Raw genomic sequence first — 279,188 nt, forward strand, 5'->3', positions numbered from 1 at the left:
CAGAACCATGGAGCGATTTGCAAACGAGAGTGAGGTATTTGAATACACAGTTTGAAATGGCATGAGCAAGCAATTACAGAACTTTACCACCTCCTGACTGGATATCCAATTTCACGTTACGCTGTAAAAATGCTGCTCTTCCTCCATACGCGATCGTAATTGGCGACAAACTCCACCATTCTCATCACCGCCCGAATTGCCGCCCCCCCTTCCCCACAGCAGCGACTATGTTGGGCGTGCGCACTCGCTCCAGCGCGCTAGCGGTTGTGTCGCTGCGTGAGATCACCAATGCCAACATCCAGAAGCAGCAGCAGCAGCGCACCAAGCCAGTGCTGCACAAACCGGGCAGGCAGTCCCAGAACGGCAGTGGAGAAGACGATCATGATGATGATGATGATGACACGTCTTCCAACTCGTCCAACACCCGGTGAGTGCTCCACGTGATTGCGACAGTTGTGGCCTTTCGAAGGTTCTCGGAGTGAACCTTCACGATGGCTTGCCGAGATGTGAAAATAGACGTGGATTAGTCGGATGATAGAGATAAATAAGTGGGATGAGAGAGCTGTAGACGAGAGAACAGATTGGTGAGGTGCGGGAGGAATGAGATGGAGAGGAGAGAGCTGTATTATCTTACGAGTGACGCAATAGAAGAACGAACAGGTGGCGTAGGGCAGAGATGCTGAACCGCAAGCACTGACATCCTGTGTTAGAATCTGGGTTTCAGCTATCCATTGTGGCAAATTGGACTAAATTTCAGCTGTGAGCGTTTACAATATTAATTTCAATGTTCGGCAACAAATGTTACTTTTTTGTGGCAGAGTGGACGGGAAAATGCTTGCTCCTACTTTGAGGGCCAGTGGCCATTAGAATGGTTTTCAGAAGTAGCTCTCTGATAAATGTTTCTGTGGGTTGTTTTCTAACATGGGAGGGGGGGGCGGTCGCACTGCTCTGCCATGGATTTGTCATCTTTTATCATGGGGCCAAGCCCGATAGCACAACCAGGATCGAAGAATTGGAGGGAAAAAACACTTTAAAGATAACTGTTGATCGCTGGTGTGTGTGTGCGCTTACGCGTGTGTGTCTTTACTTGCAGGGAGAATGACGGCTTGTCGGACGAGGAGTTTGTCGTGCGCGACTGGAAGAAACGGACGAAACGTCCTGCGCGAGGGGGGGGACCCCTACCAGTGAGAGAGCGCCGACATCTTTGTGAAACGCCACCTTCATTGTTATCGTCATCGTATTATGTCATCATCATTTGATTGTCTGCATTCATGCCTGTCAGTTAGACTTTACGCGAAACAATAATGAGGCAGGGGAAGTCCGTTTCCCCGTGTAAAATAAGTGGGATCCTGTGGTGGCGAGATGTTCACTACCTCGCCTGGTATACAGGAGGTCGTGGGTTCGGTCCCAACCCTGACACCTGTTGTATATTCGGAGTCTGCATGTTCTCCCCGTGGTCGTGTGGATTTTTCTCCGGGTCCTGTTTTCCCTCCACATTTATAAACATGCGTTTAGATTCTTTGGCTGCTATAAATGTCCACATGATGAGCCACTTTGTTGATCTAGGTCCCCCTCGTAAAATAAGTTTTTAACCTCAAGGGTTTTTTTACCTGGTTAATTTTAGGGCGAAATATAAAATAAAAACAATTGTTGCCGGGTCACTTATGAAAAAGAGCTTTATAGTTCAGTGGGCCTTATCTGGTAAAATAAATAAGGTCAATCTCGTCACTGTTCTTTTCTGTGGCTCAGGCGGCCAAAAAGCCTCGTGCAACCCTGCCCAAGCAGGCGAAGCGTCCCCGTGCCCCCAAGAAGCCAGCACAGCCGGCTGCTGCCGCGAAGCCTGGGGGAGCAGCGGCAGTGGTGACATCAACTCCACCGGATCCCGATTCTCTGTACGATGCTGTCCGCATTGGCAAAGCCGTCATGCTGGTGAGAGGGACTGGGCTGTGTGTGTGTGTGAAATTTTCTGTTAATGTCTTGAACTCGCTCTCCTCCATTCATCCGTGCTGTCTACTCCCTGCCCCTGTTCAAGTCCAGGCTTCTAAGACCTTCCTCTGCCTATGACTGACTGCCTCTCCCTAAAATATGCTTGCTGTTTCTCTACGTTATCTTGCGATGCAATCACATCTAGACGCTATATAAACCCACATTGTATTTGTGTTATCACCCACCTTACAATACTGCAGTAAATCCGTGTGTTTTTTTTAGTACCCTTCAAGTCAGGTTGAAAGTGTTTCTCTATTTCATATGGATATCCATACGTGACTGGGTTAAACTACCCATCCAAAGAAGATTCAATATTAGCCAAACTTGATTTTGCTATTAAGGACTTATCCCATTGAAAAGCAGCCAAATTAAAGCGTTGCCCAAAACATGGAAACAAACCATCTGTATAAGGACTGGCCTTGGGGTCCTATTTGAGTTTTGATGGCAGCCTACGGACCATAACTCTTGTAAATAAGATCCAATTCAAACAAAACACTAGTATCTTGTGTGACACATCTCTGAAAGTATCACATGCTATGCGTTTATATTTTCCTTGTTTAAAGGAGCTTTGGGTGTGCGATGTGTGTGACTTGTGCCACACATCACAGAATCTAACAGCGTTGCCTCGTAACAATGCCTGCAGACCGTTGTGGACACATGGGTCGACAGCTACAAGGAAGACCAGGACGAAGCCACACTGAGTCTAATCAACTTCTTCATCCAGAGCTCTGGCTGCAAAGGTGTGTTTTTTAACAAAGTGCTTGCCACAAATGAACCACAATACCTTGCTGATCTCGTCAGGGAGCATACATCATTGTCCAAACTCCGGTCATCCTCGCAGCAGCTTTTGGATAATCATTGAACAAAGACGGTCACTGCATCGCACGCTTTCAGATGTGTTTCTGCAGCCGTCTGGCACGCTCTTCTAATATTAGGAAGCCACTGGAGCTGTGCACTTTTAGATCTTTGTTGAAAGCTAATTTCTTGAACTGCTTTTTGTTGTTCTCTCCCTGCACCTCCGATTAGCACGGTTGGCTATGTATGGCGCGAAAGAAGTTCAACATAAATGTGTAATATGCACAGCCCTTTTTGTCAATCCACTGCTGGGTGAGGGTCTCCGTACGCAGTGGGGGTTGTTTGACTATTCGTCACACTGATTAGTACGGGTTGACGCAGATGTATTAAACAACCGCTGCAGGGATTTGCTCATGTCAGCTGCAAGTTTTTTTCTTTGCTTTGCGTCTCTCTCGTCCCGCTCTGCACGTCATTGCTCCCTGCGATGTTGCTGTGAACTAGGCCGCGTCACGATGGGCATGTATCGCACAATGGAGTATGCGGACATCATCCGCAAGATGACGGAGGGATTCGACGAGGTAGGGTTGGTCTGTTCGTGCAAATGAATTTTGGTTCATGGAATAATTATTATGTATACATTTACTCAGGATAATTGTTTCCCCGGATTATTTTTTTCCCCATTTCTTCCTCCCTGCTTATTTGTACCACTGGCTTAAAGATTAGGAGTTAGATCCAGTGGTTAGGGTAGGGGCTAAGGTTTTGGGTTATGGTTTATTGGTTAGGGTAATTTTAGGGATAAAGGCTAAGATTTAGGGTTAGAGGTAGGGTTACAATGAGGGAACAGGGATAAGGTTTAAAGGGGTAGGGATAGGCGCTTTCACTGATTATAGTAAAAATATATCCGCATGGACGGTACGAAAAAGTTAATCTCAGCTTGAAAGCAAACCGAAAAATGATTCTACAGATGAGTTTGGCAAGCAGTCTTTAATCCACTGCACCACTGCTCCGACCCATCAACTCGTACTCGGTGTTGTGTGGGTGTCGTTGGACACGATTGGTGACCCGTCTGCGACAATGTTTTCCCCACGCCCGCAGGAGAGTGCGGAGTACCCACTCTCACAAACCGGGCTGCAGGCGAAGCGTTTCCGCGCAGTGCTGGCCGACTTTGTGCTCATGCTGGTGCGGCAGAGCCGCAATGGCCCACTGTATGACCTCAAGGAGATGCTGCTTGGGTTGCTCACCGGGCTCACCGACTCCCAGGTCCGCGCCTTCCGGCACACCGCCACCTTCTCCGGTACGGAGTGCTCTAGGGCAGAGGGGAGCCTTGAGACATGGACGGAAATAAACTATTTATAATTTTTACTAGGTAAGGACCACTGAGCTATATAGCTCTTTTTCAGAAGTGACCTGGTCACAAATGATTGCTCAACAAAGTGGATATTCATGTGGAAATGTATAGCAGCCAAATACTCTGGACGAATGTTTCTGAATGTGGAGAATAAAACCGGAGCACCTGGAGAAAAATCCACGCTACCAGGAGAACATGCAAACTCCAAATATATAGGCGTCACGGTCAGGATCGAACCCACAACCTTTATACCAGGTGAGGTAGTTAACATCTCGCCACTGTGGCACCCTGCATAGAGAGAGAGACAGAGATGCACAGAAACAGACAGCGACACAGACATTGACAGATAAATTCGCATCGATATACACACAGACAAATAGAGATGCAGGAAAGCACGGAGACAGCCATTCGGACACACGGCACAGAAACGCAGGAAGACAGAGGCAAACAAAACTAACGTACATATATATTGAGTCTTTAATCAAATTGCAGCACTGAACCGTTGCCAGGGGAAGGGGGGGGAAGATCAGTACACTCCTGCCATTCATGAACCCTTGTGTTTGTGATCCCTCGTGGTTGGGTTCTTCTGATCCCTCGTGCGAATCCCCGCCACGTGTTTGCGATCTCCCGCGTGTGTGCTCAGCCCTGAAGCTGCAGACGGGGCTTGTGGAGGTGTCCTTGTCTCTAGCTGAGAGCTTGGAGAACGCCTCGCGACAGCTGCAGGCTGAGCGCAGCAAGGAGCCCAGGCTCAGGGCCGTGGACAAGATCGAGGGGCTGCTCAACACCATCAAGCAGGTGGGGATGACACCCATGTGCCTTGATCTGTCTGCTGCTTGCTGAAGGGCCCCCAAGCCGTCGCCATCCCTCGCGGTCACGCAATGCAGCAATATCTTGTCATTGCTTCGTCTAAGCCAGGGGTCGGCAACCTCTGGCTCCGGAGCCGCATGCGGCTCTTTAACGACTGCTTCATGAGGCTTTTCACATGCGTTGCGGCTCTTGAACTTTATAAAAAAAAATACGCAGTTCTAAAAAATGGCACTTCTTGGTATACAGTAAATTTAGCTGTGATAGTCCAACCTGATGACGGAGACTTGTGTTGCCTTCGAAACGTTGCGATTTCTGATTGTATAAATATTATTTTATTATTTACTTATATTTTGCCTACGCGACTTTACCGAAAAAACCTAAGAGTATTTTGCTTGGCGACCCCTGGTCTAAGCAGTGGAGTGCTTCCATTGGCTGCAACTTCCGATGTTGCAGCCAATGTCGTCTTCTTCGAGCGATGTGCCCTGCCCAAGCCTGCTATTCTTAACAGTCAATACGATGTGTACATTCTCTCATCCTGTGTGTTCATCTTTCTGTCTCTTGCAACAATTTCAAGCGTGCACCTCATACCATGCTGCTTTGATGCTCTTATTTAGCTTTTGTTCCACTTTCTTACGGTTCCATGTTTCTGATCCATATATCAACATGTAACATGCAGTGGTTGAAAACTTTCTTCTTTAATGAAGCTATATTACATTATCGTCATAGTGATGATACATTGATGATGAATCGATGGTAATTTTATTGAGTATACCACATTTGTATCCTGATTGACATACATCAGGAGCTCTGATAGCACTTTTGGTGTTCACGAGGATGAAAATATAATTGTAATGTTAGTGATGAATGTAAGGTTATAATATTTATTATGTTGATGCTGAATTGCTGTGAATGATGATAATGATTTTGATGGTGATAAACTCCACTTTTTATGTCACTCACGTTTGCAGTTGAATGAACATCAGGAGGATGTGGAGAATATGATGCGTTCTATTTTCAAGTCTGTCTTTGTACATCGCTACCGGTGAGTGTTTTTTTACCTAACGCTGTGCTCCTATGCTATGGGTAGCGGTGAGGTGACGATGTATTGGTGCAAGAGCGTGCATGCGTGCATGGCAGGTAGTTGGCACACTGCTGCAAACATGACGACCTGGGTTCGATTCCAGGCCAAGGCTAACATCTTTGGTGAGTGATATTGGAACCAGTCCTGGGCCTTCCCCTAGGTTTATTGGTGCTTAAGTAGCTTGGTGTGTAAACATCAGCACTGGTGAGACAAAGGCGACCTGGTGTGGTGCTGGCCACAACACCACCACTCTCTTCTGTTGTGTTGTCCCTTAATAGGTGCTCGCTCGCAGCACTTACCCCAACAGTGCAAGGGCTGGAGGGGTGATGTGTGTGTGTGTGTGTGCAGGGATTCGTTCCCAGAGATCCGAGCCCTGTGCATGGAGGAGATTGGAGTGTGGATGAAGGCCTACAGTGACGTTTTCCTCGATGATGGTTACCTCAAGTACATTGGCTGGACTCTCAACGACAAGGTAAGCGGCGGAGGCGTCGCGATTCAATGATTGAAATTTATTTCCACGCTCGTGGTACGTGCGTTGAATAATGCGTGTGAGAATGTATCCGTTTTAAAAATGCATGTTAATATTTATTCGATGATAATAAAAAAAGTACTTTGGTTTCCTCCTACATTAATTACCACTGCTTAGTGGAGTTGGTCAAACAGAGAACTTGGGACATTGTTAGTGCCGGTTCTGGCTGCCTTCCCACTTGTTTGGTTTCCCGTGGCACTGAATAACGAAAACTGCACGTCACAAAAGTGTGCTGTACTCGTGAAGCATTGGTTCGGTCGTTTGTACCCTGCGCTATGACCACAGCTGACATCATTGGCGATTCCGAATCACGGCAAAATGCAGTGAAGATTTTTGACCATGGCTAACATCAGTTTGCGCACTGCGATATGAACACCGTTATCTGGGTTCGATTCCTAACGACGGCTAATGTCACTGAAGGGTTGGCTGGGAACGTCTCAGACCTTTACATGATCACTCCTGTAGCCCTCAAATGGCTCAACAACCTCGGCATCAACATAGAAGGTTGACAATCACCCTGCCATACAAAAAAACAATACGTGAAGAGTTGAATAGAATCGTGAATTAGTCCTGGACAATTCCTATTGTAGTTGAATTCGAAAGTCATTTCCCACGTGAAAGCCTTCATCGGTTTGAATGGGTGTTCAGTCGGCATTGGCGCGCCCTCTCGTGGCGTTTATTGGAATGGACAATGATCACATTCGGTCCAATCAAGGTTTCTACATGTACCTGTACAGCCTTTTTTTGTCAATCCACTTTTGGATTACCATGCGGGTCATATAGGTTATTTTACCATGCTTTACCTTGCTGGTCAATGCAGATTGGTGAAGGTGGGGATCGGACATCGGAGCATAAAAATACAGTTCAATGATAGGTTTTTCCACTAGCATCTGCTGCCGCGCTGCCGATAACACCTTTTATGGCCAATGGTTGTGCGTCATTGCCCTATCCAAGCTCAGACCTGCTTAGCTTTTGACATCTGGCACGATTGGGTGCATTCCAGGTTATTTGGTCATTATTTTCATTGGCGCTAAATCCTGTTCATATGAATGAAGGATTCTGTCTCCATGAAAATAAGTTGGATTCTTTGACAGCTTGGGAAATCGTCCACGTAATCCCCATTCTTGCTTTGGCAATAGATACAATTATGGAGCAGCAGTTGGTGGTGGTGGTGGCATCATTGGCATTGGCTTTTAACATCGTGCTGATGTTGTTGACGGTGGTGTTGGGCGGCACGGTGGTGGCGCAGTGGTTACACTTGTGCCTGACAGCAAGAAGGGCCTGGATTCCATTCCCGACTTGGCTGCTTTTCTGTGTGGAGTTTGTATGTTCTCCCCCTGTTCTGCATGAGTTTCCTCTGCGTCCTCCAGATTCCTCCAAAAGCTAAAGAAATATACAGTGTTACTGGTATTGGCCAAACATCCCAATGCTGAAACATTACCTGGAAATTACTCCATTGGGATGACACGTTAATATTGCTTCCTACTGCAAAAAACTTGAGACTTTCCTATGCAAACAAGTGTAACAATCGGATAATTGGTTTTTTACCCTTCTATCTGGCAACAAAACTGACACCTTTTTTACAAGGAGTCATGTTTGCATAGACCACAATACCTGCAGTCATAATGCAAACAAAAGACATAACTCTGATAATGTGCACTGTCCTTGAAGTTGATTGGTCCACACCCGAGACAGCTTTCCTTAGAGCCTAGTCTCACATGGGTTGGACCAGATGACGGCTCTAAGGAAAGCTGTCTCGGGTGTGGACCAATCAACTTCAAGGACAGTGCATACATTATCAGAGTTATGTTTTTTGTTTGCATTATGACTGCAGGTATTGTGGTCTATGCAAACATGACTCCTTGTAAAAAAAAAAGGTGTCAGTTTTGTTGCCAGATAGAAGGGTAAAAAATCAATTATCATATTTTTTACTGGCAAATGAGGTTCCAATGGTGTAAGTGTAACAATCATAATGTTGTGTGTGGTCCTTTTGTGCTGCTGCTGTTGTAAATTATCGTCACTGTCCACAGCAAGGGGAGGTGCGGTTGCGATGCCTCTCCGCTCTCCAGGGCCTCTACGCGGAGAAGGAATTTTTCCTGAAGCTGGAACTCTTCACAAAACGCTTCAAGGTGTGCGGTTGCACTTCGTCTCGTGAATCGCGATCCATAAATGTTGCCTGCAAAATTCTACGTGTTGCGCGTGGGCTAAGTTGATGCTCCAATCTTGGGTTCGAATTTCCAACTTCTCCAGTTGTGAGTTTTTTGCAACAGTGCCACCTGGTGGTTGCATGTTATTATTTCATAATCACCAGCGATGATCTATCCTCAAGCTATTGCCGTTCGTCACAGTCTCGCCAAGCAATGATCTGTCTAGCTCTTCCGCACGAGCGGATTTCGTCGCTCCTCCGCGGTGGGTGCACTCTTGGACGTGTTACTTTTGCTGCCGCTCCATGGCTCAATCGACAATCTGCCAATATTCCTCCTAGCAATGTGGTTCTGCCCATGGCCACCTGTTTTTCTGCAGTCAGTATGACAGTAGTGACGATTATTGGTGATGTTGATGATGTAGGTAATGCAAATCGCTAATGATAATGGTAGGGGTGATGTTTTTTTTAAAACTGCCATGATAATTTTGGTGTTGATGATAATGCCGGTAGTGCTGATGTTGTTTATAACAGGAGTAGTGTTGGTGTTGACGATATTGGTGGTGAAAGTGAAGATTATTGTTGATAAGTTTGTCATGGTAAAGATGATTTTGAGCATGTGACTAATCTTAATCCTTGTAATGGTTTAATGATAATTGTTGTGTTAATGTTGATGATATTGGTGATGATGATGATGACGATGTTCATGACAATTACAATGAAAACAGTGGTGATGATGCTGACAATGGTGGTGATGCTGCTATCGTTCCAGGAGCGGATTGTTTCAATGGTGAATGACAAGGAGTTGGATGTGGCTGTCAAGGCCACACAAGTCCTTGTCAGCATTCTCGAGTGAGTGGACGAGCACCCAACGCACGTTGTCCTCTGCTCCACCGATCCCTCATCCGCCCGCCTGCCGCACCACGTGAACTCAAGTGGCCTGATAACAACAGCAGTTGCTCTTGGTTACAGTGGAGTGTGTGCTGGCGTTTGCAGGAACAATGAAGAATCGCTGTCAGTGGAGGACTGTAAGAATGTCTACAGCATGGTGTTCTCCTTGCACCGGCAACTGGCGACAGCTGCCGGCGAATTCCTCTACAAGAAGTGAGTCGGCGAGTGAGTTGGTGGACAAACAGACTGAGATTGAGTTAGTGAGTGGGCGAACGAGTGAGAGGTCCAGTGTGGAAGCGGGTGAGCGAGTAAGGAGGTGAGTGAATGGGCAAGTGGGGCACTACAGTGGCGAAATGTTATCTACCTCGCCTGGTATACAGGAGGTCGTGGGTTCGATCTCGACCCTGACGCCTGTATATTTGGAGTTTGCATGTTCTCCTGGTAGTGTGGATTTTTCTCCAGGTGCTCCGGTTTTATTCTCCACATTCAGAAACATTCGTTTTAGAGTATTTGGCTGCTATACATTTCCACATGAATATCCACTTTGTTGAGCAATCATTTGTGACCAGGTCACGTGGATTCTTCTCTGGGTCTTCCGGTTTTTCCCTCCACATCTAGAAACATGCGTTTAGAGTATTTGGCCGCTATAAATTTCCACATGATGTAATCCACTTCGTTAGGGTATCATTTGCGATAACCGGGGTTGCTTCTAAAAAAGAGATAAGCTCAGTTTGCCTTACCTGGTTAAATAAATGTAGTTTCGCGGTTATTTGTGTTCATGGCACTTGTTTGCATTGCAGGTTGCAGTCTCACATCAGCAACAGCTATGACGATGAGGAGGACATGGGTTCCCACAGCCGGAGGAAGACAGAGAAGAACACGGCTCTTCTGCGCTTGCTCGTTACCTTCTTGCTTGAGAGTGAAGTGAGTTGGCTTAGAGGATGACACGGCGCAGCTGGGTTCTCTGATGGTTCGAGCAATGAATTTGTCATTTGTGCCAAAATATTTTAAATTGTTTTGCTTGTTTACCCAGGAAAACGTCGTTGTTTCTTAAGACTTTTATGGGGAGGTCCTGCCAAGTTTTTTGTGTATTTGGTAGCAACAATTGCAATGTTGCCATGTGTTTATCCCAATGGAGTAATTTGCAGGTAATATTGTAGCATTGGGATGTTTGGACCAGTTACATTGTGTGTTTAGCCATGCAAGGAAACTGGAGAACCTGTTGGAAACCCATTAAAAAAGGAGAACTTACAAAACCCCACACAGAAAGGGGGGGCCTGAGTCAGGAATCGAACCCAGGTCCTGCTTGCAGTGGGGCATAAGTGTTACCACTGTGCCACCCCTGTCATTCATAATATGCAAATTAATATAATAACGAAAGTTGCATAAGAAGTTACATTAGTCTGCAAGAATTTGGAATGGATTCCACTCCTTGGTCAACTCAGCTTTAAATAAGTGACATTAGCACTTGGGAGACAAATGCGGCCTGTTGGGTGCCGTGCCGGCCTGTATCGTTGCTCGCTAACAACACCTCGCCCCAGCGGTTTGTTCAAGGCTACGCGGGGGACCTTTGTGTTGCTTCCAGATGCACCAACACGCGGCGTACGTGGTGGACAGCCTGTGGGAGCACGCACGGGAGGAGCTGCATGACTGGGAGGCCATGACGAGCCTCCTGCTGCCCACACACAAAGCCAACAGCCCCAACGAGGGTTAGTGGCCCCGGGAGTGGGGGGAATCGTTGCCCGCCCCCCCCCGCCCCCCCCCCCCGGGGAGTGCTGTAATGATGCCCAGCGACGCAGAGTACACAAAGGTGCACGCTTGAGGTTTACACCGAGAGGGGACAGAGGAACGCATGGATTGGAGGATGTGTGGGAGACTTAAGATGAAGTTGGTGGGTTTGGGTGGAATACATATTCTTAGGTTTTTTTCGGTAAAGTCACGTAGGTAACAAAATTAAAATTAATAAAAGTTAAATTAAACTAAAATAAAAATCACGACGTTTCGGAGGCAACACAAGCTTCCGTCTTCAGGTGGAACCGTCACAGCACGATAGCTGTATCAAGTAGCTTCAAATCTAGAATTGGGTGGGATACGTCGCTAGAAGGGAAAGGCACACACATAAGATGGTAAGATGAACAACAATACAAACGAGACAAATAAAATTAATTCTTAAATAGGAATTGCCCAAGATGGTGATCAGGGCTGAATTTGAATTGAATGTAAGTATACCTATACGTTTTCGTTATTGATTTTATGTTTTTACCGCTTGGCGTACCATTTTATCGACGCGGCAGTTTCTTGTACATAGTCGTCGGCATCCACTGGACGTCTTTAATATTCAGCAATTTATCTTGGGTCACGGAAGAAAAGAGCAGTTGGGGGATCTTCGTCTGTTTGCATCGTTTCTCATTTACCCCCCCCCCCAACAAACAGGCCTCTCGGACAAAGAGGAGGCGGGCCTCATCGACATCATGGTTTGCTGCGTGAAGCAGGCTGCTGAGGGCGTCCCGCCCATTGGCCGCCTCTCCAGTCGCAAGGTACGCGCCTCCTCCGCCATTCATGCTGCCGTGTACTCGCGCCATCCAGCAGTAGATTGACATGGTTTGAACATATGACCTGATAATGATTTTGTTGCATTTTCTCGATTTGAGGATACGACAACAACAGACAGAGTGAGTTAAATAAAAGTGTGTAAAAAAATCGATTCTTCCTGACAAATCATCATCCTGCGGTCTTTGCGTGCACCACCATCACCTGTGCCTGAAGAGCATCCTCTGTGGTCTCTTCCTCCCCAGACTCAGTCGGCCAAAGAGAAAAAGAACAAACAAGACGAACAGATGCGGCTCACGCAGCATTTCATCATCGCCATACCACAGCTTCTTGCCAAGGTGGGCCCCGGGAGCAGACGCCACCACCTGCACACCGTCACTAGGATTACACGAGGTCATTTTCCATTCCATGGCTATCGGGCATTGGCATAGCGGCGCGTTTGCCGCCGGTTGCAGAGGCTCACGGTTTTGAATCCGGCGACCGCTCCGGTTGGTATTGCGGGGAGTGTTTTTACAAAAAGAAGATAAACGCGGTCTGCTTCAGAGTAGATGTCAAAGATCCCTTGGCGCCATTCGCAAGAGTAGACCATTGCGCGTCGGCGTCATGGATATTTCCGTAGCCACCGTAGCCCTCTACTGAAACAATATTGCAAGACCCTCCTGAAACAGAGACATGGAGGCTTTCCTGCGTAAACCATAATAACCACGATATCACGTTCCCATAACTAATTATAGTTCGCATTTATATTGTGTTGTGCTTTGCTGTACTTCTCTTTTGTTGTATAAAGGTTACTTTCACATTCAACTCTATGTGCACATGTACCCGTGTTTGTGCGCGTGCACATGCGTATGTATGCTCGTGCATACGTGCATTAGTGTATATGCGTGCGCGTGATTGTTCATGTGTGTGTGTCTGTTCTCTCTGTAAGTATTCGGTGGATGAAGAAAATGTGGTGAATTTGCTCCAAGTGCCGATGTACTTCGACCTTGAGGTGTACACCAATGGGAGACTGGAAAAGGTACCTGTGAGGCTGTTTGTCTTTTACCCCCATATTCTCTCCCTGTGCAGGATGCTCCTGCTGTCAATGGGCTACTACATATGTAGCAGACGTTGTCTTGGGAGCAACACTATTTATCCAGTAACTCAACATAACACAACCTACACTTGGGTGTTGAATGCTCATCTATCCACGCTACGGCAGAACTAGACACGGTTCGCTATCCCGGACTACAAGCTGGGTCCCAGACCGCGTGGCTAGAGGCTTCTGTAACCAGACGTGGATCTTCATCACCAGCAACACAAAGAACCCCGAGCCCCTCACGGGCCCCCGTTATATCGGCATGGGCTGGGGCTGGCTCCGCCCCTCGCCCCGCCCACCTTCTAGATCTCTCGAGCTCTTTCCCAAAGGCTCCCGAGAGCTCCTTCATACCACGTGACCGCCCAGCGGCCCCCGTCCACCGGTGGCCCCCCTCCAATATCATCCGGTCACGTGTCGGCAGGTCTACCAGCGTATCATGCCCCAGCGTAACCCTGGCTGGTTGACACTCCCTCTCGCTCCCTCACCGGGAGCCCGCACCGCACACCGTACGTGGTGCCTCCGTGCTGACCAGCGCTCGCACAAGCCCCGCGAGGGCTGGTACTACGCCCAGTAAGCCCGCTACACATAATGCCAACACATTATCCGCCGTGGCTTCGTAAGCCCGGCACCACACAGTGACAATCAGTCACTACATCTATATAAAAGTCATCTGCAAAGTAAGAGCTTCTTGCTCTTTGGCTCGTGTCTCTTTTAAAAGACCATGCACAGTTTATCTCTGTCTATAACCATGTGTTTGTTTTGTGTGTGTGTACACCTGTGTGCGTGGGGAGTGGTGGCACAGCGGTTAGAGCGCTGCGCTACGAACCTGGCAACCTGAGTTTGATTCCCGCTTATGGCCAACACCAGTGACAAATATCTGAACTGGACCTCGGCCTCCTCTAGGTCGACTCGGCCTCAAATGAGTACCTGTTGTGCAGTGGGTACACATCACCACTGGGGAGACAAAGGCAGTCAGGCATGGTGCTGGCAACCCACCCCCTCGTACCGTGCGGGCCTTCATAGGTGCTCGCAAACAGCACTTGCCCCAACAGTCTTCTGATAAGGCTATATAGGGGGGATCTTTTTCTTTGTGTGTGTGTTGGGGAGCGGTAGTGTAGCAGTTCGCACACTGCCATTTTGAACCCAGAAACCCAAGGTTAGTTCCTGCTCATGGCCAACACTAGTGAAGATTATTTGAAGCAATCTCTCCAAGGTCGATTCAGCCTAAAATGAGCATCTGGTGCAACGTGTAAACATCGCCACTCGGTAGACAGGCTGCCAGGCCAGGCATGATGCTGGCCACCCACCCTCTCGTGTGCCCTGCCGGCATTGATCGGTGTTCGCTAATAGCACTTGCTCCAGCACCTGTTAAAGGCTATACATGGGGGGGGATCTGTGTTTGTGCACAGCACCTGGACACGCTGGTGCGCCAGGTGGGCGAGGTGGTGCAGAAGCACGTCTTGCCGGACGTGCTGGATGGGTGCTCGCGCGCACTGGTCGCACTGGCCGTCCCCGACTCCTCCGTGCACTCGCGAGCCCTCGTGTCCGTGTCGAGCCTCATGGACCTCCTCGTTGATCGCTTTGCTCACGCCCTGCCCGCATTCATGGAGCAGGTGGGGTTGCATGCACGTGTGTGTGTTTAGTAGTGGATATTTGTGCACGTCTCCGATAGCGCAGTGGTTCGTGTACAAACCCTGCGTCCCGCTAATTACCAGGATTACTTACGAATATCTCAAAGTTCAAAGTTCATTTATTAGGTATAGCCCTGTGAGCCATTCGGCTCTTGAATCGGGTGCAACCGCAACAAACAAAAAACATGAACAAGAAAACATCTTAAAGTGACTATGTGCAAACAGAAAATCCAAGAAAAGACAGCAAAATATTGCAGAAAAAATCACCGTACACCAACACTGTCACCGTACACCAACCCTGTGTATCTGAACCGGTCCTGGGCCAATCCCCTAGATCGACCGAGCCTCATGAGTAGCTGGTGCCGTGCGTAAACATTGGCACTGGTGAGACATAGGAGGCCAGGGATGTGGTGCTGGACGCACCACCCCCTCAAGTGCTGTCGGTCTAAATAGGTGCTCGCTTAACAGAACAGTCGCACTTCTACGATTGGCATAGTTGGCTACATACGGTGCGAAAGAAGATCAACATACATACGTACATTACTTGCCCTAACTGCCTGAAAAGGCTATACAGAGGATCTTTGTTGTGTTCCCATTAGCAGGTGTGCGTTTACCACCATTAGTGAGCAAAACAATGAAAATCTCCATGGGCCCTTGCTTGGTTCAGTTTTTACTTAAGCAGGCAAGGGTTAACGAGCCTAGACAAACATCTCAATAAATTAATAATTGACTCTAAATTACCCAATTGGGATTACACATGGACACATTACTGCAATAACCTAGCAGGGCCGTCCTAGAATCAGTCTTGAGACTCGGTGAGGATTTGCTGGGTATACAAGTGAATTTTGTTTTCATTTGCTGTCGTGCATTTTCCAGGATTATGACGCGGATGGCAGCGTCTCCTACGACTTGCTGTCTGTGCTGAAGAGACTGACCTCATTCTACAAGTGAGCACTTAATTTGACTTTCCGACCACCAGCCGTGTATTGAATAATTAATAACAAAAACGACCTTTCCCCAATGTTTTCTCCCGGTTGTGCTGTTTGCGTCATGTAATGAGACGAGAAATCAATTTGACGTTCTCAGATAGAGCTGTGCTGGTCGTTGTGCACACTGCGCTACGAACCCAACCACCCGAGTTGAATTCTTGGCCGTGGCTAACCGCAATGGCAAGTGAAAACTGAACCAGGCCTGGGCCTCCCCTCCGGTCTAATCACCGTTCAAAACAATTGTAGCCGGCATAGTGTATGAACGTCGGCACTGGGAGACGAACCATCCAGGCGTAGTCCTGGACACACTAACCCTTCATATGCCGTGCCAGTCTTCGTAGGTGTTTGCAATAGCACTTGCCCCAACAATCTGTAAAAATGCTACACAGAGGATATTCTGTCTTCTGGGGGTGTGTGTGTGTAACAATGGGGGGATCTTTGTCTTATACTTGTGTGTGCATGCCTTCTGCTCAGCGGTCACGACCTGACCAGGCTGGACGTACACGAGGGCTGTCTGACTCTCATCAAGCATGCGGACAAGGGAGGGGATGTCCCTGATCAGGTGACGTCTTCCCTCTCCCACAATCTAAACTCAACTAAACTTTTTTTAAATTTTACCAGGCAAGACCCACTGACAGCCCAACGAGAAGTGGCTTATCGTGTGGAAATGTATAGCAGCCAAATACTCTAAATGCATTTTGTTTCCAAATGTGGAGGGAAAAACTGGGGGACCCGGATAATAAATATCCATGCAATCATGGAGAGAACATGCAAACTCCAAATATACAGGCGTCAGGGTTGGGATTGAACCCACAACCTTCTTGCATACCAGGCGAGGTAGTTAACATCTCGTCACCACAGCGCCAATGCACCGTGTGTTGCGGTGACTTAGCTGATGCGCGAGCTCCCACAATGTACCGCGTGTGGTGACATAGATAGCTGTCGTGCTGTGATGAAGCAGTTTCTATGTTGGAACTCCCTCAAGCTAACCAGATCCTCATATCACCGCATCACCCACCCACTGGCTCTCCAGACCCAAGCTACCTGGAATCCGCACTTAGCCCAAACTGGGTCTGCCAATAAAATATATGAAGTAAATTATATGAAGAACACGAAGTATAAACATTATTTACATACTCTATCCTTGATAATACGGTATGTGATGTCCAGTAAAATCCTTGCTGGCCAGATGTCGGACTTAAATGGACCAGGTCGGTAAAATAATAATTGAAAAACCTTATGAAATGCCATCATTTATATATGTTATGTGATATATAATGCATAATAAAAAATGCTTTATTACACGTTAAAGTGTGGTGGGGGAGGTGTGGTGGGCGATGGAGGAGAGGGGTCATTGGACAGGGCTAATGAAAGATCTGGGGGGAATGGTGGGGGATGGGAGTGACCGATGTACCCTTGGACTGACGGACTTAACTTCCAACTACCGGGTTATGCATGCACATTATTTATGTTGATTAACTATGAAACAACCGGAAATGGACATCAATTGCAATTTATATTAAATACATTAACCCCCCCCCCCCTCTGGTCTTTGCATCCGATTGGCCGAAAAGTTGTACTCAAATTGTAAATGTTGTGGGTTTAGTCTCCAACACACCGCTGTGCTGAATTGGCATGTTTTGTTTACATGACTAACCTTACTAATTGGCCGTGTCGGGTGGCGGCGGGTTTAACGACAAATTTATATTTACGCGATCGAACCAACAACATCTCTTATGAATTACCATTAAATACTGCATGGAACATAGCATGGAATTCATGCAGTATTTGAGTTTTTTTTTTACGGTAGAGTAAGTTGCGTACACTCTGCGGATGCTGATATACACTGATATATTTACTACGCGAATACACCCCAGGGTTGTCTTGTTCTTTGACATAGGTTTCATTGTATTGCCAGCTAGTCAGCCTTTTCAGCTATTCAGAACGGCCCTCCCATCCTGTTGAAAAAGAGCTTGCTGAGTCAATGGGTCTTCCTCCCGTATACCAACAAAAACATACAGTAGGCTCTTGGTTGTCCGCTTGCGGGTTATCCGATTTACGAATTAACCGTACATCTGAGATTTTTACGTACATTTTAACTCAAGAGTTTCCCCTCAGGCCCGAATTAATCTAAAAACAGTTATACATTATTATTCTTGCCAATGTTTATTTCAAGTCACGTGCTTCAACCGAACAAATATGTGCTCTGGTGAATCCGAAATCCACGCGATTGCCTCTACAGTACAGTCGTTACATATCGTTACAACAGTGGTTGGAGTTTGATTATTTTTGGATTATATCCGCGAATTTTAATTACCTGCAGCGGTTCTCCCCGTCATTAGCGTGGATAATTGAGAGTCTACTGTATTTGAATGAGTCCGGCTAGCCAAGATTTTTCCGTCGTAATAAAAGTTAGCAGACACACCTTTGTTAACACAATACTTTGCACGTTCGTCATAGCATAACATATGAACAAATATATATTCTGTTTTTGAATGTTTGTCCACAGATTTTAATGTACGCCACTAAGTGCGTGCATTACAGCCTGTTCTGGAGGCTGTCCGCTCTTTCAGAAGACCAACCAGATAAGGTACTTGAAACACTTTTTGTTTTGTCCATGCCACCCCTCCCCCATAACCAAATTATTCGTATATTTGGTATTTGCGCCATTCTTAAATCGCAAGGCTGTCAACGTAGGCTCTACGTTACACAGACCCATAAATACGTGCATTGTTAACCAGGGTGGTCACTGGGCTTAAACCATGAGCCTTTGCAACGAGCGGATAATCGTACTTCCGCTCAAGCCGTCATCACCTAATGATCGTCCCACCCCCACTTGGCTTTCACTTCTCAATTCCAGAAGGAGGTTGTCTCCCTGCGCAGGAGCCTGAGGTCGTTTTTGCAGTTGTGCAACAAGTTGCTCATCGGAGTCGGTCTGGCTTTGAAAGAGCAGGTGACTTGCACCCACGTTTACTTGCCGACTTGCTCCCTCGCTCACTCAGTTACTCGCTTGCCTGCTCACTCACTCACCCGCTCACTTACTCACTTGGTTCATTGCTCGCTTGTCAACTCGCTGAACTGTCTATTTCCCGACTCACTCTCTCACTGCTCATTCGCTCACTCAATCACTCGCTGACTCAGGAAGTTGGGAGGGAGATGAATAGAGTGAGGGAAGGGTATTCAATCTGCTGTGCTTGTGTGTGACACATTTTCGTGACTTTCTCGTGTCCCTCGTGTGTCCAGGTGTTCCTGCTGCTGCTGTGCGGCACACTGCTCGTGTGTCACAAATGTTCGTGTCTTTCTCGTGTCCCTCGTGTGTTCAGGTGTTCCTGCTGTTGTGCGACACACTGCTCGTGTTTGGCCACTCGGTGGCGGAGCAGGGCCGCCACGCTCTGCTCCCCCTCGTCGTCCAGGCCGAGCCTGAGCTGCAGGCCGAGATGGGCAGCTTCATCATCGAGCACATCTTCTCCACCGACGAGAGTGCGGATTAACTCCTCGTGCTCACATTTGTCTCTCTTTAACGCTTTTCAACTCGCGTTTAAAAGTGTTAACGCATTAGCTCTGTCCATCGGTCTCTGATGGGCAGACAATAGAGTTGCCACCTCTGAGGTACTAAAACTGGAACACATTGTAAGAAGAATATTTCACAATATCGAAAGAGGGGAGAACTGCTTTAAATGCATTTTCTTGAGCGGTGTATTTTTACGTAAATAACAAAAACCACGACTTATATTTCCCAGGACGGCGTACCTTAAAAAGAAGGGTGATCCTCGGAAAACCAGGACGGGAGGCAACTTTAGAGCAGTACTTGTTTTCACTACTTCTGACATCTTCAGCAATTATACTCCTGGAGATGCCCGCAGTAGTATGTGGTGAAAGCTAGAGAGAAGAACTGTCCAACAATACGGCCTGACCAAAGTCGACGCTTGAAAATCAACGCTTGGCCGTTACTGTTGTCGCCGCCACTGCCGGTTCGTGTCTGTACGTTCTCGCTCGTGTGTGACTACGTGAACCTTGTGTCCTCTCAGACATTTTTGATCAGCAAGAGGACATGCAGAATATCGAGGTGCTTCACAAGCGGAGGTGCCTGCTCGCCGCTTACTGCAAGCTGCTGGTGTATGGAGCCATAGACATGCGCGCCGGCGTTGACATCTTCCGCCGATACGTGGAGGTGAGCAGAGGACCGCAGCTCAACGAGGCTCATCGAGTCTCACAGCTCACTACATCTCATACCTCACCCACGCCTCAGGTCACCACTGCTCAGCACAACTTACCTCACGCATGTCTCAGGTCTCGACTGCTCACCACAGCTCACCATGTCTCACACCTCACCCACATCTCACACCTCACCACTGCTCACTACGTCTGAGCTTACCATGGCTCACTACAACTCGGCTCGCCACATTTTGGTCATAGGGTATAAGATAACATCATACTGCCGTAGAACCCCTGTTAATGACTCATCGCGTCACGAGGGGCCTCCATAGAGCCCAATGTGTTCACTTACTGACCATTTCCCTGTTAACGAAGGGCTTATGACGAGTACGCAACCGCCAATTTCGGCCAATCGGCGAGCTCCAAAGTGGTCTGAGCAGGCTTCGGCCAATTAGCGATGTCCATTCATGAGCGTTGTGGCATTGTTTACATTCAGTGTTTGCCAGTCATCTTTTTAGCTACAGTAATATTATTTAAAGCATTTATTATCCATTGTTTAAATATTATAAAGTAAGTTTTTATTTTATTATTTATTATCCATTGTTTAAATATTATAAAGTAAGTTTTTTTGTGAAAAAGGGTAACTTTCGATGCTATCGGAACGAAACACATTCCTGCGGAGGGAGCTGGTAGGAACGTTGGGTTGCTCGGTCAATGGCCAGGGTCAACGGCTGCGTGGTGTATTCCGCAAATATGCCCAACTGTGAGGGCGGGCACAAGCCGGCGTGAGTAGGTTAAACGTTGAGTTTTATAAGGGCACCACGGGGTGACCAGCCCCTCCCCACCCAGCCCCACCCAGCCCCTCCCCACCCAGCCCCTCCCTGCATGACGGACACACTAATCCCCTGTGAGCTGGTGTAACCAGGAGGTTCCTACCAGTATTAAGCCTTTAACATGTATTTTCTACTCGCTTCATAACCAAATCACTTAACGACTGCTTTCATGGAACCAGTTCGAGTCATTAAGAGGGGTACTACGGTATAAGAATTATATGAAGGAGCTAAGTTTTGTTGGCAGACTGGCTGGCGGGTGCACTTGTCGGCAAGTGCATGGTGGTGACGTCACGACGCACATCTGCGGCGTGATACCATCACCTGCATCCCACAGCATTGAGCCGGTTTCGTGCGTTGTGCTGACGTCACGCCTCCCTCTACCCCAGCCGTGTTTTCTGCACCAATGCCAGTGCAGGAATTTAAAACACTCATTTGTGTTTTGCCTCCTTGCATTCGTTGCATCAAACATTATTCGATGGTCTCCTTATACCCTAATGCTCCTTGTCCTGCTCTCAGTTCTACATCAACTATGGGGACATCATCAAGGAGACGCTGAGTCGCTTGAGGCAGATCGACCTGATGGAGTATGCCCACACGCTCGCCCTCACGCTCAAGCAGGTGATGCCTCCACCCCCGCACTCATGGGTGTCACCTCGTCCATGTTGGAGACAGTACTGACACTGGATGACCCCATGAGCCAACCCGTGACCTCGTGTGACTGTGGGCAGATGTTCACGGTGACGCTGGAGGAGACGTCAAACCTGGTTCCCGTCAAGGAGCTGGCGCGTCGCTTCTCGCTGACGTTTGGGATGGACGCTGTTCGCTCGCGGCACGCCATAGCTGCCCTGCACAAGTACGTGCATGTGTGTGTATGTTTGGGGAGTGACTGGTGGGGAGTGGTAGTGTAGCGGATAGCGCGCTGCGCTATGAACCCGGCGACCCCGGGTTCGATTCCTGCTCACGGTCAATACCAGTGACGATTATCTTTACCGGTCCCGGGCCTCCCCTAGGTCGACTCAGCCTCAAATGAGTACCCGGTGTGGTGGGTAAACAGATAAAGGCGGTCGGGTGTGGTGCTTGCCACCTACCCCCCTTGTGTGCTGTGCCAGTCTTCATAGGTGCTCGCGAACAGCACTTGCCCCAACAGTCTATTAAGGCAATATGGCGAATCTTTGTAGTGACTAGTGGCTAGCGCACTGAGTTATGAACCCGGCGAGCTGATGCCAATTCCCGCTCGTGACCAATAACTGACGAATATTTGACTGGTCCTGGGCATCCTCTTCGTCTTGACTCGACCACAAATTAGTAAAAAGTGTGGTGTGTTAATATCACTACTAGGGAGATGAAGGCAGCCAAACATGGCTTTGGCTTCTCGCTCTACTCAATTCGTGTGCCGTGCCGACCTTTATAGGTGCTTGCTAACAGCTCTTGCCCCTACAAGTCTGTGAAGGCTATACGGAGTATCTTTGTGCAAGCAAGTGCCCGTGTGTGTGTGTAAGTGTGAATACTTGTGTATGTGTGCCTATCAGTGTTGTGCATTTGTATGTGTGTGTGTGAATGTGGTGTCTTTGTCATTAGGAACGGCATCGACTTTGCATTCGAAGCGCGGAAGCTGGGCATTGCCCCACCGAACATCCTCTTCCTGGAGGTGCTGTGCGAATTCTCCCCGAAGCTCCTCTCTCAGGATAAGAAAACACTGTACGTAGCCTCTCAACCACCGCCGTCTCTACCCTTTCATCATCGCCATCGTCACTCTACCATCTTCACCGTTCATTGCCATCATCGCTTCAACATCTTGACTTGTTTATTAGCATCATCACCATCTCCGGCATCTTTCCGTTCATTCTTATCGCCAACAAACTTGCATTTCGGGTGTAGGGGGTATTGTTTGGGTGTATCAATAATAATTGAAATTCATAATTCTGGTTTTCGAGTACTACATTAAATGGCAATAATAAATAAATGATGATGCCATCATGTAAACGGTGTCGCTAATGCGCTAACCACTGCGACACTGCTGCAGCAGACCAACGGTATCCAGCAGCGTTTTTAAACTCATTTGGACTACACTATGAGACCTCCGTTACCAGTAGCAAAATATAGTAATAGGTTTTTACCCTTTCATCTGGTACAAAAACTGACACCTTTATACAAGGGATCATGTTTGCAATAACCACAACACAAGCAGTCAAAATGCAAACAAAAAGATGTTATTGCAAACATGATCCCTTGTATAAAGGTGTCAGTTTTTTGTACCAGATGAAAGGGTAAAAACCTATTACTATATTTTGCTACTGGTAAAGGAGGTCTCATAGTGTAAATGCTTACCCAGAGCTCTCAATACTCTGATAGTGCGCTGTTTTTGAGTTGTACGCCTTTTGGCGTCATCTGGTCCAACACCAATGGGGACTAGGCTCTAAGAAAAGCTGTCTCGGGTGTGGACCAATCAACTTCAAGGACAGTGCATATCATTATCAGAGTTGTTTCTTTTTGTTTGCATTTTGACTGCTTGTGTTGTGGTTATTGCAAACATGATCCCTTGTATAAAGGTGTCAGTTTTTGTAGCAGATGAAAGGGTAAACCCCTATTACTTAATTTGTACTAATTTCTGCCTCCTGGGTCGCTTCACCTGTGTCACGCCTGGTGACGATTGTTTCTGCGTGTCTCTTTTGCCTTGTGTCTCCCTTGAGTCATGGTTTTCTTCTAGCCAGAGGGGGGAGTTGGGGCCCGGGTGACAGCGGCACAGTGATTAGTGCACTATGCTGTTAACCCAGTGTCCTGAATTAGATTCCTGGAACCATTTCAGGGACTCTCCACACGTCACTGACCTGCTCTGACCAGTGTGGTGAAGTATGGGCAAAAAACCCCCATGACTGACATGGTGTGGGGTATATATTAATCCAGCAGTGAATTTACAAAGAACCGTAAGTCATATTCTTAGGTTTTTTCGGTAAAGTCACGTAGGTAAAAATTTAAAATTAATTAAAGTAAAATAAAATAAACTTGATGCAGCAGTCGTGCTGTGACGGTTCCACCTGAAGACGGAAGCTTGTGTTGCCTCCGAAACGTCGTGATTTTTATTTAATTTTATTTTACTTTTATTAATTTTAATTTTTTACCTACGTGACTTTACCGAAAAAACCTAAGAATATGAATCCTTGCAGTCACGAAAGCTTCAAATCTAGAAACCGTAAGTCAGTTTAACACGTAGTCTTTGTGCTCGAGTGCCTCGGACTAATACGCTACGAACTCAGCTGCCCAAGTTCAGTTTCCAGCCACAGCGAACATCTGTGGCGATTGATATCCGAGCCGATCCTGAGCTTCCCCTCGATCGCCATGGCCTTAAACGAGTAGCTGGTGCGGTGTGTAAACATCAGCATTTGGGAGACAAAGACTGTTGGTCAGGACATGGTGCTAATTGCACCACCTCCTTGTGCGGCGTTCCGGTCTTCATATGCGCTCGCTTAACAGCACTTGCAGTCTTGTGTAGGCTACATTCATGGTCCTCCTCTGTCTTTGTCTCAGCTGCGGGTACATGGAGAGCTACAAGCCGCCCACGCGTAGGAGCGTGTTGGACTCGGAGTGGCAGCCTGTGTTCACCTACCGCAACTCTCTGACCGCCTCCGCTCAGCCAGATGGTCCCGTTGGCACCCCGGCGACTGATGCCAGCGCCGGACGCAGGATCCGCACAAGACACGGCAGTGCCAACAGTGAGACTCGCGCGGTTACTGCTCACCGAGACACGCACCAACATGAATACGAACATTACACGCATGCAACACGTATACACACGCAACACGTATACACACAGCACAGAGACTGTTATCACCATTTACACAGGAGACATGCACCGCACACATAGATAGATGTTGATTTGAAGCTTTCGTGACTGCAGGAATCCATACTCTTTGGTTATAAAATAAATCACGCCGTGATTTATTTTATTTTATACCTACGTGACTTACCGAAATAACCAAAGAACAGAGATAGATGTACAGACACCACAGAGACTGACAACACACACGCGCAAGATGCATATGTACCTGGACAACACACACACATCATGGAGATGTACACAACAACAACAACTGCCGTTCACTAAGTGACAGTAATGTCACCACGGCCCAGACGGTACTGGTCCAGCTTCTGGCACAGGAGTGGCAGCCTCTCCGCAGGTGATCATTCTGTCTCGGACACATACACAGACAGACACAGACGTGCACATTGTCTCAAAGCACTGATTGTTACTCACCTGCCCATCTGTCTTCCTCCTTTCTCCCCACCACCTCCCCCCCCCCCACCGACTCAGTCTCCGTGTCTACGGAGGCCTCAGGCCTCGAGTGGGGTGCCCGCACCCCCATCGCGACCCCGGCGACACCGCAGCTCACCTCCACGGTGCTGAGGGGGGGAGAGGGGGTCGCCATGGCGACCGCGCGGCGTGGCAATGTGAGCAGCAGAGGCTCCATGTCGGCCGGGTCCATGGGAAATGTCTACACTCGCTCGAGGTGAGCGGAGGAGGGGGGTGGTAGGAGACGTAATCCTGGTGTGTGAGGTGTATCTGTTTGTGTATGTGCTGTGCCTGCCTTTTTATACGTATGTATTTTGAACTTCTTTCGCATCGGAGATGCAGGAAGACAACAAATTAAATACAATAAGCAGTTATATAGAAATTAGTTTTCAATCTAGATTTAAAATTGTATAGCTCCAGTGGATTCCTAATATCGGAAAGAAGAGCATTCCAGACGGTGGCAGAAGGGCACCCGAAAGTACGAGATCTAGTGACTCTTTGTTCAATTTCTTTCTTCCTAGCGTTGTTCCCGCTGTGGCGCAGGGTCCACTTTTCGGCATTGTCTTCTCCATTTGGCTCGGTCCAGGGCATCTTCAGGGGATGCGTTGACCGTCTTTTTATGTCTTCCTTTATTCGATCCATCCATCGCTTCTTCGGACGTCCGCGTGGACGGCGGCCCTCTGGCTCAATACGCATGGCAGTCTTGGCCACTGATGACTCTTCACTTCGCATCACATGGCCGTACCACCGAAGCCTTGACTATTTGTTCAGTAGCTCGCCAAAAGCTGCTGCGAGGATGACCAGAGTTCGCGTGATGGTTTATGCGCTTTGACGAGATCCGCAAGGTATTCTTAGGTGCTCGCGAACAGCACTTGTCCCGTATTAAGGCTATACGGTAAGGTGGGTCTTTGTCTTTGGTCTATGTGAGGTGTCTGGTAATTTGTGCGTGGTGTTGTCTGTGTCTGCGTGCGTTGTTTTTGTGTCTACATTTATGTATTTTGTGTGTGCGTATTGTTGTTCAGTATATTTGCGTGTGTGGTTTTGTATGTTGTGTGTGGTGTGTTTGCCATGTATACGATCTATGTGCTCGTGTGTGGGTGTGTGTCATGGAGCAATGGTGGAGTGGTTAGCATGCTGCGCTCCGAACACGGCGACCCGAGTTCGATTCTTGCTCATGGCCAATACCAGTGATGGTTATCTGAACCAGTCCTAGGCCTCCCTGGGGTCAACTCAGACTCAAATGAGTACCTGGTGCGATGTGAAAGCATTGTAACTGAGGAGGCAAAGGCAGCCGGCCATGGTGCTGGCCACCTCCATCCCCATGTGTGCTGTGCCGACTTTCATAGGTGCTCGCTTAACAGCACTATCCCCAACAGTTTCTTAAAGTATAAACGGTGGATGTTTGTAATTTGTGTGCATACGCAGGGGCCACAGTTTGATATCTGAGGTAACGAAGGAGGCTTCCGATGAGGATGACGATGACGAGGACAACACGAAAGCGGATAAACCCATCAGCGGGTTTACATCACGCGGAAGTCAACTTCTGAGCAACCCAGAGGAAGCTATGGACACAGACGTGGTACGAACAGTTTATTGACGGTGATACTGACCCCTTCTCCACTGGCACATCCAAGCCAACCCAGCTAAACTAAACTAAACCTTTTTAATTTACCAGGTAAGGCCCACTGGCTATATAGCTCGTTTTCAGAAGCCTCCTGGCCACTAATAATAGCTCGACGATGTGGCTTATGGGAACATTTATAGCAGCCAAATACTGTAAAATATATATTAATAAATGTCGAGGTGAAAAACTGGAGGACTCGGATAAAAATCAACGTGATCACGAGAACAAACTCCAAATATACAAGTGTCAGGGTTGGGATCAAACCCCCCACGACCTCCTTTGGACCAGGCAAGGTAGTTAACATCTTGCCACCTCACAGTAAGAGTGATTTTCCATTGGCTATTTTTCATGCTGAGCCAGAACCAAATCGTGATATGCCGACCTCACGTAACCTTAAGCTGGCTATGGGCGAAGTGAGGGCTCGGTGTGGGTCTGATTAGGCATTAATTGTATGATGTGTAAAGTCAGTCGGTACGCTCTGATGACACAGCGTTTCTATGTTGTGTACACGCATCTCAACTCGTACAATTGCGAGTGATGTGCACGTCTCGGCCTCGACCTCTGCAATCTAAAATCAGCCTACTGAGCAGCGCTGGACTGGCTTTGTTTTACAATGGGGGAAAAAAATAATTGAAACAAATGGTTTAAATTTCGATTTAAAGCTTTCGTGACTGCAGGGAATCATCTTCTTGGTTCTTTCGGTAAAGTCACGTAGAAGGGAAGTAATAAAATAATACAAACAAAACATAATAAAATAATTCTCACGACGTTTGGGCCACAACGCAAGCTGTCTCCCCGACAGACGTGGTCTTCACCTGAGGACGGCTGCTTGCGTTGTGGCCGAAACGTCGTGAGAATTATTTTATTATGTTTTATTTTTATTATTTTATTACTTCTCTTCTACGTCACTTGACCGAAAGAACCAAGAAAACAAATGGTTTGTTTCCATGGGACAGCCGGAGTTGACCTCCAGTTGAAAGACGACTAAAGTTTGGATAAAAATGTGGCGTTCCCGTGATTTGCTGAGTCACTTGAGTTGCAATGCGAGTTGGGTCCCAATTTCCCATAAATACTTCCGAGTAAACGCCTTCCCAGAAATAAATATGATTCGTAGGTCACTTTTCTGACGAGATTAAATGTTACATTTAAAGCATCTTAAATGTGGTTTGTAGACGATGGTCGACTGACAGACCTGTCTCTGACTGGATTTGTAGATGACAAATTCACAGTTTTCTTAATATACATTTTCAATAACTTAACGGTGAGAAAGCATAAACTTAACAGCCCTCCTTATGCACATGCCCCTCTATCCTTGTCGGATCTCCCCATTTACCTGCTTGTTCATCTCTGTTGTCCACCTCTCCCCCATCAGGATTTCAGCACCCCCTTCTTCTGATCTGTCACTGGGTCCTGCCATGAAGGCCTGTGAAGACCGTACTGTGAAGACCTACGCGCTCTCGTCCACATGGAGCAACTGATCATTTAGAATATTGGTTCGGCACTTCGTTTCATTCTACCTCTCAACACCGTGTTCACATGAGCACTCGGGGGGGGGGGGGGGGGGAGGCTAAGAATATGACATCTCACTGTGGCACCCCAGCCCTTTTGTTTAACAAGCGACACTCATAATGGCCACCATGGACACACTCTAGTCAACAGCAGTCTGCCTGCGACCGTGCAGGAATTTCATACACATTTATAATGGCCGTGTTGGTGACACTGAATCAACACCGCTGAAATTCTGGGTTCAAGCCCTAGGTCTGGACGTTTCTTTCCTTGGGGGTTTGCTTCAGAAACTTTTCAGTCCTAAGCAGCCTGCACCTGCTAAGTGTGTAACTCGTCACTGCCGTAGCTATTCCATTCAAGAATAGATTGTTTTTTTTTATCTTATTTTGACCATCTCGTTTGTATATTTAATATTTTTGTTTTGAGTCTAACTTGTACAGTTTTGTTTGCCCTCCATTTGCCTTAATGTAGCGTCGTCGTATTGGTCGCTTATAATTGCTAGAGTAAATTGTAAACAATCGCGTTCTGTGGTATGACGTTAGCATGTCATGTACTCACAAATCGGACCTCTCATTACTGTTCATTATGCAGTGAAAAATGTAAAAGAATAACAATATCAGTTTACACCACAATGCTTTGTTGCAGTAGTCTTTAGAGTTGACTCGCATTACACATCCTCAAACGAGTGTTTTTGTTCCTGAAATATCGGAAGTGGTGGTATAGAACTTAGGTGTGGCATGCTACAGATTCGAGCCAGCCGAGTTCAATTCCTGGCCACAGCTGTTATCAGTAGCGAGTGATATTTAAATCGTTCCTGGGCCAACCCAACTTCACCAAGCTGCACTACCGGGTGTGGTGAAGTATGGTTGAATGCCTCTTCGACCGACGCAGTGGGAAGACCTTCAGCTTCAAATTTACAAAGGGCTGTAAATAATTATTAGAGTTATAAGATTTAGAAACAATTGTTATGGTTCTAATGCTCCTGACGTATTCAGGCTGCAGTGAGACAGGGCCATGGTTATACCCGTTGTTTACATGTCTTTCAAATACTTTTGTTGTAATATAAATAACTGTCCACTTAATATTTTTTTACAATTTGTAGATAACAATAATTTACATTTATATAGCATCACTCAAGACTAGTATATTTCAAGAGCTATATATTATTACATTTATATGACCTTCTACTGACATCATCGATGCTAGTTATTGGACTGATTATCCCTCAGCTGAGATTTTCAATGACGTTTCTTAGGCAACTGAAATTTTGAACTATAATTGCTTTGGGAAGCCTAGGAGCTTTATTATTATTTTGCCAGGAGAGCCTCAGTTGAAAACTTTTTTAGGACTGTCATGCTATTTCGGAATAGTTGATGATCTTGCAGAAGTTTTGCAGTCTCAGGATCTTTTTCATGACCACTTAAGGAGCGGGCGCGTATTTCATGTTCATACTCCCTCGGTATTAACCGGGGAGGGCCGTGAGACTCGAACCGCAACCCACTGGGCCATCTCACCGCCGTAAAATGGCTTTGTCATACAAATGTTAATGTTGGTTGATCCCTCATCCAAGACCGTTTGGTTCAATAATTATTTAACGCTCACCCTGCCGGGGATACCTTTGCAAGCTGGTGTTTTAGATACGGAGAAGGCTGCTTGTAATGTTATTTACCTAAAACGTATTTGTCGTGTAAGGAAGCCAAGAATGAGGCGCTTATATATATGCTGAAGGTTCACGCAAATAGCTGAAAGAGGACGGGTAGCTGAGAGTGGTGTCTTTATTTCATTGTTCGGCAATGTTACTCAACAGCAGCGTTCATTGCTGGTCGTAGCTAACAGGGAATCCATAGGACCAGGCAACCCAGGAAGTGTTGTTTTAATTGGCTGGATTCTACTGATGAGTATCATAAAAGTCAAAACCGGTCCAGGTTTTGTCTTAAACAATGCAGGTAAATATTGGATCGTGATTGCCTGTTGAGAGTTGTGTGTTTAAGTTGTAATTTTTGTTGATTGCAAAGCGTTTTTGTTGGTTGTTAAACAGACCCATGCTCAGGGCTTAATTTTATCTGGGTCCAGGCCAGCAACTCCGAAAGAAGTTCTGTACCCAGCACACCACGTCTAGTAGACCTCTCGCTGTGGCTACTACTCAAGTGATGCCTAATCCAGTCAATGAGGGACCTGTAAAATAGTGGAAAATGTAGACCTACCTATGCACATTTGTATATATGCAATGGCCTGGACTGCAAAACCCATGTTACATGGTTGTTAGGAATCCAATAGCAATGTATTCCAAGGTTAAACATTTCCGGTATAATCCAACAATTCATTGTGTGCCCCCAACTTTCACAGCAGCCTGGTTTGTGTTTGCCCCCATTTTGAGCACACCACCCTTTTCGATTTTCCGTGTGGAATTTATAAATCTGCAGGCTAAGATGCGTTGTCCGGTTGTGTCGGGAGCTTCAGGAACTGAATTGAGAAATTGCAGCTTCCAGCGTGTGGATCAAAATGTCGGACATGGCAAGCAACACGCTGAAAAAAAACCTGAAAACATATAAGAGACCCGTGCAGCACCATTGACAACCTACGAGTAATTTACAGGCTGGTACCAAAGAATGTGGCTGTTTATTAACAGAGGGTTTATGGAGATGTTTGTTTGGGAGTTTGTGCTTCATGCATGTGTAGCTTTAAAAAAGTGCATGCAATCCCTTCCCCCAATGTTATCCTGATTGTGCCTTTGCATCGTCAGAGACGAACGATCCATTGGGAACTGTCCCAGCTCACTGCAGTCCTTCATGTTTGAGAACGGCCCATGGAAGCAGATATCACAGCTACCACTGAGATCCCTTCAAGCGACCTCTGGTCAACACTGTAGAGGGCACTACATTCACATGCATCTGGCTACACGAATAATGTTCGTTGCATGACGGACCAATGTTTAAAGTTCTCGAACTTGGAGTTCCAAATTAAGTGCAGAACCAAATTTTCATGTTTTTTTCGTGTGCAGTAATTACTGACCAAGCTTGCGAGCACCATCAACTCGCTACACTTGAGAACTAAATCATATCACAGGCAGCTGTCGGGATTGAATCCAGGATCTCTCAACGGTGCCAGCTCAGCGCTCTGGCATCTGGACCACCTGGTCAGCTCAGCTGATCTTAATTGTGCAACAAATTTTTTTTTAAAATAAGGAACTGTATTTTTAGATTCTGCACTGTATTAATTTAAATTCCACCCTTTTGACATTGGAATCTGTCTTGTTAGCCTTTGTCCCAACGAGAAGGGCTGCATCGGTCTAAGAATTCGCAATTGATAATTATTCGTCCTCATTACATGACTGATAGCAGAATCAGGATAAATCGAGGAAAACGCAAAAACAGTTGCCAGCTTTGGCCCATCATTGACAGGGACTGGAAGAGATGGCATCAAGTATAGAATGACAACAATAGGTGGTGGAGTGGCAGCTCAACTAATGGGCTGAAGAGACCAAGTGGATCTGTTGGAATATATGTCAAGTTTGGCAACAGCCTTTGTTGCATTAGGTGGTTGCGTACATTGCATACAATTGTTGGAGTTTTCCCAGTGTGTATGCTCTGGAGGGTTGGTTTTGCTGCAGTGTGTTGGCTTCTTGAAAGTTGCATCGCGTTTGTTGAATGTTCGAGCGAATACTTTTCAATAATAAAAACATTTTCAAGTGTTTGGTTTGTTTTGGAACATTTTATTTTGTCAAAGCATGGAAAATGTTGGGAAGCCATCAAACGACTGAGGTGACGCATTTCTTTGTTGTTGGCCCTCATCCAATGGTCGAAATTCCACATTTTCATGATGGGGGGGGGGGCAGTCCTCACATAGCACGCCGATGTTGACAACTCACAGTGGTACTCGTCTTGTTCCGGAGGAATGATGGGCGAGGCCAGTGTTCTTCAATGATTTTCAGAGGGGGTGGGGGGGCACTTTTTGCCGATAAGACATCATTGTGAGGGCCGTCACACCGCCTGCAAGGGGTGTTTATTTGTGTATCGTCGGGGTTACACTAAAGGCCACCAGTGACCCACGGGCCTTGTAATTAAGACCGTTTCTGGAGGTTTTAATTTGCTAATTTCCGATTGAAAATCAAGTGCTCCAAGTGTAAATAAAACATACAGCCATTTGTCAATCCACTGTTGGATGAAGGCCTCGCCATGCTTTGTTCGTCGTGGAGGTTGTACCATACTCCATGCTGATCAGTGCGGGTAGAAAGGGAAGCTCAGGACTTGTTCAGATATCACTTGCCACTGCTGTGAGCCGTGGCTTGAAGTTGAACTCGGGTGTTCTGGGTCCAAATGCAGTATTCTCACGGCTGTGCCACCGCTCCGCTCCACACATTTAAATGCGTTAAAAGCGGACACACGCCCTCTTGAATATGTTCAGGCACGGACTTAATTTCAGCTGGTAAGGCCCATTGAGCTAAACAGTGCTTCCAAATGGACGACCGCAGCCCAAGAACGTCGGCAATGCAAAACTATCAAGTTTCTCAAGAAGTGTGTAACGTGTTCATCTTGTCGTAGATCACCATCAAATGTGACTGACAGCAGCAGCGAGATACACGTCAGCGGGCTGCAATGCACTTGTTCAGGAACATCTGATTAATTTTTGCATACGGTTCAGAGGCTGAGTGCATTCTCCGCGTGTGTGGCTGTTTTGAAACTTAGGGGTTTCCAGCCGGCACTATGATGGGGCTTCTTTTAACTTACAGATTTGATTTATGATAATGCAGTCTCAAGACTCATTTGCTACGGAATCTTGCCTGCCATGTTTGCCAAATTATTTAATACTTCACGCTATATTTTAGGGCCTCAGCCATTGATTAAAATAACCACAAGTGACACGAATAAGTAGTTTACGACCACTCTAATCATTTCATAGTCCGTGTTGCTTCTCTCCACTCCACGTTCCTTTGACGCGGACGTTGTCGTGGACAGCCAATGTAAGAATCAGAATATGTATTTATCCTGGAGGAATCCGATGAGCTATGAAGCATTTTTTTCCCCGCAGACGTCTATTAAGGCCAAGATCAGAACGTAACAAAGTATAGGAAAGGTAAACAAACCACTGTGACATCTCACCAAGTTGTTTACTATTTCGATTTAAAGCTTTCGTGACTGCAGGGATTCATCTTGGTTCTTTCGGTAAAGTCACGTAGAAGGGAAATAATAAAATAATGAAAATAAAACAATAAAATAATTCTCACGACGTTTCGGCCACAACGCAAGCAGCCGTCCTCAGGTGAAGACCAGGTCTGTCGAGGACGGCTGCTTGCGTTGTGGCCGAAACGTCGTGAGAATTATTTTTTTAATTTTATTACTTCCATTCTACGTGACTACCGAAAGAACCAAGAAGTTGTTTACTAGTTTTATCGACCATTAAATAGATAAATGTGAAACCAATACCATTCTTAAAAGGTTTTTTTTTGGGAAAAAAAATCTAATTGACCAATCACCCCAATGATAAACACGCGATATCTTTATGCAAATTCTACGCTGATTGTTTAATTGGAGGCCGGCAGCCACGGCTGCTGCTGCTCTGACAGTCCTGACCACCACGCCCCCCCCCCCCCCGTGTTTCGCTTCCGGGGTCACGACCCTCCCTCGCGCGGAGGGATACACCCCTCGCGCTGTTTGGCTATTGTGTCCCACACCAAGCAACTAAATAAATTAATAAAACAACCACCACCCCCCTCACCACCACCCGTCGGCGAGGTCTCGCGAACCACATCGCAACGTATGCGGCACCGACGCAGACTCGAACGGGCCCGCCTTGAACGCCTCAGCGTCGTCGTCGTCGTCCTCCGCCGCCTTTTTGCCGTGCGAGTTCGAGCCCCCCCCCCCCCCCTTCTGAGAGCTTTTAGACGAGCAAGCCGAGCGCGCCGCCCTATTTGTCTGCAGCGGAGGGACACCGGCGGAGTCGTGAGCGCGACGCGGCCCAGCTGAGGCGCAGTGAAGCCGTGACGTAGGGCGCCCACCATTGAGTTCAACGCGTCCCTAGCGCTGCCGCTCGTCACCTCTTCCCTCCCTCTCCTTCTCTTCCTCCGTGTCTCTGCGGGCCGCGACACGACTCTAGGTAAACGCCACGAGCTAAGAGGGCCGCCGTGCGGTGGAAGTCGACGTCGCCCGAGGCGGCCCCGGGGAGTGGGGGGGAGGGTTGGTGGGGGGAGGAGGCTAGGCGAGCCGAGGGCTGTGGGGCAGCGAGCAGGCCGCCGTGGATACCCGCCTGAGAATTTTGTGAAGATTTTCCGTAATCGTACAAATCCGCGGTGGATGTTCGTGTTAAGTGGTCTACGGGGGGGTGTTTGTGAGTCGGGAGTGCGAGAAGGGGGGAGACGCCGCGGTTCGGCTTCGTTTTCGGCGATGCGCCGCTGAGGGATTGTCCACGTCGTGCGGTATCGGCCGCTTTAACGACGGCAGATCGTCGTGTTCGGCACTCGCACAACGCCTCGTCACGGGCGATTCGTGGTGATTTCGGATATGTGCGCCTTCCTGTCGCCACGCAGAATCCAGCAGCCGTAGGGCAGGTGGAATGAGACGAGTCTGATTAAGGGGCATCGCCTGAAACGGCAGTTTTATCGGTTTTGTGTGTGTACACACACAAGTGTAGGGTACGTATGTACGTGTGTGTATACACAAGTGTACACACGCCTACATATGCGTACGTACATACAAATACGGACCTGAGTCTACATGCGCTTTATAACAAGGTAAGAGGCGAATGAGACAAAGGTTTTTGGCAATAACCAATGTTTACAATCAGTGGTATACAGTACATACTATGTGCGTGTACTTGTCCATGTGTGTACATATGTACATGCACACGTAATACACAAACGTCAGTACATGTGTGTACTAACAACACGAGACCCAGTGAGCTGAAGGTTTTTCGTAAATGTCACATTTGCATATGGGAATATGCAGTGGACGTGTACATTATACTGGTATAAACAAACTTGAGCGTTTACGCGTGATCTTTTACAACCACGTAAAAGGCCAAATGGGAGACGAAGCTATTTCGTAAAAGGGTAGCCTACAGTATATGACACATAGATGTACATACTAGCATACTTGAATGTATGGCCAGGCATTCATTCTCTAACAAAGGGTTGAATCTGGAAAGCGTACAGATGTCTACATTAGCACGCACACTGTATACATACATCCGCATCATCATTGCCATGGGCCATGGTTAATCCACTGCTGGATGAAGGCCTCCCCCAAGCCGTGCCCCCCCCCTCCTGCCTCACGATCCAACAATCCACGCCGAACCTGATTCATCGCTCCATCTCCTCTGTGGGCATCTATCGAAGTACACGCACACACACCTGGGTTTACATGCATCATCTTACACTGGGACTAATGTAATTAATAATAAAATATACATAATTTAAAATCGGCCCATATATATATCCACACGTTTATGTACGTATAATTTAAAGGTATAACAGATGTGTGTTAGATACAATACAAAAGTTCCCCGGCCAGACGTTTTAGACTGTTCAGTGCTGTTAGCAAGCGTCATGGTGTTGGGTGGCATTCGCCCAGTACTGCCGTTTCGTTTACACAACGAACTTTACTTCAGGCTAAGTCGACCTAGGGGAGGGGACACGGCAGAATGAGTACTGTAGTACAATATGTGCATACAGCGCTCGCAATAATTGCGCTCAGCAGCAGATGCACGTTGTACGCGTATGTTTATTCACACCTGCGTATACAAATGATCGTGTGTGTGTGTACCTCGTACATGAACTTTTATAACCCATATTGAGAGCTCACAAAGATAAAAAAAAAATCTCATCGGTGAGTACATGTCTTCATGTACAGTTTACACATGTACACGTGCATGAAGTGAAGCCGATACTTGAACTCTATTGATTAACAATATCTACGTATGCGGGACATGTGGACATACGTAGATATGTATACACTTGATGTTGTGTGTTCACACGCGAGTTATTTAACCAGGTAAAGAGCTTCGCTGATACGAAGGTGCCTCGAATAACGCACGCGTATGTGTTGAGTGTACGTACCCCTATGTATGTTGAACTTCTTTCGCACCGTACGTAGCCAACCTTACTCATCGGAGGGGCGTATACGTATAACTGTACAAATGCTCTTGTAGGTGTACGCACACAAACTCTGTCAATTGACACATTCATTGCAACGTGTCCTGCCTGAATGTGTATTTCTATATCCTGTGCCTACTTTGTAATTTCTACGGGAGCAGTCCACGGCTGAGCTCCGGAAAATATCCCCGCCTCGCTGTTTGGAAACGGCGGGGGAGGGGGGGGCTGACAATTCTTACAAAGGAGAACTCGTGTATGGTAGTAAGTACCGTGTGTCTATTCGTGAGTACATCGTATGCCCAGCTGAGAGCACGTTGCTACGAAGTTAGGTGTTTATTACGCTGTACGGCGTTGTACACTCGTGTGTACGTGTGTGTTGTACACGCGTGTGTACGTGTGTGTTGGACACGCGTTGTGTACGTGTGTGTTGGACACGCGTTGTGTACGTGTGTATTGGACACGCGTTGTGTACGTGTGTGTTGGACACGCGTTGTGTACGTGTGTATTGGACACGCGTTGTGTACGTGTGTGTTGGACACGCGTGTGTGTTGGACACGCGTTGTGTACGTGTGTGTTGGACACGCGTTGTGTACGTGTGTATTGGACACGCGTTGTGTACGTGTGTATTGGACACGCGTTGTGTACGTGTGTATTGGACACGCGTTGTGTACGTGTGTGTTGGACACGCGTGTGTGTTGGACACGCGTTGTGTACGTGTGTGTTGGACACGCGTTGTGTACGTGTGTATTGGACACGCGTTGTGTACGTGTGTATTGGACACGCGTTGTGTACGTGTGTATTGGACACGCGTTGTGTACGTGTGTATTGTACACGCGTGTGTACGTGTGTATTGGACACGCGGTGTGTACGTGTGTGTTGTACACTCGTGTGTACGTGTGTGTTGTACACGCGTTGTGTACGTGTGTATTGGACACGCGTTGTGTACGTGTGTATTGGACACGCGTTGTGTACGTGTGTATTGGACACGCGTTGTGTACGTGTGTGTTGGACACGCGTTGTGTACGTGTGTGTTGGACACGCGTTGTGTACGTGTGTGTTGGACACGCGTTGTGTACGTGTGTGTTGGACACGCGTTGTGTACGTGTGTGTTGGACACGCGTTGTGTACGTGTGTATTGGACACGCGTTGTGTACGTGTGTGTTGGACACGCGTTGTGTACGTGTGTATTGGACACGCGTTGTGTACGTGTGTATTGGACACGCGTTGTGTACGTGTGTATTGGACACGCGTTGTGTACGTGTGTATTGGACACGCGTTGTGTACGTGTGTATTGGACACGCGTTGTGTACGTGTGTATTGGACACGCGTTGTGTACGTGTGCGTTGTACGTGCGCTGCCATCTCAGTCCGCTGCTGGATGAAGGCATCTCGCCCGTCCTGTACAAATCGTGGCGACGAGGGTGTAATGTAGCCATACTTCCCCACGCCGGTCGGCAGCGCACGTGTGTGTACGTAGGAGTAGAGCACAACACACCAACAATGTCAACCCCACGGCGACCCGAGTTCGATCCGGGCCACACCATTGAGCCGGCCTCATCACCAGTACAGCACTGGGGAGACACAGGCGAATGGACGGTGCCATCCTCTCGTGCTCAGTTCTGACCTTAATAGGCGCTCGCAAACAGCGCTCGCCTCAACAGCCTGGAAGGCCACACGCGGGGCGTCTTTTCCTATATAAAGGTCAAATACTAAATGCCGTCTTTGTGCGCATGTGTGTCGGCGCATGTGTGCGCGTGTGTGCGTGTGTATATGGGTGGACAGTATTGCCGTGTACCTGTTTGTGTTGTGGGGAACCGGTCACGGTCCTCGTCCGAGTAGCGATGTAAACATCAGCGCTGGGAAGACAAAGGCGGCCAGGCGTGGTCCTTGTGCCGGCTTCACAGGTGCTCGCTAACAGCACTCGCCCCAACAGTCGGGGGGGGGGGGGGTCTTTGTATTCCTATGTGCACAAGTACGGCTTTTTATATTATCGCTTCGTGTGTACAATATTTGTGGATCTATTATGGATCCGGACAGGTGGCTCGGTAGTTAAGTGCGAGTTCAAATCCTCTAATTGGGGCGGGTTGACTCTGCCCATCATCCTTGCCGGGTCGATAAAATCGGTACCACTTTATTGGAAAGTCAACTGTGGCCCGTCCAATGGAAGATAATCTTTTCCCCCTCCGTATGGAATGTGGAATTTCCACAACCGCCTCCGGGCTGTGAACAGTCAATTGGCACCAGTGGGCCAATGCTAATTTGACGTCCCATTTATCAAGTTTTTGTAGGTCAATACCACACTGACCGGCGTGGTGAAGTATGGTCAAATATCCTCCACGACCTCGCACGGCACGGGGAGGCTCTCATCCAGCAGTGGATTGACACGTGCTGGTCCTTGTACGCGTGTGGCCCAGTTGGGTATGCGTGTCTTCTTACACGTCTGCTGCCGGGTTTGTACTGTATTGCCAGCTTGTGTTCACGTGTGTGTCCATGGGTGGTGATGTATGCATCTCTCGATGTGGCGTTGTATGTTCTTGAAAGGACATTTATGTGTGTATGGATATATAGGTACGTCATATTTGTAAGTATAATCACAGTATTTATATATATAGGACAGTATAATATGTATGTTTTTTAAATATCCATGTTCTGTATATGTGTGTGTGTGTAACCATGCATATGCTATCATGTACAGCATGCGTGTGTATTTGTATCCATGTATATGTGTATGTACTAGACGTGGATGTCTGTATATTAATGTACGGTGTGTATTTAAATTACATTATATGGTACAAAGGCCTTCATCCAGCAATGCATTGATACATGTCTGTGCATTCAATTGACATGCGCGTGTCGTATGTCGGTGTATTTGTCTATGTATGTATTTATAAGTAAGTGTATGTCTCGTGTAGTAGGTGTATTGTATAGTCAGTGTATTTATTTATGTGTTTGTATAATTATTTACGTGTATGTGTACTATGTTAGTAACTTTGTACTGCAATGCACGTACGTACATTGGCAATAATTGTATGTGCATAAGCAGTTATGCGTATTGTATACGCTTATTCACATGCTATATATTAAAACATGATGCGTGTATCGATGTGTGTGTGCTGTATATCGTTGTATACACCTCACCGGTGTAGTGTCGTGGTGGGTTGGCGTGCGCGCTGTGAACCCTGCGACCCGAGTTAAATGCCGAATGTCTGCACCGGTCCAGGGCCTGCCCACCCTTGGTGCGCTGTCTGCCCAAGCATTGGGGAGACAAAGGCGGCCGGGCATGCTTGCCGGCCACCAACCCCCTTCGTGTGTGGCCTTAATAGGTGCTCGCTAACAAGCGCCTGCCTCAACACTCTGTAACAAGGGGGCGCGGGGGGTTATTCGTCTTTGTGCGTTATCAAAAGACAAAGACACGCACGCATCCTAGGCCCTGTCAACATGTCGCGAATTTCTGCTCAACGCAATCCTCCCACTTGTCACACAGCTCGTGTCGGCCCCCCCCCCCCATCATCTGGAAGGGCTGATGGGTTCGACACCCGGCCGCGGCTGCAAGTGCTAGCGACAAACCCCGAGGTGGGACAGCGTTCGGGAAGGACGTCCCTAGCGGCCATGAGAAACCCTCAAATGGCGGCGGTGGCTGAGACAGGATTGTGACCAGGGGTTGAACCGGGTTGAGGAGCCTTCGCGGTTGTGAGTGTGTGTGGTTGTGTGTGGTGTTGATTGTGCTGGGTGGGTGGGTGTGTGGTTGGAGAGAGCGAGGGGAGAGGTGGTGCTGAGTGAGTCTGGGTGCGGGGCTTCGTGCCACTGGGTGGGGTGACGGCGCCGCGGGGTTTTAGATGTGTGTGTGAGTGAGTGTGTGATATGTATGTGTGTGGTGTGTGTGATATGTAAGTGTGTGTGGTGTGTGAGTAGTGTGTGTATGTGTGAGTGTTTGATAGGTGTGTGGTGTGTGATATGTGATATGTGCGAGTGTGTGTGAGTGTTTGATTGGTGTGTGGGAGTGTGTGTGTGAGTGTTTGATTGGTGTGTGGGAGTGTGTGTGTGAGTGTTTGATTGGTGTGTGGGAGTGTGTGTGTGAGTGTTTGATTGGTGTGTGGGAGTGTGTGTGTGAGTGTTTGATTGGTGTGTGGGAGTGTGTGTGTGAGTGTTTGATTGGTGTGTGTGAGTGCACGTGGTCACAGTGTGAGATATGTTTGTGTGTGATCAGTGTGTGGGATCAGTGCGAGTCTGCGTGTGTTTATGTGATATGTTCGTATGAAGGGTGTGTACGTGATGAGCGTGTGATCGGTGTGTGATGAGTGCCTGTGGGTCGTGTTATGTGATTGGTGTGTGTGTGCTGTGTAGGTATTAGACGTGAATGCGACGTATGCAATATGTAGGTGTTGTGTGTATGTGATGGTTGTCACGAGATAGTGACGTGTAATACTGTATGTACAGTACTGTTGTGTGTGTGTGTGTATATCTATGATGTGTGATGCAGTGTTTTGTGCAGACCGTGTGTATTGTGTGATGTACGAATGCGTACGTGGTCTGAGTGTATGACGAGCGTGTATATACGAGTGAGGATCTGCGTGATTGTGTAAGTGTGTGTGAATGTTTCTCCAAGTGTCTTTGCGATTGTGTAAGAGTGTGTATGTCTGTGTGTTTATCTGAATGACTGTGTCTTTCAGTGTGATTGTCTCCTGTATGTGTGTGTGAATGTCTTTGTTTTTGTATGTGTCTATTTATGTATACGAGTGTTTGTATTGGTCCCATGTATATCTGTGTGCCCATTAGTTCGTCTGTGTGTCACTGCGTATACTCTTGTTTTGTGGGGAGCGGCAGTGTAGCGGGTCATCCCGCTGCGCTACCAACCCCGCGAACCCAAGTTCGAATCCCGCTCACGGCCACCAACACCAGTGACGATGATCTGAACCGGCCCTGGGCCTCCTCCCCTAGGTCGACTCAGCCTCACAAACGAGCAACTGGTGCGGTGTGTAAACATCGCCACTGGGGAGACAAAGGCGGCCGGGCGTCGGTACTGGCCACCCCCTTGGTGTGTCGTGTCAGCCTTCGTAGGTGGCCGCACAAGTGGTATGGCCAAAAACCCGGCGACCAGAGTTCTATTCCCGTTCACAACCAACAACAGTGGCAGATATATTTAAACCAGTCCTGCCCCCCCCCCCGTCCCCATAGGTCGACTCGGCCCTCAGTGAATGCGTTGGAAGACAAAGGCTGTGGTGCAGGCCGTCCACCCCTTTCGCGTGCCATGCTTGTTGGCCTTAATAGGTGCTCGCAAATAGCACTTGCCCCCGGCAGTCTATGATAGGTAATATGGGATGTGGGGTGGGGGGGGGTCTTTGTGTGTGTGTGTGTGTGCATTGTGAGTTGTATAGGTCTTCACACGAGCTGTCTGGGTCTCCTGACCCTGCGACTCACTGTCATCCAAACCAAACATCACAATTACACGAAGTTCCATAAACACAGCCGCAACCACCACGGTGTTGTGTGGATCTGCTGCGGTTATTGTGCGAATGTTGGCGTGGTTATTGCGCGGCTGCTGCCGCCGTTAGTGCGTGTGATTGCCTCGTGGTTTTATGGCGGTATTGTGGTTGTGTTATGCCTGTGTTGTGGTTTTGGCTGCACTCTGATTGTTGTGTGAATCTGTTTTGGTTGTGCAGTTGCGTTGTGGTTGTTGTGTGGTTGTGGAGTGTTTGTGTGGTTGTGGAGTGTTTGTGTGGTTGTTGCTGCGGTTGTGTGGTTTTGTTGTGGCTGCGTGCTTTTTGTTGTGTGGCTTTGTTGTGGTTGTCATGTGGCAGTGTTTTGGCTTTGGGTGAGCTGTGGTTGTTGGGTAGTTGTGTTGTGGCTATGCGCGTGTGTTGGGTTTTGTGTGCTTGTGTTTTGTCTGGCTCTGTTGTGGTTGTGTTGTGGCTATGTTGTGGCTGTTGTTTGGATGTGTTGTGTGGCTGTATGGTTGTGTTGCAACGTTGTGGTTGTTTTGTGGTTGATGGGTGGTCGTTTTTTGGCTGGTATTGTAGTTTTGTGGTTGTTGTGGTTAACATGTTGTGGTGGTATTGTAGTTGTGTGCTTGTGTTGTGGGTGTGTATCTGTTGTAATTGTATTGTGGTTGTTTGGATGTGTTGTGTGGGTGTATTGTGGGTGTGTGGGTGTATTGTGGGTGTGTGGGTGTATTGTGGTTGTTGCAATGTTGTTGTTGTATTGTGGTTGATGGGTGGCTGTGTTTTGGCTCATATTGTGTTTGAATGGCTGTTTTGGTTAACATGTGGTTGTGTGGTTGTGGTTGTGTTGTAGTTGTATTGTGGTTGTGTCTGTTGTAGGTGTGTCTGTGTAGTTGTGACTTGTTGTGTTTTGGTTATTGTGTTAACGTGTGTTCTGCTTGTTTTGTGGCCGTGTGGCTGCTTTGTAGTTGTTGTTTGGCTATGTTGTGGCTTAATTATGCTTGTGTTGCTGTGTTGTGGTTGTTGTGGCAGTGTTCTGGTTGTGTGGTGTTTGTGGTTGTGTTTTATTCGTGTGGTTGTTGTAGTAATTTGACCGGTGTGGCTGTTGTTTGTTTGTGTTAAAGTTATACATCCGTGCGGTTGAGTTGCAGCTCTCGGTAGAGGCTGGGCCCCGTGTGTGTGTGCGTGTGCGTAACGCGCAACCCCGAGTGGTGAATTCCTGCAGTTTACGCCGATTTGGAGTGGATAAATACCCTTAACTTCCCTTGAACGTAGTTACGTCCCCTTAAATTCCCCAAGCAAGGGAAATCCATTGAAGTTGTTTGTTGGTAAGCAACTCCAGGCCTGTGTGATTTTTCTCCACACTTTGTCGCGCTCGGCTTTTGGCCGCGTTCTGCTCTGGTTGTGGTGCCCCCTTTTGTGCGGTTGCGGTGGTTTGTGTTGTTACGGCTTTCGTGGTGTTCTGTTGTGCCCCGTTGTCGTCGGTGAGTGGTGGCTGTTGCGTGGTTGACTCGCCAAGCGCGTTGGCTGGCCCTTGTCTGCAACACACGGGGATCTGTAATGGAGGCCAGCCCTGCCTGTTTCTCCACGCGGAGACTCCGTGAGCAACCTCTCCCCTCCTCCTCCTTATCCTCTCCCATCCACCCCCACCACCACTAGCTCCCTTCTGTCCCGACTGACCCTATCATCACCATCATTGTTATCATCACAATCCTCATCGTTGCCATCATTGTCATAAGCCATTGTTATCATCATAACAATCCTCATCACTATCATGGTCATCATTTTCATAACCCATTGTCATTGTCACGATCCTCATGATCACCATCGTGGTCATCGTTATTGTCATCACCATTGTTATTGTCATGATCCTCAACATCACTATCATGGTCAGCACCATCGTCACGATCATCATCATTGTCACAATCCTCATCGCCGCCATGTTCATTACCACCATCGTCATTCTCATCATCATTATCTTTGTTGCAATTACGCTACCTTGCAGGACCGGGCTCCCCACCTCTTAATAGGTCAGCTAGGGTGACCCAGGATTGATAGAGGGGGCTACGTAATGTCAGTGACTACGGTCTTTGACGAGTGCGCATTGTGTGCTTGTGTGTGAGCCAGTGTGTATGTTGGCACGTGTATTTGTTGGCTGGCCTTTGTTAGAGGGAGCTTATGTATTGGTGGCATCTGTATTTGCCTGTGTGTGTTTTATCTCCCACGTATTCTGTCAGTGTATAATGATAAACTAAATTAATTTGCAGCTCTCTATTAATCCACTGCTGGATGAAGGCCTCCGCATGCCTTGACGGTCATTAGGGTTGTTTGACTATACTTCTCCTTGCTGGTCACTCCCAGGTTGGAAAAGCAGTGGGTGACAAAACCGTTTGGACTGTCAATCGCCACTGATGTTAAGCCGTGGCCGGCAATGGACCTCTTGGTCACGGGTTCATCATAATATGCGCATCTTTACGCCTGCACGAAGACCTTGTGTGTGTGTGTGTATGTGTGTGCTCGTACGCCTATATTAAAACGCACCTTGTGCACGTGTGCGCGCTCGTGTTAACTAATCCGAGTGTTGTGTGTCTCTCCCTTCCCTTGAATCTGCTGACTGCGTTTTGTCCTCCCCGCAGTGAATGGTAGTGTCTAGAGAGGGTATGTCCCTTCAGCTGAAAGGTGCCAATGTCCGACCAGCCTAACCACCATCCAGGGGGGTCCACGCTACGCCGCACAACACGCAGCAACGCCGGGGTGCGGGCTTCCCACACGGACGCAAGTACCCACTGGTGAGTGCGCACACACGCACGTACAGCACGGATAGTCGTGCCTAAGGCCACGGTATCTCGAATGCTAGGACTAACACTTCCTACATATGTGAGCGTGTTTGTATGTGTGCGTGTGTTGAAATAAGTGCTCGCTAACAGCACTTGCCCCAACATTCTGTTAAGGCTATATGCGGGGGGGGGATCTTTGTCTTCTGTGTGTTTGCATGTGTGGAGAGCGGTGATGTAGCGGTTATCGCCATATGAAATGCATTCACGGCCAAAACTGGTGACGATTATCTGAACTGGTCCTTGGTCTCCCTTAAGTGTGTTGTAAACAATCGCCGCTATGGAGACGAAGGCTGGTGGAAATGATGCTGGCCACCCACCCCCTCGTGTGCCGTGCTGACCCTTCATAGGGGACTGCTGGTTAACAGCACTTGCCCCAACAGTCTGCTAAGGCTATGCGGTGGGGACCTTTGTCTTTGTGTTTGCATGTCTAGGTCGAGGGGGGAGGCTCCTAAGCGCAGAGCTTCGCGGTCGCCCGTCGCGCGACACACCAAGCCACGGACGTGAGAGAGCGAGCGCACACACGCGTGTAAACATACAAACAGTTGTATCGAACGGTCACACATGGATGCAGTGACTCGCACATGTGGTCAGTTGCTGCTCACCTGCACGCAATCGCTCGCTCACACGAACACAACCACTCGCATTTGCACAGTTACGCACATGCACGCACACGCATGCACACTCACGCACACACACGCACACGATCACCTGACGCACAATTTCTCGTGGACGTTTGCATCCAGATGCTTGCACGTGTATTCGCCGATTCACACGCCCACACGCGCACATACAGGACGAGTGGTAATTTTGTAAAATAATATTCAAGCTGCCCACTCAGTGACGCGGCGCGACAGTGTTGCGAGTTCATAATTCAACTACTGGATGCCGACGTCGGCACAATTCCAACGCCATTCAAGCAACGGTGCTTGAAATTCCACATCCTTGTATGGTGTGTACCAGCTGATCCACAAGACAACCACTGCTGACTTCCTAAACATTTCTTCTCATTTTATATGACCCCGGAGATTTGGTGATAATGACGATGACCCTGCTGATGATTACGATCGCAATCATGATAATGACGACTATGAAAACGGAGTGGTGACAAAGCAGAGTCAACCCTCGATCGGAGTTGAATTGTTGTCTCCCTTGCGGCTCGTAGGTCCGCCAAGGGTGGGACGAGCGCGGCTTGGAACGCCCCCGGAGCGTCAGCAACCTCGTCCTCCTCCTCTGCGTCGTCGTCGTCATCGTCATCATTGGCGGCAGCGCCTGGCGAAGGAGAAAGAGGAGGAAGAGAGGCGTCAGCGGCTGACGGAGTCGCCAGCCAGGCCGGCGATTCGAAGGCGGCGGCGGCGCCGGTGGCGGCGGCGGCGACCAGGCAAGCGCCAAGGATCCACGTTTGTTTTTGGGTTTGGCCACGTGGGAGGAAGATTTTTTATTTAAACTGAATGCTAAACTACGATAGGCAATTTTTTTTCTTTTACCAGGCAAGCCCCCCGCTGAGCTATAATATAGCTCTTTTTCAGAAGCGACCTTTCCACAAATGATTGCTCAACGAAGTGGCTTCCATCATGTGGAAATTTATAGCAGCAGCCAAATACTTTTAAACGCACGTCGATTTTAAATGTGGAGGAAAAAACCGGAGGACCCAGAGAAACATCCACACCACCACGGGCGAGAGAGACTTGCAAACTCCAAATATACACGAGTCGTCATGGTCGGGATCGAACCCACAACCTTTATACCAGGCGAGGTAGTAAATATCTTGCCACTGCAGCACCCCCATATTATTATTTCAATCTGGATATTATTATTATTTACACGCGGCTAATATATCGATCAAATTCTGAAAGAGAAATTTCCTCCTCACCGGTGGCTTAAGACTTCCTGTCTGAGTTTATTGTCGACGCACAGGTGAGCATTGCTCACGTAGTCGCCGTTGTTTATTTAAATCGTGGACTTCTATTCGACGCCGACCCGTGGAGTTTGTCAAGTCCTCGTCTGTGGATCACGTTGACTCTATTTAATGTGATGATTGCCATTGCATCGATAACCCTGTTATTATTATTATCGCCGCGTCAATGCACCTGTGACCTTGTTTGTCGCCCTCAGGAAGGGCAACCAGGACAGGGGAGGGGGCAGCCGGGGAGGGCAGCGGGGGCAGGGAGGGGCGGGGCGGGGGAGAGGGCGGGGAGCCAATCAAGGGCAGTCGCAAAGCAAGGGCCCTAAGAGGTGAGTGTGCACCACCCACTCACCTACCCACCTACCCACCGCCAGCCGTCATTAAGTGCCATGTGGTACCGCCTGTTTGTCCTGCCTCTCTGTGTGCGCCGTTTGTCTCGTGGGTACCGCCATACCTGGTGGTTCTGCTCGTTGAGAGGAGGAGGGGGACATCGCCTGACAGAGCCTCTGCCCCTCTGCCCCCCTTTGATCTGCATAGGCCCGGAGTTGAGGAGCCGACGGTCAGGACAAGTCGTCCGAAGAAGAGGAAGGAAGAGGAGCGAGTGGAGGGGAGCAAAACCGTTAGCCGGTGCGGGCGCGTGTCTGCGTGTCCTCGTGTCCGCGTGTCCTCGTGTCTGCGTGTCCTCGTGTCCGCGTGTCTGCGTGTCCGCGTGTCCTCGTGTCCGCGTGTCTGCGTGTCCGCGTGTCTGCGTGTCCGCGTGTCTGCGTGTCTGCGTGTCCGCGTGTCTGCGTGTCCGCGTGTCCGCGTGTCTGCGTGTCCGCGTGTCTGCGTGTCCGCGTGTCTGCGTGTCCTCGTGTCCGTGTGTCTGCGTGTCCGCGTGTCTGCGTGTCCGCGTGTCCGCGTGTCCGCGTGTCCTCGTGTCCGCGTGTCTGCGTGTCTGCGTGTCCGCGTGTCCGCGTGTCCGTGTGTCTGCGTGTCCGCGTGTCTGCGTGTCCTCGTGTCCGCGTGTCCGCGTGTCCGCGTGTCCTCGTGTCCGCGTGTCCTCGTGTCCGCGTGTCCTCGTGTCCGCGTGTCCTCGTGTCCTCGTGTCCGCGTGTCCTCGTGTCCGCGTGTCCTCGTGTCCTCGTGTCCGCGTGTCCGCGTGTCCGCGTGTCCGCGTGTCCGCGTGTCCGCGTGTCCGCGTGTCCGCGTGTCGACCATATAAATAAACGATCAATAGTGCGGTCGAGCCGATAAATGAAGGAGCAGTCGAACGAGCGAGCCGAGTGTCTGCGTCTGTCCCTCATTTAGAGTGGGAAGCTCCAAGCTGGCGTCGCGGCCCAGGCCAGCTCAGCAGCAGGAGGCAGCAGCAGCAGCAGCAGTGACAAAACCCGTGACGGAGTCTGCGTCCAGCGCGCCCTCCTCCTCCACGCCCGGGGCAGCCCAGGGAGCCGCACTCAAGCAGGTGCGATACCAGCGCAGTCATCACAATGACCAATGCATTCATTGCAATACAGTCACAATTACTTGCACTACAGTTATAGCAGTGTGGATTTATGTAGCGTCTCGCTGTGACTGCACCTCAAGACAACCGCGTCTTGAGATGCCGATCCCTTATTTTATAGCGAGAGGCCGGCAGGCGTAGGGAGCAGGAGGAGGAGATGAGGAAGGCCGTAAGCCTGGACCTGAGCAAGGGGCACGGAGTGAACGAACAGCATGGATGGATAGGTGGAAAGGGAGTTTCACACTGAGGATATCTTGCATGTATGTAGAACTTACTTCGCACTGTACGTAGCCAACTGCGTGCGAAGGACGACAAACTAAACACAAAAGCCGTTCGAAAGATATGTTTTCAATTGAGATTGAAAAGTTCACATCTCCAGTGGCTTCCTCATAAATTCTACACACGAATGATTTGCCACAATGGAACAAACGGGTGCTGTTGGGCGACGTGACGTATGATTTATTGACGTGTCGACGTCTGTGCATCGTCATCGGCTGCTGCTGCTGCTGGAGGATGAGAAGGCCTCCTCAAGCCCATCACCGTCCCTCACGGTCACGAGGCGCAACGATCCGTCGGGCTCCTGCGCGACAGGCTGAACGCATCGCTGCGCCAAACGTGTGCGCGCTCGCCCACTCCTGCGCGACAGGCTGAACGCATCGCTGCGCCACGTGTGTGCGCTCGCCGCCCACTTGCGCCGTGGCAAGGAGCGTCGCGAGATGACGCCGCGTGGCGTCACCGCGATTGCGCGCACGCGTGACGTGTGACATCATTGCCTTGGGCGAGGCAGCTCGCCCAATTGACGCCATGTTTTGGCCGTTATTTTTTATATCTTTCCACGGTCGTCTTTCTGGGTAAAGACAACAACACTTTATTTCATTTTGAATAGTCTCTTTTATGAGAGCCTTCGTTAGACTAAACTGTTGTTATTTTAGCTGGTCAGACCCACTGAGCTATGTAGCTCTTTTTCAGAAGCGACCTGGCCACAAATGATGGCTCCGTAACGTTGCTTATCATGTGGACATTTATAGCAGCCAAATACTCTAAAAGGCATGTTTATAAATGTGGAGGGAAAAACTGGAGGACCCGGAGAAAAATCCACACAAACACGGGAAGAATGAACACACAAACTCCAAATATACAGTAGGCATCAGGGTCTGGATCGAACGCACGACCTCCCACCGTGACCCTATGGACAGAGCTAAGGCATATATGCTTTCGATGTTTCAATTAATGCGATGAAGCGTCACATCCTTTCCACGGGTCAGGGGTTGAGAATATCTCGTGGCACCACTCACTCGGCGGTCCAACAACCCCAACACCAATCACTATTTGTGCATCCCAACTTCCGGCACGGTCGAGCATGGCGTCAACAGCCGGCAACTTCTGCCTCGCTTGTTCTTCTCCTCGACCTCCCTCAGACCAAGGAGCACCAGGCCAAAGGTCGTGGGTCCTCCCGCACGACCTCCAGCCACCGTCGGGCCAAGCCCGGCGCTGCCCCCCATCTCGTCGCAGCCTCCTCGTCCTCGGCACCGACACCGCCGCCGCTGTCGTCACTGCTAACATCGTCCGCAGCGGCAGCGGCAGCAGCAGCGACCGCTCCAATCGCCACGGAGCCGTTGACTCACGGCAACGCCAAGGCGACGGACGTGACGGCCTCGGCCACCTCGTCGTCATCGTCGTCGTCGTCCTCCTCCTCGTCATCCTCGTCGTCGTCGTCGTCTTCGTCGTCGTCTTCGTCGTCGTCATCGTCAGCCGTGTCCCCCAGGGTCAGCCCCAGCGCCAACTTGCTGAAGCTGCGGCTGAGCTCGGCTCAGGGACCTCCGCCGCCTCCTGGGCAGCCTCCCTCCTCATCGTCGTCGTCGACAGCGGTAGCCACCGCCACCACTGCCGCCGCCACCTCCTCACCCACCGCGACTGTCGCAGCAGCAGCAGCGTCGTCGTCTTCAGCGGCGGCATCGTCGTCGTCGTCATCGCTGGGCTCCGCCCCACAGGTGCGTGACATCTGAGCTTTATCCTCAAGCTGACCTCGGTCCGAACCCCCCGAGGTCGCCTGCGGAGTCGTAGGAACTGAGAATGGCCGGTGGTAGCGTGGGCAGGTGAGCTGGTGTGGGGGTGTGTGTGTGCACGCGTGTGTCTGCAGGAAGGTTCGTAATGGCTGTGTTGGAGATAGTCGTCGTGCGCTGCCAAGATCTCCCGGGCGATGGGTCTGGGTGAAGATGAGATGATGATGGTTACAAAGATGCTGATGATGCAGACGTATCATTCTGGTTATACTGATGATGAAGTCATGTTGAGGTAGTTTTAGGTGAGCATCAGAATCGGAGGCAGTTTGCCAGAGGCCGGTGGGAACATCTGAGCAGAACGTGTTTGTTGCTTTCCTCATCTCCCCTCCCCCTCATCTCCCCCTCCCCTCCCCCTCCTCTCCCCCTCCTCTCCCCCTCCCCTCCCCCTCCCCTCCTCCTCCCCCTCCCCTCCCCCTCCCCCTCTTCTCCCCCTCTTCTCCCCCTCCTCTCCCCCTCCTCTCCCCCTCCTCTCCCCCTCCTCCTCCCCCTCCCCTCCTCCTCCCCTCCTCTCCCCCTCCTCTCCCCCTCCTCTCCCCCTCCTCTCCCCCTCCTCTCCCCCTCCTCTATCCCACAGGGGCTGGCTGTTGCGTCGTCATCGACGTCGGCAGCCGCTGCTGCCGCGGCGTTTGCACTCTCGCTGTCGGCGCCACCCGGCGTTTCCGTGGCGACGGGCGCCAGGGAGACGAGGGCCGGACCCTCCGGGCTGCAGGCGAAGCTCGCCAGTGAGCCCCACCCCTAGCCGCTCCTCCAGGCTTGCCCCCAGCACGACCACCGCCACATGCCCACAGCCACATGCCCCCAGCACGACCACCGCCACATGCCCACAGCCACATGCCCCCAGCACGACCACCGCCACATGCCCACAGCCACATGCCCCCAGCACGACCACAGCCACATGCCCACCGCCACATGCCCACCGCCACATGCCCACCGCCACATGCCCACAGCCACATGCCCACAGCCACATGCCCACCGCCACATGCCCACAGTCACATGCCCACAGCCACATGCCCCCAGCACGACCACAGCCACATGCCCACCGCCACATGCCCACCGCCACATGCCCACCGCCACATGCCCACCGCCACATGCCCACCGCCACATGCCCACCGCCACATGCCCACCGCCACATGCCCACCGCCACATGCCCCCAGCACGACCACCGCCACATGCCCACAGCCACATGCCCACAGCCACATGCCCACCGCCACATGCCCACCGCCACATGCCCACAGCCACATGCCCCCAGCACGACCACCGCCACATGCCCACAGCCACATGCCCACAGCCACATGCCCACAGCCACATGCCCACCGCCACATGCCCACCGCCACATGCCCACAGCCACATGCCCACAGCCACATGCCCACAGCCACATGCCCACCGCCACATGCCCACAGCCACATGCCCACAGCCACATGCCCACAGCCACATGCCCACCGCCACATGCCCACAGCCACATGCCCACAGCCACATGCCCACAGCCACATGCCCACCGCCACATGCCCACCGCCACGTGCCCACAGCCACGTGCCCACCGCCACGTGCCCACCGCCACGTGCCCACAGCCACATGCCCACCGCCACATGCCCACCGCCACATGCCCACCGCCACATGCCCACCGCCACATGCCCACCGCCACATGCCCACAGCCACATGCCCCCAGCACGACCACCGCCACATGCCCACAGCCACATGCCCCCAGCACGACCACAGCCACATGCCCACCGCCACATGCCCACAGCCACATGCCCACAGCCACATGCCCACCGCCACATGCCCACAGCCACATGCCCACCGCCACATGCCCACCGCCACATGCCCACAGCCACATGCCCACAGCCACATGCCCACAGCCACATGCCCACCGCCACATGCCCACCGCCACATGCCCACCGCCACATGCCCACAGCCACATGCCCACCGCCACATGCCCACAGCCACATGCCCACAGCCACATGCCCACCGCCACATGCCCACCGCCACATGCCCACCGCCACATGCCCACCGCCACATGCCCACCGCCACATGCCCACCGCCACATGCCCACAGCCACATGCCCACCGCCACATGCCCACAGCCACATGCCCACAGCCACATGCCCACAGCCACATGCCCACAGCCACATGCCCACAGCCACATGCCCACAGCCACATGCCCACAGCCACATGCCCACAGCCACATGCCCACCGCCACATGCCCACAGCCACATGCCCACCGCCACATGCCCACCGCCACATGCCCACAGCCACATGCCCACAGCCACATGCCCACCGCCACATGCCCACCGCCACATGCCCACCGCCACATGCCCACAGCCACATGCCCACAGCCACATGCCCACAGCCACATGCCCACAGCCACATGCCCACAGCCACATGCCCACCGCCACATGCCCACAGCCACATGCCCACAGCCACATGCCCACAGCCACATGCCCACAGCCACATGCCCACAGCCACATGCCCACAGCCACATGCCCACAGCCCAGCTCACAGCCAAGCTCACAGCCCTGCCCCCAGCCCAGCTCACCGCCCTGCCCACAGCCAACAGACCAGCCGACAGCCCAGGCCACCACCCTGCCCACAGGCCAGCTGACAGCCCTGCCCATTGCACTGCCCACAGCCCTCCTCAGCCCTGCCCCCAGCCCTGTCCACATCCTTCTCACTGCCCTGCCCACCCCCCGCTCGCAGCCCAGGGTCGGAATTGCACCCATGACCTCCTCTTTACCAGGCGAGGTATTTAACATCTCGCCACTGTGGTGCCCCAGACCCACGTCTCAAACCCAGGAACTTGGTGTCTGTGATGTGGCCATTACGAACGCCTGCTCGTGTGTGCATGTGTAGGTCTGCGTAAGGGCAGCAGTAAGAAGAGGAGCGAGTCCCCTCCATTGGAGCTCCCCGGGCTACGGAGGAGCACTCGCCTCAAAACCACGGGCTCGTGTGCTAGCACTAGGTACCACTCGCACGGTGACTCGCACGCTGACTCGCACAAGTCCCACTCGCTACTAACAATGGTGACGAATATCTCAACTGGTCCTGGGCCTCGCCTAGGTCGATTCGGCCTTAAATGAGTACCCGGTGCGTTGTGCAAATGTAAGCACTGGGGAGATGATTGCGGCTGAGCGTGGCGCTGGCCACCCACCCCCTCGTGTGCCATGCCGGCCGTAATAGGCAACTCGCTACACTAACAGCACTTGCCCCAAACAGCCTGGTAAAAGCTATGTGGGGGAAGCTTTGTGTGTGGTTGCGTGCACTGACATCCCACCCACCACTTCCCCACCCCCCCCCCCCCGTAGCCGCCGCGGCTCTGGACTGGGCAAGCGCGGGGGTGGGGTGGCAGAATCGCGCAGACAGGACAAGATGGCCGACAGCGATGGGAACCAGGAAGGAGGAGGTGGAGGTGGCGGAGGCGGCGGCGGCGGAGGAGGAGGAGGCGGTGGAGGCAGCGCAGGGCCCGGAGGGGCTCGGCCCCTGGACGACGCCCCCCAGGGAGCCGCCGGTGGGTGCTCCCCCCCCCTCCACCCCAGAGTGCGTGTAAGCGTCAGCACGGGGGAGACTAAGGTGGCCGGCCGTGGTGCTGGTTCACACCCCTTCCCCTCTCGTGCGCTGCCGCGGAGTCCCTCCGTAGGTGCTTTGGCACAGCAGTCTCGGTGTGCAGCGCGTGTGTGTGTGCGTGGCATCGCGTGTGGGTGCGTGGCATCGCGTGTGGGTGCATGGCATCGTGTGTGTGCGTGGCATCGTGTGTTTCATCTTGCTCGACTACCCACCACACACACTCTGCTCCAGCAACCAAAGCTTTCTATCGAAGCCCCTAGTCCACTTGTGCTCGGTGGTAGGTCACTCAATTCTCTGCTGACCCTGCAGTCTGGAACTCATCTCAAGAGCTTCCCTTTCTCCTCCGACTGCCTCGGTGTGAAACAAATATGCCCGCTGAGTCTGTCGTCTTTTGAGATGGCGGCCCGGTGGTGTAGCGGTTAAACGCACTGCCCCCTGCACCCGACCGACTATCAGCCACGGCTGACGTCCTTGGCAAATTAAATAAAAAGCACACTCTTTGGTTTTTTCGGTAAAGTCACGTAGGTAAAAAATAATTGTAATTGCGACGTTTCGGAGGCAACACAAGCTTCCGTCTTGTGTTGCCTCCGAAATGTCGTGATTTTTATTTTTTTTATTTTTAACCAACGTGACTTTACTGAAAAAACCAAAGAGTATGGACCCTTGCAGTCATGAAAACTTCAAATCTAGAATAAATGAGAAGCACTCTGGCTACTGCTCTCAACACCACCCCCACCACCTTCCCAGCGTTCACCAACCACTACTAACCAGCATAGTGAAGTCTGGTGGAACAACCCAGATAACCGACGCCGCTTGGAGAGGCAACTCTGGCAGTGGACAAGACCAAGGGGCCGGTCGTGATAATAAAAATGGGATGGAAAACCGTGCACGTGCAAGACTTGGGCGATGCTTCCCGACGCGCGTTTGTCGTTGCTGAAAAGCAGCAGCAGCAACAATAATAATAATTGTGCTCCACCTCAAGCCACACAACAAAACCACGACGCACCACTCCGCGCTAGGCCACGCCGCACGTCGTGATGTCATCGGAGAGCGAAGGAGCACATACTTCCACTTAGCATGAGTTTGTTTCTCCCAACCCTTGAGCAATGGAACTGGGTATTTGTAATACATTTTTAGTCGTGCCCTATTTTTTTCTTTTTATCAAATTTGGCTGAGGTAGTAGCAGGGGGTGACGATGGTGCCATTACCAACCCTGGTAACGCCGTGTTTTCCGTGCTTTCCCTGTGCCCCTGTGCCCCTGTGTGCGCGTGTCCAGCCTCCGGATCCAGTCTGGGCGCTGTGGGCGTGGCAACGTCCGGGGAGAGCGAATCGGAGGACTCGGACATGGGACGACTACAAGGTGCATCCCTGCTCACCTCCCAGTGTCCCTCCTCATCTGCTTATTGTAGTCTTGGCTTTGCCTAAACACGTGATGTGCTTTCATCGAAATTACAAATGTTTAAAAACTGCAACTTGTAAACGATACGACTGGGGCAGAGGCATGGTTATCATTCCTTTCGCTGTGTAACACTGTGTGGAAGCTGCCTGGTTTGTTGTTCCACGTAAAGTTCTGAGCTTTCTTGGCAATAATCAAGCCCTCTCTTTGTTTGCTTGTGAAACGTGAACCCCTTTAAACATGCACAGGATTGCCTGTGCATGTTTAACACATTCAGGCTGGCCTGCCAATGATCCATCCTGGGTTTTAACCAAACTGGCTTGTGTGAGGATCTCACAGATTCTCTGGAGTGAACTCCTCTGGCAGGCGAGGATGCGTTAGCTGCAGCCACCGCATGCCCAAGCAATTTCTGTTTGGCCGAATAGAGAGTGCTAGAGAAGAGAAGGTTTGATGGGGAATGGGAGGACTTTGTGGCGGGTGGAATTGCAGACAACCGTTACCAAAAAGTTGCTCGTAGGCAACCGCCCCCCTAGCAACAACCAAAGGTGGAGGAGCGCTGGGCAGTTAAAACACAGCAAGGGGTGGCACATTGTGGGAGGACAGGTGGTGAATATGCCAGTCATGTCAGACAGTTAATCTATAACACCTGGGTCTGTCCCACACGATCTATCAGCCTCAAAGTGCACCGAACATGGAGCTAGTGCTGTGGTGGCGTGACTGCCACTGAGTAGCGAATGTAGTTGTATTTATATAGTGTGTGTGTGTGTAATATATATATGTGTGTGTGTGTGTTGCACTCAGCTCTGCTGGAGGCCCGGGGGCTGCCCCCTCACCTTTTTGGCTCCCTGGGTCCGAGGATGCAGCAGCTGTTCCACCGAACCATCGGCACGGGCACCAGTGAGCAATGCGCGCACGTGCGCACACCCACACGCGTACACGCACACACACACGCGTACACGCACACACACACGCGTACACGCACACACACATACACAACGTGTGCAAGTTATCACGCACACACACGCACGTACGTATATCTGTCTGTTTTTGCGTATGTGTAAGTACGTGTGTATGTGCAAGTACGTGTGTATGTGCACGTGCGCGCACGCGCACGTGCGCGCGGTTGTGTAGCGGGTTAGTGTACTGCTCTACAAACCCGGTGACCCGAGTTCGATTCTCACTCAACACCGGTGACGAAAATCTGAACCGGTCTTGGACCTCTTCTAGGTCGACTCAGCCGCGAATGAGTACCTCATGCGGTGTGTTACAAGCAATCGCCACTAGGGAGACAAAGGCAGCCGTGCGTGGTGCTGGCCACACACCACCTCGTGTACCAAGCCGGCCTTCGTAGGCGCTACTCGCTTAACAGCGCTCGCCCCAACAGTCTGTTAAGACTCTGCGGGGGGGGGGGGTACCTTTGTCTTTTTTTTTATCTTGCTCAGGCTCCAAGGCGCAGCAGCTACTGCAGGGGCTGCAGTCGACGGGTGACGAGTCCCAGCAGCTGCAGGCCGTCATCGAGATGTGCCAGCTCCTCGTCATGGGCAACGAGGAGACGCTGGGTGGCTTCCCCGTCAAGAGCGTCGTTCCCGCGCTGGTACACAAAATGCGGGCGGCGGCATGGCGCGGGCAACTTCGTGGCACGGGCAGCGCCACGGTGGCTAGGAGATGTTAACTACCTCGCCTGGTATACAGGAGGTCATGGGTTCAATCGCGACCCGGACGCCTGCGGTATATTTGGAGTTTGCGTGTCTCTCATCATCATCATCACGATGGCTAGATGTTAACTACTTCGCCTGGTATACAGGAGGTCGTGGGGTCGATCCCGACCCTGACGCCTGCTGCTGTATATTTGGAGTTTGTGTGTCTCTCTCATCGTCATCATCATCATCATCAAGGTGGCTAGGAGATGTTAACTACCTCGCCTGGTGTACAGGAGGTCGTGGGGTCGATCCCGACCCTGACGCCTGCTGCTGTGTATTTTGAGTTTGCGTGTCTCTCTCTCTCTCCCCGTGGTCGCGTGGATTTTTCTCCGGGTACTGCGGTTTTTCCCTCCACATTTAGAATCAACATCACATGTTTAGAGTATTTGGCTACTGCTATGCGTTTCCACGCGATAAGCCACTTCGTTGAGCTATCATTTGTGATAGGCAGTGGCCCTTGCCTGGTAAAATAAAAACGTTACAGTGTGGGCAGCTATGATCATGCAGGTGTAACACTACACCTGAAACTCTAACTGGTACCGTTATCGTGACCCTTAACCCCTGAAGTCCACCCATGACCCTAATGCTTCTCCCCCCCCCTCTCTTCGGCTCCACAGATCAGCCTGCTGCAGATGGAGCACAACTTTGACATGGTGAGTGACGCTGGAAGCCGAGGGGAGTCGTGGTTTAGTGGCCGCGCGTGCATATAGGGGCCTGTGTGTCATGGGTGTTTGAACACGCATGTGCATCGTGACGGTGATTGTGTGTTGCTCGAGGAATGTACTTGTCCCTTGGACAGCGCGTTTGTATTTTATTAGTGTGTGTGTGCGTGCGCGCATTTGTGCGAAGACCGGTAGCGTAGTGGTCATCTTCTTGGTTCTTTCGGTAAAGTCACGTAGAAGGGAAATAATAAAATAAAAAAAATGTAACATGATAAAATACAATTCTCACGACGTTTCGACCACAACGCAAGCAGCCGTCCTCAGGTGAAGAAACAGGTCTGTCGGAAAGACAGCGTTCATTCATGCTTGCGTTGTGGCCGAAACGTCGTGATAATTGTATTTTATTATGTTTTATTTTTTTTATTTTATTATTTCCCTTCTACGTGACTTTACCGATAGAACCAAGAAGATGAATTCCTGCAGTCACGAAAGCTTTAAATCGAAATTTAGAGTAGTGGCCATCGCACTGCGCGACAAGCCCAACGACCCGAGTTCGATTCCTGCTCGCGGCCAACGGCGCTGACATATCTGAACCAGTCCTGGGCTTCCCCTAGGTCGACTCGGACTTAATTATTTCAGAATCTGGGGTGGTGTGTAAATAATCATCATTGGGGAGACGAAGGGGGCCAAGTGTGGTTCTCGCCGCCCCCTCGTGTGCTGCTGGACTTAAGAGGCCCTCGGCCAAAGTACTTTCATGTTTCGTTTGTTGTCCTTCCTGCCGCACCTCCAATTAGCACGGTTGGCTACGTACGGTGCAAAAGGAGTTCATCATGCATACACCACTTGCCTCTTCAGTCTGTTAAAGACAAGGGGGGCTGATGTCTGTGTTCGTTATTCATGTAGTTGTTTAACACGTAGGCTTTCGCGACCAATATCCATAATATAGGTTTGTATTCTCGTGTACGCGTGCATTCGTATAAAATGCCTTTATACGTGTACATATGTGTGTGCGCGCGTGTGCCTTTGTACGCGCGTTGTATTTTCTTAGTGTTTGTGTGTGCGCACATGTACGTGGGGAGCACCAGTGGAACAGTTCGCGCGTTGAGCTACGAACCCGCTGACCCGGGTTTGATTCCCACTCGTGGTCAACACGAGTGGCGATTTCTGCTCATTATCCACACGTGGCCAGGCAGCCGGGCGTGGTGCTAGCCATCCACCCCCTCGGGTGCCGTGCCGGCCTTAAGTGCTCGCTAACAGCACTTGCCCCAACAGTCCGTTAAGTCTACACGGGGGATTTTTGTGTTTGTGCGCGTGCGAGCAGATGAACCACGCGTGCCGTGCCCTCACGTACATGATGGAGGCTCTGCCGCGCTCGTCGGCGGTGGTGGTGGAGGCCGTGCCCGCACTGGTGGAGAAGGTAGGTGGCGGGCGGCAGAGGTGGCGGTGGGTGGGCACAGTTATTTGCGGTGATGGTGAAGTTGCACGCTCTTCCTTTTGCGGCTGCAGGTGTCAGTGGTGGTGGTAGTTTGTGCGGAGCGGTAGTGCAACGGTTAATGTGCCACGCTAGAAACCCAGGAACCCGAGTTCGATTCCCGTTTACAACCAACACCAGTGACGATTGTCTGAACCGGTTCTGGGCTTCCCCTAGATCGACTCAGCCCCAAATGAGTACCTGGTGGTGGGGTGTGTTAACGTTGCCACTCCGGCGACAGGTGGCCACCCACCCCCTCGTGTGCCGTGTCGGCCTTCATAGGTTCTCACAAGCAGCACTTGCCCCAACAATCTGTTAAGGCTATACAGAGGATCTTTGTCTTTGGCAGTTTTCCCACAGCACCTGGGTCTGTCCTGTGACCACCTGCCAGCGAGTCTTCGACACTTCACGTGACGGCCTCAAAGTGCACCTAGCCTGGCACAAGCACTGTGGTGACGTCACTGCCACTTGGTGGCGAATGGCAGCTGTGTTATCGCTGCGCTCCCCTGCCGCCTATATCAAGACCCTGTGCCATCAAGATCTTGACATCGTCGTCCACTAGAGGAGATCCGTTCATCGCGGTGTTAAACAAGGTGGCCGTGTGATACGGCTTGGATTATTTGTCTCGCCACTCAGGATCTTGTTGTTTGTTGGCAGTGAAGGTCGTGGTTGTTGTTACTCGTGGTAGTTATACGGTTGTGGTCGCTGTGGCTGTTACAGCTGCAGGTGATCCAGTGCATGGACGTGGCTGAACAGGCGCTCACCGCCCTCGAGATGCTGTCACGGAGACACAGCAAGGCCGTGCTGCAGGCTGTGAGGCCCTCACCCTCTCCTCACCACCACCTCCTCACCACCACCTGAAACCTATACACATCTCCGCACGCGTCCCCACCCACTTCGCACATCCTCGGCAACCAGAACACCTCCTCACCAACTCCTCACCAACTCCTCACCACCTCGGCACGCCTTCCCCTTGCACCTCCACAACACCTCACCAACTTACCTCCTCCCCACGTCACACCTCATATTCAAGGCATGCACGCCTGTGTGTGTGTATATGTGCCCACATTTGCATAGCAATACCTGCACATGTATGTTCACGTACCCGGCTGCCCATGTGTGTGTGTGTGTACCGTCACCTGTCTGACCTGCCCTGTGTGTATGCCCGTACGCGTGTGCTCACCTGCACGTCCGTGTGTGCATTTGTGCTCTCCCACCTGCCCGCGTGTGATCAGGGCGGCCTGGCAGCGAGCCTCCTCTACCTGGAGTTCTTCAGCATCAGCGCTCACCGCAACGCCCTCGCCATCGCCGCCAACTGCTGCCAGAGCGTCACCACGGACGACTTCCACCTCGTCTCCGACTCCCTGCCCCTTCTCTCCGCTCGCCTCTCCCACCAGGCATGTGGCGGCCTTTAGATTGAACTGCTCAGCCTGAGCTCTGAATACTTTGATGCGTGTATTGCCTCCGTGCTGTTGGCCTTTTGCCGTTTTCTGGTCTAACACTGGTGGTGAGACAAGCCCATTAAGAAGAAGGCTGTCTTTGGTGTAGGCCAGTCAAGTTTCAAAGACGGTGCATATATTATCTATCGGAGCACATTTGTTTGCATGTCCACCACAAATACGTGTGGTTAATGCAGACTTGACGCCTTGAGAAAGGTTTCTATTTGGTGTTTGAACATCTTAACTGTTTTATTGCCAGAAAGCGGAACACCTATTATTATTTCATCATGCAAACTGCACACTGAAATCGCTCCATTCTGGAGTCTAGCCCAGAAGTTTCTCGCTGTGAGCCAAGAGCGTTACCGCTGCGTCACCCTGCCGCCCATATCAAGACGCTATTACATCAAGATCCCGATGTAATATTTGCTCAATTGCTGCCGTATTTGCGTCGAGTATTTACGCTGAATCATTAAGAATCCTAAACGTGGTCTGGTGCCACTTGTAAACCACACCGGGAGATTCCGACCACAGGAAGCATCAAATAATCCGTAAACAACCATTCCGGTGCGGTGGAAGCAAATGGAAAGGTCGAAATGAAGGAGTTATTGGTGTGTTAATACCCAGAAGGCCATGGTGGGTGTTGTTTGTTGTTATGTGTTGATAGGGATAGGTGGTGGTGGTGGAGATGGTTGTTGAGTGTTGTTGTTGTTGTTGTGTGTTTGTTTCAGGATAAGAAGTCTGTGGAAAGCGCTTGCCTCTGCTTCACCCGCCTCGTCGACAACTTCCAGCACGACGAGGTGCGGGCGTTCCCCACCCCCCAAATTTACACCCACATGCTTCCTGCCCTCCTCACTCACCCAGTCATCCACCCACCCTCCTACTCACTCGCCCACTTGTCAGCTCCCTGATCCATTCACCCGATCGCCCGCTGCGCTGCTAACCTGCTCACTCGCTCGTCCGCTTATCCACCCACCCACTCAACCCACGCTAAACCATACCTACCTTCCTTCTCTCCGCTCGTGCACACAATCACCGCGTGTGCGTGCAGGCCCTGTTGCAGCAGGTGGCCGCGCACGAGCTGCTGACGAACGTGCAGCAGCTGCTGGTGATGTCGCCGCCGGTGCTGAGCTCGGGGATGTTCATCATGGTGGTGCGCATGCTCGCCGTCGTGTGCGGCCACTGCCCACAGCTCGCAGCGCGGCTCATGCGCCAGAGTGAGTGCGCGGCACGCACGCACGCACTTACACATACGTCAAACCGCACACACGTCAATGAGCGTTCACACAGCTCACAGCACGGCGTGTTGCACCAGAGTGAGTCCGAGGCACGCGCACACACGCACGTACTCTCACACACGTACTCGGGCGTACACGCAGCTCGCAGTGCTGCTTGTGCGCCAAAGTGGACCACTCGCATCCACACGCCTGTACACGCGCTGCGGCACGAACCCGGTGACCCGAGTTCCATTTCCGCTCACAGCCAACACCAGTGACTGGTGATCTGAAGCAGTCCGTGGCCTCCCCTAGGTCGTGTAAGAACAGCGCTGGGGAGACGAAGGCTGTGATGGTGTTGGCCACCCCCCCACCCCCTTGTGTGCCGTACCGGCCTTCATTTGTACAAGTGCATGCGTGTGCGCTATTTCATCTCGGTCAAACAACCAAATGGCATTTGGATCTGTCCTGTGACCTCCTTCCAGCAAACCTTCGACACTTTACGTGGCCTCAAATTGCACTTAGCCTAGCACGAGTGCCGTAGCGACAGCGCTGCCACTTAATGGCGAATGGTGGTTGTTGTCTTTGCCTGTGTGAGTCCGTATAGTAGCGTGTGCGTCTGCTAATGCGTGTGTGTGTGCCTATATTTAGACATCGCTGAGACTCTGAGCTTCCTGCTGTGTGGGACGTCGGACAGCAGCAACCAGGAGACGATCGAGCTGGTGGCTCGCAGCCCCCAGGAGCTCTACGAGCTCACCTCGCTCATCTGGTGAGTGGCCCTGCCGTGGACACGCTGGCCCCTGCCATGGGAATGTGGAAGTGTGTGTGTGTGTGTGCCGTAGCGAGCTGATGCCGTGTGTACCTGTCTGCGGGTACCATGTGTGTGTGCCATAGCAAGCTGATGCCGTGTGTGCACTGTCGCGAGCTGATGCCACGTGTGAATTGGTGCTGTGTGTGTACCGTCTGTTTGCCGTGCGAGCTGATGCTGTGTGTGTTTACTGTTTGAGTGCCCTAGTGAGCTGATGCCCTGTATGTATGTCGAAGTTCTTTCGCACCGTACGTAGCCAACAGTGCTAATCAGAGGTGTGTGCGTGTACCGTGTGTGTGTGTGCTGTAGCGAGCTCATGCCATGTGTTTGTGTGTGTACTGTGTGTATGTGCCGTAGCAAGCCGATTCTGTGTGTACCCGCGTTTGTGTGCTTTAGCAAGCTGATGCAATGTGTTTGTGTGTGTGAAATTGCAATTAGCTGATGCCATGTGTGTGTGTGCACGCCGTAGCAAGCTGATGCCACGTATGTGTGTGTGTGTCTCGTAGCGAGCTGATGCCATGCTTGCCGCGGGACGGTATCTTCGGCGTGGACGCGATGCTGAAGAAGGGCGGGGCGCACACGCCGGACGCGTCCTCCTGGCAGTGGAGGGACGACCGCGGCGCGTGGCACGCCTACTCGCACATCGACTGCCGCATCATCGAGGTGACGGCGCTGTTAATACAACCCCCAACGAAACCACCGGTCAAAGATCTGTCCACACAGGAGGCGTGGTGTTGCCCAAAGGGGGTGTGTCTTTTAATTTCATTGCCAGTCGATCCATGGATCGAGTAATCCCATTGGTTAGTATATCGTCATGTGACACGCCCCCTTCTTTTTGATTGGCTAATATCTGCATGATCGGTGATTCTGATTGTATCAAAGCGGCGTCTCGGCGCACGAGCAAGAAGAGAGAGAGAGGAGGGCTTAAGTGCTCCGAGGAGTTAAGCGCGACATCCATTAAAACTCTTTCCCGGGTGATAGAACGTGGGGTTTAAATGGTTTAAGCTTGAAACCTAAGCAAGGGATTCAACTCGCTTGGGGTGTAAGTGTGAGCCGGGCGTCCCCTGTATCACGTGATCGTTTGCGTGTGTTTACTGTGCATTCGTTTGTGCATTTCCTTGCTAATTGACATCATCTGGCCACGTTGGCGAGGTGTTAACTACCTCGCGTGTTATGTAGGAGGTTGGAGGTTTGATCCCAAATCTGACGCCTGCTGTATATTTGGAGTTTGCATGTCTCTGTCGATCCTGTTGTCGCGTGGATTTTTGTCCGGGTCCTCCGTTTGTTCCCTCCACATTTGTTCCCTGCACATCAACATGCATTTAGAGTATTTGGCTGCTATACATTTCTACGTGATAAGCCACTTCGTTGAGCTATCATTTGCGGCCATGTCACTGCTGAAAAAGAGCAATATATCTCGGTAGCCCTGAACCGGTAAATGAAATGGTTCAGTTCGTTAATGAATTGCTGTGTCCACCCTCTCCCGTCCCCCCCCCCCGGTCACGGGCGGCCAGGCTGCCCACGTGTCGGGCGAGGACGAGATCAGCCTGTCCACGCTAGGCCGCGTCTACACCATCGACTTCAACTCCATGCAACAAATCAACGAGGACACCGGCACCGCACGTCCCATTCAGCGCAAGCCCAACCCCCTCGCGCCCGGTGAGCACCAGAGGTCGCAAACAGGTTTTGATTCCTTACCCGTACCCGGCCGCACTAGGGTCGCAAATGGGTACCCGTACCTGTACCCGGCCGGGTACGGGTACCCGTTCCCTACCCGTACCCTACCCGAAATGAGTGACAAACGGTTACTCACCAGTGACTCACGGCCTACCCGTATCCAGCCACACCAGGGTCGCACACGGCTACCCGTACTCGGCCGGGTAGCCGGGTATCGGGTAGGGTACGGGTATCGGGTACCCTGTTGCGACCTCTGGTGAACACCCACCCCCCTGCCGCCACCCCGCCACCCCCCCCCCCGTGTGCTCTATCCACTGCTGGCTAAAGGCCTTCCCGGGCCGCAACCATCTCTCTCGCCATCTCGCGATGCAACATTCCATCGAGCCTCGTGCACTCAAGCTGATTTCATTGCTCCGTCTCTGCCTACGTTAGTGTGACTGTGTGTATGTTGAACTTCTTTCGCACTGCACATAACCAATTGTGCTAAACGGAGGTGTGGGGGAAGAGAACAATAACCTACACACAAAAAGGAGTTCTAAAGAAATTAGTTTTCAATCTAGTTGATTTCCTAATATCGGAAAGAAGAGTGTTCCAGACGGCCGCAGAAGCGCATCTGAAAGCGCCGTGTGACGCGGTGGCCGTCTTTGTTCGATGGCCAGGCAAAAGCCGCTGCTGCTGCTGCGAAGATGAGCGGAGTTCACGTGGTGATGGTTTGTGCTCGTTGATGAGATCAGCAAAGGTTTTTGTGTGCTTCGTTTGTGGCAAGCACTTTGTGTGTCATGTGGCCAAGCCGCTTCTGAAAAGAGCTATGGAGCTCAGTGAGCCTTTAAAAAAAAATGTATATTACACCAAACACACTTGCACATACTCTCACACACATACACCCTCGCTCACAAACACACATACAGACACAAACACAGTCAACGCTGCTGTCCTATGTATATAGAGACATTGAGCAATGGGCACTTCCAATTTATATCCTGTTTAGCTACACTGAATATTTACATACCATATACTCGACAAAGCTCACTGGAATATATATTGTTGTACATGTCATTCGTAGTATATTTGTGAGTTCATTCATCCCATGCATATACGCACAGATTGTTATTTGGATTATTGTTAGTGTTATTTGGTTGTAATTTGGATTCGTTCGGATATTTAATGATTTTTTTTTTCTTTCAAATGTTTGTTTATTTGTTGGTAATTCGATTGCAATGTTCTGGAGCTGAGAACTTCAGCATTTCGCTGCACCCGCTATAACATCATCTTCACTGTGCATGCGATCAATGAACTACGATTGATTGATACATCTCCCCGTCTAGGCGCGACGCGGCTGAGTGCGGCGGGCGGCTTGGAGCCGCGTCCCGCGGACGATGCGCGCACGGCGCTCATGCGCACGGAGCCGGCGCTCGCCAAGAACTTTGTGCGCACGCTGTTCGGGGTCCTCTACGAGGCCTACAGCTCGTCGGCCGGCCCCGCCGTGCGCCACAAGTGCCTGCGCGCCATCCTCCGCATCGTCTACTTCGCGGAGGCGGAGCTCCTCGTTGACGTGCTCAAGAACCAGGCCGTGTCCAGGTGCGCGGGCGCCAGGGGCAGAGGCGGCGGGGGCGGGGGGAGACTGGTGGGAGATGATTGTGGTGGTGGTGGTGGTGTCGGGAGCGAAGGCTGAGGTGGTGGATCGAGAGTGGGTGGTGGTGGTGGTGGTGATAATGTGTGGTGCTGGCCACCCATCCTCTCGTGTGCCATGCCAGCCTTCATCGGTGCGGCTACTTGCTCACAGCACTTGCCCCAACAGCCTGTGTGAGCTACACGGGGGGACCTTTGTCTTTTGACCTTTGGTAATGTTAGCAGTGGAAGCTAAACTATTTAAACTAAAACTATTTTTATTTTAGCAGGTAAAGCTGACTAAGTTCTATCGCACTTTTTCAGAAGTGACCTGGCCACAAATGATGGCTCATTGAAGTGGCTTATGTGGAAATTCATAGCAGCCAAATACTCTAAACGCATGTTGATTCTAAATGTGGATCGGGGTCGAACCCACGACCTCCTGTATACCAGGCGAGGTAGTTAACATCTCCTAGCCACCGAGGTGTGGTCGTGTCGCACCTCCCCATGTCTGATCGTGCGTCGCGTCTCGACCCCGCAGCCACATCGCGTCGATGCTGTCGAGCCAGGACCTGAAGGTGGTGGTGGGCGCGCTGCAGATGGCCGAGATCCTCATGCAGAAGCTGCCGGACATATTCCACATTTACTTCAGGAGGGAAGGTGAGGGAGGCCCTATAACCCCACCCCCTCCCAACCACCTCGCCACTGCCCAACGCCAGCGGTCACCAGAGAGAGTTGACAGTCGACCTCTTTGGCGTTCTATTTCCCGCGGTTAGTTTCGTCCGCCAAATCCTGTAACGGTTGAGCTAACGGTGTCGTGATGCTGAACGTTACGAGGTGATGAGCGCTGCATTTCCTAGTGTTCGGAGAACAGTCCGTGGAAGTAGACGTCGCAGAACTTTCATTTGAAATTTGCTTCTTGTTACCGATCGTGCACAGTGGGGTCAGCGGAACGTTCCGCCCGTCCATGTCACGTAGAGCGCCGTGCGTCGCGTTATGGTCAAAATCGGTCATTGTAATTCTCTCGGCTGGAAATTACAAAAATTAAGTGCAGAACCAATAAACAAGGTTGTATTTAATCACCGGCATCTTCCTGGATTCAAACCTAGGTTCTCAGTGGTGCCAGATCTCTGATCCACCTGGCCACCCACAAAGATATATTTAACTTCTTCTTGGTTCTTTCGGTAAAGTCACGTAGAATGGAAATAAGTAGACAGAGTCTGAATGTCTACTCGACAGACCTGCTCTCCACCTGAGGACGGCTGCTTGCGTTGTGGCCGAAACGTCGTGAGAATTATTTTATTATGTTTTATTTTTATTATTTCCATTCTACGTGACTTTACCGAAAGAACCAAGAAGATGAATCTCTGCAGCTTTAAATCGAGATCTATTTAAATCAATCGGCTTAAGCATAGTTACACTACCAATCTCATCGTGACCATCCTGCCGCCCCCGCCGTGTCTCCGTGCCCAGGTGTGATGCACCAGGTGAAGACGCTGTCAGAGTCGGACTCTGCGCTGGCCAGCCCGCAGAAGGACGCGGGGAACCTGGCGATCGGCGTGGGGCTGGGGCTGGGGGCCCCCCACGCCTCGGCGGTTGGTGGGGGGCACACCCCCTCCCCCATTTCGGCGTGCGCCTCGGCCGGCACGCCGAGCCCGTCGTCCGACACGCACACGCCCAGCTTCCACACGACCAGCACCGACGACTCGCTCGACTACGCCACGCAGGGGTGCGCGCTTGCTCGCCCGGACCCTCGCTCTTCTTGCACGCTCGCTTGCTCGCTCGACCGTTTACTTGCTCGCCCGTTTAATCCCTCGCTCACTCCTATAGCGGCTCGCCCGCTTGCCAAATCGCTCGCTCGGCTACACATCCGGCGAATCGCTGGCTCCATCCCTCGCCGACTTGCGTTGTCATGTGCGTGCGGTGCAGACGGCTGAGTGACGTGCTGAAGCGCAAGCGTCTGCCCAAGAGAACGACGCGGAGAACCAAGTACTCGCCCACGCGGGAGGAGGGACAGAGGGATGCCTCTGGTAACCGCTGCGCTCCCGCTCGCCCGCCCACTTGGTTTACCCACCCGCTTACTCGCTCTTGCTCACCCGCTCCCCCATTCGACCCTCACTTGACCCCCCCCGATAACCTCTCCGATGACCCCCACAGCCAAGAGCCCGACGGCTTCGACCTCTCCCAAGTCGTTCTTCGGGAGCCTCAACCCGAGCCGCTGGGGTCGATCGGCGGGGCACGCCGCCCAGTCCTCGGCCTCCTCCTCGTCCTCCTCGTCGCACACTCACCCCGTGCCCTCGTCCTCCTCCACCTCGTCCTCCTCCTCGCACCTCCTCCACGGGGTGGCTGCCCCCACCCCTGCGGGGCTGGGGGTCGCCAACCAGGGGGGCGGGGCCGGGGGAGTGGGCGCGGAGGGGCTGAGGCTGCAGGGGATCGTGCGGGGAGGGGCGCACCGGGAGGCGGCGCACACGAATCGGTGTGTGCCACGCCCACACCGTGCACGCACCGAATCCACACACGCACGTCACGCACACGACACACACGACACACACCAAACGGTGTGTCCCACGCCACTGTGTGGTTACCGTGTGCATGTGCCCTCGTGTGTTCCCAGGGATAAGATCCGCGCGTGGATAAAGGAGCAGGCCGGCCGCTTCCTGCAGCGCTACTTCAGCTCCGACCCGCCCAGCGACAGCGCCACTCCGGCCCTCGGGGTGCTGCAGCGCCTGTGCCACGCGGCACACAACCTCAACTCGCAGGTGCGGCCGCAACACCGTCACTACCACCGCCACTACCGCCACAACCACCACCAACAATCAACGCCACTACCACTGCCACAACCACCGCCACGATTACCGCCACTACCACCACCAACAATCAACGCCACAACCACTGCCACAACCACCGCCACGATTATCGCCACTACCACGATGACCACCGCCACTACCACCACAACCACCGCCACTACCATGGCGACAAACACCGCCACTACCACCAGAATCACTGCCACTACCACCGCCAACAAACACCGCCACGATCAACGGCATTACCTCCGCCACTACTAACACCACTAGAAACGCCACAACTAGCACCTCCAACATCAATGCTACCACCATCAACAACATTCCATTCCACCACCACTCCCACAACAATCACTCCTAAAATTACTTGCCACCATTACCATCGCCATCAAACGATTATTGATCTATAAAGCTCTTTTTCACAGATGTCCAGTCGATGCACGCGCACACTTAAATACACGCGCACGCCCTAACCGCCACGCCTGCCTGTGTGTCTGTCCGTCCACGTGTGCAGCCGGACGGGGGCCTGCACTGCCTGCAAGAGATGCGCTGCATCGTGCTCGACTCGGACGTGTCGTCGTTTGAGATCCAGCACAGCGGCACCGTCTCCAAGCTGCTGCACTACCTGAGTGGGCCCGGCGAATGCCGCCACGCCCGCAGCCGCCGCTTTCTGCACGTCTTCATGGGCTGCCCGGTAAAACGAACCTGCCTCCCGGCGCTCCCCCACCCTCCCCGCGGCTGATCTCGGCAAGGAGCGCAAACCATCGCCACGCGAACTCCGGTCTTCCTCGCAAGTGGGGGGATGTTTGGCTAGCCATCGAACAAAGACGGTCACCGCATTGCGCGGCGCTTTCGAATGCGTTTTTGCGTCCGTCTGGAACGCGCTCTTCCTTCGGATATTAGGAAACCACTGGAGCTATGCACTTTTAAATCATCTAAATTGAAAAGTAATTTCTTTAAAACTGTGTTTTGTGTTTAGTTGTCCTTGCCCTCGCATCTCTGATAGCACTGTTGGCGACGTACAGTGCGAAAGAAGTTCCACATACATACAATGAATATCCATTTTCGATGCGGGGTTACACAATAGAAACCTGGTTACAGCAAGGAACGTGACCAGAAACCCCTAACGCATTGGTGTGTAAACATAAGAATCGAGCCTGGTGCTGGCCACACCACCCCCCCGTGTGCCGTGCCAGCCTTCATCGGTGCTCGCTAACAGCAGTTTCCCCAACAGTCTGTTAAGGCTATACGGAGGGGGGGGGGGCATCTTAGTCTTTGGTAGCTGTCCCTTGGCACCGGAGTCTGTTCTGTGACGACTTGCCAGCAGAGGGCAGAAGAAGAGCGACACTCACAATGAAGCGGAGTGCCGGGCGGCTAAGATATGCAGCAAGTTGGCACCTCGGTCTGTCCCGTGACCGCCTGCCAGTGAGCCTACGACACTTCCACGTGATGGCCTCAGTGCACCTCGCCTGGCCCACAAGTGCTATGGTGACGTCGCTGCCCACTGTCTTGTTGCGTGAATGCGAATTCCTCTCCTTGTCAACAACCCCCACCCCCTCCACCCAACTTGCAGCCCCCCGAGGAGGGGCCAGGCCGGGGCGTGGATCCTCCCGACACGGCCCCGCTGCTCGCACTCGTGCAGAAGATGAACCTGTGCCTCTCGCAGCTGGAGCAGTTCCCGGTCAAGGTTCACGACCTCCCCAGCGGCAACGGCACAGGCAGCAGGTGCAGTCCGCGGAGAGGAAGGAAGCCCGCTCGCGTAACGCGCCGCCACCCCCCCCCCCCGCGTCTTACAAAGTGTTTAATTAGCGAGTGCACAAAAGCAGCAACGAGGTGTTGACGTGATTTGCAAATGGGTTTTTTTTTTGCCCTGGATTTATCTTCCGAGTCTTGCGCAACGCTGTTGATTATTAATGTGGCCGATGTGCTGCCATAGGAGATACGACCCTCATAGCAACTCACCACAGTCGGGTCATCTTAACGATAATTACCCTCATCATCATGGGACCTCCTTTGCCAGTACCAAAATATACTAATAGGGTTTTCCCCTTTTTTTCTGGCAACAAAAACTGACACCTTTTGCAAGGAATCATGTTTACATTAACCACAATACTTGCAGTCAAATGCAAACAAAAAACAATACTCTGATAATTTATGCATTGTCTTTGAAACTGATTGGTCCACACCATAGACAGCTTTCTTTAGAGCCTAGTCTCATATGGTGTTCGACCAGATGACGCCAAAAGGCGTCATCTGTCCCCCCTCCCACGTCACAGACTGAGCTAATGCAATGGTTAATAATACAAATGATGAAAACATGAGACCTTTCTTGTCAGTATCCAAGTATAAGAATAGTTCTTACCCTTTCTGGCAATAAAGTAGTTGTGTTAAGATGTTCAAACGCCAAACAGAAACCTTTTGCAAGGCATCATGTCTGCATAAACCACACGTACTTGTGGTGAACATGCAAACAAAAACGATAGTCTGGTAATATATGCGGTGATGCCACTGTGCACGTGCGCTGGCTGCGTCTCCACGGTGGAAGTTCTCTCGGGGCTCGTTCCCGTCCTTGGGCTGCCATTCCGTCACCAGGCTCATCCATTGCCCACCGTTGACGTGTCCCTTGTCTTGTTCCATCTCGATTGAAACTTCCTTCAAGAATTTGCTTTTTTGTGTTTAGTTTGTTGTCCTTCCCACCCCCACCCAGCACCTCCGATTAGTGCAGTTTCACATACATACATACATCCTGCCCAGGGCCGCCCTGTGTCTGTAGCTTTACAGCATAAGAGCTGTGTGCGGTCGCAGCTCCTTTTTTACTGTGGCGTTGCACAGTTGTGTGTGTGCTCACAACAACGAGCAGAGCGCCGGGTGGCTAACACACAGCAAGTTGGCACAGTAGGGGTCACTGATGGTGCATTGGCCAGTCATCTCAGTCATTCAACCCATGGCACCTGGATCTGCCCCGTGACCACCTGCCAGCAGGCGTTTGACACTTCACGTGGTCTTGAAGTCCACATATCCTGGCACAAGCAGTTGTTGTTATTTGTGTTTGTGCATGCATGCGTATTGCAACATCTTCTCGTCTGTTGGGCGTCCCCCCTGTGATTCTGTCTCGATCCCATTCACTTTACAGCTCTCATATCCTCCAGTAGCCGGTCTCCTTAGTCTCGTGCGTCCACATGTGTGTTCACACGTGTGTGCGTGTGTGCGTGTGGCGTGTGTGCAGGGGGTCACAAGCGCTCAAGTTTTTTAACACGCACCAGCTCAAGTGTCAGCTGATCCGACACCCGGACTGCTCCACTGTGAAGCAGTGGAAGGGGGGGGCCGTGAAGATCGACCCCCTCGCGTTGGTTCAGGCCATCGAGAGATACCTCGTGGTCAGAGGTGTGTACGCCCGTGTGTCGTGTGTCTTGTGCGCGTGTGTGCTGCTGACCACCCACCCGCTCCTCGTGCGCAGTTCCGGCCTTCGTAGGTACTACTCGCTAACACCACGTGCCCCAACAGTCTGCTTAGGCTGTACGAGGAATCTTTGTTTTGTGTGCGTGCGCGCGTGTGCGACTGTACACACGAGGTTGGCGTGATGAGAATAGTGAGTGAGCGCACGTGAGTGAGTGTGCATACAACGTGGGGAGCGGTAGTGTAGCGGTTATCGCTGTGCGATACGAACCCAGCAGCCCAAATTAAGTTCCCACTCACGGCCAAAAATAGGGACAGTGAATATTTGTACTTGTCCTGGGCCTCCCCTAGGTTAACTCAGCCTCAGCTTAGTACCTGGTCTTGTGTTCACATCACCACTGGGGAGGCAAAAGCGGCCGGACGTGGTGTTGGCCACCCACCCCCCCCACTCGTGTGTTGTGGCCGGCCTTCATAGGTGCTCGCTAACAGCACTTTCCCTAACAGTCTGTTCAGGCTACACTGGGGATCTTTGTCTTTGTACACGCTCCCATGATCCCTTCGCCCGTGCTCGCAGGGTACGGGCGCATTCGCGACGAGGACGACGACAGCGACGAGGACGCGTCGGACGACGAGGTGGACGAGTCTCTGGTAAGGCCGCCGCCCCTCGTTGGGAGCGTGCTCACGAGCGCCGTGCAGCGCCAACTTTACCCCGGCGGCGCTGCATCGTGGCGCAGAGCGTCGGCCCCCTGTTGCACGACAGAATATGGAAGAGGATGTCGCACAACTATGTCCCCCGAGATCTCTGCAGGTGGCCTTGGCCTCCTCGTGCTTCTGTATTACTCCTGTTCCGCGCGTCGCTCCAGAAGTCCCTGTATTGCTCTGCGCCTCCCCGTGTCTCCCCTGGTGGTGTCATTTTGTCATGTTCTGTTTGTTGGGTCATTCTTGTAAAACAGCTTGAGGCTGACTGTTTCTTGCCCAAGTAATAACATACATTTTATCTTTCCGTTTCATCTTGCTTCCCTGTCTCCCCGCGTCTCCCCAAGTGACCCCGCGTGACTCCGCGTTGTGTGACCCCGCGTGACCCCGCGTGACCCCGCGTGACCCCGCGTGACCCCGTGCCTCCCCGTGCCTCCCCCGTGTTGGTATCTAACTCTGCCTCCCCCCTCACCCTCTGCCCAGGCGGCCCAGTTCCTGAGCGCTGGCAGCGTGCGGCACCGGCTGGTGTTCTACATGGGCGAGCACCCGTTGCCGTACAACATGACCGTGTACCAGGCGATCCGCCAGTTCGGGCTGCCCAGCGAAGAGGAGCGCGAGAGCACTGATGAGGAGAGCAACCCCCTGGGACGCGCCGGCATCTGGATCAAGACTCACACCATCTGGTGACGACCACGTGCACACACGATGCACACACGATGCACACACGATGCACACACGATGCACACACGATGCTCACACGATGCACACACGATGCACACACGATGCACACACGATGCACACACGATGCACACACGATGCAACACAAGCTCAGGGGAGAGGGGAGGAGACAAGGTGGGGGGAAGAGATGTGGAGACACGGTAGGAGAGCAAAGCCATGGGCGGGAGAGGAGAGAGGAAGGGGAGGCAAGGTGATGAGAGGGGAGAGTAAGAGGAGACACGGTGAGGAAAGGGGAGAGCAAGGGGAGAGGAAGGGGAGGCACAGTGGGGCATCATCTGCATGGACAAGCTGCTTGATTGGAGAGTGACGGTGTCCGTGAATAGTGATGCCGATGACAAATAGTGATGATGTTAAACACAAGGACGACGCTGGCTTTGCTATTGCTGATACTGATGACATTGGTGATGACTGATTTTGACAGACGGTGACGTTAAAATACCAATACCGGCCGTGCAGACCGTGTGACGATGACGACGATGCTGGTGATGATGGGGGGAGAGCACACTGTGCGACGACGACGATGATGGTGACAAAATAAAACGGTTTGATGCTGGGCATGGGGGAAGAGGGGTTGGGGGGGGGGAGAAGAAGAGGAGTGAACGACGACGATGACAACGCCGTGACGACGGTGGTTGGCGTTGTCCGCAGGTACAAGCCGGTGTGCGACGACGACGAGGTGAGGGTGGAGGTGTGCGGCAGTGGCGGGAAGAGGGGACGGGCGCAGACGGCGCCTGCCAAGCCCTCGCCCAAGGCCAGCAAGAAGCACGACTCCCTGTGGCACGGTACAACACGGCTCTTTTACTCATCCCAACGTTGTAGCGCGACCCCTGTTCTCTCTGCTGCTACTGAATGAGACGCTCACTACGGTTTACAGAAACCTTTCCTAGGTCAAGATTCCGAGCATTAAGCTTCGAGGCTTGGGGGGGGGGAAGAGAGCCTGCCTGTCCTTGGCATGGTTCACCGACTCCATTGTACGTTTTGAAATCGTGAAACTCCCTTCGCCTCCCTCTGGTTAAAGATTCCCCAGAGTTCGATTCCCGGCCAAGATTAAATTCGGTGCGTGTGTACCCGTGTGTGCGTACCCGTGCGTGCGTGTGTACCTCTGCGTGCGTGTGTACCCGTGCGTGCAGATGGCGTCTGCCCCCCAGCGAGCAGCCCCCTGGATGCGTACCTGTGCGCCCGCCCCCCACACGCGCTCACCCTCGACGACCCCTCCCTTGAGGTCATCCTGCTCATCCGCCTCCTGCACGCGCTCAACCGATACTGGTTCCACCTTTACGAGGTGAGCGCGTCGGCTCGCGCCCGGAAAGGTGCGAGCCGGGGGGGGGGGGGGCAGCAGAGCCGACGGTGGTACACTCGCCCCCACGCCCGCTGCGCTAACGATATGCATGGGCGCCACGGTGGCGAGATGTTAACTACCTCGCCTGGAATGCAGGAGGTCGTGGATTTGATCGTGAGCCATGACGCCTGCTGTATATTTGGAGTCTGCGTGTTCCCTCTCCCTGTGGTTGCGTCGATTTTTCTCTGGGTCCTCGGTCCCCTCTACATTTAGAATCGACGTCATGCGTTTAGAATATTTTGGCCACTATAAATCTCCACGTGAAGATGATGATGAGCCCCATTTCGTTGAGCTATCATTTGTGTATAGCCAGGTGGCTTCTACAAAAGAGCAATATAGCTCAGTGGGCCTTGCCTTTTAAAATAAAGAGTTGAGTTCTTTTGGTCAGTTTAGTTTGTTCGTGATAACATTATAGTCCCGGCTGTAATTCCGACGCAAGTCCTCGGTCAGGGGTCGAACCCGGTTATGCGTGCATGCATTGCAGGATGCAGCATGCACAGAAGCCATCCCCAGCAGCGAGTTCATTAACAGCAAGCTGACGGCCAAGGCGAACCGGCAGCTGCAGGACCCGCTCGTCATCATGACCGGCAACATCCCTGCCTGGCTCACGGAGCTCGGAAAGACCTGGTACGGCACGGGGTGGGATGGGGGGGCGCGTGGGTGAGAGTGGGGCGCGTGTAATCCGGTGTTGTACCTGGGTGGGGGTTTCAAGTTTTATTTCGCTAATCGGTGAGAACTCAAGAGGTCAAAGATTTAATTTAATTTTCAAGAGAGATCTGGGGGGGTGTGTGGCGGGGTGGCGGGGTGTGTGGTGTGATATTTGTTGTGTTTGGGGTGGGAGATGTGGCCATGAGTTTGCGTGTGTCAGGGAGGGGGTGTGTGTCAGGGAGGGCGTGTGTCAGGGAGGGTGTGTGTGTGTGTGTGGTGAACCTTGTCTGGCACAAGCGCTGTCACTTGGTGGTAAATGGAGGATGTCATCGTAGAGTTTAATAGTAATGTCTCGTCCCGTGTGTCTGCACGCACACACATACACACACACGCACGCTCACCATTGCACGCATACACACCCACGCATGCGCATCCGTGCACACACTCGTCCACACACCCACTCACGCGGTTACACGAACGCACACACGCGCGCGCACGCAGCCCGTTCCTGTTCCCGTTTGATACGCGCCAGCTGCTGCTCTACGTGACGGCGTTTGACCGCGACCGCGCCATGCAGCGCCTACTCGACACCAACCCCGACATCAGCCAGGCCGACGCGCAAGACAGCCGCGTGGCACCACGCCTCGACCGCAAGAAGGTGCCGCCACCCTCCATCCCCCACCCTCCACCACCCACCCTCCATCCCCCACCCTCCATCCCCCACCCTCCATCCCCCACCCACCACCCACCCACCACCCTCCGCCCGCCATCTCCCACCCTCCACCCTCCACCCGCCATCCCCCACCCTCCATCCCCCACCCTCCACCACCCACCCACCACCCTCCACCCTCCACCCTCCACCGTCCACCCTCCATCCCCCACCCTCCACCACCCACCACCCTCCACCGTCCACCCTCCATCCCCCACCCTCCACCACCCACCCACCACCCTCCGCCCGCCATCTCCCACCCTCCACCCTGATGATAACAATGGATGTCTCTCCCTCTCGATCTCCGTCTCAGGGTATAGTGGGTGGGGGGGGATCATGGATGAGGCCACCGTTAGGGAGTTCAGGATTCAATGTCCCCATGATCTGAGACTCTCTCTCGCTCTCTTGGGTGGTTCATGATGGCCTTGTCAGTGACACGGAGATCCTGGGTTGAAGCCCTGGGGCTCATGATGTCTCCCTGTGGGTTCGTAATGGCCGGGTCGAAGACATTGAGCCAGCGGTCCCGAGGCCTCATGTTTTGGTCCTTGATCTGTGCGTGTACTGTGCACGTTTGTGTTCCTCTGTGTTTGTGTGTGCCCTTCTGTATATGTATGTTTAGGTGTGTGTGTGCACTTCTGTATATGTATGTTTAGGTGTGTGTGTGCACTTCTGTATATGTATGTTTAGGTGTGTGTGTGCACATCTGTATATGTATGTTTAGGTGTGTGTGTGCACTTCTGTATATGTATGTTTAGGTGTGTGTGTGCACATCTGTATATGTATGTTTAGGTGTGTGTGTGCACTTCTGTATATGTATGTTTAGGTGTGTGTGTGCACTTCTGTATATGTATGTTTAGGTGTGTGTATGTGCACTTCTGTATATGTATGTTTAGGTGTGTGTGTGTGCACTTCTGTATATGTATGTTTAGGTGTGTGTGTGTGCACTTCTGTATATGTATGTTTAGGTGTGTGTGTGTGCACTTCTGTATATGTGTGTTTAGGTGTGTGTGTGTGCACTTCTGTATATGTATGTTTAGGTGTGTGTATGTGCACTTCTGTATATGTGTGTTTAGGTGTGTGTGTGTGTGCACTTCTGTATATGTATGTTTAGGTGTGTGTATGTGTGTATGTGCACTTCTGTATATGTATGTTTAGGTGTGTGTATGTGCACTTCTGTATATGTATGTTTAGGTGTGTGTATGTGCACTTCTGTATATGTGTGTTTAGGTGTGTGTATGTGCACTTCTGTATATGTGTGTTTAGGTGTGTGTATGTGCACTTCTGTATATGTATGTTTAGGTGTGTGTATGTGCACTTCTGTATATGTATGTTTAGGTGTGTGTATGTGCACTTCTGTATATGTGTGTTTAGGTGTGTGTATGTGTGTGTGTGTGCACTTCTGTATATGTATGTTTGGGTGTGTGTGTACAATTCTCTTTGCGTGTGTTTATGTTCTCTGTGTTTCGGTGTTTGTGTGGGGAGCGGTAGTGTGGTAGTTGGCGCACTGCGCTATGAACCTGGCAACTCGGGTTCGATTTCAGCTCATGGCCAACACGGATGAACCGCTCCTGGGCCTTCCCTAGGTCGACTCGGCCTCAAATGAGTACCTTGTGCGGTGTGTGAACATCGCCACTGAGGAGACAAAGGCGGTCGGGCGTGGTGCTGGCCACCCACCCCCTCGTGTACCGTGCCAGCCTTCATAGGTGCTCGCTAACAGCATTTGCCCCAACAGTCTGTTCAGGCTATACGGGGGATCTTTGTGTGTGTGTGTGTGCGCACAATTCTATTTGCATGTGTTCATGTTCTCCGTGTTTATGTTCTCTGTGTTCATGTTCTCTGTGTTCATGTTCTCTGTGTTCATGTTCTCTGTGTTCATGTTCTCCGTGTTCATGTTCTCTGTGTTCATGTTCTCTGTGTTCATGTTCTCCGTGTTCATGTTCTCTGTGTGTGTGTGTGCAGCGCACGGTGAACAGGGAGGACCTCCTGAAGCAGGCGGAGAGCGTCATGTCGGAGCTGGGCAGCTCACGAGCCATGCTCGAGATTCAGTACGACAACGAGGTGAGGGACACGACGACCCGGGTTGGGGTCCAGCTGGGATCAGAATCGGAATCGGAGTTTTCATGCTGGAGGAATCTGATGAGCGATAATCAAGCTCTATTTCACAAATGTCCAGTAGGGGCGCGTAAGAATGTTACAACAACAAACAATACAAAAACACGATAGGAATGCAAAGTATAGCAAGGGTAAACAATTCAATAAAAAAAAACTGCATAGATTTTTTTTCTTACCAGGTAAAGCCCACTGAGGTATTCTTTGGGTCTTTCGGTAAAGTCACGTAGAAACAAAAAACAACTTTTTCTTACAAAAAACTACGATGTTTAAATCGCAACACAAGCAATCGTCACCACTGAGGTATTAACTTGTTTTTCAGAAGCGATTTGGCCACAAATGATAGCTCAGCAAAGTGGCTTATCACGTGGACATTTATTGCAGCAAAATCGAAATAATCTCAATGCATGTTTATTTTAAATGTGGAGGGAAATACCGGAGGACCAGGAGAAAAAATCCACGTTACCACGGTGGGAAACACAGGTTCACGGATGCCGGGTCAGGTTATGGTTAGGATCGGGGTTATGCTCTGACATGGATCATAAACGTGGAATTTAACAGAGGCAATGGCGCAAAAGCGGAATAATGTTAAATCATCCAGATAGGAAGTGATGTCACACGTGGCAACAGGAGGCTGTCCCACGAGGCAACAGGAAGTGATGTCACACGTGGCGACAGGAGGCTGTCCCACGAGGCAACAGGAAGTGATGTCACACGTGCCAACAGGAGGCTGTCCCACGAGGCAACAGGAAGTGATGTCACACGTGGCAACAGGAGGCTGTCCCACGAGGCGACGGGAAGTGATGTCGCAGGAGGGGATGTGACGGTTGTGGGGTCGCCCCTGTGGGTGTGCATGGCGCTGCGTGCAGGTGGGCACGGGGCTGGGCCCGACGCTGGAGTTCTACGCACTCGTGTCGCAGGAGCTGCAGCGCGCCGACCTGGGCATGTGGCGTGGAGACGAGCTCACCATCACCAGCCCCAAGGGTGAGTGGGGGGGGCAGCAGAGAGGGGAGTCACGGTGAAGCCCAGTGCAGATTTCGCTCACCACTGAACCGTTAGGGCACCATAGCCCTAATACTAACCCGCAATGCACATTATCCCTAACTATAACGAACACTGCAACCCTAACACGAGCCCTAATACTAACTCAAGGTCAGTATTAGCACTGAACCCGAACACAAACTCTAACCTAAAAATAGCCCCATTCCTGACCAGCGTGCCCACATCTGTGTGTGCTGCGTGTGCCCGTGTGTGTGCGTGCTGCGTGTGTTTTGTGCGTGCCTTGCCCGTGTGCGCGCGCCTGCTCGTGTAGGCGCGTCGGAGGGCGTGCGCTACGTGCACAGCGCCCAGGGCTTCTTCCCGGCGCCACTGGGGAGAAACACGAAGGCGACGGTGCTGACGCGACTCAAGATCAAGTTCCGCTTCCTCGGCCGCTTCATGGCCAAGGCCCTGATGGACTCGCGCATGGTGAGGGGCGAGCCGCGCGCGACCGCCGCTCGGTGGGAGGGCGCCGTTCCTCCCGTGCCGCCCTCGCAGACTCCCTTCCCCCAACCGTCCGTGCTGTTGACTCGCTGCCCCCCATCCCAAGTCCAAACTCAAGTTGTGACCGACTGCCTCTTTCGCTTTCTCCGCACACCTGTGTGTGTGGCGTGTGGTGTGTGCGTGGTGTGCATGTCTGGTCTCTGTGGCATGCGCGTCGTGTGTGCGTGCGTGCGTGTGGTGCGTGTGGTGCGTGCGTGCGTGTGGTGCGTGTGGTGTGTGCGTGCGTGCGTGGTGCGTGGTGTGTGTGTGTGTGCTTGGTTGGCGTGCAGCTGGACCTGCCGCTGAGCCTGCCCTTCTGCAAGTGGATGCTGGGCGGCGAGGGCTCGCTCACCGAGGGCGACCTGGTGCACATCGACCCCGTGGTGCACCGCTCCGTGCTGCAGCTGCGCTCCGTGCTCTGGGAGAAGCAGAAGCTGGAGCAGGATCGCACGCAGGTGCGATCCCTCTCCCTCCCTGCACCCCCCCCCCACCACTGGAATCAACTTCACCTCGACATTAAGCAGTTCCCCTCCTTAACCTCCTTCCGTTCCTCTCTTAATGCGCACCTCTTCTCCATTGCCCATTCGCTCCCCTCGCCCCCTCCACTCCGTGCCGTTCCTCCCCCGTAGCCCTGTCGTACCTCCGCTTAGCACAGTTGGCTGCATAAGCTTTGAAGGAAGTTCAACATACCTACTGCATACGTGTGACCCCCATCATGCGCCCTCTGTTACGGCCACTCATTCCTCGGCTCTTACACTCCCATCTAAATAATTATATTTGTTACCATGTATAGAGCGCCTTGATTGAAGGTGCTCTTTCAATATAGATGAGATCTGCATAACAGCTGGCACTCGCCGCAAAGTGGCGGTGACGTCACCACACGCTTGTACCAGGCATAGTTGCACTTTTGACGCCTCTCGAAGTGTGGAAGGCTCTCTGCTGGCAGGAGATCACGGCACAGACCCCCCAGGTGCCATTGGTTGACTGACTGAGATGACTGCCAGATGCACCACCTGAGCTCTCTACTGTGGCAACATGTACACAAAGACAAGGATCCCCCGTATAGCCTTAACAGACTGCTGGGGCAAGTGCTGTTAGCGAGCAGCACCTCCGAACGTGTACACACACACACACAGACACCGGCACTCCAGTCCCCACGACAGCCACGTTAAACGTGCGTGACCTGCGACGGTCGTTGTCGGTGAATGCTTCGGACCGTTGTTGACGTCCGGTGGTTGCTTGCGGTGTGGGCAGACGCGCGAGTCGCTGCAGTCGGCGCTGGAGGCGCTCACCATGAGCGGCTGCTCCATCGAGGACCTGAGTCTGGACTTCACGCTGCCCGGGTTCCCGCATATTGAGCTGCGGCGCGGGGGCAAGGACGTCCCCGTCACCATCCACAACTTGCAGCAGTACCTACAGGTAATGGCAACCGCGGCCACGGCAACCGCGGCCATGGCAACGACAGTCACGGCAACCGAAGCTATGGCATTGCAGCAGTGTTTCCCGCACCTCCAATTCGCACGGTTGGCTACTTCCGGCGTGAAAGAAGTTCAACATATACACATACGTGTTCATGGCAACTATGTATGTATGTATGTTGAACTTCTTTCGCGCACCGCACGTGGCCAACTGTGTTGACTACAGAGCAACTGCAGCAGCAGTCGCAACTGCAGTCTGGCGCACGGCCACCACTTGGTTGCACAATCATCGACAGCACCACATTTATTTCCATCGCTTTTGCAATCGCCACCACAACCACCGCTAAAGTCGCAACCATTGCTCGAATCGCGAACACCGTCTCAACCAACCTCACACTCCCGGTATTCCTAACCCCCTATCCCCTATTACTCCTAACCTTGTTATTGAATCGGTCACTATGTTTACCTTGCCATAATATTGACCCTATCTGTACACTATTCCTCTACCCCTGTCAATGCCCCCCCCCGCCCTGTCCCTACCCCCCCCCTGCAGTTGGTGGTGCACTGGACGCTGGTGGAGGGCGTGAGCCGGCAGTTTGAGGCCTTCAGGGAAGGCTTTGAGTCCGTGTTTCCCCTGCACCACCTCCACTACTTCTACCCGGAGGAGGTGGTGCACACACCCACACACACCACGTCTTTACACATGTGCATGTGTATACATACGAACATACACTAATACATGCGCGCATGTGTATACATCATTGTGCGGTTGCTGTCGTTCTCCGTGTGAGCTCCTTTTGCGGTTACCCTGGTGACCATGTGTGTGGTCTCCGTGGCGACCGTGTGTGTGTGGTCTCCGTGGCGACCGTGTGCGTGTGTGTGTGTGACCTCCGGTCTCTGGTAAACCTGTCCGTGTGTTTTTCGTGGCGACCGTGTGTCTGTGTTTGCATCTCTGGCGACCGTGTGAACGCAGCTGGACCAGCTGTTCTGCGGTAGCAAGGCGGAGATCTGGGATGTGAAGTCATTGATGGAATGCTGCCGGCCAGACCACGGATACACCCACGACAGGTGACGGCCCGCACCGTATTACCGTCGCATTAAAGCTCGCTCGGTTCCACCGTGATCTCTTGCGTAACGACTGGTTACTGCGCGTGTGAGCACCGTGCATTCTTTTGTTTAATCACCTCGTTGTGTTTTTTTTCCCCAAACCCTCCCCTTGCGCACACACACACACTCACGTGCAGCCGAGCGGTTAAGTTTTTGTTTGAGATTTTAAGTTCCTTCGACTCGGAGCAACAGAGGCTGTTCCTGCAGTTTGTGACGGGGTCTCCCCGCCTGCCCGTCGGAGGTACGCACGCACACGTACTGCCATGGACTAACACCTATATTTATTTACACACTGCACCAGGTACTTGTTTGAGGTTGAGCCGAGCTAGGGGAGATCCATGACGAGTTCAGATAATTATCACTGGTGTCGGCCGTTGAGCAGGAATCGAACTCGGGTCGCCGGGTTCGTAGCGCAGCACGCTAACAGCTGCACTACCGCTGCACATATACAAGTACACACACTTGTGCACACGAACAAAGACACAAACCCACACTCGGTGCATACCGTGCCCACCATCGTTTATACGCACAAATACGTACGCGTGCATACACCCACGTGTGCACGCACACACACACACACTCGACGCATTATACAGTGGTACACACTCGCACAACGTACCGACACTAACACACTGCCAACCCCCGCAGGCTTCCGGAGCCTGAACCCGCCGCTGACGATCGTGCGCAAGACGCTGGAGGCGGCGGAGGACCCGGACGGCTTCCTGCCGTCCGTCATGACGTGCGTCAACTACCTGAAGCTCCCCGACTACTCCACGTGCTCGCTCATGCGGGAGAGGCTGCTGACTGCGGCGCGCGAGGGCCAGCGCTCCTTCCACCTCTCCTAGGCACCGTCGCCGCCGCTGCTGCTGCCGCCCCCCCCCCCTTTCCCCCTGACGACGACAACGCTGCTGCTGCTTGCCCCCATTTTCTCTCGCAACGACACCGCCACCATCAACAACAACGCCACCATCAACAACAACCACCAACCGATCCCAACCACGCTCGCGCATTACTCCGCACGCAGACCCGCGCACGAACCGATGCGTACGCACGCACGGTGACTAGCACCGCTGTCTCTCCCACCACCCACGTCCCCCGCACCCGCCAGCGGAAACCCGCGCTCCGCTCGGATAGGGCGGAGGCAGCGTGCTCGCCCCCATCCCTCCTCCTCCTCCACCCGCCCACCTACCTACCCCCGCCTGTCACCGCACGCCCGAAGCCTCCCTCTGCTTGACGGGGCCACGACGCGGCAGGAGGCAGGTGGAGGCCGCGCGCCGTCTCTCTCTCATGGCTGTTGCCGTCGAAGTTCGTTTCTCTGTTTTATTTCTCGGTTTCTCCCAGCAGCTGCCGACGCCGATGAGAGGCGCGGCTCGGCGATTATTGCGGCCTCCAGTTGGTGGCCTCCCCCCCCACCCCCCCTTTCTCAAACCCGCTTTACCCACACCGCTTTTTCCTCACTTTTCATTTGGCGCTGCCGGGTGGTGAAAACTCCCCCCCCCCCCCATCTCCCCTTTCTCCTCCCTCCTCCTCCACAAGCCTGGGTCAGTGCCCAGCCAATATCGCCTCTGCAGTTTTTGCACAGCAGGCAGGCACGCACCACGCCTACACACACCCTGACACACGCTCGCGCACACACACACGATCACGCGCACACACACTGGCACACGCTCGCATACACGCGCTTGCACGCACGCACTGACACGCTCTCGCACGCTCTTGACACGCGCTCTTTCACAGCAACGCGCGCACCCCGTCGTCGGCTGTTTTGCCGCGCAGGTGCGGTGTGGCCGCCGACCCGAGGCTGGGGTTGAAGCTAATGGGATCCCAGATGTTTCGTTTTGTTGTGTAACTGTTTCCACGTTTTTTCGCTTACATTTTGATTGGTTATTAAGTATTTTTGTCCCAGATTTATCCCTTCCCCGACCCTCCCTCCAACCCCCCCTTCCCCCTCCCTCTCACCCCCCCCGCCCCAACTTCTGCGAGCCATCATCTCCCTCCTCTCCCACTGCCATCGATTTTCCCCTGAACGCGCCAACCACCTCTGACCCCCCCCCCTTCCTCTACCCACGACCCCCACCCAGTCCGCCTGTTTACCTGGAGTCTAACTCCGACCCCCCCGACTCGCTGGCTCTTGCCCTCCCGTCCCACTCTTCCCGTGTATATTTACCCGACCCCTAACCCCTGACCCACCCCCCCCCTAACCCCTGTGTGCGTGTCGCACTTGTCTCGCAATAATGACCTTTGGCCCCCCGTGGAGAGGGGTAGGTTTGAAACGGGACACAATAAATAAATAAATAAAACCCACGCACTGCTTTCGGCCTCGTCACCACCCCCGTGTGCGTGTGTTGTGTGCTACGGGCAGCGTGTGTGTGTGTGACACGTGACTGGTAGTATACAGCACAGCAAGTAGGTCGGGGTCGCGTGCGTGTGAATTGGGATCGCCTCGTGTGCCGCGTGGCTTTCCCCAGGTGCTTCGGGAGCTTGCCGTGCGAAGGAAAAGCCCCCAGTTTGGATTAACAATGTGGTCACTGCAACTGTGACTGCACCTGGAGATGCTGGGGCAGGGACGTGCGTGTCGGAGTAAGAGGCGGTGTTGGATGGGTCACGGGAACAAATCAATTGGGAGGTTTTGAGTCTGGACGTCAACAGTGGCAGGGGGAGTCCGATGGCACGGACGGCTCGGGAACGGGACGGGAGGTTGAATCGCCAAACCACTTGGGGTCGACCTTTATCCAGCAGCGGAGAGAGCACGGGTGACGAGTTGATGCGTCCTTTCTCTCGCGTACCGTCCTCCTTGCCGCCGTCTTGTCTCGCGCGACCGGTCTCCGTTCTGTGTCTGCCGTTCTGTTTGCCTCCAGCTTCACATCAATTACAATTTTAACTCAACGTAGCCTGCAGAAGAAGGGTGGGCGGGCCAAACCATCCATCGAGGCGAACCTCACTTGCAACTTTTCAATGAAACTTTATTTAAAACGGCGGAGGGGGCGGGAGGGGAAATAAAATCTGCGGAAGCGGTTCGTGGCCCCAGGACATTCGCGGAGCCAGGCGAGGGGAATTCCCGCGGTGCTCCTGCGGATTTCTAAATTCGCGTCACCCCCCCCCCCCCACATTGACCCCCTCGGCGTCTTGCGGCTCTCGGTCGGCCGACGTCTGGTGACCCGCGGCTTGGCGCCTCGCTGCGACCGGATCTCAAGACGCTTCTTCACAACCTGAGCAGACTGCACATTGGGGTCGAGGTGGGGGGGGGGCTCTGGTGAAGGGAATGCGGAGGCAGCGCGACACCGCGCTAGAGGAGCACCGACGATGACCACAAGCCGCTAAGAGCATCGTCGTTGGCATTTGCTTGCACTGCGTCGATATTCCGTTCGAAGTGATTTCTACGTTCAACTCATTTGTGTGTTTAGCGCGAGCAGCAGCAGCAGGAGCAGCAACAGCAGCTCGGAATAGGACACTGAGCAGGGCGGTCTGAGTGCAATGTCAACTTGCGGCGGCGGTGGTGGTGGCCGAGCTTGAGGTTGGTGCCTCCCGCTTCTCACAGAGAGGCCGCTGGCGGTCGTGACGAGGGCGAGTCTGCCGAGAGCCCCACGTGCTCTAAGACGCCGTCAAAAGCCGCTCCCGATCCGACTCCGATCCCTCGGGCCCCGCGGACCTTCGCTCGGCCTCCCGGGGCCCCTGCCTCTTCTTCACCAGGGCGGCCCCCGCCGCGCTCAGGGCCACGCACGCCGCGCCCACGACGCTCAGGGGCCCCGGGAGCCCCTCGTCCAACATTGCCGCCTGGGCCGCCGTGGCCAGGAGGACGTCGCAGGTGCGGATCGCCGCCACCAGTCCGGCGCCCTCCAGCTGCAGGGCCCGCGCCAGCGACAGCTGCCCCAGGGCGGCCACGGGCCCCGTGAGGACGAGGGCGGCGCGGGCCCACGGAGGGTCGCAGGGCAGCGGGCACGGCAGGGAGGGCCGCGCCGGCGGCGGCAGCAGCAGCAGCAGCAGCAGGGACTGCGCCGTGCCCGCGAGGGCGATGGCCCAGGTGGAGGCGAGGAGGCTCGCCGAGTCGCCCAGGAGACGCAGGCACACGAAGGCTCCCGCCGAGCAGAGCGCGCTGAAGAGGGCGGCCAGGGAGCCGAGCAGGCGCACGGTCGCCGCGGGGCCGTCTGCGGGGTGACGCGGGGTGGGGGGGGGGCAGAGGAGGGGATGGGAAGACGGTGGTCAGGACGTGGGAATGAATGAAAAAAGACGAAAGGAATGCGCGAATTTACGAAGAATTGCAATCATAGCCGCCACAATCACCAACAATGCCATCATCATACTCTCTGGTTCTTTCGGTAACAAAATAATAGAACGCGACGTTTCGATTGCAACACAAGCAATCGTCATCAGGTGGGACAACCACAGCAAGAAAACAACTGCTGAAATAGGCCATCATCCTCTACCAAACTCAACTGTAGCCTCTGTCACCACCACCATTCCAATCGTCACGGCGGTGCGAATCTGCTGCCTTGGTTGCTACTGTTGGGCGTGTTATTTGGACTTTGCTGGAGTCGCGGACAAAATGTTTTCTTAATCGGAAACTGCATGGGCCTTGGTAAAGACATGGTGATCATTAAAATAGCCTTTCTCATTCTCAGCATCATCAACATCATCAGCAGCAGTAGCAACATCATGGTCAGGGGTCTGCAACCAAAATATCAAGAAGAGACATTTGGGTTTTTTTCGAGATCCGTAAGAGACTCGATATTTCAAGAGCCACCGGTTTGCCGAGCCCCTTGATCCGTGACCATCACAATTATAACAGCTACAGGACTAACACCACCATCTGCTTCACCCATGGGTGAAGTTTGGGGGGGGAGTGCACAGACAACGCCCTCCCAAACTGGGCACCTTTATGACTTTGTTTTCAGTAGTTTACAATTAAGATCACAAATTAATGACACGCACCCTCGATTCCTAAAGCGAAGTCAAACTCCGCCTTGGCCACCGCTCTCATTCTAGATTTGAAGCTTTCGTGACTGCAAGGATTCATACTCTTAGGTTTTTTCGGTAAAGTCACGTGGGTACAAAAATAAAATTAATAAAAGTAAAATAAAAATCACGACGTTTCGGAGGCAACACAAGCTTCCGTCTTCAGGTGGAACCGTCACAGCACGCTTGCTGAAGACGGAGGCTTGTGTTGCCTCCGAAACGTCGTGATTTTTATTTTATTTTACTTTTATTAATTTTAATGTTTTACCTACGTGACTTTACCGAAAAAACCTAAGAACACGCTAGCTGTATCAAGTGAGAAGGACCACTCTCATCATCACCGCCCCTGCAATCATCACCGCCATCGTCGTCGCTGCCGAAGATCACGGCTGGCCTCGCCGCCAGCGTGACCCCGGCGAAGGCGAGCGCGCCGAGCGGAGCATCCCAGGCGCTGCACGGCTCCCCCAGCACCCCTCTGGCGATCCCGCCGGTGAGCGCGGCCCTGCTGAAGGTGATGACCGTGGCGTCGCTCAGCGGGAGGGCGCGCACGGCGACCACCACGCAGATGTTCCCCGCCGCGCCCAGCAGTCCACGCAGCAGCAGCAGCAGCCACGTGGACAGCCGCTTGCCGCTGGGAGGTGGCAGCAGCAGCAGCGGCTCTCTGTGGGGTGGGAGGGAGGGGGGGGGTTACTGATGAGGTTTGGGATGGGGGCCCGCATTCTATGGGGAAACATTTTTTTACACTTTTTTTACTGGCAAAAACACATTCCTGCGGAGGGAGCTGGTGGGAACGTTGGGTTGCTCGGTCAATGGCCAGGGTCAACGGCGGCGTGGTGTGTTCCGCAAATATGCCCGACTGTGAGGGCGGGCACAAGCCGGCGTGAGTAGGTTAAACGTTGAGTTTTATAAGGGCACCACGGGGTGACCAGCCCCTCCCCACCCAGCCCCTCCCCACCCAGCCCCACCCCTCCCACTCCCCACCCAGCCCCTCCCTCCCCTCCCCACCCAGCCCCTCCCTGCACGACGGACACAATAACCCCCTGTGGGCTGGTGTAACCAGGAGGAGGTTCCTACCAGTAAAAATCCCGAGATGTGTTTTTGTTTATGTCACCAGGTAAGGCCTCCTTGAGCGATCTCAAATGATCGCTCTCAACGAAGTGGCTTCTCGTCACGTCGACAGTTGTAGCAGCCAAAAGTCGAAATCCACGCGACCACGTGGAGAGAAACATGCACACTCCAAATGTTCAATATATAAACCAAATCGATTTCGCGGAATCGATCTGGCTCGTGCCCCCCTCGCCCCCCTCGCCTGTAGTGGATGAGCAGGGGCAGGATAAAAGCGGCCTGGAAGAAGAATCTGATGAAGGCGATTTCCAACGGAGCCACGGAATCGATTTTCTTCACCAACAGCGAGTTGACGGTGACGGCGAGAGAGGAGACCAGCGCCAGGATGATCCCCGCTCCGGGAAACGTTGTCCCGTGTCCTGCACCAGGGGTCACAGTCACTGCACCAGGGGTCACCGTCACTGCACCAGGGGTCACCGTCACTGCACCAGGGGTCACCGTCACTGCACCAGGCGTCACCGTCACTGCACCAGGCGTCACAGTCACTGCACCAGGGGTCACCGTCACTGCACCAGGGGTCACCGTCACTGCACCAGGGGTCACCGTCACTGCACCAGGGGGTTCCACTGTCTTGAATTAGGGGGTGAACTCTCCTGCATTCGGAGGTATGGGTAATAGTGAGGCTCTCGAAGGGTGCCGAGTTGGAGGTGATGGTGAAGTAATGATGATGGTGGTATTGACGGTGGTGTTGATGATGGTGGTAGTGGTGATGATGGTGGTGTTGATGGTGGTGATGTTGATGGTGGTGATGTTGATGGTGGTGTTGATGGTGGAGGTGGTAGTGATGATGATGGTGGTGGTAGTGTGATGGTGCTGGTAGTGGTGATGATGGTGGTGATGATGGTGGTAGTGGTAATGATGATGGTGGTAGTGGTGACGATGGTGGTAGTAGTAGTCGTGATGATGGTGATGATGGTAGTGGTGATAGTGATGATGGTGTTGATGGTGATGGTGATGATGGTGGTGGCCCTTACCGCCTCGTATCGACTCCTCTCGACCTCCCGTCCCTCGTCTCCGTGTCCCCGCGTCTTTGCGGCCGCAGCAGCTTCCACAACCACGGCCCGGACCTCCCCTCCCCCCCACCGCTTGCTCCTCAACCTCCTCCCAACCCTCGTCCACCTCCTCGTCCACATCCTCGTCCACCTCCTCCTCCTCCTGCTCCACCAGCAGTGGCTTCGTCTCGCGGAGCTCCACAAATTTCAACGATCGCGATTTCAACCTCGCGGCCATGGTAATTGCACATACAACACAGGACCGTGTATCCCACAGTGTGTGTGTGTACTGTGTATCCCACAGTGTGTGTGTGTACTGTGTGTATATGTATCTAGGCTTTATCGTGCGAACCAAACTCTTTCATTCAAAGGCTTCGGCGAATCGTAACTTCGTTCTCAGTAGATGATGGACACTCGCAGGGATGTGATGATGATGGTCATCATCGTCAGCAGCAACGCGTCTACCAAAGCGCGCAAACTGCCACAGCAATTGTGACTAAACCACACGGCGGCACTGCAGTGAACCGCCGAGTTTAGGAACAAACCCGCGGGGCAGACGCCTCGGCCGGCGTCTCTGCGGGACCCGGCAGAGGCGCCGAGCCGCGCAGTCTCCCGCGGTGGAGTTCAACACGGGCACCCGGGACGTCTGGGCACGAAATCCCACTCCTGCGGCCACCACCCGAACACAAACACCACCATGGTAATTATCATTGTTAATAATGATGCCATGGTAATTATTATTATTAATGCAATGGTAATTATTATTATTGTGAATGTGATGGTAATTATTTTTATTAATAATGCCATGGTAATTCATATTATTAATACCATGGTAATTATTATTAATACCATGGTAATTATTATTAATAATGCCGTGGTAATTCATATTATTAATGCCATGGTAATTATTAATACTGCCATGGTAATTAATAATAATGCCATGGTAATTCATATTATTAATAATGCCATGGTAATTATGATTAATAATGCCATGGTAATCATTATTATTAATAATAGTGCCATGGTAATTCTTATTATTGATAATGCCATGGTAATCATTATTATTGATAATGCGATAGTAATCATTATTATTGTTAATGTGATGGTAATTATTATTGTTAATGCGGACGCGGCGGTGGTGGTGATGGAGCGGTGGTGCCGCGATGCCACCAAAACCGGAGTAAATGAGCGGCAGCTGAACCGGTCCTGGGCCTCCCCTAGGTCGACTCCGCCCTCATGAGTACCTGGTGCGGTGTGCAGTAAACATCGCCACCGGGGAGACAAAGGCGGCCGGGCGTGGTGCTGGCCACCCACCCCCTCATCGTGTGCCGTTGCCGGCCTTCATAGGTGCTGCTCGCTAACAGCACTTGCCCCAATAGTCTGTGAAGGCTACACGGGGGATCTTTGTCTTTGTTGGGTGGGGGGGAGGGAGGAGGGGGGAGGGAGGGGGCGTTGTGCCCCCGGCGCGGTGACTCGGAGAAGCGTCGCGGGGCGCAGCTGCGGAGGGGGGAGATGCGTCTTAATAGAGAGACGGTGACGTCATGGTGGTGGTGATGGTGGTGGTGCAGTGATGTTGATGGTGATGATGGTGGTGGTGGTGATGATGATGTTGGTGGTGATGGTGATGATGGTGGTGGTGATGTTGGTGGTGATGATGATGATGGTGGTGGTGGTGATGGTGATGATGATGGTGGTGCAGTGATGGTGGTGATGATGGTGCAATGATGATGGTGGTGATGATGGTGCAGTGATGATGTTGATGGTGGTGATGATGGTGCAGTGGTTTGCTCACTGGGCTAAGCACACGGAGACGTCAGCGCCACGTGGTGTCAGCACGTGGCCCTGGGGTCTCCGTGAGGTCGACGCGGCCTCACCACCAAAGCCGTTTGGCGTTTGAGCATCGGAACGCCAGAAAGCGTAAATAAAGCCCTTTCTCGTTTCATCGTCTTGCCAGCGCTGGCCATGAAGGGTCCCAGAGATATTTCCACGCGTGTGCCACTGCTGGTGATGATGATGCACCGCAGGCGTGGGGGCGGACCAGCCGATTGCCACGCCGGGCTGAATCGTCACGCCAATCGTCGCAGCGCTCGAGGGCGCACGCGGGGAGCTGAGAGGCAACGCATCGGAGCGCGGCGGAGGAGAGACGCACTGCCAGGAATTACGATGCCGAGGGCAGCAAAGAGGAACGCGCGGGTGGGACAGCGTGCACATTGGAAACGTCACGTATGTACCTTGAACTTCTTTCGCACCGTACGTAGCCAACCGTGCTATAATTGGAGGTGCGCGGGGAAGGATACACTAAATGCAACAAGAAGTTTTAAAGAAACGAGTCGATCTAGAGGGCTTAAAAGTGCATCGCTCCAGTGGCTTCCTAATATCAGAAGAGCGGCGTTCCAGACGGCCGCAGAAGCGCATCTGAAAGCACCGCGCGGCACGGTGACCACTCTCCTCTTCATGTGATGGCGAGCCAAAAGCCTTCGGCTGCTGCTGCAGCTACTGAGAGGATGACCAGATTGTGACGACTGTTAAGAATTTCGATTTAAAGCTTTCGTGACTGCAGGGATTCATCTTCTTGGTTCTTTCGGTAAAGTCACGTAGAAGGGAAATAATAAAACATATTATAAGTCATAAAATAATAAAAATAAAACATATTATGTTTTATTTTTATTATTTTATTACTTCCCTTCTACGTGACTTTACTGAAAGAACCAAGAAGACTTAAGAAGTGGCCTTGCCCCGGGACACGTCACGGGCTGCGATGAACGGTGGCGTGGGGTGAAGATTCACGGAGGCGGCCAGCAGCGGTCAAAGGGCGCGAACACGTCCGATGAATGTCCGATTAATTTTGTCCGTTCCAACCGTGGAGATGGAGTGGCGAAATCCGCTCGTGGGTGGCTTTGGTGCATCGTGAGGCCCTGATGATGCAGCAGTGGAAAGCTCATGGTGGCTTGCAATGAAAGGTCACACAGGCACAAGCGTCGAGTATGTTTGTTTTATTGAAATTAAGTGAATTCAGACTTTTTTTTTTAATACGGATCAATACAATTGATATTCGACGAGTGTACTGTACTACAACAGAGTGTAGAAATGTCACGCACACACGTGCGCGTGACCCGCTCCCCCCCTCCCACTGCCTCCCGCTTGTGGGAGACAACACAAGAAGTAGGTTACTGCTAAGGCTGCGCGGAGACACCTGAGAATTCCCTCGCCCCTCTCCTGCACCAAGTGGGTTTTCTCTGGGCACTTTGGTTTATGCCCCACACAGACACACAACAACAACCGCCATTCGTCACTAAGTGGCGGTGACATCACCACGACGCTTGTGCCAGGCCATGTGCACCTTGAGGCCACGTGAAGTGTCGAACGCCCGCTGGCAGGAGAACTTGGCGGTGGTTCTCGTGGCATTCGTGGTGCCTATCGTAACCGGTTAGATGTGAATTATTGCCAGAGAGGGCCTTGCGGTCAAGCGAGCGTGGCCTACGTGGAGCGAGCGTGCTCTAAACTAGACGGCCGTGGCCTACCGGCTACGATTCGACCACAGGCTGGCGGTGGACATACGGCCTACGAAATGGTGGGCGCCGTTAATACCCAGCGGGGCATTTAGAGTCTCGCGTGGGCTATCTACAAATGTCAGAAATGCATAGTGGAGCGAGAGAGAGAGAGAGAGACGCGGGCGCTGGCCGGGTGGGCGACGTTGCCACGGGGAGTGCGGCACGAGTCCCGGACCTAGAAGCCGAGCGGGTTGGGGGCGAGCACGCCATCGTTGTCCACCGTGGCCGCCGAGATGGCGCGCATGTTCTTGAACGTCTGGAGAACCGTCGAGTTGGTGAGCGAGCGCAGGTTCAGGGAAACTCGCTCCGACGCCTAAGGGGGGGAGGGAGCGGAGGGGCGGAGACGGGAGGAGGGGGGGGGAGTTGGGTGAACAACGAACCCCACACACGCATGGCCGGGTCGTCCATAGCCCAATTGCGGTGTCGTTAGTTGCTGGGTGAGAGGGCGATTGCGAGCAGCCCCCGACAGCAGTGAGCGAGCGAGCGATGGAGGGTGGCGGTGGCGGTCGTCACCTCGAGGCACCACGTCTCGCAGATGAGCCGCTCGTGCTCCGCCGTGGGGGTGCCTTGGCTCAGCGACCGTGACGCCCTACGCACACGCAGACAAAGATCCCCCATGTAGCCTCTCACGACTGTTGGGGGCAAGCGCTGTTACCGATCCTGTAGGACCCTGTGTGTATCCTCGTGTGTCCCCAGATACATCCCGATGTGTACTGGCATCTCCACAGGTGCATCCTTGCGTGTCCATGTGAATCCCCCTTGTGTCTGTTTAACACGTCGGCTTTCGCGACCAAACTTATTCATGGTAACGTTTTTTGGGTTAGATCACGTAAGTGTAAATGTGTCGTTAACCCACTGCCACCCGACACAACCAATTAGTAAAGTTTGTCATGTAAATTAGTTTACTAATTCAGCACACCGGTCGTGTGTTGGAAAGTAAACATTTACAACTTACAACATTGACAATGTTAGTACCGGTGACGTTTGACTGGCGATGACAACCAGCTTCATCAGGTGATTTGTCAGAATTGTGAAGAGGTCTTCCTGTTTCCGGTCTTAAATAGAAGGTAATGTCATCACAGTCAGCCTGTCAAGTGTGAAGATCAGAGGGGGGGGGGGGTTAATGTCGTCATTAACCCCCCCAACCTCTGATCTCCGTATCCCAGTGCGTGTCCCCGTCTGTCCCTGCGTGTCCCTGCGTGTCCCTGCGTGTCCCTGCGTGCGTCCCGCGCCGTGACCCCACGCACCGCGACACCACGGCCACCATGGCGTACAGGTCAATGGCAGCCTCCGCCACTCTGTTCAGCAGGAACTGCTCATCTGTGCACGCACACAACAACAACAACAACAATATAGACAAAGATCCCCCGCGTAGCCTGTTGGGGAAAGTGCTGTTAAGCGAGCACCTGTGAAAGCCGGCATGGCCAACTCTACCCCCGGCTGGCTGCCTTTAGTCTCCCCAGTGCTGATGTTTACACGTGGCACCAGGTACTCATTAGAGGCTGAGTCAACCGAGGGGAGGCCAAATACACACACAAAGACAAAGATCCCCCGGATAGCCTCAACAGACTGCTGGGGCAAGCACTGTTCGCAAGCAGCACCGATGCAGGCCGGCACGGCACACAAGGGAGTGGCTGGCCAACACCACGCCCGGCCGCCTTTGTCTCCCCAGCGGCGATGTTTACACACCGCAACACCAGGTACTCATTTGGGGCCGAGTCGACCTAGGGGAGGCCCAGGACCGGTTCAGATAATCATCACTGGTGTTGACCATGAACGGGAATCAAACCCGGGTCGCCGGGTTCTTAGCACAGCGTACCATCCCCGCTACACTACCGCTCCCCACAATACACACACACACGCACATGCACACACACGCATGACCAGCAGCCGTCATGTGCAACGCACGCACACCCGCGGCCACACGAAGACCCTCACGTAGCCCCCCGTATAGCCAACGTCCATGGCGACCCACGACTCAGACAGTACCAAGTCGGGCCGCATTGGTCTCCCCAGTGCCGATGTTTACAAACACGCAACAGGGTGAGTGGACCTAGGGGAGGTCCAGGACTGGTTCATATATTTGTCACCGATGTTGCCCGTGAATCGGGGATCAAACTCAGGTTTCTGGGTTCGTAGCGCAGTGCGCCAACTACGACGCTACTACTACCCATGACGAAGGCAAGCTGAGCGCAGTGCTATCCACAGCAGCCCCGTTGTACGTCATGTGGCCGCCTTCATAGATGCTTCGCTTGCAGCACATGCCCCCGACAATCTGTCAAAAGGCTACGTGGGATCTCTGATAGCCACTTCTTTGAGGTATCGTTTGTGATAGCCAGGTCGCGTCTGAAAAATAAGCTAATAGCTCAGTGGGCTTTAACTGGTAAGGCAACAATGTATTCGTTTTATTTGTAGATTTTCTTCAAGCGATTTATTTACCTTTCCTCTACTTTGCACTCCTATCATGTTTTTGTTGTAGCGTTCTGACCCGCCCCTACTGGCATCTGTGAAAAAGATCTTTACAGCTCATTGGATTCCTCCTCCAGTAAAAATAAACATTCAGATTCTGGCAAGCATGGATGGATACTCCCCCTCCGCCCTCCCCGTCGACTCCACTCCACTCACCGACGATCTTCTTGCCATGCTTGAGCAGCAGCCCCTCCACGGACGCCCCGAACTGATCCACGCCCTTGGCGATCTGAGCGCGGACGAGAGAGCGGTGTCACCGCGTGGCACCCGCGTCACTTCGCTGTCTACGGCGGCTCAAGCCAAGTCCGAATCGTTGTTGTAGAATCACGGCCGCGTGTAATGTCGTGACGGGTACCGCAAGATCCGACCGTGTCCCTGCAGTGCCCGCCGAGCTGAAATGGCTCCCGGTTGCCGAACGAACACGTTAGAAGGTCGCGCTCATCACACACAAAGTGCTCGCCACGAGTGAACCTCAATACCTCGTCAAGGAGCAGAAACCATCATCACACGAACTCCGCTCATCCTCACAAGACGGTGGTCACCGGATAACGCACTTTCAGGTGCGCTTCTGTGGCTGTCCTTCCGATACTAGGAAGCCACTGGAGCTATGCACATTGAAATCTAGATTGAATACATTTATTTAGAACTGCTGTTTGTGTTTAGTTTGTTGTCCTTCCCCCGCACCTCCGAATAGCACGGTTGGTGACGTGTGGCGCGAAAGAAGTTCAACATATACACGTACACACTCATTGGTTCTTTCGGTAAAGTCACGTATGTAGAAATAAAATAAAAATACAATTAAAATAGATCGACGTTTTGAACGCAACACAAGCGCTCGTCCTCAGGTGAACATGGTGTAAACCACACAGCGAGGGAACACACAGAGCACACACACACACACACAGACTTTACCGAAAGAACCAATGAGTATAGTAATTCCTGCAGTCACGAAAACTTCAATCCTAGATTATATACACGCACAATCAGAATCTTTACTTAGACTGGTGGAATTCCGATGAGCTACGAATACTTTTTTCCCCACAGATGTCCAGCAATTAAGCAAACACAGCCAGAACAAATGCGCTGGTACAAACTAAACTCGATAATGAAAGCGAAAACGAGACGGGCGGTGCAAAGAAGAGGGTACGACCGAGCGGAACAAACACGATGCAAACGAGACAATGACACAAAAATTATTATTTCGCACACGTAGCAAGCAACTGGCTTAGAGTCCGTGGAAATTCAAAGTGAGCGCGAATTAAAAATGTGGGTCAAAATATAACGCATCACACAGAGACGATGAGGAACATTACTGGTGGCTCGGAGAGCAGGCGCAGATGAAAGGCATCGCCTTGAAAATTGAGTGGGCTTGAGCAGGCCACGTCACGGCTAGCGGTGGTGGCGATGGAAGAGATTGGTTACAGAGTGGCAGCCAAAGGAGTGAACGTGTTCAAACGGACTCCCCCTCCCTCCCTCCCTCCGTCCGTCCCCCTCACCAGCTCTCCGCTGCTCTCCAGTTTGGGATGCACGGAGCCCTTGAGGGTGAGTCCACTGCCAAGTCCAACAGACCTGCACACATCCCAGCATGCAGTTCAGCATCTCCCAGCATGCAGTTCAGCAGGAACTAAAGTAACTTACTTTCTCTGCGACTACAGGTGTGCACGTGGGGTGAGAAGCGTCCTTGTTGGTCTACGTGTGTGCGCATGGACATGGTACGCGTTTTCAAGTGTGTGTTCATATGCAGACAATGTTGGGGCAAGTGTATATGTCTGTATGTCTGTGTATGGGGAGCGGTAGTGTAGCGGTTAACGCGCTGTACTACGAACCCAGCAAACACCAGTGACGATTATATAAACCGGTCCTGGGCTTCCCCTTGGTCGACTCGGCCTTAAAATGAGTACATGGCGTGATGTGTAAATATCGCCCCCTCGTGTGTCCTGCCAGCCTTCACAGGTGCTCGCTAACAGCACTTGCCCCACAAGTCTGTCATAGCTATGCAGGGGATCTTCGTGTGTCGGCGTATACGTAAATGTTTGTGCATGCGAGTTCACCTCCGTGCCCTCTTGCCGACTTCTCCCATGATCGTTCCGAAATTACCGATTGGGTTCTTCAGCGCTTTCTGCAGCACCTGCAGATGCTTGCCCGCACCCTACACGCAGGCACACGCGCACAGAGATACACACACAGCACACGCATACAGACACATACATTGTTATCTTATATACATACACAAACACATGGAGCCAAGGCATACACAGACACACTTGCACAAACACATATACATGCACACACCGCCACACACGTGCACCAAGAAACCCGGACACACTCACGTGCACAGACACACTCGTGACGACATACAGAAACACATACAACAACAACAACCGCCATTCGCCACTAAGTGGCGGTGACGTCACCACGACGCTTGTGCCAGGCTATGTGCACCGAGGCCACGTGAAGTGTCGAACACCCGCTGGCAGGAGGTACACACACACACACCAACATACACCCACACAGGAGCACAAACGCAAATTCCTCGCAAAAAAACTAGCCACCCGAGAGCCATTTCACATGCATTACCTCGTATGCCGAGTGGAAGAGTCAGCGGCTGAGTGGGCGAGTGGGTGAGTGGAAGAGTAAGCGGCCGAGTGGGCGAGTGAGCGAACAAGTGAATGGACAAGAGGTTGGGTGAGGAGGCGAGGAGTTATTGGGCGAGCGATCAAACAAACGAATGGGCAGCTGATCGAGCGAGCGAGGGGGTTGAGCGAACGGGCGGGCGAGTGAGTGAGTGAATGAGCGAGTGAGTGAGTGAGTGAGCGAGTGAGTGAGCGAGTGAGTGAGCGAGTGAGTGAGCGAGTGAGTGAGTGAGCGAGTGAGCGAGTGGGCGAGTGAGTGAGCGAGCGAGTGAGTGAGCGAGTGAGTGAGCGAGTGAGCAAGTGAGTGAGCGAGCGAGCGAGCGAGTGAGCGAGTGAGCGAGTGGGCGAGTGAGCGAGTGAGCGAGTGAGCGAGTGAGTGAGTGAGCGAGTGAGTGAGTGAGTGAGAGAGTGAGTGAGCGAGCGAGTGAGCGAGTGAGTGAGTGAGCGAGTGAGTGAGTGAGCGAGTGAGCGAGTGGGCGAGTGAGTGAGAGAGTGAGCGAGTGAGCGAGTGAGCGAGTGAGCGAGTGAGCGAGTGAGCGAGCGAGCGAGTGAGTGAGCGAGCGAGCGAGTGAGCGAGTGAGCGAGCGATCGCTGCTCACCTGGATACCCGTGAGCGCGACAAACAGGCGCAGGATGTCGTTGGTGCCCTCGAAGATGCGGAAGATGCGGAGGTCGCGCATCACGCGCTCCACCCCGCAGTCCTGCGCGTGGGGGGGGGAGCGCGTGGCGAGGAAACAGGAATGAGACGGGACGATCCACGCACGATCCACGCTCGTGCACTGACTGCGCGAAGCTCTGCAATGCTCTGCAACGCGCCCGTCCTCGGGAGCCGTGACTCAGCAGTGAGTGCGGCTCCTCCAGGCAAAATGCATTTGAATTTTTGCAAACAATCCCCTTTTTGCTCCGATTGTGGCTCCAGGATTTGGCCAACACTTCGATGAATGCGATCGGTTCGCAATCGGGCGAGTCCCGAAGTAACAACACAACTTTACACTAAGGGTGCACTCCCATTTGCAAGCGTACTCGTCGCCCCCACGCTGCCGACAGGGGGCGTGTGGACAGGGCCTTACGAACGCACAAACGTGCGTGCACGAGGGGAGCAGGGATTTGATTCTGATGGACGATTATTTTCGAGATTTAGTTTGTTCTCCTTGCCCGCATCCTTCGATTAGCAGGGCTGGCTACGCAAGAAGATCAACACACACACACACACAGAGACGAGTCGCTGCAACGCAGCTCGCCGGCCACCAGTGAAGAGCGCCACAAAGACACATCCGCCAGCCTCGCGAGAAGTGGTCACGGAGCCACGGCCGGTTACCCAATCGATCTCGACGACGTTAACGGGATTGACGATAACGATGGGAATGGCGACGATCAAGTCGGGTTTAGTTTTGTTTAACCGGGCGAGAACTCGGGAGACCAGGACATATGGAGTCTCATCTTGCCAAGAGTGGCGGCTTTGGTTGATCGAAATGACGAACGGCTAATCCAGGCGAGAGAAAAGAACAGCAAAGGAAACAAACGGAAACGGGAGCAAGAACAGCGGCGTAACGACCGTAACGACGGCCTGACCTTCATGAAGCCCATGCCGCCCAGGATCTGGATACACTCGTCCGTGACTTTCCACGCCGCTTCCTGTGACGCGCATCGCACACGCAGCGCGGGAACGTGGTCACAGCGAGGCAACAACAACAAACGGGCAACCTGGCACTCTGCAACACTTGATCAGCGCGCGTCACGTGTCCAAGTTGCCCCAAATTTGAAAACATTACTCGCAAATTTCGTTAAATTGGGAATCGCACAGCAATCGTCGCCCCCTACAGCATACAATTTTTGCGCGTTTTCAGACGCACTTCTGCGGCCGTCTGGAAAACTCTTCCTTCTGATATTAGGAAGCCACTGGAGCGATGCACTTTAAAATCACCTAGATTGAAAACGAATTTCTCGAGAACTGATTTTTACGTTGAATTTGTTGTCCTTCCCTCGCACCTCCGATTAGCACGCTTGGCTGCTACATACTGTGCGAAAGAAGTTCAACACACATGCATGCAACCTTGGCAGGAGCCTCCATCCAAAGGGAGGAGACTCGGTGAGGCTTTCCTGGATAAACGAATGACATCGCCTCTTACTCTGTACGCCTCTTACTCTGTACGTTTCGCCGCGAGAGAGACGCTTATTTATCTCCAATCAGATTCACCGCTGCTTTTGCCAGGTAATCTAGAGTGTGGCCATGTTCGCGATGGATAAATGATACAAATCGGCCTGCAATCCCCGCTCTCTCCTTCGTTGCCACTTCCAAATCAACGCAACTGTCGCGCCGCTCTCTCGGCTCTACGACTCGTTGTGCTGTTGGCCCCCCCCCCCACACCACGCGTTAAAACGTCGTCGTTGTTGTCGTTGTTGTTGTTGTCATTGTTGTTGTCGTTGTTGTTGTTGTCGTCGCTCGCTCTCCAGGTCGGGCCACGCCATCTCAAAACATCCTCGCGTGCGTTTTGGGAAGGGGAATTTCTTTCGCTGAAAGTTGCTGCGGACTTGCTCACCCTCGCTGGTTCTCGTCGTACAGATAAACGTGCAGGATTGTTGTCGATAAATCGATAGCAGCACCACAACGACGAAGACGACTTTTAATTCTTACCGACGCAAAAACTTTGCTGATGGCGGCTTCTATCTGGAACTCGGTCGCCCCCGAGTCCATGTTGGCGCTGATCATGTACGCCATGGCCTGCGCAACACATGCAGCACGGCGCTTAGCACACGGCGAGATACGCACAGTGCGTAACACGAAACATGCGGCATTACACACGAGACCGAAACGGTACCAACACACACACACACACACCCCCAAAACAAGACAAAGATCCCCCGTATAGGCTGTAACAGACTGTTGGGGCAAGTGCTGTTAGCGAGCACCTACGAAGGCTGGCACGACACGAGGGCGTGGGTGGGCCAGCACTACGCCCGGCCGCCTTTGTCTCCCTCGTAGCGATGTTTACACATTGTACCAGGTACTAATTTTGAGTCAACCTAGGGGAGGCCCAGGACCGGTTCAGATAATCCCCGGGTCGCCAGGTTTGTAGTGCAGCGCGCTAACCGCCACACAACCACTCCCCACACACAGCCCATCACACACACACACACACCTTGTCTCACACAGATACATCCCATCGCACGAACAAGACACCCACCCACCCCCCCCCCGTCTCTCACACACCCTGTTGCAGCACACAGACACACATCATAGACAGACACACATCATAGACAAACGCACGCACGCTCCCCATCGCACGCTCCCCATGGCACGCTCCCCATGGCACGCTCCCCATGGCACGCTCCCCATGGCACGCTCCCCATCGCACGCTCGCGCTGTGGCCCCACCTCGGTGGTGTACTGCAGCATGATCATGCGCGCTATCTTCTCCTGGATCGTGCCGTACGTGTGGATCTTGCTCCCGAACTGGGTCCGGTTTGCGGCGTGCTCGACCTGAGGGCAGGGATGACAACGGGAGGGCGAGCGTGGGCGAGCTGGGTCAACCTGGCAGCAGAGAGCGGGGCGAGTCGGGGTGAGGAGAGTTGAAGCGGACGGTACGTGCGGATGCGTAAGACCGAGCGATAGAGGCGAGCTGGCATCGGCGAGGAGAAGCGATACGACATCGGCAGATTAAAATCTGTTACCATCGTGACCTTCCAATCCCTCGCGCCCTTCATCGTCACCACCACCATCGTCGTCGTCATCATCGTCACCGTCACCACCACCACCACCGTCGTTGTTACCATCGTCACCATCCCCACTGTCACCACCGTCACCACCACCATCGTCGTCATCATCGTCACCATCCCCACTGTCACCACCGTCACCACCACCATCGTCGTCATCATCGTCACCGTCACCACTGTCACCACCGTCACCACCACCATCGTCGTCATCATCGTCACTGTCACCACCACCACCATCACCACCGTCGTTGTCATTACCATCACGTGAGCGAGCGCGACTCACCGCCTTGCTAATCGATGCTTTCATGGTGCCGTTGAGCGCGGCCGCCATTCCGAAGCGGCCGTTGTTCAGGATGTTCATGGCAACTGCAATAATAACAAAACACGCACACACGGCATTCCATGTCAACACTCCCACCGCGTGCCATGTATGTTGACATTCTTCCGCACCGTACGTAGCCAACCGTGCTATAATTGGAGGTGTAGGGGGAAGGACAAACTAAATGCAAACGGCAGTTTTAAAGAAATGAGAGTCAATCGAGATGACTTAAAAGTGCATAGCTCCAGTGGTTTTCGAATATCAGCAGAGCGGAGTTCCAATTCGGCCGCAGAAGCGCATCTAAAAGTGCCGCGAGGGGGAAGGACAACAAACTAAACATGAAAAGAAGTTGGAAAGAAATTCGTTTTTAATCGAGAGCAGCTTCCTCTCGCAGCTTTAAACGAAATTCAGCCCTCGATACAAATCTCCGTCGCATTGCGAGTACATAAGCTGACGGAGGTGGTAGCTGCCGGAGAAAAACGCGCTCGCATATTTGCGAATCTTTTTTTTTTGCTACGATTTGTGTCTCCCAAAGTTTTGTACGACACTTTGATGAACGTGGCCGGTTTTTTCCAGGGCGATGTCTCTAATGGCAACTTTACATGAGAGTTCCATTCAAAGTGGATCCTCTTTACGGGGGTTACTGCGAAACAAGACGGACGGGTAGAGGTACACTTCATAAATAAACGGCGTACACTTTGTTTTAAGTCCCCATTCGTTCAACCAAATGAGAACTCAAAGAGACCAGGATCGCTGTAATTTGCAAGAGTGAGCTGGGACTTTAAAGTCTGCCGGCGGGGGGGGGGGCGATGGTTGCCATGTATAGTCCCAATTGAGTATTCTGCGGTGCAATTTTTGGAAAAGAGTTGAGAAATCATTCCAAAGCAATTGGCGAGGGGGGCGGGGTGGTCCCGGGGCATAGACAGGAGGAGTCATGTATGCATGTACGTATGTTGAACTTCTTTCGCACCGTACGTAGCCAACCGTGATAATCTACGGTGCAGAGTTTATGTTGCTCGGCCACAATCGCAGCGCTGTGGCTGCACTTTCCCCAATTCATGAAGGAGGCGATGTGGTGCGTCGTCGCCACGCCGACGTGCAGGTGCCAACGGTGCTAACCGGAGGTGCGGGGCGGGGGGACACCAAACTAAACACACAAAGAAGCAGTTCTAGAGAAATGAAGCAGTGGGTGGTGGTCACAAGTCGATGACGAGAGGGACAAACGAGAAGCAATGTGGGGGGGGGGGTAGGGGGGGTGTGCACGTGTGCTGTGCGCTCGCGAGCGGTTCGTTGACCACGTGCGTAGGGCAAGTTGAACTTCTTTCGCACCGTACGTAGACAAACGCGCGAATCGGACGTGGTGCGGCGGGGCGGGGCGGGGGGGGAAGGACAACAAACGAAACTAAAGACGCGAGGCAGCTGTAAAGAAACGCACGAGGCAGCTGTAAAGAAACGAGTGTTTCACTCGAGGAGATTGCCGACCTTTGAAGCCGCCGCCCAGCTCTCCCAGGAGGTTCTCGGCCGGCACGCGCACGTCCTCAAAGTAAACCTCGGCCGTGTTCGACGCCTTGATGCCCATCTTCTTCTCAGGGGCGCCGCTGACGAGTGGTGGGGGAGGGGGCACAGGGAGGTTAGACGAGTTTGGAACCAACGCCACCACCTCCCCCAGCCGCCCCTCTCCTACCGCGGTCAAGACAATTGGCGAGGCCTCGGTGCGGTCACAGCAACAGCAGCAACACGAGGGTGACAGCTGTCGTCACGGAGCGCTTCCCGTCACAGCCTCACCTCGTCCGTCTCTCATCCTCATCAGCCCCTCGCCTCTCACCTCGCGGTCGGTCTCACCTCGTTACCAACCCGCCCCCCCCCCCACCCCGCCCCGTCACCATCTCCACCCCTCACTTCGTCGCCACTTTCCCTCCCATACTCACTTGGTCACGCCGCCAAAGCTCCGCTCGACGATGAAGGCCGTGATCTTGTCCTTGGTCTCCCCCGTCGCATCGTTCCGCACCGGCGTCTTCGCGAACACCGTGAAGATCTCCGCGATTCCACCATTGCTGCGGCCAATCACAAGACAGCATCGACGTCACGTGACCCCCTACCCAGAGCGATCCCGCCGTTGCTTCGACCAATCACACGGTAACGTCATCGTCGGCATGTGCCCCGCATCTGTCTCTGCCCAGGGGCACTGGGGTGGCTAGGAGATGTTGACTCATCGCCTGGTGCGCAGGAGGTCGTGGGTTCGATCCAGACCCTGACACCTCTGTGCTTGGAATTTGCGTGTTTTCCCCATTTTTGCGTGGATTTTTTTTTTCTCCGGGTCCTCCGGTTTTTTTCTCCACATTTAGAATCAACACGCGTTTATAGTATTTAGCTGCTATAAATTTCCACATGATGAGCCACTTTGTCAAGCTATAATTTGTGTCCAGGTCGCTTCTGAAAAATAACTATATACTGTATGTATAATGGTCCCTCAGTTTACGATGCCATCGATTAACGATATTTTGATGAACCATCCACCTCCCATAGGGTCCCATTGTTTCTATTGACGATACATTTCGATTAACGATGTGTTTACGATATCAAGTGGCTGCCAATTTCGGTAAATCGGAGCGCTCGGAAGTGGACTCAGCAAACCTCAGCCAATCAGCGACGCCCTTTCGTGAGCATTGAGAGCAATAGGAATAGAACTGGATAGCCTAAGGTAACATTTTTTTTATTTTATACTCTATTTATGCACCTTTTTATGCTATATTTCTATTTTTTTATCCATGTTTCTATTAATGTTTTCATATGTTCTTCGAACGTTTATTTATCAACATATTATAAACTGTTGTTAGGGTGAATAAGGTCGACTTCTGATCGTCTCGGAACAAATTAAGCACTTTATAAAACACGTATTTCCCATATAAAATTTACGATTATTTCAATTAATGATGGTTTACAATGAACATCATTAACCGAGGGACCACTGTACAGCCCAGTGGCCAGTGGGGCCTTACCTGGTAGAGTAAAATAAAAATAGTTTAGTTTTAGTTCAGTGTGACTGGGGGGGGGGGGGGGGGTGAGGGCTGTGGCCTCACCTGATCCAGATCTTGCTGCCGTTGAGCGTGTAGTACTTCCCGCACGCACTGCGCACGGCGCGCGTCTTGATGGAGGCGGCGTCCGAGCCGCTGGCCGGCTCCGTGAGGCAGTACGCGGCGATGAGCTCTCCTGCTCACCGCCACCACCATAAATATTCACCATTAACATCACCAGCAACATCACCTTCAACATCACCACATCGTCGTCATCATCAATAGCGCCACCATTAACCACCGCTTGCCGCAAATGAACCACAATACCTTGCCCATCTCGTCAAGGACCATAAAACGTGACACGTCATCCTCTCAGCAGCGGATTTTGGCCGAGCCATCGAACGAAAATGGGTCACTGCGTCGCACGCTTTCAGATGCGCTTCTGCAGCCGTATGGACCGCTCTTCCTTGCGATATTAGGAAGCTATAGACTTTTAAATAATCCAGATTGCAAGCTCATTTCTTTCTAATTGCTTTTTGCGTTTAGTTTGTTGTCCTTCCCCCGCACATCCGAATAGCACGGTTGGCTACGTACGGTGCGAAAGAAGTTCAACAAAACACACATACAACATCCCGATCATCAACATCGCTGCCGACACCTCCACCACCACGAGTGGGCAGTCGGGAGATGGGACAGCGGTGGTGCCGCCGTGAGCACGCCGTGCTACGAACCTGGCGAGCCGAGTTCCATTCCCGTTCACGACCAATAAACAGTGGCGATTATCTGAACAGGCCCCGAGCCTCCCCTAGGTCGACTAAGCCTAAAATGAGTACCTGCTACGATTTATAAACATCGCCAAGATGGAGACAAAGGCTGCCGGCGTGGTGCTGAACACCCACCTCCTCGTGTGCCGTGCGGGTCTTCATAGGTGCTCAATAACAGCACTTGCTCCAAATGTCTATTGAGGCTACATGGGGACCTTTGTCTTTGGTATGTGTATATGTGTTGAACTTCTTTCGCACAATATGTAGCCAACCGTGATAATCAGGTGCAATTAGCACGGTTTTACTAAAACTCGTTTTTTATTTTCCCAGGTAAGGCCCATTGAGCTACATATACATTTGGAGGGAAAAACCGGAGGACCCAGAGAAAAAAATCCACAAAACTACGGGAACAGAGAGCGACACGCATACTCCAAGTACAGTAAAACCTTGGATTGCGAGCAGAATTCGTTCCAGAAACGTGCTTGTAATCCAAAGCACTCGTATATCAAAGCACTCTTATATCAGTTGTGATCACGTGACGCTCGGCAGACAAAGTGTATACACGTGCTGCTCGTATTGCAAGACCTCGCTCGTTTATCAAATTAATATTTATTAAAATTTTTGCTCGTCTTGCAAAACACTCGCAGACCAAGCTACTCGCAATCCAAGGTTTTACTGTACACAGCCGGCGCCAGGGTCTGGACCGAACCTCCTCCTGTATGCGAGGCGAGGTAGTTAACATCTCCTCGCCACCGTGGGAAGAGCCCACGGCTTACCCGAGGCGAGCTTGGGGAGGTATTTCTTCTTCTGCTCGGGGTTGCCGAAGAGCAGGATGCCCTTGAAGCCGATGGACTGGTGGGCGCCGAGCGTGATGCCCACGCCCAGGTCGTGGCGACCCACGATGTCCACCAGCCGCGCGTACTGCACGAGAGACAAAGAGGTCGCCCCGTGCAGCCTTCAGCAGACCGTAGGGAGAGGGGCAAGTGCTGCTGCTTTTACGGGGCACCGACGCAGGCCGGGAGAACACGGCGCACGAGTCGGGCTTGTGTGTATCTCCACACACAGGTAGGTGCATGTAAACGTAACAAAGATAAAAGGCAAAGATATCCCCATATAGCCCGTGCAGACTTGTGGGGCAAGTTCTGTTGGCGAGCGGCACTTATGAAGGCCGGCACGGCACACGAGGGCCGCCTTTGTCTCCCCAGTGGAGATGTTTACACACCGCACCAGGTACTCATTTGAGGCCGAGTCGACCTAGGGGAGACCCATGACCAGTTCAGATAATCGTCACCGGTGTTGGCCGTGAGTGGTAATCGAGCTCGGGTCGCCAGTTTCATAGCGCAGCGCGCTAACCGCGACACTACTGCTCCCCACAACGTAACATACATGGATAGACACACTCACGGACACGCACTCACAAATGCACAGGCAAACGTACAAGGGTGCACGCGCACTTGTGTTGTTTTGGTGTCGTGTGTCTACATCTGTGTTACGACGTAAATGTTTGCGTGTGCGCACACGCGCGAGTGTTTGTGTCCGAGCTTGTAGTCCTCACCTGCGTGTTCGTCAGGCCCAGGCCTCCGAGCTCTGTGGGCACCTGAAGCCCGAAGGCCCCCATCTCCTTGAGCCCCTGCATCGTCGCGTCCTCCACCTTCTCCAGGGTGTCATTAGCGGCTGGGTTGTTAACCTCCTGCGCCCGTTCACACGCGGTCATCAGTTGGCAGTGCAGTCTGTAATCGGCTGTGCTCATTGCCACGAGGTCGTTGACCTGCTGCTCTTGTTACAAGGGGCCGCTGCTGGAGTTAGCAGTGGCGGGTGGCTCCGCTGCTGCGCTCATGAATGTCACCACGGCGGCTAGGAGATGTTAACTCCCTCGCCTGGTGTACAGGAGGTCGTGGGTTCGATCCCGACCCTGACGCCTACTGTAGATTTGGAGTTTGTGTGTGTCTCTCATCATCATCACAGTGGCTAGGAGATGTTAACTCCCTCGCCTGGTGTACAGGAGGTCGTGGGTTCGATCCCGACCCTGACGCCTACTGTAGATTTGGAGTTTGTGTGTGTCTCTCATCATCATCACAGTGGCTAGGAGATGTTAACTACCTCGCCTGGTGTACAGGAGGTCGTGGGTTCGATCCCGACCTGACGCCTGCTACTGCTGTAGATTTGGAGTTTGCGTGTCTCTCTCTCTCTCATCATCATCAAGGTGGCTAGGAGATGTTAACTACCTCGCCTGGTGTACAGGAGGTCGTGAGTTTGATCCCGACCCCGATGCCTGCTACTGCTGTAGATTTGGAGTTTGCGTGTCTCTCTCTCCCTCTCATCGTCATCAAGGTGGCTAGGAGATGTTAACTACCTCGTCTGGTGTACAGGAGGTCGTGGGTTCGATCCCGACCCTGACGCATGCTGCTGTAGATTTGGAGTTCAAGTGTTATCCCCGTAGTCGCGTGGATTTTACTCCGGGTCTTCCAGTTTTTCCCTCCACGTTTAGAATCAACATGCGTTTGGAGTATTTGACTGCTATAAATCTCCACATAAGCCACTTCGTTGAGCTAACAATCATGGCCAGGTCACTTCTTACCTAGTAAAATAAAAATAGTTTATAGTTTAATTTTGATTTAAAGCTTTCGTGACTGCAGATATTCATATTCTTGGTTCTTTCGGAAAAAGTCACGTAGAAGGGAAATAATAAAAATGTTATTGTTTTATATTTTTATTATTTTATTATTTCCCTTCTACGTGACTTTACCGAAAGAACATAGTTTATAGTTTAGACTCCTCCTCAGAGAGTCGTTTCTCTGGTCGGAGTTGGTGCATCTCTCTTCCAGGGCCGACTCCACTCACCTCAAAAAACTTTGAGACTGGATCGACCAGCTCCTGCAGGAACTGGCTCTGCTCCTCGTTCAGAGCTGCCAAATGAACATGGACACGCGCCGTTAACGTCGTCACCGTCCATCATCGTCGCGCACGCTGCCTTGACCAGACGGATGACGGCAGCGATCAGGCTCAGGATGATTACGGTAGACTAAGGACAGTGATTTAGTAACATTTGGTGTCTGCGCCATTCTTAACAGCTCAAGGATATCGTGCGTGAAGGTGCTGCTCTGTTTCATAGACAGTCTGCAGCAGTTTCACAGTACGGGGGGGGGGGGGGGGCGTTGCTCCTCAAGAGTGATCTGAATGGAGTCGTTTGCAGGGCAATTTTTTAATTTGCCAAATGTGGACCGCGACAGCCGGCACACAATGGCCTACTCGCTTTGAATGACGTCACGGGATCTTTAACATCAACTGCGAAGGAAATGTCGCCTATTTTACGGTGAGTAAACCCACACTAATAGCCGCAACTATACGCACGCGAATAAACACAACTGTGGCTTAGAAACTAAGTAGTATATAATAGGCGACGTTCCGTACAATGGCCCGTTTGCACGGCCCACGGAGGGAGTCGGAGTGGATGAGAGTTGGGGACAGCACTTTCTACACCATTGGGGCCTGATAATAATTACATTCTATCTTGATTTGCATTCTTTCAAAAAATTCTGATGAACAGGTTTTAGATAATCTCCTTAAGTGATGCATTCTTGGGTTAAATTCTCATTTCAAATCGGATTAGTATGAGCAAAACGCACTTTGTGTTGCATTCCTGGGTGCTCGGTGCTCTAGGGGCATATGAACTCGTACACATTGTTGGCCCTCTGTTATCTCTCTGTTGTGTTTTTTGCCCGTTTTTATTTTGTTGACCAGTCTGCAATTGCATCGTATCGTGTGTTCGGATCGTTGAAACAGGAATTGTGAATTGTGATGTTGCGCCAAGGGGTTTCAATGTACTCAATGCACTCTATCGTCTGGCCTCACTGAAAGACCGGCACGGAGATTTCTTAGCGGCTGATCACAGCAAACCGGGAACGGCATCAGCAGCAACTACAGCAGCAACTAGAGCAACAACTACAGCAACCACAACTACAGCAACCACAACTACAGCAACACTTCCATTACTACAGCAGCAGCTACGATAGACACGAGAGGGGGACATCTAAAAGGGGATAGGTCACAGAGGGGGCCCATCGAGAAGCCTCGGCAACCCGTCAGTAGGTTCCAGAAAGGGGGCGTGGCCAGGGCGGAGCGAGGCCACGCCCCCCTAAGAGGGGCCCCCTGTGGGGGACCACGTGGCTGTTGCTGGAAGTGGGATCCCCGTCGTGCTGCTCAAGTCCCTCGTCGTCACCATCTCCTCGTCGTCACCATCTCCTCGTCGTCACCATCTCCTCGTCGTCACCATCTCCTCGTCGTCACCATCTCCTCGTCGTCACCATCTCCTCGTCGTCACCATCTCCTCGTCGTCACCATCTCCTCGTCGTCACCATCTCCTCGTCGTCACCATCTCCTCGTCGTCACCATCTCCTCGTCGTCACCATCTCCTCGTCGTCACCGTCCTTCTCGTCGTCACCGTCCTTCTCGTCGTCGTCACCGTCTCCACCACCCCGGGGCGCCGCTAGTCAGACGGCCTGCCAACTGTTCTAACCAATTCTAGATTTGAAGCTTTCGTGACTGCAAGGATTCACTCTTAGTTCTTTCGGTAAAGTCACGTAGGAAAAAAATTAAATTAAAATTCATAAAAAATAAAAACAATAAAATCACGACGTTTTGGAGGCAACACGGAAGCTCGTGTTGCCTCCCAAACGTCGTGATTTTATTGTTTTTATTTTTTATTAATTTTAATTTCATTTTTTTACCTACGTGACTTTACCGAAAGAACTAAGAGTATGTTCTAACCAAGTGGTGCCGCCGACAATAGACGGTCCTAATAAATAGCGCGATTATCCCGATGGTGCTTGCTAAAGAAACAAGTGCCTCCAAGTGTTGCCGTCTCCGAGTTAGTCAGTACACGTGTGAGACACGGAGCAAACGAAATGGTAAAAACGAGGCGAGGCTTACCGTTCGGGTAGGGCAAGACCTGATGCATCGACAGCTCCCCCTTGAAAATGGACGCAGCAAACGACTTGGAACTCTGGGTGGGGATGGGAGGGGGTTAGAGGTTAATGGAGGTCAAGTGCTACTTAGAGAACTACCCAGGTAAGGCGCACTGAGCTACGTAGCTACTTTTCAGAAAGGACCTGGCCACAAATGATAGCTCAACGAAGTGGCTTATCACGCGGAAATTTATAACGGCCAAATACTCGAAACGCACGTTTTTAAATGTTAAGGGAAAAACTGTAGGGAACCAGAAAAAAATAAGCGCGACCGCGGGGAGAGAGAGACACGCAAACTGCAAATATGCAGCAGCAGGCGTGAGGGTTGGGAACGAACCCACGACCTCCTGTACACCAGGCGAGGTAGTTAACATGTCGTTGGCATGACAACCACCACCAGCATCTGAGTAACCAGGGTGCCCGCATCAGGCTAAGTGCACTTTGAGGCCGCCCAGAGTGATAAAGAATCACTGATGATCGATAAGTGTCATTAGTGAGCACGGCACGCGAGTGGTGTGACTAGCACCACGCCTGGCCGGCTTTGTCTCATCATCAGCACTATATTGAACTCTGGCACAATTTGTTTTAAACTGTATTAATGTGCTGGCACAACAATTTTTTTTATTATATATGAACTAAACTTTTTATATTACCAAGTAAGGCCCACTGAGCTATATAGATTTTTCAGAAGCAACCAGGCCACAAATGATAGGTCAACGAAGCGGCTTATCATGTGGAAATCTATAGCAGCCAAACACTCTAAACGTCTGTTTTTAGACAAACCTTATGCTACCAGCAAAACTGCATCAGGTACTTTTTTAAGGCTGTGTCGATCTAGGGGAAGACGAGGGCAGGTTTGCGTAAAAGTTCCCACCGATTCTGTGCATAGTTGGGAACTGAACCCAGGTATACAGGCTGATAGTGGAGCTTGCACTCCACAGTTCCACCACGATCCACACAATCACATCATTACACACACCAGTGACAAAGCTCCCCCGTAAAGCGGTAACAGACTGTTGGGGAAAGTCCTGTTAGCGAGCACCTATGAAGGCCAACACAGCCCTCGTTGCGATGTGTACAAATCACACAAGGTACTCATTTGAGGCCGAGTCGACCTAAGGGAGGCCCTAGATTGGTTCAGGTAATCCTCACTGGTGTTGGTCGTGAGCAGGAATCGAACTCGTGTGGCCGAGTTCCTAGTGCAGTATGCTAACCACTACACTACCGCACAAGAATGATCTTTGTTTACATAAACTACACACAACCACACACCCCACCAATACACAATACTACCACACACAGCACCATTAATACACACACCTCACAACCACAGACACCACATAACCACACACCCCACCATTACATGCACCACACACAAACCCCGACTTACAGTAACTGCACTCGTTTCGGCAGTGGCTGCGTGAGTCGCGGTTTTGCTGGTGGCATGAGGTTTTTCCAAGACTGCCTGTGGCCCGCACACAACAATAACAAATAACAACAAACAACAACAAAACAGCAGCAGCTTTAACAAAGTCACAACCTGCTTCTCGGGAACACGAGTAATGACTTACGACCTAAACACACGCACGGCGATCCCCGTGCATCCATAGCAACAGTCGGGGCACGTACTATTAGTGATCTCCTATGAAGGCCATTACTACTATCATGAGCCAAGAATGTCTGTGTGTAACGCGCGTGACGTCACTCCACATGCCGCACCCCCCCGTCATGAATATTCATGAGCGGGTGAATTTTGACACTCGCGCAGAAGGTCGAGCGGAAATATTTTTTCGCAAATTCGCTTTAAGTTTGACGTTTCTTTATAGAAAGTGAATCTAATAAATAATTCTACGCAGCAACAAAGTGGATTTGGTGTCTTTATCTATTTCTTCAGCACTTGAGACAAAAGGTAAGTCAAATTTATGCTTATACATTATGGTAAAATAGACATTTCTCGGTGATTTTCCAGATATTCCATCGAATTCCAAATTATTTCAACCCCAGCGACCGAAAGCAGAAGAGAATAAAGTATCAGAGCAGTGAATCTGAACAAATTAAAGGTCAGTTATATACAGTGCAACAGTGACATGAAGCGAGGTGTTTTATGACTTCGTTTTGTGCCAGATTCACTGCCATTAATAGTGCTACAGCGAGCTGCAGTGAAGTGTTTGATGACGAACTTTCGTGCAAGATTCACTGCCATGAAATTGACACAACATACAATTGTACTCTGCTCAATCTTTTCGTAAATATTACAGCTTCCGTCCTAGGATGGGCAAACAAGCTAGCGTTCAAAGGTTTCTCTCAACAGCTCGTTTCCATTCAAATTCTATGGGTGGGTACACACAAAGATGCCATGTAGAGATATACAGACGGCTGCTGCAAGTTCTGTGCCACCTATAATAATATCACCGCGAAAGCCTGCCCGCCTTTGTCTCCCCACTTCTGACATTTGCACACACACTGCCAGCTATTTATGGCAGGATGAGTCGCCCTAGAGGAGAGGACCAGGACAGATTCGGGTATTATTCACCACCGATGTTAGCTGTGCGGTCAGGAATCGAACTTTAGTTGGGTTCGATCCCTACAAATGAGTGGGTGTGTGTGTGTATGCAGAAGCCGGCACGGCACACGAGGGGTGGATGGCCAGCACCAGTCCCAGCTACACATCTCCTTATCGGCGATGTTTATACATTGTACTCGGTACTCGTTTGAGTACCTAGGCTCATTTGAGTACTCATTTGAGGACCTAGGCCCATGGCTGGTTCAGATAATCTATCGCAAGTGTTGGAAGCCGCGAGCAGGAATCAAACTCGGGTCGCCGGGTTCGTAGCACAGCGCGCGAACCATTACATCACCGCTCCTTACGTGTGTCTGTGTGTGTGCGTAGGTGGCACACACACAGACACACACCCACACACACGTGTCTGTGTGTGTGCGTAGGTCGCACACACACGTGTCTGTGTGTGTGCGTAGGTCGCACACACACGTGTCTGTGTGTGTGCGTAGGTCGCACACACACGTGTCTGTGTGTGTGCGTAGGTCGCACACACGCGTGTCTGTGGGTGTGCGTAGGTCGCACACACACCCACACACACACCCACACACGTGTCTGTGTGTGCGTAGGTCGCACACACACGTGTCTGTGTGTGTGCGTAGGTCGCACACACACGTGTCTGTGTGTGTGCGTAGGTCGCACACACACCCACACACACACCCACACACGTGTCTGTGTGTGCGTAGGTCGCACACACGCACACACAACACACGGGTCTGTGTGTGTGCGTAGGTTGCACGCACACACACAGACACACACCCACGTGTCTGTGTGTGTAGGTCGCACACACACACACGTGTCTGTGTGTGTGCGTAGGTTGCACACACCCACACACACGTGTCTGTGTGTGTGCGTAGGTTGCACACACCCACACACACGTGTCTGTGTGTAGGTTGCACACACCCACACACACGTGTGTGTAGGTCGCACACACACACACCCACACACGTGTCTGTGTGTGTGTAGGTCGCACACCCACACACACACACACCCCGTGTCTGTGTGTGTGCGTAAGTCGCACACACACCCACCGGCGCGTGTGTTCCGTCTCCCTGTGTATTTATAATTCGCACTCGCAAGGTCGCCACGTGACCCACAGGCACAGGCTGTGGAATCTGGGACAAATGTCAAGGCGTGGAGCCAAAGGACCCCGGGTTACAGCGCCTTGGGGCGTCCACGCCAATGCCCGTTCGCATTTAAATACTTCCTAAAAATGTAAAAAAAAAATCACGACGTATTGGTGAAAATATGTTGGTGAAGCAAATACAATATTTGCACCGCAATGGGGATTTTTTTTTAAATCACAAGTTAAAAAAATAATTGATTAAAGTTGTTGTTCAAGTTGTTGCTACATGTAGTTCCGTTGTTTGAAAAGAGGACTTTGTAAAAAAAAAACACGTAAACCGGGATGGTGGCCTTTGCGAGTTAAAAAAAAACCCCGCAGAACCAGCAACAACTGTTTGTGACCTCTGACCTCACACAGTGATGGGGATGTTGCAGAGAATCGTGGTACTGGTGGCGAAGATTCAGATTGCAATTGTGAATATGGTGTTGATGGGTGAGGCCGTGTTTTTAAATGGTTGATGGTAAGTGATGGTGTTGGCCATGTTGATGATGATGCTGATGGTAATAATTAGAATGAAAGACGACGGAGTGATGATGGTGATGTTTACGAAGACGGTGGTGATGATGGTGATGGAGGAGAGGCTCGTGAAGGACGCTCCTGGGCAGTTGGAGGCAGTCGCCCTCCAACGACAACGGAGGGCGGAGGAGCGGCGCTCACAACAACGAGCGGAGTGCCCGGCAGATAAAGTAGAGCAGGTTGGCACAGTAGGGGGTATAGCTGGTGCATCTGCCAATCATCTCAGCCAACCCACGGTACCTTGGTCTGTCCCCTGACCTCCTGTTCAGCGAGTTTACAACACTCCATGTGGCCTCGAAAGTGCACCTGGCCTGGCACGAGTGCCGTGATGATGTCACCACCACTTTATAGCCTGTTGTTTGATGGTTGATGGTGATGTTGTTTGATGGCCTTGGTGATGTTGTCTATCCGAGTGATGTTAATGATGCTGCTGCTGTTGTCGGTGATGATGTTGTCGATGATGATGATGAGATCCGTGTTGACGACGTCTCACCTCCGTGACACCGCTCGCTGCTCTGCTCACCCCATACTTGACCCTGGCCAGCGGCACCCTGCGCACACACAACCGCCCGCGAGTCACTCACCACCCTACTTGCTGTACTACCTGCCACCGTGCAGCAGCAGGATAAACAACCGAGGCGACACAACGAACAAACACCGTGACGACACACACCCGCTACAACGGGAACAGCATCGACAGTTGCAACAATAACACGGCAGCAGAGTTGACAGCACAAGCCACGGCAACAATTGTTGAAGGTGGCTGCAACAATAGCAACAACCGAACAAGACGCCTGGACTCAGCATCCACAAGCTATGCCCATTCCACTGTCGGATGAAGAACTCCCAGAATTCGTCACCATCTCCCGCGCTCTCGCGATGGATGCGACACAGTCCATCTCGCTCCCGCACAGAGAGCCGATTTCGTCGCTCCATCTCAGCGGGCGCGTGGTTTTTTTCTCTCTCCCTACTTTGGCTGCCACTCCGTCGATAGCCTCGACCACGTTTCTCCCATCGCTCCTCAACCCGTCCTAGCCATGGCGTGTCCCTGCCCAAACCCCACTTCCGTGCTCTCAATCAAAACGACGGTGGTGTCCAGGAGACTTGCATAGCTACTCGAAGCCGCGTCTTCCCCTTTCGGGTCTCTCAGCGTCCACTTCCCATCTCGCCACGGTGGTGCCACGGTGGCTAGGAGATGTTAACTACCTCGCCTGGTATGCAGGAGGTCGTGGGTTCAATTCCGACCCTGACGCCTGCTGCTGTATATTTGGAGTTGGCGCGTCTCTTTCTCTCCCCGTGGTCGCGTGGATTTTTCTCCGGGTCCTCCCGGTTTTTTCCTTGCACATTTAAAATCAACATCACGCGTTTAGAGTATCTGGCTGCTCTAAACGTCCAAATAAGCCACTTCGTTGAGCTATCATTTGTGGCCAGGACTTGTCTGAAAAAAAAAGCTAAAGAGTGGGCCCTACCTGATAAAAAGAAAAAATTGTTTATAGTTTAGTTGAGTAATTCCAGGCACGAACGAACCTCCTCTTGGCCCACTTATTTAAACATTTTGCTCCATTCACTTGTCAGTTTCCGGTGTTTCAGGTGGACGACCTCCTTACATCAGTCACCAATTTAATCACTACATGATGATGATTAACCCGAACACAGTCAGACTGTCTATTCGGTTGTCCTACGAATACAGATCCCTTCACAATCAGACAAACACAATGTTAAGTCGAGCCCTGGTCTGGCTCTATGAGCCTCTGACATGGACACAATCTTAGTGGCTCTATGAGCCTCTGACATGAACACAATCTTAGTGGCTCTATGAGCCTCTGACATGGACACAATCTTAGTGGCTCTATGAGTCTCTGCCATGAACACAATCTTAGTGGCTCTATGAGACTCTGCTATAGACACAATCTTAGTGGGGCTCTATGAGCCTCTGCCATGAACACAATCTTAGTGGCTCTATGAGCCTCTGACATGAACACAATCTTAGTGGCTCTATGAGCCTCTGACATGAACACAATCTTAGTGGCTCTATGAGCCTCTGACATGAACACAATCTTAGTGGGGCTCTATGAGCCTCTGACATGAACACAATCTTAGTGGCTCTATGAGCCTCTGCCATGAACACAATCTTAGTGGCTCTATGAGTCTCTGACATGGACACAATCTTAGTGGCTCTATGAGCCTCTGACATGAACACAATCTTAGTGGCTCTATGAGTCTCTGACATGAACACAATCTTAGTGGGGCTCTGTGAGCCTCTGACATGAACACAATCTTAGTGGCTCTATGAGCCTCTGCCATGAACACAATCTTAGTGGCTCTATGAGTCTGACATTAACACAATCTTAGTGGCTCTATGAGTCTCTGACATGGACACAATCTTAGTGGGGCTCTATGAGCCTCTAACATGGACACAATCTTAGTGGGGCTCTATGAGCCTCTAACATGGACACAATCTTAAGACGAGCCCTGGTCTGGCTCTATGAGCCTCACACACTCATCAACCACTTACCCGTTCCGGACCAGAATAGAACCACCACGCGCGACCACCAGCATGGACATGACTCTCGAAATGGATATTAGAGACAAGGAGAGAGAGAGAGGGGAGAAAAAATGTAAATGAAGAGACAAAAACTCCCGCACTCCCTGTGGGCCGCAGTCACCGATCGATCTCAGACTGCCGTGTGATTGAATCAGGCACCGCGGCGAGATTAATAGACACCCCACGCGTTATGTCACCGCGGGGGAGGGGCTGGACAGGAGGAAGTGACGTCACCACGGGGGTCTTGGCAGGAGGGGCAGTGACGTCACCGCGGGGGCTTGCAGAAGGAAGTGACGTCACCACGGGGGGCTTGGCAGGAGGGGGGCAGTGACGTCACCGCGGGGGGCTTGCAGAAGGAAGTGACGTCACCACGGGGGGCTTGGCAGGAGGGGGGGGTCTGATGGAATCGAATCGGTTCGTGTGCGCGAATCGATTTACCCGATTCGTGGATTCGATTCTCAGGTGACCTTGTACAGAGTGGTCGTGGTGCAAGTGCGACTCGGCCACCTGTGGTGATCATCTTTATCGCCCCTACCGAGATGATGATGATGGGCCGGGTTGACCCCCTGGTTGAATGTGCTCGTTGTCTGCGGTGGTTTTGTGAATGAACGTGAATGTCCCTGGTGAGACAAAGGCGGCCTGGGAGTGCACGTGGGTGACAAGCTGGCCTAAATAGGTGCTCGCAGACAGCACTGGGGTCGCACACAGTCGTGTGCTGACATTTAGAGGCATCAGCGGCCGTGATTGATCCACTGCTGGGTAAAGGAATCGCCAATAAGAGGCACACGCGGCTCAGAGAAGAAACACGTGGCATAGAGAACACGTGGCATGAGAACAAACACGTGGCATTGAGAACTAACATTGAGAGGCATCAGCTGCCGTGATGTATCCACTGCTGGGTGAAGGAATCGCCCAGGCTGTCAGGGGGGCTAGTGCCAGGGCGAGTACGGTGGGGAGGTGAGGAGTACCTCACCTTGAGTATCGGGGACGAAGCAGGCCTCTCCTCACCCTGCCACATCGCATCGGTGAGACGTCACCCACCCATTCAAGAAGCCTCGAACACTGCAGGCCCGAGCCGTGCGGGCGATCTCCAGCTCGTGGACTTGGTGGATGTGAACATAAATCAACTCTCGATTTAAAGCTTTCGTGACTGCAGAGATTCATCTTCTTGGTTCTTTCGGTAAAGTCACGTAGAATGGTAATAATAAAATAATAAAAATAAAACAAAATAATTCTCACGACGTTTCGGCCACAACGCAAGTAGCCGGCTGTCTCCTCGACAGACCTGGTCTTCACCTGAGGACGGCTACTTGCGTTGTGGCCGAAACGTCGTGAGAATTATTTTATTATGTTTTATTTTTATTATTTTATTATTTCCATTCTACGTGACTTTACCGAAAGAACCAAGAAGATAAATCAACTCTTTTATGTCCTCGTGGGCCACGTGCTGAGGACCCATACGGATCACGCTAGGACGGAAACCCTGCCTTGCGCAGACCAGAAGCCTCTGTGATGGCAATTCTACACCAAGGCGACCTATAAGAGGACACGTTGACATCAGCCACCCCACGTGTCGAGCTCCTGTGGGACACGATGCTAAAATTGAGCCTCAATTTCCGCCCAACGACCCCCAACATCTCTGGGCACTACACGAGCGAAGCTGACCACTTACAGGTCGAGGAAGGCGGCCGAGGCATCGGCATCTCCAATGCCAGGAGTGTGGCTAAGGGGAGACATGTCGGTCCATCAGGAGCCGTGGGTGATAGAGAGGGTGGGGTGGGAGGCCCTGGGCTCCAGGGCTGTGGATGGGGCTTTGATAATGAAGCTTCTCATCGACCCTGACCCAACTCCAAGCCAAACCCTAATTTTATTCTTTAGACCAAAACAAACACCCCCGCCAGCAGTAAATATCGTATGAAGTTTCATTCTTGTTGCGACAAATAACCAAAGCAATGATATTCCCTGGTGTAGTATTAAAAAGAAACTCCCTCTGATCACGAATCATCACGAATCAAATGTCCAAAACAAAACCGAAGTTTTGTCCGATCGGCGAGAAAATATCGTGAGCAGTGACAACCAGGCTTCACTGAACTACACAAGATATGAAACCAGCGGTCAGTGGCATAGAAGTCAAGTGTGCAGGCGGTGCCACTGGGGTACGAACGGTGGGGGGTGATGGACAGCACCACCACCACCACCCCCACCGTCTCCCAAACCATTTAATTCTCTGCACCAAGGGCCCATGCCAAACCCGCGGCGATGCTGCCAGTGATGCAGATACTACGACAAGAATAGAGGGCACAGAATGAGACCGGTATCAATGGGTGTACACAGAGTGCAGACGAAGAGCCTGACAAAAGCAGCGGAGGCACACAGACGTAGGCACACCAGAGGGAGAACACGGAACACGAGGACACACGCAACCTGGAGTCTGAGCCGGTGACCCGGGGAATGTGAATGCAGCCGGCACACTTTATTCAGTGCACCTCTCGTTATGGATGTTGCTGCTATTCACGTGCCACCCACTTTAGTCAACCAGCGACTTGGATAAATATATCTTTTAAATATAAATAGACTTTGAATTATTTTAAACAAAAATATTCTGTGAAAGATGAAGCCCTGCATGCTAAAGTTAACGCAGATCGAGCAAGGGCAATGCATGCCACTGATATTAACGCAGACAAATACAAAGACATTCGGGAGTAAATGGAACCGACGATGGAAACGGGCAGATCAAACCCCTCACTGCGACAACGACAAAAACAAATGAGAACGGATGTGGTGCAAACGAGATGGCCAGAACACACAGGTCCATACGGCGTACAGCCGTTTCAATACGGGCAAAAAATGTGTCTGTGTTTCTCCCTTGTGATGAAACTGTAGGCTGAACGTTGAGATTTATAACGGCACGGGGTGACCAATAAGGTCTGAATTTGTATGTAATAAGGTAGGGCACTGATAAGGGTTTGACAGGTATGAGAACTCAAAGGGTAGTACAGAGTACACAGAAGCCTTCAGGCTGCTGCAAGTGGTTAGGTGTGTATGTAGAACTTATTTCGCACTAATCGGAGGTGCGGGGAAGAACAAACTAAACACATTCAATTCGAACGTCTTTTTTAAAAGTGCCTTTAATTATAGGTGCTTTAAAAGCACAACCACACACACACATAGTTTACCTCTGACCCCTTTAACTTTGGTGGTCTTAAAATTGGGCCGTGGCCGAGGATGGAAAGTCGAGCTTGCCATTGGCTGTCCCCGCAGGGAGCCTCGTCTCAGGCGAGGTCACTGGGGAACGGGTACACGTGGTGGTACACGTGGTGGTACACGTGGTGGTACACGTGGTGGTACACGTGGTGGTACACGTGGTGGTACACGTGGTGGTACACGTGGTGGTACACGTGGTGGTACACGTGGTGGTACACGTGGTGACGTCGCTTTATGGAGGGTTGGATGGACTGGACTGGCCGCGGTAATGTGGATTTTTGAGAGTTGGTTAATGAAGAGTCACTTGAAGATGCACTTTTAAGGAGGTGGGGGGGGGGGATTAAAATACAGCAGCAGTCGTGATGTGGTTACGGATTTTGTGCCAGGCTAGGTGCACTTAGAGGCCAGCATCAAAGGTCTCCCATATAGGCTTTAATAGACTTGGAGCAAGTGCTGTTAGCGAGCACCTATGAAGGCCGACACGGCACACGAGCAGATGGGTGTCCAGCACCACGCCCGGCCGCCTTTGTCTCCCTAGTGGCTATGTTTACACATCGGACCAGGTACTCATTTGAAGCTGAGTCGACCTAGGGGACGCTCAGAACCGATTTTAGAGATAAACGTCCCCGGTGTTGGTGGCCGTGAGCGGGCATCGAACTCGGGTCGCCGGGTTCATCATGCAGCGCGCTAAGGGGCCGTCCATAAATGACGTCACGCAATTTTGGACGATTTTTGACCCCCCGCCCCTCTCGCCACATGGCGTCACAAAAAGTCAGACCCCCCCCTCAAATATGACGTCACAAAGCTCTGCCCCCCCCTCCCCCCCCCCCAAAAAACATGCTTCAAATCGCTTAAAACTATTGTCATTGTAGTGCGTATTTAAAGCATTTAGTTAAAATGTCTATTTAATTAAGTAGAACGTGTTGTCTATATTTATTTAAAGTTGCGCATTTTGATGTGACGTCACATTTCTCACCCCCCCCCCCCCTCGTCACACATCGTCACAAATTTCTGCCCCCCCCCCCAGGTGCGTGACGTCATTTATGGACGGCCCCTAAGCACAGCTAACCGCTACAGCGTCACACTCATCCACATATAGGACCGGATCAAAACTATAAATTATTTTATGAAAAATATTTTTAGTTTACCAGGTAAGGCCCACTGAGCTGTATGGCTGTTTCAGAAGCGACCTTGGCGACAAATGATAGCTCAACGAAGTGGCTTATGATCGTGTCGAAATTTATAGCAGCCAGATAATCTAAACAACGCGTGTTGTTGATTCTGAACGTGGAGGGAAAACCCAGAGGACCCAGAGAGACAAATCCACACGACCATGGGGAGAAAGACACGCAAACTCCAAAGAGAAAGACACGCAAACTCCAAATATACAGCAAGCGTCAAGGTCTGGATCGATCCCACAACCTCCTGCATACCAGGCGAGGTAGTTAACATCGCCTGGCCACCGTGGCGATCTCGGCGGAAGAGGCCAACGAAATACATCATTAAAAGTCTGACTTGTTTATTCACAAAGTAACGGTAACAGGGATCAATCAATACAAAACTACACTACACGGTGCCTTCTAATACGCCTGCCGATGCAATGCTTCCTTGTATTTACGCTGCCAATAAGAGGCACACGCGGCCCAGAGAACAAACACGTGGCATTGAGAACACCTGGCATTGAGAACAAACACGTGGTATAGAGAACAAACACGTGGCATAGGTCACGCGCGCACGTGGGGTTTAGAGACATCACTGAAGCTGCTCTTAGCAAAGCAAATGGGGGGCTTGGGCGATGGTCCAATGCGGTGTTTTTCGCTCATTTTTAAGAGGTGTTGTGGGGGGCCACTTTCGCCGACATCATCAGCTGTGAGGTCCGCTACACCATTGTTGGGTTTGTGGCACAGCACAACGATTATGGCGTTTGGGGGGGGGGTCACGTTAGTGGGGCCGCACTAAAGGCCACCAGGGCCCCCCCCCCCCGATGGCTCGCGGGCCTTGCGATGTGAGAAGGACACTGGGTCCGGGGCGAATGGCCGGAGTGGCAGCCGAGGAAGAAGCGGGTTGGGGGCGGGGAGACGCGGCCGAGAGGGCGTCCAAGGGAGCCGTCCATAAATGACGTCACGCGATCTTGAACGATTAAAAAATAGTTTTAGAGAAATAAATGTGTGTGGGGGGGGGGGGTCACAAGACAACTGGACCACCTTGTACACGAAACCACCAGGCACCCACCCAGTGAATGACAGCGAGTCGCGGTCTGTACAAAGGTGAATTGGCACGACGCTGCGTGTCACCCTAACTCAGACGCGTTAGAGGTCGTGCCCACACAACCACCACTCACAGCAGCAACAGCAGCAGCAGCAGACACCGATATCAATCCACTTTTAGATGGGAGAGGGGGTGCGGAGGGGGGGTTCCGCTGGTCAGCGTAGGCAGTGGCGAAGGGGTGGCGGATTAAGCCCGGTTCAGATGTAAATGTAGCCGTGTCGGGAATCGAACTCGGATGACCGCTGTTCATGAGGTTGTAGGTCAACAGCGATGGGAGGGGGTCTTTGACTTTAAACATCAGGCAGTTGAACGGTATTGGTTGAAGAAAGCCCGATTGCTGACGAGACCCTGAATCTCGAAACCGGTCCAGTGTTTTAGGGGCCGAACATAAATGACGTCACGCGATTTTGGACGATTTTTGACCGCCCCCCCCCTAGTCACACGGCGCCACAAAGTCAGACCCCCCCCCTCAAATGACGTCACAAAGCTCTGCCCCCCCCCCCCAATATATATAAAACATGCTTCAAATCGCTTTAAATACTGTCATTGTGCGTATTTAATGTGGCGCTGCACTCTGATGTTGTAGGAGAAAACATTTATTTTAAAAAAAGTCTATTTAATTAAGTAGAACGTGTTGTCTATATTTATTTAAAGTTGCGAATTTTGATGTGACGTCACATTTCTCAAACCTCCCCCCTCGTCACACATAGTCACAAATGTCTGACCCCCCCCCCCCCCAGGTGCGTGACGTCATTTATGGACGTTCCCTTAGTTGCATCGAAACCAATGCTGCCCAATCATGCACTCGCAGGAGGCTGATGGGATTCGTAAAATATATATAGACAGTTCTTCAAATGTTGAATTAGAGGGGCAGATATAGGCAGGCGTTTTTTCTGGTACAGTACGGTAACTACTGCAATGTATATTACAATGTTAGTGGTAATTCCCCCTCAAGAGGGCAGCCTTGTACCTGTACATGGTGGCCCAAACGTTAGGGAACATAGGGTTATTGCATTGAAAATAACACTGGCATTACAACATTCTCATTTGTTTATTATTTAAGTTAGTATTCTATCTATTATCATGATACATATTGATTTTTATTCTTCTTCCCGTGGGGTCACCTCAAAACCGTTGTCCTCAAACCCCGACGAAGATCCCTTTGTGATAAGGGGCCGTCCATAAATGACGTCACGCGATTTGACGATTTTTGACCACCCCCCCCCCCCTTGTCACACGGCGTCACAAAAAGTCAGACCACCCCTCAAATATGACGTCACAAAGCTCTGCCCTCCCCAAAAAAAATAAAACATACTTCAAATCGCTTTAAATTATTGTCATTGTAGTGCATATACTGGTAGGAACCCACTGGTTCCACCAGCCCACAGGGGATTATTGTGTCCATCCGTCGTGCAGGGAGGGGCTGGGTGGGGAGGGTGGGGCTGGGTGGGGAGGGTGGGGCTGGGTGGGGAGGGGCTGGTCACCCCGTGGTGCCCTTATAAAACTCAACGTTTAACCTACTCACGCCGGCTTGTGCCCGCCCTCACAGTCGGGCATATTTGCGGAATACACCACGCCCTGGCCGTTGACCCTGGCCATTGACCGAGCAACCCAACGTTCCTACCAGCTCCCTCCACAGGAATGTGTTTAAAAAGTCTTATTTAATCAAGTAGAACGTGTTGTCCATATTTATTTAAAATTGCGCATTTTGATGTGACGTTACATTTCTCAAACCCCCCCCCCCCTTGTCACACATCGTCACAAATGTCTGACGCCCCCCCCTCCTCTAGGTGCGTGACGTCATTTATGGACGGCCCCTAAGCCGCTTCGTTGAGCTGTCATTTGCGATGTCCAGGTCGCTCCTGGAATCAAGCGAAATAAGAGCTCAGTGGGCCTTAGCTGGTCAAATAAAACGTCTATTTTAGGGGCAAAACAATTATTGATGAATGTTTACAGATTACACCCGTCATCTATACAAAAAAAACTACCTAAATTACTTAGAAAAGATAATTCATGCGTGGATTAACGTTAATTCGAAGTCAGCTTGAAGATTTGTTAAAATGAATTCAATAACTCGATGTGACTTATTAAAATAAATACAACCCCGTGTCACCCTGTACACCTGAGTTTGATTCCCAGCAACGGCTAACACAACTAGCTGAAAGTGATAATCTTAACCGGTCTTGGGCCTCCCCTTTCCCCAGCCCGCACGGCGTGCGGAGGCCCTTGTACAGCAGTGGTTTGACAGAGGAGCCGTACATTATAAGGGCCACAGATTCATCGACTAAATGTAATGCAGTCGCTCTCCGATATGTGAGCGACAAAATCGATTGACGATTTTTATGCAAATAATACGCAAATGATATGATACTGTAAGAATTATGCAGAACTAGCAGAACAAAATGTACAAACACGACATAAAACGATAAGAATTGATTCCCAAATCGAATTGCAACCAGTACGGGACATCATATTGCCGAGGGTTAAATCATTCTAAGTCTAGTGGCGACCAGGCTGAGATCATTAACTCCCTACCCTTGATAACTCAATTTAATGACAACGCAGAATATGTAACTTTATGGGTCTCTAGGTGAGTCTACAGGTCTCTGTGTGAGTCTATCAGTATATGTAAGTCTCTGGGTGCCTGTGATTCTATGGGTCCCTATGTGAAACCCATGGGTCTCAATGTGAGTATTGTGGGTCTCTATGCAAATCTATAGGTCTCTGTAATCTGTGGGTCTCTGTGCGAGTCAATGTGATTATGTCAGGTCTCCGAGTCAATGCATCTTCATGCGAGTCAATGGGTTTACACATCAATCTATGCCAGGGGTGGCCAACCTACAACAGACCAATAGCTAAAAAGTACTCATGAGTTCTGCAAAGAGCCAAGTGTACATATTAATGTGTGTATATTGACAGTTTTCGGCACAGTACGATTGACATTCATTATTCGTTGCTACTGTGATAGTATGTTCTACGTTATGCCCCTTTCATAGAGCCGTGTGTGGTGGATTAAAGAGCCGCATGCGGCTCGGGAAACGCCAGTTGGCCACTGCTGGTCTATGCGTTTCTATTTGAGTTTATTGGTCTCTCTGTGATGGATATGTCATGGCTGGTGACGATGATGTTCACACTACAATGGGTAGGGCTATGTATGTAAAATGGCCTCCCCTCTTCTACGAGTTTCTGTGCTGCCTCCTCTCCACGTGGTGGCCCATCGCTGAACGGCCATCTTTGCGGTGGGCGTGGCCTGCGTGGTCACATCACAACAAGACAGGAAGTGACATCATCAGGAGAGGAAGTGACATCGCGGCAGCAAGTAGTGGAAAAAACGATGGCAGAGTGAAGTTGATGGCGATGAAGGCAGACGATGATGCAAAGCCTGGGAATATTTTAGCCATCGTCCTCCCTATAGATTGTCTGTTTGTAGATTATCTGAGTTTTCAATTAATCGTGCTTGCAAAAAAACTAACAAAAAATATTTACACGCCATGTGCTGGTTTAATTATGCATGTATGTTTAACTTCTTCCGCACCATACGTAGCCAAACGCGCTAATCGGAGGTGCGGATCTCCACGTAATTATCAGCTGCTCCTCACTCATTGGGGGTCAGTGACTTTGCCTACGTGACCGCAAACACGTCGACAGGTAATTCCACCAAGAAGCTATAGAGACGACACATTCTATGTTTTTTCATCCCCATTACCCCGGACAATCGACAGTTGTGTAAACATGATGGCGATCGCACAATCGGGAGAGCACTGGAGGCAAAAAAGACTGTGTGAGAGAGAAATAGCTTGATAATAACGATCCCTCACTCTTGTCGTGTCCGTGTGGCGCGATGTGGGACTCCGAGAGGGAATTCTCAACACCCCCCTCTTCCTGCTTCTCAGACTCCTCCACAGTTCCTCCCGGCGGCCAATCAGATCCTCTCGTCCAGTTACCGTTGGCAACGGAAAAGGAACTACTTTCTGAAGTAGAGGGATTTTTCCCATCTTTGTGGAGTAATTTGGTCGCGAATGCTGAAATGGGGGTGCAGGGGGTGGAAATGCAATCAGAAGCGAACAAAAATCATCCATATGCATGGATTCTATAATCACTTTCCCACAAGCACTTATATTCAAAAGTCATCAATTAGCGTTCATAACGTTAGCTGTGACATGCAAGACGACGTCACAAGTCACGGGGGAAGGCGAGGAGTTCGCACGTCGTGTGATGTTATCGCGAACGGCTGGACGAACGGCTGGACAGAGCTAATGTATGTTGAACTTCTTTCTCACTGTACGTAGCTAACCGTGCTAATCTGAGGTGTGGGGGAAGGATAACAAAACACAAAAAGCAGTTCTAAAGAAATTAGTTTTCAACTTAGATTTAAAAGTGCATAGCTCCAATGGCTTCCTAATATCGTAATGAAGAGCATTCCAGACGGCCGCAGAAGCATAATGCACAAGCATTTTAAACCTTTCTTGGAAAGTTATAAAAGTATTTGCGTGACTCCCAGTGTCGGTACATCTTGAGTTCAAATCCTGGGTCAATGGTTCATTCAGCCCATCATCATTGCTCACCGGTCGATAAAACGAGGATCGGCACAAACACTTTGTTGCGAGAAGTCGACAAGTGTCTCTGTTACAGACACATGCTGATCTCGTTGCCATGGGAATGTGGAATTTCCAACCCAGACTCACCGGAGGAGTCGAGGGGCGGGGTGCGGAAGGTGAGCACGACCTTCGAACTCTTGAGCGACCTCTGACCCCACTCGCTCAGGGCCTGCATTTGCACCACGTAGTCCGAGTCCGGCTTCAGAGGCTGCAGCGTCACGTGCCGTGCCGACTAGGTAGCAGCAGCAGCAGCAGGGGCAGCAGTAGTATTAATACAAGCAGTAACAGTAGCGAACAACACCAGCAGTCACAATGCAATTGTCTTGCAGATGCTTGATGCAGTTTCAAGAGAAATGTATCCAATTGCTAAATTGGTTCTGATAATTGTTCTACAACAAACTATTCTACAGCTCACCACGTGCTCCGGTTGGGTGTCCCAGAAATGCGATAACCCTGACATGTCCCCCCTAAGAGGACGTCAAGGATCTCACCCCGTTGATGGCGAGTCGTTGATGCCTCCCGCCCGTTGCCGTGGTGCGGGGCCGCCCGTAGAACAACTTGTAGCGCGCGATTGGTAGATCCGTGTCAGCTGCCGGGTTCCAGGCCAGGTGGGCGGCCAATGAGAGGCCTCCATCGGCAGAACGTCCGAACCACTCCACGTAGGGGGAAGGTGGAGGGGGAGGCGAGGGAGCTGTGGCGATGGAAACACACAAACACACAAGTGGATTTAAGGACATATTTAACACTTTAGCGCAGTGTTCTTCACTCATTTGCAGAGGGAGGGCCACTTTTGCCGATAAAACATCAGTGTGAGGGCCGCCACACATTTGAAACCATTGGGGTTTGGACAGCACGATGATGATGGGGTGGTGTTTTCACTATTTGTCTATTGTCGGGTGCCACGCTAAAGGCCACCAATGAAGAACACTGCTCTAGTACGTGGCTGACAATGTTCAATGCATTTGCTCTGTGCTCCTGTGTGTCTGAAAGATGGGGTCATGCAAACTCCCAAAGTGGTGATCCGATATTGAACAAAAACTTTAGTGTAAAAAAGTTGAGTTGCTGTTGTTGTGAGGGACTTACCCGAGAGAAAACCAGCCACACCTACATCCAAGGTTTGCCGAAAACGTGGAGGTGAAAGAGTGAAAGAGACCAGCGCTAAATGGAGAAGACTTATCGGCCAAAGCGATGAAGCCACCAGCCATTGCGGGTGCCTCACCTCCCCGTGGTTTCATTACACATGACGTGGAGCTATAACGCTACTATCCGCTAATTAAATATGGACTTCCGAACCCATGCATACTCATGATATTTCTATATTTGTTTACATTAGTGATGCTGCCATATGTTACATAAAACTGCAAAGGGGATTTAAAAAAAAATAATTGTGTGTGTGTTGTTATGTGACGAGGTCAGGCTGTGCGTGTATGCGTGTCTGTATGCGTGTCTGTATGCGTGTCTGTGTGGCTGCATGAGCACGCGTGGGAGTGGTAATCCAGTGGTAAGCGGACTGCGCAAAGAATCCGGCGACCGGAGTTCGATTCCTGCTCGTGACCATTATCATTGGCAAATATTTAAACCGCTCGAGACCGACTCAGTCTTAAATGAGCACCTGGGGGCGGCGTGTAAACAACGTGAGCATTGGCGAGGCGGCCAGGCAAGCTGTTGTCCACTCACCCTCTCGTGTACCGTGCCGGCCTTCATAGGTGCTCGCTAACAGCAATTGCCCCAACAGTCTGTTTCGGCTATACGGGGGATCTTTTGATTTGTTTGTTTATCTAAGACGCAAAAATAATGCCCTTTTGACCTCTAACCCTTTAGATCCTCAAGAGGTCAAACGCTCAACCTTGACCAATTGCGCTTTTTGTGGCTTCAGTGGAGGGTGAAGGGGGTTGTGGAAAATATGCGCACACACGCACACGCGCGTGCACACGCACACACACACGCACACACGCGCGTGCACATGCAGATATGATATACACGAGTACATAGACACACACACACACGAGTAGATATTCATGTACACATATAGAGACAGCCACAAAGACAAAGATCCCCCCCCCCCCATAGCCTGAACAGACTGTTGGGGCAAGTGCTGTTAGCGAGCACTTATGAACGCCGGAAAAAGCAGACGAGGGGATCGGTGGCCAGCACCACGCCAGGCCGCCTTTGTCTCCCCAGTAGCGATGTTGACACACACCACCAACTTTTCATTTAAGCCTGAGTCGACCTAGGGGAGGCCCGGAACGAGTTCAAATATTCGTCACTGGTGTCGGCCGTGAGCAGGAATCTAACTCGGGTCGCTGGATTCGTAGCGCAGCTCGCTGACCACTACGCTATTGCTCCCCACACAAAGACAGATAGACACACACAAATACAGACACAACCATACACGAGCACATAGACACAGTCCTGCACACACACGCGTACACGCACAACGAAGATGATGACATTGGCGGTGGTGATCCCAGTGATGACGACGACGACGATGACGGTGATATTGATGACGACGACGACACTCTTGACGACGATTAGAAGGAGGTTACGGCGAACAAACAAACGCAGGGACCCCCCCCCCCTCCCTCAGGTCCGCTCGGGCGCCGAATAAATAGAGGGCACTTGTGCGGCATACAGCGGGAGATTAATCCCTAATGAATGCGGGTTTCCTGGAACGTGAATGCGGCTCTCGGTGCCTCTGGGATGCCGCCGTCACGCTTGGGCAGGCAAAGAAAAGGACATTTGCTCACGTATAGAACTCTGGGCGTGAAACCAGCGGTGGGGGGAAAGGAGCCTCGGCAAATCTCCCTCTCTCTCAAGCGCCTTTGAAATTCTCCGCGTGTGCAGAGGGAGAGAGAGAGACAGCGAGAGAGGAGAGAGAGAGGAAGGGAGGAGACGGAGGGAATTTTCTTCTATCCGCTTGCCCCCTCTTTTCTTCCTCCGCCACTCTTCATAAGAAGCCTCAATTCACTGGGGAGGGCCGATTTCAATGGGAGATGTGGACAGGGGAAGAGGTATGGGCGGAGAGCTGCTGAAACTCATTAACTCACTCTATATATCACTGGCATTCTCTCTCTCTATATGTGTAATGCTAAGTCTATCAGACCTCTCACTCACTCACACTCTCTTGTGGCAGGCTCCAGATTCTCGAGTGGAGACTCCTAAACTCCTTGTCACATTGAGCAGCAATTAATTAACTAAACAATCTTGATTTGAAGCTTTCGTGACTGCAGGAATCCATACTCTTTGGTTCTTTCGGTAAAGTCACGTAGGTAGAAAATAAAATAGATCACGACGTTTCGGGCGCAACACAAGCGTCCGTTTCAGGTGATGCAGACTGCTTTAACTGTTTTAACTAAACTAAACTACATTTATTTTATTTTACCAGCCAAGGCCCACTGAGCTGTTTATAGCTCTTTTTCAGAAGAGACCTGGCCACCAATGATAGCTCAACAAAAGTGTCTTATCATTTGGAAATGTATAGCAGCCAAATACATTTAACGCACGTTGATTCTAAATGCAGAGGAAAAATTGGAGGACCTGGAGAGACGCACAAACTCCAAATATACAGCAGGCGTCCGCGTCGGGATAAAATCCGCAACCTCCTGCGTACCAGGCAAGGAAGTTAACATCTCGCCACCGCAGCACCAATTAGCTGATTAATTAGCAAATGGTCAGCGTTTTGTAACATGGGAGGAAGCCATCCCCCTAGGCACAGCGTAACGCAGTCGCTGAAAATAAACGGTTGCTCAACCGTATGTGTGTTGAACTTCTTTCGCACCGTACGTAGCCAACCGTGCTCATCGGAGGTGGTGAAAAGTCCGCTGCCGAATTGGAACTGGCCATAAGCACCCGGCACCAGCCGCAGTCACTCCTCCTCCACTCTCTCCACAACCACCACATTGCTCGCAGAGATTTCACTTCGACGGCACAAAGTATCCAGGGCAAGCTCAACCGTATGTATGCTTTGTTTTAGTGTGGCCAATGGTAAAGCCTGACCCTCTCAGTGGCACGCTCCAGGTTAAGCAGCTGTCACAGACAAACAACAACAACAACCGCCATTCGCCACTAAGTGACGGTGACGTCACCACGACGCTTGTGCCAGGCCATGTGCACACACATGCACACCGGTCAAGAAGGACGGACAGACACAGGGATGGACACATTAAACATATGGACACATGTACGGACAGACACACGAACACACACTGGAAGCGACGCACGGACACGCTAGCGAGCAGCACGTGTGCAAGCCGGCACTGTGGCACACGAGGGGGCGAGTGGCCAGCATCACGCATGGCCGCCTTTGTCTCCCCAGTGGCGACGTTTACGCACCGCACCAGGTACTTATTTGAGGCCGAGTCGACCTAGGGGAGGCCCAGGACCGTTTCAGATAATCGTCACTGGTGTCGGCCGTGAGCTTACCCGCTGCACCACCGCTCCCCAAACACAGACAGACGCGCACACACACACATACACACACGCACACACACGCATACACACACGCACGCACACACACACGCACACACACACACACGCACACACGCACACGCACAAACACACGCGCACACACACACACGCACACACACACGCACACACGCACACACACGCACGCACACACACGCACACACACACACACGCACACACACGCACGCACACACACGCGCACACACACACGCACACACGTACCAAGCGAGGACCTGTAGGCGGCGCTGGGCGGAGTGAATCCGCGGGTGCCGTGCGCGTTCACAGCCGCCACGCGGAATCGGAACCAGCGAGCGGGACGCAGGCCCGGCACAAGCACACTCTCCCCCGGGGTCTACGCGCACACACAATGTACACACACACACACACAATGTACACACACAGATACACACACACAATGTACACACACAGATACACACACACAATGTACACACACAGGTACCCACACAAATACACATACATACACACACAATGTACACACACAGATACACACACACAAAGTACATAGATAAAGATACACACACACACAATGTACACACACAGGTACCCACACGCACACACGTAAACAATGTACACACACAGATACACACACACACACAATGTACACACACAGATACACACACATTCACACAATGCACACATACAGATACCCACACATTCACACAATGCACACACACAGACACACACACAATGTGCACACATAGATACCCACACACATTAAATGGTGGTGGCGATGTCACCACGGCGCTAGTGCTAGGTGTGCTTTGAGGCCGCGTGAAGTGTTGAAGGTTCGCTGGAAGGAGGTCATGGGGCAGACCCAGGTGCCATGGTTTAACACACACACATTGGTAAACACACACACACGGGAACACACAGCTACTCACACATACAAAGACAAAGATCACCCGTATATCCTAAACATATTTTGGGGCAAGTGCTGTTTGCGAGCACCTCTGAATGCCGGCACGGCAAACGAGAGGGTGGATTTATATCGCACCGCGCCAACCGCTACACTACCGCTTCCCACACACAGGCACACACACGCACGGATAACACTCATATGGGTACACACGCACACTCACCAGTCATCATAATCATCATAATAGTCATCATCATCATCATGCCCTGCCCCCCCCAACTGTCACCATGGCAACGGTCCTCCACGGCGATAGGGGACCTGCCCCGTGGCCCTGCTGCTGTGCCTGCAGCACGTGCAGCGCTGTCGCCACGGAGACGCGAGCGGGTGAGGACCACGAGACGAGAAGAGAGACGCCCTTGGCGGCGTCTCCGTCCGGGGACTCCCGCAGAGACAGCGAGGGGCGGGGACGCAGGGGGACGCCTGGGGGGGGGGGGGGGGGGGACACGGCGGAGGGGACACTCGGAGAGTTATATGGGAAGATACACGGGGGGGAGTTAAAGGGGAGACACGGGAGTGACGCGCGGAGCGTCACGCACTGGCTTTTCGGTTGTGAGGGTGGAACATCAGTGGCCGACTGCTGCGACTCAAAAGGGGGACCCCCCCACACTCCGATTAGCACGGTTGGCGACGTACGCTGCGAAAAAAGTTCAACAGACATCACGTGGCAAGTGATGGCAGATAATTACTCTTAAACTCACGTTTCCAAATGTGGAGGGAAAAACTGGAGGACCTGGAGGAAATTCCACGTGGCTACGGGGACAGAGTGAACATGCAAACTCCAAATAACACAGCAGGCATCAGGGTTGGGAGTGAACTCCTGCACACGAGGCGAGGGAGTTAACATCTCGCTACCGTGGCACCACTGCTGCTGCGTTGGCAGCGGCACACGGAGCCCAACTGACACCAAACAAACACAGACCGTGGGCTTCAAAATGAAAAATATATAACGGGTGACGTCTCGGGCGACGGCCCCTTCTTCATTCCACATGCACGAGCAGGCACACTGCTGTTTTCTTTTATTATTTTATTATTTCCATTCTACGTGACTTTACCGAAAGAACCAAGAAGACAGGCACACTGCCGCCGCACTGCTCAACGCGCTCACGGAGCAGCGTCACACGTATGAATATGCACGCATGTTGAACTTCTTGCACACCGCGCGTAGCGCCAACCGTGCTAATCGGGAGGTGCGGTGCTAACAGGAGGTGACAGGGGAAACGAGGAAACGGAGAGAGATTCAAGATAGCAATGGGGAGACACGGAGAGTTGCACACAGGGGTGCACGGAGAGACACGGGGGTGCACGGAGAGATTCGGGGGTGTACGGGGAGACATTTTGGTGCACGGGGACACACGGGTGCACAGGGAGACACGGGGAGACACGGTACGAGGAAGACACAGAGGTACATGGGGAGAAAAGGGTGCGCAGGAAGATGCGGGGGTGCATATGGAGACACGGGTTTGCACGGGGAGACACGGGGGTGTTGCGGCGAGGGAGCAAGCAGGCCCCCCGTCACACCTGCGTAGAGGCCCCTGGGCGCCTGGCAGGTCCGGCCACAACCATTGGGGCAGCACTTCCTCGGAGCCGGGCAGTCGGCATCGCTTCGGCAGCCGGCGACGCAGGCGGCGGCGAAACCGCGAGCGCGAGCGGGAGGGGCACACGAGCCGGGCCGCGTCGAGGAGGAGAGGAGCGAGTGAGCGAACTCACAGCTCGCAGAGCACTCGTAGCGGCCCTGGGAGACACACAGACAAAGATACCCCATATATCCTGAACAGACTGTTGGGGAAAGTGCTGTTAGCGAGCACCTATGAAGGCCGGCACGGCACACGTGGGGATAGGTGGCCACCACCACGCTCGACCACTTTTGTCTCCCTCATTTGAGACTGAGTCGACCTAGGAGAAGCCCGGACACACACTCGTAGCGAGCCTGGGAGACACGGACACACACGGACAATTCTAGATTTGAAGCTTTCGTGACTGCAAGGATTCATACTCTTAGGTTTTTTCGGTAAAGTCACGTAGGTATAAAATAAAATTAATAAAAGTAAAATAAAAATCACGACGTTTCGGAGGCAACACAAGCTTCCGTCTTCAGGTGGAACAGTCACAGCACGATTGCTGTACTTGATACAGCAATCGTGTATCAAGTACAGCTGTACTTGATACAGCAATCGTGCTGTGACGGTTCCACCTGAAGACGGAAGCTTGTCTTGCCTCCGAAACGTCGTGATTAAAATTTTACTTTTATTAATTTAATTATTTTTTTAACCTACGTGACTTTACCGAAAAAACCTAAGAGTACACACGGACAATGCTCCTAGCCAGCCTGCGAGACACGGACACACACAGACACACACTCGTAGCGAGCCTGGGAGACACGGACACACACGGACAAGCACATGGCTCTCCTAGCGGCACTCAGACACGCAACAAATACCCAGGCATGTGCTTGTTTAGGTGGGGCTTGTGGTAAGGCACCACGCCTTATTGGCACGCTCCAGGTGCAGCAGCAGCAGTCTCCAACTCAATTACCAGATCATCAGCAAAACAATGTTGATCATCCCATTACCTTACCCAGGGCATCGAACGGCCTCCCATTTCATCTGTACCAGATAGAAATTCCTCTGGTACAGTCATGGAAAGCCTCTAAAACTACGTGGTCATAAAATGGCAGCTTTACACAGACCTGCCCACCATCACGATGGTCCTTAATGATTGTGAACAGGTCAGGGATGCTGAAAGTACGAAAAATAATCCAAGCTCTGGCCTATTGATGGTATTATAGGCCTTGACCAGGTCACAAAAGCAGAGATGTAGTAGGTCCTGTTGAAATTCCCTACACCTCTGCTGTAAAACTAAACTATTTTTCGATTTAAAGCTTTCGTGACTGCAGGGATTCATCTTCTTGGTTCTTTCGGTAACGTGACTTTACCGAAAGAACCAAGAAGATAAACTATTTTTATTTTACCAGGTAAGGCCCACTAAGTAGCCAAATACTTTAAACGCACGTCGATTCTAAATGTGGATGGAAAAACCGGAGGACCCGGGGAAAAATCAACGCGACCATGGGGAGAGAGACACCAAATATACAGCCGGTCGGGATCGAACCCAAGACCTCCTGTGTACACCAGACAAGGCAGTTAACATCTCGCCACCATAAGACTGTCCGAGTCTGAAACCGCATTGGCACTCTGCAAGTTTCTCCTCGGCGTGCCTGGCAAGGAGATGCCGAGTAATCCTTGCCAGGGACCTCTCCCGGCACACACAAGAGATGCCCCCAGCAGTTGTTACACAATCAGTGCGATCCCCCTTCTTATGAACCACAATACCTTGACGAAGTCGTCAAGGAGCATAAACCATCTCACGACAACTCCGGTCATCCTTGCCAGCACCGCTTTTGGCTGGCCATCCAACAAAGACGGTCACTGCATCTCTCAGATGTGCTTCTGCGGCCATCTGGAACGCTCTTCCTTCTGCTATTAGGAAGCCACTGGAGCTATGCACTTTTAAATCATCATCTAGAATGAAAACACATTTCTTAGGACTTGCTTTTTTATGTTTAGTATGTTGTCCTTCCCCCACACCTCCGATTGGCATGGTAGGCTATGTACGGAGCGAAAGAAGTTCAACATACATACGAAGGGGGACCCAGCAGGTGCCATCCTTCCAATCCTGTGAGCTGGATGGATGCTGACATCTCATGGCCATGAGGGGCGGCAACGGTGTGTGGAGGCCTTCGTCAGCAGTGGATAGATCATGGCCGATGATGACGACGATGATGATGATTACCTCGCATATCTTGTGACAGGAGGTGGAGTTTGTGGCCCATGATGGCTGGCAGGGTTGCATGCACTGCCAAGACACACAGGCAACGCTGCTGTTAAAACACACACACACATGCATTTTCCACATATTACACCGCAAATTACTCAATTAAAATATACAGAGCCGTCATCGCTCCCCCTGCCGCCCCTACCCACCCCCCCCTACCCACCCCCCTACCGTGAGAAACTTGGTAGGACCCTCCTGAAAAGGAGTCATGGGACTTAGCTTTTCTGCCGGGAAAGCAACTGGAATAAAATAATAGACTGTACATATGTCCATGTAACCTACACAGGCTGTGGGGGCAAGCGCTGCGAGGGGTGGGTGGTCAGCACGAAGCCCGGCCGCCTTTGTCTCCCCACAGTGCTAATGTTTACACACCACACTAGGTACTCATTTGAGGCTGAGTCGACCTAGGGGAGGCCGAGAATCGTTAAAAATATCCGGAGCAAACCAGACGACCTCCACACAGTCAGGCATATTAAGATATGCGGACACAGCATATTAAGATATGCGGACACAAAGTTAAAGATCTCCCATAGAATCTTAACAGACTGTTGGGGCAAGTGCTGTTAGTGAGGAGCACCGATTAAGGCGGGCAGGGCACACGAGGGGGTGGGTGGCCAACACCACGCTCGACCGTGGTGTGGTAAACACCACACCAGGCACTCATTTGAGGCCGAGTCGACCTCGGGGAAGCCCAGGACGGGCTTCGGATAATCGTCACCGGTGTTGGCCATAAGCACGAATCGAACGCGGGTCGCCGGGTTCGTAGCGCAGCGCGTTAACCGCTGTGCCACCGCTCCCACACACACACACATGCACAGACTCTCTCACACACGCCTCCCCCACACCACCCACCTCACAAACACTGCGGGCTTCAGAGCCCCGTGACTTAATGCAGCCCGTGACCAATGGGGCCGTGACTAATTGGGGCCGTGACTAATGACGCGAGACCGCCCCAGCGCGAGTGTGAGATCGTGAGGGTTGTTGGGAGCGGTGGTGCAGCGGTTAGCGCGCTGCGGCGCTACGAACCCGGCGACCCGAGTTCGATTCCCGCTCACGGCCAACAATAAGTGACGATTATATGAACCGGTCCTGGACCTCCCCTAGGTCTACTCTGCCTCAAATGAGTACCTGGTGTGGTGTTTAAACACCGGCACTGTGGGAGACAAAGGTGGGGCAGGACGTGGTGCTGGTCCCACAACCTCCTCATGCGTCGTTTGGGTCAACATTTATAGTTCTTGCCCCAATAGTCTACGTATGTGATGGTGATGGTGATGGGATGCGGGTTGTGGTGATGGGATGATATTGTGGTGATGATGGGATTATGTTGTGATGATGATGAGGTTATGATGAGGTTGTGGTGATAGTGATGATGTGATGATGATGAGGTTGTGATGATGATGAGGTTATGATGAGGTTATGATGAGGTTGTGGTGATGATGATGTTGTGGTGATGATGGGATGATGTTGTGATGATGAGGTTATGATGAGGTTGTGGTGATAGTGATGATGTTGATGTGGTGGTGATGTTGTGATGATGAGGTTATGATGATGTTGTGGTGATGATGATGTGGTGGTGATGATGGGATGATGTTGAGGTTATGATGAGGTTGTCGTGATGATGGGATGATGTTGTGGTGAGGTTGTGGCGACGGTGATGCTGTGACAATATTGTGGCGATGGCGATGTTACCTGCTGACATCGTCTGTTTGCTTGACACCAAGACATGACCCCTGGGTCCTACACACACAGACCAGGAAAGACCATCAACATCCACACTCAACATCACCATCAGGATCATCAACATCACCATCAGGATCAGCAACATCCACACTCAACATCACCATCAACATCCACACTCAACATCACCATCAACATCCACACTCAACATCACCATCAACATCCACACTCAACATCACCATCAGGATCATCAACATCCACACTCAACATCACCATCAACATCCACACTCAACATCACCATCAGGATCATCAACATCCACACTCAACATCACCATCAACATCCACACTCAACATCCACACTCAACATCACCATCAGGATCACCAATACCATCATCATCATCAACATCCACACTCAACATCACCATGAGGATCACCAATATCATCATCACCATCAACATCCACACTCAACATCACCATCAGGATCACCAATATCATCATCAACATCCACACTCAACATCACCATGAGGCTCACTAATAGCATTATCACCATCAGGATCACCAATATCATCATCAACATCCACACTCAACATCACCATCAGGATCACCAATATCATCATCATCAACATCCACACTCAACATCACCATCAGGATCACCAATATCATTATAATCAACATCATCATCATCCATATTAGCAATATCATCGATCATCATTGACCACAAGTGTCATCATCATCATGATCCACCATCGCTGATCATCTTCAACAAGAGTAACAGCAGCAGCAGCAGCAGAATAATCATCAGCAGCAGCAGGAATAGCAATCGTCAACATCATGATGAGCGTCAGCAGTGCAAGCATCACCCCCATCATCCATCATTGCCACATTCATCTCGTCCCAGACGACGGGGCTGAAGGCAAGCTCTAACCCTTGACCTCTAACCCCTGACCATCGTGTCTGTGGTCCAACCCCCTGAGACGACTAAACCACTTCCATCAGCATCATCAGCAGCAGCAGCATTCACATTCTCTCCATCGCCAGGACCCCTGATTCGCACGGTTGGCTACGTATTGATGCGAAATAAGTTCAACATGTTATACATACGCCAAGCCCAGCATCAGTATTAACAGGAGGAGAATTATATTCAGAAGCAGTAGCATCAGCGTCACCAGGATCATCATTAACAGCAGCAAAATCGAATGATCACTATCACAAGCATCATCATTTAAATTTCGATTTAAAACTTTGGTGACTGCAGGGATTCATCTTCTTGGTTCTTTCGGTAAAGTCACGTAGAAGGGAAATAATAAAATAATACAAATAAAACAATAAAATACAATTCTCACGACGTTTCGGCCACAACGCAAGCAGCCGTCCTCAGGTGAAGCGTATTTTTAAGCTGGGCATTATCATCAGAATCAGCAGGTTCACCAGCATCGTCGTCATCATCAGTACATCAACATCATCAGCCCCAATAGCAACACCTCTATCATCATCATCAACGCGGTTGGCTATGTACGGTGCGAAAGAAGTTCAGCACGCATACAACATCAAGATAAAAAACGAACACGAGTATCATCACCATCAGCGGCAGTAGGAACGTATCATAGTCATCAGCATATCATGATCATTTTGACCACCACCATGATCATCGTCACCAAGGCGACAATGCCCTTGGATAAAGGCCCAATTAGGTGCCGCTCTCTTGCCCAGTGACGGAAATTCAACATTACTGTGACGGGGGCCAGTCCATCCAAAGCGATACCACTGGTAACTTCCCTCACAATGGTACTTATAATTATTTGGAGAATGGAGAAGGGGGGAGTGACAGTAATAGCTACACGAGTGTTTATCACATTCACGCTCATCATCTCACCCTCACCACCTCTCCCCCCACCACCTTCCTACCCCCTCACTCCACGTTCTTATCACAACAAAGATCCCCCCCCCCCGTATCACCTTAACAAACTGTTGGGGCAAGTGCTGTGAGCGAGGGGGTGGGTGGCCAGCACCACGCCCGGCCGCCTTTGTCTCCCGAGTGGCGATGTTTACACACCGCACCGGGTGACTCATTTATGGCTGAGTCGACCTAGAGGAGTACCAGGGCCGATTCAGATAATCGTCACTGGTGTTGGTGGCCGTGCGCGGGAATCGAACTCAGGTGGCCGGGTTCGTGGCGCAGCGTGCTAACCGCTGCGCCACCGCTCCCCGCCCTCAACTCCCTCACCCACCACCACCCCCTCACCCAACCACTTCTCACCCTCACCACTTCACTCTTAACCTCTCTCCACCTCTTCCCTCGCCACCGTTGCGTGGCTAGGAGATGTTAACTACCTCGCCTGGTGTACAGGAGGTCGTGGGTTCGATCCCGACCCTGACGCCTGCTGCTGTAGATTTGGAGTTTGCGTGTCTCTCTCTCATCATCATCATCACGGTGGCTAGGAGATGTTAACTACCTCGCCTGGTGTACAGGAGGTCGTGGGTTTATGTTAGGGAATATTTACGCAAGCACAACAACAACTATTGGTCGTCAAACAGCCCGCCGCACCTGCTACCTCGGGCAATGGCCCTGAATCGAATCTGCTTTTCCGCAATTACGTGACATTTTGAAAACCTTGTTAAAATTAAATACGTCCCAAAATCGCCTCACCAACCACCCACCTCAGAAAAAAGTTGAAACCCTCCTCCGCCTCGGCCCTACTACTCACTCGCCCTCTAACCCCCTCGCTTCCATTCACTCATTCTCACATCTACCCCCTCTCACCCCCATCACCTCCTCACCCTCAACTTCCTCACCCCATGCACCTCCCCAGTCTCACCTCCTCCCTTTCACCTCACCCCTTCGTCCTTACCTCCCCATTCTCCAAGCCACCACCTCCTCGTCACATCTCCACATCCTCACCCGCTCTATACCCCCCCCCACACACTCACGGCGCAAACTCTCCCCCTCACCCAACCACCCCCCCTCACCCCCCCCTCACCCAACCACCCCCCCCTCACCCAACCACCCCCCCCTCACCCAACCACCCCCCCCCTCACCCCCCCCCTCACCCAACCACCCCCCCCTCACCCAACCACCCCCCCCCCTCACCCCCCCCTCACCCAACCACCCCCCCCTCACCCAACCACCCCCCCCCTCACCCAACCACCCCCCCCCTCACTCAACCACCCCCCCCTCACCCAACCACCCCCCCCTCACCCCCCCCCTCACCCAACCACCCCCCCCTCACCCAACCACCCCCCCCCCTCACCCCCCCCTCACCCAACCACCCCCCCCTCACCCAACCACCCCCCCCTCACCCAACCACCCCCCCCCTCACTCAACCACCCCCCCCTCACCCAACCACCCCCCCTCACCCCCCCCCTCACCCAACCACCCACCCCTCCTCACCCAACCAACCCCCCCTCACCAAACCACCCCCCCCATCACCCAACCACCCCCCTGCCACCCCCCCTCACCCCATGCCTCACCTCACCCGCGAACCCCTTGACCCCCCTCCCCCTCACCTGCAGGTCTCCTGCGAAGGCCGCCACGAGTGGCGCCGTGTGGAGCGAGAGGCACCGCGCCGAGCAGCGCGCCTCGCGGACCCCGGGGTCCCCCACGCCCTCGGGGTCCGCGGGGTCCCCCACGCCCTCGGGGTCCGCGGGGTCCCCCATCAGCTGCCCGCGACCCCTCGGGGGTCCCTGTGCTGCCCACGCCAGTGTCGCCAGCACTGCAAGCAGCGCTGCCCGCATGCTTGGCGGATTGATGGGGCTGCTGCTGCTGATGTTGCCGATCGTGGTGGTTGATGATGGTGATGTTGCAGAGGATGCTGACGATGATGTTGCTGCTGCTGGTGATATTGCTGATTTATGTTGCTGGTGATGATGATGCCGTTCCTGTTGTTGCTAATGACGCAGATGCAGCCGCCGCCGAAGCTGCTGTCGATGACAACGCTCGCGATGCTGCTGCTGCTACTGCAGCTGTTGATGCTGCAGAATCTCGACTCCACGTGCGCGCTTCCAATCTCAGAGAGATTGAGGGGAGGGGAAGGGAGGCTGGGCCGAGACGACGCGTTCCGATTGGCCAAAAGTAAGCTCCGCGCGGAGTATCCCCGTGCTGATTGGCCACAGCGAGGGGTGGGGGGCGTGGTGTCGTGTGTGTGAGGGGGGGGGTGAGACCTCGCTGTTGTGATTGGTCGAGATTACAATAAGGGGGCGTGGCTCCAGTCCACACACGCTGTGGGAGGAGCCAGTGTCAGGGGCGGGGCTGTGCTTGCTTCAACCCCGGAAGCCACGAGGTTTGCCGGTGGATCTCTCTCCTCTCTCTCAATGGGGGCAGTCAGCAGAGGGCAGTGCTGCAAACTGCATTGCTATTCCATTGGAACCTCATTTGCCAGTAAAAATATGATAATTGTTTTTTTACCCTTCTATCTGGCAACAAAACTTACACCTTTTTTACAAGGAGTCATGTTTACATAGACCAACAATACCTGCAGTCATAATGCAAACAAAAAACATAACTCTGATAATGTATGCACTGTCCTTGAATTTGATTGGTCCACACCCGAGACAGCTTTCCTTAGAGCCGTCATCTGGTCCAACCCATGTGAGACTAGGCTCTAAGGAAAGCTGTCTCGGGTGTGGATCAATCAACTTCAAGGACAGTGCATACATTATCAGAGTTATGTTTTTTGTTTGCATTATGACTGCAGGTATTGTGGTCTATGTAAACATGACTCCTTGTAAAAAAGGTGTCAGTTTTGTTGCCAGATAGAAGGGTAAAAAACCAATTATCATGCATTGTTATTCACGACTGCGCTCTGCTACCCAACGCCGACGCTGCAACGCCCTTTGACCCAAGTGAAGAATGGTCAAAATAATTCACGACGATCCACACGGCGTAGGGAGGGGACCCTCACCCGGCAATGCATCGACATCCAGGGCTGTCCTGCAGATGTCCGTGGAAGTAAATGGCAGTCGCTTAAGCAGATATTTATTGTGAGAGTTTTTAAATGTCCCATTTGTGCGGAGACCCGATGCACAATTAGAAAATTTAAAACCTCTCCAGTGCGCGACTGTGGTCATCCAGAACAGACCGTCGTTCAATGACGACGCAAATTCCCCGATCCACAAATACGAAAACGACTTCACTGCGACCCACTCCGTGACCACCTGAATGTGCAATTGTAGTTGTTGCTCTGCATCGACATCGGTCACAGGAAAGACGACGATTGTGAATTGAGGCCACTTGAATGAACAGATCTCCAGGAAAGCCGTTCTCATCAACGGATCTCAATAAAGCGAATGTATATCACTTTCAATCTCTTTAAAAATAAATCGATCTCGATTAACGTGAAATTAAATTCGCTCCACTTGAAGAAGACCGCTTGTGTTGCGATCGAAACGTCGTGGGTTTTTTGCTTTTAATTTTAGTTTTCTATCTACGTGACTTTACCGAAAGAACCAATACTATGAATTCCTGCAGTCACGAAAGTTTTAAGTTTAAATCTATGAACATAACTTTTTATGGCAGGATGGGTGGAGGAGTTCTGCTCACGGTGTAGATACGTGACAACTTAAAGGGATTTCAGAAGTAACTCTACGGTGTCCACTTCCGTGGTTGGGCCATTGCTATTCACGTAGGGGCATGCAGCAGCACCGCTCTGCAGAGGTCGCAAACGGGTTTTGATTCCTTACCCGTACCCGGCCGCACCAGGTTCGCAAACGGGTACCCGTACCCGGCCGTTCCCGTACCCGACCGGGTACGGGTATCGGGTACCTGATTGCGACCTCTGGGATGAAGCCATGTTGCAGGCGCGGGTGGGTTGATTCTAGGAACTTGAATTGTGAGAAGAGACAAGACGTTGGGAAATGAGTGACAAAAGGTTACTCACCAGTGACTCACGGTCTACCCGTACCCGGCCGCTCCAGGGTCGCAAACGGGTACCCGCACCCGCACCCGGCCGGGCACGGGTATCGGGTAGGGTACGGGTATCGGGTACCCGGTTGCGACCTCTGCCGCTCTGCCAGTCCCGCATGGGTAACGACGACGAGCTTCTGACGATGCAATTCCCGACGAGCACAATCGAGATATAACATTGGCAAAACGTGTATTTTGAAGACACATTAACAAACAAAAATGTCGTACGTTTTACTTTTCCAAGCCTCTCTTTATTCGTTAAAATTGTACACAATCACGGCTCGTCCACCAGGCGAAAGACGACTGGATGAGACGCCAACCCCCACCACCCCCACACACAATGCACTGCGTGCTTCGGTACACGTGACAGCACCGCGCGACCCACACACATTCTCTTTGCTCCATCCAACACAACCTTACAAAATACAAAACCAACGACGAGACTTGTAACGAACCTTCGGCTATAATCGTTTAAAAAATATAATGTATGTGATTTCATAATATACGCTACATCTAAACTACCGCGTTAAAAAAAATATTACGATAAGGGGAAAAAAAGAACGACGTTGTGAACACTGATTTTTACTGGTTGGGTTTCCTTAAAAATCGATTACGTTAATTTCCCATTTGCTCTAAGTGGCGTTAGCGGTCAAATGTTTAAAAAGCGGCTACCCCCCCCCGCTCCCCCCAAACTATAACGAGCGTTGGGCAACACCTATGTGCGTGTCGACAGCCTATGGTGGAAATTCCACATTCGCATGGCAAGGGAGCACGCCAAAATGTATGGCGACCCTCCCCAACCCAACCCCCACCCCTCCGTAGACTTGCCCACACGTGGCAACACTAATTTTATCTTCACCCTGGATGGACGATAACGGGCCGACTTGTCATCGCCAAGTTGGGATTTTACATACCTCGTGACATTTTACCATCGCCCCTGCCGACTCGCTATTGCGAGGAATGGAATGTGAAATTGCTAAGATTTTTGGGAATAAATTGGCAAACGCGCGGAATATTGAGAATATTTCTACAGCAAACTCTATGGCACCGGAGGTGAAAATTAGCAAAATCGGATACAATGTTTACGTGCCGTGAATACGTTTGTCACGGTTCATAGAGATCCGTTTGTTAAAGCGACCACGATTCTTTACAGGGGATAATCAAGATGTCTGCTCTGGTTAGTTTTCATAATTCTTTGTAAAGTCTTCTCTCCTCTAAAGTGTGGGTTTTCTCCCTCGCACAAACACTTGACAAGCGACTAAGCGTCCCAAACGCAAAGCCCTTTCCTGAAAAAAAATTAAGCCCGAGACTCAGGCTTTGCTGGATAAGTAAAATGATTGCAATTGATTCTGAGCAGAAGTCACTTGAATTACCAGATTGCTATAGAGTGAATGGACTTAAATATCTCAATGGCAGTGAATGGGCCCTTGAATTAAGAGATCTCTATGCGAGTTAAGGCTATAAGGAGATCAATCACACAGTCGGCAAAGGACCGGTGCGCCAAACGTAACAACTGGCGACAGCATTTGAAAAAACTGATTTTTACTGCCATGTACAATTTCGTTCGCACCCTAAGTAGCCAACCGTGCTGATCAACGTATTTGTTTGATCCACGTTATCACGGGAGCAACGCCAACCTTCGAATGTCAACCGCCGACTCAAGTGAGCGCAATTCACTGGAGTTTGCACATCAAGACGCGGCAACGTGTCCAGCGGGTGACAGTCGTCTCCTCCGAACTAAGCTCTCAAAACAGAGTAGACCCCCGGCCGTAGATGCGACGGTGACATTTCTAACAAAGTCGAACCATCGAATGCCAAGAAAGCCATCTTTGGCATTGCACGTGGAAGGACTGCGGCCGATGCAAATCCAGCAGAAGCTCTGTTGTGGTTTTATTAAAAATTCACCGCATCAAACCAGTTCCCATCCATTGAAAGGCTGTAAACACAGCTCATAATAATAACGGTTATGTTGGAAATTGGCACAACAAAGTTCCCTGCAATCGACATCATATAAAGGTTGCAGAGGATTTAGTGTTTCAATATTCACGTAACATCGGTCAGCTAAGAATGTAGTGTTTTTATGTTCGTAATGTAATGAATATAGTGTTATTAAGGGACCCCAATATTTTAGCGTAACGTAGGGTCATCAAAGGCACCACCCCCACTGCAGAAACTTGATTTTCGAGCTTCTTAAAAATTCCGAGGAGCGTTTCAGTAATAATACGTTTACGAGCAACACCGTGACAAACAAAAAGGAATAAAATTCGAAGAAAGTTAAAAACGACAACGGTGTATAAAGGTACGGCGACGTCTCGGGAATTAAAAACCTTTTCTTGTTCTTCCGACGACAGCAAAAACAACAAAAAAATTAAAACGCGAGCGATTAATAACGATACCTCCCCCATTAAAAGTCGCACCGTCCGGACCGCTCGCTATCTACGGGAGGCGTTGGCTGCGGAAAGGATTAAAACAAAATACGAAAACAACGTCGAGTGGAGCCGTGTGTGTGCGCGAGCACAAGTCAGACGTTTCGGCCAAGCCACAGAAAAGATCCCCCCCCCTCCCCCCCGAGAAACGTATTTTGTCAGGGTAAACTAAAACCGTCATTTCCCCCAATGGAAAATATTGCATTCGTATTTGTTGCAAAATTCAGTTTTACTTAAAGTGTTATATTATTTAAAATTTGCGTTCCATTTAAAATCGATGCGGTTTAAAACGTGATTATGACTATGATAAAAAAATAAAGTAGAAGTACGTCGTAAAAAAAAACGGAAGTTGGCGATGTGGCTACAAGGCAATGGAGCCCATCGCTCTCCTCCACAGCCACAGCATCTCCTCCGATCTTAATGAGTGCTCAATGACGCTCATCTCCGTTAGTCAGCTACAAGGCAGAGGAGGAAATTCCACATTCCCATAGCAGGGGGAAACAAGGGCCATCCCCATAGGTATTCTCAGAGCTTCATTTCAGCCAGGCCTGTACGGGTGAATGGCCCAGAAAACATTTCTACAGCTGGCAAACCACATCCAGTAGACCTCTTGCGAGGGCTGTGGCTTATAGGCAAATGCCATACGAGACAAAACGAAGCGTGTGTGCGAACCTCAAATAGTTATCTACGCGTCCAGGTGTTCTGACATTGCGCCAGTCACCACATTTTTTCTTGACTTCCAAATTTAAGCCAGGTGCTCCCCACCCCCACCCTTATCTCTAGGCCTACTTCAGTAAAGCAGTGACCCCGCACATATTCAGCGAGAAACCAAGCACAGGATGGTCTCACTGTTGATTTCATTCAAAGGGGTCTACTTATATCATTGACCTAAGGAGGGATATAATAATGACGGAGACTCGGATTTGAACTTATTGGCCTGGCTAGTAATCGATAAACCTGGCGATGCAACGCAAAGAACTCGCCTCCGAATCCACCACGGAAGCATCAGCTGACCTGTCTCGGCAACATCCGTCATCACAATGAGAGAAAACGAAAAGTACAAAAGTGTTGAGGAAGCGAGGCACGGTTGGCTTGAGGTGACGGCGAGTAGCATGTGGTAGCAGTGTAAAAAGGTCTACTTTTTTGTTAAAAACTTCGATTTAAAAAACAGAACTTTGAAGTTGATCATTGCTTGGCAGATACGTGCACGTAAAAAAATGGTATAAAACGGAGAGCGCATTGAAACACCAAACGTGAAAAGCGAACGAAAAATGATCGGGATGAGAGGTGAAACGGCAGTTGGAGCTTGGGTAAAGGGGTCAGGGGTCAGGGCCCATGCTCGGGTTTAATTGGCTAGTTGTGGTCAGAGGTCGGCGAGGGTTTAATTGGCTTGTGGTTAGGGTTAGTGTCAAGGTATGATTGGTTAGCAAGGTTAGGGTAGGGATAGAACCATAGTATGATTGGCGAGTGTGGTTCAGACAGGGGAAGTGCTTGAGTAATTGATTAGGGTTAGGAGGGTAATGTATGATTGGCCAGCATGGTTAAACTTAAGGATGGAGTTAATGCTGGAAGACGGCTTGGTGATGCATTATCGTAAGGCTTAGAGCTTGTTTCCAATGAGCCAGTCCCAACTTTTTGTCCCCTACTCTCCAATATCAAGCCATGTCCCTTCCAATTTTCATCGCTTTTCAGTTCTGGCGTTATCCAGGCCATGCGCGAACACCGTTGGGAGATGCGGTTGCGAAAGCAGCCATGGCCAACAACGCAGCCATTTGTTCTGCTGCGATGACTATTAAAAAGTTAACATTTGTTCTAAGCAGAGGGTTAACGAATTCCTCGGTTTCGGCAGAGTGCTCATTTTTCACGTGGCTCCATTTGTTCTCGCTAAAACCTACAAACGCAATCGACACTTGAGGTTCTGTTTGTCGTGTATTGCTTGTTCTAATTTATCTGAAATGCTTTGCAGTTTAGCGTTTTTTTTCTTCCTTCTTTGCTATTTACATTTTTTCCGAGACGGGCGAGGCAGACTGGCGTTTAACGCGACTGTGATCATGACGATGACGACGGTGGTGATGGCAATGACGGTGGTGACGACAACAGTGGTGGCGGTGAAGATGATAATGGTTGTGACTGTGACGGTAGTGGTCACATGATGCACAGACACTCATCACAGTGCACGTTTAAAAAAAGAGGAATGCACACATGACAAACCTCCATCATTCAACACAACCGTTGCTACGTATTTTGAATACACACACACAAAAGGCACAAGGATCGCCTGTTTCAGACCTGGAAGCTTCAGAGGCAAGTGCTCTTAGCGAGCACCTATTAAGCCCGGGGAAGGCACAAGCATGGGTGGCATCGTAAGCATCACTCATGCCCAGCCATCTTAAGGCTGAGCAGACCTAGGAGAAACCCCAAAACGGGATCAGAAACTTGGTGATGGCGATACCGCTGGTGTTCTTGTGTAATAAGGCCAGAATTTGAAGGCACACACTCACATCCTACAGCCACTAAAGATCCCCTGCATACCTCACAAACTGCTGGGGCAAGTGCTGTTTGCGAGCACCCATAAAGGCCGACACAGTGCACTTAAGGGTGATTGCGGTCAGTACCACATTCGGCCACCGTTGCTTCTCCAGTGCCGAATTTCACGCACTGCACAACAGATATTCAATCAAATCTGACCAGACCGAAGTGAGGACTACAGACTGGTTCAGATATTATTTGTAACTGATAATAGCCATGGCAGGGAATTTATCCCAAGTTTACCGGGTTCTGAGCGGAGTGTGATAACCACCGTCACCACTCACTCCTGTTACATGCCCTAACTTGCATCTTATCACCATCGTTTCACACACTCATCCAATCACCACCACAAACACTCGCTCACATCCTATGACAACAACCGCCGTTCGCCATTAAGTAGCGGTGACGTCACCACGGCGCTTGTGCCAGGCTATGTGCACCTTAAGACCACGTGAAGTGTCAAACGCCTTCTGGCAGGTCACGGGACCCAAGTGCCATGGGTGACGACCACTGTCAAACACACACACACTCACTCACGTCTAATAACCACCACAAACACTCACTCACATCCTATGACCACCGTCAAACACAAACTCAAGACCCTATTACCATCATGCAGTCTGTCTCTAAGGATGATGGACCTATCTTACATCTGGATTCGGAATCCTTCAGCATCTTATACGGTTATGTATATGTCTGGCAGATGCACCAGCAGTACCCCCTACTATGCCAACTTGCTGCATTTTATCTTCCCGGCGCGCCGCTCAATGTTGTGAGCATCACACCTCTGCCCTCAGTTGTTGTTGGAGGGCGACTGCCTCCAACTGCCCAGTAGCGTCCTTCACAATCCTCCTCCATGGAGGCCGATCTTGACACCGCTGGTACCAGTCTTCGGCAAGTCCACTCAGCTCCACATCCTCCCGTACCACATCACTCCATCTCTTCTCCAGCACGTCATGCTCGTTTAGCCCCGTCTATCCAGCCAAACAGAAGCTGCTTGGGCATTCGGTAGCTGGGCTTGCGGGCTACATGACCCAGCCAACACAGTCTCGCCTGCCGGAGCTCAAACACACACATCCTATCACCACCACTCCCACCACCATGCTTCACTCACATCCTACCATCACCATCACATGGATACACACAACCGTGCTCACACTCGTGCCTTCACACCTTCACACACATTCCTCTCCTCTCTTTCTCCTCTCTCTCGCTCTCTCTGCCATCCTCCTTCGGTCTCACAGCCATGTGAGAAAGTTCTCCTTGTCCAGCCTGGCTGGGCCCAGCACAGACTCGACGTCGCTGAGGAGGTCGGCAGAGATGGGCTCCTGTAGGCTGGGGACCAGGTCATCCGTGTCCATGCTGACGTCGCCACCATCCTCCTCGCCCCCGGAGAATCCGGCACCGACGCCGGACCCAGCCGTCACCGGTGCCACTCCTGCTCCTGCTCCGAGCGTGTCCATCATGCCGTAATCGACGTGGGTGGCCGGCAGCGTATCCAGAAACTCAAAGAACGGCTGCTGTTGCTGCTGCTGTTGGGGCTGGTGCGGCTGCTGGTGTTGGTGAGCGCGCAACGGAGACTGTGGAAATGGAGATGGTTTCTGCGCCGCTGCCTTCATGCCGGTGCTGCTGCCGCCGCTGTGACCGGCGGCGAAGGGGACAGCACCGTGTGCTGCGTGGGGCAAGCTGTCGCAAGCTGCCGGCACACGAGAGGAGACGGGCGTTAGGGTCGCGGTTGTGTGTGGGTGCGAGATCTTTCTTTGGTTCTAGATTTGAAGCTTTCGTGACTGCAAGGATTCTTTACCGAAAAAACCTAAGAATATATTTCTTTGGTGCCGTGTAAACGAGATGATGACTACTACGCCTGGTATGCACGAGGTCGTGGGTTCGATTCTGACCCTGACACCTGTATATTTGAAGTTTGGATGTTCTCCCCGTGGTCGTGTGTATTTTTCTCCGGGTCCTCCAATTTTTCTCCCCCTCACATTTCGAAACAGGCCCCGAGAGTATTTGGCTGGTATCAATTTGCACAGGATAAGCCACTTTGTTGAGCTATCATTTGTGGCCAGGTCACTTCCTAAAAAGAGCCGCATATTTCGATTTAAAGCTTTCGTGACTGCAGGGATTCATCTTCTTGGTTCTTTCAGTAAAGTCACGTAGAATGGAAATAATAAAAATAAAACATAATTAAATAATTCTCACGACGTTTCGGCCACAACGCAAGCAGCCGTCCTCAGGTGAAGAATAGGTCTGTCTCTGTCTTCTCGACAGACCTAGTCTTCACCTGAGGACGGCTGCTTGCGTTGTGGCCGAAACGTCGTGAGAATTATTTAATTATGTTTTCTTTTTATTATTTTATTATTCCCATTCTACGTGACTTTACTGAAAGAACCAAGAAGAAGAGCCGTATAGCTCAATGGGCCTTACCTGGTCAAATAAAAAATAGTTTAGTTTTTAGTTTGGAAACGGGGCAAACATTGATCATCTCCGAGCTCTACACGGGCTGACAGGGTTGCGTGTAAACCCGGCGAATGGGGCATCACTTTCACCAGATTTCTCAAAATGTTCTCTGATGTAATCCAGATTCTCCGCTGTTGGGGTCCAAATTTGTCATGTTTTTGGTCTTCCTATTTTCAAGTTAAGTTGACAAGTAATGTTATTTAAAACAAGATGATCTGTGAAAACAACATAATCAGTCTTCTCTATGACATGCTTAAGAGATGCTTGAAGTTGAACTCAACAATTACCAAATATTTGTAGCACCATATCTCTCCCAAGTCATGGACTTTTTTTCAATAACCCGCGCGCAGCCACGAGTTAGTAACATGGTTACTAAGTGGTTAACAATGGCCATGTTGGAACAGTGGCTAGTGACATCCTAACACATACACAAAACGCTGTACACACATCCACACACGTGCCCATATACTATATAAACACACACAAACACACGCTCCTTCCAAACGCTGTGTACACACAAAAGAACCATGCCCCCCCCCCCACACAAACCGTACAAGCACACACCCCCACATACTGCAAATAAACATTCACACAAAAACATTTAAAAACACACACTCGCATACAACACAACACCCACCAATCGCCACTAAGTGGCGGTGACGTCACCACAGTGCCTGTGCCAGGCCAGGTGCACAAAAACACGTTAAAAATACACACACTCGCACACCCACACATTCGCACGCACGCAGCCCCGTAAATTAGCATAACTACACAAGCAGACACGCACAAGCGCTCACACACTTACACGTGCACTTCATATTCACACACACATGCATACTCACCCTCCCACAGATGCTCACACACTCACACAAATGCACCCACAACAAAGATAAAGATCCCCTGTATAGCCATAACAGGCTGTTGGGGCAAGTGCTGTTAGGGAGCACCAATGAAGGCCATCATGGCACACAAGGGGGTGGGGGTGGGTGGCTAGCAACACGCCAGACTGCCTTTGCCTCCCCAGTGTGGATGTTTACACGAGGTACTCATTTGAGACCAAGTCGACCTAAAGGAGGCCTTGGACCGGTTCAGATAATCGCCATTAGTGTTGGCCGTGAGCGGGAATCGAACTGAGTTCGTAGCGTAGCACGCTAACCACTGTGCCACCGTACACACATGCAGAGACAAAGATCCCCCATGTAGCCTTAACAGAATGTTGGGGCAAGTGCTGTTAGCGAGCACTTAGAAAAGCCAGCATGACACATCATGAGGTGGGTGGGCGGGCAACACCACACCAGACCACCTTTGCCTCCCCAGTGGCGATGTTTACACACCGCACCAGGTACTCATTTGAAGCCAAGTTGACCTCGGGGATGCCCAGGACCATTTCAGATAATCGTTACTGGTGTTGGCTGTGAGTCGGAATCGAACTTGGGTGGCCGGGGTTCGTAGCGCAGCGTACTAACCACTCCACTACCGCTCCCCACTCATACACACAAAGATAAAAGATCCCCCGTATAGCCTTAACAGACTGTAGGGGCAAGTGCTGTTAGCGAGCACCTATGAAGGCCGGAACGGTACACGAGGGGGTGGGTGGCCAGCACTACGCCCGACCGCCTTTGTCTCCCTAGTGGCGATGTTTACACACCGCACCAGGTACTTATTTGAGGCTGAGTCTACCTAGGGGAGGTCCGGGACCGGTTCAGATAATCGTCACTGGTGTTTGCCGTGAGCGGGAAACGAACCCGGGTCGCCAGGTCCGTAGTACAGCGCGCTAACCACTACACTACCGCTCCCCACACTCATACACCCACACACACACTCATACACACACAACAACAACAACCGCCATTCGCCACTAAGTGGCGGTGACGTCACCACGACGCTTGTGCCAGGCCATGTGCACCCTGAGGCCACGTGAAGTGTCGAACGCCCGCTGGCAGGAGGTCACGGGGCAGACCCAGGTGCCACGGGTCGACTGACCGAGATGACCGAGATGACTGGCTGATGCACCACCTGTGCCCCCTACTGTGCCAACTTGCTGTGCTTTAGCCACCCGGCGCTCCGCTCGTTGTTGTGAGCGTCGCTCCTCCGCCCTCCGTTGTTGTTGGAGGGCGACTGCCTCCAACTGCCCAGTAGCGTCCTTCACGAGCCTCCTCCACTGAGGCCGATCTTGACACCGCTGGTACCAGTCATCGGCAAGTCCACTCAGCTCCACGTCCTCCTGTACCACATCACTCCATCTCTTCTCTAGCCCGTGCCGCGCCCGTTTAGCCCCCTCGATCCGGCCGAACAAAAGCTGTTTAGGCATGCGGTGGCTGGGCATGCGGGCTACATGACCCAGCCAACGCAGCCTTGCCTGCCGGAGGAGCTCACTGATGGGACTTTGCCCAGATCTTTCAAGGACTTGTGAGCTCCTCACACAATCCAGCCTGGTTAAACCCAGGATGGATCGTAGGCAGGCCAGCCTAAATGTTTCCAACCGGCGAAGATGCTCCACTAGGGGGGTCCACGTTTCGCAAGCGTAGAGAAGGGAGGGAATGACCGTGGCCGAGAAGACCTGAAGCTTCGTGCAGAGCGACAGACCAGGTCGCTTCCACACAGCGTTACGCAACCGATGAAAAGATATTGCCGCTCGACTGATTCGGAGTGAGACCTCTGCTGATAAACTGGAGCCGGTCATGAGCACACTGCCCAGGTATGGGAAACTCTCTACTCTCTCCACAACTGCCCCATCACCGATTGGGAGTTGTGGGGGCGGAGTGCCCGATGGTACAAAATACCCAGGCAGGTGCTTAGTTTTGGTGGGGCTGATGGTAAGGCCCCACCTCTTATACACACACTCATACACACACACACACACACTCATACACACACACACACACTCATACACCCACACACACACTCATACACACACACACACGCACACACACACTCATACACACACGCACACACACACTCATACACCCACACACACACTCATACACCCACACACACACTCAAACACCCACACACACACTCATACACACACACATACACACACGCATGCGTGCGCATTCTCACTACCATCGATGTCGTCGGTGGCGCCATTGCCGTGCATCTCCTCCGGCGTGCGCGAGAGGCTGTAGTTGCCCACGCTGAGGCCGCTGTCCGTGCTCGCCTCCCTGGAGTGGAACGCCCCGCTGTAACGTATGCGCTCATTAGACAATGCGGAAGGAACATCACACGAATGTTGCACTTCTCTGCGAAGGGCATTTGCCCTCGGAAGGACGTGTTTAGCGAGAATTCCGTGACCTCCCGAGAGGAATTACCTGGTAAGGCCCAACTGAGTACTATAGGTCTTTTTCAGAAGCAACCTTGTCACCAATGAAAGCTCAACAAAGTGACTTATCATGTGGAAATTTATAGCAGCCAATTATTCATAACACATGTTTCTAAATGTTGAGGGACAAACCAGAGGACCTGGAAAAAAATCCACGCAAGGATCCCAGCAGAACATGCAAACTTTAAATATACAAGCGTCAGGGTCGGGATCGAACCCACGACCTCCTGTATACCAGGCAGACGTCGAAAACGGGTTTTGATTCCTTACCCGTACCCGGCCGCACCAGGGTCGCAAACGGGTACCCGTACCCGGCCGGGTACGGGTAGCCGGGTATCGGGTAGGGTACAGGTATCGGGTACCCAGTTGCGACCTCTGATACCAGGTGAGGTAGTTAACATCTCCTAGCCACCGTGGCGCCCAGACTGCCAAGTGAATGGCTCGGGCTGACAAGCGGCTCACAAACCTGTTTAGGAATGGGTCTGAGCCAGACGTGTTGATGGCCCTCATGTCCTGGACTGCGCCGTTCCCCGGCGAAGGGGTGTGCACTCCGTTGAGCATCTCCACATCCATGGGCATCTGCCCCCGCATGGCGAGCTCCTGCAGAAACAAACACAAGAGGCACGGGGATCAATCCATCTGTTGTTGTAACGTTCTTACCCGCCTCTAATGGATATCTGTGAACAAGAACTTTATAGCTCATCGGATTTCCTTCAGTCTAAATAAATATTCTGATTCTGAAAATAAACATTGCGAGTCCGATTCTGAATTGGTAGTTTATTAATCGCCAATGTTTTATCACAGCGGCGGAGGACATCTGATTAGTCGCCCACAGCAGAGCACACGATGATCCGTCAGTGAAACGTGTTTAATTTGAGAATTAAGAGTTTAATAATAGTGAGAAATTCTGCATCTCGCGACATGCAAACGATAACACAAATCGGGATAAAAGGTATTTACAGAAGCATATGAGAGCCTATTTACTTACACCGAGTCTCTTTTTCAATGGCATTCTGGGTCACCACACGTGCAACCGAAACCCAGATTCGAACCCAGGCACTCAAAGGTGCCGGGGTTCAATGCTCTGTCCTCGTAAGCCACCCGCTGGCGACCACCATGACTCTCAACTGCTTTTACATGAAGTATTAATGAAGGTAATGAAAAGGGGCCTCATCAATTGCACCTTCGATGAGCACGGTTGGCTACACACAGTGCGAAAGAAGTTCAATATTTATACAATCAATGTTTTCCAGCAGCATTTACTACAGCAGCAAACTCTTTATGAGTTTCAACTTCTCTGGTTCTCATCAGGTGTGGCTTGTTAAACAAATACTGCCGAGATTTCTGATGATAAAGGAAGACTGCTCCATGAATACTGTCCCATTGATATATGTGGACAATAACATAATAAATACATATTCTTGGTTCTTTCGGTAAAGTCACGTAGAAGGGAAATAATAAAGTAAAAAAAATAAAACAATAAAAATTCTCACGACGTTTCGATTTCTATTATTTTATTATTTCCCTTCTACGTGACTTTACCGAAAGAACCAAGACTATGAATCCCTGCAGTCACGAAAGCTTTAAATCGAAAAATAATAAATACATGTTTGTGCCTGGCCACCTTTGTCTCCCCAAGGAAGTGCCTGATCCGGTTCAGATATTCGCCACTGATGCTGGCGGTGAGTGGAAATCGAACTCTGGCATCTGGTTTTGTAGTAACCACTGCGCCACTGTTCCCCACACTCGAGCACTCCCGCACACGCAATCACTCACGCACCCCCCCCCCCCCATACACACATGCGTGTGCACGCACACCCACAGAGACATACTTGCCGATATACACACACACACAAACGCTACGATACACATGTGCATGCACTGCCGTGCACCCCCACACTGGTATAGCTCGTAAATCAGGGCAGGGGGAATAACAGGTTTGTGTGGTTTTCCTCCCCTGTTTCTGGGACTCCCATTTCACCTTCGGGATAAAACTGGCAACGTCAGAGCAGGCACACCCACGCTTTACCAGCTCCGGAAAAACGGAGGTATCTGCAGACAAGTCCTAACAGCTCCATGTTTACACACACCCACACATACACGGAAATACATGCACACACATGCACAGGGACGCACCCATGCACACGCAATAGGACAAATAAGAGACGGGCACATACAGACAAACGCATGCACTTGCACAGGGACCCGTATCGACTGGCATACAAAGACAAACATCCCTCAGTATAGCCTCAACAGACTGCTGGGGCAAGTGCTGTGAGTGAGCACTTATCAAGGCTGTAACAGTACACGAGGGGGTGGGTCGCCAGCACCACGCCACCTTTGTCTCCCTAATGGCATTATTTTTACACATCGCACCAGGTACTCATTTTAGGCTGAGTCGACCTAGGGGAGGCTCGGGGCCTGTTTAGATAATCGCCACGGTTTATTGGTCGTGAGCGGGAATTGAACTCAGGTGGCCAGGTTCGTAGCACAGCGCGCTCACCGCTCCCCCATGCACCTGCACAGGGACTCACACGGATTGGCATACACCAACACCGAGCCACACCCAAACACAGATACCCCCCCCCCCATGCCTCATACATATGCATACACAAGACAAAGATCTCCGTATAGCCTTCACAAACTTGTGTGGCAAGTACTGTTCGCAAGCACATGTGAATTCCTGCACGGCACACGAGGGGGGAGGGTGGTCAGAACCACGCCCTGCCACCTTTGTCTCCTTGCACCAGGCACTCATTTAAGGTTGAGTCGACCGAGGGTAGACCCAGGACCGGTTCATATAATCGTCACTGGTGTTTGCTGTGAGCCGGTATTGAACTCGGGTCACCGGGTTCGGAGCCCGGCGCGTTAACCACTGCAATACCACTCCACACATCTACAAAGACAAACATCCCCCGGATAGCCTTAACAGATTGTTGGGGCGAATGCTGTTACCGAGCACCTATGAAGGCATACACACACTCACACACATGAAGACATAGACATATCCCTCGAAGTCTTATAGACCATTGAAGTAAATTCTGTTTGAGAGCTTTGATGGAGGTGGCGTGTGGTCAGCACAACACCCAATGACCTCCATCTCTCCCGAGCACTGATGTTAACACACGGCCCAAGGTACTACTTTAAAGTGAGTTTGTCGAACTAGGGAAATTCAGATACGTGTCATTGATGTTAACCATGGCCGGGAATCGAACTCATACCGCTGGGTTCCCCGAGCAATGTGTGATCCACTGCTCCCCAGGCGCATGCCCACACACACAATTACACATGCAGGTGCTCACACACAAATGCATATGCATAAACATACACCCACAAACACAATAATAGACCCACACAAAATAAAGCTCCCCCGTGTAGCCTTACAGCCTGGGCAAGTGCAGCCACAGGGCAGTGCCGATGCTTACACACTGCAGCAGTTACTCATTTTAAGCCCAAGTTGACTTTAGGCAGCCCAGAACCAACTCTATCACTCATCACCGCTTTTAACTGTGCAGGGAAATTACACTTCCTATGATCAGAGTGCAGTGCACTATCCACAGCGTCACCCCATCCCACAAACACACATCCACACATGAATGTCCTTCCAGCGAAAACGGGTATCAGCCACTGGCAAATTTAACTTGGTTTTCAGGTACAGAGTTAACTTTGATACAGTCCAGTAACCAATGACTGCATGCATATCCCACAAAAATTTTATTTTGGTTGTTCACTTAATTTGGTCCCATTTCAGCTCTGAGAATTAACAATTATGTTTTGACTTATAAGCAAACATGCTTGGCAGGACATGAAAAGGTGTGTTTCTATTGTGGATAAAGTGACGTCAGAAGCAGCTTTGTGGTGTCACCTGCATTGTTGTCTTAGATGATGATGGCAATGTGATCTATAACCCTAGGTCGTGTTGGGTGAGAGTAGCAATTTAAAGTCTACTGCCTCAACTACACAACTCCCCCACACATTTAACTTCTCCTCTCTACTCTTACAAAGTGGTTGATTATTTCGCATTTTCTTGGGACAACCAGCTGGATTTGAGCTGCCCTGAGCCAACTAATTTCTCCCCAAATGAGAGTTCAACGGGAACGTGTTGGGGAAAAAAAAAATGCCATGTCCACAATTTTCCCGAGTTCTTTTGAAAATCATGGAAGTTGGGCAAAGACTTCCCAGAAATACTTGCAAGTTGCAACTATTGTGTTACATCAAACTGCCTATGCTTACCCAACAGGAAAAGGAGTACAAGCATTAGGCTGTGTAGTGCGGTAACGTGTGTGGGGGTACTCCGACCATTTGTAAGATGTCAAATACCCCGTAGGGGCAATGGTTCTCAACCTTTTTTGGCTACTGTACCCCTGGTTGAATTTTGTTTCAACCGATTACCCCCTTGCCTGGCCCAACATGGTTCTGAGAAATAAATGTATGATTAATGAACATCAACATTTTCATCACTTCTCCATTTTGTCAGGTATCCTAACTAGCTAATAACTGCAAGTGACTAAAAACATTTCAATGCACGCTCTGCATGCATGACGTAATTTGTTCACGCTCTCTGTTACTCTTCAAAACCACATTGTTTAGAATCAATGAGTCTAGAAAGGTCTATTATATCAATCTAGGTTACCATATGGATTTATATTTTATTGTAGTTATTTTATATTATTAGCCTTTTGCCCGTCCAAGGTCGGGTGTATTTCATTAAATCTGAAACTTGCAAGCGAAAGGCAGACCGTGACGTGATACTCATTGCATCAATTCATGTGCAATGTGTAAGGCCGCGGTGACACAGACTTATTTCATTTAAAGGTTATAATCCCTTGTTCATCACGACGTCCTTTTTACTTCGATGTCTCAACAGCGCTACGGAGATCACGTGACGTGAGGGTTCTGCCTTTGTAGTGAGGGTTGTAAGTTGACGCTGAGGAGGGGGGAGGAGGTGCCTCGCCCCCCCCCATGTGGAGTGACGCCAGCCACTAATCAATATTAATGGAGAGTGGCCATTTGGAAGACGTCACCCGCTCATGATTATTAATGAGGGGGGGGGGTCATGTGGAGGACGTCACCTGTTCATGAGTATTAATGAGGGGGGCTGGCCAACGTGGAGTGACGTCACACGCAGGACACACAGACATTTTTGGCTCATTAAATACAGTAATTGTCAGATTCAGACATGATTATTCAATTACTCATGTATGATATAATTTCACGAATAAATCACCTCAGGTACCCCCCTGGGACATTGCCACATACCCTAAGGGGCCCTTGTACCCCCGATTGAGAACCACTGCTCTCAAGGGGCTCTGGCACCCCCCCCCCCTCTAATGAAGGCCCTTCCATTAGCAGTGACTCGAACAAGCAATTGCAGGGCTGCAAATTAGCCTTTTTAATCGGTTACTTTAGTGGGATATCCCAGCTCTCCTCGAGCAAACGTGACGCACCTGTCTCATGTCGTGTCTCACCCTCATCTTCTCCTTAGGCAGGCGCAGCTTCTGTGCCGCACCCAGCCCTCCCGTCGCCTGATAGGTCGGAAGCCCGCGGCCAGAAGCCGCCTGATTGGCCGCCGGGGACATCGGGGCGTGGCCGTGTGTGGGGAAAGCTGGGGTGGGCGTCAGCCGCTGCTGAGGAGATTCTGTTTGGTGGGGAGGGGGAATACAGGAACATTAGTTCTGAAGACTCAGCAAGAAAATTATTTAACTCTCTATGTGCGTTTGTCCTGAGAAGTTTTAATGAGCGATATCCCGTTCTGAGCTGTAGCAGTGAGACGTCACACATTACGTGACGCCACGAGATAACCTTGAGCGCTGATTACATGGGGAGGTGAGGCACGTGCGTGACGGGGTTGACGCGGATGGTCCCCCATTCAACCCTGGCTTTTAGTGCCACGTTTTGGACGACACTTTCAACCTTAGTTGGAAAGCATTGAAAATGCCGTAGGCCTAGTCCGGGGTTGGATGGCAATGGCGGTGATGGTGGCAAAGGTGGTGGCATTTATAGTAATGATGGTGGTGATGGTGGCGGCGGTGATGGTGATGGTGGTGATGATGGCGGGCGGCCGCCATCACCGCTTACTGTAGGCTGGCTCCAAGCGAGGGTCGAGCCAGGAGGTTGTCTTGTTCTTGTGGTCGATGAAGTAAACCTCTCCATCCGGAGTCACAGCCTGCTCCCAGCCATCGGGCAGGGGTCCTGCCACACACACCAGCCACCACATCATCGCCATCAGCATAGCATTGCATAGGCAGCAAGCCCCACCTCATCACACGCATTGTCACACAGCCCATAGATGATCTTCTTGGTTCTTTCGGTAAAGTCACGTAGAATGGAAATAATAAAACAATAAAAATAAAACGTAATAAAATAATTATCACGACGTTTCGGCCACAACGCAAGCAGCCGTCCTCAGGTGAAGAACAGGTCTGTCAGAAAAACAGCGTCATTCAGATGCTGTCTTTCTGATTTTTATTGTTTTATTATTTCCATTCTACGTGACTTTACCGAAAGAACCAGGAAGATGAATCCCTGCAGTCACGAAAGCTTTAAATCGAAAGCCCATAGATGAGTTTACGCCTTTATCATCGAGCTGTTGACGTTTAGGATTAGCGGCGTGCACCACGACGCGACAACGTTGAGGCGACGGACTCGGAAATGGTTGCTCGATCTTAATCTCTGTCTTATTTCTCCTCAGCTCTCTCCCCATATCCCTCTTCTATCACTCCATCCACCCTCTTTCCACTTCTCTCTCTCCTCTCCATCTCTCTCTTAATTACTCTCTCTCCCCTTGTCTCTCTCCCCACGCATCTCCTCACCCCCGACCTCATGCTTCTCCCCCCTCCCCGCACTTCTCCCCCTCGCGTCTCTCTCCCTCCCCCGCGTCTCCCCCCCCCCGCGTCTCTGTCTACCCCTCCCCGTCTCTCTTCCACCGTCACGTGTCTCCCCGCCCCCTCGCCTCTATCTCCACCCTCCACGCTTTTCTCCCTGCCTCCGCCCCCCCGCGCCTCTTTAACCCCCCCAGCTCTCTTTCCCCCCCACCGCGTCTCTCCCCCCCCATCCCCCCCCCAGCGTCTTTCTCCCCCCCCCCCCCCGCGCCTCTCACCAAGTTGCTGTGGCCCCTGTGCGCTGGTGCGGCTCGCTGTGACGAGGCTCACTCCAGGGTTGGCGGTGCCGCTCTCCGCCGCCAGTATCCCGCGCGGGTCGTGCCACGTTGTCGTCTGATTGTTGTGGCTGAAACATTCACACATCGGCACCAAAGTCGTCACCATCTCCATCAACATTGTCATCATCATTGTCGTCATCAACATTGTCGTCATCAACATTGTCATCATTGTCGTCATCAACATTATCATCATCATTGTCGTCATCAACATTGTCATCATTATCGTCATCAACATTGTCAATGTCGTCAATATCGTCGTCACCACCATCATCAATATCAATCTCTCCTGATCTCTCTCACTTTCCCTCCCAATCTGTCCTGCATCCCCCTCTCTTCTCACCCCCCCCCCCATCCCTTTTCTTTTCATCTTTCCATATATCCCGCTCTACCTTACTCCATTCCCCGATCGCCCACTGCTCTTTCTCACCATTGCACACTTCTGCGGTTCTCTACATCCTTTCTCCCTGCCACTCTCCCAATCGCCATCCACCCACCTCTCACGACGCACTCTCTCCCATCTCTCTTCTGCTCCTACGCCCCCCCCACCCCTCTTTCCCCTTGACGAATAAATGCCGTCTTGATTGCTATGTACGCTACCTCCCAGCCTGTAGCCCGTTCTCCGACTACCTCTCTCCCTGTCCATCTCCCTCTCTCTCTCTCCCTGCACAATTCGCCCAACCCTCTCTTACTTGATGAAGTAGCGCTGCCCAGCGGCCGTGAACGCCACCTCCCAGCCGGGTGGGAAGGGGGCATCGCTCTGGTCCAACAGCTCGTATGATCCCTGCCGGCTGTGCTGCACCATCGCCGCCTGCGCGGCCACCACCACCTGCTGCTGCTGCTGCTGCGGGGACAGGGGGTGTGGGAAACCCGTCGCCTGCGCCTGCTGCTGCTGCTGGGCTTGCTGTTGCTGCTGGGCCTGCTGCTGCTGGGCCTGTTGCTGCTGCTGCTGCGCCTGCTGCTGTTGCTGGGTCGACATTGGCTCGAGGAGTGCCGGCGAGGAGTGCGAGCGCGAATGCTGCGCATGGACGGCACCTGTGGAGCAGGGGGGGGGGTTACATGCATTAAGGGGATGACCTCACAGCGCGAGTTTCACGCCGGCCCTAATACTGTGGATATATGATATATGCACACCTCATATAGGCACAGGGATGCTGCATAAGTAGCGTGCGATGGTTAGCACAATTGGACAGGTTTCCCGTTCGATCACCCAGAACAGTAGAAACAATAGGCAAGTGTCGTAAATTCCTCCGCCCAGCAGTATAAATGTGTATGCCACAGTGGATCGGCAGCTCATGTGGTCACCCCAACCTCTTCCAAGACGTCTGGCCAGCATAGAAAAGTAGGCCAAATATGTCGATAGGGGCTTTTTGTGGAGGCTCTTCTGCTAACAGTTGCGTGAACAATTAGTTGCAGGGCTGCACCTTCAACTTCATCCTTTAGGTATACAAAGCCCAGTTCGATTATAAGGAATACATGGAAATATTTGTGGGACACACCGGTGCAGTATAATATACCGATCCTCATATAACAGTCTAAAATCAAAAATTTTATCACAAAATCTGTTTATCAAGTCTTTAAATTGACCCAGTCGCCAGGTTTGACGAGATTCAAAGGTTTATTCAGTCTACTGAGACTTTCTAAAAACAGGTCAATATTGACCGTTGATTTGTGTCGTTGAATCGAGCAAGTCTCGGGCATGAGTCAAATCTGCCTTTGGAACACGGAACCAATCGTCATCAGGCTGGGTGCTATACGGCAACAGACTGAAGCTTTGCATTCAGCTGCTCATAACAATCATCTTCCGACTGCTTCAACATCACGAGAACCAATGTTGACGCACCCCGTGAGATTTTCTGACCAGGGTTGCGAATCTCGGGCAAAAGAAATACATTTTTTGCGATTTTTATTTTAATTTATACTGCGCACCGGTGTACCGCCAATACGTTCACATGCTTACATTACACTGGTATGGGGGGGAAGCCAAAGGGCCACTTCTGATACAAGGATATAAGCACATCTGGCCGAATATTAATTCACAGACCTTTGTCAATCCACGGGCAGGTGAAGGCCCTCCCCATGCAGTTTTGGTTGGAAGGGTTGTTTGGTCATACTTCATCACACTGGTCAGTGCATGTCAGTGAAGAGCAGAGGTGGCCCAGGATGGTTCAGCTATCACTCGCCACGGATGATAGCCATGACCGGTTGATTAGCATGGTTGGCTACGTACAGTGCAAAAGAAGTTCAGCATATATACATACATACATGGCCGGGAATCAAAATCAGGTCAACTGGTTCATGGCGCAGTGAGCCACGGACCGTGCCACCCCTCTACCAATAGCTCTATAGTGGAAGTCCTCTAGGATGCCCGGTGTCACATCATTAGTTTCTTCAACCGTCCATCACCCTTCTAGCCATGATGTGTCTTGCCCAAGCGCACTTACCTTTGTCAACAGACAATCTGATGTCTTAAATTTGCATGTTTTCTGATTACATGGTTCCTGTTTCTATCAATTACAAGCAATCCAACAAAGAAAGCCTTGGGATGATATGTTTGATAAGAAACAAAATTCAATCATTTTAGATTTTAAGTTTTCGTGACTGCAAGGATCCGTACTCTTTGGTTTTTTCGGTAAAGTCACGTAGGTGAAAATAAAATGAAAACAACTAAATTAAATCACAACGTTTCGGGCGCAACACAAGCGTCCGTCATCAGGTGGGGGCAACCAACAGCGCCCAAAACGTCGTGATTTAATTTAGTTGTTTTCATTTTTATTTTATTTTCACCTACGTGACTTTACCGAAAAAACCAAAGAGTAAAATTCAATCATGCCTATGGTCTGTATGTTCTGGGAAAAATGTTTCTAAAGGAGTGGCTGTATGTAGGAAGAGAGAGAGCAACTTGAAGATAAGGAATTCCACCATGAGATAAATATTTTTTTAAAAATCTGCGATTTTGTTTCTCAAGTGAGCATCGAAGCGGTGTGCATCTCCTTTCTACGGCCTTGAGCCCGTGGTAAACATTCCACATTCCTATGGCAGGGATAAGTCTGGGAGAGGACAAATACTGTTGCCTTCCTTACATGGCAGTACTCAATTTATCCACCCTGGACAAATGATGGGCTGAATCAACTCCCAACCAGGATTGGATTCGCAACATTTTAATTGTGCTTCGCTCACTCTACCGTGGAACCAATTAATACAATAAGCATAATATTGAACGTCACATATCGATCGCATATCCACCCTGACCAATTAACGACCCACTACCACTGCAGAATGCAGTGCACGGTGTAACTGTCATTTGCGATAAATGTCCACATATCTGACCTATTTACATATCCGCCTATACGTCAGTTCTCAGCGAGTCGGATATGCGAGTAGGTACTGTGATAACTAGCACGGAGAAATGCACGTTCGAAATGACACCGAGAGACAATAGATTAACGCATGCATTGGAGAACATGCGCAAGTTAGAAACATCATTTCACCTTTAAGAAAAGTAAACTGTGGGCAGGGCATGTGGCGAAGTGATGATGGGACAACAGTCGATGCTACCAGAATCTCAGCCAAAGGAACACGTCTGAATGCATGCTCAATGTGGAGATGCAGCGATGAGTGCAGCTCGTCTGTTGGGAGCTAGGTAGATGATTGCATGGCGAAACCATTAGAGATGGCTGCGGCTTGGGGAAGCTCTCATCCAGCAGTAGATAAATCAGGGCTGCTGCTGCTGTTTATTGAGTAGAAGAACTGTAAAGATGCTGCCATAAAAGTGCCTGACAGGTGACCCTCCATAAATCATTAACGAACGGCTGCAGAGGTTCTCAATTGACACGATCAGGAAATGAAAATACTGTATGCGGTTTCAGAAGCGGCTGCAAGTTGACAACTCGGAGGTTGTAAAAAGGAGTTACGAAAAAAACCCACCCAGCTACTACAGAACGAGTTGTGCAGAACCCCCCCCCCTTCATTTCCGGCCTCCGTCACTGCTTGGGGTTAACATCAAGGACAGATTTCTGGCTCTTAAGACTCCAAGGACAAGTTGGTAGGTTTAGAAGCTGGGAGGAGACCATTTACGTCTATCCTAGTTGCTGTACTTTCCTCTACCACCCCACCACGTGCCCCGAAGTCTGATATGGCTTGCAAATCCCTCCTTTGGCTGGAATTGTTGTTAAGACTCGATAATCGGCCATGTCCGAGGCATGCCCAAGCCCACTAACTTTTATTTACGGTTAATGGTTGTATTTTGTTACTTCACACACTCCCAGTGTTAGTTGTTCTATCCTTGTAAATGTGTTTTTTTAAATGTCTATTGGGTTTTCTTGAAGGTCTTTGTTTCTGAGAGCTGGGATCACTCTGCATTAGTTTCCAGTGAATCGAATGCCTTTACATAGCCTGCACAATCCAAGCAAAACGGTCAATGTAGATGCTAGTCAACCACGAGAGAAAGCTGGTTTCAGAAGAGGTTTTCTACGATTGACCACATAATACTACCAATACGATTACAGAAGACAAATTGAGTATCCGATACCACAAGGACTGGCTTTTGCAGACTGAAAAGGAATCCGTAATACTGCAGTACGCTTCACAGTGCAATGTCTTTACGAATGTTAAGTTTAAAATTCGATGTATTGTTACGTTTACTCTTGCAAAAAGTAGAGGTAATGCATTGCAACAATAACATTTATAAATCATTGTAATAAATCAACCGCTTGCACCTCTTCCAAAACTACATTTTAATTATGTAGTTAAATATTTAATCGCAGACCTTTTTTAGAGTGTAACAATACACCAATAAATATTGATTATCTAACCCTCATGATAATTATGTGAACACAGATTAATCCATGCAGGATGTAATTGGTTCACGTGACTGCCGCAGCCACCAGTGGCCGCTACACTCACAACGTTGAACGAAGTTTCTTGAATAAAATTGTCGAATCAAACCATGTGCCTGAAAAGCAACACACAATCAAATCGCTTGCCAGAGGTTAATCATTACATGCCAACCTTGCTCTAGATCTGCTTGCTATTCTGCATGTGTACATATATATTTATTGTAAGTTCTCTCTCGTGCGTGTTGTATTCCAGTGTGAGCCCTACAGTCTTCCTCATAACCGTGTCCCCTTTGGCCACAATAGCCTCTCAACCTGCCTTAAAGGGCATGCATTAAGACAGCATTTCTATACCCAAGGGAGCCCCAAAAACAAACACACTTGTGCAATGTTCTAGTTTCATGTCCTCTTCTTAGGTGCCTTTCTGAAACGCACGTAAAACTCACGAAATCCCTTAGCTTCCCCCAGGGTTTCCTCTCAAAGTGTTTCTGCATTTGCGCACATCATCAGCAGCCCCATTGTTTATCCACTGCTGGATGAATGCCTCCTCACGCCATCGTCATCCCTCACTGCCCAGTGCTGTTACTACCATCCATCTCACTCCTGCATGTCAGCTAATCTCACTACTCCTGCTCCACAGCGGTTGTGTCCTCTTGAACGCGTTCCCTCCTTCCAAAGGCCATTCCGTCACCAGTCTCGGCCATTGGCCCGCAACATTCTTATAGCGCAAGGCTATGACGAAGATGCCATGTTTTGCATAGTTCTGCAGTAAACTAAAACTAATCTATCCGTTCTCCAAATTTTTTTTTGCAGAGTGGAGTCCATCCTGGAAGAGAGACGCACCAACTCCGATCAAAGACATGACTCTCAGAGGAGTCTAAATGAAACGATAAAGTATTTTTTTTATTTTACCAGGTAAGGTCCACTTGCGCTCTATGGCTCGTTTTCAGAAGCGGCCTGGCCACAAACGATAGCTCAACAAAGTGGCTTATCACGTGTAAATGTATAGCAGCCGAATACTCTAAAAACACGTGTTGACTCTAAATGTGGATGGAAAAAACGAAGGACCTGGAGAAAAATCCATATGACCACGGGGGAAGAGAGAGAGAGACACAAACTCCAAATATACAGCAGGTGCCAGGGTGGAGATCGAACCGACAACCTGTATACCAGGTGACCGAGTTAACATCTCGCCACCGTGGCACCCCAGCTGTAGTTTTAGTGGGGGACAAAGTTTGTGTAAACCTAGTAATGCCATAATTCGCAGGTAATTTTCTAAGTTGGTCAATTTGTACCTCGAGACGCGGCACACAATGTCCTATACTTGAGTGACATCACAGGATCTTTAACATCCACTGTGAAGCAGATGGTTCGTATTGTATAGCTGATACACTTTGCACCATCACACATCCTCGTGCTGTGCATGAATTCTAGGGGTGGGTTCCCACCTTTTAAGAGGCCATGATGTTTGAGTAGCTGCTATTTCTCTATGTGCCCAAGTATAACTTGAACAAAAATTGTCAACTTTATTTTCGGCGATTAAAAAAATCCTTTTTAGTTGATGAATCGACTCGTCGATTAAGCATCCCAGCTCTGGAAACGATCAAAATTCCTCCTGCTATAAGTAAAGTTACATAACAACAAAGTTTGTTTAATACAAAAAACACATTGAAGCCATTTTCACCTAGCAATGTTGGGAATGTTGGAATTTAGTAAAAAAAAAACGCTAATGTATAATACGTTTTACCTCACAAAAGGTTAAAACAAATAAAATATTTATCGTATTCTGCGAGAACCCGGGGTTATGAAACTATTTGGACAAAATAACAAACTTCCAATTTACGTCACAAAAATCTAACAAATACCATAAGCCAAAGTAGGCTTAATTACGAAAATAAACATTTAAGAAACGTTCAATGTAGAAAAAACGAACTGTACAATAATATACTTCTCAATTTGTGACTGAACAATGCAAGTGATTGTCAAAAATCACAGATTTAAAGCAATACCCCATCCAGACGACCCACCTCAAAATACGCAAAAATCACATTTCATTCCACAAAAACCAACAGGGACATTTAAACAACAAAAAGCCATTTCACGTGACATTGTGAGCACCTAATCCTAAGAGAGCGTATATTGACTCGAAAACAACAAGCTGACAACATTTGCCTTACCCATGACTCAATTACGTGCGACTCCCAATTAACCGTGGTAGACGTTTAGGGGCCACAAAAACTCCGATTATCCGTCGCTGTATTCCTCCCATTCACTCGATTGTCCGTTTTGATTCCCGTTAAGCGGATAACATCACGCGCATAATAGAATCTGCGATCTTCGTGCCCTCCCACATAATAGCAGATGCTATAGACATCTGTGAAAAAGAGCGTTTATAAGCTCATCTTATTCCTCCAGTATACATAAATATTCGGATTATGATCTGATGATTTCTGCTGTGTCCGAATATTTTGCTAAACACTTAATCTCCCGTTTCTAGGTACTGTGGATAATGTTAGTGACTTACATTTTTTGGTTTAAATAACTAATGGGAAATGTTATCTCACGAAACTTTGAGTTGGGTTTTTTTTTGTACCCTGACTGCCACTCACTTAAGTGTGAGTTTGCAGTCACCACCTTGGAAAGGAAGTGTTCACAGGGAAAGTTAAATTATTTCGTTTAATATTTACTGAAAGTATATCGTGTCTTAAAACTTGACTGTTAAGGGTGTTTCAGAAACCTCCTTAAAGATTAAAGCTCAAGTGAAGATTGAGACATTTGCCTTCGTTATACTTAGTGTGTTGAGTGTAAACTATTAGCGATTAAGATGACTAATGGTGTTGCGGAATGCAACTGGAGAAAGCCCTCAAATGAAAGTTAAAGAATTTGTCTTACTTAGTTTGTCCCTTAACTCTTGATTAAGTGTAAGAGTTCCAGAAAACAATTTAAGCGGAAAGTTTAAGGGATTTCACGGAATGTTTTCTGCAAGTTGTGATTTAGTATTGGCTCTTAAACGTTTACTTAAGTACAATAGTATTGCAAAAAGGCAGTGTATTTTGAAGAAACGCCATGGGCTAAAGTTACCTCAACTCTTGAATGCGTCTTAGAATTTAATAAACCAGCTTGAATAAATGTGAAGGGAAATTTAAGGGAATTCGCGTTTGAGATATTAAACTGTAATGCTCCAAAAAAGCGCAAACGTTTAAGAAACCAGCTTAACAGAAACCCTGAAAGTATTTTACCTTAAACTCTCTAAACCTTGGACGAGTTTCTCAAACTCAAAACTGAAAACGAGATGAGTGAAAGTCAAACGATTTTCCTGAATCTGCCCATGCGTTGTTGAAGTTACAAAACCAATACCGCACAACATTTTGTTGAAGTTACAAAACCAATACACACAACATTCATCCAAAAAACCAAAGACCACGCTCACAATCCCAACAACTTTTCGATATCCTCATCATCAATCACCCACGAGCCTATCCACACTGCTGGATGAATTCATCTCTCCCGATCCCACCAAAAATCCACCGCCATCTCTCACGATCTCGAGGAGACACAACAATCACACAGAGCACCTGCACACAAAAAACTTATTTCATTATCGTTCCATCTCCTCGGGGTTTCTGTGCGTGTCGCGTCCGCGCTTATCAAACAAAAGGCTTGTGGAAGTGTAAGGCATTACGAGACGATATGGAAAAGTAAGACGCAACTCCCAAGTTGTACGCGATGCCAATAGTAACAATATCCATCACACAACGCTCACAATGTTATACGACGAACGTACAATGTTTTTTTACTATAAAACACAAGCCGGGAGAAAAGTTGAGTCTTATAACCTGTAGCGAAAGGGAATAGTTTGTATTATAAAGTTAAAACAAAACTTTTTTTGTTTTACCTCTCGCGAGCCAATAGTTATATCCATCACACAACGCTCACAAGGTTATACAACGAACATACAATATTATTTTCTATAAAACACAAACCGGGAGAAAAGTCGCGTCTTATAACCTGCATCGAAAGCAAATCGTTTCCATTATAAAATAAAAACAAATAAATACATTTTTACCTCTCGCGGGCCTCAGCAGCGGGCTCGCCTGACGCGCCTGCGGGAAGCCTGCGCCGCAGGCCTCGGCCGCGCTGAGCCCGGCGTAGGCGGCGCCGCCCGATAGGACCGCGTCCGAGCTCGCCTGGCGCGCGTGCGGGCAGCCTGCGGCGCGGGCCTCGGGCGGCCTGAAGAACGACTCGGGCAGCTTTCGCTTGCGCATGGGCACCGACTGCGGCATGTTGGCGGCGCCAGGGTTCATCACGGCGTTAAAGAGGGCCTCCAGGTCCGTGGCTGAGTCGGCACGGGAGGTCACCACATGCTGCTGTTGTTGTTGGTGATCATGTTGAAGTTGATGTTGTTGTTGTTGGTGATGTTGTTGTTGCTGATGGCGTTGGAGGTGGTGGTCGGGGTGGTGGTGATGGTTGTTGTTGTCTTCGTCCATTGTGCTTGCTGGTTTTGGTAGTCTTCGATTATTGGCGATGTTATGATTGAGTCCGTGTCTGCTGTGATGGTTCGTTAAGGTTTGATGATATTGGTTGGATTTTGCACTAATGGCACTTGTTTAAGTTTTGACACAGGTGTTATGATTTAGATGGTTGATATCACTTGGGTTTGACAAATTGGAACTAATTCGATGGCACTGTTAGGAGCTAGAATGTAGATCACTTGTATTTGAAACTAAAGTACCGATATCTTTAATTACTATAGATTTTTTAAAACTTTTATAAGTCTGATAACACATATATTTGGCACTATTAGAGATTTGGCACTCGTGATTTTATTATTATGAAAGGTCTGTCACTGTTAGTGGTAATTATAATCGGTGTGATCGTGGTGAAGCGTTAGTGATATAAACATTAGTCGGGAGTTAATTGTAGTGTCCTATCGTAATTATCACTGGTAATCTTTGCGTTATTAGTAGTAATTATAGTGTAATAACTCGTTCTGCTGTGTTAGAAGCAGTGTTATTGGTAGTGGTGATAGTGGTAGGTGGTGATTTGTGTTTTTAGCGTTAATAATATCGGTAAATTGTGTTAATTACCACTACTGTCGAGTCTTAATGCAGTTATTGTAGCAAAAAAATTGTCGATGTGTGCGAGCTGTATACACTTAGTTACTATTATTGACACTTTAACAGCGGACGGGTGACATAGGTACTGTGACTAAAAATCAAAGCTAATGACGAAAATATAAAAATAAGCGCGTAATTAACCGAACTAACAAAAATAAAGCACCGATAAACCACCCAACGCAAATACAAAAACAAGTAGAAAGAAAAAAAAACTTTAGCGATTGTTCGAACTGCTCCCAACCACCGTTGCAGCAACTCTACATCTATCAACAACAACAACAAACTACGAGTGTGAACTTACAACAATGGGAAAAGAAACTTCTCATGAGAAAGGAAACATGTTGAGGAGGTGAGAAGTCTCGCGAAGTTGAGCTTCTCTTCTTCTTCTTCGAGGGCCTTCAAACCCCTCCACCCCGTCGTCGTCGTTGAGTCACTCGCGACTTTAAAGTCTCTCCCACCCCCCACCACCTCAACTCTCTCCACTCGCCTCTCTCTCTCTCCTCACCCCCGGGGGTGATGGTGGTGGTGACGAAGTTGTTGGCGACTTTGTGTGCTCGACTTAGAACAGCGACGGCGACGACGCGGCGAGGATTATCGAAGCGAGGCACCGTCGCCTTCGCATCCTCAAACTTTCCCCCAACACACACACAAAAAATCTCTTCAACGCAGCCCTCGGCTCATTATTCTTGCTTTAATTATGCGTGACGTCACGATTAATTATTCATGAACCCTCCCTCTCGCTCGCTTCGTGACGTAGTGGCAATGCATTATTCATGAGCACCGCCCCCTTTACCCGCTCTGATACGTGACGTCTAACCTAATTAATTATTCATGAGCACCGCCCCCTTCACACGCTCTGATACGTGACGTCTAACCTAATTAATTATTCATGAGCACCGCCCCTTCACCCGCTCTGATACGTGACGTCTAACCTAATTAATTATTCATGAGCACCGCCCCCTTCACACGCTCTGATACGTGACGTCTAATTCTAGATTTGAAGCTTTCGTGACTGCAAGGATTCATAGTCTTAGGTTTTTTCGTTAAAGTCACGTAGGTACATATTTTTAAAAAATTTACTTTCATTAATTTTTTTACCTACGTGACTTTACCGAAAAAAACCTAAGAATACGCGACGTCTAACCTAATTAATTATTCATGCCCACCCCCTTTCGTCCACGTGACGTCTAACAAAATTAATTATTCATGAGCACCGCCCCCTTCACCCGCTCTGATACGTGACGTCTAACCTAATTAATTATTCATGAACACCCCTTTCGTCCACGTGACGTCTAACAAAATTAATTATTCATGAGCCTTTCTAGATTTGAAGCTTTCGTGACTGCAAGGATTCATATTCTTAGGTTTTTTCGGTAAAGTCACGTAGGTAAAACATTAAAATTAATAAAAGTGAAACGTCGTGATTTTTATTTTATTTTTATTTTATTTTTATTAATTTAATTTTTTTACCTACGTGACTTTACCGAAAAAAACCTAATAATATGAATATTCATGAGCCTCTCCCCCCTCTTATAGGTGACGTCTTCACATGATTAATTATTCATGAGCTCCCGGGAATATGCCGTACTATTCCTGATTATAAGACGCACCTTTCCACCCCCAATCACCAAGGGGTAAAGCTGCGGGGGTGGGTTTTATAAACCTATAAATATCTTTACACAGATGTGTGGAACTTCTTATGACACCGGGCACAAGGTTTAAGGGTGCATCTTGTTTTCCAAAGCGTCCTGTAATGTGGATCATACGGTATACATGTAATTCATGATTTGCGTGTCTGATTTTTGATTATCAACACACGGGTGGCTGATTAATTATTCATTAGGAACTTCCGCTCATAAATATTCATGCCCTGATGACTCATCCGACACTTTCCAATGAAAACGAAACTTGGTGAAATGGCATTGTATACACGCTGTTAGTCGAAGTTCGCTTTCACAAAAATGACCGTGCGTGCGACTTTAACCTTTACGCGCGCTCAGTTTACAGTTCCACAGTCAGATCTGAACAAAGTTCTTAAACACACACAGCGGACTATGTTTCGTTCCCACTTTTTTTTGTTCTCGTATCGCTCCGCGCATGCTCGAAGTAAAATGTAAAAAGTAGTCCGCCGCTCGACAACACGTCACTGCTCGCTATGACGTCATCGTGAACATGACGCAATGTATCTTCGATCCAAAACGAGGGCACACATTGGCGTTGGCATTCCTCGAGCACACTGGGGGTAATCAAGGCGTAGCCATGGAGTCAACATTGGGGGGGGCCAAATCTTCCAGGGGGAGTGGGGGACCCCCCCACCAGAAAAAAAAATCTAAATTTAAAAACGAATTTCCTGCCTAAAATATTAAAAAAATGCACTAACACATAGGATGGACTTTGTATTTATGTTTTACAATAATGTCTAATAGTGTATTGTATTACATTGCTCTGTTTTTTTCTTTTTGACCTTTTCTTATTTCATTGTATGTAATGGCAGAGATTAGGGATTAATAAAGTACAACCATAACCACAATCATATAAACAGAAATCTATTTCATAGCAATATATTGGGGGGGGGGGGACATTTTGATATGTCCCCCCCCCAATATATATAATTACGGCCTTGGGGGTAACCATACACCGCAGCAATCAGAACATCATCTTCATACGTGGACAATTAAAGATAAGTCACAACAGTGCGACTGCGGCAATGCAACCCAAACTATGGGCCATAAACCACTGTTGTTAGTGTGCCCTCCTTCAATGAACTCTCACCTGAAGCCCTCTCCTGGCTAGCAGACATTGGCAATTGCCATTTAGCCCCTAAACGTATTGCCACCCACAAGAGTCGAAGATAATGTTCAAATTCGCTGCTTGCTGTGTCACTTGTCTCTCTATCCGTTCTCACATCTCCACGTCCACCACCAGGTCCACTGATCCTCAAATTGAGCAACATTGCTGCGCCTGGGGTGGTGCCAACAATCAAGGTGTTCACGAACAACACCTGTACAGGACTTGCCCCGACGGTCCGCTAAAAGGCTACGGCGGGGCATCTTTGTCTTTTGTCCACCAGATGGAGATGGTGGTGGTGGGGGGGTGGTGGTGTGGTGGGGGTGGTGGGGGGGTGGTGGTGTGGTGGGGGTGGTGGGGGGGTGGTGGTGTGGTGGGGGTGGTGTAGGTGGGGGTGGAGTAGGTAGGGATGGTGTAGGGGTGGTGGTGTTGGGGTGGTGGTGTGGTAGGGGTGGTGTGGGTTGGGGTGATGTAGGTGGGGGTGGTGTAGATGGGGGAGTGGTGGTGGGGGGGTGGTGTAGGTGGGGGGTGGAGTAGGTAGGGATGGTGTAGGGGTGGTGGTGTTGGGGTGGTGGTGTGGTGGGGGTGGTGTGGGTACTGGTGGTGTAGGTGGGGGGGTGGTGGTGTAGGTGGGGAGGTGAAGTGAACGTCCCAACTCCAGCCCCCCCCAACTCCAGCCCCCCCCAACTCCAGCCCCCCCCAACTCCAGCCCCCCCCAACTCCAGCCCCCCCCAACTCCAGCCCCCCTCCCCAACTCCAGCCCCTCCTCCCCTCCCCCTTCTCGACCTCTTATAGGTCAGTCCTTTGTCACGTGCCGACAAATTTGAGCCAATCGCGTGGCTCGTTGCTGTTGTAGTGGGAGGAGCTGTGTGTGTGGGGGGGTCCATGGCATCGCGGGACGCAGATCGGACGAAGTCGCCGCCTCCACTGCCCCCTCAGGTGCCGCTGTTGTTATCGTCGCGGCTTTTGTCGCTGCCGCGGTCGTTACCGCTGTGGTCGCCGTCGCCGGTGGTTGTCGTCGTCGTCGTCGCCGCTGCGAGCGACGCGGAGATATTGAGGCGCGGGGACCTGCGAGCGGCAAGGCCGGCTCCCAAGGCGCGCTCGGCGAGTAAGGGCCCAAAGGCCTCCATCGCAGCGGCTCACGTGGTGGTGTGTGGTGGTGTGTGGCGTGGTGGTGTGTGTGGCGTGGTGGTGTGTGTGGCGTGGTGGTGTGTGTGGCGTGGTGATGTGTGTGTGTGTGTGGTGATGTGTGTGTGTGTGTGGTGATGTGTGGTGGTGTGTGGTGTGGTGATGTGTGTGGGGTGGTGATGTGTGGTGGTGTGTGGGGTGGTGATGTGTGTGGTGATGTGTGTGGTGGTGATGTGTGTGGTGATGTGTTGTGTGGTGATGTGTGTGGTGTGTGGCGTGTGTGGTGATGTGGTGATGTGTGGTGTGTATGTGTGGTGTATGTGTGTGTGGTGATGTGTGGCGTGGTGGTGTGGTGTGTGGCGTGTGTGTGTGTGTGGCGTGGTGGTGTGTGGTGTGTGGTGGTGTGTGGCGTGTGTGATGTGTGGCGTGGTGGTGTGTGGCGTGGTGATGTGTGGCGTGGTGGTGTGTGTGGTTGTGTGTGTGTCTGTCACAAGGTCTGCGTGGCATCGTCCCCTTCTCCAGACGCCGAGGGAAAATGGGCGAGTTTTAAGATAGCGATTCGTGCAGCTGCTGTGGCTGATATGATACCATCAATAAGCGAAAAGCTCTGCTTTTTTCCCAGACCACCTGCTTACAATCATTCAGGACCTCATGATGGCAGCTAAAACGCAGATAATTGGCACAGTGAGGAACACCGTTTGTGCATCTACCAGCCATCTCAGTCAACCAATAGCACCTGGGTCTGTTCCGTGACCTTCCAGCGGGCTTTCGACACTTCACGTGGCCTCAAAGTGCACCTAGCATGGCACAAGCCAAATGGTGGCGTCACCACCCGCCACTTAGTGGTGAACGGCGGTTGTTGTGTGGGAAGGGTGATTCCAGGGGTGTGTGTGTGGGGTGAACGCATGGTGTGCAGGGTTTGTGCAGCATGCGTACAGTCTGATGTGTAGTATGTGAATGATGGGGATAGGTGCACCTAGCCTGGCACAAGCAACGTGGTGATGTCACTACCACTCGGTGGCGAATCGCGATTGTTTTTGTTGTTAGTGCGTGGCGTGTGCTCATTGGTGCAATGGGTGCATGGTGTGTTAGTGTGTGTACTTGGTGAGTAGGGCATGTGTACATGGCATGATGTGTGTATGTCTGGTTTGTCCACTTTGTGTGTGGAGTTTGTACGTGGAGTGTGCACATACCTGTCAACCCCTTATCAGTGCCTACTTTATTACAGACCAATTCAGACCTTATTCATCACCCTGTGCCCTTATACATCTCAACGTTCATCCTACAAAGTCCCATCACAAGGGAGAAACACAAACAAAGGCAACACATGTTTTGCCCGTATTGAAACAGCCGTACGCCATATGTGTGTGGTGTCGACGTGGTGTAAATGTGACGTGTGTGTGTATACATGTGCCGTTAGGTTTACACGTGTGCAATGCGTGTACACGTGTGTCCACATGCATGTATGTATATTGTGTATGGTTGGTGTATGTGTGGAGAGTAGTTGAGCTGGCCACCCACCCCCTTGTGTGCCGTGCCGGCCATTATAGGTGTTCGCTAACAGCACGTGCCCAAACAGTCTGTTAAGGTTGTATGTGGTATCTTTTCTGTGTGTATATGCGGTGTGTCGTGTGAGAACGTATTGTTGGGTGCGTGTGTGTGTGTGTGTGTGTTGCATCCGATGCATGCACATGGTGTGTCGTGTGTATGTGTGTACACGTTAACCCTGCCATAGATATGTGGAATTTCCACCACTGGTTTAGCAGATAAGTACTTGGATACGTTTGACTTTGCTTGTTTGTGATTGTCATTACAGTGGGCAAGAGCCAGTTCCTTGAGCAGCAGAAGAAATGTTCCAGGATGAACGGGAGAGGAGATAACAGCGTTCTTCATCTACCCTCTCTGAGTCTCAAGACTCGTTCTCACGAGGGTCCTGCATGTGGGAATTCAACCTGGGTGCCAGGAGAGAACCCACACCTGCAGGTGGCCAAGGGGACGATGCTCAATGCCCCGCTGTGCAGATAGATAGTCAGCACCAAACCTACTTCCTGTACTGCAGCTTCAACACTGAAACAACCCGAAATCATGTGGACGATGGATGTGACACGGCTGGGAAACCGCCGCCCGTAATTACCTCGCCGAAAATGTTGACTGCATTGTCAACCTCTCCTTGTCTTCCGACATCACCGTCATCGTCACTTTCGTCATCGTCGTCGCTGTTGAGCGATCCCAATTCCGGCCGTGTCTTGCAGCAGCTGGCGGTGCCACCGTGTGCGTCGGCTGCCGGAAATTCGCCACCACCACCGTTGCAGGCAGAGGAGGCCGCGTCCCAGGTTGCGGAGAAGTATGGTAGCCCGGATCTGGGGCAGAGGCGTCCGTGCCTGAAGCGAAGGCCAGGGGCAGCAAGGCGGTTGAATCGATTCCAGCGGCTGCGGTTGGTTTGGGCGCCGGAAATCTTGCGGTTGTTCCACCCCTTGTTGTTTGGCGGTTGTTGGGTGGGGAGGTGTGGTGCGAAGCCACGGTGTGGGGGTGGAATGAGATCAGGCGATGGGAAGAGGAAGAATGAACGGGGAGGGAGGAAGATGAAGGAGGAAGGGAAGGGAAGGTGCAAGCGTAGTCGGGGGAAAGGTAGTGGGAGGGATGAGACAGGAGGGGTAGGGGGGAGCAGAGGAGGGGAAAGTGGAGGGGAGAGGTGGAGGGAGAGAGGAAATGGAGGGAGAAAAGGAAGAGAGAGTTGTAGGCGGACAGATCAAGGGACAGAAAATAGAGCTAGAGATCGGTGTAGAGATGGAGATAGGGGAGGAGGGTGGTGGAGAGATGCAGAGGGAGATGAACGGAGGGATTCGGGTAGAGACAGGGAGAGATGGGGAGAGAGTCGTAAAGAGAGGGACAGAAAGAGATGGGACGAGAGAGACAGAACGAAGGACAGAAGGGAAGACAGGGGGAGACACGACGAGAGACACAGGAAGAGGGACCGAGACTGGGACCGAGACAAGGACAGGAGAGGCGACCGAGAGAGACACAGGGACAGAGAGAGGTACAGGGAAGGGAGACACGGGGAGCGAGATAAAGACAGATGGAGGGACAGAGACAAGGGGAGAGACAAGAACAGGGGGAGAGACGGAGACAGGGGGAGAGATGGAGACAGGGATAAGGAGGAGAAGGGTGGTTGGCCAAGCAAGAGGCGGCGAGATGAGCTGGAAGTTGGCGCTGGGAAGACACGAGGTCAAGAGACTGCTTCAGCAGACACGAACACTGTCGACGCAGAGATGAAGAAAGTCACAAACACCAGAGACACAAAGACGGACAGCAGCAAGGGAACAAAGGAGGACAATGAGGGAAAGGGAGATGCGGGTATCTCAGAGGAGCGCGCCAGAGGAGAGGAGGAGAGGCACACAGGGAGGGCCTCGCTTCAGCCAAAGACAGGAATGATGGGGAGCGGCGGCGATGAAAAATCTGATGGAGTTTGTGAATCTGAAACAATTAGTAAGAACCGTACAGAGGAATTGAGAGCGTTAAAAAATTCTGGAGGAAATACAATTAGTATGATTTGTAGTGACAATGGAGGAAAGTCGATAGCGAGCATTGATGAAGGTGGTAGACTGTTGGGAGCGATTGGAAACGATGTTGAGAGTGGATCGGGAACCGTCGTGAATAATGGAAATCAGGGTTTGGGAATCTTTTGCAAATCTGATGAACAGGAATCTGGGATAGTTGGGAATGATGGTACGGGGAACTTGGTGATAATGCAAAGCTTTGGACACCTGGAATTGAAACCAATCAGGAATGACGATGGTATATCAAAATCGATCAGGACCGTTGACAAGGGTGAATGTGGAACAACCGGGACCAATCAAATAAAACCAGGAAGGATCGGGAAGAGCGACTCGGGTAAAATCGTAAGACTCGGGAACGCCCGAGTTTGGAAAATCGGACTGACTGTCGGTCGGGAAGTGGATGTTGATGCTGCCACTAATTCCGCTGGACAAGGCCCAATGAGGAACGGCGGTGGCAACAAAATCTACGTGGACAGCGAGGATGATGATGACGGAGTTGGCGACAGGCAGCGTGACGTCGTTGTCACGTACAAGAAGAACATGCTGACCAGAGAGGATCTGCTGTGTCTGCAGGGGAGTGCGTGGCTCAATGATCAGGTGCCTGCTGCCGGGATGTGTGCCGTCGTGTGTGTGTGTGTGTGCGCGCACCGAATGCATCTGCCAGCCATCTCGGTCAGTCAACCCATGGCACCTGGGTCTGTTCCGTGACCTACCAGCAGCGGGCCTTCGACATTTCACGTGGCCTCAAAGTGCACCCAGCATGGCACAAGCGCCATGGTGATGTCACCACCACTTAGTGGTGAACGTGGGTTGCTGTTGTTGCATCATAGCTCTCCAAAAGCATTTTCCCCAATGGGTTATGAGACTAAGGGATACGTGTATGTGTCCACATGGGTGTGTGTGTGTGTGCGCGTTCATGGGGAGCGGTGGCAAGTGATGTTAGTGCACTGCGCTACAAACCCGGAGACCCGAATTCGATTCACGTTCTTTGCTAATATCGGTGATGACTATCTGAATCGGTTCTGGGCCTCGCCTGGGTCTACACAGCCTAAGAAACGAGTACTTTGTGCAATGTATAAAACATCACCACTTGGGAGACAAAGGGTGGCTGGGTCTGGGGCAAACCACACCACCCCCTTGTGTGTTGTGATGGCCTTCATAGGTGCTCGCTATAACAGCACTTGCACAGTCTGTTAAGTCTACAGTGGGGGGGGGGTGGTCTTCATCTTCGTGTGGGTCTCTGTGTGTGCCTGTGCGTGTAAACTGCCCCGGCAGCTCACGATCACAAATCGCCTTTTTTTAATACTGTCAGGAAATCGCATACAGCACAACCCGGATAGGTGATGGGAGGGACTTGATGACATCATCAGCGCGTCACACTGGGCGTGGCTTGTAGGGGGTTTCCTGCCTTCGGGAGGTAGGATGTGGGGATGGCTGTCATTTTTAAAGGGGTCCAAGTAGTTGACCATACACAAGGAATCGGTTATAAAACATTTTATTAATCGACTTTGTAATCGAATCGTTCCAGCTTTAGTGCATGCGCATATAATACATACCACAACATAATCATTACTACCATTGCGTTGGTTTCAGCATTTATTGTCTCAAACCGACGCTGTTGAACTGCCAGATATTTGCAGGCACGGATGCTCTCTGTTATTTATGGGTCCTCGTTCTATGCAAAACTATGGAATACTTCACAAAAACGAATTGTTAGCTTTGCAGAGCTGAAAACCATTCTGACGTTTGAACCAATGCTGCTGAAACAACAATCACACCCAGAAGACCGTGTGCAGTCTGTGAGATGTGTAAAACAAATATATTTGTTTTTGTTAAGCGGAGAGAGAGGGGTGAAGGAGGCTTGTATCGTCTCGTCATCTATTCCCATATATAATGTTTATTTCCCGGCGCGCAGGTGATCAATGTATACGGGGAGATGCTGGCAGACCTGAAACCAGATGAGGTAAGGATCCATTTTTAATGTATGTACGTTGAACTTCTTTCACACCATACGTAGCCATCCATCCTAAATCGGCAGTGCGCAGGGAAGGACAACTAAATACAAAAAGCAGTTCTAAAGAAATGCGCTTTCAATCTAGATTATTTAAAAGTGCATAGCTCCAGTCACTTCCTAATATCGGAAGGAACAGCGTTCCAGATGGTCGCAGAAGCGCATCAGAAAGCGCGCGACACGGTGACCGTCTTTGTTTGATGGCGAGCCAAAAGCCGCTACTGCAAGGATGACCGGAGTTCACGTGATGGTTTATGCTCCTTAACGAGGTCAGCAAGGTATTGTGGTTCATTTGCGCCAATCATTTTGTGTGTAATGTGACCTTATAATGCATTCGTTCGGCAACCAGAAGCCAATGCAGCTCGGTGAGCACCGAACGGACGTGGTCGGATCTTGCTGTACCCGTCACAGTAACTCCTGGCGTCTCTCAAACCTCCCGCCCCTCGTCTCTCTGCGTCTCCCCCAGGTCTACTTTTTCACCAGCTTCTTCTACAGCCACCTCAAACGTCGCGGCTACGACGGCGTGAAGCGATGGACCAAGAAGGTACGGAGCTCGGGAATTAAACACCATCATCACCGCTGCCATCGCCGCTCGTATAAAAATGGCCATCGCCATCACTGCTTGCATCACTGGCATTGGCACCATCATCATCAGAAGTATCAACATCATTAGTCTTCATCAAAGTATCAACATCATCACAGTCTTCATCACTGGTATCATCAGAAGTATCAACGTCATCATCTTCATCACTGGTATCATCAGAAGTATCAACATCATCACAGTCTTCATCACTGGTATCATCATCAGAAGTATCAACATCATCACAGTCTTCATCACTGGTATCATCATCAGAAGTATCAACATCATCACAGTCTTCATCACTGGTATCATCAGAAGTATCAACATCATCACAGTCTTCATCACTGGTATCATCATCAGAAGAATCAACATCATCACAGTCTCTGTGTGTGAGTAACTCTTGGCTCTGTCTCTGCGTGTGTGTGTAGGTGTCTCTGTGTGTGAGTAGCTCTGGACGGTGTCTCTGTGTGTGTGTAGCTCTGGGCGGTGTCTCTGTGTGTGAGTAACTCTGGGCTCTGTCTCTGCGTGTGTGTGTAGGTGTCTCTGTGTGTGAGTAACTCTGGGCTCTGTCTCTGCGTGTGTGTGTAGGTGTCTCTGTGTGTGAGTAACTCTGGGCTCTGTCTCTGCGTGTGTGTGTAGGTGTCTCTGTGTGTGAGTAACTCTGGGCTCTGTCTCTGCGTGTGTGTGTAGGTGTCTCTGTGTGTGAGTAACTCTGGGCTCTGTCTCTGCGTGTGTGTGTAGGTGTCTCTGTGTGTGAGTAACTCTGGGCTCTGTCTCTGCGTGTGTGTGTAGGTGTCTCTGTGTGTGAGTAACTCTGGGCTCTGTCTCTGCGTGTGTGTGTAGGTGTCTCTGTGTGTGAGTAACTCTGGGCTCTGTCTCTGCGTGTGTGTGTAGGTGTCTCTGTGTGTGAGTAACTCTGGGCTCTGTCTCTGCGTGTGTGTGTAGGTGTCTCTGTGTGTGAGTAACTCTGGGCTCTGTCTCTGCGTGTGTGTAGGTGTCTGTGTTCTCGCGCCGTCTGCTCCTCCTGCCCCTGCACCTGGGCCTGCACTGGGCGCTTGGCGTCGTGCGGCTCCAAACGCACGAAATCTCACTCTGCGACTCGGCCCCAAGCCCGGCAACCACCGCCTGCCTCACGGTAACCACGGCAACCACCTAGCATAACCATGGCAACAACTGCTCGCCTCACGGTAACCACAGCAACTACCGCATATCGTGACCATGGCAACATTCGCCTGCTCACAGTAACCACGGCAACCATTGCCTCGCATAACCTCTGCCTAGTGTAACCGCGGCATCCATAGCCTGCCTCAGTAACCACGGCAACCACAGCCTGCCTCACCGTATCCACAGCAACCACTGCCCAGCTTGACCACGGTAACTAGCTGAGGTAACCACACTTACGAGTCATCAATATAGGTGCAGGAATCCATACTCTTTGGTTCTTTCGGTAAAGTCACGTAGGTAGAAAATACATCACAACGTTTCTGGCTGTATTGTTTCACCTGAAGACTTGTGTTGTGTTGCTATCGAAACGTCGTGATTTATTAGTTATTTTTTCTATCTACGTGACTTTACCAAAAGAACCAAAAAGCATTAATATCGGCTTCTTCAAAAGGCTCCCCCCGCTCGCTGCCCTGTGCTCATTGCTGACAACATCCGATGAGTCCAAAAATCAATCTGCCTCGAGCATTGTGCAAAACCAATCAACAGTTTCTCAAGAAATAGATCGTGGTGGCCGCCACCTCTTGCCTCGGTCACCAAACAAACGTTAGCAGATGCAACGAGATCGACGAATCGTGGGCCGGCTTCGTCCTTATTAGGACTCATCGATACAGCGTTGTCCCCAACTGTTAGTGACCCGCGCTCGTCGTGTGTCACCTTCGCAGATCATGTCCCGGTATCTCACCGAGGAGGCCAAGGCGCGAGATCGCCCCGACCTCAAGGTGCCCTGGAGCATCCACCTCCCCAAGGTGAGAGCTTCCTGCTGCTACCACCCGGGGCTTCTCTCTGCTCCTCCTTGCTGCTACGTTCATCCCTATGCTTCTATCTGCTTCTGTGTTTCTCCGCTTCTCCCCATGCTTTCCTCTGCTTTCTGAGGTGAGTGGATCTCGGTGAGTCTGTGGGTCTCTGTGTGCACGTGCAGTCAATGACGACTTGGCCGAGACCCTCATCTTCCCCGCCCCCCCCTGCGCCAACGCCGAGAACCTGGCAGACTTGAGACCCGGATTTGAAGCCAGGGCCTCCATGGTGTCGGCTTGGCCCTCTGACCTCTGAGCCACCCGGTCACCTCCCATCATCATTCATAGTTTCAACAGAATGAATCGGACCAATTCTGTTTCGACTGCTGCGGGTCTGCTTGTTGCCTTGTGTCGTGCTCGTTTTGCAGCACAGACTTAAATAACAGGCGGTGATGGTGATGGTTAAAGAGTAATACTAATCGTTGTTTTATATTTGCAGAATTTACCGCGGCAAATGAATGGAAACGACTGCGGTGTCTTCGTGCTGGAGGTGAGCGGAGTCATTCGCCCCCCGTGTAAAGGCGCGAGCTCGCTCATCCACACATCGATTAATTTGCTTAATCACTTGGTCACCTTCTTAAGTGAGAACTCGCCCACTTACTCGCTCGCTCGGTTAACTCTGAATAATCACTCCCTCACTCACATTGGTCAGAGGTGTGACCACTCACCCATGCATTTGGTCACTCACCCACCCGTACAATTGCTAATTCACTCACCTACCCACTCATTCGCGAATTCGCTCGCTCACTCATCCATTCACTTGATCGCTCGCTAGCCAACTCATGTGCACACTCGCCCATGAACTCGCCTACCTACCAATTCCGTTGCCCACACTCTCACGCAGTGACTCGTCCACTCATCAATTCACTTGATTGCACGCTAGCCAACTCATTTGCACACTCGCCCATGAACTCACCTACCTACCAATAGTCGCCCACATTCTCACGCAGTGACTCGCTCACTCATCCACCCTCTCGCCAAGGTGCCTTTTGAGTATTTGGCTGCGATAAAATGTCCAAATGATAAGTCACTATTTCATTGGGCTATCATTCTGCCCAGGTCGCTTCTAAAAAAAGAGCTATATATTGCTCGGTTGGCCTTACCTGGAAAATAAATAAAAATTAGTTTTGCATTCCTTTGCTCACGCATTAACCACACTGCCCAGCACTCAAACACCCACCCACTCGGTTAATTACGTCCCTCACTCACGCGTTTACCACACCACCTGACACTCAAAACACCCGCCCACTCAATCACAATGTCGCTCACTCGCGCGTTCCCCACACTACACGGCATTGTGGATACCTTGCACGGTTTTTTGCGGCTCTGTTAGCAACACTTTAGTTGCAACACACTACGGCGGGTTAACGTGCAGGGCATTGATGGCGCGTGTCTGTGTGTGCGTGTGTGTGTGTGTGTCCGTGCGTGTGTGTGTGTCCGTGCGTGCAGTACTGTCGCTGTCTGGTGTTAGATCGCCCATTCTCCTTCTCCCAGGCTGACATTCCCCGCATCCGGAGGAGAATTCTCAATGAAATTCAAGAGGGAGTTATCGCTGTGGACAAGTGAAGACTTTGCCCTCATTCCTGCACGTCATGCCCATCCGCTCACCTCATTCTCCCTTGACCTACCACCGCCTTCAACATCGTCACAAACTAGTTAATGTTCCACCTTGTTCAGTCATCCCCATCAACTCCTCTTCCCACTCATCCCCATCAACTCCTCTTCCCGCTCATCCCCCTCCCATAATTCTGCATCAACAACGAAGCTTTCATCTCATCTCTCACCATCCCCCTCATCTCCTTTGTCATCCTCTCATCTTCACGTAACTCTCTCTAACATCCACGTTTATAATCGGTCGCTGGACTGAGGCTGCCCAGCGGGGAGTTGCAGACGGGCGGTCGAAACGATGAAAGGAATAACTTATTTTTGTCTTAACGCGAAAATGATCGTTTCTCTTTAATGTATTTTTTCAAAAGGAGTGTCAAGATTGCAGAAATTATTCTGCCGCTGAGAGTGTAAAATTACACTGGAAATACTTCTTTGTGAAGCGCAGGGGTGGGTGGGACAGTGTGGTGGCCTCCAATGGGTGGGCCAGATTCACTTGAATGGATCTCAGATGTAGCTCTGCGTTATCCTCTTCGGTGGGCCGTTCTCCTCACAGGAAGGAAAAAATTAACCCGTAAAAACAAAGTTTTTCACTCTAAATCCTTTATATGCGTGGCGGCTAGAGTCCTCTCGTCCTCTGGCTTGAGATGGCTGCCACCTATGGGTCAGATGATTGTCTGGCAGCATTAAGCAATTGGTAATTAAATATTTACATTTTTTCCCCTACACCGTGTAAAATTTAGGAAATTTTTTTCACGAAAATTAATTGTCACGCACAACGAGTCTGTGTGCAAAATGTCAGCTCGATTGGATCACGGGAAGTGGGTTAAAAAACGAGCGAAAGATTTGCACGGTCGTAAGCAAGCAAGCAAGCAAGCGAACTTAATATAAAGGATTTTTAAAAAACCCTATTATGCGACATTTCCCAATGATTTCTTCATCGTGACACCACACCAGTCGCGGTAAAATGTGTTTAAAAAAAATGCCACGATCAATCTGCACATAAACCAAATTGGTGTAAATGTGCATTTAGAGATGGTGTTTTTAAATCGCAGCCCACTACACCTTGATTTGTTGATTAATCCACGTAATGCTTCTGACAAAATAATGGCTGACTAGACAAAAGTGAAAATATTGAGACTCGGCGAGGCTCTGTTGGACAAATAAAGGTCGTTTTATTTATTATTGTGGATGGTTTTTAATCGTAAGGCAGTTTGTGTCGTGCGCGGCAAGTGTAACAGTTCCAACTTAACTTGGTCACACATCACCTTTGCTGATCCAGTGTTGGGTGAAAGCCCTCTCCCAAACAAGTGTCTGTCAAGGGTGGTTTTTGACCATACTTTACCACACTGGTCATTGCGGGTTTGGTCATAGAGGGCTCAGGGCCCGCTTGTGATGTCACTTGCTACTGATTTTGGCCGCGTGGGGGTATAAATACAGTGGTCGCTGAGTTCATATGGCAGTGCAATAAACTCCAATGCCACCATTCTCCCCTCCCCCTTGAAACATATTTTCTGGAAAACCAGATTGTGGGTTATGAAGTGGTTTTTCAGGACACCGCTCAATTTTACCTCCCCGGGGTATTCGCACAAGTGTTTATAACACGACCAATAAAAATGCAGACACTTAAAAAGCAATGGCTGATGGCGAAAAAGTGCATTAATCCCTGCAAAGTTGGCATTCAGTGGCGGATGGTGGATTGTGTATGACAATCGTGATGACCGCCAGAATCAAAACAAGTTAATGCCACCTCCGTCGGCGCCTGGATTAAAGTCATGATTCGGATTTGCGAGTGGATGGAAAAATCCATTCCTGCCTGCTACAGCAGCTGTGTTCGCCCCTCATTAGCCTCAACGCAACGTGATCATCTCGTCTGCATTTACAGTCATGTCACGATTATCCGAGGCAATCGCTTGAAGGGGTGGGGTGGATAACAAAAACACGGATAGTGCAAAACGTGGAGATGCGGCTATAAAAACGGATTGATAGTTTAGCCCCGTAGAATGCGCGGGTGGAGATGAAGAAAACATCGTATGGTTTTACTGCTGCGTAAAGTAATCGTTTTACTTGCCAACGAGTTCGTAGTCCCGATGACGCTCCCTCGACGAGTAAGGAGCAGCGAACAGAACCGACACGCGCAACGATTTACTTTGCACGGCCAATCTGTAACCCGCGCATCGGTTAACCGTGCAATTTGCCGTGTCGTCAACGCGAGTCATTTTAAGCCGTGAATTCGACGCATCGCTGCGCCATGTAACAATTCCATCTCGCTCCCGGACTGCCTGTGCACGCACGCTGGGAATCTCCACGAAAACCAAGGCCCCGTAAGGAATTCAAACAAGGACTTAAAATCCGGGAGATATGATAAAGGAAATGTAACCTGTGCCAGAGGTCGCAACCCGTACCCTACTCGATACCCGGCTACCCGTACCCAGCCGGGTACGGGTACCCGTTTGCGACCCTTGTGCGGCCGGGTAAGGAATCAAAACCCGTTTGCGACCTCTGACCTGTTCCCCCTGCTGCACACAGCAATTGCTGCCACCAAACATTTTCACAGGCACCAATAATGCCACCCACACCCCCTCCGCGTGAACACCGGCTTTTCAAGCTGTGCGTTGTTCCCATTGGGGCGTGGGGAGGACGAGGAGGAACCAGGCACAGGGGAATCGCGAGTGGGGGATGTCCGTCAGGTCGCTGGGCAAGTTCCTGAAACAAAAAAACGCACGCAACAAATCTGTAAGAAAAACCCCATTGCCAATGATCATGGCAATAACTGTTGGGTCCTGATTAGGATGGAAACTGGTCCACAGTTCATGATCGCTGCATCAGTCACATTTGGTTATCAAATTTATTTTGATGGCTGATCAAAGATAGGACCACAATGCATTTCAGTAAATGCTGATGGGTTTTTTTGTATATGCACAGTGGCTGTGTGCGTTTTCCCCATTTTGTATTGTCTCAAAGACAAAGATCCCCCGTATAGCCTTTAACAGACTTGGGGCAAGTGCTGTTAGCAAGCACTTATGAAACGACACGTGAGGGGGTGGGTGGCCAACACCATGCCCGGTTGCCTTTGTCTCGCTCATGATGATGTTTACGCAATGCACCTGGTATTAATTTGAGGCCGAGTCGACCTGGGGGAGGCCAGGACAGGTTCAGATAATCGCCGTGAACACGAATCGAACCCGGGTCGCCGGGTTTCTAGCATAGCGCGCTAACCGCTACACTCCCGCACCAATACCCGCCATTCCCCAATAAGTGACGGTGACATCACCACAGAGCCTGTGCCAGGCCAGGTGCACTTTGAGGCCACTACCGCTCCACCCAGATACGCACAATTTTAATGATGAACTCTGCAAGTCAACTATGGTGAGATTGTCCCTGTCATGATAACGTGGAATTCCCACCGCTGGTTCAGTGGCATGAGTGAAGGGGGTTTTGGGGGGTTGCTTTATACCGGTCACTGTGGGCCACTCCTGGGGTTCTGTTCATCTCCTTGTGGCGACTTGCCTGGCCTCTGCTGCACAAACACAGATACGTATGATTACACACACACATTAGTACCCTATACAGGCAGCCCCCGACTTACGAACCATCGTACTTATGAACCAGATTGCAAATTGAACCACGTAACAATTTTTGTTCAGCTGAGATATCCTCCGCGAGATATCAAGAATCAGCCTCGTGCTGGGTGTGTGGGCATTTAAACAGAGCGCATTATTGTTTCTAGATTTGAAGCTTTCGTGACTGCAAGGATTCATACTCTTAGGCTTTTTCGGTAAAGTCACGTAGGTAAAAAATAAAATTAATAAAAGTAATAATAGAAATAAAATAATAAATCACGACGTTTCGGAGGCAACACAAGCTTCCGTCTTCAGGTGGAACCGTCACAGCACGATTGCTGTATCAAGTAAAGAGAAGTCCCAAAAGACCTGACCTTGTATATATACTGGTTAAGGGGGGGGGGGTGGAGGAGCCAGGGTGGGCCGCGGGAGAGGAGTTGTTGTGAGATGGTTAGTACGGCTGCAGCTTGTTGGTACTGAGCCTTTGTCATGTAGATGGCAGAAGCAGACAAGCAAGTCAGGACCAAGCAGCCCCTTGCTATGCTGCATTATTGTTGTGTCCCGACTTACGGCCACCGTTCGACTTACGAACGGATCTCTGGAACGAATTACGCTCGTCAGTCGACGACTGCCCGTACTGTGTACAGGGTGTGGAAATGTCGACACCATGTCGGCACGAAGTGATTGTGATGTCACATCGGCGGTTGTGCCAGACTAGGTGCCTTCCGACTCAAGAGAGCAGTGTCGGAAGGTTCGCTCGCAGGTCACGGGACGAGACGCCGTGGTGTTCAGAGTAACTTATTGTACCTTGAAATAAGTAATATTTTTTAAAAAACTTATTTTTTTTTAAACACGCTTTAATGAAATGTGCCCTAATAGTAATGGAAGAACTGCACGACTCCAGGAAGTGGCCCCGAAGCTTGCCACGACGACAGGGACCGTGGCCAATTACAGCCAACGTCAGTTGAGCGTGGACAACAAAAGGGCTGGAAATTATACTGGTAGGAACCTCCAGGTTACACCAGCCCACATGGGATTATTGTGTCCGTCCGTCGTGCAGGGAGGGACTGGGTGGGAAGGGGAGGGTGGGGAGGGGCTGGGTGGGAAGGGTGGGGAGGGTGGGGCTGGGTAGGGGGTGGGGAGGGTGGGGCTGGGTAGGGGGTGGGAGGGGAGGGGCTGGGTGGGGGGTGGGAGGGGTGGGGCTGGGAGGGGAGGGGCTGGGTGGGGGGTGGGAGGGGTGGGGCTGGGTGGAGAGGGGCTGGTCACCCCGTGGTGCCCTTATAAAACTCAACGTTAAACCTACTCACGCCGGCTTGTGCCCGCCCTCACAGTCGGCCATATTTGCGGAATACACCACGCCGCCGTTGACCCTGGCCATTGACCGAGCAACCCAACGTTCCTACCAGCTCCCTCCGCAGGAGGAATGTGTTTCAGGTCGGCACGAGAGGGTGGGTCAACAAGACCACGCGCCCGGCCGCCTTTGTGACATTTACACACCGCACCAGGAACTAAATCAAGGTTGGGGAGGCCCAGCTCAGCCTCAGATATTCGTCGCCGGTGATCGTAGCGCAAGTGCGCTCACCACGACACTACGGCTCCCACCACATGCGTGCAGACACACACACACATCACAGTTTTACGAAACTATATTGTTTTACTTTACCAGAAGCAACCAGGCCACGCATGATAGGTCAACGAAGTGGCTTATCACGTGGACATTTCGAGCAGCCAAATACTTTAAAACGCGTGTTGATGTTGATTCTAAACGTGGAGGGGAAACCCCGGAGGACCCGGTGAGAAAAATCCACGCGACCACGGGGAGAGAGAGAGACACGCAAACTCCAAATCAGCAGCAGCAGGCGTCAGGGTCGAGACCGAACCCAGGACCTCCTTGTACACCAGGCGAGGTAGTTAACATCTCCTAGCCACCTTGATGATGATGAGAGAGAGAGACACACAAACTCCAAATACACAGCAGGCGTCGTCAGGGTCGGGACCGAACCCACGACCTCCTGCACACCAGGCGAGGTAGTTAACATCTCCTAGCCACCGTGATGATGATGAGACACGCAAACTCCAAATATACAGCAGCAGGCGTCAGGGTCGGGATCTAACCCACGATCTCCTGCACACCAGGCGAGGTAGTTAACATCTCCTAGCCACCGTGGCGCCCCTGTACAATAACAACAACACATTACCACACACACGTCAACAGGTACCTGCTGCTGCTCCTGCTGCTGTTGCTGTTGCCCACCGCCCAAGGCTGCTGCTCTGACCGCGTCCCGGATCGCGTCCTGGGCTCGCGTGATGGAGGCCACGGTGAGCTGCGCGGCGCGCCTCATTAGCCGCGTCTCCGAGAGGCTCTCGATGAGCTGCTGCGAGTTGAGAAGCCTCGCCAACAAGGAGCGCAGCACCATGGCCTCCTCCTTACACCAACACCCCCACCACACACACACTAACCCTCACGCGTGACAACCACTGCCGCTGACAACACCGCTCGCTCGCAACTCTCCACCGCTGCTGATGTGGCGGAGGTTGTGTGGTTGTTGGAGGAAGTGAGCTTGCGACTGTGGCTAACAGGCGGTCGTGCGTGCCGTTGTTGTTGTTTTGTGTTGATGTTGGCGGTCTTGTTGGCGTTTGTGGTGTTGTGGATTGTGGTGTTGTTGTGTTGTTGATTGTGGTGTTGTTGATTGTGGTGCTGAGTGTTGTTGCGACCGTGGCGTGCTCGGCTGTTGCCGGGCAGCTGTGGCGGCGGTCTTTGCCAGCGTCGTTCCTGTGGTTGTTGATTGGCGGTGGTGGTGGTGTTTCTGTTGTTGTGGTTGCTGTTTGTATCGCTGGGTGGTGGTGGTGGTTGGTGGTGGTGGTGGTGGTTGTTGTTGTTCGGCAAGTTGCTCTTGGGTGACCCTCAGTTGCAGCACGTGGTCTAAAGAAGCATCGAATCGCCCGACAAATCGCGCGGATCGATTCCGGAATAGATCAATGCAACTTTACGGTACCGGACTTCGCTGCGCCTCGTTGAGTCTAAAATCGGTGCCCGGGTCTTGTGGGCATGTTGGGATCTATGAGGATCGTAAAGATTCTAGACACGCAACGATCAGATTAATAGACAACGTAGGACAGGTAGGAATCGATTTGGTGAGATTGTCGACGCGTGCGATTCTTGAATCGATTCACTTCTCCGCCCCCACCACGTGCGCGCGCCACCGGGGGGTGGGGGGGGTGAATGCGTCACGACCGGAAGTTGGTGCCGCTCGCTTTCGCCATCCGGGGGCGGAAACGGCGCGCTCGAGGGCGGAACCGAAAGTGGGCGAGTGTTGTGTCTCTCTGAAGGGTCCGGGTGGGAAAAAACGGTGTTGCGGCTGTCCGCTAATAAACATTCCGACTTGTTGACTTGAAGCTTTCGTGACTTTACCGAAAGAGCCAGAGAATATTCCGACTTCCATTACAGGACCTCATCACTCGGCATTACTAATTCGAGTGATTTTAGTGGTAGCATTGTCAAGTTAATACGTTTGCAAATGATGATGATAAGCATCGGTTCACTGGTGCCGTCCATAAATGACGTCACGGGGGGGGGGGGTCAGACATTTTTTGTGACGGGGGGGGGGGGGAGAAATGTGACGTCACATCAAAATGCGCAACTTTAAATAAATATAGACAACACGTTCTACTTAATTAAATATACTTTTAATAAATGTTCTCTCCTACAACATCAGAGTGCAGCGCCACATTAAATACGCACTACAATGACAATTGTTTAAAGCGATTTGAAGCATGTTTTATTTGGGGGGGGGGGGTGGTAGAGCTTTGTGACGTCATATTTGAGGGGGGGTCTGACTTTTTTGTGACGCCGTGTGACGAGGAGGGGGGGGGGATCAAAAATCGTCCAAAATCGCGTGACGTCATTTATGGACGGCCCCACTAATACACTCAGTTGTACACTCACCACTACATACCTGTCAACCCCTTATCAGTGCCTACCATATTACAGACCAATTCAGACTTTACTGGTCACCCGTGCCCTTATAAATCTCAACGTTTATCCTACAAAGTCCCATCGCAAGCGAGAAACACATACAAATAGACAAAAACATTTATTTTGCCCATATTGAAACGGCTGTACGTTGTATGGACCTGAAAACTACATTTCTCTGCACAAGAATACGGGGTTATAATCCGTTTATCCTCAGTTTACCACGTAGGTTTTCGCGACCAATATCATCCATAATAGAGGTTACACGATGTTTATCAGATTTCCATGTCACAGCGCTAAGTTTGAATGCCACGTGCCCGCCGGCTTTTAATTTTCCCGCCATTTCCTCCCCCCGGCGCCCACATGCCCCCAACGCCTCCCCCCCGGCCCCCGCGGTGACGTCACGACACGAGGGGAGGTTCGTCTTGGTCGGAGGAGCGCGATTGTGAAGGTTTTTAAACAGAGACAAACATCATTATTGTTGTTAAATACAAAGGTATCGCACGTACAAGACGAATTACGACACGCGACACATTTTTTTAAAACTTTCTGTCAAAAGTTTGATGAGATTCGTGTAAAAACGCGGTGCTTTTTGCGTTAAGGGTTCAATCGGCGTTTCATGAATTAATCATAAACACGAATAAACTTAAATATATTACATAATTTTAGTTTAGATTGATCGATTAATGCGTTCAGTGTTTGTTTATAACGCGTGGTTGTGCCGGGCAGTCAATAGCATTACAATTTTAGTGTTTTTTTTTAAATATGTCTGAGGTAATTTTGAACAAATTCGTCAATAAAATGACATTGTTCACGGGATAATTTTGTATGTCATGATGGGAAAGTTTGTCTTGGAAAATATATTGCAGCAGTGTTTTTGTTTGTGAAGGGCAAAGGAAATGCTGGATTGCATTACACTATTCATTCTTATGCATCACGATTATGAGAACATATTTGTTTACAATCTACGTGTTTTTATTTATTTATGTACACTTTACAACGTACGTTTAAATCTAGACGCTATTTTACACCACAGTTGGACTTGAGGGCGCTGTGAGAAATACTTTGAAGTTAAATTTTTTTGTTAAATTAAAACCCTTTGGGAATATTTCATAAATACTGACTTTTGTTTTGTTAATACAGCGTCAACATTTTTAAATAACTAGTCCAATGGATGCAACTCCGATTCACGTCCACTGGGCTATCCATGGGAACGTGGAATTTCCACCACGTACCCTTAGAACTTGAGGGCCTCGGTGAGAAATACTTTGAAGTAGATTTTTTTTGTTAAATTAAAACCCTTTGGGAATATTTCATAAACACTGTGTTTTGTTTTGTTAATGGCGCACAATTAAAAATGAGAGCACCAAAAAACGACCAAATGTATCAAGAATTTTAAATTTAGATTTAAGGCTTTCTGCTGCTGCAGCTCCTTACTATTAAAATTTCCCTCCCCTTTATTACTGCTAATCCTACTTCCTCCCTTTATTACTGCTAATCCTACATAATACACGAGCATAATATGACTTTGAGACCCCACCACCTACACATTCCACAAGTAGTGACTAATCCCATATCTGCATTTTCCATAAATATGCTAAATTCCTCTGTTGATATGTAAATTCCTTTGTAAAGGCGCTCTCCTCCTCTAATCCAGCTTGAATATACGCTGCCAAGCTTGGTGGTGTTCATTCGGACGCTGTCTATCCGACAGCCCTGTTCTTCACCTGAGGATGGCTGCTTGCGTTGTGGCCGAAACGTCGTGAGAATTGTATTTTCTTATGTTGTATTTTTATTATTTTATTATTTCCCTTCTACGTGACTTTACCGAAAGAACCAAGAAGAGTATTTTAAATGTTAGTCCTAAGACGATGCTGTACGTTAATGGACATTTTCTTCCACAGGAGACATGGATTCAAGGGTAGCTGATATAAAAGGTAAACCAACGTTGTGCACGTTCACAATGACCTTCGTATGTGCTGGGTTGTTCAAAGATTTAAGAGGCCACAAAAAGGAATGTGTGGGAAATACTTAATGAAATTGACTCGTACAAGATGTATGGTGTCAGTAGGGTAGTTCGTAGGGTAAGGTAAACTACAAAAGTCATTGTGTGACCTATGATTTTGACCTATAATTTTTTTCATGAAAATTAAAACAGTTTTCTGATACATTTATGCTCATGAACGCACTCCGATTTGCATTGAGGGTTGAACATCAAAGTTCCCATAATGTGGTAAAGTCTCATAGTCTCAATCAGTGGTGAAGGGTGGCTGGCATGAGCCCTGGTGCAAGGAATTAAATGAGGCCCTCTGTCCACATTCCCCCTCCCTCTCTTTGTAACCCAGTGGCCTTGGCCACTCCAGCCCTTGGGTCCCCGGGTGCAGTTGCACGGCCTGCACACTTGCTTGTCAAACGTTTATTTACCCAGATGAACACTTGTAATGGATACGCATTTTTGCAATGTTTAACACGTCGGCTTTCGCGACCAATATCATCCACAATAGAGGTCATGTGAACAAAACTTGCCAATTCGTTTCTAGTTCAGTACACCGGTGTGTTGGAGGGTAAACCCACAACATTTACAATGGTAAATGTTTATGGGTTTATAATGGTAAATGTTGTGGGTTTACTTTCCAACAAACCGGTGTGCTGAACTTGTAACGAATTGGCACTTTTTGTTTATGTGACAACTCTTATTAATTGGCTGTGTCGGATGGTGGTGGGTTTAATGACACATTTACATTTACGCGATCGAACCCAAACACCTCATTGATAATATTGATCGTGAAAGCCGACGTGTTAAACATTGCATCTCTAATTAACTGACTGGATTTGTACGTATGGGTGGTTACAGACCTGATTTCCAGATTGACTGGTACTGAGAGCGCAGACAAAGATATGATCACATGCAGACTCCTCAGCATGGTAGAGACTCTCTCCAGGGCCGAGACCAAGCTGGACAATGCCGACGAGGTAGTGGCTTGGCTCATTTCATCCTTTCACCTCGTTTGTAATCGTGTCTGGCCTCAGTACAGTACCATTTTGTAGAGAGTCAAACGGCAGTTCTGTTGAATTAACTTTACCCTGCCTTAGATACATGGACATTTCATAATTGACTCAAGGCTGTAAATAAGAATGTAATGCTTCCCCTTGCTAATCTAGAGATGAGCTGTCGATGAGGATAGTAATGGTATAGTTGGAGGTATAGATAGAGATGATGTAGTTGGAGGCATATATTAATGGTGGTTGAGATGATACTTTGTTTAAGACGGTAATATTCTTTCGTATGGCTGATGTAGATGTAGAGCAACGACTACAATGTCACATTCAGGTGATTAAGCCCAAATAACCACGTGAGGAGTAGCTGAATATCGCTGTGAGGTCTCCTTCGTATTTGTAGATCGGGAATTGGGTCGTTTATGTTGTGCGGTCTGTTTTAAATGACCACAGTCGCACACTGGATAGTTTTAAATTTTACATTTGTGCATCAAGTACCCGCATCTGCCATGGTTTGTGCAGTAGATGCGGTTTAGGATGGACCATGAGCTTCGTAGAAGATCACACTCGGAGATCTTCTTCGTTGGATTTTTCACAAGGTGTTTGTTTGTGAGTTCTGTAATGATGTAGGTGGAGTCAAGTGCAGTGCAGCTGTGGAACTGGGTGGTGGCCAAGAAGATGGGAAATCAGATCTCGGAGGAATGCAATGCAAAACGTGAACCCCCTGCACATTCCATTGTTTTAATAAAACATGTCTAATCGGCCATATTTCTGAGGTTAAAGAGAGACAAACCAATAGAGATGATGAGAGATCTGGAGATAAGAGCAATTTAGCTGTCACATGTACATACGGTATAACATCACAATGCCAAATTATGTTATAGCGTCTACATGTTATGTGCCTTGCCGGCATACACCAGTAGTATGTGGTCTGCTGGAATATACAGTTGAAGGCCTTACAGTAACACGTCCTTCATACATTACACCGCACTCAACTGCCACACATTCAAATCCACCTGTGAAGGGAATGGCTGTGTTTGTGAATTCTTGTCGTGTCTCTAACATCAGCCTCTTCCCTCCCATTGTCTCTGTCCTGTGAGTTCGACACTCGGCCTGCAAGCTCCTTTGCCTCATTGAGACGTCCAACCTAAGCCCCACCACCATCCAGCGTCAAATTCTGGTGAGAGGAAGAGGGGTGGTGGTGGTTGTAGCGAGGTTCCTGTGCATTTGCTTAGTCCTGTACAGTATGGAAGAACCTGCTATGCATGGTGGATACCCTTCCAAGCACTATGAGATCAGAGTATTTTCTGGATGTGAAACAGATGGCTATGAAGACCGCTCACAGTTGGATGGACTGCAAGAAATTCAACCTTTGTGAGGAGTTTCTGGACGGCGCCGAGAACGTAGGTTTGCACCCCTAAAGAAAAAGTGGAGAGGTCCATATGCCAACGACATTGTCAGTATATGTGGGTGAAGCCAATGCTTAATCAGTGGTGTCAGTCTCCCTACTAGCAACAGCTTTTATCCTAGGGTCGTATGTACATGCGTGCATAGTGTGGAGCGGTGGTACAGTGGTTAGCGCACTGCGCTAAGAACCCGGAAACCCGAGTTTTATTCCTGTTCACAGACAACACCAGTGATGATTATCTGAACCGGTCCTGGACTTCTCCTAGCTTGGCTCAGCCTCAAATGAGTACTTGGTGTGATGTGTAAACATCGCCACTGGGGAGACAACGGCGCCTGTGTGTGGTGCTGACTACACCACCACTTCGTGATCCATGCCAACCTTAATAGATATGCGTTAAGCGCCTGCAGCAAAAGTATCTGTAGGATATATTGGGGATCTTGGTCTTAATGTACGTAGCGTGTGTGCTTGTGCCTGTGTAGTGTCATAGGTCTCTTCTTCCTTCTACTCGAGGCTTGTGTGTGTGTGTGTGCGAGTGGCGAGAGTCGCGCGCACACTCAGTCGGAGACGAGGTAGTCGCAGGCGGCACCGTCCTTCCCTTTTATTGTGTTCACGCCAACAACTCTGGCCCCCTCTCTCACGATCACGCTGCCGTACGACCCGGCCCAGACACGACCCTGTCCGTGTTGCACCGACGGCGTCGACCAAGACAGCCGACTACTGTCCGGATGCGCAATGATCGGCGAAGGTGGCAGCGACGAAAGCGGCGACGGCGATGAGTTCGCTCCCAGAACCGGCAGCTCGGAGCTCTTGCTCTCCGCTGCTTATATTCCCCTCGGCCTCTCTTCTCGAACCCAACAGAGGCTTCCAGGGGCTTCCCCACGAGGTCTACCGTGACCCTTGCCCCAGTTCCTCTGCCCTTCTGGCATACCCTTGTATATTATGAACGGCATGTGCGCTAAGTGTCCACCTGCAGTTGCAGCTGCTGTAAAACAGTCAGCGCTGTGTCACTACACATGCGTGCATTTATATGTGTGTGTGAACCCACAGAACGTTGGTCACCTGATGAAAGCAAATGGCGGGCTGCCGACAGACAGCCCTGAGCGGGTGGATGTGCAGATACACCTGTTCAAGGTCCACTGCCTGCAGGCCGAGCTAGTCAGTTGTGTTCAACCACGACACCGTTACTCAAGCCTGCCACACTCACGCTCACTCTGACAGGGGAGCAAACATTTGGAATGCAATGATTCACCACTTTAAATCATTACACGATTTCATAAAATTATACGACTTGCAATTGTGGTTCGATTAAATAATCTATTATTTTTCTGTCTCGTTTGTATTACCTCATTTGAGTTATCAACATCGCATGTTCTACCTCATCCGTTCTCGGTTGTTTATTGTGTTTGGCAGAAGTAGTGTAACAGCAATTAATTATCAATATTACGCATATGTTTTTGTTAATTGACGATTGATACATGTTTTTTTTCTTTACTGTTACCCTCTGCGCATAGGCAGTGAACCGGGGCCGGCACGAGAAAGGCAGTGCTCTCTTCTTCAGGTGTAGGGACATGCTCCTGAGCCTTCCCCAAGAGGTACCATGTCTGCAATGGAGCTTATCCTGGGAATGCCAATTGGTTTGCTGATCAAGCTGTGCAGCAGAGATTGAGTGTTTTTTATTCACATGATATGTATCCTTCATTTCTTTCTCACACATATATGTACATAAACACACCTGCACTCATACACACACACACACACCTACACACATGTACACACAAATAACCACACGTACATCTACGCACACATACACCTACACAAATGAATACACATGGACACACACAGACGGTGTATCTGTCCATGTTGTGCTACAACTTTGGGATTGAGACATACGAGCAGAAACATTTTGAAGAATGCATCTTCTGGCTCAGGTAAGCTTTCTGCAAAATGTGGTGATGATGATGATGATGTTTGAAGAGGTGGCCAAGTGCCTCAGGGAACTAAGACTACGTCACTAGACTTGACAATGTCTTGGTTTGAATTTTAGGTTTCAGTCGAACATGATTAAACCGAGTTCTCACGTGTAGCGAGTAGTAGGTCTTAGACTGGTCACCAATGAGCCCATCATTAAAAATTTGGTATTTCACTCAATGCATCTTCTCCCAGCTTTAAATAATAAAAATGTGATTCATCTTCTTGCAGGGCGTATGAAAGGTGTACCCCTTTTATTCTCAGTGACATAACATGTTTTTATTTGTTATATTCACTAAAGCAGAAACTTTATCGCAAAAAATAGCAATTGAATGCGGTTGCTCTGCTATATTGTGCAGGAGGTGATGGTTATTATTTTTATAATTTTGCAGACAAAGTTATGACATTGGCAAGATGAACAGCAAGTACAGTGCCAGCTCTACTCACCAGGTGATGTGTGCTCACACACACCCCTGAGTTTATTTAAAATCTCAGTTTGTCTCCCTGCTCAAATGAGCATGTACATGTAGTCCTTTTGTCAATCCACTGCTGGATGAGGGCCACCCAACACCGTGCCGGTTTTGGGGGGTGGTTGACCATACTTCACCACACTAGTCAGTGTGGGTTGGCATGGGAGCACACAATTATAGTAGAATTATTAATATTGCAACTGGCTTTTGCTACCAACAACATAGCTCCATAGCCTATAAAAAACGTGTTTTGGCCATGATTATCACCTGTCCAAGCAATATCCAAGCTGTAAACTGATTAGCTTAACAAATCAGACAAGTTCTGGCGCATTCTGGTTATTTGCTCATAGGGCACTGGACTATTGCTTGTTTTTAATCAAATGTCATTTATTGATTTGCCAACTGACTGAACATGGATATCTGTGCTCAGGCCAAGTCACTGCGGTTGCTGGCCAAGGTTTATATGGACTGGGATGTGATAAAGTACTCAGAGAAGGCCCTACATGCCCTGGAGATAGCCACCACTGTGAGTGCATGCTAACATGGTTGGGAAGGCAAGAGTAACACGCTACATTTTTTAAAGCCTTTATATTAAGTTCACTTGCTTGCTTGCTTGCGCGCTTACGACCGTGCAAATCTTTCGGTCGTTTTTTAACCCACTTCCCGTGATACAATCGAGCTGACATCTTGCACACAGACTCGTTGTGCGTGACAATTTATTTTCGTGAAAAATTTTTTCCTAAATTTTCAACATTTTAGGGAATTTTTTTTTATATTTAATTACCAATTGCTTAATGGTGGCAGGCAATCATCTGACCCATATGTGGCAGCCATCTCAAGCCAGAGGACGAGAGGACTCTAGCCGCCACGCATATAAAGAATTTATAGTGAAAAACTTTGTTTTTACGGGTTAATTTTTTATTGGTGATGGATCATGGATGCAGATATTACAGAGCTACCACTGAGATCCCTTGAAGGAACCCCTGGTCCACACAGTCCGACGGGGCAGCACCTTACCACCCACTTACTACCGAGAGTAAAGTTTATCGCATGACAACCAAACTGATATTTAACGTTTTGAGAACTGGAATTTTAAGTGAAAAACTAAATATGTGATGCATGTTTTACGCAGTCATTTGTAACCTTCTCAAATCGTGGGCGATGATGTTTTATGTGGGCAGGAAGAACCACACTCGGAGGGTCAGCTCTTAAAAGTGAAGATTCTGACTCAATGCAAAGCATCAGAGACCGCCATTCTCGAAGGTGATTGTATCTGCATTCATTATGTGCATCTTATTTATAATACATATCTGGTCATTGGTAGAAAAAAATATTCTAAATCCAGCATGCTCTAAATGCTCGAAATTGTCCAAGATTATTTTCATGAACAATTTATAGTCATTGGAAAAGAGGCTAAATTGTCTGTGTTTTAATATAAATGTTGCCAGCATTTTGTTATGGAATAATAATTGAGCCATAATTCCATGATAGAGTTATTTCAATTTCGCCTAAATTCTTAGGAAATAGGTTCGCTAATTTTGATCCAACAGCTGGTCCTACTAAATTGACTATGTTGACAGTCATTCCCTCTGGTCCGAGAGCCTTCACATTTTACATTCTGCAAAGTGCAGTGCTTCTTCAAGCTTGACATCTGGAACCTTCTTATCTTCCTTCATCTGCAAAAAAAAGTACAGTAAATTTGGCTGTGGCGGTCCCACCTGAAGGCGGAGACTTGTGTTGCCTCCGAAACGTCGTAATTTAATTTAGTTATTTTCATTTATTATTATTTTATTTTATATTTTATACCTACGTGACTTTACCAAAAAAACCTAAGAGTATGAATCCTTGCAGTCACGAAAGCTTCAAATCTAGAATTACATATTGTTTGTCGTAGAAATCAGCATATAATTCCTCCATAAGTATCATGGTAATGTTTTTATTGTGTGTTTATGGATTCCATCTTGTACCCTAAGAGCTACTATTCCTGATTTATCCATCGTAAACCGCATTTTTTCTGCTTCATGTCCACATTGCTTTTTTATGACATCTTCCATCATTTTTGTGTTGTGCTCTCAAAATGTTTCGTCGCGTTTTTTTCGTAGTTCATTATATATTATCTCGTTAGAAAATTTCATCAATTTTTAGACCTTCATTTTTCTTCAAGACACTTTTATGCTTTCAGATAGTTTAATCTCTGTTTTCTTTTTAACTATGCTCCCACTTAAGGTGCACCTGCCATTGCAGTGGTAGTTTGCTTGTTATTGAAAACATTAATTTAGGTACGGTATTGCATTAACTGAATGTCAGCTGCTTGAATAAAGCACATTGGAACAGCTGGTCATTGTGCTGTTGGTTGTGCTGGTGATGTTTTAACAGCTGTGGAAGACCTGTTTAAGCAGGATAAACCGGTAACGCATGCACTGACTGCCTTGAGAAGTCTCCTGCACGACAACAGGTACTTGCAGGCATCATTAATATATCATGAGAATCATCATTAGGGATGCAACGATTCATCAGTTCTTACACCCCTCGTGTTCATCAATGCTTTGAATGATATTGAGTGACAGGAAGAGGAATGCTTTGATCAAAGAATAAACACAACGTAAAGATATGATTTTGAATTATGAATGTAAATGGGCTTAGACAGGGCATGTTGCTAGAAGGGATTATGGCTAGTGGTCAACACTGACGATGGGCCTGGACAGGTTTATTTAAATGTAAACCTCTCGCGTGCAGGGAGTCACTGTGCTCTAGCTGCCTGGAGAGGCTGACCAAACATATGCAGCACAGCCTGGAGTTCGGGCAAATCCTTCTCTTCAAGCTCGAGTTCCTGTTACATTTTGGGCACGAGTCACTGGCAAGGCAGCACGTGGAGGAGTGCATTACAGGTGACCCATAGAATCACAGTTGCCCTTAGATGGCTGGGTAACTCATAATGACTGTGTCAGAGGTGCTGAGCTGGTACCATTGAGGTGCTGGGTTTAAATCTGGGTTTCAACCACCCCTGATTAAAGTGGGTACTCAATTTTTATAATAAATAATTTTAATAATTCAAACCCAGGCCGCTGCCTGGATTTCAACCCAGGATCTCAGCGGTTCATTTTAAAGTTGAAAATGTGGTGGTGGTGTCAATTTATAGGTCACTACACGGGCAGGCCTCTCTCTGACAGCGTGAAGAAACTCTTCCAAGCCATGATTTGGGAGCAGGCGGCAAAGTTCTATGAGGTGTGACCATTGTCGTCTTCGTCGTCGTCATCATCATTGTTCATATGATTATTGGCATCATTATTGTAATCACCATTGTCATCACCTTAATTGTCACCATCGTTATCACATCATGATCGAGGAACAGGCAGACAACTGTTTTGAAGTAATACCATCATCATCTTTGCCATCATTGTCATATTTCTTAGCATTATCATCATCAACTATGGCAGGAACAATATTCCATCAGCTACCCCCTCATCATTATTGTCATCTGCAGAATTTGTCACACAATTTTAACATGTAATGTTCATTTTTATTACCATCATTAGAAACCTCAACTTTAATTATATGTTTCATTAGTTTTTCTATGGAAAATTATCAGATAAAATCAGGGGATAGAACACACGATACTTTGGAGACCAGTGACTTTTTTTCTCTATGTCTTCATGTGACCCGCTCTACTTTTCTATTGTCCCCTTTGTCTCTCATTGCATCCGTCTATCTCTGTGCCCTCCTTTTCCTTCCCCGTGTTGTCTTGTGCCTTCTTTTGTTTCCCTTTACCTTCTCGATTCTTCCTCTGCCTTTCTCTGTCTCCTTGTGTCTCTCTGTGCCATGTGACGTCTCGTGGTTCCAGGTCTTTCTCTCTCTCTCTGCCTCCTTGTAGTGCCTTGTTGTCTCCTCCATGCCTCCCTGTGTCTCCCTGAGTCTCTGTAAAAATATAATGCCGAATCTTTGCCGTGTGCGTTCAGGCCACCGACTATGCCACCGCGCTAAAGTGGTACAACTGCTCAGCCAGCCTATATTCACCGGGCTCGAAGGACGAGAACTTGGGACGTCTGCATCGTAACCGAAGCACCTGCTACCAGCACATGCTGCAGTATGAGCAGGTGTGTGGACGACACGTGCCAGCGTGTACCATTATTCACCGACACATGCCTGTGTGTACCAACATACTTAATAAAAAAACATACCAATGCTGGCAACATGTGCCAACCTGGGCCAATGCATAGTTGTGTGTAGAAGCTCATGCCAGTGTGTACCAACAGTATGTGCAAACATGTGCCAGTGTGTGCCACTATGCAAAAATGTCTCAATGCATAATTTTACATCTTTACATGCTAGCATGTGCAATTTTATACCAACACATACTTGCATGGGACAGTGTGTCATGTGTACGTAAACATGTGCCAACACATATTAAGAGGGTGTCAACGTGTGTTGGCATACGCGAACTTGTGTAAATCACACCACCGTGTCAGTGTGCCAGAACATGCCAATTCATGTGCCAATACATCTAACCTTTTTAATCAGTGCAGTTTGTTCCACCCCAGCCCAAGCACATAAGCTTAGATATTTCCTCTTTATATTTGGTCATGTGCAAACATATTTTAACCTCAGCTCTTGGGTGTGATTTTGGATTGGCAAGCTACAATAATGATTATGCTGCACATTCGAAAACAGTTTGATCAGATGTCCCGTTCGCCAATAAAATGTTGACTCGGCTTACTTGGAAACTATTTTTCCCACAATGTGTCTCTCTGTGCCATGTGTCTACGTGACTTTACCAAAAAAACCAAAGAATATGAATATGAATTCCTGCAGTCACGAAAGTTTTAAGTCAGAGATATCAGATGCAACTTTGTGATATCTGCAGGCCATTCTCAAATACAAGGGTTTGCACTGCGCTGCGAGAGATACGTGGATACTTTGGCTCATGACGTAACACCGATATAACTATTTGGAGAAAATTGCAAAAATGACAATGTATTTTTTCATGCGTTCTGTTATTTTGCAGGCCATGGAGGCAGCCAAGGAGGCCCAACACTGTGATCCAGACTCCATCAACACTAATTTTGTAATCTTCCAACTCACTTTGTCCACAGGGAACATTCAGGGTGGTCAGTGAAGTCCGTTATTGTTTTAAAATAGCTTGCTCGTGTCGTTACACAGCTTAGTTTCACCATTCACCTTACAGCACTCGACTGATGCCACTCACCACTTACCAGACACTCACCTGACACGACTCTATTCACCAGGCACCACTCACCAGACAACACTCACCATGCACCACACACTTAGTCATAATGGGTTGACACAGGAGAGTGTCAAATCAGCCACTTTGTTTTTATTTCACACTGGACGTAATCATCACTCAAATCAATTCTATATATTTCACAAGTCAGCTTAGAATGGTGACACTGCCAAGTCGACAGGAGCCACAATATGACACACAAAGTGCCATTTTTTTGCAATTTACAGAAGTTGATTTAAACTGCTCCATTGTCTTGGATATTGTTAGAATTAATCAAATATCTTATAATTGAATGTAAGGTTCTGTCTGGAAACAGGAGATGGCGCTCTGAATTTGTGGAGTGTTTATGATTTCCATTTCTCGGAAACAAATTTAGCATAATTTAATGACAACTTTTTTCAAGAGGCACCTATTTTCAATGGTTAGCCAAATGCTTATGAATTCATGTTTGCGTGTGGGAGAGAACTGGAGTACAGTGATCTTGGTGATAATAACGGTGGGTCCTGCTACATTGGGATGTTTGTCCAAACCATTAATAAACACTGCCTAGGTTTTCTCGGTTGTGCTGGATGGCTCTCATATGTGTTTTCAGGTTGTACTGCGTGTTATTCAGCATGATGCCCGAAGTTTCACCTCACCCGCTTGGAGCTTCTTCAGGAACGGAATTGAAAAATGTGAAATGCTCACTTCCTGTAGAAGCTCCCGGTACGTGGAGTGAAACGTCGAACGTGTCACACAATACGTGGTACATCCCAAAAACAAATTGGAGAGCCATCCGTTAATGTATTCAGCTTCATTTGAAAGGAAATCAAAGAAGCTGGAGCAACCCACCATTTATAATACTTTAAGCTTACAACCCAAAGCTACAGTAACGTAATGTGATTTCCTAAACAGCCTGCTCCACCTGATGATCATGATGTTAATGATGGCGTAGTTTGACCATATTGATAACAGTCACAATGCTGATGATCATGATGATGATGACAGCAATGATGTCCTACAGCCACAGAGGCCCTCAGCAAAATGGAGATGCTGAGCAAGTCAGCTGAGAATAAGGACTCGAGCCTGGAGCCAAACTCCCTCTCGGAGCTGCTGGAGCTTGCAGCGCAGCTCGGCCTAGAGGTAGGTGCTATGTGTAAGGCATGGGGCCGCACCGATGTCAGGCACTGGGTTATACAATCTGGGGGAGCCCTGGGTTTGACTCCCGGCCATGGCAAACATTGATATATGAATCGGTCATGGGTATCTGGTGCAATGTGTAAACATCACTAGGGATGATGGTTGCACACTGCACCAACCGCATCTGAACGTCATTGGGTCGATGCGTACATTTCCTTAAAAAAAATTACATTAATGTGATTGTGGACATGCAACCCAAACTATGAATCAAAGTGAAACATAAGTCTGCGCTCTTTCAACGGACGAATAGAAAAACTACAAGAACTCTTCTGAAGCCCTCTTGTGGAAGCAGACCTCAACATTGGCATTCAAATTCTAATCATATTGCCATACACAAGAACAGCTCACTAGGTAGACAAAGGTGGCTAGGCATGGTGCTGCCCTTACCACCTTGTAGTCCACTGTTCCGGCCTTAATAGGTGCTCACTAATAGCACTTGTCCCCAATAGTTTGTTGAAGGCTGAACCGAGGATCTCTGCCTGTGTTTGTCTCTATGATAAGTGTTTGTGTCTATATATGTGTAATAATTCTCCGGAGACGGATTCGGAATCGGTCTTCTTTATTTTCACTTCACGGTACACTTGTTCCCACACGCTCCGTTGCTGGCAGACAACGGAGAGCGGCAGACTCCCACAACTCCCACCGCGCACGTGGCACCCGGAGCCCCGTTCGCGCGTGGCTCTCACCCCGTTCAGTTCCCCGTCTCCCCCCGATCATCCCTCTCTCCTCCCTCTTAATCCCTTCGTCACGTGGTCCCCCCAGCCAATCCTCCATGGGCAATCTCGACCGTTCTCGATGGTTCCCTGTCACTCCCGGGACCACGCCTCTTATCCGGATCCCCATTAGCTGGGGCCCCAATGGCTGGGCCAATCACCCCTGATGACATGCCGTGATCATGCCGGCCCCACGCTCCCTATCTCGACCCTTATTGGCTACAAGCAGGACCGGCAAGCCAATCCCCCACGTGAACCCACTATAGCTGTTATTACATATGTATGCGTTTGTGTGGGAGCAGTAGGGGAGCGGTAGTGTATCCCACATGCCCAAGCAGTTTGTGTTTGGCAGCATAGAGGGGGGCTAAACGGGAACGACATGCGCTGGAGAAAAGATGGACTGAGGCTCGTGAAAGACGCTACTGGGCAGTTGGAGGCAGTCGCCCTCCAACAACAACTGAGGGCGGAGGAGCGACGCTCACAACAACGAGCGGAGCACCGGGTGGCTAAAATACAGCAAACTGCCACAGTAGGGGATACAGCTGGTACATCTGCCAGTCATGTCAGTCGGCCAACCCATGGCACCTTTGTCTGTCCCGTGACCTGTCAGCGAGCCTTCCATGCTTCACGTGGCCTCAAAGTGCACCTGGCCTGGCACAGGCGCCGTGGTGACGTCACAGTCACTTAGTGGCGAATGGTGGGTATTGGTTGCGGTCAGCACACCGCAATACACCCGGTGAGCCGAGGTTGATTTCCGCTCCCGGGCAACACCAGTAACGAATATCTGAACAAGTCCTGATCCTCCCCTAGGTCGACTCAGCCGCAAATGAGTACCTGATGCAGTGTGTAAACATCGCTATACGGGAGACAAGTGGCTGGCCATTGTATTGGCCACCCACCCCCTCGTGTACCTTTCCAGCCTTCGTAGGTGCTCGCTAACAGCACTTGCCCCAACAGTCTGTTAAAGGCTATTAAGGGTATCTTTGTTTTGTGTGTGTATCCACAGTACAAACAGAATAAGTTGGCAGCAAAGGCCCTGGAAATCTTCTCTTCAACTTCTAGTGATATAAAAAAAACTCTGCACGCTCTGAAGTAACCATTTGTGTCTCATCATATGCACTTGCACAATTGTTACATTACGTAGTATGTTTTTTTCGATTAATATTTTGTATTGTAATCTGGTCATGTGAATCCTTCAGCCATTAGTGGCCGCTACATTCATTACAACGGTGAAAAAAAATATTGAATCGTATCATGATCCTGAATGTTTACAAGTCATCAAATCGCTGATGTGGGAGGGGGTGAATTGTTGCACCTCGATGTTATTCTCTCGTATACAGTATATGGTGGTGGATCGGTGGTGCAGTGGCTAGCACACTGCACTATCAACCCAGCAACCAATTCTTGGCCATGGTTAACATCGTCGATGAGTGATATCTGAAACAATCCTGGGCCACACAGTCCGCATAGACAAGCATGGGTTTTACTGGTAGGAACCTCCTGGTTACACCAGCCCACAGGGGAATATTGTGTCCGTCCGTCGTGCAGGGAGGGGCTGGGTGGGGAGGGGAGGGTGGGGAGGGGCTGGGTGGGGAGGGTCTGGGTGGGGAGGGTGGGGAGGGGCTGGGTGGGGAGGGTGGGGAGGGGCTGGGTGGGGGGTGGGAGGGAGGGGTGGGGCTGGGTGGGGAGGGGCTGGTCACCCCGTGGTGCCCTTATAAAACTCAACGTTTAACCTACTCACGCCGGCTTTTGCCCGCCCTCACAGTCGTCCATATTTGCGGAATACACCACGCCGCCGTTGATCCTGGCCATTGACCGAGCAACCCAACGTTCCTACCAGCTCCCTCCGCAGGAATGTGTTCTTAGGGTACTGTGGTTTCCAAACGAAACTGTGTTTCTCCCTCAGACTCAATGAGGCTGTTGAATGTTATCGATTGCGCATGCGCCAACGCGTGTCGTGTGCAGATGCTTAGTGAGACTGAGAATAACGGAGGATGAAGAGGAAGACAAGCTGTGAGTGGACTTTTTTAATATTCATTTTACTCTTGCAAGAAGGGTTGGTGAATCACAAAGGGATTGTCACGCATGTCCGACTCCCATGTTGCAGTGCTACGAGGTAGCATGTAGAAAGTAGAACAGAAAGTAGGCTGCTGGTCTAGCTGTTGTTAATTTTTTTCGAGTGTCCATGGGTTCTCCCTGGGTCTCCACAATTTATTGGAAAGTCAACTTTAGAAAATATATATTTATTATTCCAGTGAGACCTAGAGGGAGACTGAATATTGGTTTGTTGTGGGACGGTCTCCACTTGCATTCCTGCAATGATCACTAAAAAACACTTAACCACACGTGGTGGAGGAGAAGTGCTACATTTGGATATTGAATCTTAACCGTAGTTCAAACCTTAACAGATATGTGCACGGGACATCATGGAAGATGATGCCCAGCTGGTGTTTATTGCGTTAATATGTCCTTTATTTATTCGGGATAGACTTGCTATCTCAAAACTCCTTTTCAGGAGCGTCCTTCATTGCAATGTTTGATCAATTTCATGAATGTTTGCATGCGAAAGTACTCCGATAACTACAGATGAACGCAATACTAATTTTGCTTGGAGTATCACAAACTTCTACATTATTCACCAACCCTTGCCTCTAAAGTACTGGATCATAGGCTTGTGCCACAGACCAGCTATGTTTGTAATTGTTTTATTGACTTGAATTTATTTGTTTTGCTTTTCTCATTTTGGTGACCTGGATCAATCTTGCAAATGAGATTATCCTGGTCTCTTGAGTTCTCACCTGGTTAAACGAAAAGAAACTTGAACATGAAACTGTGTCGGGTGTGTGGTAAAACTTTTTGACCCTGCGAGCCACATACCAAAACATTCATATGACCGAGAGCCACAAGACAGACACGACTTATGCATTCCCTAGTCGCTGAGTGAGCCACGTAGTCGCACGGGGTGATCACGCAACCAGTTCGCTTGCGCCGGTTGACTGAATCTTGACTTAAAGCTTTCATAACTGCAGGAATTGATATTATTTGGGTCTTTCGGTAAAGTCACGTAGATAAGTTCAAAGAAAATAACAAAAAACTACGACGTTTCGATTGCAACACCAGCGGTCGCCTTCAGGAAAAGGACCCAAATAATATGGAGGTTTGTCTGGCTCCGTTGCAAGGGACTAATGTACTTGGCCACTATCACTTCCACATATTTTTTTTGTATTCATTTTTAAATGGAAAGTAACAACTATTCAATTACAACTTATCAGGCTGTACTTGAACTGTTCTGTAGATGTGGTTTAGTCATTCCTGAATTGCATAATAAACATGATAATGAGTTGCCATGCGTGGGTTGAACAGGTTACGCATGTAACCTTGTTGTTACTCATTGTGCTGGTCGGATGTCGTCAAACCACGTCCGTTGGTTTTACATATTTTCGTGTCTGTGTACGTGTATGTGGGTTTGGACATTAGTCACAACAATTTAGTCTGGCACCTTACACAAGATAACAGGTGTGGCATGGAATATACATGCCTGGCCAGCAGTCTCTTAGTGCCAAGAATGAAACTTCTTTACACATTACACTATGAGACCTCTTTTACCAGTGGCAAAATATAATGATAGGTGTTTACCCTTTCAACTGGTACAAAAAGCTGTCTCGGGTGTGGACCAATCAACTTCAAGGACAGTGCATATCATTATCAGAGTTGTTTCTTTTTGTTTGCATTTTGACTGCTGGTGTTGTGGTTATTGCAAACATGATGCTTTGTATAAAGGTGTCAGTTTTTGTACCAGTTGAAAGGGTAAAAACCTATCACTATCTTTACAAATGCTACCCATTTAAGGCTGAGTCGAGCTCACGGAAAACCAGGGCAGGCACAGATACCAATTTCCACTGGTGTTGTGCACAATGGCCATTGATGGAACTTTGGTCACCAGGAACATAGCCCTGAGTGTTGTAGCTGCATAGCACTTTCTCCAATAGTATTTTCAGATTATTGGACATTTGTCTTTTTAGTTACAATGTTAATAATTCATTTTGACTATCATTTGTATTTCGGAAAATGTACTGTATTTACAGAGTCTCAACATTTATTTAAAGATTACTCTGCGAGGATGCATTGTGGGCAACAGATGGCAGTGTAATGCTCCAATGTCTTTGCTCCTCAGTTTAACCAACCTACAGTGATCATCCTAGTCAAGTACGTTCAAGTATCCCCCTCGATCCACACAATGGGAAGAGGCAGTAATCCAACAGCGGATTGATAAAGGGTTGTGTGTACATATACATCCTTGGGAATGTGTTGTCAATGCCATATTAATTATTTCATCATGTTGGGGAAATGCTGGGTAAAAGGCCAAAAGTAAGTCACATTGAAGAATCCACATAAATAAGTCAGAAACTACACAGTGGGTCTGGGCATGTTTGTGTGCATTGCCACGTTAACCTTGTTATGCCTTTGTGTGCGCACATGCATTATTGTTTTTACAGAACAAAGGACATGGCCCCAATGATCTCCTATCAGCAAACAGGTGAGATGCAATGTTCCTTAGGTTTAAATATTATTGTTGTTTTTTCCCAAATTTTGTCCGATTATGCTATTGGCCCCATGTCATGAGACCCAAGTATCAATTAGGATCTCTCACATTGCAATCTTTTATGTTGTAGCAAGGCTGACGGAAAGGAAGTTGGAATTTATCCAACTTATGTGTAGAAGCAAATGTATTGTTACGATTTTATGTGTGCAATCATTGGTGACCACAGACCATCAACTCACCACACTTGAAAAATATTGTTTAGTCACAGGTGGCTAAAACCTAGATTCAAACCCAGGATATCAGTGGTGTGAACTTGGCAGTCTGACTTCTGTGTCACCCGGCCACCGCTGAGCATGTTGTGTTTCAAGTCACATGATGCACATCCCAGATACAACTCAAAAACATTGAATAGCAAAACTTTGAAACGTTCCTACTTTGTGTGTTGTCTCGTATCCCCATTTTTATACCGTAGTTCCCAAAAGCAACCATTGACACCATTACAGTAAAATGCTCCCTGATTTTGAGTGTGTCTTGTAATCCACGTGTTCCTTTTCCTGTCCCGGTGTCATTTTCAAGCATGCATTCTTCATGTGTTATTGTACACGTTTAGGTTTTTGTACCATTTTCTCTGTCAAAGAAATGTTTTATCATGTATTTGTCAACGATTATGTCATTGAATCTTTGGTTACATACTTTTACTATGCACAGAAAATACCCAATCAAAGTTACATCAGAAATAGTTACGTGATATCACCTTGTTCACTACATTGCTCACTCCCGTGCTCTTAAGAGTTCCAAAGCACAATGTCGATTGTAGATTTGGAGAATAATTGAGGGGAAAAGTATTTATAATACACGTTTAAATGTTTTGTGTTATTTCAGCTCTAGATAAACTGAAGGACTGTGATGGAAAACTTACAGTTGAAGAAAGGGATGCTGATGCAAACTGGTTTAAAAGTATTGGTGAGTGTTGTTTTAAGGTATAATTTATGGCAATACAATACCATTTGTAAAGTGTACAAATTTGAATGAATCCCAAGCTCTATACAAAGTCTCTAGCCCTCATCAGTGACTGGTTTATCATTTTATGTTGTGAATGAAATACAGTAAAACCTTGGATTGCGAGAATAATTCGTTCCAGAAACGTGCTTGTAATCCAAAGCACTCGTATATCAAAGCACTCTTATATCAGTTGTGATCACGTGACGCTCGGCAGGCAAAGTGTATACACGTACTACTCGTATTGCAAGACCTCGCTCGTTTATCAAATTAATATTTATTAAAAGTTTTGCTCGTCTTGCAAAACACTCGCAGACCAAGTTACTCGCAATCCAAGGTTTTACTGTAGTCTGGTTTTCCCCTTTTTTCATTGGATATGAGTCGTGTATTTGTTGCTTGTTTTTTTCTCAGCTTGGAACTTTGCATTGGATAGTGAGAATGGTCCTGAAAATATGGAAACATTTTTCATGCTGTCATATCAGGTGAGGTTTATCAGTGGCATCATCATTATTACCAATACCCACCATTCACCACTAAGTGACGGTGATGTCACTACGGCGCCTGTGCCAGGCCAGGTGCACTTTGAGGCCACGTGAAGTGTCGAAGGCTCTCTGACAGGATGTCATGTGAGAGACCCAGGTGCGATGGGTTGACTGACTGAGATGACTGGCAGATGTATCAGCTGTGCCAACTGAGGCACACAAACGCGCACTGTCACCACAGCCACCGTCTCTTGGCGCACACGGTTAAGTTTAGAAAGCTAAAATAAAGTTACCCACAAAGCATTTGACAAATCAGTGGCCAAAAATGCACAAGCTGCGCAGATCCCATCAGTTAAGCAAGCCCGCGTGAGAGAAGCACCACCTCTGCTCGGTGTGTGCGCGTTTGTGTGCCTCAGCTCTCACGGCTGTGTGTCGAGGACGTGCCCCAACTCCTCGCCCAGAAGACCTGCCTGGTGATGGCAGCAGGGGCGGCGCTGCAATTAGGAAGGGACAGCACGGGCGACGAACAGGTTTTGTTAATGCAAGGTTGTAACCATTTGAATAGTTTTTTTTTTATTAAACAAGAGCCCGGTACAGAGCGTGAGCAATGGGGAGAGAGAGTACAGATATATTCCGCAAACGACAAGCCTGAGGCCAGATGCCCTCGGGCAGGGAAAAAGGAAAAGGGGGCAAACAGAACCATACAATAAAATAACATACATGCACCAAGTGAGCCCGTCATTATTTTGAGTCCAGGATTTTATTCAATCATTAAAATGAAATGACTAAATGAATCCACAGACTAAGACTCAATCAAGCATTTGCAGGTGTTCGTGTGACTAGACTAAGATTAATGAGACTAAAATGCCGACTGCATTAAGACTGGTTCTGATGGCTCGAGTTTTTTTTGTGTCGCGTAGTTGGCTCAGCTCACAAGGGTGCTGGAGCACACCGAGGCGTGCCGGAAGGTCGATGCCAGATTGAGGACAGAGGTTAAAGGTGAGAGTCTGAGTGGGAAGTGGCTGAGTGGGCTCAGAGGGCAAATATCACGTTAGAGTTATGTATGTGTGCACCCGCACGTGTGTGCATGAGTGCTTGTGTGGGGAGCGGTAGTGCAGTGGTTAGCATGCTCTGCTACGAACCTGGCGACCCGGGTTCGATTGCAGCTCCGCGGTCAACACCAGTGACGATTATCTGAACCGGTCTTGGTGGCCCCCTATGTCGCCTCAGCCTCAAATTAGTACCTGGTGCGGTGTACAAACATCGCCACTTGGGAGACAAAGTCAGACAGGCGTGGTGCTGGTCACCCACCCCCTTCGTGGGCCGTGCCGGCCTTCATAGGTGCTCGCTAACAGCACTTGCCCTGCCGACACACCCGCTCACATGCTCACCGGCGTGTGTACAGTTTGTCCACCACAGTTGCCGCGGTTAGCCACCAGTTGGCGCTATTACACTACATATGTGTATGTATATTATTTGGTTCTTTCGGTAAAGTAACGTAGATAGTAAAATAATAAAAAAATTAAGTTAATTAAAATAATACAAAATAAAAATAATACTGTAGCCTGGTTCTTAATCGGAGTGAACGTACTGGCAATCTATAATGTAGACTATAGCCTGGTTCTTAAGTTTGGTGAGTGTACTGCCATTCTATAATGTAAACTGTACCAATGGTTATTAAGCTGAGTGAGCGTACTGGCAGTCTATAATGTAGACTGTAGCCTGGTTCTTAATCTTGGTGAGTGTATTGGCAGTCTATAATGTAGACTTAGCCTGAAAAAAAAAAATAACAAACAAAAAGCCACGTCGTTTCGATCGCAACACAAGCGGTCGTCATCAGGAAAAGGGGGGTTAGCCTCTAAAGGGGGTTAGCTGAGGTTAAAAACCAGGCTATAGTCTACATTATAGACTGCTAGTACACTCACCGAGGTATACATTATAGACTGCTAGTACACTCACCAAATGTAATAACCAGGCAACAATATTATTTTTATTTTGTATTCATTTTATTTTTATTAGAATTTTTATATCTACGTGACTTTACCGAAAGAACCAAAGAATATGAATTTCCTGTAGTCACGAAAGTTTTAAGTCAAAATATGTATGTATGTTGAACTTCTTTCTCACCATACAAAGCCAACCTTGCTAATCAGAGATGTGGGGAAGGACGACAAACTAAATACAAAAAGCAGTTCTAATGAAATTAGTTTTTCAATCTAGATTTAAAAGTGCATAGCTCCAGTGGCTTGCTAATATTGTAAGGACGAGCATTCCAGACCTGTTGCTATTTTTAAGAATTAGCACCAAGGAGACAATGGCAGCAGGCTGCTACCGTGGTGTTCGCCACAACACCCCCTCGTATGCCATGCCTACTGTAATAGCTGCCTGCTAACATCACTTGCCCCAGCAGTCTGTAGGGTTGTACGAGGATACTTTCATTTATCTTGTATGCGTGTGCATGCACGTGCTCGTACTTGCGTACACGTGTGTGTTTATGCGTGCGTTTCTGGTCTGGAAGTGGGGCAGCCCCAGCGAGACCCGTCTAGTACCCTCATGCGTCTCTACGAGCTGGAGGCAAAAGCCAAGCTGTACAGCCTTGAGGGTGAAGGCTCTAATCGCACAAGTGTGGCAAGCCCACGGTTAGAGGAGGCCTTGCAGTCCCTGTTCGACTTGCCTGACGTGGAGCCCCATGCTCTGGAAACTGCAGCAGGTAACAATGAGTGTACAACACCAAATGGCATTGCACTGCATGACACTCGGTTCCATTGTATTATTTTTTTTGCTAATTTGTAGGCCGTGTTATGATTCACCTAGCCTTAAAACAGATCACCCAGAATGTGCCTAGTCTTATCAAATCTCAGACGCTAAGCAGGTATGGGCCTGGCTAGTGGTTGGATGGGTGGCCACCATGCATAACAGGTTGTTGTATGTTGCTGTGTGATGGGTAGCAGAGGGCAGTACAGCAAAATCCATTGTAGTACCATACTCTATAGTACATGATGCTGATTGTTATAATGGTGATTGTGATTGTGACTGCAGCACTGCTGATGGACCCACCTGCCCACTACCTGAACCTGAGCAAGAAAGCCCTCCGCTTCGCCTTCTCTATGCACCTCAAACGAACTCCAGTGAACACAGAGACGTGCAGGTGCATGTCGGTCCATTACCTCTATGGTTACTGTGGTACCACAGTGTACTTCTGACATTTCCTTCAATTTGTATTATCCTCACTTATCCAACAAGCTGGTGTCAGCTGATCTTGTGGTTTGGATGATTTATATATATATATAAGCTTCATAGCTCATGGGATTCTCCAGGATAAAACAAAATTCTGCATCTTATAGAATAAAAGCTTAAATGTGAAAAATCACGGAGAGGTACATGATTCAATTACACAGATAGAAAGAGAAACACATGGTTCAGAGAACATACATAAGTCAGAGGCGTGATTTTGAGTGTTAGAAAAAGTGGGCTTTGGCAGGAAACATCGTGAGAAGAGATGATTATCTGTGGTTGAAGCTAACAAAACCACAATGTATGTATGTTGAACTTCTTTCGCACCATACACGATTTGTAGATATAGGACGGAACGTACTTGAGTTGAAGTCCTCCGTGCAGGTAGAGCAAGTAGATGTGCAGGCACTCGATGTATTGTTGCATCGCAAGGCGACAGTGTGAGATGGTGACAACTTGGGGAGCCCCTCATCTCGGTTGATAATGATGATAATTATGATAATTATATTTCGATTTAAAGCTTTCGTGACTGCAGGGATTCATCTTCTTGGTTCTTTCGGTAAAGTCACGTAGAAGGGAAGTAATAAAATAATAAAAATAAAACATAATAAAATAATTCTCACGACGTTTCGGCCACAACGCAAGCAGCCGTCCTCAGGTGAAAACCAGGTCTGTCGAGGCGACAGATCTGGTTTACTTCCCTTCTACGTGACTTTATGATAATTATGATAACAAAACATTCCCAATTCATACTGCATGTGTATAGCACTATAAAGTAATTTTTTTTTAAATTAATACCAATGTTGTACATGCACCGCAATGTCAAAAATAAATTGATGTGTGAGTCAAAGCGTGACTCCAAATCATGACAATTGAATTGAGAAGAAAGTCTATCATTATATGCATAATTATCATCATTACCACTGCCACCACTATCATTGCTGCGTTTAGCCATCATCCACAGTGCATTGGTCAAGGATGATGATGTTGAATAGGACTTGTGTGTGTGTGTATGAACAGTAAGATCCTACACAGCCTCATCCAGGCATCCTTGCCCCGTGGGGTCATGGAGGATGCCGATAGCGATGATGAGGCGTGGGGCTACTTCCAGGACGCCCTCTTCCTGCTGGCCGACAAGGTACCAGCCCTCACCATAGCCTCAACCAACACACCAGCCCGAGCCTTATCCATAAAACCAAGGTGATAGGCCTAACATAATGGTTGAATTAACCAATGCACAAGCCCTATCCCTAACCATAACCAAAGTGATAGACCTAACCTTAACCAGGTTGATATCCCTAGCCCTGACAACAATTCTAACCCAATATTGTTTTGTTTCGGAACGTGTGTCTGTGTGTATGTGTGAGGAGCACTGGCACTAGATTTCAGGTCATGGCTATCATCATTGGCAATTGCTATCCAAACTGGCATTATGCCTTCGACCTACTCACCCTCAAATGAGTACTGGGCCTTACGCTTGTGCTGGTCATTGCACCATGCCCAGCGACCACACTGTCATGCACCATGCCGATCTAACTAGGTCCTTAATTCTAGATTTGAAGCTTTCGTGACTGCAAGGATTCATACTCTTAGTTCTTTCGGTAAAGTCACGTAGGTAAAAAAATGAAATTAAAATTCTGGCTGTGACGGTCCCACCTGATGACGGAGACTTGTGTTGCCTCTGAAACGTCGTGATTTTATTGTTTTATAAATTTTAATTTCATTTTTTTACCTACGTGACTTTACCGATAGAACTAAGAGTATGGATCTAACTAGGTGTTTATTGACAGTACTGGCCCTATCAGTCTATAAGTCTACACGTGGGGGTGGTGGGTTTCTGTGTGTGGGCGATCGACAGCAGGACGAGTACCCCGAGCTGCAGGTGCTGTGGCTCTTGACGACGGCGTGGAACCGCGGCGTTGCTGTGCTGACCTACGGGCGCGCCTCGAAGGTGGCGGAGCGCTGGTGCAGCCTGGCCATGCGACTGCTGACGCACCTCACCTCGCTGAAGTCCAGCTATCAGCAGAAGGTGCCAGAGCTATTGCACGTAGTCATTCACTTACTCTTTGGTTCTTTCGGTAAAGTCACGTAGGTATAAAATGAAATCAATCACGACGTTTTCGGGCACAACACAAGCGTCCGTCGTCAGGTGGGAAAGCACGGTCTGCTGCTGAGGCAGACTGTTTTAAAAGGTTTGAAATGGGTGTAGCCCAAGGGTCATAAAGTCATTCACTTGCTCGCTCACTCGTTCACCTGTTTATATGTGCGTGTGCGGCACTTTTTGTCAACGCACTGCTGGAGGAGGATCACTCCACCGTGGCATTTCGAGAGTAACGTATATAAACGTGTAACGACGATTCAGGATCTTCAATTAAAGCAAGAACTGATTATTTCTGTTCTATCCCATTTGAGTTGTTTGATGGTGCTTTTGGTCTGTCATTGGTGACAGAGCAGAGGCACTAAAATTGCTACGTTTGAGAAACCGGACTAGAACCCAGGACCTCAACAGTACTGACAGTGTCTGTGACACCGTGTTAAATCCTTGAGACACTCAGTCTCCTCCTACGCCCCCTGTTTATCTTAACATTCCACTTCAAGGGCTGTGGTTTGGCCAGATATTTTCTGTGAGTGCTTGTTGTGCCTATGAAACCTAAATTGTTGACTTTGCCTTTTGCAAATGTCACAAACACACACGCACGTATGTGTCGCACATCTGTGCTTCTCGCCTTAAACCCACACTAACCAGCACGCTGAAGTACGGTCAATGAACTCCTATGACTTGCATTGCATGGGGAGGTCCTCATTCAGTAGTGAAATTGCAAAAGGGCAGTATGTGTACAATCCAAACAGCTCCCGTCTTGTAGCTGCACATCAAGCCTGCATGTCACAGACTCCATTATTGAGGAAAAATATACTAAATTTAGATTTAAAGCTTTCGTGACTGCAGGGATTCATATTCTTGGTTCTTTCGGTAAAGTCACCTAGAAGGGAAATAATAAAATAATATAAATATAAAACAATAACAATTCTCACGACGTTTCGACTGCAACACAAGCAATCATCATCAGATGTGAAATCCACAGCAAGTACATTTTCTTGCTGTGGATTTTCTTGCTGTGGATTTCACACCTGATGATGATTGCTTGTGTTGTAGTCGAAACATCGTGAGAATTTTGATTGTTTAATATTTATATAATTTAATTATTTCCCTTCTACGTGCCTTTACCGAAATAACGAAGAATATGAAAAATATACTTTCAATTGTAATTTCAGGCTTTCCACAATAGCACTGTGTGGCGACGTCAATGATGATTTGTTAAAAGTTACAGTGGTCACAGTGGCATCATTCAGAGTGCTACTTCTGCATTCATGAAACTCACTTTAACGTCTTTGTTGTCATTAACGAAGCTTTACATTAATTTCGGACAGTCCAAGACACATAGATGAGGGTTCGTCACATATTTTCTGGCAGAACGCATCAAAATGTTTGCGTCTATTGGCTGGCTCCGTGACATGTCATGTGTACAGACGTAATAACATCACGATGTCATGTGACATAACGTCTGTACATGCAACTGCATGTTTGTACCTCTTATCGCTAGGTTTCTCATCTCTTGTGCATTTCTATTTCATCTCACTCATCTTTGTGTTGTCTACAGGTCTCTCATCTCTATCTCTTTGTTTATATTTCTTTCATCTTTTGATGGGCCACTCTGAGAGGCTTCACAGGCCACATCTCGCCCATTGGCCATCAAATGAAGAACCCTGGCCTAGGCATATACCCACACGATAACGACTGTTATGTTTTTGGACTGCTAATAGGTCAATCAGAATCTGAATCAGAATATTTATTTATACTAGAGGAATCTGATGAGCTATAAATCAATTTTTCACAGATGTCTATTAGGAGCGGGTAAGAACATTACAACAACAAACAATACAAAAACACGATATATATGTGCAGAAAACCAATCTCTGTCTCCACATAAAAAATGTAATATATTTAGTCCATCAGCCTATTGGCTTTCCATGAAGGATTTCAGAGAAATGAGCAAGCTCCCAGGCTGATTGCAGCATTTGTTAGCAGAGGAGGTATTTTCTATCACAGTGCCACCATTAGAGTTGACGTTCGGCCAAAAGCCCAGTGGAGTTGACACATGGCTGAGAATCTCGATGCGAGTGCGTGTATGTTTGCGCGTGTCCTGCAGTTGACACCACTGTACACGGACATTCTGGAACGAGTGGAAAAGGCAAAGGAACATGAGGTCAAGGAGGAGTGAAGCGCTGCCCGCACGTAAATAAGTCCGTCACTTGATTTTTCTTTCAGTGAACTTGACTTAATAGCCAGGTGATAGTTAATTTGAGATGGAAGTCTTATTTCACAAGGGAGACCTGAGGAAGTCATCGTCCACATCATCCACAATCTATCCACCACTAGATGGTCTCCCGAAGTCATTGCCATCTCATATGTCAATACGAGAATATGTCCAGAATCTGGCTCATGAGCTCATATTCAGGTAGATAGGGATCAGTGTAGAATGACATCAAATGCCACAAACATTAAAGAATGTCACTAGTAGAAATATAAGCATAGATTGCAAAATGTGCATACACATTTCCTATGACCAAACCACCCTGAATGCCCCCGATCTTGTTACTTATCAGAAGCCACGCTGGTTCATAATTGCATTGGAGACTACTTTGGAATACCAGGTGTTGTAGGTTTGAGCTGCGAGGTGGCCAGGACAAAGCAGGCCAGAAAAGGATTGAATCAATCTGTGTGGAGTTTTGAGTATCCTCTGCTACGCATATTTTTTTTCACGATACCTTGATCTTCTCTCACATGCCAAATACAATTGAAAGGAATTTGGCCAAGCATCCCAGTGCAGGATCCTCCTGAAAAGGAGTCTTGAGACTAAGTGAGTCATTCCTGGATACAACATGGAGAGTATGACTTGCTCGACAAACAAAGGGCTTGGATAGTGATACCTCTGTTTACTGTTAAAGTTAAGTGCTATACTCACTACTATAACTCAAAATAGCAACATGCCAACACATGGTTCACAAATACCCACTGCATGCGCATGAATGCCCACACACACTCATCTTAAAGACAAAGATCTCCCTGTGTAGCCTTGTTAACTGCCAAGACAGGAATTTTGCACTAAACACAGAGGGTTTCACATCACACATATGCTCGGCCATCTCTGTTTTCACCAGCTACTAATTCTTGTGTTGAGTCAACCTAGGGGGAACACGTGCAGGATTAAGTACCCCAATTAGCCACTGGTTATTGGTTGTGATGTTTGTTGTGGTCAGGAATTGAATCCTGGTTGCCAGTTTTCTAGTCCAGTGCATTTAAATGTTTAAAAAGTTATATTAAATTGTTCGTTGGGCAGTTTCAGCAGTTGTTAGCATTTTAAAATGATTAATTACAGTATGTGGGGTTTCACAGCTGTGTGCTGGTTAGCTCTCCGACGTGTTTTGGGTTGTACTATGTGTTCAAGTTTATTTTGTTTAACCCGGTGAGTTCACAAGAGATCAGCATGTATGTTGAACTTCTTTCGCACCATACGTAGCGAACCGTGCTAATCAGAGGTGCGGGGGGGAAGGACAACAAACTAAACACAAAAAGCAGCATAGCCTCACTTCCGAGAGTGACGTGTAGCATCAGTTTGCAAGTATGGGGCAATGATTCTAATGTATAACCTCAATTGAATACACTTTTGAACAACTCAATTCAGTTCCTGAAGATGCCACCGGAACATAGAACGGAACCTCGGGTATAATACCAAAGCAACACGCAATACAACCCAAGAGCACAGCGGAGAGATTAATGACAGGTTTAAATGTGTTAATTGTTAAACATTACATTGCAAACGCATAGCTGGCAAACGTGGTTCTGTTTCATCAGCACCGTGGTGCACACCCAGTCTCCGTTCCCTTGTTGGATTTCAACTATCAGTGAGAGTCATTGAGACTTTGACAACCCGTAACAACTCCCTAATCCAGAAGTGGTGGATTACTTTGAAGTGATTAGATGATTGCACATATGGTGGGAAATTTTTTCCATGAAAATCTAAATTAGGGTTGTCAAATGTTTCAATAAAGTAATTGTGGGTTATGTAATGAACAAATGTTAAATGTAGGATATTCATTTTTTTTCTGAACACATTTTCATTAAGGTTACTCGTTCTCTGTGTCAGGACAGCATATTCCATTGCTACTCGTTCAGTGAGCCATGTTGATAACTGTGCCTTTGCTATTTGTTGTTAGCAGCACTGGAAAGATTTGAGTTTAATGGTGCAATTTAATCGAACATTGATAAACATGGAATATAGGTAGTGCTAATTGAGAATAAATAATTATAATTTTAGAAGACTTTAATACAAAGGGCCTGATTTATGTGTTGGCAGAAAGGCCACAAATATTTGGCATCTACCCATTCATAGATGAAAACCGATTCTTGCAGTCATGATCCGTGCATCACATTGTGCGTCAAATAATTAATTATATGCGAATGTATCATTAGGCTCACAGAACAAACACGATATACTGTACAAATCAGGTAACAGAAGTGAGAAAAAACTGAATATTTTACCCAATCCTGACTCCAAATTGAGGCAATTTGTCAAAGCATCAGGGAAATGGGCGTTGAATCGTTACATCGTCATCAGTCCAGTCATAATAAATCCACTGCTAGTTGAAAGCCTACCCAAGCCGTCACCATCTCTTCTGATCCTGCCAGGTAATAATACACTGAGCACCTGTACACGAGCTGATTTCATTGCTGCATCTCCTCCGATGGACGTAATCAACTGGCGCGTTTTGTTACAAGCCTATTTAATGCCGATTTGACCGTTTTCTACCAAACAATCGGTCGTAAATATGATATATCCGTCAACGTGTAGATGAGGCTGAAGGGTTACCGTCCGATGGGGAGACATTCAAATTTGACAGCACTTTCTTGTTTGCTGTAACTTCGTTATAAAGATGATGCTGATACATTTTTTTCTTCGTGGTTTCACCACCAGTTACTGAGGCTCAATAAAATAATTTGACGTTCTATGCTTGGAATTACTGGACTTTTATTAACATTTCACAATGGTGCACTATTTAACATTCCTGCGGAGGGAGCTGGTAGGAACGTTGGGTTGCTCGGTCAATGGCCAGGGTCAACGACGGCGTGGTGTATTCCGCAAATATGCCCAACTGTGAGGGCGGGCACAAGCCGGCGTGAGTAGGTTAAACGTTGAGTTTTATAAGGGCACCACGGGGTGACAAGCCCCTCCCCACCCAGCCCCGCCCCTCCCCACCCAGCCCCACCCCTCCCACCCCCCACCCAGCCCCACCCCTCCCACCCCCCACCCAGCCCCACCCAGCCCCTCCCCACCCAGCCCCTCCCCACCCTCCCCTCCCAGCCCCTCCTTGCACGACGGACGGACACAATAATCCCCTGTGGGCTGGTGTAACCAGGATGTTCTTTCCAGCCCTTTTGTTTATCAGCTGTTGTGCGAAGGCCTCCCCATGCCGTATGTCATGGGGGGTTGTTTAGCGATACATTTCCAAGCTGGTCGGTGCAGATTGGTAAAGGTTGGGGGGATGGCGTATACTCATGACCCGTTATCATACCACTTACCACTGTTGTTATCACAGTAGGAAATCAAAATTTAGGCCACTGGTTTCATAACACTGTATGCCAAACACTGTGCCACTGCTTCGAATCTATGAATATATACCCAAAAAAAACTATGTTGGGAGTGGCAAAAAAGCACAAGTTAAATAATATACCACATTTCTTTAATTAACACTGGCATAACAGACAAAATACATTACTTACATTGGATTATTTCATTTCTTCATAATCAGTCAATAGACTGAGGGACCCGTTTCTAATTGGATCTAAATCACATTATCGTTACAATGATGAAATTCTATAAAAAATATTTGTATATACATATGTTTTTAACAATTTGTCTGTAAGTCTAGATGTTGAGAAACACCGAAACACTTTATAGTAGTGTAAAATACACAGGAAAAAAAATCACCCAAGAATGTGTTTTTTACTCCAAAGTGTAATTTCACACTTTTGCAAGACATTTTTGTTAGTCATGTAAAAAAAGGTACAATTGAGCACTTGTTCTGTAAAAACTGCATGGGTAAAGTTGTGCATTTGATCAAGTGCCTGATTTGTGTATGCATTTGTGCGTATGTCTGCATTTTTGTTGAATAGTATGGCACTGCGCTCCAAACCCAGTGACCTGAGTTCACTGCCCAGCCACAGCTAACCTCAATGGTGAATGATATCTGAACCTGGTCCTCCCCTAGGTCGAATTCGTCTAAAATAAATACATGTTGTGGGGTCCATACTCTTTGGTTCTTTCGGTGACTTTACCGAAAAAACCAAAGAGTATGGATTCCTGCAGTCACGAAAGCTTCAAATCAAGAATGTTGTAGGGTGTGTCAAAACAACAATGCAGTGTGGAGACAAACTTGGTGTTGGTGCTGGCCACACCACCTCGTGGGTCATACTAGCCTTAATAGGTGCTTGCTAACAGGACATGCCCCAACATTCTCTATATATTGTATAGGGTGTCTTTGCATTTGTGTACATTTGTCCCGAGTTTGTGTCTGCACCAATCTGCCTTTGTGCGAGGACCTGCATTTGTGGCTTTGTGTGTACGTGTGTCACTAAAGTTTTCTCATTAATAATTAACATTTTGTCACTAACCATAAAAAAAGTTCCCTTGAGCGAGGTATGCATCAACAAGAGAGATTATCTTAATGGGACCTTCAAGGCTCCCACCTGAACCCACATTGCACACAAGTGCTAAAAAATGTGAGTTCACGTCCGAGCGTTTGCCCTTGTTTTTTTTAGCACCTCTCTTGCAGGTTTGGTGGAGGCAAATATTGTGAATGTTCCTGAAGTTTAATCTGAACCCAACATACACTGCCAACCCACCTAAGACCTAATCTCGTAGAGCAGAGCACAGTTACGCAGGTAGGGTTTGTCTTCCAAAACCACAGCGTCTTCATTTGTTGTGATAGATTAGGTGTCCCGATGGCCAATGCTGGAGATACCCCCCCACACCTCGCTATTCTTCCTTCTGCCAGCTGCCACAACTGCTGCACAATCGACACCTGACCGACCTCCAAGCACCACTTTTAGAGTTTCATCACCAACAACTCTGACTTTAGCTCTTCTCTACTCCTTCGTACACACAGGTGATAATGTATTGACTTAAAGCTTTCGTGACTGCAGGAATTCATGCTCTTTGGGTCTTTCGGTGAAGTCACGTAGAGTTTCTTCCTGCCTCAGCAGTCTGTCTGCTGTATTTATTCACCTGAAGACGATTGCTTGTGTTGCGATCGAAACGTGATTTTTTTAAATTATTTTGTTTTTCTATCGAAAGACCCAAAGAGTAGGTGAAATGACCTTCAAGGATTACTTTTACGATCTTTTATCAGCCTTGGTCGCTGACCTCTGGGTGCAACTCCAGTGCCTGTATCGATTGATAACATGCCCTCATCCCTTCTACACGTGTTCCACGCATCACAAACACGTCTTACTAATATAAACTATAATTATTTCCTGCCATATTCTATTACAAACTTCCAAGTTGCTTACTCTAGCCTGCTAGATCTTAGTCAACTGCATTCACATTATCTCCCTGCTCAAACAAGTGTAGGGCAGTTGTCACGGCCTGTAGCTGCTCACTGCTTGGCAAAGGCCTCCCCATTAAGTTCTTTCCTTAGTTCTTGTCCAGTAGCGACCTGCAGATCCTTTTGAGTTCATCTCGCTGCCATCTCTTCCACTGTCTTCCGCTGATTTTGCCTTCTCTTCATATTTGCTCTGAGCCATTATGGGAGAGACCAGGCCATCCGTGGCACAACCACTGTTGACTTATCACAGAATGGTCGTCATTTTCACAACCCTCAATGGATGAGAGAGCTGAATGCATCACCGACTGGGATTCGAGCTCATGATTTTCCGATTATGAATTCAGTGCACAGACCACGGTCGATGGATAGAATTGTGGAGTTGTTGCCACGTAGAAGTATTTATTTTAAAAAGCAGTACAAAATAGCCAACAAATTTGTTACAAAGACACTCGTATATTAGTAACTAACATCAATAACATCATTAAGTCCATAGTATATTAAATGTAATGTTTGATGACTCTATACCGGACTTCTTTACAGCCTCTTTGCCCACGACTGGATGAGGGGGCCTCCCATCGCCCTATTGGTCATGGGAGTTGTTTGAACTTTGCCACGCTGGTCGGCACGGATTGGTGAAGGCAGCTTCCAGGACCGTTATCAGGAATCAAAAGGCCACTGATGTTAGTCGTGACCGTAAACCAAACCCTGGTTGCCAGATTCATAGTGAAGAGCACTTCACCACAAGGGAATCGCTCAAGCCCAATGTTGTCTTACAGATGTCAATATCTGGACATACTCAAAAGGGGTGATTAAAAATTCTGTGAACTCGCAAGCATTTCACACTCCACGCAGTTTATACGTTTCACTTCATACACAAATATATAGCGTATTTAATATAAAATATAGGTAAAAGTTACAAATGAACTAATATTCAGCTCCTCAAAAGTTACAAATGAACTAATATTCAGCTCCTGTCCTGTAAAACGTAATCATGCACAAAAGTTAAGAGTAGGTGGATTCAGTCGATGGAATGAGTGAATTAAGTTAATAGTTTTGCATTCTGTGGACAGACGATGCTATTAAAACTATCAAAAAGGCAATTGTAAAGTCTTCCAATGAAGCTAACATGGTTGTTCATGTTGTAGAAAAAAGGTTGGCTGGCTGGAAGGAGGGAGAGGTCCAAAGGACGTGCAAGCCCGCTCACGTTTTCAAAATATATCTACGTGGGTTATCAAGTTTTTCCAAAGCTCCCCTCAATTGTCACAATTTGGAGTCATTTCCATGAAACAATCGATTCTTTTTCGTCTCATTTTGCTGCTGGGTCGATACTATACGACATGCAGTCGGTGGTGGATATACTCGCAGCCATTGGCACAAAGCACATGTGCTTGTAGCCATAGTGTGCTTCTATCAGAAGTACCTCTTTACCTCCCCCCACCAGTATCATGTAAGGATGTGTTGTTGCATGTATGAAACATTTACTTATATAAGTTGTGCTTATATAAACCTTATACTGTATTCTTTCTGATTTAAAGCTTTTGTGACTGCAGGGATTCATATTCTTGGTTCTTTCGGTAAAGTCACGTAGAAGGGAAACAATAAAATAATAAAAATATTAAACAATCAAAATTCTCACGACGTTTTGACTGCAACACAAGCAATCGTCATCAGGTGTGAAATCCACAGCAAGAAATTTTGAAAAACAGTGGCGGTTTTTTCTTAACGTTAATAAAAAAACGCCACTTTTTTTGTGGATTTCACACCAGATGATGATTGTTTGTGTTGCAGTCGAAACGTCGTGAGAATTGTATTGTTTTATATGTTTATTATTTTATTATTTCCCTTCTACGTGACTTTACCGAAAGAACCAAGAATACGTATTCTTTCTTTTTGTTTCACTTTCGTATTGTCTGCCTCGTTTGTATATTTTGTTGTATTTTCCTACACACATTTGCATCTAATATTCATACAGCCTTTACAAGTCATAACTCATAGATTCTCACGCGCGCGATCCGATGCACATATCGTAAGCGTGGGAATCGACTTTAAATCGACAAATCGTTACATGCCTAGTGCACAGCCACTAACGTTACATTTCGTTCTAAGTGCAAAGAATACGTTTGACGAACGTCATTTTAGGTGTGCAAGCCCACGTACTCGTTGACCCACGGCAACCTATGGTCATGCTTAAGAGTCGTGGGGGAGACGCGATCCTATGGGTCGGTGACGCGGCCCATGAAGAGGATGGAATCTGAAGGGACATTCACACTCGGTTAAAAATAGATAATTATCACCACAATTACTGTGCACAACTCCCAAAGTCTCCAAATGCCAAGTGGCCAGCAACAAATTAGTAACGTTGAAGGTGTAATAGTTTTTTAAAAAGGCGTGCGTTTATTGAATTGAGCAAAGTTATCGCAAGCAGCTATGCAACATCATCTTCCACGGCAGTTCTCTTACACAGGGTGGTGCAGTGCTCGCTACAAGAGTTGCAAATTACGTCTTTATTTCATTACAATGTCACGGTTACAGCACAATGGGAATACAGTTGGGAAAAATGAATACATATATTAAAAAAGTTAAAGAAAAAAACATTCTAGATTTGAAGCTTTCGTGACTGCAAGGATTCATATTCTTAGGTTTTTTCGGTAAAGTCACAGCACGATACAGCTATCATGCTGTGACGGTTCCACCTGAGTTGCCTCCGAAACGTCGTGATTTTTATTTTATTTTTTATTTTATTTTACTTTTATTAATTTAAATTTTTTACCTACGTAACTTTACCGAAAAAACCTAAGAATATAAAAAACCATTGACAGTTCACTAATTTATAAGTGATGGTTCATAGATTGAGCAGTGATGACTCACCTGTGTGTTTGTGAGTGATGATGAAGAGGAACGGCCGATCGCAGGCGAAGGTGGGAATGAAGGATCGTAACAGGGCGACGACACCTTCATCACGCAAGCACACAAGAGACACAGCAACTCAGGAAGGCCTTTGATTGCAATCTTTTTCAACAACAAACGGAGTCATTTTCTTGGTTCTTTCGGTAAAGTCACGTAGAATGGAAATAATAAAATAATAAAAATAAAACATTATAAAATATGCTTTTTTATTATTATTTTATTTTATTATTTCCATTCTACGTGACTTTACCGAAAGAACCAAGAAGATGAATCCCTGCAGTCACGAAAGCTTTAAATCGAAACGGAGTCATGGCTTGAAATATCCAGTGTTGAACCAGATGTCTGAGCTGGGTCGTGCCTTCAAATCCTGCCCAAGTACTATTGTGATAACCCGATGGGATATTAAGTCGTGGGATGCAACTTTAGCCAACACCTGGGATAGGTGTTGGCTAAAGGCTGACTCATCAGCCTTGCCTGCTTCCCTCCACAGATTATTGTTTTCGAGGGAACAAAGTTAACCACCACCACTACCACCATTCCTCACCTATTGCTCGGGAGGTGAGCCTACAACAGCCTGGGACCGATTGCTTGCCACACCTCACTGCCATGGTATACTCCCAGGCCTTAATGGGGTTTTATTCATTTATGAAAGTAAACCACTCCCTGTTTGATGTTGCCCCGATTAAATAACTGTGCATTCCTTGTAGTGACAGGAGCCTCACGATCAGACACAGATCAGCAGTTAGGAATTTCCATTTTTCTGGAGGCACTCAGAACGTGAAAGTTTTGTCCCCTGGCCAGAGGTCGCAAACAGGTTTTGATTCCTTACCCGTACCCGGCCTCACCGGGTACGGGTAGCCGGGTATCGGGTAGGGTACGGGTATCGGGTACCCGATTGCGACCTCTGGGATGAAGCCATGTTGCAGGCGCGGGTGGGTTGATTCCAGGAACTTGAATTGTGAGAAGAGACAAGACGTTGGCAAATGAGTGACAAACGGTTACTCACCAGTGACTCACGGCCTACCCGTACCTGTACCCGGTCGCACTAGGGTCGCAAACGGGTACCCGTACCCGGCCGGGTACGGGTAGCCGGGTATCGGGTAGGGTACGGGTATCGGGTACCAGATTGCGACCTCTGCCCCTGGCTCGACCAACTTGAGTTTGGCCAGGGGAAATTACAGATGTCTGTCGCTTAGGGCCTCATGCTTGTTTACATTTTGTTTGCATGGTTCTCCAGATAATAACTTTTAATGGGGGAAGTTGCCAGCCACTCGCAACCACCGAGCACCCTCATTAGCCAGTGTCATGGGTGTGAGCTCACCACCATGGTTATCAGCGGACTGAAATTAGCTTTCCCCTCCATGGCATAGCTCCATAACATAGCACAGCGTAATCGTCTGGCACAACGAGGAGGTAATAGTTGTATCACCAGACATTGTGTATAGCATGACTTCACACAAAATATTCCCCGTGTAACTTTTTCCCAGCACCTCCAATTAGCACGGTTGGCTACGTACGGTGCGAAAGAAGATCAACATACATAAAAAGACGTTTGGGACACTGCACTCTCACTCATCCTCCTCGTTGCACACGGTTACCTGTGGCCGAGACGGCTCGCGTTCCCTTCTCGTCCACCTCTACGCGCGTCTGCTGCAGCACCGTCGACACGTAGAGCTGCTCCCCGGCTTCACGGAAACAGAAACGGGGCAGTGGGGATGGGGCAGTTATGATGGATACATGTACGCAGAGCCTCGTAACACGTGCTGATGTGGAAGCACACCCTTGTACAAATGTAGTGACATAAGAGGGGAGGGGCTGCTGGGGGCTCTGGGACCCTAGGCAACCCAGACGCTTAAGCCCCTTGGCGCCACCAACGGGGGGGGGGGGCTGTGTGTGCTCTGTGGGATATCTGGGGGCACACACAACCCCACCCCTCGTTGGGGACTAGGCATAAAAGGGCAGCTCCCTGGCCGATCGAGGCCAGTTGTAGCTCAAGACCCAAGACCCAAGACCAGCCATCGGAGGACCCTAGGACGCTGTGAGGGCCAGTGGTGGGACTCTGGAACTCCCGGCTCTATGTCCTTGTGAGGGCGAGTTCCAGAGCGTAGCCAGAGTAGTGTATCTAGGCTGTGTACCTAGGCTGTAACAGAGTATCAGGACTGTTGGAGTGTTAGATTGTAATAAAGAAGTTACCTCTACAAGTGTCTCCGGAACCCGTTACACAGGTAGTCCTCTACTTACGACGGAGATGCGTTACGACGACCCCATCGTAAGTCAAAAATATCGTAAGTCGAAGATGGCCTAGCCTACCCAGGAGTCTTAAAGAACGGTGATAATTTAGCAAAAAACAGCAATTTACAGTACCGTACTGTATAAACTATATACTGTATGTATTTATTAATTACAATACTGTATTGCACAGTAAAATGTAAAGTAAAAAAAAGATATAGAGTACACTAATACAGGATTATTATGGATAGCCATAACATGTATTCTAGTCGTGGTGCATTAGGCCGATAATATAATCCCTAAGTCCAAGCCAGCGTAGCAGCTTTCCCGAGAAAAAAAACACAAATAGTAAATTAATCTCTGGGGTCAATTGCATATAAAATGTAAATCAGTGTCACCTCCGAATAGCACAGTTGGCTAAGAACGGTGTGAAAGAAGTTCAACATACAAAGAAGGGAAATTTTCACTACAGGCGTTTTATACAGTTGGCCACTGATGCTCACAGTTTTCAATACTTTATTGCATTATTTTTTCAAGGCTGTGCCTGGTGTATATTTTTTCTTCACAAGACTCTGCACGTACATTCCTTCAAAGTGGCCCACAGACGGAGGGAGGAGACCCAACATCTAAAGCTGTGGAGGTGTAAAAAGTGGTGTGGGTTGATCCACTGCTGCCCTCTCACCCGTGATGCCATTGAAGTTGGCTCTTCGCTCGTCAAACATTTCCCTGAGACCCAGGGACTGCAGTGCGGGCTTTAGTTCCAGCTTGCTCTCCACCGTGAACCTGATGCACGCGCGCACACACAGGTACTATCTGCAGGGCATATGTACATGTATAACCATATTGTCAGTCGATTACCGGATGAGGGTCTCCCCACGCTGTGCGCGTTTTGGGGGAGTTGTTTAATCATACTTCACCATGCTGGTCATTGTGGGTTGTGATGGTGAGGAGTATAGACTTGGGAACACAGGAAGTACAGTACAACAATGGTGCTGCACTGATTTCTGTTGAATTCCAGGTAACATATCAGTAATTGATTTTCTTCCAGAGAAAATTTTCTGGCCCACTAATTTTCCAAAAGAAACACCAACATGTTCACAACTTAAAGTAAATACAGAACTAAATTTTAGCTTGTGGTGTTTTTTGTGTGTAGTCATTGGTGATTAAGTTAAGACCATTCATTTGCTTCGCTTGAGGACCTGGCTTAATCACAGGTAGCTGCCTGGATTCAAAACCCAGGATGCCAGTGGTGTCAGCTCAATTGTCTGACCTCTGAGCCACCCGGCCAGCTTTGGTCAGATTACAAAGCAACAACAATGCACGGACGATTAATAATTTTGCAAATCAAGAATAAAAACAAGTAATATTTAAAAATACTTTTTTTTTAAAATACGCTTTAATGAAATGTACCGTACGAGTAATGGCAGAATTCCAGGAAGTGGCCCCGAGGTTTGCCATCACGTAAGGGACCGGGTATCGGGTAGGGTACGGGTATTGGGTACCCGATTGCGACCTCTGGGATGAAGCCATGTTGCAGGCGCGGGTGGATTGATTCTAGGAACTTGAATTGTGAGAAGAGACAAGACGTTGGGAAATGAGTGACAAACGGTGACTCACCAGTGACTCACGGCCTACCCGTACCCGTACCCGGCCGCACCAGGGTCGCAAACGGCTACCCGTACCCGGCCGGGTATCGGGTAGGGTACGGGTATCGGGTACCCGATTGCGAGCTCTGGTAGTCATACACGGATGGTTGACCCCATTTTACACACGTCCTCACCTGGGCAACTGCAGGGCAAGGCGGGTTGATCTGCTCTGTCCCTCCCACTCGACAATGGTACGTCCCGTCAGGCTGCCCTCCAGTGCCGCCAGGGCTGAACCATCTTTGTCCGGAGGTGGTAGGGCCACCCACATTGCGGTACGCCCGTCAGCGTAAGGGATCTCCAAAACTTCGTAAAAGTTACCGCCAGGCAATTCGAATTCACCTGTGTATGGGCAAGCAGAAGAGAGAGAAGTCATTGTCCTCATGATCCTGAGCGTCGTAGCCATGATACAGTCGACTCAGTTATCTGGTGCGATGGGGCTGGAGAGGCAGCCCAGAGCAAACAAGGAATTGTAATTATTGCGCTTTTGCTTAGATGCCTCGGCAACTTAAAGCACCTTACATCAAGGCCGTAATTATAATATATATTGGGGGGGGCACATCCCCCCCCCAATATTCAAATATGCTCAAAATGTCCCTCCCAATATATTGCTATAAAATAGATTTCTGTTTATATGATTGTGGTTATGGTTGTACTTTATTAATCCCTTTTCTCTGCCATTAAATACAATGAAACAAGAAAAGGTAAAAAAGCTAAAACAGAGCAATGTAATACAATAAACTATTAGACATTATTGTAAAAAATACATAAAAAGTCCATCCTGTGTGTTAGTGAATTTTTTAATATTTTAGGCAGGAGATTTGTTTTCAAATTTTGTTTTTTTCTGGGGGGGGGGACCCCCAGACCCCCTGGAAGATTTGCCCCCCCCCCAATGTTGACTCCATGGCTACGGCCTTGCCTTACATCACATCTCATTTCAACAATTCCGATTCCCTACTAGAGTCTAGCTGAGGGGACTACAGGGGCAGCTCTCCCTGTGTAGCACAAGGTGCACGTAGCAGCAGCCTGGTAATGGGCGTCTGTTTCTATTGCCTCTTTAAAGTTAGTGTCTGTGGCCATGTGGGCACTGAATCACTGGCCCTTGGTGAGTGAGGAGCCGCTAATTACATCATTGCACGCGTAAAAGGCTTGACTGAGAATGGTTCATCCACAACACGGATAACCCGCCCACAGATCTTGTGTTAACTGTAATCATCATCATCACCTGACAACTGTCAGCAGATGCACATGAGAATCAGCATTTGCGAAAATCATGAGGGTGACATGACGCTTTAAATTGATCCATATAAGTTAGACCGTACACAAACTCATTGTTATAATATTATCAGGCAGCATTTGATTCATCAAGCAAATTGTCGACCAGTTTCAACCTTTGCGTCTCATCAAGTCAGCCTTGTTAAACAATTTCTGCTGGATTACCAGATGTTATTGGCACGGGCAGTGCATATAAACGATGGCACCTCGTCAAACGCAAAAAAAGCAATACCGAACGCAGACTACTTATTACCACGTGGCCAAACGCACAAACACATCAGGATCAAATTAATGATGGTTTTAGCATGGAGTATTATTGATGAACGCATATATAGGAAGAACGGCGTGCCATTGTTTACAACGAACTCTGTACGAATACAACTCTTTTATTTTACCAGGCAAGACCCACAGAGCTATGCACTTATTTCAACGAAGTGGCTTATCACATGAGAATTGAACGCAGCCGAATACTCTGAACGCACGTTGATTCTAAATGTGGAGGGAAAAACCGGAGGACCCAGAGAAAAAATCCATGCAAACTCCAAATATACAGGCATCGCGGTCAGAATCGAACCCACGACCTTTATACCAAGCGAGGTTGTTAAAATCTCGCCATCGCTTCCCTCTCACCGTATCTGTAGACGCCCGTGCGTTGCATCGCCGGTACCATCTTGACGGGCCGCCCCGGTGAGGTGAAGGGTCGCGGGTTGGTGTGCGCGGGGTCGAAGGGCGACAGCCAGACGGCGCGCAGAACCACGGCACTCACCAGCACGAGGCGAGTGAGCCCCGGGGGCAGCTGATCCGGGGAGAGGAAATCCTTCACAGCACCTGCCCTCGGTACACCGGCAAAATGATGATTACCATGACACCAACATAATCTGCACCGCATTCGCATTGAAGAATCAATGTGCGTTTGGAGTATTTGTCTGCTCTAAGTGTCCACGTGATAAGCCACTTTGTTGGGCTATTGTTGATGGCCAGCTATGTGGCTCAGTGGGCCGAAACCTGGTAAAAAAAATGTGTTTCGTTAGAGTACATGGGCTCCTACAACAAACTCGGCATATTTGTCAACTTTGTGGCCTTCAAAAATGTATAATAGGCGATGTTTTAATAGGCGATGTTTTGTGCAATGGTCCTTCTTCGAGAGCACGTAGAGAGAGAGAGGGACAGAGGTAGAGTGAATGTGTTGAGTTTTTCCCCCATTATTTGTGCATGTGCACCACTGCCAACGCAGAAGCAGCAGCAGCATCACTACGTCATGCGCAACTACTGTAGCACATGGATTGTGCGTTCCAAAGTTGGTTCGCGATTATAATCAGTGGTTTTGGTGGTATTTTTTTTTACCTTTTTTATTGAGATGTCGATTTTTATCACATTAATAGCCATATGAATAACAATGTAAATTAATTAAGTTTGGTCTTCATAGGAAAAAAATTGGCGTTTTTTAACAAAACGGATATACCAGGGCACCCTGCCCGAATTATCCCGATATTTCCAGGATGTACTGTATCCCCGTGGGCAACACCGGCACAAGGATTCTAGATTTGAAGTTTTCGTGACTGCAAGGATTCATACTCTTTGGTTTTTTCGGTAAAGTCACGTAGGTGAAAAATTAAATAAATGAAAACAACTAAATTAAATCACGACGTTTCGGGCGCAACACAAGCCTCCTTCTTCAGGTGGGGACAACGTAGCGAAAGCGCAACCGCTTAAGTGTGTCACACTTAAGCGGTTGCGCTTTCGCGACGAAGAAGGACGCTTGTGTTGCACCCGAAACGTCGTGATTTAATTTAGTTGTTTTCATTGATTTTATTTTTTACCTACGTGACTTTCACAAGGATCTCTATGTGTCATTAAGGCTAGTTTTTAAAAATACTTTCCTCTCAATTTTCTTCTATTGGCATCTTTGCATGAGATAGAGATTCCATTTGGATATCTCAGCAGTTCAACCCTTTGCGCCAGAGAATGACCCACGGAAGCGGAGATACCTTCAAGTGACCTCTGTTCCACAAGGAGCAGCACTTTCCCACCTGCCCTGCTACTGAGATTAATAACCATTCCATTACAGTCAAAACGATATTTTTAACTGGCAGACCTAGAATTATGGCAAATTAAGTGCAGAAACAAATTTAATAGAATGATTTTGTTGTGCAGTCATTGATGACCGGGTCAAGATTAATCAGCTGACGACACTTGAGAAGCCGGTGAAATTACAGAGAGCAAACTTTATCTCTTAAGCTACCAAAAATACAAATATCATCGGTGTTAACTACACAGGCTGTTGGGGCAAGTGCTGTTAGCTAGCACCTGTAAAAGCCAACAAAGCAGTGGTGTGGCCAGGACCAGGTTAAGGCATTCATCACCGATGTTGGCCACGAGAATGGAACTCCGGTCGCTGGGTTCGTAGTGCGGTGCGCTAATCACAGCTGCTCACGCCACCACCATCGCACAACCACCACACGTCCCCGCCGCTCACCGTGCGTGTGGTTGAGCACCCACGCGTTGACCTGTCTGGCTGCGGCCTCGCCCCCGTCCGAGCGCAGCGGTCGAGTCTCCGTGCCAAATACGGCCGCCGAGCGCTGAGCGAATGCGCGCAGCCCAGACCTGCTGCCAGCGCCGCCGCCCGTCCGGACCGCGCCGCCCGTCCGGACCGCGCCGCTCCCTCGGCCCGCGCTGACTTCTTGGGCCACACCGCCCCCGTGTATGAAGAGCGCCAAGGCTCGGGTGAGGAGGGGAGAGCGAAGGGAGCTTGGCAGCCGCGGGGCCCGGAGACCTGGGTGTGCGAGAGTTTGTTTGGGACATGGTCAGGGCTGAGGTGACTTTGTGTTGATTTGCCGAGTATTTGTGTCTTCTTGTGTCCGTATGTGTGTGTGGTGTGTGGAGTTGTGTATCTGTGTAGTTTGTGTGTACGAGTGTGGCTCTGTGCTTGCAAATTGCCCAGCGTCGTTTTCCGAGTCTCAGTCGCAGCCGCAGCAGCAGCAGCAGCAGGGTCTTGTCTCGTTTAAACAAACGCCGCCAAATTAATTGCCTGGCATTACAGGGATTCCAGCACCAACATCAGCCAACAAGCATCGCTTACCTTTCGCGCTCGTCCCGATGACCTTCTCCATCTCTCGCCGCGTATTGCCCCTGGCTCCCAGCTGCAGGCTGCCCAGCAGCGGCTCCAAGCCCATGGGGCACATCGCCACGTTGCCCCGCATGGCCGTGCCACCCACCGCGCGGTACAGATCGACGGAAAATTGCGTCGATTTGGCGGCAGAGACTTTTCTCCGTGGGGTCTTTTGAGCGTCGGATGGCACGATCAGCAGCAGCAGCATCAGCAGGGCCATCGACAACGGCAGCCGAGACGATGTGGTGGCCAGAGAGTGCATGGTGGCTGAGCGTGTGTATGTATATGTGTGAGCTGACCTTAATTGAGAAAGTTGACCTATTAGGTGCTCGCTAACAGCACTTAAGACTGCCCTAGGGCTCAACGGGGGGGGAGCTTGAAGCTCGTTTAATGCCTCTTGTGTGTAAACCGCACTGCCAGTTATATTTGCAGAGAATGTCCAATGTGGACTTTGATGTAACCTTTATGTGTATTGTATAATAATTGTGTGTGTGTGTGTAATGTGTTCGTTTAATTTGTAGATACGCAGTTTATGTTTGGCCTTTATGCAAGTATATATACTGTAGTTTGGCGGTGTGTGAATTGTATACTGAACCAGATATGTTAAACTTACGTGCAATGTGTGTGTACGTTACATGTAATGTGTGTAATTATGTATCTAATGAGTGCACGTGTGGTAACTATGTTACGTAGCACAGTATATTAAGTTATCTGCTCGTCTTTCTTGTATCTGCAAAGTAGCTTGATTAATTATGGAGTTATATGCGTGTGTTTTCTGGATGAGTAACTTTACAGATTGAGCTATCGATCTGCAACGTGGAATATTTACTTAGAATGACGTCCGTTTTACTTGAGTGCGTTTAAATCTTGTGCCTAGCAGGTTTTATGTTTGTGTCGTCGGTATATTCCCCAGAACTGCGCGCGCGTGTGTGTGATGCGTCTACAGAGCATCCATCGCGAATCTGCAACACAAAATACGGAGATTTTGTCAATGATCAATGCTATCATCGAACATTAATTCCGTACATCGTAACACTGGGGCGCTGATGGTGGTGGCTGTGCACGCCTTTAATTAAGCACGGTGAGACGAGGCTTTAAAGCCCCCCCCCTCCTCCCTCCCAATCTGTAATGTTTATTTAGTTTAACCGGGTGGGAACTCAAGAGACGTTACGTCTCTTTTGCAAAAGTGACCTGCGGCATTATTCTACGTTATGCTCCAAATTCAAATTATTTGCGGATGTTTAAAAGAATTTTGACCATCGCATCAACCACCACAATACTATTACTTTGACTCCAACACCACCACCATCATCATCATCAATACACATATACACTGCCCACCAACATCCTTAACATCAATCTTTAACATCCTTGCTGAAGCAAACGCCGCGTGGTATCATCGTAAATTACACAACCCGCAGCAGCAATAATAAGCAGGGCGGGCGCTGGAATCGAACCGTGAACATCCCCAACCAATGCCCTGCCTAGTGCTTAGACCGCGTGCTGCTGCTACATTATCGATCACACTGAACAACCACCATCAACCATCCCACGCGGCTTCACTCACTTGTTGAAAGGGAGAAGGGGAGACAGAGAGAGAGACAGACAGCGACTTTGCCTGTACCTCGTTCACGACGCTCCGCACGTTGAACCGTGGGGGGTGGCCTTGGTGGTGCTGCTGCTTTGTTTGATCTTAAAGGTTCAAGATCACCTCCCGACTCAGCTCGAACTTTGCTAACCCGAAGCAGGCTGCCCCAACGTCAACAACTCTAGACGCACGAGTTTGTGTTGTTTAAAAAAAAAACGACGTCAACGTTTTATCAGTTAACAAAGACGCGCCGATGATTTATAAAAAACAAACAACCGAACGATGAGAGGTCATCGGCGCGTGGCGTGGCCACAACAACGGGTGTTGCTGCTGCTGCTGCGCACGTGTTTGGGGTTGCGCTGGGCAAGACGCAGCAGCAGCAGATTAAAGGGCTCGAGAGAGAGAGACACGATGTCTCGGTGGGAGACGTCGCGATCACCGGCGAAGAGGGAGTCGTTCTCTGCTCCCTTTTATAGCAGCGAGAGGTGGGGGGGGGCTGGCTGCGCCGTGCGGGTTGGCGATGATGCGTCAGTGTTTGTGGATTGTAGCGAGTAGTGGATTGTAGCGAGTGGTGAATTGTAGCGAGTGGTGGATTGTAGCGAGTGGTGGATTGTAGCGAGTGGTGGATTGTAGCGAGTGGTGGATTGTAGCGAGTGGTGGATTGTAGCGAGTGGACGTTGTTGGGGTTGTTGGTAAGGCGACTCGCCAAGTTTCCAGAGGAAACACGGACACGCACACACGGACACACTGACACACACTAACACACACACACTGACACACGGGCACACACACACTAACACACGGGCACACACACACTGACACACACATACACTAACACACACACACGGACACACACGGGCACACACACGCACACTAACACACACAAACGCGAACACACACACTAACACACACATACACTAACACACACTAACACACACGGGCACACACGCACACTAACACACACACACGCGAACACACACTAACACACACACGCGGACATACGGGCACACACACACGGACACACACACGAACACGGACCTCGCCCTCTAACAAACGCTCTCCCAACCACGACCCGGATCAACAGCAAAAAAACGCGTTAGTTCAGACGTCTGTGTGCGTGTCGTGATGTGTGTGCGTTGTGGTGTGTGCGTTGTGGGGTGTGTGCGTGTTGTGGTGTGTGTGTTGTGGTGTGTGTGCGTGTCGTGATGTGTGTGCGTTGTGGGGTGTGTGCGTGTTGTGGTGTGTGTGTTGTGGTGTGTGTGCGTGTCGTGATGTGTGTTGTGTTGTGTGGTGTGTGCATGTTGTGGTGTGTGTTGTGTGCATGTTGTGGTGTGTGTGTTGTGGTGTGTGCATGTTGTGGTGTGCGTGTTGTGTGTGTGTACGTGTTTAACTAATTTGTAGACAAATTATTATCGAGGCTTCACCTCCCCCCCCCGTTTCCTATGCATTGTCAGTAGACCCCCCCCCATACACAGGCGAACACATTTGGGTTACCCCCCCTACCCCCCTACCCCCCCTACCCCCCATGCGCACGTACTGAGTGGACATCCTCCTCGGGGTCAACTCTAGGGGCCCGGACCACGCCCGACCACCTTTGCCCCACCCCGATGTTTTACTGCACACCGCACCAGGCACTCATTTGAGGCTGAGTCGACCTAGGAGAGCTTCAAATGAGTGCCCCCCTCAGCCTCAAATGGTGTTTGGTCACCAGCCCCCCCCCCCAACCTCGTCGTGTGATGTGGCCGGCTTCGTAGGTGCCACTCGCTCCCCGCACTCGCCCCTACAGTCTGTTACAGTCTGTACGGGGGACCTTTGTCTCTGTACTCGCGTGAGTGTGAAATTCCTTCTGTGTGTGTATGGATGTGGGTGGTGTGGGTGTGGGTGTTGTGGGTTTTGCGGGTGTGTGTACGTGTGTGTATGTGTGTGTGTACTGGTGTGTGTGCACGTGTGTGCGTGTGTGTGTACACGTGTGTGTGTGTGTGCACGTGTGTGTGTGTGTACGGGCGTGGTCCTGGCCACCCACCCCCTCGTGTGCCGTGTCGGCCTTCATAGGTGCTCGCTAACAGCACTTGCCCCTACAGTCTGTCAAGACTATACGGGGGATCTTTGTGTACGAGTGTGTGTGTGTGTGTGCTATGTGTGTGTGTGTACAGATGTGCGTGGTACGAGTGTGTGTACGGGTGTGTGTGTTACGGGTGTGTGTGTATGTGTGTGTACGTGTGTGTGTTACGTGTGTGTGTGTGTATGTGTGTTACGTGTGTGTGTGTAAGTGTACTAGTGTGTGTACAGATGTGCGTGGTACGAGTGTGTGTACGGGTGTGTGTGTTACGGGTGTGTGTGTATGTGTGTGTACGTGTGTGTGTTACGTGTGTGTGTGTAGCTGTGTGTTACGGGTGTGTGTGTTGTATGTGTATGTGTGTTACGTGTGTGTGTGTTACGTGTGTGTGTGTTACGTGTGTGTGTGTAGCTGTGTGTTACGTGTGTGTGTGTAAGTGTATGTGTGTGTACGTGTGTGTGTGTTACGTGTGTGTGTGTATTCGCCCGTGAACAACACTTACCCAGCAGGCTGCGTAGGCTGCACGGCTGGTGGCTGTCTCTCTACAGAGATGATCATCAATTCTCGGGGGTGGGGGGGAGAGGGCGGGCCGGATTAAAAAAAACGCCCGATAATCACTAAATCACAATTTAAAATAGTTTATTTTTGCATTACATGTTTATTTAGGTGTTGTGTGTGTGTGTGTTTTGTTCGCGTTTCAAATTAATATCCCACCGTAAAACAAAGAGTAACCCTATTCACTGTACCGTTACTTGGCACAGCTAGGTTGAAGACTGCACGGGGTGATGATGGACGTAGTTACGACTACGCTCTTGGTTCAACAACAGCAATAACAACAATAAAAATTTACCTGTAAAAACAAAGTTTTTCACTATAAATCCTTTATATGCGTGGCGTCCTCTGGCTTGAGATGGCTGCCACCTATGGGTCAGATGATTGCCTGCCACCATTAAGCAATTGCTAATTAAATATAATTATTTTTTTCCTAAAAAGTGTAAAGTTATGGAACAAAAAATTTCACGAAAATAAATTGTCACGCACAACGAGTCTGTGTGCAAAATGTCAGCTCGATTGGATCACGGGAAGTGGGTTAAAAAACGACCGAAAGATTTGCACGGTCGTAAGCGCGCAAGCAAGCAAGCAAGTGAACTTAATGTAAAGGATTTAACAACAACAACAACAACAAGTTGTGTTTGACAATCGCCGGACTGATGCAGCCGATAGAGGCTGTGCTCCTGCGAACGCCGAATTAGAACAGAGCACTTTTCTCCGGATCGCAATGGCAATATATTATTTTAATTTGTTTTATTACTGTAGACATGAGTCATTAAAAGTGTACGTATACTGTATATATGCGTGCGGTATTGACATTAAGTTGTGTGTAGTGTATAATGTACCCTGAAATCAACCGTAGCTCCGACTCTTTTTTCGTGTTGAGTTACCCCACGTGGTTAAATTTCGATTTAAAGCTTTCGTGACTGCAGGGATTCATCTTCTTGGTTCTTTCGGTAAAGTCACGTAGAAGGGAAATAACAAAATAATAAAAATAACACATAATAAAATACAATTCTCACGACGTTTCGGCCACAACGCAAGCAGCAGACCTCAGGTGAAGAACAGGTCTGTCTTCCGACAGCCCTGTTCATCATTCAGACGCTGTCTTTCCGACAGACCTGTTCTTCACCTGAGGACGGCTGCTTGCGTTGTGGCCGAAACATCGTGAGAATTGTATTTTATTATGTTTTATTTTTATTATTTTATTATTTCCCTTCTACGTGACTTTACCGAAAGAACCAAGACGATGATTACCCCACGTGATGCTGATCGCCGGACTGGCTAAGAGCTTTTTGGAGAGATTTTGCCAATTTCGCCGGATCGGCCCAGGACCGACGGCTAATGTTGGAAGCAGCAGCAGGCGGATAATTAATCGACGATTCAGTTTTCAGTTTTATTTATTAGGTATAGCCCCGTGAGCCATTCGGCTCTTGAATCAGGTGCAACCGCAACAAACAAAAAACAAAAACATGAACAAGAAAACATCTTAAAGTGACTATGTGACTAAGTGCAAACAGAAAATCCAAGAAAAAGACAGCAAAATATTGCAGAAAAAGCACCGTACACCAACGCTGTGTACAAAAATCCTAGTGGGATGCAAGTCAAACAACACCAAAATAAAGCCATAAAAGCAATGTAACAGTGATCATAGGAACTGTGACCGAATTTTCACAATTAACGACATAAACCACAAACAACCAGAACCCTGTAGCCATAGCTGGCTGCATGAGTCACCCCACAACAGCAGGAGCATCAGTCGGAGTAAACGATCAAACGAGACGATCAACTGCGCGTCTGCTCGCGTGTCCAGAGAGAGGCAGGGCGCAGTGATTAAGCGCACTGCGCTACAAACTCGGACACGACAACTTAGATTATGCCCATATATTCACACAGAAACCTATTGGCGAATGCCCTTTTGAGCTCGTTCTGTGTTGCCCCCAAATCAGTGCCGGATTATCTGAGTAGCAAAAGTAGCTACGTATGATGCTACGGGCCCCGAACTTTCAAGCTATCAATTCCGGTTCAGTGATTCTGCACTTGCTCTATTACTATAGTACTATACTGCCTTCAATTTTTTATGAACGACCGGGTGTTTAATGTTAGCGATTTATCGTATTATCTGGCTGTATAGCAAATAAAAAAATACAATTACTTTACTATGCAAGTTAAACATATGGTTTATTTATTTATTTAGGGCCCCTTTAAAACATATGCTACAGGCCACGCACTAACTTAGTCCGGCACTGCCCCAACTCAACTTTATCCGCACCTCGCCACGACGCAGCTGGGCGTGACAACTCTTTGCGATGTGCAAACGTTCCCCCAGCAGATGGCGTTCATCCACAGAGGACTGACTTCAGCAACGCAGCCGGTATTTCAAAGCAGTGTAGCACACCCAACCACGAATGAGCTCATACAACGAGCATTCAAAGCCCCAGGGGTAAGGTCGCTTATGATGCTCTGCTGCCACGTTAGTTTAGAACGCTCTCCCGCCCTCCTTCCCTTTCGACTCTTTTGCCCGGCGGACAAGTCCGTGCACGAGGATTTTAATTTGTCCCCCGCCCCCCCCCCTCTTCTGCCTTTTCATTGACTGTCTCTTTCTGCAAAACAATTGCACCCATTGTGTCTCTCTGTACAGCGTCTTCAGTGGAGATGCGCTCGCATATTTAAAAGTGTTCGTAATGTTTCCCCCTCCTCCGCATTGTTATTCAACATTTGGCTTTCGATCGTTGGTTGGGACACAATGTCAAAATGAAGAATCCTTTCAGATCTCTCTCGACAACGGCTCGCGGAAGGGGATAGCAGAGCCCCTCTGAGTTATCGTCCAGTGATCTCTGGTCCACTCTAAATTTCTGGGATTTGTCGTATGGCAGTAAAAAAAGAAACCTGATATTTGATTTCTCAGAGCTGGAATGTATCCAAATTTAAGTGCAGATCCAAATTTCCAATGTGGTGGAATCTTGTGAGAATATGCTGACAGATAATCAACATTTGACATTTGAAAAATCCACTTCTAACACAGGCGAATGAAACCTGGATTCGAACGTGGACCTCCACGATGCCAAGATCGGCGCTTAAACATTTGAGTTACCGGGGGCCACCTCTGATGCAGTTACATTTAGACGCTATATAAATCCACGTGAATGTACCGACTCAAATCGATGCCCATATATTCACACAGAAACCAATGACTGCCTCTGTAAAATTCCTATTGCCACTGTTTCTGTAAGTAAAACTATTGAGACGCTATCTATTTAGACACCGTATAAATCCGCATCGTATTGTTTTGTAAATTGTATTATAGTGCGTAGGTGTTTACGGTATGTGACAACTTTCCAGACAGTGGCTTTGACTCATTTCCTTGACACGGAGCTGGTCACATTCAGTCTGAGTCTGAAGAATCAATGTCGCAGTGGCCAGGTGGCTCAGACGTCAGGACGCTGAGCTTGGCAACACAGAATTCAAGTTCCGAATCCGAGTTTCTGCCACCTATGATTAAACCGGGTTCCCAAGTGCAGTGAGTTGAATGTTCTTAGCTCGGCCACCAAATATCAAAGCAACAACAATAACAAAACCACATTACGTTAAATTAATTAGGTTCTTTACTTAGTTGACAGAGTTTCCGAATGTTTTGACTGCCATGTGATGAACTACGTAGCAGGGCAGGTGAGAAAGTGCCGTCTCCCACTGTGTAGAACGTCAAGTCAATTGAAGTGATCTCAGTTCTGTGATATCCACTGGCCATGCTATTACACGAAGGGTTTGACTATTCTCGGAGAGTTTCATCTCATCACGTGGCACCCCTAGCACAATCAGGATAAAATTGGGAGAAATATGTTTGTATTGTTTTTATTGTATTTCACTAAGAGCCCGGTACAGAGCGCACACCGTGACACAGGGAGGGTGGGGATACAGTATCGGTCCCGGACTCTGTGTTCTCCCGGGTTGAGAGCAGAGAGGGGATTGGGTTCACTGCCCCACCAAAGTTGGGACCGCGAGCGGGCTATACAGAATACAGAAGTACAGCCGCGTATACTCAAATCTCGCGGTTAAATTTCGATTTGAAGCTTTCGTGACTGCAGGGATTCATCTTATTGGTTCTTTCGGTAAAGTCACGTAGAAGGGAAGTAATAAAATAATATAAATAAAACATAATAAAATAATTCTCACGACGTTTCGGCCACAACGCAAGCAGCCGTCCTCAGGTGAAGACCAGGTCTGTCGGGGCAAGGGATTATTGTCATGTACTTCTACGTGGGGATGGGAAGATAAGGGAGGAAGAGCTTAAGAAGGTAGAGGGAGTGGGGAGGAGGGGCGGGGGGAGAAATACATATTTTTTAATGTCACACAAGTGATGTGACACTTATCACAGTAAGTGCCCCCAGTAGAAATGTCCTCATCGTACTACGTGACCGCCAGTAGCAGTGCAACTGTTATCGGGCTCACGTAGCAAGATGAGTGAAATGATAAAGCAAAGATGAAAAAGCACAGCTACGTTTTGCACTGAACAAATAAGAAAAATCTTGCCAATTCTTGGAGATTGTGACGTTTTCCCACGTGCGTTTAACGTAGGCAGCATTGAATTTGCAATAATGTTTAAAGCTGCACAACATAACCATGTCATCGTAACCTTGTTATGGCAAACAATGATGATCACTACATCCAACAAGGCACATTCCTTTAGTGCTGGTTTGTATTGTCATGTTTTGGATAACTTTTGTTAATTTGGCTGGTTGTTTCAAGGTTAAGTGCCGAGTAACAACACAACTATCAACTAGAAACAATATTGGATCATCTTCACGAGGGTTATCGTACCCCTCATTACATACAATAACAGAGCTAATACATGAATGCATTCAACCTCAGTTGGAAGAAAACAATGAAAAACGTTTGAACTTCTCTGCCCGCGTGACATTTTGCCGTGTGTGTGTGTAAGCAGTCTCTATCGTTTACTGACACAGTTTAGGACCGGGCCGACTTCATTTCTTTCGCACAAAGACCAGTTTTTTTTTGTCTTTCCACAGTCTCATCATTTTACATCCATGCAGGTGCCCTGGGAACGTTTCGAGATAGGGGGTACCTCACCATGAGGGTCTGGCTTGAGTAGCCAATGGGGGGCCCAAGTAAAACATTATATCATTTAGTTATCTGGGAAAGCCTCATTGAGCCTAAAGACTCAATGAGGCTTTGGGTTGTTTGGGAATATCAAAGTTTAAACAAGGACCACCATTGGAACCTCCTTTGCCAGTAGCAAAATATGATAATAGTTTTTTTATTCTTTTATCTGGCAACAAAACGGACACCTTTTATTATATTATTTAAACGAGGAGTTTTATTTCTCATGCGGCAGGAGACATCAGAGTACGTGGAGAAAACCAGAGATGGCAGTACCACGAGTGGGGTCATTCACTGCGTCGCGCTTTCAGATGCGCTTCTGTGGCCGTCTGGAATGCTCTTCCTTGCAATATTTAGAAGCCACTGGAGCGATGCCCTTTTAAATGTACGTTGAAAACTCATTTCTTTAGATCTGCCTTTTGTGTTTAGTATGTTGCCTTTCCCTCACACCTCCGATTAGCACGGTTGGCGATGTACGGTACGAAAGAAGTTCAGCATACATGGACAGACATACATTAACCCGTCTGCGGATTTTGATTGTTATCCCCTCGTGTGCGTAGAGGGTTTTCCTCGGGTGCTCCGGTATCCTCCCACACACAAAACAGTCGTAATTAAAAAATAATCGAACAAAAATCCCCAAGTATATTCTTAGGTTTTTTTCGGTAAAGTCACGTGACTTTACCGAAAAAATCTAAGAGTATGAATCCTTGCAGTCACGAAAGCTTCAAATCTAGAATCCCCAAGTATGTTCAAATTGTGCTACCATGTCATTCTGTAAAGAAAGGTACTATTGCAATGCTGTAGCAAGCAGTGCATCACCTTGGAAGATGACTTTCCAAAACGACTACTATTTGGAAGTCAACGTGCTTCTCGCTCCACACTTGGGAAACCACCTTTTGTAATAAATATGTCCCAACACTGTCAATCAAACCAAAGTGAAATCTCAGGACTGGATTTTTTTTTTTACCAAATGAAGTGAACACAACCCAATTTAACAAGATGGACTTTTGTGCGTATTGGCGACTGGGGTAAGATCATCAACTTGCTACTACTTGCGAGCCTGATTGACATCACAACCCAGCCTTATGTAAGTCTGTGTCTCTCTATGTGATTCCATAGATCTCTGTATTAGTCTATGGGTGTCTGCAAGTATACAAGCGTGTAAGTCTCCAGTTCTCTACACAGGGCACGTCTACGGGTCTCTCTATGCGTGCCATTGGTGACTGGGCACAGACCATAAATTCACGACACTTGAGAACGCGTCTTTTGTTTTAAAATACTTTCAATGAGAATTATGCTGAACATGGTGCACAAAGGCCCGTAGCAGAACGTTGCGTAACAACAAATAACCGTGGCCGATGCAGCCGATGCGTTCTGATTGACGGGGAGGGAGAGACAACCCGCGGCAGAGTGGGGGGGGGGAGATCATCTGTTGTCACATTTACACAGAAAAATCGCGGCGGTCGGACATTCATTTGTTTTATGTAGGAGGATTGCTGTTGTAGGAGACAGTAGAAGGGAAAAGAGAGGGGTGGGGGGGGGGGAGAACTTGAGAACATGTTTAATCACAGCCAGTGGAAACCCAGACTTGAGCTCAGCATCTCTGAGCCACCGAGTGACCTCGAAACGACGACTTGATGTGTTTATGATCACGAGGATAATACCGAAGTACAAACATCGTTTTACTGGTAGGAACCTCCTGGTTACACCAGCCCACGGGAGATTATTGTGTCCGTCGTGCAGGGAGGGGCTGGGTGGGGAGGGAGGGGCTGGGTGGGGAGGGAGGGTGGAGAGGGGCTGGGTGGGGAGGGTGGGGCTGGGTGGGGGGTGGGAGGGGTGGGACTGGGTGGGGTGGGGCTGGGTGGGGGGCTGGTCACCCCGTGGTGCCCTTATAAAACTCAACGTTTAACCTACTCACGCCGGCTTGTGCCCGCCCTCACAGTCGGGCATATTTGCGGAATACACCACGCCGCCGTTGACCCTGGCCATTGACCGAGCAACCCAACGTTCCTACCAGCTCCCTCCGCAGGAATGTGTTAAGTGTTGACTACACACCGCTGAGATTCTATATTTTTTTTATCGCCCGCATGTGTTTCACGACTTCCTGCTTCTGCCCGTCACAGTCCAGGGTACCCAGTCGCGTCGTCATCAGACGCCGTCTCTGTGCTATCATTCCCATCATCAGAGGTGATCAATCCACTCCTGGATGAAGGTCTCCCCCCAAGCAACCGACATCTCTCCCGATCGTGCGATGCTGTGATCCGCGTAATGTCTGCACACGAGCTGATTTCACCGCTTCATCTCCTCTGCGGATATCCTCTCGGACGAGTTCAATTCCTTGACTGCCACTCGAACAATTTTTTTTTTAACGAATCCGAGATGTGTTATTGGTGTGCTGATAGTCGAAGAGTAAAAATCAGGGCATTGACAATGCCATTTATGTGGTCAGACGTTACTGAGAAAACTCTGTCCTGTACACTTCAGGACATCAGATATAAAATATATTAGTAAACCGTTTTAAATAACTTGTGTCTCAATGGTAATATCAGGCTAAGAGAGAGTGTGTCAACTTAGGGTCTCTGACACGGCTATTATGAACCCTTTTAAGGCAGATGCCTAGCCGCTAGGGATGGAACTCAGGGTCTCAGTTGCACGGATATACCATACAACAATTATTAACTCAACGGACATTACGATCCCTCACTGGTATTATGAAACCCAGACCTAGGGCTTGAACCTAAATTACTATAGTACGGTGTTTGTTCATTAATAACAAGGTTAAGTCAACTCACGACACTTGACAACCTGGTTTAACCAAAGTGGACTGAACCCTGGAATCAAACCCAGGTTCAGTGTCTCTGACACGGCCAATACGGTCCCCATGAAAGCACCCAGAGCTCACAACCTCAGCTGTGCTCAAAGCCGCTATAAACTGAACACCGCCATTATGAACAACCCTGCCACAGACAACCCCAGAAACTTTGCGACTCACACCCAGAATCTCAGCGGTACAAACTCACTGACCCTGCCTCTGACGGACGCGCACGCGGATGCTAATAATGTCCCCGGGAATGCAACATCTGGTGCCCGCGCGCGTGTCCCCACGTGACCCCAACCTCGCACGCGGTGGGAGGGGGGGGGAGACGTGGCCCCACGCACGCGCCACGCGCTCCCATTGGCCGCCTTCTCCATGGGGTCGCGCCGGGCCACTTCTTACGGGCGATGGATGTCCCGTCTGCCTCTTCCAGAAGAGGGCTTTTACCGCTAGTCCAGAGGACGTCGGCTTCCGGAAGATGCCGTCACGAAGAGGGAGATATTAACCCATTGAGCGAACATAACACTTTTTTTTAATTTTGAATCATACAGAGTTTTTTTTGGGTTAGATCGCGTAAATATATAAATGTGTCGTTAAACCCGCCACCACACGACACAGCCAATTAGCAAGGTTTGTCACGTAAACAGAACGTGCCAATTCGTGACTCGTACGGCACACCGGTTGTGTTGGAGAGAAAAGCGACAACACAATCTGAGTACGATGTTTCGCCAGTAATTACAAATAGCTTCAGGCGACAGACAGATTTTTTTGTTATTTTACTCGGTGAGGCCCACTGAGCTATGTAGCTTTTTCTTCAGAAGCGACCTATCACAAATGAAAGCTCAAGGAAGTGGCTTATCATGTGTGTATTGCAGCCAAATACTCTAAACGCGTGATGTTGATTCTAAATGTGTCTGGAAAAACCGGAGAACCCGTAGAAAAATCCACGCGACCACGAGGAGAGAGACGTACACACTCCAAATATACATGTGTCAGTGGTCAGAATCGAACCCACGACTTCGTGTATACTAGGCGAGGTAGTTAACATCTCACCTCCGTCGCGAGATTTTCATCAGCCTCTCGGCTTTGCAGACCCATATTATCCAGCAGCACTTGTTTAAACAAGCCAACTCCCTGGTGAACACGGAATGTTGGGCCAACATTGGTCCAACAATTTCAACCACATGCCAACATTGGCTCAACCTTGGCATAGTTATGGGGTTTGGATCGGTTTCGGTTGGGCGGTTGTTTTGATGGATGTTGTCCTTCCTGTACACGTAGGTTTGGACCGATCAAGAGATGATTCTATCGCGAATGAAATCAGTATCGAATAGTGCGTGTGATGATCGATTATTTACTCGTTGTGCACATTGTATGCTCGTGTCATCAGATGAATGCCCTGAATACTTATTCAATAATGCTCGTCTCTCTTCTTTGCAGTCCTGAGCCAGTGAAGGATATTCCACTTCATTATGATGTGGGCGAATCTATCCATTGTACTGTACAGCCACTGTAGACTTTGCAATAGTGATTTTCATTTTATCCACAATCAAGATTTGAACTCGGGACCTTCCGATTGCGCGACCCATTACTAAAAGAATAAAAAAAGAATTCGATGCTTCGGGCGGTGACCATTTTTTTAGATCAAAAACGTATACAGTAAAACCTTGGATTGTTTGTAATCCAAAGCACTCGTATATCAAAGCATTCGTATATCAGTTGTGATCACGTGACGCTCGGCAAACAAAGCGTATACTGTACGTACTACAGTACTCGTATTGCAAGACCTCGTTTATAAAATCAATATTTAAATAAAAAAATTTGCTCGTCTTGCAAAACACTCGCAGACCAAGTTACTCGCAATCCAAGGTTTTACTGTACTTTCTTGATGCTGGACAAACTCCCGCCATAGGAATGTAGACAGACCTGGGCATGTTTTAGGAGTCGGTGTATTGTGGATGACGATGATGGTTGTCACGGGAGGCTCGGGTGAGAAACGTGGGCCCATGTGGGGTCCTCCCGACCCTTGCCCTCCATTCAATTGGGCTCTCATTTGTGGGCAGGTCGCTTCTGAGCAAGTGTTCTGTAGCTCAGTGGGCCTCACTTTGCTGATCTTGTCACGGAACATAAAGCATCACGCGAACTCATCCTCGCAGCGGCGCATTTTGGCTCGCCACCGAACAAAGACGGTCACCGCATCGCACGCCTTCAGATGCGCTTCAGCGGCCACATAAAAACGTTCTTCCTTCCACTACAGTAAAACCTCGGATTGCGAGTAACTTGGTCTGCGAGTGTTTTGCAAGACGAGCAATTTTTAAAAATAAATATAAATTTGATAAACGAGCGAGGTCTTGCAATACGAGTAGTAGGTGTGTACGCTTTGTCTGCCGAGCGTCACGTGATCAGAACTGATACAAGAGTGCTTTGATATACGAGTGCTTTGGATTACAAACACGTTTCCTGGGCGAATTATGCTCGCAATCCAAGGTATTACTGTATTAGGAATACACTGGAGCTATGCACTTTTCAATTATCGAGATTGAAAACGAATTTCTTTATTTAAACAGCTTCTTGTGTTTAATCTTGATTTGAAGCTTTCGTGACTGCAGGAATCCATACTCTTTGGTGCTTTCGGTAAAGTCACGTGGGTAGAAAATTAATAGACCACGACGTTTCGATCGCAACGCAAGCAATCGTCATCAGGTTTTCAACCAAGAAAAAACTGCTGAAGTAGGCAGTTTTTTCTTGCTGTGGTTTGTATCTTCCGGAAGATTTCTACTTCATTTAAAATCCCTGTTCCCTCGGTAAATATCACGTAGAAGGGAAATAATAAAATAATAAAAATAAAAATCTCACGACGTTTCGATTGCAACACGAGCAATCATCATCAGGTGTGAAACCCACAGCAAGAACATTTTTCACATTTTCTTTCAATGGAAACGTCGTGAGAATTTAATTGTTTTATTTTAATATTTACTTTACCGAGGGAACAGGGATTTCAAATTCAGTAGATATCTTCCGGAAGATACAAACCTCTTCCGGAAGATAACTTCTGTTTCCCAATAAAATCCGGAGACGGGGGGGAGACGTTGCCCCCCCCCCCGCACGGCCACGTGGTCACAGAAAAATAAATATATAAATAGGCGTTTAGCCGCGGCCGCAGCTGATTGGCCAGGGGGCCCCCACCCCCCCGTGACGTCACATCAGCATGGCCGCCCTCAGGGTCGCGTCTTCGTGCCGGCGGGATTTGCAACGACACACTCAGGTAAAACGCAAATAGTTATTTGTTTTTAAAATCGTCTTTAAACTCTCCAGGGCTTCGTCTCGATGAAAAGTAGTGGCGTTAAACGTATGTTTAAAATGTCTAATAAAAAATAATATTTTTTTTTAGCGAGCGGTGGGATTTGAACCCTTGTCACCGAGCGCGCCGCACTGTAACCCCTGCAGCTGATTGTACAGTGCGAGACGGTGATATGGTGCGGGATTTTGAGAAATTTTAACTTGAGAATCTTCTCTGGAGGTACGGGAAAGATCACCGTGTAAGCTTAAACAAAGTTACACGGAACGTCTGTGTTAGCGGTGTTATCAATGTCAACTTTTCTGATATACAGTATTCGATGATTGTAATTAATTTAATTCACAAGTGTCACAAGTTAAGCGTTTGGCCGTGAGTGAATGAATAGCATTGTGAGTTGGGGGCTACTTAAACGTGATTTTTTTTTGACGGTACAGAAAGTAGGTTGAAGGGGTTGTCCTCTTCAATGCAATACACGGAATCATCCGTGTATTGCATTGGATTTTTCGGGGCAATGATGCAGTTTAATTTCACATTAACACCAACACTCGATGTAGAAATTGTCCAAACATCCGAATAAAAGCCCTCCTATGTCTACGTGGGCTGGATTGTCAACTTATAAAGACATTCTTGTTGGTGATCAACCAACTATGTTTCGTGGTCTGTGACCTTTTCAATCGTCAAACAGAAGCTACGATCTGTCAAAATCTTAATGAAGACATTAACAAAATACACATTCCAAAGTCTATAAAAGGTGACATTTGTCGCCAAGGCTATTCAGTGACGACCTCTCTTTCGATTTAAAGCTTTCGTGACTGCAGGGAAGCATCTTCTTGATTCTTTCGGTAAAGTCACGTAGAAGGGAAGTAATAAAATAATAAAACATAATAAAATAATTCTCACAGTGATAATTATTTTATTATGTTAATTGATTTTATTACTTCCCTTCTACGTGACTTTACCGAAAGAATCAAGAAGATGGACCTCTCTATTGTACACGCTTGTTGTTCTAGCCGTGTTCGTTACACAATTCTTAACCATACGCCGAACTTTTAAACTTAAGTTGATTGCTGGTCAGTCACCCTCGAGATGAAGTTTTTATTTCCCTGTGTAATGATTTTAAATCCTTCACCTAGGCGTCGTTGGCAAAATGAATACATTGTTGCCTTTTAATTGCGTGGAGACCAGTTTGATAACACTTTTTTCAAATTTTCTTGCTGTGGATTTCACACCTGATGATGAGTGCTTGTGTTGCAGTCGAAACGTCGTGAGAATTTTATTGTTTTATATTTATTATTATTTTATTATTTCCCTTCAACGTGACTTTACCGAAAGAACCAAGAATATGAGACCCTAGTCTGGTTTCATTTCCAGTGGTGGGTCTCGTATCAGCAGAGTCAAGCCTGTTAAACAAATACAGTAAGGACTTTCGTCGATCTGCACTCAACGGCAGGTTGATCATTTCCGCCCATTGTTACTTATCGCCGGTAGGACTTGCACTCAGCCGTGGTTCTGCACACAGACAGACAAAGGTGCGGTACGTCACCCAGTCAGGCTGTCTGCCGACACAGCTCTCCGCTGCTAAACCTCTGTGCATTCGTAGTGATTTTTTAAAGCACTTGTAATTTAATTCGGCCTTAAAAATGGCTCGTGAAAAAAGGAAAGGTCTGTGCTCAAGTGATGACCCTGATGAAGGTGTTCCTTCACCTGCGTATTTATTGCAGCAATGCCCCTACATTGACTGCAAATATTCAGTCCAAAATAGGCCAGGAATTAAGAAGAATCGAGGCAAGAACTTTCTAAACACTTACATATGATTTGGTAGTTTAAATAGGCTGTATTCTAATATTTAAAAAGTAGCATATCGGACCCTTTGTCAGGATCGTAACCCGCTACGGTATCATTGTTTCTCCGGGAAAATCGGCCTCGGCTTGCGTCGTTCCGACTTGCGGCAGCTTTTCTAGAAACGTAGCCCGACGTAGGTCCGAAGATCGCCTGTGCACTCTTTGTTTGTCAACAAATAGTGCCGAGTTGCCCAATGTTCTTGGCAGAGCTGTCCATGAATGCTACGTTTTGGCATAACATAAAGAACGGTTCAGTTTTATCACTCACTCTCTTCCCCAGAAATGCGTCTGTCTGTGTCTAACAGACTTCACAAAGTTTCACAAGAACTAGAACACTCCATTAACCACTCGCTAAGACACTCACCACACAGCTAACCCACGCCATTCGCAAAAAATAGCTTAATAGGTTTTGAGTTATGAAATATTTTCAGGAAAATATTTACTTACTAAACAATTTTTTGTATTTTACCAGCTAAGACCCACAGAGCTATACAGCTATTTTTCAGAAGCGACCTCACCACAAATTATTGCTCAACGAAGTGGCTTATACCATTGGAACCTCATTTGGCTTATCTTGTGTAAATTTCTAACAGCCAAATACTCTTAAACGCATGTTTCTAAACGTGGAGGCGAAAAGCAGAGGACCCGGATGAAAATCCACACGACCACAGGGAGAACGCACAAACTGCAAATATACAGGCATGAGGGTCGGGATTGAACCCACGACCACCTGAATACCAGGCAAGCTAGTTAGAAAATAAATTAAATATAACGGTGTTGTGTTTCCGTGCGATTAGTGCCTTTGCTTGAGAGCACCGTGTTAGAGCCTACGAGCCAACAGAACGAAGGCTGCTTCTTCAATGGATTGGATTCCCCAGCTTGTGAAGATTCTTTGTATTCTTCCTGATTGTTGGATGTCAGGTGTTGACTCTGAAAGGGCTGATGGATCTGGTAGAATGAAAGAAGGGATGGCGACGGGTGCAATGGCATCGGCGACATTGGCTGTGATGACCTCTTGTCCTTGGCTTGACTCCACGTTTACGTAGTAATTGTGCGTGCGTGTGCACATGTGTTAGTGATTATCACGTGTTTGTGCGTGTGTGATGTAGGGAGCGGTAGTGTAGTGGTTGGTGCACAGCACTACGAACCCGGCCACCCAAGTTCGATTCCCGCTCATGACCAATACTAGTGATGAATATCTGCACTGGTCCTGGGCCTCCTCTAGGTCGACTCAACCTCAAATGAGTATCTGGTGCGGTGTGCAAACATCGCTACTAGGGAGACAAAGGCGGCCGGGCGTGGTGCTAGCTACCCACCCCCTCGTGTGCCGTGCCGGCCTTCATGAAGTTGCTCACTAACAGCACTTGCCCAAACAGTCTGTTAACCGGCTATACGGGGGATCTTTGTCTTTGTGTGACCATGTGTGTTTGTGTGTGTGTGTGTGCATGTGGGCACTACATGGGTGCATACGTGTGCACGTACACACATGTGCTTGCATTTACGCGTGTGTGAATGTACGTGCTAGTTGTGTCTGTATGTATGTATGTGTGCGTGTTTGTATCTGTGTGGTGGTATTTGTCGCTAATAAGTAGGTGTCTCTTATGTGCATGTGTGTGCATGTGTGTTCACATAGGTGGCGGTCATGACCTTGAGCAATTAACACGATTATTTCCCCACTCCTGATTACTCCACACTGGGCGTGATGGCGCATGCCTACGATCCACCACTTTGAAGGCAGGGATTAGTGGCAGTGAGATAACTAGGGTATGGCAGTACAGCAAGTAGGTTTGTCAGCAAGTGTGTATATAGTGGAACTTTTGAGTGTAAACTCCTCGTATGTGTGAAGGGTTTTCTCCAGATTTCCTTCAACATGAAGCCAAACTAAATTAAATATCCCAATGCAGTACGCTCCTAAGATATTTTTGAGACTCGGTGATGCTTTCTGACATAAATAAATGACAATCGTACAATTTCAGAATTAATTATTGATCCACTACACTGCAAGTTGGATTTAAATTCCCTTGCATCTCAAGACTTTGTACAGAAACCGTGGGAATATTTATTTTGTAAGGGAGCAAGGGACAGACATTCATTGGCAGGGAAGATCTTGAACCTGGCCTTGTGCAGGGAGCTGACCGCATGCATGACTAGGGAGTTCATTAAAATAAACTTCCCTATGCAGAATCCTCTTGTGGATGGGTCTTCTGACTCGATGATGCTCTCCTGTCAACCCATACGGTTTACAACTCCGTATTCTTGTAAGGAAAATTGATTTATCAGGTCCATACGGCGTACAGCCGTTTCAATACGGGCACATTTTAATTTTTGTCTATTTGTGTTTCTCACTTGTGATGGGATTTTGTAGGATGAAAGTTGAGATTTTAAGGGCACGGGGTGACCAATAAGGTCTGAATTGGTCTGTAATAACGTAGGCACCGATAAGGGGTTGACAGGTATGTAGTGGTGGTATGGGTATCATGATGACGGTGGTGATGACGACGGTAACGATGAATGCAAACGGTTGATGAATGTCTGTTGTCGGTATTGCATCCCTCGCTCAGTGTCTGCGGTTGCCGTGCTGCGTCACATATTTGCGAGCGTGCACCATCTACACATCCGCCCACGACCCCAGTGAGAAGGTGAGGGCTCCGTTCTGTCTGCCTGCGACACGCGTCGAGGGACGTTTGTGCACGCTTCCTCGCAGCGTTCTGGTTTCATTGCTTCAGGTTAACCTACGCCGTTGCTTACGAAAAAAAGATTGCATTTAATTTTGCTGAATTCCAGGTTTTTGAATGATAAATATCGGTTCAGCTGTCATGGGAATTACTGCTAAGCGGCAGGATGCATGGGAAAGTTCTGCCCCCTGTTGTGTAGACTGGATGTCACTTGAAGATATGTGATGTCCGCTGGCTGTTCTCTAACACCTGTGGGGCAATGCCCTTTTCTGTGAGCGATCTCATGGAAAATCCGGTGAAGCAATCTGCATAACGTTTGGGAGAAATTATTGTTCTTTTAAATGGTAGGACGGTCAGTTTAACAGCACAGTGGTTAGCACACTTCGCCATGTACCCAGCACCCCAAGCTCGATTCCCAGCGATGGATAACATTAGTGGCAGTCGCCATCACCGACATGTATTGCCCAGAGTGGTCGAGTATAATTGAATGACTGACATGGCATGGGGAGGCCTTAATCGAGCAGTGGATTGACAAAGGCCTGTAAATTATCATACATCATTTATTCAAACAGTGGCACCGTGTTTATTTTAACGACCACGATGATGTTTGTCACCACAGACCTTCGACAAGATCCTCATCGCTAACCGAGGAGAGATTGCCTGCCGGGTGAGTGTGCGAGGGGTGTTTCGCATTGAGCAAGACTGACACAATTTGGAATCCTACGGTTCATAACGTGCTCGCGAACAGCACTTGCCCCAAAAGTCTGTGCAAGGTGATACGTGGGACCTTGGTCTGTGTGTTGCGTGTGTGTCTGTGTGTGTCTGTGTGTGTTGCGTGTGTGTCTGTGTGTGTTGCGTGTGTGTCTGTGTGTGTCTGTGTGTGTTGCGTGTGTGTCTGTGTGTGTTGCGTGTGTGTCTGTGTGTGTTGCGTGTGTGTCTGTGTGTGTCTGTGTGTGTTGCGTGTGTGTCTGTGTGTGTTGCGTGTGTGTTGCGTGTGTGTGCAGGTGATTAAAACATGCAAGAAAATGGGGATAACGACGGTGGCGGTTCACAGCGACGTGGACGCCAACGCTGTGAGCGCAGCACATTCATTCCCACTGCAATCGTCATCATCAAGATCGCAGTTAACATCATCATCATCATCTTCACCGTCGCCGTCATCGTCATAATCCTGTCCGTCAAACATCGTCGTCGTCATCATGATCCTTACCAACGTCGCCATCCTCTTCATAATCCTGACCGTCAAACATTGTCATCATCATCATCCTCACCACTGTCGCCATCATCGTCATCATAATCCTGCCCGTCAAACATCGTTATCATAATGATTACAATTTTACCACCACATCACCTCGCAGAGAATTTTGGCTAACCATTGAGCAAAGACGGTCACCGCATCGCGCACTTTCAGATGAGCTTCTGCGGCCGTCTGGAATGTTCTTCCTTCCCATATTAAGAAGCCACTGGAGCTATGCACTTTGGAATCTAGATTGAAAACTAATTTCTTTCCAACTGCTTTTTGTGTATAGTTTGTTTGTCCTAACCCTGCACCTCCGATTAGCACGGTGAGAAATAAGTTCTAGATACATACTGTCAATACCACCCTCGCCACCCTCATCACCACTCCTACTGCCATCACGATAACCATCATCAGCACCACCACCATCATCATCATCACCACCATCCTCATCACCATCACTGCCATCACTATCGTTATAAACGCCACCACCTCCACCACCCTCACTCTCGTGCCGCCCCCCCCCCGTGCCTGGTGTTAGGTGCACGTGAAGATGGCTGACGAGGCTTTCTGCGTGGGCCCGGCCCCCACCGCCCAGAGCTACCTCAACATGGCGGCCATCCTCGACGCCGTGAAGAAGTCGGGCGCGCAGGCGGTGAGGGCAACGGCCATCGCGCTTCACGTGCCGCTCGCTTGCGTTCTTAAACTGAAACTGTGCCCCACGTCCTCCCGCACAGCCTTTTACTTCTGATTCCGTTCCAATAAAGTAAGCGTACGTAATCGGAATGGAAAACCGATGACGTACACGTACGTCATTGGCACGGGAAAAGGATTAATATATATTTTTTCCACTCCCTTAAGTTTTGTTGCGATTCTACTATCGATAAATAGTGAAGTCACGAGACCAAGAACCCCATTCGGAACTCGTAGCAGCACCCGATGCAGCCGCCTTTCACGTTGGAGAAGGGCTCCCGGAAGCGGATATCACGCACCAACTTGTGAGATCAAGCGGCCGCTGCTACCGCCTCACCGTGTCGGCGGCTGCTCCAACAGAGTAGGGGGCAGCGCTTTCCCACCCGCTCGGCTGTAGAGAGTGATGTTAGTCGCATGACGGTCAAACCGATGTTTTAATTCTCAAGAGCTGTGATCGGGCCAATTTAAGTAGAAAACCAGATATAGCCTGATGGGTTATTTTTATTGTGCAGTCATTGGTAAATGAGCTGAGCCCACTACACTTCAACCCAGTGTAATCACATGCGGCTGATACTCAAGATTGGATCATTGGATGTCAGCGGTGCCGGGTCTCGGCATGATTCACTGCGGCAGTCGCGGGGAAATTTGATGGCCATAGTGGGGTTGATGATGGAGGTGATGGTGATGACGATGATGATGATGAAAGTGATGGCAATGATGTTGATGATGGTGGCTTTTACAATTTCTTGTTGTGCAGGTGCATCCTGGGTATGGCTTCTTGTCAGAAAACAAGGAGTTTGCGAAACAGCTGGTGAGACAGTCTGAGCGTGGAAATGATCATTACAATTTAAAATCGTTCTTGAATATTTTTTTACTTTTCTATTTCACAATTTTTTTTGGTTTTTAACGATCAATGTGCCCATTCTCGTCTGATCTCAGAAGTTAAGCAGGGATTTGGGGCTCGATCATGCGTACTGCAAACGTGTTCTTTATGTGTGCACCGTCGGTGTGCACGTCCACTCTTGCATGCATCCACATTCACGTGGCACGCGTGCGTTTGTGCGTTTGTGCGTGCGTGCGTGCCAGGCTGCGGAAGGAGTTAAATTCATCGGGCCCGACACGCACGCGCTGCAGGCGATGGGTGACAAGATCGAGAGTAAACTCATCGCCAAGACCGCCGGGGTCAACACCATCCCGGGCTTCGACGGCGTTGTCAAGGTGCATCCCTGCCCGGCTATTAGCCTGCTGTCCACACACCTGGAGCCCTGCCCGCTAGCCCACCCGCTCTCCCGGCCACCTGCGATGCTGCTTGCTTAACCTGCTCTCCCACCCACCTGCTATCCCGCGAGACCAGGGGTCGGCTCCGAAGCCGCATGCGGCTCTTTAAGGGCTGCTTGGCGACGTTTTTCGCACGCATTGTGGCTCTTGAAATTTCGAGTTTTTTTACTGAATACGAAAAGAATGTCTCTCCTTGTTTTTGTGGTTGCCGACCCCTGCGCTAGACCAATCGGTGATCGTCAAACGCGCTCTTCCAACACTCCGATTCCATTGGCTGTTGTTGCTCAGCAGGGCCCGACTGTTCCCGTGGGGTTAATTTCTTCGTTTGTGCGTTTTGTGAATTCCCCAGAACACGAAAGACGCCGTGAAAATTGCGCGCGAAATCGGTGAGTGGGCGTCGCGCGGACACAACGAGGGGTGGGTGGGGGGAGGGGGGGGAAACGACGATCGTGCTGAATGGAGACTCTGAGAGCGATCCTCTAAAGGGGACCACGTGATCAAAGAGACGGTGGTGACGCGCCCCAGCGCTACCGGGTTCTCTACACACTGCAGAGATTCGCATTTTGAAATCCAGTGATCCAGTGGCCATCCTGAGTTTATTATTGCGGGTGTGTAGGCCTTTGCGTGCCACCATCGGGGTGAAAATTTGCCAATTTACAAATTGACACTGCAAATTGCTCCGTTGGAACTATACATGGCAGCAATCGTCACCTCCGACTGGCAGACTAATGCCCCAGGTCGCGCTTGCAAATGAGGCTTATCCTGGTCTCTTTGAGTTCTCACCTGGTTAAACGAAATAACCCTGCATGCGAGTTTAGTACCGAGCATGGCGGCGTGATGAGTGGGAGACGTGTTTGTGTTCAATGTCCATGGTCGCTGATCTCGATTTCTGCGGCGCGTGTGCGCATGTTGCGTTGGTTCATGTCTGTGTGTGTGTTTTGTATTCTTGTACATGTTTATGCATGTGTGTGTGTGTGTGCGTGTATGCGTGTTTCCATCCGTGAGCTTCTCCGGCAAGCGAGGCTGCGTTGGCTGGGTCATGTAGACCGAATGCCCAGCCACTGCATGCCCAAGCAGCTTCTGTTTGGCCGGGCGCAGCACGGGCTAGAGACGAGATGGACTGATGTGGTACAGAACAATGTGGAGCTGATTGGACTTGCCGATGACTGGTACTAGCAGTGTCAAGATCCGCCTCTTGTGGATGAGGTTCGGGAAGGATGCTGCTGGGGAATTGAAGGCAGTCGCCCTCCAGCAACAACAGAGGGCAGAGGAGTGACGCTCGCAATGGCGAGCGGAGCGCCGGACCGCTAAACTCAGATTTGGAACAGTGGGGGAGCACTCTTGGTGCATCTGCCATTTATCTCAGACAGTCAACCTATTGACACATGGGCCTGTTCCGTTCCGTGACCTCCTGCCAGCGGGCCTTCGACACTTCACGTGGTCTCAAAGTGGCACAAGCGCCGTGGTGACGTCAACACCGCTGAGTGGCGAATGGTGGTTGTTGTTATTCCTGTGTGTGCGTGTGAGTGAGTGTTGTTGTACGTGTGTGTCTTTTACAGGTTACCCCGTCATGATCAAGGCCTCTGCTGGTGGAGGCGGCAAAGGGATGAGGATCGCGTGGAATGATGAGGAGACTAAGTGCGTGCGTGCACAACTAATCTCTATCGTGTAAACACTCGTGGTTAATTGGCTACTAACATCTTGAAAGTAAAAAAAAACCCTATGCAGGACCCTCCTGAAGTGAAGCCCAATAGCTCTGTTATAGCTTTCTTGGATAAATAAGTAATCATTTTATTGCAATCTAATCTATATTGCTGTGAATCTGTAGTATCTGCAGTGTAGAACCTGAAGTGTAACTTTCATGTTCACTCCACTGAGTATTTGGGATTCATTCTTTATTTAGCGAACGCTACACCACAGAGCACAGGATGAATTGTTAAGGCTACATAGGGGATCTTTGCTTTTGTGTGCGTGTGTGTTATGGGGATTGGTTGTGTGGGTGGCAGTTGGAGGGGACTGCACTACGATTGGTGACGAATATCTGCACCAGTCTTAGTCCTCCCCTAGGTCAACTCGGCCTTGAATGAGTACCTGCTTTGTAAACTTCATCGCTGGAGAGAGAAAGACGGCTGGGCGTGGTGCTTGCCTCCCATACTCCCCCCCCTTCCCCCCTCGTGTGCTGTGCCGGCCTTCATCGGCGCTCGCTCACTTGGCCCCTAAACAGTCACCCGGGGGATCTTTGCCTTCGTTCCGTCCGCAGGGAGGGCTTCCGCTTCTCCTCCCAGGAGGCGGCGTCAAGCTTCGGAGACGATCGCCTCCTCATCGAGAAATTCATCGACAACCCCCGACACATTGAGATACAGGTGCCCGCGGCATCGACACGCACCTCGTCGCGCTCCCATCACCCTCGCCACTGGCAGAGGCGATGACGTGGACGTGAAACTCGCGGGTGAACGCTCGGTGAGATGTGGACGTGTGTGTGCGTGCGTGATATGTGCGTGCGTGTGTGTGTGGGTGTGCGTGCGTGTGTGTGTGTGTGTGGGGAGTGGTAGTGTAGCGGTTAGCGCGCTGCGCTACCAACTGCGGTGACCCGGGTTCGATTCCCGCTCATGGCTACCACCGGTGACGATTATCGGAATGGGTCCTGGGCTTCCCCTAGGTTGACTCGGCCTGAAATTAGAACCTGGTACAGTGTGTAAAAACATCGCCACGGGAGAGACGAAGGTGGTCGGGCGTGGTGCTGGCCAACCCACTCCCCCTCGTGTGCCGTGCCGGCCTTCATAGGTGCTCGCTAACAGCATTTGCCTCGACAGTCTGTTAAAGGCTACGTGGTGGGGGGGGGTTTGTCTTGTGTGCGCGTGTCTCTCTGCTGCTCAGGTGCTAGCGGACGAGCACGGGAACGCGCTGTGGCTGAACGAGCGCGAGTGCTCTGTGCAGAGACGCAACCAGAAGGTGGTGGAGGAGGCCCCAAGGTAGGAGAGAGACACTACGGCCCCTTGTTAAATAGTACGCCTCTGCCCGAAGGGATTCTCGGCAGTATCTCCGTGATATCCTCTTCCACGGGCTGCCCTCTAACACGAATGTTTTGGCTACTCCTGTGAGAATTTCTAATTAAATGTTTATTTTCCCCCAATGACGCCTGTGTGTTGTGCGCGTGTGCGTGCGCGTGTGCATGCGTGCGTGTGTGTTGCACATGTGCGTGCGTGTGTGCGTGTGCAGCACGTTCCTGGACACGCAGACGCGCCGTGCGATGGGGGAGCAGGCGGTGTTGCTGGCGCGTGCCGTGCGCTACGCCTCGGCCGGCACCGTCGAGTTCCTCGTCGACTCCCAGAGGAACTTCTACTTCCTGGAGATGAACACGCGCTTGCAGGTCCGGCACAGAGACAAACATCCCCCGTAGGGCCTTCACGGACATGCCCGGCCTTCTTGACATCGGAAGGGAATCGGATGAAAAACTCATGACGTACACATGTCATCGAAATGGGAAAAGGTTAATGATGCTGATGCCAGCGATGTTGATGATATTAATGATGCTGATGCCGGTGATTGTTGATGATATTAATGATGCTGATGCTGGCGATGTTGATGTTAATGATGCTGATACTGGCGATGTTGATGATATTAATGATGATGTGGCTGGTGATGTTGATGATGTTAATGATGATGTGGCTGATCCTGGTGATGTTGGTGATGTTGATGATGATGTTGCCGATGTTGATGATGATGTTGCCGGCGATGTTGATGATGTTAATGATGATGTGGCTGATACTGGTGATGTAGGTGGAGCACCCCATCACGGAGTGCATCACGGGGCTGGACCTCGTCATGGAGATGATCCGCGTGGCCGCGGGCCACCGCCTGCGCCTCTCGCAGTCCGAGGTTCCCATCCGGGGCTGGGCCATCGAGTGCCGTGTCTACGCAGAGGTCAGCCAACCCATCAGTGCGGCTTTGTGTCTGTGGCTGCATGTCTGGCTGTGTGTTTGTCTTGTGTGTGTGTGTGTTTATATGTGTCGACCCGTGGCACCTGGGTCTGCCCCGTGACCTCCTGCTAGCGGGCGTTCGACACTTCACGTGGCCTCAAGGTGCACTTGGCCTGGCACAAGCGTCGTGGTGACGTCACCGCCACTTAGTGGCGAATGGCGGTTGTTGTTGTTGTGTGTGGTGGTTGTGCAGTGGTTAGCGCAACTGCCCCTGCGCCCCGAGTTCAATTCCCGCTCGCGGCCAACATCGGTGACGAGTATATGAACCGGTCCTGGGCTTCCCCTAGGTCGACTTGGCCTTAAATGAGTACCTGCTGCCATGTGTAAAAGCGTCGGCACTGGGGAAACAAAGCTGGGCTATGTCTGGTTCAGGCCACACCGCCCCTGCCCCGACCCACCCTCTTTGCATAAGTTATTCTATAGGGTTGTATTATATATGTGTGCGTGTGTGTATCCCTGTGTGCAGGACCCGTACAAGTCGTTTGGCTTGCCGTCCGTCGGACGCTTGTCCCAGTACCAGGAGCCGACCCACCTGACCAACGTGAGGCCCCCTCGCCCCTCAACCCTCAACCCAGCCACCCTGCCTGGGTGTATGTGTGTGTGCGAGTGTTTGTGTGTGTGCGAGTGTTGTGCGAGTGTTTGTGTGTGTGCGAGTGTTTGTGTGTGCTTGTGTAGTGGTTGGCGCGCTGCGCTACAAACCTGGCGACCCGGGTTCGATTCCCGCTCACGGCCAACATCGGTGACGATTATCTGAACCGGTCCTGGGCCTCCCCTAGGTCGACTCAGCCTCAAATGAGTACCTGGTGCGGTGTGTAAACATCGCCACTGGGGAGACGAAGGCGGTCGGGCGTGGTGCTGGCCACCCACCCCCTCGTGTACCGTGCCGGCCTTCATAGGTGGTACTCGCTAACAGCACTTGCCCCTACAGTCTGTTAAGGCTATACGGGGGATCTTTGTCTTTGCAGGTGCGCGTAGACAGTGGCATCACGGAGGGCAGCGACATCAGCATCTTCTACGACCCCATGATCTCCAAGGTAGCTCCGTCACGTCCGTGTCATGAGCAGGATCGCCCAGACAGACACGCGTGAAGCCCGCAAACCTGCTGGGGTTCAAATATGGCAGTACAGCAAGTGGGTGTTCGTGAACTTGAGCTCTGAGCGTGCGAGGAGTCTTCTCCACACTCATTCGTAGAATTCTCCTAAGCGTTCCAAATGTGGCAGGAACCTCCTTGAAGAGACGTGTCTTGAGGCTCGTTCTGAGACGTTTCGCCGCAACCCTCCGCGCCGAGCTATGATGCGACCAACCTCGGTTCAATTCCCGGTCACGGGATCCCAACCAGTTCGCGTGCCTCACAGGAAGTCGAATCTGCATTGAACGATTGCCCCGGTGCCGTGAGTCAACGTTTCACAGACGGATGCGGCTGTGCATGTGCGTGTGGCGCTGGCCGCAACGGAGTGACGTTTAGGTTGGTGTTTGTCCTCCCCGTCGTTTAGCTCGTCACGTACGGAGGGGATCGCAAAGAGGCGCTTCGGAGGATGGTGGAAGCTCTGGACAGCTACGTTATCCGGGGTAATGAGTCCTCATCATCATCTTCTTCATCACGAGTGGGCAGCCCCTCCTACGTAGGAGGTCACGTGGAAGGGCGGGGCGATGTGGAGGGCTCTTTCCAGTCATATCAGCCGGTTCACCCATGCCACCTGGGTCTGTCCCGTGACCTCCTGCCAGCAAGCCTTCGACACTTCACGTCAAGGCCGTAATTATAATATTATAATAATATTCAAATATGCTCAAAATGTCCCCCCCGATATATTGCTATAAAATAGATTTCTGTTTATATGATTGTGGTTATGGTTGTACTTTATGAATCCCTAATCACTGCCATTTACATACAATGAAACAAGAAAAGATTAAAAAAAACAGAGCAATGTAATACAATACACTATTAGACATTATTGTAACAAAAAAAGTCCATCCTGTGTGTTAGTGAATTTTTTGACATTTTAGGCAGGAAATGGCAGGAAATTCGTTTTCAAATCTAAATTATTTTCTGGGGGGGGGGGCCCCAGACCCTCTGGAAAATTTGGTCCCCCCCAATGTTGACTCCATGGCTACGGCCTTGCTTCACGTGGCCTTGAAGTGCACACAGCCTGGCACAAGCGCCGTTGTGACGTCAGCTCTCCTGAGCGGCGGATGTCGCCTGTTGTTGTTCACTCTTGTTTCCTGCCTCTCCCTGCAGGCGTCACCCACAACATCCCCCTGCTGCGGGAGATCATCACTCACCAGCGCTTCGTCACCGGTGACATCTCCACCAAGTTCCTGCCCGAGGTCTACCCAGAAGGGTTCAAAGGTGAGGCTCACTCGCACCAGCACGACCCTCGACCTCCCGGTGCCCGACCACCCCCCCGTCCTCCGCCGAGCACAACTGACCTTTCCGGAACTCGTGACCTCTTCTCGCACCCTAACCTTGACTGTAACCCTCACCCCTTAATCCTCTAATCCTAACCCTGACACTGGCTGCTTAGACCCTGTGCCTTAGCCATGACCCCAACCATAGCCCTCACTCTAGCCCTGAATCTTCCACCTAACCATGACCATAATCGTGACCGTAGCCCTAACCCTGCCCGTGTCTCTGACCATAGCCTCAACACTAACCTTAACCCTAACCCCTAAACCTTACCCTAGACATCACTAACACGGAGGACTAATGGTGCTGCGTTGGCAGTGGCACAATTAACAACAAAAGCTCAAAGAACTTGTCAACTACACTCAAAGAAAAACCCGTATATGTGACGTTTCGGGCAGTGACCCTTCTCCACAGCACTGAGGTTTAGTGTTACAGTTTGTTAGTGTTGTTGTTGTCGTCGTGGTTGTAATTGTTGCTGTTGTGAATGATGCTGATGGTGATATCGTTGATGATGTTGTGTGAGGCCGGGTGCTGAGCAACGTGGAGAGGAAGGAGTTGATCGCGATCACCGCTTGCCTTTACGCTCGTTACCAGGAGCGCGCACGCGCGTTCCTCAACCAGCCCAGGTACACACACACACACGTATACACACGCACACACACGTATACACACGCACACACACGTATACAAAGACACCAACACAAGCCCATGCAAATACACGTGGATATACACACGCACATAGAGGAGCACGTGTGAGCCTTCCTCAATCGATGCACGTGCACACGCGCACACACGAATATACAAAGACAAAGACAAAGATCCCCTGTATAGCCTTAACAGACTGTAGGGGAAAGTGCTGTTAGCGAGCACCTATGAAGGCCGGAACGGCACACGAGGGGGTGGGTGGCCAGCACTACGCCCGACCGCCTTTGTCTCCCTAGTGATGATGTTTACACACCGCACCAGGTACTCATTTAAGGCTGAGTCGACCTAGGGGAGGCCCGGGACCGGTTCAGATAATCGTCACTGGTGTTGGCCGTGAGCGGGAAACGAACCCGTGTCGCTGGGTTCATAGCGCAGCGCGCTAACCGCGACGCCACCGCTATACACACACACGCCCATAGGAGCACGCACAACCATTCTCAACCACTCTGGTACACACACACACGCACGTACGTACGTACACACGCGTCTGTCCTGTGCCATACCCGACGTGTGGCTCCTGCTGCTGCTACTGCCGCTGCTGCCGCAGGCCGATGCTGAACAAGCCGCGCTCGGAGACCCTGGACCTGGCCGTGTCCCTGGACGGGCAGAGCCACGGAGTGAAGCTGGCGGGGGAGCTCGGCTCGCAGGGGGTCTACGAGGTGCGCGAGCGTGAGGGGGGCGTGTTTGTGTGTGTGTGTGTGTGCGCATGTGTGTGTGTGCGCGTGTTGTGGCGTGTGTGTGTGCACGTGTGTGTGCATGTGTGTGTGTGCGTGTTGTGGCGTGTGTGTGTGCGCGTGTTGTGGCGTGTGTGTGTGCGCGTGTGTGTGCACGTGTGTATGTGCGCGTGTTGTGGCGTGTGTGTGTGCACGTGTGTGTGCACGTGTGTGTGCGCGTGTTGTGGCGTGTGTGTGTGGGCACGTGTTGGAGTGTGTGGGGAGCGGTGGTGTAGCGGTTAGCGCGCTGCGATACGAACCTCGCGAGCCAAGTTCGATACCCGCTCATGGCCAACACCAGGTGACTATTATCTGAACCGGTCATGGGCCTCTCCTAGGTCGACTCGGCCTCAAAAGAGTACCTGATACGATGTGTAAAAACAATGCCACTGGGGAGACAAAGGCGGTCGGGCGTGGTGCTGGCCACCCACCTCCTCGTGTGCCGTTCCGGCCTTCACAGGTGCTCGCTAACAGCACTTGCCCCAACAGTCTGTTGAAGCTTTACAAGCGATCTTTATCGTTGTTGGAGCACGTGGCGAGTGAGGGCACGTGAGCGCGAGTTTTGTGCGAGGCGAGTGAGAGTCTGTGAGAGCGTGCATGATGTGTGGTTGGGTGGGCGCGTGAGTGCGCGTCGGGTGAGGCGAGAGGCTGTGTGTGCGAGTGGCGGTGATGGTGATGATGATGATGGTGGTGATGATGGGGACGATGGTGGTGATGGTTCAGGTTGATCTGGACGGAGTGAAGGTAGAAGTTATTGGCGACATCAACCTCGCGTCTCCGCTCCTTCGGGTCAGCATCAATGGAAAAACCCGCACCGTGCAGGTGAGGCACGGGGACATGGGGACACAGCATGGGGACATGGGGACACGGAGACACGGGGACACAGCACAGAGACACGGGGACACAGCACGGAGACACGGGGACACAGCACGGAGACACGGGGACACAGCACAGAGACACGGGGACACAGCACGGGGACACGGAGACATAGCACAGAGACACGGGGACACAGCACAGAGACACGGGGACACAGCACAGAGACACAGGGACACAACACAGAGACACGGGGACACAGCACGGGGACACGAGGACACAGCACAGAGACACGGGGACACAGCACAGAGACACGGGGACACTGCACAGAGACACGGGGACACTGCACAGAGACACGGGGACACTGCACAGAGACACGGGGGGACAGCACAGAGACACGGGGGGACAGCACAGAGACACGGGGACACAGCACGGAGACACGGGGACACAGCACGGAGACACGGGGACACTGCACGAAGACATGGGGACATGACAACACAACCTCTGCCACACATGCGTGCACACGTGGTGACCGTTACACATGGGTGGGGAGACACGGGGTTACGAGGACGTGGAGACTCGGGGTACTCGGGGACACTGACGGACACGGGGGGGGGGGGGGATACGGGAGCACACGAGGGTATGGGGAGACACGCGTGAGAATGTACGTGTGTGCGTGTGTGTGTGTACGTGTGTACGTGTGTACGTGTGCGTGTACGTGTGTGTGTGTACGTGTACGTGTGCGTGTACGTGTGTGTACGTGTGTGTGTATTGTACGTGTGCGTGTACGTGTGTGTATTGTGTGTGTACGTGTGTGTGTGTGTGTACGTGTGTGTCTCTTGCAGTGCTTGTCTCGAGACGGGGCTGGAAACTACAGCATCCAGTACCAGGGCACCACGGTAATGGAGCACCACCCAACGAATCCCCCCCCACCACCACAAGTTGTGTGTCTGTGTGTCTACCCATGTGTGTGTGTGTGTATATATATATACCCATGTGTGTGTATATACACCCATGTGTGCCTCTGTGTTTACCCGTGTGTGCATGTGTGCGGTAGTGTAGCTGTTGGCGCGTTGCGTTGTCAACCCGGCAACCCGAGTTTGATTCCCGCTCCGCGGGTGACTATTATCTGAACGGGTCCTGGACCTCCCCGTGGGCCTCAAATGAGAACCTGGTGCGGTGTGTGAACAATCGTCACTGGGGGAGACAGGCGGCCGGGCGTGGGGCTGGCCACCCACCCCCCTCGTGTGCCGTTGCGGCCTTCACATGCGCTCGCGAACAGCACTTGCCCCTACGGTGTGTCAAGGCTACACGGGGGATCTTTGTCTTTGTGTGCAGTACAAGCTGCAGGTGCTGCGCACGTCGGTGTTGGCGCTCATGCAGCACATGCCGGTGCGCGTGCGCGAGGACACGTCCCTGTTCGTGCTGTCGCCCATGCCAGGGACCGTGGTGAACGTCTCCTGCAAAGTCGGAGACCAGGTGTGTGCCGCGGTCCCTTCCTGACGGCGCCAACCCCAACTTGGGACTCCCGTTGACTTGCGTGGCCCCCGGTAGCGCTGCGTAGAACCCGTGTAGGCTGACTTGGGACCCAGGGTGTCATTTCAGCCGGCGGCTGTCTGGGTCGGCGACATGGAGAATATTTTCTACCCGCGGCACATCCAGTTTACCGCTGGCTACGAGTCACACGCCACCTGCCTCTGGCGGAGCCGGGGGGGGGGGGGTGGGTGGGGTGGCACGTGCCCCCCCAATGATCCGATTGAAATCCTTAATTTCGATCGGATCATTGGAATTTATTAGTAGTAAATCGTCATTTTGCGACCCCCCCCCCCCACTGCCACTGTGTAGCATATTATTACGTGCCAGGGACTCTATGAGATGATCGGACAATAGTCTGAGTCCATAATTGGCAATAAGTAACGGCAAAGCGGTTATAAGTGACTCAGAATTGTGCGCAGTTGCGTATACAGCACACGACTTCCCTGAAGGCATTCACCTTCAGCGAGCGCGATGCCGATCACACAACGTGGTTCGAATTCGACCCTCGATCGATGGCCTTCGCCGCACACGCGTCGAATAAAAAGCAAGGGACAAGTCCTTACTCACTAACAACTCCTCTATCAATTTGTCATTTCTGGAGGGGTTGCCCTCCTACCTGCAAATCCTGGCTCCGCCATTGCCACCCACGGCAGTCAACCAGCGGCCTGGAAAACCATTTATTGTAACTCCACATGAAGCCGTTGTGCACCACACGCGTCTGATGTTCCCTGAATATTGCGCGCCTGACACGCGCGCACACACACGAAATCCTGAATTTTAATCGGAGCTCGCTGTCATGTGGCGCACACGTACACACACACAACGTGCGTGAGCACATGTGATTGCACGCTTGTGTGTGCTTGTGTCAATGACAGTCTTCAGTATTGGGGAGGCAAAGGTGGCAGGGCGTGGTGCTGGCCACCCACCACCCCTCGTGTGCCGTGCCGGCCTCAATAAGTGCTTGCTTAACAGCACCTGCCCCAACAGCCTGTTCAAGGTAGTGTCGTGGTTAGCGCACTGCGCTATGAACCTCGCGACACAAGTTAAATTCCCGCTCACGGACAACACCAGTGGCGATTATCTGAACCCGTCCTGGGCCTCCCCTAGGTCAACTCAGCCTCGCATGCATACCTGGTGTGATGTGTAAACATCGCCACTGGGGAGACAAAGGCGGCCAGGAGTGGTGTTGGCCAGCGGCTTCTTGGTATGCCGTGCCGGCCTTCATAGGTGCTCGCTAACAGCACTTGCCCCAACAGTCACAGGCTATACGGGGGTCTTTGTCTTTGTGTGTTTGCGCCCCAGGTGTCTGCTGGACAGGAGGTCTGCGTGATTGAGGCCATGAAAATGCAGAACAGTCTGACAGCCAGCAGGAGTGGGCAGGTGTGTGGTTTGCATGCAGAGACACACAGCTGCATAACACATTGAACTCGCAAGCACACACGCACGCGATTTCACACGTACGCCCGCACAAACATTTCGACAATCCTCGCGCACACACACACGCTTGCACACGCACACACGCACAAACGCTTACACACGTACCTACATGCATGCCTACTCACGCGTTCAAACACACACTTTATTATTACTGTTATACTCGTTTACCTGGAAAGGCCTCGATCAGTCTCATGACTCTTTCAGCAGAGTCCTGACAAGTTTTTGTAGTGGCGGGTGGGGGGGAGGGCAATATTGCTCTGTGTGTAATCTAAACTGAAAACGAATTTTCGTGTTTATTTTTGTTGTCCTTCCCCCGCACCTCTGATTAGCATGGTAGGATGCGAAAGAAGTTCAACATAGCTACGTACAATGGAGTCACTTGCAAATAGTTTTTCAACAATTGGGATGTTTGGCCAATATTAGTTACAGTGTACGTGTTTTGTAGCTTTTGGGCGAAATCCGCAGAACCTGGAGGAAATCTGTTGCAGAACAGGTGGAGAACATACAAACTCCACACAGAAAGGCCTCCTGAGTTGGGAATCCAACCCAGGCACTTCTGGCTTTGAGGCGCGAGTGTTTCCACTGCAGCACCATCCTTGCCGCCCAACCTTGCCCGCTCGCTCGTGCACGCACTCCGGCGTTACCCTTCACTCACGTGATCTGCGGTGGCCTCTCTCCCTCTTTCTCCCTCCCTCTCGCTGCCCCTATACTCAGGTCAAGGCCATTCACTTCGCGGCCGGAGACACGGTGGGGGAGGGAGACGTCCTGGTAGAGCTCGAATGAAAACCAGTGCGGAGATCGGCACAGATGGACACACAGAGACACACACACACACACACAGATGTATACGCAGATGCGCGCACACACACAGAGACGTACACACATCCACACACATGCAACCCATCTCACGAGTGAATATGCAGTTATACGTACACACAAACGTGACCCACATCACCAGTGAGTAAGCACTTATCCGCAAACACATGTATGCGTGCAAAGACAACGATCCCCCATATAGCCTTAACAGACTGTTGGGGCAAGTGCTGTTAGCGAGCACCTCATGAAGGCCGGCACGGCACACGAGGGGGCGAGTCGCCAGCACCACGCCCGACCGCCTTTGTCTCTCCCAGTGGCGATGCTTACACACCGCACCAGGTACTCGCTTTGAGACTGCGTCGACCGGTTCGGATAATCGTCACTGGTGTTGAACTTGAGCAGGAATTGAACCCGGGTCGCCGGGTTTGTAGCGCAGCACGCGACCGCTCCCCACGTGTGTACGTGCGTCCACGCGCACACACACACGCGCACACACCCACGTGACCCAACTCGCCAGCGAGTAAGCACTTATCCGCACACACGGGCTCGGCTCCGACTCCGCATTTCAGTGCCACACGGAGCCAGTCCGGGTTTTTCTTAACAGACTCGAAGGCAGCATCTCTCTGCTCGAGTGAGCGTATGTCTACGCTCCGTGATGGGGGCCCCTGAGGCAGCAGTGGAAATTCCACGTTCACATGGCTGCGGGGGGGGGGGGGGCTCGTCTCGCTCGGACGACCATTGTTGACATACCACAAAGCGTTACTCATTTTAATTGATCATGGATTGGTGGTGGTGATGGGTCAGAGGTCGCAAACGGGTTTTGATTCCTTACCCGTATCCGTACCCGGCCGCACCAGGGTCGCAAACGGGTACCCGTACCCGTACCCTACCCGTACCCGGCCGGGTACGGGTAGGGTATGGGTATCGGGTACCTGATTGCGACCTCTGGGATGAAGCCATGTTGCAGGCGCGGGTGGGTTGATTTTAGGAACTTGAATTGTGAGAAGAGACAAGACGTTGGGAAATGAGTGACAAACAGTTACTCACCAGTGACTCACGGCCTACCCGTACCCGTACCCGGACGCACCAGGGTCGCAAACGGGTACCCGTACCCGGCCGTGTACGGGTAGCCGGGTATCGGGTAGGGCACGGGTATCGGGTACCCGTTTGCGACCTCTGTGATGGGTTGAGTTGACCCCCTGACTGGGATTTGAACTTGCGCACGCTCGGAGTGCAAGCGGCGCTTCGCTGGAAGTTACTTGATTCATATTCACCTCTCTCGGCCTTTTCGGCCGGCGTTACCATGGTCAGCGAAATGTTACGGCCGCCCGCCTGTGTACGGCCCATTGTGTTAAAGCACCTCAAGTTTCTGGGAAACTCAGCCGGGACGCGCGTGGCGAGCTGCTGGCATCCCTTCCTTCGCCGGCCTCGCCCACCAGCTCCCCCCCCTCCCCCCCCCATTTGAGTGACCGCCTCATCGCTCACAGGCCCCACGCGCTCCTCTGCCAACCCCGGGCCCACTGCTCAGGAAGTTTCTCGCCCTTTACCCCGTAACGATGGGGCGAGGCCACACGGTTTCAAGCCAGGGGACAATCGCCGATTGCTGGGGCCCTCCCGGCCACGGCGAGAGTTTTGGTCGCGCTCCTCTCTTCCCCCGCACCTCCGCCAAGCACGGTTGGCTACGTACGGTGCGAAAGAAGTGCAACATGCACGCCATGTACACACTTCACACCGCCACGGTGCCAAACTCTGGAACTCATCACCCGCCACCTTCACACCACCCGGTGTATGCTAAGCTGTGGAATCCATCACCCACCTGATTTTACGTGTGTAAGTGTGTTTTTATTAAAGTATAATGAATGTCAATAGTACACCACTCTGATTTGCGACGCTAATGGTGTTTATGTTCACTGTGGGTCTTGGAACATTTTTTTTTCTTAGAAGTTTTAAATCACCAGATTCTATTTAAAAAACAAGCAAACCTGGCCCGGATCAGTCGTCGGGAATTGTGGATTGTGGTTTCGTGTACTCGTTATGCGGCCTCCCAAACTCCAGTCCGTCACGAAGCCATCGCGCTCCGCATTTTCCACGTTTCGTGATCTCCATTTCAGCCTGGACGATTGGCAAGATCTGCCAATTCGGACGACGTTCGTCCGAACCGGTGTTTTCCGAGCACCGTACGCACAGACCACCTCTTATCATTTCAATCGGCCTCCTCGCTCACTGTGGGCACGCGGGATCTCGTCGACCCAACGCTGCCGCGTCATATGAACCGTGTTTTTCAGAATCGTCGGCTGAGTGGCGTGTAAACGGCGGATTTTTTCATTTGAACGGAGGCGATTTGGTTAAAGGAGGAGAGGGGGCCGTGAGCGCTGGAGCATGGGAAACTGCCACCTCCTGTGGGCACGCGTTCTTCGTGCGCGTACGGAGTTTGAAGTGATTTTGTCCTCCCCGTTTGTGGTAACGAATTATACATTTCACGTGCATTACCTGCACAGAACATTTCTGGTGGCGGCTCGCTCACCGACGCCCAGACAGAAGTTGTTAACTGTGATCACTGTAATTGTTTAAAGTGTAAAAATATGAATCCCGGAGATGTGTGTAGTCTTTGTGCAAAAACATGATTAAATGAATGTGTACATGGGGGTGTCTGTAAGTGTGTGCGTGTGTGCGGGCCTTCATAGGTGCTGGTCGCGAACAACGCTTCCCCCAACAGGATATACGGTGGTGGATCTTTGTCTGTATGATCGTGTCTACAACTGCGTTTTGTGGCCTTGCCTTCCCCATTCGCAGCAGGCGTGGAAAGGCATTTGTGGTGGTTGCCAATGACTCCTCTGGGAGACATCTTTATGGGATGAGGGCAAGGCTGATTAGTCCGATGCCTTCTATGATCTCCATCCACAGCTGCTTGGTTAAAGTGCCTCCTCAGGATAAAATAATAATTATTTGTAGGCGCTCATCATTCCTTGTGTAATTGGCAACCTGCTGTTCGGTCACATCCACAGCAGCTTGGGGAGGGAGGGGGGTGCTGGGTTCAAGTGGGGACGTCTTGCAGCACTGCGGATTCGGCAGTACCATGAACGTGATCCCTTGTCCCTTGACACGGACTAACCATGGCGGTGATCTGACCACCGATCGGTTTGTCATCTGTAACATACACTCGCCGTTCTTCCATTGGGGGTTTGGTAACCAACCAGGACCCCAGTCAACCTCCACCCTCCCCCCCGCCGTCAATAGCCGAGTCTCAGTGGGCTGCAGAAAGTTGCGTGAGAATGTTCGTATGATCCGATGCCGAGAATGGGTGAATATTGGGACCGTGACTCACGCAGCTGCTCTGGTGCTCTGCTGGGTACTCGCATTCAACACTTCCTGACGCTTGAATACGATTAGAGTCGGAATCAGAAAATGTAGTTATACTCGAGGAATCCGATGAGTATATAAAGCTCTTTCGATTTAAAGCTTCCGTGACTGCAGGGATTCATCTTCTTGGTTCTTTCGGTAGAGTCACGTAGAATGGAAATAATAAAAAAAAAGATTAAGTTTAATTTGTATTATTTTATTATTTCCATTCTACGTGACTTTACCGAAAGAACCAAGAAGATATAAAAAGCTCTTTTCACAGATGTCCAGTAGCCAGAGATGATGATGTCCAGTAGCCAGAGATGATGATGTCCAGTAGCCAGAGATGATGATGTCCAGTAGCCAGAGATGATGATGTCCAGTAGCCAGAGATGATGATGTCCAGTAGCCAGAGATGATGATGTCCAGTAGCCAGAGATGATGATGTCCAGTAGCCAGAGATGATGATGTCCAGTAGCCAGAGATGATGATGTCCAGTAGCCAGAGATGATGATGTCCAGTAGCCAGAGATGATGATGTCCAGTAGCCAGAGATGATGATGTCCAGTAGCCAGAGATGATGATGTCCAGTAGCCAGAGATGATGATGTCCAGTAGCCAGAGATGATGATGTCCAGTAGTCGAATACGAGGCAGGTGATGATGCTGCAAGTGACTTGCAGCATCATCACCTCGAGTACCACGCCGAAGAGAGAATAGCGATCCAATTTCTCCCCCCACCACCCACCCAGGATTGCCCTCTTGTAAGATTTGAATTCTCCCTCCGCCCAAAAAACAAAGGGGGCAGGGGGGGGAGCTGACACTGCAATGGGGGTCTTGGGAGCCTCAACGTTTGGGTGAAAGAAGCCACCTGCTGGGGAGGGGTGCCAACGTGACCGAGAGCCTCACGCCTCGGAGCGCGAACTTGTGTTTCACGGGGCCTTGAGCCGAGCGCGGCGCCCTGCACGACAGACCGGGGTTCCACACACTCGTGCGCGGGGCTGCCCTGCATGACGACGCAGGATGAGTGCGGACGTAGCGGCTCACGATTACGATGATGACGACGGTGGTGGTGGTGCTGATGCGGGGTCATTATCGCACATTTCAGTGGAATCCGCGCGAGAAATCACCGAAACGCTCTTTGGACGCAACGTTTGACACCATTTTTATTTGTTTTCTCATTAAAGTTGTATTTTTTTTTCTTAACAAACATCCCTGTAAAGTTCTCACGCGTTTAACATCTTCTCACGATCTGCATGTTGTTTGTTTAATGGATACATTCATGCGCCATGCCGCCTCCCCTCCCTCCCCCCCCCTGTGTCGTGAACGGGCGCGGCCACCGAAGAAAACCACAGCAGCAGCCGACTGGATTCTGAGGTCCTTCCAGCCACCCCAAACCCCCTCGTCTTTCCTCCTCCCCCACACGCTCGCATCTGATTTGCCCGACGCCCAGGCTCAAGGCCGCGAAAAGCCCGCACGCAGCAGCAGCAGCACGCGCTCGCCGTGACACGCCGCACGCACCCGATGATTGGTACACACGGGAAACGGACAAACAAACAACCTGAAAAAACCGTGGCTCGGCGAATTCAAACCCCAGGGCTTCCAGAACGGCACTTTGCTGCACAGCGACCGCACACGACAGCCAACTCGCAGAGCTCTTGGATGAGACTCCAGAGTTTGGCAGCGAATGACGCCGTTCCCGACCCGAGTGACTTCACGTTTCTCTCCCGGCACGTTGGTTGGAGTGCTGACGCAGAGGGCAGCGCGCACCGCGCTACGAACCCGGTGATCTGAATCCCATTCCCGGCCACGGCGAACATTAGCGCCGCCGAGTGATCACTGAAACCTGTCCTGCGATTTCCGATTTTCATATACCGACCAGCGCGGTGAAGTATGGTGAAGTATGGTCAAGGGACACCCCCCCCCCCTCCAACCCCCCCCCCCCCTCCAACACACCCCCACGGTGAGTGGCAGTACCCCGCACCTCGTGTTACCCTGCATTTCTCCGCTCCGGGCAGAAACCCACGCGGGACTTTGTACAAAAGTATCGACACCGCCCCCCCTCCCCCCCAAAAAAATATACCATCCATACTTCACCACCGGGTGCGCGGCTCGCCTTGGGGAGTTCATCGGGGGGGGAGGGGGGGAGAGGATTTGGGGAGGGGGGGGATCGATGTGAAAATCAGCGCCGGGGAAACAAAGACGGCCGGGTGCGATCTCGGCGACCAGCACGTGACCCAACAGCCGCGTAGGCGGCCTCCACGCACGGGGCGAGCGGGGTTCGTCTCGGTAGGGAGCGCTCCTCGCTGCGTGCCACCTCGGGAGCAAGCACTTGGCCTCGAACGAGCTCTTAAAGCTATCGGAGGTGGGTGGGTGGGCATCTTTGTCTTTGCCGTGTGCACGGGGCGTGGCTAGAGACGTGCGTCGACCTCCTAATGGTGCACCTAGCCTGGCACACGCGCAGGTGTTGCCGTCAAAGCCACTTCGTGGGGAATTCTTCCCATTGCTGTGGGCACCCCCCGTGTGCACGAGCTCTCGGTGCGGCGTGAAGGTAGCACGAGGGAGACAAAGGCGGTCGGGCGGGGGTTCTGGACACCCCCATGAATATGAGCTCGCGAACAGCACTTGCTCCAGCAGACTGCATGTCTACAGGGGGGATCTTTGTCGTTGTTCATCCGTGTCGTCCTGTGAGTGTCGTCCTGTGTGTGTGTCGTCCTGTGTGTGTGTCGTCCTGTGTGTGTCGTCCTGTGTGTGTGTCGTCCTGTGTGTGTGTCCTTCTCCGTCTGTGTCGGTTCAAGCGCTGCGCTACAAACCCAGAGACCCGAGTTCGACTCCCGCTAAGGACCACCAACACCCGGTGACGATCTAAACCGGTCCTGGGCCTCCCCTAGGTCGACTCAGCCTCAAATGGATACCTGGTGCAGTGTGTAAACATCGTTACTCGGGAGACAAAGGCGGCCGGGCGTGGTGCTGGCCACTCACCCCCTCGTGTGCCGTGC

General features: G+C 49.9%; 11 protein-coding genes across 16 annotated transcripts; 5 read left to right on the forward strand and 6 right to left on the reverse strand.

Annotated features, from left to right (window-relative positions):
• Positions 1-227: 227 nt before the first annotated feature.
• LOC144942508 (cohesin subunit SA-2-like) lies at positions 228-28,475 on the forward strand. The gene is made up of 31 exons (XM_078869368.1): positions 228-427; positions 1,094-1,184; positions 1,750-1,929; positions 2,630-2,726; positions 3,283-3,359; positions 3,877-4,075; positions 4,773-4,924; positions 5,905-5,978; positions 6,366-6,489; positions 8,577-8,675; positions 9,462-9,541; positions 9,686-9,793; positions 10,381-10,504; positions 11,166-11,289; positions 12,014-12,117; positions 12,376-12,468; positions 13,059-13,148; positions 14,618-14,821; positions 15,716-15,786; positions 16,303-16,390; positions 18,338-18,418; positions 18,689-18,781; positions 19,152-19,308; positions 19,857-19,999; positions 21,333-21,434; positions 21,545-21,669; positions 22,395-22,514; positions 24,342-24,526; positions 25,126-25,321; positions 26,530-26,683; positions 28,101-28,475. Exons 1-31 carry the CDS (start codon positions 228-230, stop codon positions 28,122-28,124), a joined length of 3,759 nt encoding a protein of 1,252 aa, XP_078725494.1. The 3' UTR covers positions 28,125-28,475.
• A 5,469-nt stretch (positions 28,476-33,944) lies between these two features.
• Positions 33,945-84,352, forward strand: TRIP12 (thyroid hormone receptor interactor 12). The gene is made up of 47 exons (XM_078869008.1): positions 33,945-34,327; positions 44,394-44,546; positions 45,026-45,094; positions 45,757-45,972; positions 46,707-46,826; positions 47,035-47,124; positions 47,788-47,941; positions 49,399-49,971; positions 50,618-50,765; positions 52,890-52,998; positions 53,342-53,544; positions 54,877-54,960; positions 55,798-55,893; positions 56,439-56,590; positions 57,314-57,349; positions 58,680-58,775; positions 59,550-59,642; positions 60,065-60,226; positions 60,997-61,065; positions 61,317-61,482; positions 62,131-62,248; positions 62,794-62,950; positions 63,802-63,946; positions 65,290-65,542; positions 66,114-66,232; positions 67,046-67,301; positions 67,502-67,602; positions 67,730-68,048; positions 68,187-68,331; positions 68,888-69,067; positions 69,947-70,098; positions 71,600-71,757; positions 72,344-72,417; positions 72,949-73,148; positions 73,852-73,985; positions 74,334-74,485; positions 75,027-75,169; positions 75,692-75,848; positions 77,859-77,957; positions 78,878-78,992; positions 79,321-79,475; positions 79,820-79,984; positions 80,784-80,948; positions 81,501-81,614; positions 81,921-82,015; positions 82,192-82,295; positions 82,703-84,352. Exons 2-47 carry the CDS (start codon positions 44,443-44,445, stop codon positions 82,897-82,899), a joined length of 6,912 nt encoding a protein of 2,303 aa, XP_078725134.1. The 5' UTR covers positions 33,945-34,327; positions 44,394-44,442; the 3' UTR covers positions 82,900-84,352.
• A 1,293-nt stretch (positions 84,353-85,645) lies between these two features.
• On the reverse strand, positions 85,646-89,823 carry LOC144942442 (solute carrier family 35 member G1-like). Its single transcript, XM_078869314.1, has 5 exons — positions 89,762-89,823; positions 89,107-89,177; positions 88,317-88,491; positions 87,367-87,638; positions 85,646-86,199 (listed from the first exon to the last, which is right to left on the reverse strand). The coding sequence occupies exons 1-5, from the start codon at positions 89,821-89,823 to the stop codon at positions 85,646-85,648; spliced, it is 1,134 nt and encodes a 377-aa protein (XP_078725440.1).
• A 2,285-nt stretch (positions 89,824-92,108) lies between these two features.
• ACADVL (acyl-CoA dehydrogenase very long chain) lies at positions 92,109-117,484 on the reverse strand. The gene is made up of 21 exons (XM_078869010.1): positions 117,266-117,484; positions 115,244-115,301; positions 111,942-112,016; positions 110,517-110,589; positions 108,429-108,493; positions 107,143-107,277; positions 106,364-106,508; positions 104,890-105,019; positions 103,738-103,863; positions 103,292-103,407; positions 101,774-101,856; positions 101,153-101,257; positions 100,413-100,499; positions 99,350-99,412; positions 98,377-98,478; positions 97,196-97,293; positions 96,641-96,713; positions 95,301-95,373; positions 93,923-93,995; positions 93,189-93,264; positions 92,109-92,988 (listed from the first exon to the last, which is right to left on the reverse strand). Exons 1-21 carry the CDS (start codon positions 117,313-117,315, stop codon positions 92,851-92,853), a joined length of 1,944 nt encoding a protein of 647 aa, XP_078725136.1. The 5' UTR covers positions 117,316-117,484; the 3' UTR covers positions 92,109-92,850.
• A 5,821-nt stretch (positions 117,485-123,305) lies between these two features.
• On the reverse strand, positions 123,306-142,260 carry LOC144942264 (anosmin-1-like). Of its 2 annotated transcripts, XM_078869011.1 has the most exons (10): positions 141,779-142,260; positions 138,287-138,334; positions 136,556-136,618; positions 134,285-134,498; positions 132,993-133,186; positions 132,052-132,181; positions 127,857-128,056; positions 127,453-127,597; positions 126,586-126,789; positions 123,306-126,017 (listed from the first exon to the last, which is right to left on the reverse strand). In XM_078869011.1, the coding sequence occupies exons 1-10, from the start codon at positions 142,004-142,006 to the stop codon at positions 125,944-125,946; spliced, it is 1,500 nt and encodes a 499-aa protein (XP_078725137.1). In that variant the 5' UTR covers positions 142,007-142,260; the 3' UTR covers positions 123,306-125,943. The 2 variants fall into 2 exon arrangements, with proteins under 2 accessions (XP_078725137.1, XP_078725138.1); XM_078869012.1 differs by lacking the exon at positions 126,586-126,789.
• Positions 142,261-144,419: 2,159 nt separating this feature from the next.
• Positions 144,420-172,806, reverse strand: LOC144942265 (transcriptional coactivator YAP1-like). Of its 2 annotated transcripts, none has more exons than XM_078869014.1 (8): positions 170,968-172,806; positions 162,759-163,101; positions 162,010-162,137; positions 160,989-161,102; positions 160,379-160,548; positions 155,377-155,510; positions 154,655-154,770; positions 144,420-150,824 (listed from the first exon to the last, which is right to left on the reverse strand). In XM_078869014.1, exons 1-8 carry the CDS (start codon positions 171,386-171,388, stop codon positions 150,367-150,369), a joined length of 1,884 nt encoding a protein of 627 aa, XP_078725140.1. In that variant the 5' UTR covers positions 171,389-172,806; the 3' UTR covers positions 144,420-150,366. The 2 variants fall into 2 exon arrangements, with proteins under 2 accessions (XP_078725140.1, XP_078725139.1); XM_078869013.1 differs by having other exon boundaries at positions 160,358-160,548; positions 170,968-172,805.
• Positions 172,807-178,609: 5,803 nt separating this feature from the next.
• On the forward strand, positions 178,610-186,884 carry LOC144942266 (uncharacterized). 3 transcript variants are annotated; one of them, XM_078869016.1, is made up of 7 exons: positions 178,610-180,087; positions 181,406-181,453; positions 181,968-182,045; positions 183,076-183,216; positions 183,968-184,051; positions 184,539-184,589; positions 185,549-186,884. In XM_078869016.1, exons 1-7 carry the CDS (start codon positions 179,203-179,205, stop codon positions 185,663-185,665), a joined length of 1,404 nt encoding a protein of 467 aa, XP_078725142.1. In that variant the 5' UTR covers positions 178,610-179,202; the 3' UTR covers positions 185,666-186,884. The 3 variants fall into 3 exon arrangements, with proteins under 3 accessions (XP_078725142.1, XP_078725141.1, XP_078725143.1); XM_078869015.1 differs by having other exon boundaries at positions 185,571-186,884; XM_078869017.1 differs by having other exon boundaries at positions 185,594-186,884.
• Positions 184,915-192,194, reverse strand: NCBP2AS2 (NCBP2 antisense 2 (head to head)). The gene is made up of 3 exons (XM_078869019.1): positions 191,487-192,194; positions 189,162-189,224; positions 184,915-188,410 (listed from the first exon to the last, which is right to left on the reverse strand). Exons 1-2 carry the CDS (start codon positions 191,682-191,684, stop codon positions 189,165-189,167), a joined length of 258 nt encoding a protein of 85 aa, XP_078725145.1. The 5' UTR covers positions 191,685-192,194; the 3' UTR covers positions 184,915-188,410; positions 189,162-189,164.
• A 2,955-nt stretch (positions 192,195-195,149) lies between these two features.
• On the forward strand, positions 195,150-221,131 carry TEX11 (testis expressed 11). Its single transcript, XM_078869369.1, has 29 exons — positions 195,150-195,177; positions 196,095-196,213; positions 196,868-196,952; positions 197,338-197,417; positions 197,560-197,640; positions 198,693-198,800; positions 199,157-199,237; positions 199,488-199,573; positions 200,006-200,063; positions 200,514-200,609; positions 201,265-201,346; positions 202,460-202,538; positions 202,820-202,971; positions 203,223-203,308; positions 204,040-204,177; positions 205,086-205,188; positions 206,326-206,444; positions 208,221-208,306; positions 209,180-209,227; positions 211,711-211,751; positions 212,640-212,720; positions 213,168-213,238; positions 213,655-213,768; positions 214,159-214,237; positions 215,757-215,948; positions 216,278-216,386; positions 217,493-217,610; positions 218,331-218,501; positions 220,681-221,131. Exons 1-29 carry the CDS (start codon positions 195,150-195,152, stop codon positions 220,750-220,752), a joined length of 2,763 nt encoding a protein of 920 aa, XP_078725495.1. The 3' UTR covers positions 220,753-221,131.
• Positions 221,132-226,497: 5,366 nt separating this feature from the next.
• Positions 226,498-241,492, reverse strand: LOC144942268 (glia-derived nexin-like). Of its 2 annotated transcripts, none has more exons than XM_078869021.1 (9): positions 241,445-241,492; positions 237,269-238,260; positions 236,666-236,962; positions 234,820-235,017; positions 233,052-233,256; positions 231,954-232,054; positions 230,641-230,727; positions 229,004-229,087; positions 226,498-228,386 (listed from the first exon to the last, which is right to left on the reverse strand). In XM_078869021.1, exons 2-9 carry the CDS (start codon positions 237,558-237,560, stop codon positions 228,349-228,351), a joined length of 1,302 nt encoding a protein of 433 aa, XP_078725147.1. In that variant the 5' UTR covers positions 237,561-238,260; positions 241,445-241,492; the 3' UTR covers positions 226,498-228,348. The 2 variants fall into 2 exon arrangements, with proteins under 2 accessions (XP_078725147.1, XP_078725146.1); XM_078869020.1 differs by lacking the exon at positions 241,445-241,492 and adding an exon at positions 238,923-239,414.
• Positions 241,493-252,603: 11,111 nt separating this feature from the next.
• Positions 252,604-275,483, forward strand: PCCA (propionyl-CoA carboxylase subunit alpha). Its single transcript, XM_078869022.1, has 24 exons — positions 252,604-252,692; positions 257,128-257,205; positions 257,861-257,908; positions 258,246-258,314; positions 259,020-259,133; positions 259,929-259,982; positions 260,258-260,389; positions 260,799-260,835; positions 262,009-262,087; positions 262,710-262,812; positions 263,327-263,421; positions 263,669-263,819; positions 264,230-264,373; positions 264,896-264,970; positions 265,395-265,463; positions 265,923-265,998; positions 266,666-266,776; positions 267,357-267,459; positions 268,086-268,197; positions 268,975-269,073; positions 269,910-269,963; positions 270,403-270,543; positions 271,903-271,980; positions 272,752-275,483. The coding sequence occupies exons 1-24, from the start codon at positions 252,636-252,638 to the stop codon at positions 272,818-272,820; spliced, it is 2,148 nt and encodes a 715-aa protein (XP_078725148.1). The 5' UTR covers positions 252,604-252,635; the 3' UTR covers positions 272,821-275,483.
• Positions 275,484-279,188: the final 3,705 nt, after the last annotated feature.

Source organism: Lampetra fluviatilis, chromosome 27 (genome assembly GCF_964198595.1).
Source record: "Lampetra fluviatilis chromosome 27, kcLamFluv1.1, whole genome shotgun sequence".
NCBI classification, from domain to species: Eukaryota; Metazoa; Chordata; class Hyperoartia; order Petromyzontiformes; family Petromyzontidae; genus Lampetra; species Lampetra fluviatilis.

Coding starts and splice junctions, on each gene's coding strand:
- NCBP2AS2 (XM_078869019.1), bottom strand. CDS start 191,684: ATGGTGCTGCGCTCCTTGTTGGCGAGGCTTCTCAACTCGCAGCAGCTC. Junction 189,225..191,486: donor AGCAGCAGGAGCAGCAGCAG/GTACCTGTTGAC, acceptor GTGTTTGTGCAG/CAGAGGCCAGGCAAGTCGCC.
- TEX11 (XM_078869369.1), top strand. CDS start 195,150: ATGGATTCAAGGGTAGCTGATATAAAAG. Junction 195,178..196,094: donor AAGGGTAGCTGATATAAAAG/GTAAACCAACGT, acceptor GGGTGGTTACAG/ACCTGATTTCCAGATTGACT. Junction 199,238..199,487: donor TCCTGAGCCTTCCCCAAGAG/GTACCATGTCTG, acceptor GGACACACACAG/ACGGTGTATCTGTCCATGTT.
- ACADVL (XM_078869010.1), bottom strand. CDS start 117,315: ATGTCCATGCTGGTGGTCGCGCGTGGTGGTTCTATTCTGGTCCGGAAC. Junction 100,500..101,152: donor TGCTGCAGTACACCACCGAG/GTGGGGCCACAG, acceptor TGTGTTGCGCAG/GCCATGGCGTACATGATCAG. Junction 97,294..98,376: donor TCGCGCTCACGGGTATCCAG/GTGAGCAGCGAT, acceptor GCCTGCGTGTAG/GGTGCGGGCAAGCATCTGCA.
- LOC144942265 (XM_078869013.1), bottom strand. CDS start 171,388: ATGGACGAAGACAACAACAACCATCACCACCACCCCGACCACCACCTC. Junction 160,549..160,988: donor TCGCTTGGAGCCAGCCTACA/GTAAGCGGTGAT, acceptor CCCACCAAACAG/AATCTCCTCAGCAGCGGCTG. Junction 150,825..154,654: donor CGCCACCGACGACATCGATG/GTAGTGAGAATG, acceptor GTGTGCCGGCAG/CTTGCGACAGCTTGCCCCAC.
- PCCA (XM_078869022.1), top strand. CDS start 252,636: ATGGCCGCCCTCAGGGTCGCGTCTTCGTGCCGGCGGGATTTGCAACGA. Junction 257,206..257,860: donor CCCACGACCCCAGTGAGAAG/GTGAGGGCTCCG, acceptor TTGTCACCACAG/ACCTTCGACAAGATCCTCAT. Junction 264,374..264,895: donor AGTGCCGTGTCTACGCAGAG/GTCAGCCAACCC, acceptor CCCTGTGTGCAG/GACCCGTACAAGTCGTTTGG.
- LOC144942266 (XM_078869015.1), top strand. CDS start 179,203: ATGAAGAAAGTCACAAACACCAGAGACACAAAGACGGACAGCAGCAAG. Junction 180,088..181,405: donor GTGCGTGGCTCAATGATCAG/GTGCCTGCTGCC, acceptor CCCGGCGCGCAG/GTGATCAATGTATACGGGGA. Junction 183,217..183,967: donor CAACCACCGCCTGCCTCACG/GTAACCACGGCA, acceptor TCACCTTCGCAG/ATCATGTCCCGGTATCTCAC.
- LOC144942508 (XM_078869368.1), top strand. CDS start 228: ATGTTGGGCGTGCGCACTCGCTCCAGCGCGCTAGCGGTTGTGTCGCTG. Junction 1,185..1,749: donor GAGGGGGGGGACCCCTACCA/GTGAGAGAGCGC, acceptor TCTGTGGCTCAG/GCGGCCAAAAAGCCTCGTGC. Junction 22,515..24,341: donor TCTCAGGATAAGAAAACACT/GTACGTAGCCTC, acceptor TCTTTGTCTCAG/CTGCGGGTACATGGAGAGCT.
- LOC144942442 (XM_078869314.1), bottom strand. CDS start 89,823: ATGGTGGTGTTTGTGTTCGGGTGGTGGCCGCAGGAGTGGGATTTCGTG. Junction 88,492..89,106: donor AGAGGAGTCGATACGAGGCG/GTAAGGGCCACC, acceptor CCCCTGGTGCAG/GACACGGGACAACGTTTCCC. Junction 86,200..87,366: donor CGGCAGCGACGACGATGGCG/GTGATGATTGCA, acceptor GTCACCCCGCAG/ACGGCCCCGCGGCGACCGTG.
- TRIP12 (XM_078869008.1), top strand. CDS start 44,443: ATGTCCGACCAGCCTAACCACCATCCAGGGGGGTCCACGCTACGCCGC. Junction 56,591..57,313: donor AGAGCGTCGTTCCCGCGCTG/GTACACAAAATG, acceptor TCGGCTCCACAG/ATCAGCCTGCTGCAGATGGA. Junction 60,227..60,996: donor CCGCTCGCCTCTCCCACCAG/GCATGTGGCGGC, acceptor TGTTTGTTTCAG/GATAAGAAGTCTGTGGAAAG.
- LOC144942268 (XM_078869021.1), bottom strand. CDS start 237,560: ATGCACTCTCTGGCCACCACATCGTCTCGGCTGCCGTTGTCGATGGCC. Junction 236,963..237,268: donor CATCGGGACGAGCGCGAAAG/GTAAGCGATGCT, acceptor TCGCACACCCAG/GTCTCCGGGCCCCGCGGCTG. Junction 230,728..231,953: donor CAACTTCAATGGCATCACGG/GTGAGAGGGCAG, acceptor GTTTCCGTGAAG/CCGGGGAGCAGCTCTACGTG.
- LOC144942264 (XM_078869011.1), bottom strand. CDS start 142,006: ATGCGGGCAGCGCTGCTTGCAGTGCTGGCGACACTGGCGTGGGCAGCA. Junction 134,499..136,555: donor CCTGTCACAAGATATGCGAG/GTAATCATCATC, acceptor TGTGTCTCCCAG/GGCCGCTACGAGTGCTCTGC. Junction 132,182..132,992: donor CGTGGAGGACCGTTGCCATG/GTGACAGTTGGG, acceptor GTGTGCGCGTAG/ACCCCGGGGGAGAGTGTGCT.